The sequence below is a fragment of the Harpia harpyja genome, chromosome 21 (assembly GCF_026419915.1).
Source record: "Harpia harpyja isolate bHarHar1 chromosome 21, bHarHar1 primary haplotype, whole genome shotgun sequence".
NCBI lineage: Eukaryota > Metazoa > Chordata > Aves > Accipitriformes > Accipitridae > Harpia > Harpia harpyja.
Window position 1 is genome coordinate 18,023,212 of NC_068960.1, and position 238,658 is coordinate 18,261,869.

General features: G+C 56.2%; 16 protein-coding genes across 31 annotated transcripts; 12 read left to right on the forward strand and 4 right to left on the reverse strand.

Moving 5' to 3' along the window:
• Positions 1 to 1,819: 1,819 nt before the first annotated feature.
• On the forward strand, positions 1,820 to 4,342 carry NME4 (NME/NM23 nucleoside diphosphate kinase 4). Of its 2 annotated transcripts, XM_052772903.1 has the most exons (5): positions 1,821 to 1,962; positions 3,515 to 3,645; positions 3,785 to 3,886; positions 3,962 to 4,074; positions 4,149 to 4,342. In XM_052772903.1, the coding sequence occupies exons 1-5, from the start codon at positions 1,872 to 1,874 to the stop codon at positions 4,267 to 4,269; spliced, it is 558 nt and encodes a 185-aa protein (XP_052628863.1). In that variant the 5' UTR covers positions 1,821 to 1,871; the 3' UTR covers positions 4,270 to 4,342. The 2 variants fall into 2 exon arrangements, with proteins under 2 accessions (XP_052628864.1, XP_052628863.1); XM_052772904.1 differs by lacking the exon at positions 3,785 to 3,886 and having other exon boundaries at positions 1,820 to 1,962.
• Positions 4,343 to 5,063: 721 nt separating this feature from the next.
• DECR2 (2,4-dienoyl-CoA reductase 2) lies at positions 5,064 to 12,573 on the forward strand. Its single transcript, XM_052772898.1, has 9 exons — positions 5,064 to 5,217; positions 5,346 to 5,414; positions 5,858 to 5,909; positions 7,515 to 7,650; positions 8,051 to 8,175; positions 9,348 to 9,441; positions 9,735 to 9,839; positions 10,451 to 10,639; positions 11,469 to 12,573. Exons 1-9 carry the CDS (start codon positions 5,120 to 5,122, stop codon positions 11,501 to 11,503), a joined length of 903 nt encoding a protein of 300 aa, XP_052628858.1. The 5' UTR covers positions 5,064 to 5,119; the 3' UTR covers positions 11,504 to 12,573.
• A 2,227-nt stretch (positions 12,574 to 14,800) lies between these two features.
• Positions 14,801 to 95,481, forward strand: RAB11FIP3 (RAB11 family interacting protein 3). Of its 5 annotated transcripts, XM_052772862.1 has the most exons (15): positions 14,801 to 15,584; positions 37,098 to 37,191; positions 55,330 to 55,421; positions 68,948 to 69,135; positions 72,350 to 72,523; positions 76,604 to 76,738; positions 80,048 to 80,083; positions 82,874 to 82,967; positions 84,747 to 84,850; positions 86,921 to 87,061; positions 88,084 to 88,165; positions 90,192 to 90,329; positions 91,215 to 91,370; positions 91,802 to 91,942; positions 92,764 to 95,481. In XM_052772862.1, the coding sequence occupies exons 1-15, from the start codon at positions 15,282 to 15,284 to the stop codon at positions 92,875 to 92,877; spliced, it is 1,992 nt and encodes a 663-aa protein (XP_052628822.1). In that variant the 5' UTR covers positions 14,801 to 15,281; the 3' UTR covers positions 92,878 to 95,481. The 5 variants fall into 5 exon arrangements, with proteins under 5 accessions (XP_052628822.1, XP_052628823.1, XP_052628824.1 ...); XM_052772863.1 differs by lacking the exon at positions 76,604 to 76,738 and having other exon boundaries at positions 14,807 to 15,584; XM_052772864.1 differs by lacking the exons at positions 14,801 to 15,584; positions 37,098 to 37,191 and adding an exon at positions 55,091 to 55,217.
• Positions 95,482 to 98,944: 3,463 nt separating this feature from the next.
• Positions 98,945 to 102,593, forward strand: LOC128134770 (proline-rich protein 12-like). Its single transcript, XM_052772899.1, is given in 4 exon segments — positions 98,945 to 99,161; positions 101,749 to 102,026; positions 102,028 to 102,165; positions 102,167 to 102,593. Coding segments are annotated over 4 exon segments (897 nt in total). The 5' UTR covers positions 98,945 to 99,106; the 3' UTR covers position 102,593.
• Positions 102,594 to 102,839: 246 nt separating this feature from the next.
• Positions 102,840 to 109,847, forward strand: SEPTIN12 (septin 12). Of its 3 annotated transcripts, none has more exons than XM_052772892.1 (10): positions 102,840 to 102,857; positions 107,315 to 107,506; positions 107,867 to 107,995; positions 108,117 to 108,198; positions 108,294 to 108,431; positions 108,570 to 108,687; positions 108,766 to 108,861; positions 108,980 to 109,076; positions 109,328 to 109,379; positions 109,480 to 109,847. In XM_052772892.1, the coding sequence occupies exons 2-10, from the start codon at positions 107,344 to 107,346 to the stop codon at positions 109,622 to 109,624; spliced, it is 1,020 nt and encodes a 339-aa protein (XP_052628852.1). In that variant the 5' UTR covers positions 102,840 to 102,857; positions 107,315 to 107,343; the 3' UTR covers positions 109,625 to 109,847. The 3 variants fall into 3 exon arrangements, with proteins under 3 accessions (XP_052628852.1, XP_052628851.1, XP_052628853.1); XM_052772891.1 differs by lacking the exon at positions 102,840 to 102,857 and adding an exon at positions 104,306 to 104,416; XM_052772893.1 differs by lacking the exon at positions 102,840 to 102,857 and adding an exon at positions 106,547 to 106,648.
• A 117-nt stretch (positions 109,848 to 109,964) lies between these two features.
• Positions 109,965 to 111,925, forward strand: LOC128134772 (myeloid-associated differentiation marker-like). The gene has a single exon (XM_052772901.1). The coding sequence runs from the start codon at positions 110,780 to 110,782 to the stop codon at positions 111,644 to 111,646; it is 867 nt and encodes a 288-aa protein (XP_052628861.1). The 5' UTR covers positions 109,965 to 110,779; the 3' UTR covers positions 111,647 to 111,925.
• Positions 111,926 to 113,887: 1,962 nt separating this feature from the next.
• Positions 113,888 to 121,518, forward strand: LOC128134768 (cytoplasmic phosphatidylinositol transfer protein 1-like). 2 transcript variants are annotated; one of them, XM_052772897.1, is made up of 10 exons: positions 113,888 to 113,956; positions 115,332 to 115,451; positions 116,740 to 116,888; positions 118,377 to 118,465; positions 118,661 to 118,668; positions 118,959 to 119,030; positions 119,132 to 119,227; positions 119,329 to 119,484; positions 119,569 to 119,632; positions 120,595 to 121,518. In XM_052772897.1, exons 2-10 carry the CDS (start codon positions 115,404 to 115,406, stop codon positions 120,858 to 120,860), a joined length of 948 nt encoding a protein of 315 aa, XP_052628857.1. In that variant the 5' UTR covers positions 113,888 to 113,956; positions 115,332 to 115,403; the 3' UTR covers positions 120,861 to 121,518. The 2 variants fall into 2 exon arrangements, with proteins under 2 accessions (XP_052628857.1, XP_052628855.1); XM_052772895.1 differs by lacking the exon at positions 113,888 to 113,956 and adding an exon at positions 114,330 to 114,755 and having other exon boundaries at positions 115,333 to 115,451.
• Positions 121,514 to 124,848, reverse strand: MSS51 (MSS51 mitochondrial translational activator). The gene is made up of 6 exons (XM_052772874.1): positions 124,290 to 124,848; positions 123,810 to 123,965; positions 123,452 to 123,576; positions 122,662 to 123,225; positions 122,063 to 122,156; positions 121,514 to 121,984 (listed from the first exon to the last, which is right to left on the reverse strand). Exons 1-6 carry the CDS (start codon positions 124,580 to 124,582, stop codon positions 121,708 to 121,710), a joined length of 1,509 nt encoding a protein of 502 aa, XP_052628834.1. The 5' UTR covers positions 124,583 to 124,848; the 3' UTR covers positions 121,514 to 121,707.
• A 1,242-nt stretch (positions 124,849 to 126,090) lies between these two features.
• CFAP70 (cilia and flagella associated protein 70) lies at positions 126,091 to 149,064 on the forward strand. 2 transcript variants are annotated; one of them, XM_052772857.1, is made up of 28 exons: positions 126,091 to 126,224; positions 128,265 to 128,451; positions 128,776 to 128,871; positions 129,115 to 129,194; positions 130,243 to 130,419; positions 130,811 to 130,993; positions 131,450 to 131,541; positions 132,638 to 132,737; positions 133,698 to 133,832; positions 135,418 to 135,585; positions 135,823 to 135,903; positions 136,395 to 136,486; positions 138,685 to 138,745; positions 139,809 to 140,000; positions 140,651 to 140,782; positions 141,411 to 141,536; positions 142,105 to 142,238; positions 142,337 to 142,452; positions 142,607 to 142,798; positions 143,770 to 143,877; positions 144,043 to 144,096; positions 144,620 to 144,708; positions 145,419 to 145,571; positions 146,270 to 146,431; positions 146,888 to 146,977; positions 148,047 to 148,148; positions 148,439 to 148,486; positions 148,853 to 149,064. In XM_052772857.1, exons 1-28 carry the CDS (start codon positions 126,093 to 126,095, stop codon positions 149,006 to 149,008), a joined length of 3,438 nt encoding a protein of 1,145 aa, XP_052628817.1. In that variant the 5' UTR covers positions 126,091 to 126,092; the 3' UTR covers positions 149,009 to 149,064. The 2 variants fall into 2 exon arrangements, with proteins under 2 accessions (XP_052628817.1, XP_052628818.1); XM_052772858.1 differs by lacking the exon at positions 144,043 to 144,096.
• A 540-nt stretch (positions 149,065 to 149,604) lies between these two features.
• WDR90 (WD repeat domain 90) lies at positions 149,605 to 181,242 on the forward strand. Of its 2 annotated transcripts, XM_052772910.1 has the most exons (42): positions 149,605 to 149,949; positions 150,051 to 150,227; positions 150,499 to 150,637; positions 151,136 to 151,306; positions 152,274 to 152,397; positions 153,171 to 153,238; positions 153,333 to 153,442; positions 155,208 to 155,438; positions 155,686 to 155,748; positions 156,059 to 156,127; positions 156,774 to 156,884; positions 156,995 to 157,140; positions 157,447 to 157,504; positions 159,077 to 159,195; positions 159,413 to 159,574; positions 160,360 to 160,490; positions 161,634 to 161,750; positions 162,285 to 162,520; positions 162,983 to 163,122; positions 163,690 to 163,820; positions 165,052 to 165,182; positions 165,672 to 165,833; positions 166,118 to 166,246; positions 166,801 to 166,934; positions 167,032 to 167,069; positions 167,552 to 167,671; positions 168,685 to 168,864; positions 169,716 to 169,816; positions 170,740 to 170,842; positions 171,257 to 171,378; positions 171,749 to 171,908; positions 173,380 to 173,570; positions 173,848 to 174,016; positions 174,371 to 174,482; positions 175,047 to 175,218; positions 175,983 to 176,105; positions 176,304 to 176,484; positions 176,951 to 177,081; positions 178,091 to 178,234; positions 179,403 to 179,522; positions 180,053 to 180,137; positions 180,904 to 181,242. In XM_052772910.1, the coding sequence occupies exons 1-42, from the start codon at positions 149,620 to 149,622 to the stop codon at positions 181,134 to 181,136; spliced, it is 5,874 nt and encodes a 1,957-aa protein (XP_052628870.1). In that variant the 5' UTR covers positions 149,605 to 149,619; the 3' UTR covers positions 181,137 to 181,242. The 2 variants fall into 2 exon arrangements, with proteins under 2 accessions (XP_052628870.1, XP_052628867.1); XM_052772907.1 differs by lacking the exon at positions 155,686 to 155,748.
• A 178-nt stretch (positions 181,243 to 181,420) lies between these two features.
• RHOT2 (ras homolog family member T2) lies at positions 181,421 to 195,128 on the forward strand. Of its 5 annotated transcripts, none has more exons than XM_052772867.1 (19): positions 181,421 to 181,511; positions 182,011 to 182,069; positions 183,230 to 183,329; positions 183,454 to 183,497; positions 184,802 to 184,855; positions 185,288 to 185,340; positions 185,894 to 186,002; positions 186,469 to 186,570; positions 187,025 to 187,123; positions 187,577 to 187,685; positions 187,969 to 188,089; positions 188,955 to 189,039; positions 190,147 to 190,292; positions 190,381 to 190,481; positions 190,554 to 190,684; positions 191,146 to 191,226; positions 191,435 to 191,557; positions 191,663 to 191,865; positions 193,236 to 195,128. In XM_052772867.1, exons 1-19 carry the CDS (start codon positions 181,475 to 181,477, stop codon positions 193,351 to 193,353), a joined length of 1,875 nt encoding a protein of 624 aa, XP_052628827.1. In that variant the 5' UTR covers positions 181,421 to 181,474; the 3' UTR covers positions 193,354 to 195,128. The 5 variants fall into 5 exon arrangements, with proteins under 5 accessions (XP_052628827.1, XP_052628828.1, XP_052628831.1 ...); XM_052772868.1 differs by having other exon boundaries at positions 181,425 to 181,511; positions 183,248 to 183,329; XM_052772871.1 differs by having other exon boundaries at positions 181,428 to 181,511; positions 182,016 to 182,069; positions 183,248 to 183,329.
• A 2,219-nt stretch (positions 195,129 to 197,347) lies between these two features.
• Positions 197,348 to 202,433, forward strand: RHBDL1 (rhomboid like 1). 2 transcript variants are annotated; one of them, XM_052772890.1, is made up of 8 exons: positions 197,348 to 197,600; positions 199,798 to 199,929; positions 200,201 to 200,425; positions 200,795 to 200,943; positions 201,032 to 201,144; positions 201,396 to 201,496; positions 201,819 to 201,879; positions 201,981 to 202,433. In XM_052772890.1, the coding sequence occupies exons 1-8, from the start codon at positions 197,562 to 197,564 to the stop codon at positions 202,250 to 202,252; spliced, it is 1,092 nt and encodes a 363-aa protein (XP_052628850.1). In that variant the 5' UTR covers positions 197,348 to 197,561; the 3' UTR covers positions 202,253 to 202,433. The 2 variants fall into 2 exon arrangements, with proteins under 2 accessions (XP_052628850.1, XP_052628849.1); XM_052772889.1 differs by having other exon boundaries at positions 197,349 to 197,600; positions 199,798 to 199,956; positions 201,981 to 202,432.
• Positions 202,434 to 203,830: 1,397 nt separating this feature from the next.
• Positions 203,831 to 207,837, forward strand: STUB1 (STIP1 homology and U-box containing protein 1). The gene is made up of 7 exons (XM_052772894.1): positions 203,831 to 204,031; positions 204,800 to 204,998; positions 205,107 to 205,272; positions 205,464 to 205,554; positions 206,175 to 206,231; positions 206,426 to 206,542; positions 206,986 to 207,837. The coding sequence occupies exons 1-7, from the start codon at positions 203,846 to 203,848 to the stop codon at positions 207,109 to 207,111; spliced, it is 942 nt and encodes a 313-aa protein (XP_052628854.1). The 5' UTR covers positions 203,831 to 203,845; the 3' UTR covers positions 207,112 to 207,837.
• JMJD8 (jumonji domain containing 8) lies at positions 207,775 to 210,290 on the reverse strand. Its single transcript, XM_052772902.1, has 9 exons — positions 210,140 to 210,290; positions 209,983 to 210,066; positions 209,672 to 209,720; positions 209,465 to 209,561; positions 209,288 to 209,356; positions 209,080 to 209,199; positions 208,924 to 208,991; positions 208,646 to 208,780; positions 207,775 to 208,471 (listed from the first exon to the last, which is right to left on the reverse strand). Exons 1-9 carry the CDS (start codon positions 210,232 to 210,234, stop codon positions 208,391 to 208,393), a joined length of 798 nt encoding a protein of 265 aa, XP_052628862.1. The 5' UTR covers positions 210,235 to 210,290; the 3' UTR covers positions 207,775 to 208,390.
• Positions 210,291 to 210,539: 249 nt separating this feature from the next.
• Positions 210,540 to 217,783, reverse strand: WDR24 (WD repeat domain 24). Its single transcript, XM_052772859.1, has 10 exons — positions 217,686 to 217,783; positions 216,228 to 217,207; positions 215,732 to 215,909; positions 214,217 to 214,892; positions 213,809 to 213,924; positions 212,579 to 212,700; positions 212,146 to 212,250; positions 211,708 to 212,045; positions 211,083 to 211,267; positions 210,540 to 210,911 (listed from the first exon to the last, which is right to left on the reverse strand). Exons 2-10 carry the CDS (start codon positions 216,706 to 216,708, stop codon positions 210,743 to 210,745), a joined length of 2,370 nt encoding a protein of 789 aa, XP_052628819.1. The 5' UTR covers positions 216,709 to 217,207; positions 217,686 to 217,783; the 3' UTR covers positions 210,540 to 210,742.
• Positions 217,784 to 218,814: 1,031 nt separating this feature from the next.
• Positions 218,815 to 225,506, reverse strand: FBXL16 (F-box and leucine rich repeat protein 16). Its single transcript, XM_052772873.1, is given in 7 exon segments — positions 218,815 to 220,308; positions 220,734 to 220,797; positions 221,157 to 221,241; positions 221,480 to 221,988; positions 222,843 to 222,911; positions 222,913 to 223,554; positions 225,374 to 225,506. Coding segments are annotated over 7 exon segments (1,644 nt in total). The 5' UTR covers positions 225,500 to 225,506; the 3' UTR covers positions 218,815 to 220,159.
• Positions 225,507 to 238,658: the final 13,152 nt, after the last annotated feature.

A 238,658-nucleotide genomic window follows, 5' to 3' on the forward strand; every position in this document is an offset into this window, starting at 1 on the left:
TTCTTCCCTCTATCAAGGGCAGCAGCTGGAAGGTGGCCAAAGGCCAGGCTGCAGCCTGCCACCCCTTGCACTAAAACCTGTTTCTCCTTTGCCAGCCATCACCTGAAGTGCAGGGTTGGCTGCAGCACCCCAGCCCTCCGGATGAGCAGGGCAGCTTGCTGGATAAATACCGAAGGGCACCTGGCTTGTGTGTATCTGGCTGCATTAATCTTCCCCAAAGAAACCCCTTCCTCTGTAACTGTCACCCCTGGCTCAGCAGACACTGAAGAGGGGCCGTTTCCCATCCTGAATGCCCTGTTTGGGTGGGTGTCACCAGCTTTTGGCCAGCAAAAAGTCTATTTTGCAAGAGCTGTTGATCGATCTCTTTGCCTGGATGTTTTTGCAGCTGTGCTGAGCACAGTGGGACCTGGGAGCCCCCATGTCACCCCTCGTCCCCTCCCCCAGGCTGTGGCTGGTGCTGGGCCTCCCCCTTCCACTCCCCCCACCGTGGTGAGGCAGGAAGGAAAGAAGAAAGGAGATGGGGATGAGGAGCTAAATGCAGGTTGGAGCCAGGCTTGAGTCCAGCCTCCCCAGGCCCCCTTGCCCTCATGGCCCATTAATTGCTTTGTATGCAATTCCTTGATTTGTTTAAATTATCACAGGTTTAGGAAACAGGCCTAAAGTGACCAGGATTTTCCATGAATTTGCAGATATTTTAATAGCAATGTTTGCATCAAGCTGCTTTCCCAAGAGCTGTCTCGGGAGTTTGGGATGTAAGCTCCATCAAGAGTGATTTCCCAGTGTGGGCTCTGGGATGAGTCTGTCTGTATAAACCAGATGCTGGAGAACGGAGGGCCCCCCCCACCTGCCTGTAGGGCTGCCCTTGCCCTCCAGGAGTAGGCAGAAATCCCTCACCGACTTGCTTCAACCCTAAGGAAAACTGGAATCTGAGCTGGAGTGATGCTGCGAAGAGGAGCATCCCCCACTCCTGCGCGCAGGGCTCTGCCTGTTGCTGCTTTGTAAACTCCCTGTGATTTCTGCCTCCTTCGGCACAGGATGGGGTGAAGGAAGGAGCCCTGGTCCTTCTGTCCCTGTCACCTGTGTGTGCAGGGCTCGTCCCTCTCCCTGCTTCCTGCAGCCTTCAGTGATGCTTTAAAGCAGAGGGGCTCCCACCTGGGCAGTGCTGCAGGTGAGCAGGGTAAGAGCAGCCTCTGCACCTCTCCCAGGGCCTTACCCCTTTTCCAGCACCCACTACGTGTCCAGGGCAGCCCCGTGTCCCAGGGGCAGGGCACTGGCCTGAGTGCTCCCTGCTGTAGCCCTTCACCGGGGCTGGGGGATCCCTATGACACCAGCCTCCCTTGCACCCCAGCTCGCGCTGGTGTGGGCTAAGCCAGAGTGTCTCCTCGCCTGGACCATCAGGGCCCAAAGCATGAAGTAGGTCTGATTTTTTTGGCAGGGTCTGGCCCCTCTCCCATGCCCCTGGTTCACCCGCGGGATGGGTGCAGGCTGTGCTCCCACCGCGGCAGGGCTTGGGGCTCAGCCCAGCCGAGGGAAAGGCTCAGCTCCGTGCCGGGGGATGCTCCGGACCGGCATGTCCCATGCTCGGATAATCTGTACCGGGGATGCTCCGGACCGGGAGGGTGCTGCGGACCGGGTTGCTCCTGACCGGGGGGATGCTCCGTAGCGGGGATGCTCCAGCCCAGGAGGATGCTCCGTACTAGGGATGCTCCGGCCCGGGATGCTCCGTGCAGGCGCGGCGGCCGCCCGGTCCCGGCGGCTGCTTTAAGGGGAGGGACGGAAGCCTGACCCGTCCCCGGGCTCGGCCGGGCCCTTAAAGGCTCCGCGGGGCGGCCGAGCCCCGCCGCGGCCAGGTCCGACCCGCCGGCCGCGCCATGGGCTCCCTGGGGCGCTGCTTGGCCCGGAGCCTGCTGCGCGGGCAGCCGGGCCCGAGTCGCCCCCCCGGGCCCCGCTGCTACGGCTCCGGTGAGACACGGCCCCCGTCCTGCCCCCGGCCCCTTCCTGCCCCGGGACCCTGGCCCCATCCTTGTCCTGCCCCTGGGGACCCTGTTCCCATCCCTGAGCTGTCCTCGGCCCCTTCCCTATCCCGCCCCGGGGACCCCGTCCCCATCCTCATCCTGCCCTGGGGACCTGGTCCCCATCCCTGTCCTGCCCCAGAGGAGCCTGTCCCCAGCCCTATGCTGCTCTCAGCCGCTTCCCTATCCTGCCCCTGGGGACCCACTCCCCATCCCTGTCCTGCTTCTGGGCACCCTGTCCCCATCCTCATCCTGGCCCCGAGGACCAAGTCCCCATCCCCATCCTGTCCCCAGTCACCTGCCTGTCCTGCCCCTCGGGGCTCCTGTCCCCATCCCACCCCCATGGTGCCCACTGCCCCATCCTGTCCTGGTGCCCCCAGTCCCCCAGCACCCTGTCCCTCTGTCCCAGGAGCAGCGCCCCAGGCAGGGTGTCTGGCTCATGGGGTCCTTCACTTCTTTGTGGTGTGAGTCCTGTGTGCCAGGATGGGGCAGAGGCCAGACTGGTGGCTCCCCCAGCACCACCCTGAAGGTCCCAAGGGGTTTGGTGTCCCCAGGGCCACAATGGGGACACCCCCATCCTGTCCTGGGGGGACGACGGGGTGGGAGCCTGGCAAAGCTGGGCCATGTCCAGCAATGCCCAGAGAAGTGGGTGAACTTGTGCGGTCGCTTATCCCGCTCTGTCCCTGCCGGCACTGGGTCCAGCCCACCCTCACAGCCCAGGACAGGACGCTGAAGCCTGGGGCTGGCAGTGAAACACCCTGGCTTGGTGTCCTCTCTCCCTCTCCCTTCCTCTCCTCCCTGTCCCCTCTGCCCCTCCGGCAGACGGGATGCACTGTCCCTTGGGGAACTTGTGTCCCCTCCTGCCAGCGTGGCTAAGGCAGGGCCAGCTTTGGGGTGAGGGGGGAGGCGGTGATGCAAGACCCTGCCATCCCATGGTGCCATGGATGACAGCAACACCAGACCCTGCTATCCCACAGTGCTCCATGTTGCTCTCCACTGGTGGAGGGATGTGACCAGGGACCTGCTTTGTGCCAGGGCTGGTGTCCGACTGCCTCCGGGCATGGGGAAGCACCCGAGGCCAGGCAGGAGCAATGGCACACTGTGGGTGGCACCCACAGCCCCGGCAATGGGACACGGAAGGGGCAGCACGCTCGGCCGAAACCAGAGCCAGCCCGTCCCACGCTGGGTTAAAGGGTGTTTCCTGGCCATGCACATGTCCCCAGCACCTGTCAGGCTTTCCAGCTTGTCCCTTGGGTCCCTGCTGGGACCCTACTAGTCTGCGAGGCACAGCACGGTCAGAGAGACACGGCCCCGGCATGGGGACACAGGTGGGGACAGGGTCACCCCATGGCAGCTGCTGCCCACTAGGACTGAGCAACAGCCTGTGGTGCCCCAGGAGCAGCTTGGGGTCCTGCTGCCGCAACCCGTGCCCATGTCCCACGTCTGGTGGCGACCTGTGGCCCCTGCCCAGTGGTAACACTGGCCCCCGCATCCCTCCGCAGCCCCCCCGGAGCTGCAGGAGAAGACGCTGGTGCTGGTGAAGCCGGATGCGGTGCAGCGGCGGCTGGTAGGGAACGTCATCCAGCGCTTCGAGCGGCGCGGCTTCAAGCTGGTGGCCATGAAGTTGCTCCAGGTACCCATCCCCACCGAGCTGCCACCCATCACCCCAGGGGACCCTGCTCCCCACAGCCGGCTCATGGGGGGGCCAGGAGGGGGGTGTCAGTGAGGGACACCGTCTGGGTGTCCCCACCGTCACCCCGTGCTGCCGTCAGGCCGACCAGGGTCTCCTGGACAAGCACTACCAGCAGCTGCGGCAGAAGCCCTTCTACCCCGCGCTCCTCGCCTACATGACCTCGGGGCCGTTGGTGGCCATGGTGAGGGGCCGGGATGGGGGGTTCGTGGGTCCTGGGGGCATCCGGTGGGGGGCTCAGGCGTCCCCTGTCCCACAGGTGTGGGAGGGCTACAATGTGGTGAGGTCCACGCGGGCCATGGTGGGGGACACCGACTCGGCGACAGCGGCGGCGGGCACCATCCGGGGGGACTTCAGCATGCACGTCAGCAGGTAGGGGCGCGGGGCGGGCAGCAGGGCCGGCGGCGGGACCCCACGGCACCGGCACTGGCCCTGTCTCTGCGCAGGAACGTGGTCCACGCCAGCGATTCGGTGGAGACGGCCCAGCGGGAGATCAGCTTCTGGTTCCAGCAGGACGAGCTGGTGGCCTGGGACAGCGGAGACCAGGACTACACCTATGGGCCCTAGGGCGGCCCTGGCCGGAACGGACCCTCGGCCGTGGGGGGAACCCCCGGCCCCACAATAAACCCCAGTGCCTCCAGCTGTGGCTCCGGCCTCCTGCCTCGGATGCCACCAGCAAGTGCTGGGGGGCACTGGGATGTCCCCAGGGGGTCCTGGGCCGGTACTGGGAAGCACTGGAGGCACTGGCATGTCCCTGGATGATACTGGGGCAGTACTGGAAGCACTGAGATGTCACTGTGAAGTGCTGGAATGTCCCTGGGGGACGCTAGTGTGGTACTGGGAAGTTCCGGGATGCACCGATATTTCCCAAGGGGGCGCTGGGGCAGTACTGGGAAGGTCTGGGAGGCACTGGGATGTCACTGGGAGACTAGGGTGGTACTGGGAAGCTCTGGAAAGCACTGGGATGTCCCCAGGGACACTGGGATGGTACTGGGAAGCTCTGGGAGGCACTGGGCTGCCCCTGGGGGGCACTGGGGCCGTACTGGGAAGCGCTGGGAAGCACTGGGCTGTCCCTGGGGGTAGCAGGAGGCTCTGCAGGTCCCTGGAAGGGACGGGGGGCGGGTCTGGGCTGGCAACGGGGCGGGGGGAGCTCCAGGGGACACCGGGATGCCACTGGGAGGGACGGGGGTGTCGCTGGGATGCCGCCGGCACACCAGTATGTCACTGGGGACACTGGGCGGCGCTGTGGGACGCCGCGCCAGCCCCGCGCCGTTGCCAGGCAACAACTGCCGACGCCTGCGCATGCGCGGGGCGGGCGGAGGCCCGGCGAGGACTACATCTCCCGGCAGGCTGTGCGGGGCGCGCCGTCCCGGCGGGCTTTGCGGCGCGGCCCCCGCTGCCGGCGGATCGCGCCGCCATGGCGGAGGCCGCAGCAGCCTCCCGGCCGCCGCCGGACGTGGACACCGACGACTGCCTCCGCGAGTACCGCCACCTCTTCAGCCCCGACATCCTGGCGTGAGTGCCGGGGCGCCGAGGGCTCCGGCCCGCCGGGTGAAGGGCCGCGGCCTGCGCGCTGAGGGGGGGCCGCCTCGGCCGGGGGCTGTGCCTGGCGCTTGGCTCTGACTGTCCCTTTGTCCCCCCAGGGGCCAGGTGGCATTCATCACCGGTGGCGGCTCGGGCATCGGCTTCCGCATCGCCGAGATCTTCATGAGGTGCGGGAGGCCGGCGGGGGTGGCGGCAGTGCCCGGGGAGGGCTCCCCCAGCCCCCTCGGGCGCCGGTGGGGATGGATGGCATAAAAGCTTCCCTTCCCTTGAGGCGGCTGTGGTAACGGGGCCTAGAAGAGGTGGGGCGTGAAGCCGGGGGCAACGGAGCCTTTGTGAGAGCTGTGGGCAGCCCTGCCTGCTGCAGGCTCTGGTGGTTCGTGGGGGTGTGGGAGGCAGGGGCTGGCCTCGTCACAGGGCTGGGATAGGTCTCTAGTGCGCTGTGACTCTCCCCCGCCTTGAGTCCTGCGGGCTTCGGGGAGCAGCAGTTCCTCCAAGGATGTTGTGTCGCGTCCCGCCACTCCCTGAGCAAACTCCTGGTAACCCCAGAGGTCCGAGATGACTGTGAGGAGCCGGCGCTGTGTGGTCCTTCTCACCAGCCCCTTCTTTGTAGGCACGGCTGCTGGACGGTCATTGCAAGCCGGAACCTGCAGCGAGTGTCAGAGGTGAGTCTGTGGGCTCTAACGGGACAGGCAGGCAGAAGGGAGAGCTGTGAACGCCTGGAAATCCTTCTGCACTCTCCTTTGGGTGGAGCTGGGAGTAGTGCAACAGGAGAAGTGGTTTACCAGTGCTGCCCTGTCTTCTCTCGGCTCTGAGTGCTTCAGCACCAGCAGGCAGCAGTGATGGGCAGGACGGGTCTGGGTTTAGGGTGGGCTGCACCCACCGCACCTCATGGTGGAGCTCAGTTAATCGTGGAACTTGCTACCTTCCCCCGCCAGCTTTGAGGGTGTCTGTTCCAGATATTACATTGCCTTTTCGTTGAGGAGACAGAAAGAAACAAACTGTGGTGAAAGTTTGTCAGCAGGGAAGTGGCAGAGACCAAAGTCAAGCTTAAATCTCAGCTTCGAGTAGGACAAGACCCCCTTGTCCAAGGGTTACTTGAGTTGAGGTGGGTATGCTGAGCCCCAAAATCTCAGTTATCTTGTTTTTTGAGATGGAGGGGAGGATTGCGGTCTGGAAGGCAGTGACTGAAAAAGCTGTATTAGACTAGCTACCCTGTGGATGGCTGGGCAGAACAAACACCCACCCCTCTGTGTCTGACCTCAGGCTGGAGTTTGGCTGGTCACAGTTTCCGTTCCTCACAGTGGCTTGTGCTGCGGTCTTGGGCTGAAAGTGGCTGTGAGGGAGCTTTGTGGTAGCTGTGTGTGGACTTCACTGAAATATAACAAAGATCAAAACCAGCACTTGGGAGTGAGCTGGCATGACCCAGCTGCCTCCCGGAGGTAGTTAAGGCTGTCATTTTGCATTCCCTCATGCTCATGTGCCAGAAAACAAGCTGCAAAGCTCAACAGCTTTTTAGTCCTTAGGGGCTGGAGTCTTCTGAGTACACAGGGACTGCTTGGCCAGGCTCTTGCTTGGTGCTGGGAGTGTGTGTGTGCTAGTTGGGGCTCAAAGCTTCTCACAGAAGAGCCTGATGAGCCTAAGCAGGAACTTGGAGCGCTGCTGGGTGTTGTGCGGGGTTGCTGCTGAGTTTGTGTGTCCCCTGTGCTTAATTTGCTGGGAGGAGTCATGTTCTTAATGAGCGCCTCAGGGGTGGTTTGTGGCAGATGCTGAGCTGCAGAGCTGGGCCACTCTGCCTCGCAGGTGGAGACCCTGGCAACTGCTGGTCTGCATTTGGCCTTTTGCCTACTGACGTTTTTTGGATCTAAAGGTTAATTATGTCTGGGCTCATGCCAAAAATGCCTTGTTGGGGTTCAACCTTTGTACTTGCCCTGCAGAGATATTGTTTGGGATGTGCTGTGTCGATGACAGGCCACGGAGATAACTGGGCTTAGCAGGTTGTGGCCTCAGGGCCAGCCTGGCATTTGGTTGGGACATGACGTGCAGGAGCTTTCTCTGGTTTCCCCCAGGGCTTTAGCTGCAGGGTGCTGCTGGGCTGAAGCTGGCCGTGTTTAGGCAGGTCTCCCCTGCCCACAGTGTTTGCTGTGTGTTGGCAGGGACGTGGCTCCTGCCTGACTTCTTGCTTTACCTGTTACGAGGTCTGGGTCTAACCCTTGCTGAAGGAGAGAGTCCCAGAAATAATTTTTTTTTTTTTTTTTTTTTTTCCCCAGGCCTCAAAAAAGCTGGTGGCAGCCACAGGCCAGCAGTGCTTGCCTCTGTCCATAGATGTCAGGCAGCCCCAAACCATTGTGGCAGCGGTGGATGAGGCACTGAAAGAGTTCAAGCGGATTGACATCCTCGTCAATGGTGAGCTGCTGAAGTGGACAGAGGGAAGATTTGGCACAGACTCACTGCTAGGAAGGGCATTTTCCTGCATGGGGGTTGTGTTTGCCTAGTTGTCTGGCTTATGCTGCTTTGGCCTGGGAGCATCTGGGCAGCCCCTGGGGGTGCAGAGGGGATGGGCTCAGAGGAAGCAAAGACCTGTTCTTAATACATGGCCATCCGATCATCCCTGCTGTCACTGGACCAGCACCCTCCTGTCCTCAGGCTGGCCGTGCTGCTGGGCACCCAGAGCCACAGGTGGTTTATCCCCTTACCAGGGCTGTTTTCAGTCTACCCAGACAGTATTGCTCACCATTCCTCTCGCAGAAGTGCCCTGAACCTGCCTGATCTCTCTTGACTGTGCCCCCGGCTGCTTGTTCTTCAGGTGCTGCGGGAAACTTTCTGTGCCCAGCCAGCGCCCTGTCCTTCAATGCCTTCAAGACAGTGATAGATATTGACACCATTGGCACCTTCAACACCTCCAAAGTCCTCTTTGAGAAATATTTCCGGGTAAGTGGAACCAGAGCCAGAGGACTTGGTGGAGAGGCTCCTGGTAGGCGGGGGGTAGTGTCAAACAAATCATACTTTGCCCCTGAGAAATTCAGGGAAGTGTGGAGGGCAGAAGGTAGCACAGCACCCATGTACCCGGGGCTGTGCTGCCTAGCCTCTGCCACCCACCCTGCTCAGATCCAGTCTGTTCCCTCCCAGGGAGGCCAGCCCCTGTGCAGGAAGAGGGAATCCTGCCTGTCCCTAGCCCTGGGGCTTTTGACTGTTGTGGCACCTTTCCGCACTCTGCCACCTGCTGGGGAAGAAGCTGTGGTCTGCTGCTTCTCTTCCAGCTCTTCTGCTTTCCCTTGGCCTTTGCTTGTCCCCTGCATCTCCCACCTTGTCATGGTTTAACCTCAGCCGCCAACCAAGCACCACGCAGCTGCTCACTCACCTCACAGTGGGATGGGGGAGAGAATCAGAAGGGTAAAAGTGAGAAAACTCATGGGCTGAGATGAAGACAGTATAATAGGTAAAGTGAAAGCCGTGCACGCAAGCAAAGCAAAACAAGGAATTCATTCGCCATTTCCCATGGGCAGGCAGGTGTTCAGCCATCTCCAGGAAAGCAGGGCTCCATCATGCCTAACAGTGACTTGGGAAGACAAATGCCATCACTCCGAGCGCCCCCCCTTCCTTCTTCTTCCCCCAGCTTTATATGCTGAGCATGATGTCCTATGGTCTGGAATATCCCTTGGGTCAGTTGGGGTCAGCTGTCCTGGCTGTGTCCCCTCCCAACTCCTTGTGTTCCCCCAGCCTACTCGCTGGTGGAGTGAGGTGAGAAGCAGAAAAGGCCTTGACTCTGTGTGAGCCCTGCTCAGCAATAATGAAAACACCCCTGTGTTATCAACACTGGTTTCAGCACAAATCCAAAACATAGCCCCATACTAGCTACTACGAAGAAAATTAACTCTATCCCAGCCAAAACCAGCACATGCCTCTCTGGAAGAGCCCTGCTGGCTGCCCCGGCTCAGTGAGGCTGGGTGGGCAGTGCTGCTCTGGTGATGGGTTAGCAACGCAGAGGTGGCAGTGCTCACGGGTGACTGTCCCTCCTAGCCCAGCTGTCTTGTCCCACCACTCCCCTATGTGACCCCTTGTGCTGCTCCCTCCCTAATGCCATGTCTCCTTTCCTTCCCCAGGACCATGGTGGGGTCATTGTTAACATCACGGCAACCCTGAGCTACCGAGGGCAGGCTCTCCAGGTGCATGCTGGTACTGCTAAGGCTGCCATAGGTACCTAAACGCTTCTTGCTGGGGCTTTGTGAGCTGTGTGAGGCCAGTAAGGAAGCCGGTTCTTCCCGAATACTGGGATGGGAAGATGTCCTTGGGAGAAGTGAATATGAATCGGTGTGGGTACTATGTGCCTGGGTTTCGGATGAGGCTGTTCTCTCCCCCGAGGCTCTTCTAAGGCCCTTTGTTCTTGGCCAGAGTCTCCTGTGGCTTTTTGCGCCCCCCCCCCCCCCCCCCCCAAGTTACTGGAACAGCTCTGCTCTCCATTTCTCATTTATGTTGTAATCCCTTCCCAGATGCCATGACCCGTCACCTTGCTGTGGAGTGGGGACCCAACAAAATCCGAGTGAACAGCTTGGCGCCTGGCCCCATTACAGGCACCGAGGGCTACCGGCGGCTGGGTAAGGCAGCCTGGGGCTCCTGTCTTTGCCTTGGTGGTGGCTTGCTGGTGTCTGTCTGGGAGGGGACTGTAATGGACCACCAGTGCCATGCAGCTCGTGGGGCGTGTGATGCAGCCAGGGCCATTGCTGCTGGGCACGGCTGTCCTGTGATTAGGCTGGCCGTCTCTTTGGGGGGGCAGCCCTTCCCGCACCCTCAGTACCTCACAGGACACTGATTTTTCTCTGTCGAGTGGCAGCTTTTTGTGCTCTCTGATGCCATGACGTAACATGCTCCCCCAAAGCTCAGCCTGGCCACCCACCTTGCCTGATGGTTTAGCTCTTGCAGTCCATCAGCGGAGTGCCAGTTCAGCCCTGGAGGCTGGGAAAGCTCTCCGAGATCCTGTCTTGAGCTCACTGTTGCAGTACAAAACCCACTGCTGGGCTTGAGCTCTCCTCGTTTAACTCGCTTCTCAGGTCTTTGTCCCTGGGCTGCCCTGGGTGCCAGGATCTCATCTAGGTTCCCTGGGGCTCTCGGCAAGCCCCATGCAAGCAGTGCTGCAGTGTCTGGCAGGCAGTGGTGGTGGGCAGGCGGTCCCATGGTCCTATCTGACTCTTTCTTCTACCACTTTCAGGTGGGAGATTTGCTGAGGAAGGAAGTCAGTTTGATGTGATCCCCCTCCAGCGCGCAGGGAACAAGACGGAGATCGCCCACAGCACGCTGTACCTGGCGAGCCCCCTCTCCTCCTACGTGACAGGCACCACCCTGGTCGTGGATGGCGGGAGCTGGCTGACCTCTGCCAACAACTTCTCTGCCTTGCTGGGTATTGCTTCATCCTCTGCTAAACTCTAGGTGACGTGCATTTCCCCCTCCATGGGATTAGAGCAGGGCTTGTGTCAGAAACCCAGTTGTCCCGTGGTATAGGGGCATGGCTGCCGTAGCAGTGGGTATTTCTTCAAGTGCCTTGGTCACCTTGTACCAGTACCAGGCTCTGCCCCTCCTGAGGCAGCTGAGTGGCACATACTGTGTTGGGGAAGAGGAGGCAGATGCTGGGTGTCAGCGTCTCCAGGGTGGGGGCAACCAGCCCAGGTCTCAACTTGGCAGCACTTGTTCTCAAACCTTCCTCTGCTTTTGGGAAGGTGGAGCAGGGTCACCCCCATGATTTTGTCAGAGCAGGTGCAAAACAACATGGGGAACATCTCTGAGTCCTTGTGGACCATCCTAGGGATGACTTGGGAAGGGCAGGAGGACTTGCTGGGTTTTTCCTCTGAGCCTGCGGTTGACATCGTATCTCTTGTTGTTCCTGCTGTGGAGGATCCTTGTCTGGACACCTCTGAGTGTCTCCTGAAGCGTCGTGGTGCCCCTTTTCTGTGCCACACCAGCAGGATTGGGCACAGAGAGTCCTGACAGCCTCTGCCTCCCCTTTCTTCCTTGCACGAGTTACTGCGGTCTTGTGTTGTGGTTGAATTGCACGCAGGACTCATGTTGGCTGTGTGTGTCTGCAGAGGTGGGAAGGGAGCTGGCACCTGGCACTTTCTGGAAGAGGGGTCTCCTTTCTTCCCCTCATCCCCTGCTTGGGTCCTGCCTGGCAGTCTCCGTGAGCAGGGCAGGCCCAGGGAGGACTGTGTGCCCACCTCTGTGCTGTCTTGCAGATTTCTGGGCTGCAGGAGCAAACAAAAATCAATGATGGACAGCCTGGGATTGACCAATGGACAGAAACGTGACCGAACACGCTGCTGCTCTGGGACATCTCGGGGTGACGTCTCCCAGAGTTGGAGCCGATAGCTGCCACCTCTGATCAGCGACTGGTGGTGCTGGTGATGCTGCCGATCCTGCATCCGCCTGGGGGAGGGAGCACCAGGGGTGCTGGGTAGGGAGCGAGCCCACCCCCGTCCTGTGCTGTTACTTTCTTCTGAGCTGACATGTCTGAGGGTGCAGGGACAGTGCGGGGTGTGCGGGTTGTGATGTTCACTGTCCATTTGTGTCTCCCTCCAAGTTGCTCTCCTGGCCTTTCCCGAGTGCCGGGCAGTGCCGCCCATGGATAGCTGTCCTCTTCCTCCCCTCTCCCCCATCTCAGCCTGAGAGCTGCCCAAGACCCCCAGCAGCAGCTCCTTTTTGGAAGGGGGGGGCATAGTTCAGCCCATCTGGGGTTGAGATCAGCCTTCATGCTGGGGCCAGCTCTGGCTTGGCAGCAGTAGCTGGCAGCTCTTGAAGAGGAAACAAGGACCAAGCTGCCCCCTGGCAGCGGGAAATGGCCCCTTCCCCTCGGGGCGGGGGGACATTCCTGGATGGGGCAGTGGTCCCCGGAGGCTGACGCAGATGCAGCTGGGATGTCCATCTCCCAGGAGCAGAAGTGGTGTGAGGTTCAGTCCCACCAGAGCTGGCTCTGTACTGCTGTGGACTGTAGCACCGTATCTGTTGGGAGCCTGAGATGTCCAGTTGTCTGTCTGGCACCCATCTGTCTGTCACGCTAGTCTCACGCTGTCTCCTTTCTTTGTACAGACACTACAGCTGAGGGTAAATGAAGCTGCAGGGGCTGCACCGGGTCTGGACTGGGCTGCTGGAGCCAAACACGTCCCCTGTGCCATGCCTCACACCGCTCGCGTGCAACAGCCTCCTGCTGCTGATGGCAATTTTTAAGTTTATCCTGAATTCTGTGAAGCTTGTTTTCCTACTTGATTGCATTTCCTACTTAATTGTAGACTTGCCAGGTTTTGCTCCTTCCTCCAGGCCATGAATAAAGAACTTCCACCCTGAGCCATGACGCTTCTCATCTGTTTGTCTGTGCAGGGGGTTGATACTGCAGCCTCTGACTGCTGGGAGCTCGGGAATGTTTCCTTATGCTCCTTGTCCGCTTGTGAGCTGGCAGTGGCAGGAGCTTTAGGGGGCTAAGTCACGTCTTTGGTCAGAGCATCACTCGCTGCTGCAGGAGCAAAGCCAGCTGCTGTGCTGACCGATCCTGGTGGTCCGAATCGGGCCCTGAGGGAGGATGGAAAACCACTGGTCCCACTAGCAGAGTCCTTGGTGGCTGTTGTGTCCCAGGACTCCAGGCCAGCGGTGCTTGGGGACCTGCCATCTCCTTGGCCCCAGCTGGCTCTGGGGAGATGGTTCCAGCAGCCGTTGGGTCCATCAGCAGAGGTGATGGGGAGGTCCTGAGGGATGTGGTGAGAAACACGCCGACCCCTTCAGAGGGGAAGGGGATGTGGTGCCTGGACGGGGTCTGGGCATTGTCCTTTGCCTGAATCTCTCCTGGGATTTGCCTCCAGCCACAAAATCCCTCTTCCCAGATGCCAGGACAAGTATTTTCTCCTGGAGAAGGTACTTGTGTGATGTTTGTTGGTCCCAGCTGTGGTCTTCTGCTCTCTGACCTGCAGCCCTTGTTCTGGGAGGGTCCACATATTTAACTGCTTCTTCTTTAACCACAATGGGGAGCAAGGTGAGGTTTCCACCCTCCCCACAGCAGGAAGAGATGCACAAAGGAGAGGGGAGAGGTGCTGCAGGAGAGGCAGCCCTGGAGCTGCTGCCAAGCCCAGGCTGTGCCACGGGCTTGGTGCTGAGCTGGGCTCCTGGCCCAGCTGGCGTGGGTGCCACCCCACATGGTGAGGATGGAGCCAGGCAGAGCTGCCTGCATTGCCTGCCCATGCGTGGAAACCTCCATGGTGGTCACAGCCTGAGCAGAGCCTGGGGGTGTTGGAAGCAGGGAGAGCTCCCGCACAGGGGCTCGGGGCTCTCCTGGCTCCGTGGCCACCGAGGGAAGGGGGAACACTGCAGGGCGGCAGCCTGGCCGTGCGCCTCCAGCACCAGGGGAAGGAGCTCTAAGCCCGGCCTCCATCGTGTCCTGGAGCTGCAGAAACCCACAGAGAGGTGCAAAGCTGCAGCTCACGGTGTCAGGCTTGCCCCTCCAGCCCTGCAGGTGCATTATCCCCCGGCCCGGGTGGCAGCGAGCGCAGGCAGGAAACCTGCTTGCTTGAGCTGTCTGGGAACTGGGGGGATTATAATGCCGAGGGGATTTTGTAGGGGATGGTTCAGGCAGTTGTTGCCCGGGGAGGGCAGGCAGTGCAGCCCTGGGCTTTCCTCCTGTGGGACTGACAAGGGAGCCCCCTCCCGCCCCCGTGAGCTGCTGAACTCCGACTTTTGGGGCCGAATGTGCTGGGGGTCCCCAGCTTTGGGAAAACCGTGCTGGGGGACACACCGTGCCCCAACCAGGCTCGTCCTGAGATGTCACAGGCAGCCATCACCTGGGTGGCCTGGCAATGAGGGGCCCTGGGCAGCATCACTGCAGCCAGGGATGCTCTTGCTTATCAAGTTTGCTGCTAATTATACCTGCACAGGAGATGGAGGTGCAAACACTGACAGGGCCCCACCGACGTGTGCGTGCAGAAATTGCCGGGGCACAGAGTCTGCAGGCTGTAAGCCCCTGAACTTGTTAATTCATTCCTTCAAAGGACGGCAGTCAGGCAGCCCCGGCAGAGTGGGGGGGGGGGGAGGGCGTGCACCGCGGACCCTTGCCGGAGACCGACAACCGAAACCCTCGGCCTGCTCTTTCCTTGTGCCACGGCGCCTGTTTCCACGCAGCAAACGCTGGCGGCGGCCGGTCATGCCGCAGCGGCCGGGGGGGGACGCGCGGGCCACGAGGGGGTCTGGCGGGGTGCGCAGGGCCTGGTGCACGGTGACCCCCCCGGTGGGGTGCATGAGGCCCGGTTTACCGTGGTCCCCCGGGGCATGGTTACCCCTCGGTGGGGTGCACGGCCCTGGCGCATGGTTACCCACCCCGCCCCGCCGGAGGGGTGTGCAGACCCCGGTGCACGGTGACCCCCCAGCCCCGGAGGGGGGCGCGGGCGGCACGTGCTCGCGCGCCGCGTGGCCCTGCCCCGCCCGCCCCGCCCCGCGCCGCGCCGCGCACGAGCCGGGGCGGGGAAAGGGGCGGGGCCTCCGCTCGGCCTCGCGCCGCGTCGAGGTGGGGCCGCACTGGCAGACGAGTGACGTCACCGCCCCGGCTACTGCGGCGGCTACTGGGTTGGATCTGGCGGTTCGCCGCGGGCTGCCCCGGAGCGGCGGCGCGGGCGGGCGGCGGGCTTGTTTCTCGGCGCCGCCGTCTTCCTTTCCGCCCCCCCCCCCCCTCCCGCCCCGCCGACCGCGGTGGGTGAACCGCGTCCCCCCCCCCCCCGCCCCGGCGCTCGGAGCCGCCGCTGCCGGGCGGGCGGGTCGGGTCGGCGGGGCCACCCCCGGTGGCGGCGCGGCGGGCGGGCGGGGCCGGCGCCGCCTCGCACAAAGCCGTGTGGCCGGGAGCGGGCGGAGCTACCGCTGGGGCCGCACCGGCACCGGCATCGCCGCACCGGTTACCGGCACAGGCACGGCACCGCCCCGCCGGGCGGCCGCGATGTGAGGGGGGCGATGGCCGCGGGGCATGGCCGCCGGGCAGCGGCGGGGCGGGCGGCGGCGGGCGCTGAGCGCCGCCGGTGAAAATGGAGCCGCATCCGCCGGCGGCCGTGCCCGGGCCCCCGTTCCCCCGGGGGCCGCGGCGGGACGGGCCGGGGCCGGAGCCGGAGCCGGGCCTCTGGGCACCTGAGGCCGCCGAGCCCGCCCCGGGGCCGCCGCCGTGGTCCCCGCCAGAGCAGAGGGACCTGGGGGGCCCCGCCGAGCCCCTGGCCCGGCCGGAGGAGGAGCCGCGCCTCCGCCCCGTCTTCGACGCCCTGGACCGCGACGGCGATGGCTTCGTGCGTGTGGAGGAGTTCGTCCAGTTCGCCACGGCCTACGGCGCCGAGCAGGTGAGGCCGGCGGCTCCCCCGAGCACCGGGGCCTGCCCCGGGCCTGGGCCCTGCCCGGCCCCCCGGGGCCCTGCCAGGCCGGGGCCTCCCCTCACACACCTGCCCGCCGCCGGTGTCCGTGGGGCTGTGTGCCCTGGGTGCCGCCTCAGGGAAGGACCCGCCGGGCCCGGGCGTGAGGCGAGGCGACGGCTCAGCGCCGCAGTTGGTGTAACCCGGTGGGGAGCCTCCGTGCTGGGCCTTCGGTGGTCCCCTGTCTGCTGGAGGGGTGACGAGCGAAGGCGGCTGGTGTCGTCGTCATCCGCAGCCCTCGGAAGAGCCTTTAACGTGAACGAGGGCAGCGTCTGCATCACCGGCCTCCAGGTCGTCCCGGGTGAAGGGCGTGCGTGGGCTTAAATGGAGGCAGGAGGTACGGACGGAGCCCGGTGAGGCTGGAGCTCGCCTTTCCCGGGTCCCGATCCGCTGGGAACAGAGCATCTCGGCAGTGCCGCTGGAAGCCCGCATCCCCTCTCTTTGTTCTCCATCAATAACACGTTGAGGTTTGTCCGAACAGCTACCGTGCATAAGGGACCAGTAGCGAGATCCTGGGATCTCAAGCTGCTCCTTGCCCCACTCGCCGCTGAGGGTCCCTGCGTGGGCTTGCTGGCACTGCGCCGAGGATGGAGTACCTCACTCAGCACGGGTTTGACAATCCTGAATGCCCTTTTTTTTTCTCCTTTCCATTGCTTTGTGCCATGGTGAGCTTGTGTTTCCTTGCAGCAGATCAGATGCAATGTAATTTGAAGCTGCCTGGTATGACCCAAAATGGAGAGAGCTCTAGCAGGGGATGGAAATTAATTTGTTGACGTTTTGTACATTGGCCTGTGCTGGCATTGCTACAAGAAAAAAGATTTTTTTAAGGCATGTAGGTATTGTTAGGAAGTTTCTATGTGCTTACCCAGGAGATCTGCTTTAATTCTCTAGCTGTAGCCGCTGTGTGTGTATTAAAATGGCATGACAAAGCAAATCGTCATGTGTGAAGGAGTGTTTTAGTGGAGGAGGGTTTTTTTTTTATCTCTGTCCTCATGGTAAAAGCACCTCTTAAAGATAAAATAGAGGCATTTCTTTTAGAAAATACCCCTGTAAAGTGGAGATACGCAACTTCTTTGTCAGATGGTTGCTGGTAAGGGGCACTGTGCATGCAGACGGCATTGCTTAGTGCCTCATTGAGTGATTAACCAGGTAGCGTCATGGCACTGGGAGGGAGTCACAAGATCATCTCGGCAACGTGCTCCTGCACCCGCCGGGTGAGAGAAGTTTTATTCAGCATAAAGCCTCAGACTTTCATCTTCCTGCTGTGGTCCGGGTGCTTTGTGCCACTGTGCGTCGTCGTCTCCCCCCCCCCCCCCGCCGTTGCTGTTGCCGGCAGAGAAAGCAGAAGCAGACGGTCTGTTCACATCAGTGTGCGAGTCACTCACTCTGTGGAGGCTCACAGACCCTGTACGTGATGGCCATCGCTTCGGGGCACGGTGGGAGCTTACCAGGGGACTGTTCACCTTAGCATACCTCTCCCTGCGCATTTGGTATGGAGCAGCCCAAGTACATGGGAAATAAGGGCAGGCAGACCGTGTGTGTGTGGCAGGGGACATGGCAGGCGGGTCCGGCATTTGTTTGTGCTGGCAGTGTGTGCAGCTTAGCCCAGACCTGCTGCTCCGGCCCTGTGCAGCGCCTTGTGCCTTGATTCTGACATGGGAATTGTGCCAGAGCTTCAAAGGTGCGACAATAAGCCTGTTGAAGTGCTTTGAGATCTTTGCCTGAGGAGTGGTTGCAAACTGTTAAGGTCTCTCTTAAATTGAAGCAGGACATCCAGGGAGGTTTTGTGCTACTAAAAGCTGTCTGTTTGTGTGGACGCAGCTTAGAAGTCTGCAGGCTTCTTGCCTTGGCTGTCCCTTTAAAGTCGCTTGTTCCTTCCCACTGAGCACAGCTACCAGTAATGCTGTCCATGCTGAAATTCACTATGCTTTTTAGATACATCTATCTTCAGCAAGATACTTGTATAGCTTGCTCTTGGCGTGCAGAACAACTGTCACTTGGTACAGCAAGCGCTGAACACCCTGGTGAGGTTGATGTGACAATGGCTCAGCCAATAGGTAATGGCCACTCCAGGGAATGCAGCCTGGTACCTTTTGCAGAGGCAACCCAAAAGAGAAGTAGTAATGTTTGTGATGCCTCTGTGTGCAAGAGGACTTATTACGAGCCTGCAGCTTAGAAAAGCAAGAGGGCACTCTGACTGTGAAGGAGAAGGGGTTGGTGATGGGGTCTGTAAGCTCCCAGCAGATGTGCAGAGTAATAAAGGGAAGAGTTCTGGGGAAGCTTCTTGACCTATTTTGTTTTAAGCAGATGTAACTTGGGCCAAAAAGGGGTCTTTTGAAAAATAGAAATCCAGCTCAGGTGAAAGTTAAAGGATAGGAACATCACCAGGTGGGTAAAATGGTGTTAAGATGACTAAAAGGAAACTTCAAGATGTAAACAAAGGTTGTACTACAACTGGAACTGGGAAGCTTGCAAGAGAGATTCCAGGATGTGATGGCTCATGAAGGTATCGGGTAGCAATCGGCAGGGAGTTAACGAGGAGCAAATTCCAGTCCTCTTACTGTCCCTCTTGCCCAGCAAGAGGAGGATGTACTTGCTTCCTTTTCTTCTCCCCCTCCTTCCTCCTGGCTTCTGCCCACATGGGTGGATGCATGGAGGATATGCATGGGGTGGTGGTGGAACAAACAGCTAAATTTAAGCATGGTAAGTCATTGCAGCCAGCTGATTCATGTGAGGGTTCAGAGAGGGTTGAAGGGTTAAGGAAAGTGTGTGTGTGTATATAACCACATGTACCGGGGAGCTGGAGAGCAGCAAGTGTTGTCTTTAGCGTTCAGTAAAACACCAGAGGCGTTTATGGGCTACTGAGCTCAGTGCTGTCAGATTATTTGGCTGAAATGATTATTAGCTAAATGTCAAAGAAAAGAGACCAACTGGCATTTATTCCATAAAAATGGCATGATTGTGAATGTGTTAGGATTTTTTTTTTTCTCTGCATGATGAAAACCATGGGTAGAAAAATTGGGGGGGGGTGGTTTGGTTTTTTGCTTAAGTAGCTTTGTTTGTCAAAAGACTGCCTTAAAAAGAGCTTCATGGTTGTAGTATTGGCAGTGAAGTGCTGGTATGAACTAGAAGAGATCAAGGCATGGAAATCTAAAGACAGTTTGTTCTTTTCTGAAATGATAACAGTTGATAGGGATTGAGGCTATTGCCAGTACCTTCATATTAAAAGGTGTATGGAAAGGATGATGCTGAGGTCCCATCAGCTGGGAATGACACTCCCTAGATAGGGGTAGCCTTGAGCAGAGAAGATACAGCCATGTGACGCTCCTCCAGCAATCTGTAACGGGTGGATGTTTGTCGAACACGGACTATTGTGCCACTTGAAAAGCCTGCTAGGACCGTTATATGCTCCGTGGACTTGTAAACAAGATGCAGGGCAGAGAGGTCTTGAGGGCGACTTGACTTTTCATGCAAAACCTCTGGACCACTCACTAGTAGCATGTGAGGTGGTTTATAACAGTGGTGTATTTTTATTGTCTCCTTTCTCTCTCCTTTATCACTACGCTTCACCAGGGATCTGATGCTCCCTTGGAGCTGCTGTGCGTGCTGTAGCAGCAAAAGGGGTTCCCACTGGCTGGTACCAAAGACTGGAGTAAGGTTGGTTTAGACAGCGAGTTGGGAGGTAGAGGCACACTTGACAACTTTTATCACCCTGTAAAGCGAGAAGGGTTGTGTCTTGCAGTTCTGTGGGTTATACAGAATCTAAGGCCATTGTGCAATATTTTTAAAACAGCAAATACATAATTTGTCTTGCTGCTTGTACAGTTGCGCTGTGTCTGTCCGATTGTGGTGACAAAGGCCAAGCCTTTTCTCACTACATTTGTTACTAGCTAGAAATGCAGGGTCGTGTTGGGGTGGAGGAGAACCGAGTGTTTGTAAGGCATGAGGAGAAGCTATCCTGCTGGCATCTCGGAGGGTTTTTTTTTCCTTTTTTTGTTTTGATCTAGAAGACAGTTGGAGGTGGAAGAGCCTCTTGCACCACATGATCTCGCTGCTTCTGCTCAATTAGGAGAAGTCCCAGAGTTTGTCTAACCTATTTTCAAACGCTCCAAGCTCTATGGCATCTCTGCCCTCTGTGCTCTGACAGAGATCTTCATTTTTTTTTTTTTTCCTGATGATCAGTTCAAGCTTCATTTCAATGTGCTTTGTTTCACTTTCTTTAACATTTACATCCTTCAAGTATCTGTGCTTGACTACCAGCCTTCCTCTGCCCCCACATCAGCTAATCCTCAGCTGAGCTCTCCATATTGAGCTTTAAACTTTTCCTTGCATGATGGTTTCTGAAGCTTTTTATCAGGTTTGTTGTGCTTTTCTGACCTCCCACCACCTTTTCAGCTTCTTGTAATGAGGTGCCTAGCCTGAGCTGAGTGCTGCAGAAGAAATCGCATTTTGGGGGTAGCAGATGTCACTCCAGACAGTGGCTGCAGAGAACCGTGGGGTTTATTTTTGTTTTTAAATAGAACAATCCACAAGATTTGGCAATTACTTTCTGGAATGAAGTCTGGATAGTGTCAAACTACAGCTTTTTAGTGCTCCCCCCCCCCCCCCCCCCCCCCCCCCCCAGTGAATCCAGGCTTGCTTTTCCTGCTCACCTCTGGATCACTTGGGAATTGCACACAGACCCTGGATCAAATGCTTCTTACCTCCAGCATAGTCCTCTCTTGGAGTTGCTGACATTGCATCTGATCTTGGATGTCCTCCCTATTCCCCTTAAGTCTTTTCCTGCTTCCCTCTGAAATCTAATAGTTTGGATCACTGTTGTGAGGAAACCTCAAATTTTTTTTTTTTTAATTTTTTGAGAGTTCTTACACCCTTTGAGCAGAGGAAATACAGGCTTTGCTTATAAAGAGATTTCTAAAATTATCTTGCATAGGTTCGCAGGCCATGTAAATGTGAGTGAAGCTTAAATTGCTTCCGTGTTGCTGCTGCTGTACCTTTCGGAGGCTTTAATTGCTGTTTAACTTTGGTGTCTGCTATTGAGAGTGGAGCTGGGATGGCAGTGAGGGTGATACTGTGGGTGTATAATAGGTTTGAGCATGCCTGTGGACACGCATGTGTATTTTGGAAGAGGAACGAATCTGAAATATTTTGCTTGCTTTGACCAAGGGCCCAGTTTTTCACCATAAAAATTCATGGCAAAGCTCCCGTTCATTTTGCTGGTTCAGGCGTGAGCCCTTCCTCACCTCAAATAGCAGGCTGGCTTGGCTGGGCGCAGACCGCAGGGCTCAGTCTGCCTCTGCCCGCCTCCCTCTTCAAAGGATGTTTTATCATCATTAATAACACATCTGTATTCTGTGGGAGCTTGAAGATGGGAGTTTTTCTTTCTCCCTCTGAGACGAAAACACTTCCAAGCCAACATATTTTGTGTAATGTATTTTGGGTGAGGTGGTTGCTGGTTAGCTGAAAATGGAATTTGCAAAGAAGTTTATTCATTTGTAAATGTCCCAGAGACTCCAATAAAGAGATTACTTCTGTGCTCCTGGGTTTTTGCTTCTCCTGCTAAGTTTTGGCTTTAAGCTTCTTGAAGGCGTCCATTCTCGGAGTGGCTGGGAAGGGTTAGGAGCATATCATACCATAAACAGATCTTTTTGATGATAAGTTTCATACTTATGTTTGTGGCCGTAATCAGATTGATGGCTTATCCGGGCTGGATCAAGTCTGGCAGGAGCGTGAATACTCAAAGGCATGGTTTGTCTGCATGGGCTGTGAGGAGGGTAGCGATGGTAATTTTATCCCAGCTACCAGTTTATTTAAGAAACCTTTTTATTCTTCCTTTCTCCTTCAGACTGAGAATACAGCTATTGCTAAGTGGGGTGTTGATTTATTTTAATTATAGATTTTGATAAAAGTTAGATGTGTTCCTCTGGAATTTGAGATCATTTCTGCAAATAAAGAAATGTTCTCCCCACTGCTTCCCAGAAGAAAGAAGAAGCATCAGTTCCACCTTTGTACAGTTGGCAAATGCTGTGGGCAAGGAGGCAAACACAGGATCTCCAGGGAAGTGGGGTGTAGATGCAGCACCCAGTAATCCCCATCTGTGATGCCAGTTTGTACTGGGTGAGCACTGCCAAGGCTGGGTCAGGAGCCCTAGCAGGGGAAAAGGACCCCATCTAAAGGTTTTCAGTGTTGTGATTTTTTTTTTTTTTAATTATTTGTTAAAAATGCTTGAAAGGCTTTTTCTTGGGGTGGTTTGTTTGTTTGTTTGTTTTTATGCAATAAAAATTCTTCCAAAGTTTTGCTTAACGTTTGCCACACGGGGTGGGGCAGCTCTCTCTAAGATAGAGGTGGATTCATGAGATGCTTTCTCCCTTCTCAGGAGCAGGATATTTTCTCAGGCTATGACTAATAAAACCTGGATTGGGGTCATCATAATTAACTGACTGGAATATGATACTGCACCACAACATGGTGATTTGGCTCTTTCAGAGTAATTTCGACCTGGTATTGCTTATAACTGAACGCTCTCAAAGCATTTCAGAGTTGCTTATATCATTATGTAACTCAATACAGCCAGTAATTGATAGTCATTACAACAATTGCCTACATAATTTCCCTCAATTTTATTCTTGTTTTGACTTTTGTTTGCTGCTTGTTGTCAGATGAGATCTGCTTTGAACTCAGACTTTTTTTTTTCTTTCTGGCTTTTGATTTTGCAAAACAAATGACTTCCCATTAGCCGCAGCCTACAGCTCTGCTTGGCCAGGGTGATCTGCTTCTGCTGGGCCACCCTTGGCTTCCCCTCTGCCCTGGGACCATTGGGTTCCCAGCACTAAAAAGCTGCTGGTATGGTCCCTGTGAGAGCCGGCAACGGGATGGGGGTGGACCACGGCTTGCTTTTCCCTATTTCTCCTCCCTGGCTCCATCCTTCCAAAATCCTGCTTGGGTTTCTGGTATAGGGCATAGGACTGGTTCCCCCACGTGAGCCTGGAGTGAGCAATGCCAGCCTTTCCCTCCGCTTGTTTGCTTAAATTCAAACATCCGTGGAAAATGTGGGTACAATGCTGCCAGACTAGTTTTGGTGAGCTGCTTAGAAGCAGTGGTGCTTCTCTGGTGGCACGTTTTACCTGGCGTGCTGCGGTCAGGGGAGCATGGTGCCGGTTAGGGGTGCGGCAGAAAGCGAGCTCCAACAACTTGAAGCTTAAAATGCCATCTGACTCATCGGGTTTGAGCCAGTGGTTTGGCAGGAAGGCGCGTTCACGGGGATGAATAGGATTAGGTAGTGATTTGAGATCTTGCTACTGTGTTCACATTGTGAAATGTGCCTGCTGATACAGATAGTGAATTTGTCCTTGGGGAATTCTGCATTTTGTACTTTTAATGACTCTTGCACTCCCACATGCCAACAGCATTTCCACCTCCTGTCGGACTATAATGCATGTTCTCAGTGCTGCATTAAGCTGCCTGGAGCTGCTCTCCTGACGGTGCTTTTTTGTGACATCTGCAGTACAGCTGTTTGCTGAACTAGTCAAACCAAGTCTGCAAGACAGTCATGCTTCTTTAGCTGTTCAAGTCCGGCAGACCGCCCCCCCCCCCCTCCCCGCCCAAAGCCCCTCTCAGCCTTCATTTTCCACTTCAAAAGCATTGCATCTTTCATTCCCCTTTCAAATCATCTTTAAGAGGATGCTTCTGCCTAGAGGAGGTCCGTGCTGAGCTGTAGCATTGCTGGGGGCAGCAGGGCTGTGATGCCCTGTGCATTGCTGGTGATGCAGGTGGAGGCAGGTCCATGTGTGGCTGGGTTGTGTGACGATGGCAGAGCGTGTGTGGGATGCTGCTGAAGGCTGGTGCTTGCCAATGGTGCTGCTGAGCTATAGCTCCAGGTCTGAGGCTTCCCAGCAGAGACAGGACTTTATCTGAACACAGCGGGAGAGAGACGTCACGGATTTCATAAGGCATAAAAATCACTATTTCTTAATAACCTTGTGTCTTTCTGTTTAGTAGCAGGAAGATACTGGAATACCTAGAGGCCCAAAGGGAGCTCATCATCCGTATGCGTAGTGGAGGGGTCACAGTTCATATCAGTGGTGCCTGGCTTCCCTGGTTTTGGGAACCCAAAGCATCCAAGCCCAAGGAATAGTCCTGAAGATGTAATGGGGCAGCGCAAATGCCAGCTTGGGCTTTCTGCATTGCTCAGAGTTGGACAGAAATTGTCTCTTCTTCCTAAACCTTGATTCGTGATGAGATTTCCCCTTGTCTGTAGAGTCTCTGCTGGAGTTGGTACAGGTCAGAGAGTAAGTTATTAACGGCCTTGTGGGTTGGGGGGGAGGAGGGAAGGGAAGAGGAAGAAACATGACTGAAGGCAACCTTGGGGACAGCTTCCTCCCAAACTGCTGCTACCACCAAGCTCGAGTGGATGGTGTTTGCTCCACAGGGGAAGAGCAGGCTGAAAGTGAGTTTAAGCAGAACTCAAAGAAAATCAATGCCACGTAAGTGGTGGTAGGTGCTTCCGTAGTACGCTGCTGTTGTGGTTTTGGGCCTGGGCTGGGGTTTTTCTCAATGGAGGTGAGGAGGTGAGAGCCCTGGCAAGCAGCCACGCAGCAGGAGCACTGCTAGCCCCTCGCCTCCCAGCTGTGGGTCTGGGATGGGGCTCTGCTGCTGCTGGAGTGAGGCTTCCTTGCAGCTGTGAACATCCTAGGGTCGATGCCTGCTTTAGTCCTGGTTTTGGTCAGGGTCTTTCCCCTCTCTAGGGAGAAAACTGCTCTTAAAGCAGAGTCGTGTGGAGGCTGCTTGGGAGAAGGGGTTCAGGCTGCCTGGTGCTCGGAATGCTCCGAGCACTGCTTCTCCCTGGCCAGCTCCTCATATTGTAACAGTAAAATCTCCTTTTAATAGAAGGAAATACCAGTGATACCAAGCTGATGAATTTGCTTGCTGAGTGTTTTCTTACTTGAGGTGACTAATTAAGCTGAAGCAAGCAATTGGGTGGCAGTGGTATTTGATGCAAGTTTGAGTGCTTGCTTAAATGACACCAGTTCTGGTGTTGCCTGCATGGATCCTGGCTCTGGTGTGTCCCCAGCACTGCAGAGGCCACTGGGGTCCTGGCATGGGACAATGACAGCTCTGGGGATGACCTGTGGTGCTGTACGGGAAGAGCAGTGCTGCCATCCGTGTTACAAGGGTTGGGTACAGCTGGTGGCCAGGCTTTGTTTGCAGGCTGAATGTCCCTCTGTTAGGTTACCTTGTGAGCAGCCTGGTAGTCTCCTGATTTTTTTTTTTTTTTTTTTTTTAATAATACATTGTAGCTCTTCAGAAAAAAGAGCTACTGTTCCCTCTGTTATAGTATCCCTTGGTGAAATACCAGTAGAATACACTTGAGTTTGAGTCACTGCTGTTTCTGGAAGGGGTTTTTAGCTTGCAAACTGCTGGGCTGTTCCTGCTTACTCCTCTCCCCCGAGAAGGAGTAAAACCGAAGGGAGAGGACCTGGTGCTGGGAGCTGTGTAATCTGGCAAGACTCAGCGGAGCCGACTGCCGACAGCCCTGTGGAAAATCCATTTGCCGGAGTCCAATAGGAAACTGGGCTCAAGCAAAATGTGCAGGAGGTAAAAGGAGCCCAAACCAACAGTTTTTAGAGAACAGAAGCTGTCAAGGGCAGGAAACAAATGGGGAGCATTTGCTGTGGTGGGGCGCAGGGCACGGCACAGGACTGGGATCCATGCGGCCGCTCCGTGGTTCTGTGGTCCTGAGCAAATGCGGCATGAAAAGGGGGGCTGCTTGAGGGGCCCTTCTGCTTGTGGAAGGTATAGCTGAATTGAAAGTGAAACTCTTCTAATGGGAAAATAACGTTCAGTTCCACTTTGGCTTTAAAAGCTGATCAGGACATTGTGGCTTTTGCTGCTCCCTTTGGCTGTGGAGGGATTAAAAGGCATCTGTTGCCTCCCTTTTGCATGGCCACATTCCTTATTTTTTCCAGGGCTGTGGCACTTCTTCGCCCTGCTCACTGTGTGTGCATGAGGAGACTACAGCTGGGGGAAAAAAAGTAAAATTTGGATATCGTTGTGGAATTTTTTTTCCTATGCCTGCTAAATCAACGCAGCAACTAGCTAATCCTCTCCTGACTACTTGGAGCTCTGGGACTACTGTGCTGGCAGGAGCGCAGCAGAAGGATACAAAGAGCAGAAGCAAGGCTTGTGGAAGGCTACTTGCCCTGAAAAGTCCAAGGGAAATGCCGGAGACCTTGGTGTGCAACAGGGAACTCGCTCTGGGGCTTTGTGCTGCATCTCTTCAGGCTTTGTGGAGCATCCATCCCTTGGTGGCATCATGGCTGCAGGCTGACAGCATGGGTGGCGTGGCAGAGATGTAGCGGATGATGGAGGGATGCTGGTAGGAGAAGTAGGACTGAAAGCCCAGAGTGCAGAGGCAGATCCCCTGTGAAGGGCGGGTGATGGCTGCCAGCCTGGCGGAGACCTGCAAAGTCGTGGTGGAGCATGGGGAGGAGAATCCAGACCTCTTGCTGCTCCTCTGCTTGGAGGAGCTGATAGGTGCTAGGCATGTGGTGGGTGCTGGAGAAGCATTAACATTGTCATGGTGGGTTTTTTTGTTGTTGTGATGAGGCTTGTATGCCCGGTGCTTACAATCCCACCCTGAAGTCCTGGGCTTCCCAAGCTATGCATGGCATCTCAGCCTCTTTTCCCTCCTTCTGAGAATCTACCTCTGAGCCTAGAAACTGTTCTGGGCTTTTTTTTTCCCCCCCTCCGGCACACCTGCTTTGTGTACGTGCCTTTGCACAAACAGTCCTTTCTGAAGGCTGCGTGAAGTGTTGCCAAAAGGAGGGAAATAATTTGAAGCAGTTCTAAAAAAGAAATCAGTCTTTATGCTTTGCTGGTCTCTGAATCACACTTGTTTGTATTGTGATAAACTTAGTTTTGACAGGGTGGCAGGCTCAGTCTGGCTGGGAAAGGCGAGTTAGTTCTCTTGTGCTGGGCTCTCTAATATTTAGCTGCCTGGTCGGGGATGGGTTTGTGTCTTGCACTCACCTGGGCTTCACCTCTGCAGCCCGAGAAGCTTCTTGTGCTCACCAGATTCCCAGGGTTTGCAAGTTGAGAGATGCAACTATCTGGCTCCTGCTTTCATGGCTTGCTTGTTTGTGTGTTGGCAGTAATGGATTTCTCCTGTTTCTGGTTATTATGATCTTGTTTTAGAGATTATAGCATGTAAATCATATTTTGGAGAGGGTGAGTTAGTAAAAGCAAGTCCTGAGCTAGCGAGAGGATTTATTCTGGGATATGCCATGGGATTTTTTGCGCTGCTTTCTAACCTGGTTGGGAGGAAACAGAAGCAAAAGCTGCAGTCCTGGATTTATAAGCCCAGACAGTCTGTTCTGTAACCAAACAGCCCCCGTCACAGAAATACCTGGGTTTGTTGCAGGGGACTTGACATAAAACGATACCAGGCACTGCAAAATGTGCAGTGTCTTAAAATGCCTCGTCCTCAGTGTGTGACCTCCTGGCATGTTTTATTGAGTTACTTCTTGTCTGTTCAGGTCAGCTCTGAAATCCTGAAATCCAGGCTTTCTGCCCTGGTTTTGTGCTCCGGCAGGATGCTGCGGTCCCGCCTTGAGCCTGGGGTGACTTTGGTTGTGGCGTTTGGTTCTTCCCCCAAGGGTGGCTCCAGCCTACATTAATGCATCTATTTTATGTAAGAAGTAACCTAGCACTAAACTTTTTATTTTGATCCAGTCTCCTGCCTCTGAGCTGTGTGTTTGGAAGGGTGAGAACAGGTTTCCCATGTCATTAGAGGAACAAAAGCTAAAAACAAAGCCTTCCATGTTTTGGAGGGTGGAGGAAGAAAACTTTTCAAGTTTCATTAAACAAATGAATATGTTTATAGTACAGTGTCGCTGCTGAAGCCTTTGAGCACTTAGGTAGTGACAGGAAATCTGGAACACTTGAGACAAACGCAGTTAAATTTGGATAAAACCATTTCAGTTAACTTATGTTCCTGTTAATGTTTTCAAACCATCCTTGAAGTTTTTTTCTTTAAATATGTTTTTACGGTTCAGTGACAACAATTGGTGGACAATTTGGAAATAGTCATACTTGAAGTTTGAGAACACACTTAAAAATAGGACAAAGCAAGGCTCCTGAAGCTGCGATGAGTATAGAGGTATTAAGGCTGCCTGCAGATAAGCCTTGGAGCTGGTAGGGTTACTCCAAAAAGGTCCTGTACTCATGCCTGTTACATAGTACAGACCAGAGGAATTTCTACCAGCAGGTAAAAAACCCAAACCTGCTGAATATGGGTAATCTGGGCTGGCAAAGACATCCTGCTGTTCAACTCTGCTATGCACCAAGGGTCTGGCTGGATGCACTGATTTGTTCTGGTTTCTTGTGAGGGTGGGCAGGAAGGGTCTGGGTCCTCAGGCTTTTTTGGCTGCCAGCTCTTTAAAACATATTCTGGCTCTTCTTCTTCCTGTTAAATTTTGAGTGTTGGAAGGAAAGTCTTTTCCTTTGCATACTCCCAATGCAGATGGCATTCAGTGGCTTTGGGAGGGAAATGCAGGAGCAAGTCTCCTCTGCATCAACTTTGGGCTTGTTCTTGGTTTATGGTTGACTTGGAGACTTCTTCCTTCCCCTTCCAAAAAGGGAAAGTCATAGTTTGCTGGGGAGGGAATTCTCTCCTGTTCATTATGTATTCGCATCTCTCTCCTCCGGTATTTCCTGTGCCTGCAGAAAGAGCCCGCTGACCCTGGGAGAGGCTGGCAAGTCGCATCGTGCCTTGGGGTTCAGGGCCAAAGCTGGCTGGGTGCAAGATAGGTGTAGAAACTGCCCCAAGGAGGTGACATGCATCAAAAGTTGATGACCTGCCAAGCAGCTTTTGTCTTGGATAAATAGGAGGAAGGAGGATTTGTTAGGCAAGTGGATGTGCTCAATGGTGAGGTTATAGTCTTCCTGGGCAGGTAGGAAAGGAGGGGAGCTTGTTCCCATTGGGCAACTTGCTCAGTTTGTTTCAAGGAAACAGCTGAGCTGCTGGGGCGGTTTCTCTCCCTTGGTTTGTGGGTGATCCCTTTCTCGTTCCAGTTCTTTAAATACTTGCAGGCTGATGGAGAACCACTGGAGGCTTATTCCTCTTTTGCCTTAAATAGTCAGTTTGATTATTTCTTCTGTAGCAGGAAGAGATGCGAATAAACCAGGCTGAATCTCTTTCTTTGTCTCCTTCTCAGAAAGATGTCTTGATTCTTGGTTTCAAGTACTAGACTGATTGCAGAGGGCCCTGCAGTTCCTGAAGTCTCTGGGACTGAAGTGACAGCAAGGACAGGTGAACTGATGTGGGAGGGATGTTGCAGAAAGCGTCTTCACTGAGTATTGCTGGTGGTGGACCTTTAAACAGAGACTTGACCAGACACAGTCTGCCTGCTCATCTCCTCTGGAGCTCCTGAAAAGGCTCAGAGAGCAACATGCTCACAGCAGCCCTGGATAAGTGCTGCCACTTGCGAAATAAATAATGCAGCTCTTGCACTGCTTACTCACAATTGACCGATGCTTCTCCCTGTAATGAGGTCTGCCCCCTTGAGGGTATTTTAAAGGTTAGTTAATTAGGTGTAATTGCAGCAGAATAGAAACCTGCTCTGAGGTTCTGCCTGCTTTCTGTAGTGCCAGATCCTTTAACAAATTACCAAGTCAGTTCCTATAAACGTTGCTGGAGCCAGTGTAATGCTGAGTTATCAGCCTTCCACTCAGCCTGCTTATGTTGATGAAGCCACAGAAGTGAAGTGCTGGAAAGGGTGTTCCTGGCTTTAGGATCAGTGCAGCCGTGCTTCAGATCACAGCAGCGTTCTGGGAAATACATTGCATGAAGCAACATTAAGTTATGCTCACACTGTCGGCATGTCAATGCTTTCTCAGCACCCAGCACAGGGGGTAGATGTGGTCTTAGCCCAGACAAATGCTGCATTAACAGGGATCAATTCATTTCAGCTGATCACGTTGCAACCCATTGATTTAGTGACTGTGTGATCTAAAGAGAACGGTTGTATAGGGACAGCTATGTCTTTGGCAAGTTGCATGGCTGCTCCGGTATTCGGCTGCAGGAGGTTCAGCAGTTCCAGCACGTTTGCACATTTCCCAAAGATTGAAAAATACAACTACTCTGACTTCTATAATTAGTATTTAAATTTTTTTTTTTTCTTGAAAGTGTGGGTTTAGCCTTGAGACACAAGGTGGGTTTTTACAAACAAATGAGTATGTTGGCTCGTACCCTTCTGTTAAATGCAGAGGGTAGAGATGCTGCAGCCACCTTTGCATAATCATGAGAGATTTTTACATTGCATGTGCTTGCTCTGTTAAATTCCTCTGTACCACTTCAGGCCAAAGATCTGGCTAAACATAAAGAGGAGAGCATCTGGCATGAGCCTGCTCCTGCACTTTAGAGTATTGCTAGCTAAAAATCCCCTCTATTTGGCAGTTATGCCAGTGTGGCACTCAGCTTTCTCTCTGCTTGAGTTCAGGGATTGTGTGACTTACAATACTGTTATTCCCACAAAGATAAAAGATGTTCAGAGCAGATTTGGGCTTCTTGCAGACAGAAGAAGGTAGTCAGAGTTATGTGAGAGGTGCCTGGATTTTCATGTCCTGTCTCAGTCAAGCAGGCCTTGTGGGCCTGTGTATACCCAGAATTGGTCTGGACCTGCTTATTCAATTACATGCGTTTCCTATGTTTAAAGCTCCAAGATCCACTGGATTTTAGGACATTTTTGGTCCTCTGTTTTGCTTGAAACTCCCCAAGCTGTAAATTGGCAGAGAAAGTGTGCTGGCACATGCAGTGGCTGCTGGCTGGCAGGGGTCTGCTCCTGCCGTCCCTTTGTTGTCCCTTCTTGAGACCCTTCTTACTGGCAGTATGAAGTAGGCAAACCTGGTACTGCTGGACACAGCAGGCTGTCTGCAAACAGGGCCTTGTAAAACAGACTCTGCTACAATCCAAAGACTTCAGATGAGGAGAGTTAGTTTGAGTAGCCTTTTTTAAGGCCAAACAGAAGATAAAGTCTGGCTTTGGGCATGTTTAACATAGCGTGGAGCCTTGCACCAAGCTGGGCAGAGATCCAAGCAGCAGAACGTGCGGGCAAAGGGGAGCGCGGTCCAGCTGGTGAAAATGGAAAGCAGAGGCTGATAGAAAAAGCTCACATTGGATTAAGAGTGAAATTTTATTTTCTGTTTGTACTACTTCAGAGTTCGTGTTCAAGATGAACGTACAGATGCATGGGGAACGATGTCTGCATGTGCTGTGCTTGATCGTGCAAAGCTGATTAAACAGCTACATAAATGTTTGGAAACCTTGCTGGCCTGTTAACAGTGATGGTGAAAAGCTGCAGTTACTTGCTTCCCCTCAAGCATGCCTGGGTCCTTGCCCACTGAAGGGGTGGCTGCTTTCTTTCCATAGACTTTCCTCAAAGGCACTGGGTGAAAACTGGCCGTTTGGAAGCTGATGCTGAAACTGCAGCTTGTCTAGTGTGGATCCTGCTTCCTTGCCTGGTCCTGCCTTGCTCTGTGTTTAAATTTGACCATGAAGGCTCCCATTTCTTCTGGAGGGCAAGAGAAGAGACAAGGGTAAGGTCCTTAAACCTGTTAGTCTCCTGTAATATTCCATTCAGGAGAGAAAAAATTCCTATTGATAGTTTGGGAAGAGGTGGTCGTCAGAAGTGCATAGGACAGTTGTGGGTTTGTAGGAGGGGGCTGTGTAGGTGTCAGGCGCCCAAGGCGTTTGTTCTCATTTCATCCCGCTGTAGTGGAGCTCTGCTCCTTTTGAGCGTTACAGTGGGATGGTCTTTCCCTGCCCCGGTCCCTGCCTTGGAGCCTGCTGACAACTACATGTTCATGTTGAGGGAGCTTGTGTGCGCAGCCCAGCTTGCCGAGCCCAGCAGTCAGCGGCAGAGGGGCCGGGAGCTGGAGCCAGCCAGGATGTACACGTGAAACCACGTAATTTTCTTTGCCCACCACAACCTTGTTGTTGGAATGCTTGCCTGAGGTGGGGTACCCAACCCGCCCCTGTGGTGAGCAGTTGCTTTCAAAGCTCTGGTTTGAGTGCCTCAATACTCACTTTTTAGGCTAAACCTTTGCCTTTCTATAGAAATAGTTTTTAATAAGTGAAATGCAAATGTGTTTTGAACTGCTTGCAGGTAGCTGCTGCTTTTTACAACAGTCCCCAGCCAGCACTGGCTGCTGTCATCAGGTCAAAGTATGGCAACAAGTTCCCTGGTGAAGGTCTTCCTCTGGTGGTTGTGTTAGCAGTTCATCTGATGTTGCAGGCTAAAATCAAGGCCCAGCCAGCAATAAGCACGCTGTGTCACCCAGTCAGAATCTGGACTGGGCTTACTGGTTTTGTGGACTTTTTCCTGGATGGGCTGGTCTGTCCCTGTTGATTGCTCAAGCGGCCAAAACACGCCAAGCCAGATGCTCAGTTCAACCAGAGTCTTGGTAAGTCTCTGGCATGTTGTTCCTTATCTGGACAGGTCTCTTGGTGTCTTTCTAACAGCTCTCTGGGTCCTCTAGGTCTCTAACATCTCTCTAGGTTCTTTTTGCACATAATCCATGTGGTTGGTCCCTTTGGGGGCCTGAGAGTAGAAGTCATCTGTTAAGCAGGCCAGATCTTCACTCTCGCTCAGTTTCCCATGACTTACCTTGGCGCTTGTCCTATTACTCAGAAGACTGAGACCACACGTTAAATCCTTTCTAAGGAAAGGAGGGAGCAACTTCAAGGCAAAAGCATCTGTCTTTGCTTATTGCAGCATATGCGAGACTGCAGGTGCACAAGTTCTCGGTGGGAACTGCAGCCTGCTTGCTGGCCTGCCTTGAGTATTTGGGGATATTTATCAGGAATATGTCAGCATTGATTCTTCTTTGTCTCCTTTGGATTTGCTTCCAGAGTATGTGTACAGTAAAGCAGGACTGAAATGCTGACTAATCACTCCCACTATGGTATCATCAAATAACTAGCTTGTGGTGTGAAGGGCAAGACGTGGCCCCGGTTGTGGCTAGGCTAGAAGCATCATCTGTGTGAGATACCTTACGACTGTAGGAGCTGAGCTCTGCTGGCTCTTCCTTGTGGGGTGCCTGACTGCTGTGGCCACTAGAAATCTCCCAACCTCATTTCACCCCTCAAAAGAATTTCTTTTTGGAAGCTGATTCAGCCTCAGTCTCTGCCAGAATATGAAGGAAAACTTCTGGCAGGCTCAGGGGTTACAAGGAGGGTGTTGCCTGGCCAGCACAGCCCTTGCTTCCTTCGGAGATCAATGCTTAACACAAGCACAGTGGATATTTTGTTCTGCTGAATCCATCTGCTATGTGGTGGAGACATGGAGCATCCATAAGGATAAGGAGAAAAGGCCTGGAGCTTCCTTTTCCTCCCACCTGCTTAACAGGTCTACTCACAGCTGGGGAATCCTTCACCTCCTGGAAAACCTCCTGGTGTGGCTGCCAAGCCTTTGTGTTAATTTGAATTTGGAGTTGTCACTGTTGGCTTAGCTGAGGCTCGAAATCACTTACTGAACTGATTTCACTGCATCGAAGCGAGGAAGCTCTTTTTCTGCCCCACACAGTGGGGAAGCTGTTAACAGCCGGTCCAGCAGTGCGGCGTGGTGCTGGCATATGTGCTCAGAAGTGACTTGGTCGGAGGGGGTTGTTAGAGGTGGGTGTTGGTTGGCAGCAAATCTTGTTGGTTTTGGAAGGTGAAATGCCCTGCCAGTGTGCAGAGCTCTTTAATACAGAAGAAGATGTGGTAGTGTGGTTGGTCAATGAGTAGTTCTTGTTCTGTTGTTGAGTTGCCAGATGACCTCCCTCCTCCTCCCCAGTCTGCTTCCCTCTCTGGGTCCCTTACCAGGAGAAATCCCTAATGGACTCGTGCCAGGAGCTTGTTCTGCCTTTGGTCTGGGCTGTGCCTCGTCCCCAGCACAGGGGTGAGCAGAGCCCCTTCAGCAGTTCTTGCCATCGGTTCTGGTTCTGCAGGCTTGTGTCTGTTTTCAGCTTAAGGTAGATTGACTGCAAGTAGTTTAAACCTATCGCTTTCCACCAGGATTTAAATCAGCTATTTAAACCACATTGTCCTCTTTGACTCTTTAATGCTTTGTATTTCTAGGTGCTCTTTCTTCAAGAAGAGTTTGTAACCAGCTACGCACACACACATTAAGTAAAACCTTTATTTTGAATATTTCTTGCTGACCAAAAAGCAGGAACCTCACTGTGACTGTGGCTTATATCTGCCTGTTTTTAGCTTAACATTGCAGTTTAGTAGTGTTAACTTTTGTGCTAATAGGAGTGCGGTGTTAACTACTCCACTCTTGCAGATTAGTCTTCAGCTAAAAACAACAAATCTGTGACTTCTGAACTGCTAAGATTTGCTTATCTAAAACAGTTTGAGCCATAATGCTTGGGGGTTTTCCCAACAGTCCTAATAAGGTAGGGTTTTTAGCCTAGTCATCAAAATGAAGACATGAAGAAAACAGGCAGTTACAACCCAGGAGCGAGATGCTGGAGCTGCTGTTGGCTGTTCTCAATGCGGGTGGCTCAGTGCCATGACAGCTCAGGTGTGAACAAGACAGTGGGCCACGGGAGGGGCATATCAGAGTAACGCCAAGGACCTCTGTTTGGCATTGTTCAAGATCTTGATGTACCCTGTCTTGAATAGTGTATGCAGTTCTGGCCTTCATCTTCCGAAAGGATGGGGGGGCTGGAGAGGGAGCAGGAAACATGATTAAAATGGCCAAGGGCCTGCAGCAGCTGCCTTGTAAGGGGAGGGTGGGCAGGCTGGGACCCCTCGGGGAGGAGAGTATGGTCCAGGGGGATTACAGTTGCACCTCACTGTGTCTTTTGGTGGTAGAACTGGGAGGCAGTTGATGAAATAGCAGAAAATAGGTGTAGAAGAGTTAGAAGGTGGCACTCCTGTGAGCAGGTAGTAAGCTTCTGGAGCTTGTGGCCCCAGAGGTGGTGGAGGCAGGTTCAGATGCTCATGGGCAGTAAAGCCCCCCCCCCCTCCCCCCAGCATCCCTGGCTCCATCACTGTGGGTGCTGGGAGATGCTGGGTGCTGGCCTGCAGGACACAGCCTCTGCCCTCCCCAGGCAGCTTCTCGTAGGGGCTGTGGGGACCAGGCAGGCACTGCTGGTGTTCTTGTTTTCTGTGTGTTGTGAGCTCTTCCGAGTGTCAGTTGCCACTCACACTCAGGCTGGTGATGTTGCCTCAATTGGTAATGGTCAGAGTTCTTTTTAAGCTTGGAGAGCAAATACAGGCAGGTTTGGGTCAGCACAGACATACTACCGTGGGCTTGAGCGTCATCAGTTGTGTGGCTTTTGTTTGCATCTGTAATGTCAGGGTTGTGAAGTTCTAAGAAACTTTTCCCCCTGCCCACAGCTTTATTTAAATACATAGGTGGCTCTTTTCCATAAACAAAATACTTGCCTGACTGCTCTATCTCTTTTGCACAAGCACCGGTGTGGGAGAGGTGCCTTGCTGGGGTATTGGCACAAGGGCTTGAAACCCTCCTTAGTCCTGAGAAGCTGCCTGCACTGCAGCAGTGTTGTGAGCAGCCCTGTCTCGTGTGTCCCATGTGTTGTCATGGCTGGATCTTTACAGAAACTATACTTTAGAGTGTGTCATGATAATCACTTATAGGCTTATCAAGTCTGATTAAATGTCACTTGCATTTCTGTTATCTATATACACAGATAGCAAATTAAGCTACGGTTTCTGAACTCAAGCTGCCAGATGCATTAACTGGAACCAACACATTCCTAAGAGTTGTTTTTATTAGTCTAAAATACCTTTGTTTAACATATAAGAAACCTGACTCACCCAAGTCAATGTGTGCCATGTGAGTTCAGCAGTTTTGTTATCTGCCTACCAAAAAAGTTCCCCAGAAAACTGGGAAAGATGCTTGTGTTGTCTTCTCCCTGTACATGATGGAGTAAGCCAGCAGACAGGCAAGCCTGTGCCATGCTGGGGCTTGGGAGTTTCTCTTGTGGCAACCCCCTAGAAGCACAGTTGAGTGTTTTTTATGGTCTCAGCCCTGTGGTTTCCTCCGTGCCAGCAGCGTGCTCACTGCTGCTGCGGGGAGGTGGGATGTCTGAAGCAGAGACATCTCCTGCCTCCCCGCAGTGTGTTCGAAACCATGTGGACGTGCAGGTGAACAGCTCTGAGTGTGTTGCAGATGTTATTTCTCCTGTATAAACACATACCTGGGTTTAAGAAAAACAAAACAAAAAGAAGGCAAACCCTGCTGATGTGTAATGAGTTAAGCAACTCTGAGCACCATGGTTGGGCTCAGTTGTCCTCCTCGCCCTTAGATGTTAAGTCTCTTCTTTGATGCAAGGTTTCCTTCCCTGGAAGGAGAGGTTTGGTGATTCACCATCTTTTTCCCCAAACCAAAACCGAGAGATTGCCTGAGTGAGTCAAAAGGCAACTGGTTGTGCTCATGGGAGCTGAACAAATCTAGCACTGCAGATCACCTGAAGACTTTGTCCTGTGTGTCAGCTCCGGAGGAGGAGAGGTCGATGTGTTTGGCAGGGCAAGGGCAGCTATTGAGTATGGAGCTAATTGTGCAATTCCTTTTCTCACGTCTTAGACCCTGCTTCCTCCTGGGCTTGTTTCTCAGCTGAAGACTGTGGCTCTAAAATAGACAGAGGTGCCTCAATATCTCTTAAAATGATGGTCTGCATTTTTTTTTAAAGCAGGAAAAAATACCTGATTTTCTCAGCTTGAGAAGCATCAGTGGTGTAAAGGGTTTTCTGAGGGGCAGGCTTGTGGCAGCCTGGAAGGAAGGAGCCAAATGCACCTTTTCGAAGACTTTGTTTGGACCATGAGGAATGACTGTGGTTTTGCCCTCAAACAGAAGCCTGTTCTGTTTGAAGAGCCCACATCATCCTCACCAGGTGTCACAAGTGTCCCTCGCTCCATGTGTGTGTCTGCTCTGGCACCCACATCCTAATCCTCACTAGCTGACATGATTCCTTCCCCCTTGGGCATTGTGTAATTGTGAAAATGTTTCAGTTATATGGCCTAAATTTGTAACGTGGAGCAGTTCATTATCACTGAATCCTCTTAACTGGGCCCTCCTACTGGGCAGTCTATTATTGAGTTTTCCCAGTTAAGATAGGACCTCTTTAAAAAACATAAAAATAAACAAATCCCTGGTGGAGAAGGACCATATTGCAAGAAATACTGCCCTAACCTATGTTTCAAGACTAAGCAATAGTTCTAGCACCAGCCAAGTACTAATTAACCCTTCTGTACTGATTACTTATGTTCCCTTCAAGGAGAACAGCCACAGTTTGATGTCAGTTTAAGAAATTCACTGCCCAAATCTTTTTCTTGTAAGGAGCTAAAATTTGTTACAAGGTGCTTCTCTGATGGAAGATACTGCCTTGTCTACCCAAAGGGCTCTATGGGTAACACTGCTTTTGTGGTTACAGGTAAAGGACCTAACAAAGTACCTCGATCCGAGCGGACTTGGAGTCATCAGCTTCGAAGATTTCCATCGGGGGATCAGAGCTATCAAAAATGGAGGTGAGTTTGCTGCTGTGCTTCAAGGGAAGAGAGGGAGACACCAAATTTAACGCCACAGGGGTTAACCGAGCTGAGAAGTCGCTTGATGAAAGCAAACTGTGTTTGGTTTTCTACTCTGTGTTGGGCAGAGAGGAAGGCGGAGAGGTTGGGTGCATTTAATAATAGAATTGAAAAAGGTAGTACAGCATTTGTGGTGGTGGTTGCATGTTTTCCTGTTTATCAGGAAATTACCTTCCTAAATGTATGTTGGAAATGGAAAAGCCATTGAGGGAAAATCCCTTCTGGTTTGGTGTATGCTCTCACCTATGGTTTTGTGGGGGTTTGCTGCTCTAATGGAGGAGCAACTCTTGGCTGACACGCTGCTGGAGATGTCTGTCTGCTGCAGAGTGTAATATCTTCCGGACACTGGGCATTAATGCATTTGCATTCACTCCAACTGTTTGGAGGATCAACATGTTTAGATGATTTCTAGCAAGAAGCACATTAAACAAGAGCTTTGAACTCACTGACTGGTAGATAATCTTTAAACATGCCCCCAAAACAGGCCTGTGACAATCCCCATGTTGCTCTTGATGGGCTTGTTGCAAGTACTTCCAGAGTAATAGCTTGGTGAAATGTGAACTATCTTTCTGGCTGGTTGGCATTTGAACTTCTTTGCTGAAGAAAAGATGTTGTTTTTTCAGTTTGGGGTTCATCTCTAATATGAGTGTTAGAGGGTCATTTTGGGGCGAGCGTGTTAAGGGCAGGGTGTGAAAAATATTGGAAGCCTCCTGCTGAGCCGATATAACTTTAAATGTGCAAATATGAATTACCTAGGACATTAATCAATTCTGTTCACAGCAATGCTTATTTTAAACTTCAGCATTGCTTTCATGCAACAATGAACATGCACTGGGTTGTCAGCCCTACACACTGAGCATGCTTTTGAACGCTGATACAAGCAAAGATGTGAAAAGACTGATTATTCCTACACAAACAATGTTGTTTCATGAGTAGAAAACCCTCAAAGCAGAAGTGACTTCTGTTTTTCTGTTGGTTGTCCATCCCTCCTTCTGCTCCCCCTTCCCACCCCCAGCTTATTTGTGCTCAGGGTTGTAGCGGTTTATGGCAGCTCCAAAATTTTCATGGCTGGTGTAGTTTCACAATGCAGCTGATTCCCAGTTCTTGATGTAGGAGGAAATGCAGCATGCTATTAATTTGTAATAAATTGCTATTGGAGTAGAGTGTGTTTGTGAAAGCTCTGGCTTGTATTTCTCTTCAATAATTCATTGCCCTGGTATTGTATTATATTAATTGAATGGAAAAAGCAGATCCAGACAAAGCTTTTAGGATCTCTATTTATTAAACTTGAAAGCAATTGATATGTATTTATTACAATGGCTAAGAAAGGCAGATCTCTCTCTAACACTGCAGGGCATTAAACAGTTATAAAAGAAACCCAGGATAGGGTACTGAGAGAGTTTCTTTGCATCTCACCAGCTGAGCAGTTGCTCACATTGAAGTGGTGTTGAGGATTTGCTGCTGCTATTGAGACAGACAATATTGATCATCCCTTTGTAAAGAAGAAGAGGTTATGCTTGCTGCTGGGTGTCCCTTTTAACAAGGTTTTGTTAATTAGCTGGGCCTATTTTTAGCCAGAGATAGTTCTGTTGCATTTCCTGGTACTCTGTAGTTCTTTGGTCAGTCACTCAAGTGAGACCTGATGTAAGCTTGTACCTTGCAGTGTCTGTCTTAATGTAGGTGAGGGTTTATTTCTGAAGATGCTCCACTTTTCTTTCCCTCTACCCCCTCTCTTGGAGACTCTCCGTAGAATAGCTGTGATTTTACTTGAGCTCTTCTGGTCTAGCTTGGCAAACTGAAGGTGCAGTTACAAAACTAGCAAAACTTGCACAGTCAGCTGCTCTTCTTACAACAGCTTTCATGTTCAGTTGGCCTTTACATCCAGGGAGGATACTAAACTCCTTGGTCCTATTCCTGTGCCAGCTGTTTGAGGTAGGTTCCCACTGGCTGAGGAACATGCTGATCTAGGTCTCCTTGAACTTGCCTCTGCCTTCAATGTGGAGCAAAGCACCATTTAACCACTTGGACAGCACTGAAAGCCACAATGCCACCTCTCTGCTGCCATGAAACTATTCTGATCTCTTTGCTGCTGTAATCTTTGTCTGGCCAGGTAATGTTGATCATGGAGGGGAAAGAGCAAAGTGACTTGCATGCTACAGAAGCTAGGTTTGAGACTTCAATGATAGTCTTTAGCCTGTTGTGGTTGCCTTATCTTCTACCTTTCCCAAAGAGAAGACTTAATAGGAAAATGTGGTCCTCATATATGTATCAATGCCTGCTGCATGTATATATGATTGTCATTAGAGTGCTTTGGGTGGTGGAGTCTGGAGGGCCCCCAGGGTCTCCCTTCTGCAGGAGGTGGTGAGCCCATGGCTGTTGGGTGGTTGGGCTCAGTTCTTGGGTCCGGCTCTGAGCTGTTTATCAGGAGCAGGCTGGCATGGGGACCATGGGGGACTGCCTGGGCATGGGGAGGCAGGCTCAGAGATGCTGCTAGGACAGATTCGGCTCCTTGCAACCTGCTGTGTCCCAGCCCTTCTTGCTCATGGGGTGGTGTGGCTGCTGGGACACCCTTGTCCTCCCCCTGCTCCACGAAGCGTGCAGTTTGCCTGCTTCTAAAGTTTGTGTTAATGGTGCCTGGACGACTGGCCAGTCCTGCAATGTGTAAAGAGCAAAGCAGAGGGGGAAACTGTGGAACAGACAGCAAGTCAGAGATGATAAATAACTCTGAAAAGTGGAATTTTATGGCCTTGTATTGTAAAACTTGAGAAGCTGATAATGTAGTGGAGGCAGTAATGATATTGATTTGGAGGAGAGTATGTTATAGAGCATGCTTAAAGCAGCCAGATATGGTGTGTAATGCCTGGGTAATCCATAGCCAGAGGAAAACCTGGTGCACGTGGCTACTGTCAGTGTGATCCAATGGGACATCTTTCAAGTCTGCAGGGGAAAAGAAATGGGGAGGGAGCCAGCGTGACTGCTGCATTCATCATGCTTAGAAGTTACAGCTCCTGGGGATCTTCTCTGTGAGAAAGAGGTATGAGGGACTGTATGCAAGCCACTTAGAAAACTTGGTCTGGGAGTAAGGTCTCTGTCTATTGGTATGGCAAGGGCTGACCATGGGACAAGGGGTAGTGAGATGGTGTCTGTAATTTGAACCAAGGTGCCTGGACCAAGGAGCAACTCTAGTCTGCTGCATGTTGGATGCAGGAACTGCTGGAGAGGAGTTAGTCAGCAAACACAAAGTATAGGTAGTATCAGCCACAGCCGGATGCAAACAAACAACAGGGGTTGTGCTCACAGGCAGATTTCTTTCTTTGTCAGGATATTTAAAAACTTTTTAAGCCTCAGACACCTGTTTTTTCTAGAGAGGCCTCTCAGCATCCAGTAGGACATGTTTCCTGTCTCATCTTTGTAGCAGACCAGTGCTCTTACTCGAACTCAAAAGCACTAATGAACAAGTCGTGTAATTCATGCACATGCTCTGAGCTGAAACATCTGTAACATCTGTCTTCCAAAGAAAAGCCCACTGGGAGTGGGCTCTTTGCAGGTACCCCCCTGGATGTGGGGGGATTGCTGTTGGCATCAGTTCAAATCACTGCTGTGTCAGGCACGGGAAGGTGCATTCCTGGAGCTCGTGGCCTTGTCCATCCCTTCTGCATTGGCTTCTGATCCCTGAACAAAGGGGCCCCTGTGCATCGAGAGCAAGACAGTGCATCCACTGAGAAATAGATGTGTTCATGAGCTCAGGGGAGGGCCTGAGGATGGAAATAGTCAAATCTTTTTTCAAATGCTTCAACTAAAAGCTCTTTGGATTTGGTAAGATGGAAAATCAGCTCCAGAGCCAACACCCAAACCTGGAAGCTCTAACAGAGTTCCTGTTTGCAGGGACGGCAGGCTGCTGGCAGGAGGGAGCGGGGGGGGGGGGGGCAAGACTGGGGGAGACCCCTGGCAGTGCCAACTTCGGGGGACTGGTTCAGGAGTCGGCCGTCGTGACGAATGAGCTGCAGCTCAGTGGGGTTGAGTAAGAGGTAACTTACTGAATAAGTTTTATAAGAGGCAACCCCTGTGGGGTTGAATAAGAGGCATTTAGCAGGAGGAGTGTGTTCAGCTAACCAAAGGCATTTGATAGGTTTCCAAATGACAGGCTGAAGGGAAAAGTGTGGAGCTGCGGAGCAAGGCAAGGCTGGGGTGGGTGCAGGGCAGGGTGCTGAACAGCAAATAAAGGGCTGGCCTGTGGTCAGGGCTTTGGCTGGGCTGGCAGGCTTGCTTTGGCAGTACGCGGGCAGGCTGCTGCAAAGAGCCTGTGTAAAAGTGCTGTGCTGTTGCTAATTGGAACTGGCAGCAGCGTGAACTCGAGTTGGTCAGTGTCTTTGTGGGGCTGCATCACTCAGTTCCTGAGAGCAGCCCTGGGAGGATTTCAATGGGTGTATCCTCAGAGCAGAGGCTGCAGTTTCTGCAGCTGGCATTTCATGTCCCAAAATGGTTGGTGTGCTCCTGATAGCTGAACACCAGTTTGGGAATTTCCTGAAAGAAAAGCACATACACAGCCCTCCCCCTGGATGAAGGCTGGGAGCGTTACATCTTAAAAGCTTACAGCCAAGAGAGGGAACTGCACATCAAGTCTCAAAACCAGATCAGAGTAATTATCCCTGCATTGCTCACACCATGTGCAGGTCGTGCTCTGTAGCCTTGCTGCAAGGGGAGCAGCAATGTTCCCCACTCCTGCAGCTGCACTGCTTACTTGCTGACCTGGCGACTCAGAGACGCCTCTGGATCTGATAGTGCTTAGACAACATCTCTGAGATCATGGCTCTGGGTGCCCGTGAACCACTTAGTGCTTATATGAGTCTGCTAGACAGCACGTGGTGGCTCTGAATTAATTTTTGGAGAGCCAGGCTGGCTGCTGCCCTGGTGACACGGATCTGCTTTGGCTCTGCAGAGCGTTTGAAGGTGCGGAGCCTGTTGGATATCTGGCTCTGTCTGGTAACGTAAACCACTGTTTGGTTTGTGTATAGTTTTTTTTCCCCTCTGTAGGATCTGCATTGCAGATGGCTTTTGCTATGCAAAATGAAAGCTTTCCTTGCACGGGGATAATTCCAGAAGCCAAATCTTACATTCCCTTACACACTCCCAATCTAGTAATTATTTCTGAGGCTGTGTTTGTGTGCATCTTCAGTGGTCTCTCTTCCAGACTGATGTTGGAAATATGGTAGTGCTTGCAACAGGCTACAGCTGTCATCTAAGCACACTTTCTCAGTGGGGGTACCCAGGCCCAATTTAATATTCAAGGCATTTGCTTTTTAAAAGGAAAGTCTTCACTGAAGCTTAGCAGATGGAAGGAGAGCTTGTGTGCATGTTTGACTAAACTCGGTGAGTATCTGGCACTGGTATGAGCACTTCCTACGTTCCCATCAGATCTGCTGATCTCTTTATTCATGCAGCATTGCTGCAGTGAAGACTTTCCCGCTGATCTTGCCTATTCCTAACCCTGGCTAAACCATCACCGATTAGGGAGACAGCTCATTTGATGGCTGAAGGTAGGACAGATGCCTCTTTGTGTACAGCTGTCATTCAGGGAACAGGGGCTGCCATGAATGGGAAATCAAGATTGATTCATGAGCAAGAATAAAATCAAAATTGCTCTGATTATGTCTTCTGCATTTTTTTGCATTGCATCTTGCTCTGCGCTGGCATATGTATATGTATGTACTGGCATATATATATGTACGTACTATATGTACTGCTTGTTGGGATAAGGAGTTTATGAAGATGAGTGTTAATTCTGCTGCTGAAAGGAGTGAAGACTTAAATGTCGTTTTATAATTTATGTGTGTACTTGGGACAAAAAAAATTCCCCCTGCTGTTCTTTGTAGTGCTGTTCTTTGTAGATCAGAGTTCTCCTCATCCCCATAGTGCAGAGGGATGCTTGTAGCACCATTATTGTGCTTGTTAAGTTTGGAGTCCACATGCTTGTCATCTGTGACCCCTTCAGCTAGGGACAGAAGCAGCCAAGCCTTTCCTGGAAGTACTGAACTTGTTTTTTTTTCTTGAAATAGTGGTACTTAAACACTTATCTTGGAAACTGCTGGGCCTGCCCATGAAAATGTATGAGGGTTGTCTATTGAGTCAGTGTAACTCCCCCTGCTCTCAGAGGATGGGGGGAATTAGGAGTGTATGCGCTAGTCTGTGATGGAGGCAAGCTGCTTTGGTGGTACCCTATGGTCAAAATGGCCTGAGGTCTCTCTCCATCCCTCTCCTGCAGAGGCATCTCTAACAGGAGGGGGTCAGGTGTATATGGGGGTGCAGAGGCACTCTCCTGTGAAAGGCTCGTGCTCAGGGCATGAGGGGAATAAGGGTGGGATGGAGGTCCTCTGCATGAAGGCACAAACAGATGGAGAACTGAGAACTTTCAGCCCTAGAGGCTGTTCCAAGGTAAGGGGAGGACACAGGAGAAAGCCTCCAGGCAGGTGGCACTGGGGTCTTTGCTCTCTTCCTCCAGCCCACATTATGCTATGTCTTTGGAGAAGAAAAGTCACCCTTCTGCTCCCAGGAGCCCCAAAATGCTGCACAGTGTGTGCAGCTGCTAGCCCAGCCTCAAAGATGCTGCCTCCTCAGATGCCTGTTGCCAAATCCTTTGTTATCACACCTCTTGAAAAAAGGGGACAGCTGTACCACTTGGACACCTACCTTTGCAAATGTAGCTTGGTTCTCCACGCTTGTTTTTAATAGCCACTTGTAGCCCCACCGTGGCTCCTGCATTGCTGCTGCTGAGCAAACTACAGGCTGCGTGGCTGGAGGGTGAGGAGCAGAGAGATGGGAGGTCAGTGCATGGCACTCCCGAGGCACACGCTTATCTTCTGTTTTGGAAAACTTTCACACTGGAAAGGATAACTCCAAACTGGCTCAGCTGGAAGGAAGGATATTTACTTCTTAAAAGCAAAACCAGGAACAAAAACACCGCCTGCAAAACTATTTATCTCCAGCCGAGCAGCTGCCAGGATTCAGCAAGGTTAACTCTGACTACAAACTTTCCCTGCCTTAGCGTAAGCAGGGAGATTTGGATGAGCGGCAGTAACTGCTTGTTCCCCTTCAAAGTGGGAGCAGTGGTTGGAGTGGCGGGGAGTGAGGAGATGCTCCTCAGCTGTGAAACCTGTCCTGCTGCCGAGCTCTGGAGCAGCGGTGAGCAGAACTGCACAGCCCACATCACCCTCAAGCTCTTTCAAGTCACTATTTATTTCTGCTGTAGTATGCTAGGGAAAGGACTTGGATACTGATGGGGGGGCACTTCTGGCTCATCATGGCTTTTTTTGGTTTGCATTTCTCTTTTAATTTACGTAAACAATTGGGTTTATTAATTTTTGTAACTTGGCAGCTGGGTGAAGGGTTACATCAGGGACGAGGCTGGCCTGCTCCATGTGCGCCATGCCTGAGCAGGGAGTGCGGCTTCCCAAAAGCAGCCTGGCAGATGACATACTGCATTGACCTACTTTCGGGAGAAGCGCAGAAGTGTTGGAGAAACTGTGTCCGTAGGCCTCCTCGCAGCTCTGGGATGAGAACAGCTGGGAATTACTCAAACGCGCTGCTGTGAAACTGCTGCTGAGGCTCAGCAGCCCTCAGGGGCACGGGGAATGGGAGATTGGCACAAGCATCTCTCCCATTTTGAGAATTCTTTCTTTATGACTATTTTGAAGTATGTGCCAGAGAAATCTTGCTGCGTCTGGTCACTGTCATGGAGTGTAACAGGCTGCAGGTCCAAAATACACATGCAGTCCGAGGGAAACCTAGTTCATAGCACTGCAAAGCTGCCCCTCACTGTGGCAAGCAGCTGACCTGCGATTAAATGCCTAGAGTATCACCATTTGTACACAATTCCTTGTGAGGGGAAAGCATTACTGTGTAGCCAGATCTCTTGCAAATCAGAGTGGAAGGACTTCCATGTGTCCTGATGAAGTAAAGTAAAGGAAACTTGTGGTGGCCTCTTAAACCCTCAGACCATAACCCAAGCCTGATAAAGGCAAGCTGGGTTGAGTTTAAATTGCAAATGAAAGGCCTAAGTTTGATGCCCGAAAGAAAACTAATTTATCTGGCAGAGGAGAAGAAAAAACACTGCAGGGACTACCTGTTTTGTTGGGGACATGGTCAATATAAAAATAGAGAGCAGTGTTTTATTAGAGCCTTGGAGCAATTCTTTGCACACTCTCTTCTACAGAGATGATGACTAAAAAGAAAACAAAGGCAATGTCTGTTAGAAAATAGGCTTTTCTCATCATCCATCTGCTGCCTCAGTATTTCTCCATCATATGTTTTATTTTCTGTGTTGGGAGTATACTGTTTTGTTCCACATCTGTTACTGCTAGGACTTCTGGGAGACTGGGCTAGCCTGTGGTTTGGGGAGTGCGTGGGCGGAGGCTGGGCTGGTGGCTCCAGATGGGTGGTGGTGGAGGTTTCGGTCCTGCCTGTTTTGATTTCTCAGGTTTGGATGTTAGCTCCAGAGTAAGGGATTATTAATGCTCAGCTCAACCCAGGAAGCTGGGGAATGTCTCCTTCATCCTCACCAGAAATGTCTGGCCAGAGATCAGGTAGGCTTGGCTTCCCAAGCTTAGGTAAAGGAGACTAGCCCATCATCCTGCCTCTGCAGCAGCAGTCAAGCCAGAGCTGTCAGACCATTTCTCGTTAGGAATCCAGTCAATCTGGTGTTATTAATGAAGGGATAATTACTCACCTATGACTTTTGCTCCTCCAAGAGCCTTGCTCAGCTCTGTTGTGGCCTGGAGGCTTGTGACTGCGGTGAGTGTACCCTTGTGACGCCTTGACAGATTGATGTGGCAAAAGCTTGTTTCTTCTGAGTGTTTCCTGGTCTCGCTCTTAGACAGGAGAGGCTGTGTGTGATGTGGCTTTGCTGAGAAATTGGTCCTAATTGCAGAGCCACTGGGTTGGGCTGTGATGGGTAGGGGCAGCAGATGGGCTGGCTCTGGTGGGCATCCCCCACATTGAGAGAAACCTTTCCCCAGTGTTCTGTCTAACCACAGCTCACTTCTTCATCTTGATCCTGTTCTGCCTGTATCAAGCCACATCTCTTCCTGGGGTGGTGCATGTGTCCCTCAGATGTCTTTCTCCTTGATGATCATCTTTTCCAAGTGCATCCAGTCTGACTGCTCCTATAAATCTGTCTAGCCACTAGGCAGCTTATTTCTCCTTCCAATAGGAAAGACTCCTGCTAACGAGGTGACCAGTGCAGAATTCACTGATTAGAGAGTCACAGGATGGCACGAAGGACTTCTGTCACGTGTTGCAGCTCAATGGATGCACAGAAGGGTGGCTTTGCTCCCGTGCTGCTCTTGCAACTTTGACAGCAGAGCTGTACCGAGTCAGCGACTCACATTCTCCCATTGCTTCTCCACTTGCTTGTTTTTGAAGCCTGTTTTGTTTTGCAGGTAGTTTTATTAATGCAGTCAACGGTTACAAAGAGGTTAGCAGAGGTAATGTGGCAACTTCTAATAAAAATGCTCTTGTTGAGGTGGTAGGAACTGGGCAACATCATGTTTGTAACCTCTCAGCCCCTTGGTTCCCTTCTCAGACATCTCATACTCCAGACTGAAGAGGTCTAATGCTTCTGATACAGTCATGTTCCTCGGCTGTCCTCCTACCATCTGCAAGAGAGGGGTCAGGCACAAATAATGGCAGTGGATTCTCTTCTAGCCAATACAATGTTACCAAAACCTTTGAAAACTGTCCAAGTGGGTTTTATTAAATGTTTGTATTCCTAGTAATTAAGTCAGCTTTGAATGAAGCGCTGATGATCCCTGCTGGTGCCTGCGTTGCGTAGTTTGTGGTTTTGGAGTGCTGCATTAAGGCACTCATTTATTTGTGTTGTCTCAATAACGGCAGGAAGGAAGGGCTGTCAACCTGTGTGATGTCTCTGACACCATCCTCCTCACTTTGGGGAATCTTATGCTGGAAAAAGAATTAAAACCCAATCTTACAGGACCCTCCTCCATTACTTTGTTTTTCTTCAGGCAATGTTTCTTCTACAGAAGCCAGTTGGAGCAAAAGCACTTTAAAAAGTACAGCTCCCCTCTCGCTTCAGTGATGCGTGGGACACAATTTGGCTCATTTTAGAAGGGATTTTTTGGCAGTGTTGAGAGTTAAGAGGAGAAACAGGGAAGGGTATTCAATCATGTGAGCCTTCAGGAGCATTTTCCTGTTAATCTGCATAGCTTTCAAGGGACTTTGGAGGACAGGGACTCCAAAGTGCTCTACTGTGGCCAGCATCAGGAAGGCAAACTGGCTGCTTGACACTCACTGTAACAGACGGGACATTCTTGAGCAACACAACCATCACTTCTAAGAGATGGCTCAGAACTGTGAAATGACACATTGGGAAGAATTCTTCCTGCACGTGTAGTTTAATGTCTCCTCTTGCGTATTTTCTTTTCCCAGTTTCCTTCCAAACTCAGGCCGAGTTCTGGTTGGGACCTAGCCTCTGATCTCAGACTTTCCCATTTTATAAATAACTGTATTTAGTTTTTACTAGTGGTTTTGCCACTTACCTTTTGAAGTCAGAGCCTTGGCTGGAGTAGAAGGTGTCTGTACATTTGTTGGCTGGCCTTGCAGTTCACCCGTAGATCATGTGGCAGGTAGATCAAAGGCAGGTGGGTGGTTCTGATCCAAATCACTTGCCAGGGCTCAGTGATTGCTTTGAAAAGGCTTTTAGCATCAGCTTTGTATTAGTTGTCCTCAGCTTGTAGTGCGGCTAGCGGGGGGACAGAAATGGCAAGTAAGACCCACAAATGCTGAATGACAAATACTAATGTCTGCATGTTACGATTTGCAAGTGCTGTAGGTGTTGAAAGGGGTTGTTTTAATGCTTGCATCCAGTCCATGGGTTCTTCTGCAGGCAAGCTGTGCCTAGATTCACACAGGCATTGCATCAATAATGATATTTAGCTATGCTTGAAGGTAAGTACATTGCAAGCATTTCACAGGCACAGGATTGGAAGCTATGAGCTGGGGAGGATTGAACTGGTTTTAACTGCTGTCTTGATTTCTCTGTGTGGGAGCTTTGGGCTGGAGCTGGTGTGGAAAGCTGAAATGCTTTGTGGTGGGATGGTGCCATCCAGGCAGTGCCCCAGCTGATGTGAGTGGCCTGTAATGAGCAGGCTGAGAAGCTGCTTTGTTTCTGCCTATGTTATCTGGTATGTCAAAAGCTCTGGTGCATCCAGGCTCCTGAGCTAGGGTTCTCTTTAATTTTATTTTGCTTGCGGGGCCATCTTATCTAGGAGGTGCCACTTGTCTTCTGTGTGTTCCTGCCTGAATCAGGCTGATGTGGAGCATCTAGAAGAGTTTCTACTTCAGTGTACTCAAACGCTTGACAAGAGACTGGCTGCTGGATGTCCTGAAGGTTGCATCTACATTGAGTGTGCTCTGGGAAGTTAAGTTAGGATGTTCTGTTGTTTGCACAGTTGCATGCACTTTTTCAAGAGGTCCTGCCTCAGTCTCTTCACAGAACAGGGAATAAAGCTGTTGGCTGCAAAATCCAGCTTTGTTGCCTGAAATACAGAGTTGCTGAAAGTAGAAGCTAGAGTGAAGGAGATGGAGGACATCAGGAGGTCTCCTCACCAGGGCAGCTTGTGCTATTTTGGAGTCTCAGTCTCTGCCTTTTCTGCTGGTATGTCACGAAGTAGCTCTGAACCACTTGCTGGTGGCCACAAGCCTGCTCCTCATTTTCCACACCTCCAGCGGTGAGCCTTTGTTCCAGGCTGACACAAGTCTGGAGAAATTTGAGCTGCTCTTGATGACTAGCACACACTGAAAAGACAGCTCAAATTGCTGAGAATTAAAAACAAGGACCCATCTGTTAAACTCAATACCAAATCCCACGTGTGTTGGTGGTGGCTTCCTGTCTCTGGTCCATCACTGCAGTGGAGGCAGCAATGCTCACCTGGTCTCTGAGACAAGCAAAGGCAGCTAGATTTACGCTTCCAAAGTGCTCAGATACCATAAAGTTAATTCTTTTTATTATGTCTTTAGACGGTATGTCTAAACAAAGCTTGAGGGCCTGCACTGTATGAAGAGGATCAAAAGGAATATGTGATAAGTACTAATCCATGAGCAATGATACTCAGGAAATGAAGGACTGCTGAAGCGCATTAGCTGAGAGGGACTTGGATGAGGGTTGTGTAAGCAACCTTAATTCTGACACTACCTCCCTGGGAGCCTGAGCTTGCCACTCGGTTATTCTGTTGTGTAATTTTTGGTTGTAAAATTATAGTCTTCAGTAAGTGCTCCTGGCCCGTTGTCTCTGGAGGAGTCAGCAGGTTGAGCTACAGGAAAAGCAGATGATAGAAAGCTGCTCTTTCCAGCTCTGATCAGTGCTACCACTTTGTGTGTGAATGTCAGATTATAAATGTACTCCTGGATCACTTAGGGAAAGCAAAAGGGTGGATGGTTGGACTGGTGCTAGCTTTAACCTGCAGGAACTAACAACACATGGGTGCTTGATCTTCAGTGAAAGCACAAGACCCTGAGCTGTTTCTGGAAATACTGGACAGTGGCTTCCTCTCTGTCTCTTTGCTCTGGTTGCAAAATCCTTCTAAATGCCTGTAACTTTTTAATACTTGGCTATGTGTCTTTTTTGCCACCTTGTTTCCAAGCGGCGTGCCCAGTAAGGGAGTTCGGTTTATATCTGTTGTCCTCTCTTAAGCCAACCATAACTTCGTCTTGCCTTTTTTCGGGGTCTGTTTTGTTTTGTGCCATTCATGCAGGTTCCTAGCCTTATTCCTGCATTGAATAATTCAGGTCTGTTAGCTGCACATAATCCATACTGTTGGAATCAGTTTGAATTTGTGGCTCTGTGGCTTGCAGCAGTATGTACAGTGTGTGTTGGCAGATGACTTAAATACTTCTGAAAGGCTCTGTTTTTCTAGGTCATTCCTACATGAAGCTGATAAAACTGGCTCTGTTTCTGACCTGTGTGTCACTACTGTACCCACAGCTCTTTGCTCAAGGTGCCTTTTCACTGAAATCCTGTCTTCTGAAAGCAGTTTTTAGAATCTATTTCAGGAGCCTTCTGTACCCCGGGACTTCTGTTCCTGTAGCTCTATGCTCTGTTGTGTTGCTTGAAAAACCCAAGTTACTATTGCATGTCCAAGCCCTTTTGAAGCATAGCGATTCTCCTGTCAGCACTACAGGACGGCGGAAGGTGCATCTCAGAGCTCAGCATGCATTCATCCCCACGAAGAGTCCAGAACCTGTCCTGCTTGTCCTCTAGCTGCATGTATGCTGTACGTCCAGGAGAAATCTCTGTGCAGCTGGCTGGGTCTCTGCTGTTGGCAGTGCTGCTCTTTGGAGTTGGCCAGTGGCTCTAGAGGCTTGATAGATACCAGAGGGAGGTTGCCCTTGGCTTGCAGTCTGCATAAGACAAGAGCAAATACTCTTGAGCACATCGATGTGTTTGGACAGAGATGGTCCTTGTCAGAAGCTTTACATAGCAGTGTTTGGACAATGATTTTTTTTTTTTTTTGAAACAATGGGAGGAATCAGGACATCGTAAGAATAGAAGGAGGTGCAGGATTTAGTGCGTAGCCATAAGCCAGCAAGAAGCAGGGCAGCACTGGGGAAAGCAGAAAATCAAATGGGGGGGAAGAAAGTGCTGTGGCTGATGGACTTGCAGTAGAGCTTGTATGAAGGCAAATCTCCCATCTCCCAAGTGGTGTGGTCAGTGCGATGAGCTTGGAAGGCGGTCTTCTCAGTGGGGTTTGAATGAGCACATGCTGGGCAACAGGAAGCTTCAAGGCAGGGATAGGAAAAGGTGTCAAAGGGATGTTGCAGGTGCCTCATAGTAGACTTAATCTGCTTTTTATATCTTTTTTTTTATTTTTATTTTTTTCCAAAACCACCTTAGCTTCACTGGATGATATAGTACATGTGCCTGGTCTTACTGGTTACAATTACTTGTGTAAATTCTACATCAGCCACATTACCCTGGTAAAACAGTGCTGCTGCAATAATTCAATTGAAGCTTTATCCAGATGCCTGGTACCCAGCCCACGTATTCTGGTCAAATGAATTAGTGCAATTAATTTGGGAAAAAGACCTAGCATATAACTTATAGCCTCTTTGCAGGGAGATTGTTAGGCACTAAGACTCCCTGTAGGGTCCCTTGGAGCCTGATTTTTAGCTTTGAGATTTTTGGCTGAGTGTGGTTGTAATGGGACTAGCAGTAGGAGTGATGGATAGAGCTGAAACCACAGGAGAAGCTGGTTGTGGACACCCAGGTGCAAGGAATGAGTGCAGTCAGGCCTGCCTTGGGAAGGGACAGCAGTCCCTAATGACGTCTGCACCTCTGGGCAAAAGCTGTGATTTTGAGCAGTGTAGGAAAGAGGTGACTCCCAAGTGTGCTGACCACATCAGCCATCAAAGAGGAGAAGGAAGATGTCAGGTGAAATCAGGGATGGGTGTAAGAGATGAAAGTATGCTTTATGGTGAAAGGAGCTTGGGAAAAGGGATGTGAAGGAGAGTAGGGTGTCAACTGGAATTTGGCTTTGAGGTCCAAGGTGGAGAGCAGAGGCAATTTGAGCATTTGTGCTCACCGTGTGCTGCTGAAGCAGGGTTGTACAGTGCTACTGCTGATGTTGTGCTGTTAATGGTGCGATGTGGGGGGGAAGCTAGCAGAGCCCTATGGCTCTCACCACATGTCTCTTTCTGCACCTTGGGGTATGGTGCTCTTCACGTGGGGAGTGCCAGTTTGGGCACAAAGGTCTCTTGGGTTTTTTGGCTCTTTTGGACTGGAATTTGAAAGCTTAATGCAGCCTATTGTGCTGGAAGACTTGCAGGCAAGCTTTCCATGGCAACTCTCCCTAAACACAAAGCACCATATGGCTTTTTCAGAGGGGGAGGGAATGAATCGAGCAGAAAAAGTCAACCTTTGTTTGTGGTGGTGTTTGTCTTCGCTCTCTGATGTGGAGCATGGGGAGGTGGAAGCATGGAGTGCTGTCTCCTGGGCATGGCTTCTGCTGGCCATGCCACCAGCAAGGGTGCAGGTGACTTCTCAGATGGTCTTTCCTTGCTTTTTAGAGTGGAGCTTGCTGTAAAAATAAACCCTGCCTGCACAGAGACCTCCCTCTTTGGGCTGGGTGCTCTGCAGGCAGATGGAGCAACCAGTTTTGCATTCACCCCTACACCAAGAAACACCCGAAGGGCTGGGAAGGCTCCAGGAGCACTCAGTTTGGGCATGAGCTGTACAGGAGGCAGCTGATGTTGGGGAGCTGTTTGTGCATTGTCTGCCCATGCTTTATACCCCTGCTTCCGAAGGGAACTGGAAGCCTTCACTCGACTGTAAATCCTCCCTTTTCAAGTCCCTTTGGAAGAAATGAGTGGAATAAATATCTTTATCTGTGTCTGTAGAAAAGCAGGAAGCCTTTGTGTGTCTCCTTGAAGGGGGAGGAAAAGAAATAATATGGGAATAAGCAGAAGGCAGCAGCCTGTGCTTGGCTCTGCTGCCTTCGGGGTGCTCTGCAGTTCCCGGGGCTGCCGTGGGGTGCCACCAGCAGCACTGGAGATGGCCTTGCAGGCCGGGCACCGGTAAGGCTGGCTGGGTTGCCTGGCCTTGCAGGGCAGGGGTGCAAGATCAGGCAGCTGGAAGCACTGGCAGCTGCCCAGCACCCAGCTGTTTGGCTGGAGTCTTGCTGCTGTCGGCTCAGGGATTCAGACATGCTGCAGATGAAGCATTTACGCTGTGCCGGCGCATGCTCGGAGGCTGCGGAGAGCAGAGCTGTCACCAGACCTTGTGCTGGGTGGAACGTGCCGCAGGGCAGAGCCCTGGCCAGGCACAGGACCAGGGTACTGTGCCTGCAGCCTGTGTCCCGGTGAGCTGATCTGGCTCTTTGGATGCTCCCATGCCCATCACAGCCACCTCTCTGGAGGTGGCCATTGCCTGCCTGCTGCAGTCTGTAGTTGGCAAGAGACATGGCTGGTTGTCCCCTCTGTTTCGATGATGTGACATGGGTTGCCTTTCAGGAGCACTGTTTGATTTTCCCAGAAGTGGGCAGAGGCTCCTCTTGGTGAGACCTGCTCTCAGGTGCTCCCATGGCTTTGCAGCAAGCAGGTTGCTGTCCCCATCCCCTCAGTCCTCCCTGCTGTCAGCAAGGAGGCTCTCAAATCCCAGAGTAGCAACAGGGATAACTAATGGGAAAACTCCTCCCGACTGTAGGCTCAGACCCATGGGTGGAGCTGTGCAGGTGGGATTAGGGTAACATTTGAGGAGAGGGAGAATACCATCTTAAGACACTTCAGTGCTAAACCCATTAGTTAGAGTAGGAGGTGGCCTGAGGCTGCCTTGCCTTGAGGAACATGCTCAGGCAGCAGTATTTTTGTGTGCATATCGCTGCCTCGCTCGGGGTTACACGCAGGAGCCCCGGCAGCTGGAAGCACAGCTCACAGCAGCACCGCTGCCTGGTGCCACAAGCGGGGAGAGCAGCAGGGATATTGAAGTCATAAATTGTGAACAAGAGAACCTTTCATCCGCTGAAGCCATGACCCTGCTGTGTGCTTACTGTAGAGCACAGCATCGTATGCTGGTTTCTGGAAAAGCAATTTGGCTTATTCCTGGTTTTGATTTACAGTCTAACTCCTGGGAGCCCCAGACCCAGGTTAGGGGAGGTCTTGTTTCTCGGTGCAATGTACTCAGCTTCTCCCACCCCCATGAGCTGCCGGTACCCATTGGGTTGGTGGCTCCAGTATCTTCAGGGGCCCTGACTGTGTTTGAATTTAATGGTCAGCTGAAAGAGCACTAGGGAGGGTGTTTGGGTGGGAGGGGTGTTGCTGCAAGCCCAACTCCTTACTCTGTCCTGTGCCTTAATCCCTTGACTTTGTACGAGATGTATAGATCCCTTAATGAAAAATGGCCTTTCTTGATATCTGGAGATGGACCCAAAGCAGGAGCCCTGGCTGTGACTGTATAGGGAATATAACCTTTGAGGGAGGCTGCGTACGATCCTGTCTGGGTGGCTGTGCTGCTCGGCTGCAGCAAAACATCATGCGACTTACGTGCCCCTTCGGTTTGGACTCGAGCCTGGGAGCTGTTTGAATTGGCTGCACTGCCAGTCTGCTGGGAAGCCACCAGCCTGAAGGACGCAGAAGGCAGACCCTGCTTTGTAGCTCTGTTCTTGTTGTCTGCCTTGAGCAGCCGTAAAAGGAAAGCCTTTTCCCCAAATCCAGGCGATTGCCGAGCTTTCCTAGGAGCGCTGGCATAATGACTCCTTCTGCCTGGCCAAGTTTATCGACATCAGACAAACCTAGTGCTGCAACGTTTGCAGCTCCAAGGCATGTGGTTTTGAGCGTGCTATTTATTTTGGGACTGCAGCATCTGATCTTGATTTGGTGTTTCCAGCCTGTGATCTAGGTTGTGTGCTGGATCAGGCATTAGCTGTTGCTTGAGGGATCATGGGCAATTTACACTCCCTTCTTCGGTTGAAGGGCTCAGAGAAATGCCGCTCTGCTGCATATGGGTGTTTGGGGGTGGGAGGAGTAATTTTTTTTTTTTTTTTTTTTCTTAAGAAATCTCCTTGAAAACCTCCCATTTTCCTGTCCTTGTGTGAGGATGGCTCCTGATGTGGCTGGCCACGGGAGGAGCAGTAGATGATAAAAGCTTCGGTGCAGCCTGCTTTCTCTGCGGTTCCCATGGTAGTTGGCTGTCACACATAGATCTAATGTATTCCCTGCCCACAGCAGGATTAAAGCCTTCTGGGAGAAGAATAAGAGGATGCAGGAAATGGAGATAGAGAAGAAACTGGGAAAAGGAATGGAGACCATGGCGGGGTAGGGATGAATCCAGGTGCTATCCCCATCAGAGGAGCAAGGGGCCTTGTAGGACCTCTGCTAGGGAGCGGCTATCCCAATTGCCTTTCACCTGAGGTGGTGATGGGATGCCTGGAAGCAGAGGTCCTTTCTGAAAGCTGAAGGCACTGGTGCGTGCAAGAGGAAGTTCCTGTCCTTCTGCTGTCGTGTCTCTCAAAGCTGTCCTTCGTTTGAGGGTGCGTGTTTCCTTTTGGTGATTCTCTTTCTTATTTTTCTTTGCAGATCCTGACAGCCAGTTGTATGATATGGGTTATACCCCTGAGGAGGAAGCCCCGGCCTGTCCTGATGAGTTTGATGACTTTGTCACGTTTGAGGCAAGTATGAGCACTGTTAACTCCTGCAAATGTCAGCTGTATACAGTGTGAGATTTGAGCACAGAGGGTTTGGCTGGGGGAGAAGAGCATTTGCTGTGATAGGACTCAGGGATGCTTAACAAGTAGTAAAGATGAATCCTTTAATCTGTGGGTGACTTGCCCAGAGAATTTGCACCAAGCATTTGGTGCAGTTTAAGTTAAAATTGGTGTTCAAGCAAAAACCCACAGCTAGAGCTGTCTTAGCTTGCAGAATTGCAAGAGTATGGTGCCCTGGGTGAAAGAGGGAGACCCTTTTTGCAGCGAAACACTAACAGTGCGGGAAGCGTGCCTGCTGCTGTTGTGTTTGTCTTATTGCTGGAGTTTCTGAGGCTAGAGAACCTGAGCCTGATTTTGAGATGTACCGGCCAGGAGCCTACCTGAGATGCACAGCGGAGAAGTCGGACGTTGGCACTTGGTCCTGTTTGGCCAGTAAAAGGCAGAGCAGAAGGCAAAAATGTAGATTTTTCTCTCTAATCTTGGGCTTGATCAAGGATGCTTATCTGACATGTTTTTTTTCTTTTTGTTAAAGTTACAGCCTCCATCCTGTAGTTCCCTTCTGTATTCCTTAACACAGGAGCATATTGCAGTGATGTCCTGTATCTACTCTCCCCAGCTAGAAAGGAGGCTGCTGCTACATTGACCTGTTGTTTGTGTTTATGGGCTTTTGGGTTTTGCTTGGTAGGCTTCCTCTGTTCCTGCTCTGTGCCTTCCAGCCTGGAGCAGAAGGCGCTGCAGGTGCCTTCAGAGCAAAGGGCTGGCTGGCTCCCTAGTCCCATATGGGGACTGAAAGGAAAAGCTTCTGTCTGCTTTTCCCTTTCCAAACTTTCCTCTTCAGGTTTTTGACTCTTGTGTTTTGGTACCCTGGATGTTTTTATCACAAAAATTTTTACTTCCAAAGGGACTTCCAGCCTCCTTTATATCTGCATGCAAATACACGTCTTTGCTTTGTATAGCCTGTAATATGTTATTTTGGCTTTGTGACTTCTTGATAAAAGGCTCAAGCTATTCTTTTGAGTTTCGTAATGATAAACTGGACGTTGAGCAGCATGTTAGTGAGAAGCACAGGTCCATCACTTAAGATGGCTAGAAGCTCTCACTTTGATGACTTATGCTTGACAGTCAGCCAGGTCATCGTCCCATTTCCCAGCCAGGTGCGGGTTTTCTCTTGAGTTGGTTTGCTGGCTCCCGTTCTCAATCAAGTGAATGGACTTGCACTGTCACCCTGAGCAAGTCGCTTATTCCCTTAGGACTGCTCGGATGAACACAGCCTTAAGAGCACATGATCCTGGGTTCCTCCCCCAGAATGCTTTCAAGGACGTGTTGAATATTAGATTATTTTTCCTTTTTGAAAGATAGTTACAAAAGCCAGTGATAGCTGGGTAGAAGTGGGCAGGAAGGGAGATGGGTTTTTCATATTCTTTCTCTATCTGGTACAAGGTCACAAATGTGCTTTTTAACCTGTACGGTTTAGAGGCTGCGACAGTGTGCATCGCAGTGCTCATGGAGGCAAGGGCTTTTGCTTTTTGCTCCTCAGACCTGCGTCACGGGACAATCTTCTGAGATTCAGAGCAGGGATGTTTTCTAAGGGCTAATTTAACATAGATGAGCTCTGTCAGTGCTGCAAGCTATTCTGAGCAGGAATACCAACAAGCCGGGTGTGTGCCCCGCTGGGATGAAATACTTCTGCTGCTGGGCCATCGTTTCCTTGAAACAACAAGGTGACCCAAAGGAAAAAGGTGATGAGTCCTGAAATCTCCTTTTCAGAAAGATGTAGATGGATTCTTATACTGAATTCAGGGTAATCGTCTAAAGATCAGAGCTCTGTCGGTGTCTACGTTTAATATGCTGGGGAAGAATTACCCTTGTTGTCTTGGATACATGATTTGAAATAATTTCCAGCCTGCAAGGATTTCGTAGAGGTTCAGCAAATGAGAACATGATTGAGAAATACCGCTCAGCATTGTGAGTGTAAAAATAAATTGGTGTCTTGGCGTGCATGGTTTTTTTTCTCATTCTCGTTCAGCTGAGCGGTGAGCTCCCAACATGCGTTTTATTCCACATGTCCTGTAGTGCTGTACCTTGGAAAGTTTGAGCTGTTTCAGGGAGGGGGGGATGAGAGAAGCCGTTGTACAAAGCAACCTGCTGGGAGCAGCAAATGAGTATTTTTTTACCAAAGCACCGTGCTGCCCTGCCTGGCAGAGCTGTCTGCTGCTGGGGAGGCTCCAGCAGGTCCTTCTTCATTAGGTGCAGCAGGCAGCTGACCTGGAAATCGTTAAGACAGAAAACAGAATAAATGGCCTTTCCTTATATATATATATTCCACCTTGCTTGGATTCACCTGGAAGAGAGGAGGGGGGAAAAACACCCTTCCTAAACTGAAGGTGTTGCCTTTCCTCCAGGTAGACCTGCCACACCACAAAAAAGCAGTTTGTATTCTCAAATGTCCCTGTTTCGGACCTGGGAAGACAGCGCACAGCGAACGCACAGCTCTAAACTTGCTGCTACATGGGACCACTAGGCAGCTAAACATGACAGCTTCTTTCTCAACTCCCAAAACGCAGCTGGCAGACTTCAGACACCAGGTGAGGCCCTCCTGCTTTGGCAGGGCCATGGGGTGAAGGAGCACAGCTAACTTTCCTCCTCTCATGTCACATCAGAGGACATTTGAAAAGTGAGCTGAAGGAGGGGTGCTGCATTTGCTGTGCCGTGGTACTGAGAGTAATTGTGGTTACTGGATTTGGACTGTTGGCTGTGGTCCCCCTTCAACAGCACAAAATCGCAGTGGCTTGAGTGCTTGGCTCTTACAAGTGTTGGAGCCTTGACAGAGAGCTTTTCTCCTAAATGTTTGTTCAAACAAGCGCTTTAAGCAGTCTAAATGAAAATGTCTTCTCTTTGTTAATAAGGTTGCTCTTGGTGACTCATCCCTTCTGGTGGCTGTCATCAGAGAGTGAAAAACCCTGAGTACCCAATATTGGTGTCTTTCAGTGAGTGTTTGCTCTACAAAGAGAAGAACCAACACTGCATCTTCCAGTAAGGGTGTAAAGCCTCTCAAAAGGGCAAGGTCTGAACTTTGACACTTCACACAGGGACCTTCGTAATGTCAGATACTTCCACAATTCAGCCACTGGTGTGGCTCCTGATGTGGCACAGAGCTTCTGGCTCTTGTTGCAACTTGCCAGGTCTGTTCAGCAGACAGATCTGTCTGTTAAACTGTTTTGAAAGAGGATTTCTGTTGCATGGCTCTGCTGAGACAGTGGCTTGCAGGGGATTGGAAATGAAGGAGCCTTGGGTCCCTGCAGCCACGTGGCTTCTTGTGCATCCAGCTGTGTTTGCAGGGGGCTCATTGCAATCCCTAGCGTTCCACTGTCACGCATGCAAGAGGAATCTCATCCCCTGTACATCCACTCTGGAGCAGAGAGCATCACCTTGCTGGGGTTACCTGCCTGCAGCCCCAGATAGAGTGTTTCTCTCTGCCTGACCTGGAAGTGTGGTGGTTGCAAGGCAGCTGGATGACAAGCTTACTGCTTTCTACCTCTGCAGGGAAATGTTATCAAAAAATAATGACAGTGGTTTTGGCTACCCTGCTTTGTAAAAGCTATGTAAAGGGAGCTTGGAGTCTGTCTGTCCAGACACCTGAGTCCTCAACTGTTTACCCCCAGGCTGGGCTAGTGCAGCTTTGCTGCTGACTAACTGGAAGGTAGGAGTTATCCTTGCCTCCCTTGCAAGCTCCCATGAAGCTCGTGACTCAGTTCTGGGTGCACGGACTCATTTGCAATGCTCTGGAGGGGGGAAAGGTGAATTTGGTGTTACCTTTCTTGATATCCGCTGTGCCTTGCCCTAGGACAAGGGCTCTCTGCCCTGACTTCTGGGGGCAGATGAGCTCACTTAGAGCAATGCAGAGCGGGAAGGCTGACTGTCCCAAAAGGAAAGCAAGCCGCAAAAATTCAGTGTGCTGGCAGAGTTACGCTGGGATTGGGCATGGAGAAGCGTAACCTTAGGTGGGCTGGAGGAGAGGCAAAGGCTGTGCTCCATAAAGGCTGACTGGGAGCACAATAAATAGCACAAATGCTGATTTTAGCCATGGGAACTCATGCTTTGGGCCAGCAAGGTCACAGGAAGGCCCTTTTTGAGATCTGTGAAATAGGGCAGCTGAAACTGCTGTGGGTGAGAGGTGCAGGGACAGTGGGGCAGGCGGTGCGGTGCTGTGCGGTGCTGTGTGGCGCTGTGCGGTGCTGTGCGCCTCACGCAGGGCTGTTGCCATCTGCTGGGCGGCCGCTGTGGATCCTCTCGGTAGCAGCCAGGAAAATGCATCGCACTGAGCCGTGCACAGCCGCGAGAGGGGAATTTTGCTTTCCCAGAACAGCAACGCTAACCAGATGTGTAGCAACACTAACTAGGCATGCATGTGGGCACCCTGCAAGCCTTACACCCCTCCAGGCATGTCCCCTCTGGCTAAATGTTCAGTAGCAAGTCCTACAGCACAGTAGGAGTGGATCTGGGGAGTAAAATGGTTGTTGGTGAGGTCCCACAGCTAGTTTTGTGCATTTTGGGAGGAGGGGATACTCCTGGCTCTCTCCAGCCTGCCTCTCCGCAGGCACAGCTGGCGGCTGCTGAAAGAACTGTTGCCTCTGTTAAAGCTGGAATGTCTTTTCATGTGGAGCAATTGCATTTAATGCTTCTTGAAGGGCAAAAATCAGAGCGAGGCAATTTAAATCCACGTTGCTGGATTTCTCCAACTGCTCAGAGTTTCTACAAAGGGAACCAAAGACTTGCAGGATTCCGGCTGTGTGCTGGTAACACAGAAGCTGTTGCTGAGAGCGCGCGCTATACCACAACTTGGGTGTGCAGGAGCTGTTCCCCAGAGGCATCAGCTATCATTCCTCGTGGCTTGTGTTTTGCAACGAGTCCATGTGAGGTGGCTGTACGAGTCTGCTCTCTCCTCATGATAGCCCAATGGACCTTCTGAGCCCTCCTTTCTTATTACAGACTCCCTGGGAAGATATTTGCCTTTCCCTAAGACAGAGAGCTGTGCCTGGTGAGCACAGGGTATTTGGAGTATGTGTTTTCTGCCTTGGTGGTGGACCTGCTTTGCAATCCTCAGCAGTTTACGTGAGGTTTTTCCTCCTCTGCCTCTCCATACCACAGTTACCAGCGGATGCATGTCTGGTAGGGGCCAGCCACTCTGAAAAGACAGGATTAAGCTTTGTAGCCTTCAAAGGCAACCTGCCTCCAAGCTGCCCGAGAGGGCTTGCAGCACCAGGGCAGACCTGGGGTTCAGCTTGCCAGCTCTGCCAGGGACTCTGTGGGCTGTTCCCCGACTACCCTAACGCAGGTATGAGGGTCTGTGGTCCTTTGCCACTCCGGCACTGCTGTACCACTGTGGCAGCGGTGGGGATGGGAAGATGCAGATGAGATAGCAGTGTGTGAAGACTGCAGCTCTTTGCCCCTTGGCTCAGGTTTTCTTTACCATTGCTGTTCCTGTGTCTGGAAGGAATGACCTCAATGGGCTTCTGGTCACAGGGCGGACCCAAAAGCATCATTGTGTCTGAATGAAAGAAAATCACAAATCCCTCTCTAAGTTGGCTGCTGGAATTGGTGTTGATTTTGTTAAAAACAGCTGCTGCACCTGTGGTCTTGTAGGTGGCCGGAACTGCAGGGGTGTGCAATGTGACAGATGCAGTTTGATGTCTGTTCATCTGCCTGTCTCTTGGGGAAGCATGCACAGCCCTGAGCAATGTCCCCACTGTCCCCAAAGCTTTTCTGTTCCCCTGCACAGAGAGGCAAAGGGAGCTGCCCATTCAGTTCACACGTGCGGAGCACACTTCTGCAGCAAACATGTGAACAGTCTGTATTATCTTTGTATTGACTAGGCACAAGAAAATACAGTAATCAAATTACTAAAACTGCTGGACCGAACGCCAAAATCAGTCCGTGATGGTACCTTGGTAACAAAAAGCCTGAAAATACCAAGTAAATTCATATATTGTATAGACTCAGTACTGCTTAGAGGAAAGGATGGGAGTGTAAATTGGGCATGAATGCCCCTGAAGCTCAGGGTTATGGTGAGAAATTGTTTTGCTGATCGGAAAAGATCCTAGTTGGTGTGTTTGCCTTGCACAAAATAGGTTGGAAGGAGTTTGGAAAACAGAGACCTTGAAGCCTTATCTTGAACTGTGAGTGCAGTGCGTGGGGTTGAGAAATGTGGGAGCTGGGCTGCAGCACACCAGGCAGGCTGGGGCATAGGGAAACGGCAGCGTCAGTAGGCTGTGAGCGGGCCAAGCAACGTTGGAAGCAAAGGTGTCTCAATAAGAGTTTGAAAAGTAAAACTGGCAGTGGTTTGAGTTTCCTAATTCGCTTTACTGTAGGGGTGTCTGACTTTGGGCTCCGTGCAGTGGTGCTAGACCTTCTCTGAGGTCTTGCAGCACACATAGAGGAGCTGGGAGAGCAATAGGGCTGTGTCCTGCTCAGTTGAGTAGCAGATCCGGACAGAGCAAGGAGGAGAGCTCAGGTTAAAGCATAACTCCCCTGCTGCTGTGCTCGTTACCAGGAGTCCTTGCTTTTTTTGGACTTAGCACAGAAGGTCAACTGGTTATCAAGGTGCAAGATGCTTCCAGTCAGTGTTGCTGAGTAGTAGGTCCTGCTCAGGGCACTGTGCTTCAGGAAGGATGTGGCCCAGAGGAGAGCAAGGATAACCCAAAAAAATGAGAAAAAGTGATTTGTGAAGGTAATGGAAAGAAGTAAGTGCGTTTATGCTAGACAGGCATGACTAAGGGAGTCCGAGGTTTGAAGTATGTGAGGTTTCTCTAGAGAGGAAACAGAAAAGCAGACAAAACCCTCAAAACTTGTGAGTTTGAGCAGTTCATTGCAAACCGGGCACCGTCGAGGACTTTGTACGCCAACGGCTGCCGTGGGGAAGGGAGGATCCTGTGTCGGATCACCCAGTGGCGCTGGCTCTGACAAGGCTCCTGTGTTTGCAGAAAGCAGCTGCTTGGTTGAGAGCAATGCAGAACTCGGGCAGCGGTGGGGTTGGTGTGTTTGTAAACTCAGTTAGCACCCATGACTGAAGCACCAGCCTTTCTTTGTAGTCAATATTGTCATTGCATATCATAGATTGCCGTTTGAGTCACCCCAACAGTGATTGTGATTGCTTATCAGTAGCAAAGTGCTCCTGATCTTCCCCTAGTGAGCAAGGCAAGCTTTATTAATTTTTGTGATTGTGGCTATAAGGAAGGAATTTGTCATTTAGTGCTTAAATATTCACCAGAAGTATCAGGAAGGATGAGATAAGCCCTGGAAGCCTCTCTACGTCTTCTTCAAAATTAACCTTTTTAATTGGTGATGGTTTCATGAGAAAAGAAAGAGTGCGCACCTGGAGCAGGGCTGGCCGTTGCGTGGGGCTTCGAAGGCGTGCTTTTATTTTGGTATTCACGTAACCAGGAGGGCTGCAGTCACACAGCAGGGAAGTGTACATTAGCTCGCCTCTCCTTATCGCAGAGGCCGGGAGGTCGGGAACAAAAGGCACTCTGTTTGGGACCAGTGCTGAGTCGGTAAGCCTCACGCCCGGCATCTCCTGGACTTTGCTTCCCTCCTGCCTTGCAGAAGCAGCCGGCAGCTCCTGGCGGTGCGCACTCCTGGAGCTGGATTTGACTTGGGCGAGACGGCGATGTGTCCGCAGGTGGGTTTTGAGTGCTAACACGAAATGAGGAAGGATTGGGTTTCTAGAGGGAGGCAGGTCTCTGGCCCCAGGGACCGCTCTCAGCCCTGGAGGTGCCAGGAAGAGGCAGGCTGGGCGTCCACCCGACTCAGCCGCTTGTTGTTTTCTTACCGAGTATGTTCAAGCGTGCAACATTTAGGAATGATCTTTCCTCTCTGTAGTCTGTGGGGTGTGTGCATGTGATGGTATCTTCATAGTCCTCTCTGCCTGCGTCTTCTTGGGGGAGTTGGACCGGGAGGGATGGTGGCTGTAGGCTTTCAGGGTGCTGAGGACAGTCTGGAAGATCTGGTGTCTTGCGAGTTGTTTTTTGGTTTGGGGGGTTTTTTGGGGGTGCGTGTTTTCAATTTGGCCTGACAGATGCCGTGCAGTTCTCTTGCCCAGCCTTGAGGGGTATTATCGAGCGCAGCAGTCTCAAAACCCAACTTCAGGGGCTGTGTTCTAAAAGTTGCCTTCAGCCTAGGCTGAGTGCAGGCTCCCTAGCTTCTCTGAGAAGTGGACGTTGCCCAAATACATGGGAAGAGGCAGATATTGTGGCCAAGAGGTCAGTGCCTTGCTGCCGGTGGCAGCCTCTGATATGGGATCACTCAGTGGCATGATGAGTTTCTGGCTGCTGGCACTTGGAGACTGAGCTGCCATGGGGTGTTTCAGGGCTTTGGGGGTGGTTGTATTAATGTTAGACTCAGGTGGGATTACAAACATAATTTACTTCCCTTCTCCCTGGCTTTACATTGGTTTAAAGCCAATTTAAGCACAGGTTGCCTGCTTCAAGACTTGGCAGGCGCGTGTCCCCAGCAGCTGCCTCTGTGGTGTAGGATGCTGCACCAAGTAGGTGGGATGCTCTTCATCTCTTCTCCTTTCAGATGGAGCCTGTCCCGCAGCTGCGGTGTGCTGGTCTCTGGACTTTCGCAGGGCTGGTGTTGGCTCGGCTCTGGACAAGGCAGCGTTCCCAGCCTGGTGCTGGCACTGGGGCCCTGGCCGCAGTCAGCAGACGATGATGTCCTTGGAGGGTGGTTTTCCTAGCTGGTCTGTCTCCCCTGTCTGTCCTGTGTGCAGTTAGAGTTGGCGTTCATCAAAAATAGGCTCATGCTTGCTGGGAAAACAGAGTTGTTTTTCCTTTTCTTCTCCCCTCACTTCCTTTCCTGAGCTTCCGAGCGTTTGTGGCCAAGGACAGCAGAGCTTCGGGATGCCAGGACGGCTCTGGGCACAAGTGGGGGATCAGCACTGCAGAAAATGCCTGGGAGGAACCTCCCTGGGAGCCAGACTTTACTCTTCTCTCCAAGGCAACGCCTTGCTAAAGCTTCTGTCCATCACAGATCAAAGCTTAACTTGTCCCTGCCTAGACCTTGCAACTGACTCCCAATAGCCTTGTTTCTTCTCCTCATACTCAAGCAGCTTTTTTAAATCAAGGTCATTTTTATAGCACTTTACAACATTTAATAAAATGGTCTTTACACCAGTGTGTAATCAAATGCCTGGAATAGATGAACTGCTGCTGGAAAAGTCTCGTAAAGGTGCTTCATCATCTCACCTGCTTTCTCAGGGCATGTTAATTACATGACCCTGATGCTGATTTCATCCATTTATGTCCTTTTAGAAGCAGGAGGGCTGACTGCTGGGCTTTCAAATCCCCGGTGTTTTGCCGAACACCTTTGAACCGGCAGAGATGTGCTCGGGTGGCCGATGTGCTCAGCCAGGGTAAACAGGTCTGGCACCGGGGGAGATAGCTTGTGGAGGAGTTGGAGTCAGGGATGGGAACTTCAGTCAAACCATGATCCTGTTTCTGTTCAGGGGTGTGTGTGTGTGCATGTGTCCCAGTTTTGAGGTCTGAGGTTTACCTGAAATGTCTAAGGGTGTGTTTTATTTGATAAAAATTTAAAATACACTGATACTGGTGACACCAACCCCATTCTGAACATGGTGGGGATGTTACTGGCAAGTCCCCTAGGACATTTGTAGCCCAGCCTGGCTGTTCCAAGCCCACGGACGTCTTTAAGTGTATTGTGGGGTTTTTAAATCTGGAAACAGTGTTTACTTTCTGCCTGCTCACAGAAAGGCAAACTTGGCTGAATGAGAGATGTGGCAGGGGGGTTTAAAGGGTCAGCGCGCAAACCAGCTGCTCGTGAGGCCATTAAAAAGCTTTCTGTGACCTGCGGCTGCACCTTTGCCCAGGGTACAGGGACTTGGTTTTGCTGTGCTTTATCAGGCATTTGGTAATACCTTACTGAAGTCCCTTGTTTTGCCTATCATCTCCTCCTTGCATCTTTTCTTGAGGTTTAGTTACTTAATCTGTGATGAAATGTAAAGCAAAGTTCTCCATGCTCGTGCTCAGGACTTTGTTTACAGTTTCAACTGCCTCTTAACTCATTGACCATGTAGGTTTAATTTTAATAGGGCTCTTGCATTTGATTCTCATCTAGGCTAGTTATTACAAGAGAAAAAAATTTCTCCTCTGCTAAACACAAAAAAGTTTGCAACTTGTCTTACAGGTCTTTTTTTTTTTTTTTTTTTTTTTAATCGCTGCACATCCTTTGTGTTGGCTGAAGGAGGATGGTTAATGTACTGTTCTGGTGGCTACTTCTAGCTCTAAAGGGTTGCTCCTTCATTCAGCCTGTCCGTACTGGTATTTCCCGTCAATAAAATGCTTTGTAACAATTTGATAGGTAAGTCATCTAACTAAGGGGACTGATGCCCTGAGCTGTTCAGCTCCTGGTTATGCTTCATGTTGAGAGGGTCAGCAATGGCAACCACAGCAGGGTGTTTTTTAATCAAATTACTTGTGGGTTGGAGTGTTTTGGTTTGGGGTTTTTTTTGGTTTCTTTGCAATAGTTGTCTTTACTTCGTGCTCATTATAATACTTCAATGTATACTTAAATTTAAGCTTTTCCAGTGGGAAGAGGCTTTTTTGTATTTAAAAAAACCCAACCGAGCAGCATTTACTTTGGAGTCTGCAAACAAAGTTATTTCCAGCTTGGCATTAAATCTTTTTCAAACAGGCAAAAAGTATCCCTTTGAAGCATGCAGGGAAATCCACAGATGTGGATGGCTGCTGTCTTCTCTTGGGCCCTCTCTGCTGCATTGGGTCCCCACTGGTTCCCACCTGGCAGAGCCATGCCAGTCCAGCGTGAAGCATCATCGCTGCTGCAAGCACTGGGGACATGCAGTGTGGGCTGGAAATGTTTTTTTTTTCCCCAAAGCAAAACATAACCAGTGTTGCAATACAACATTGTCTGATATGCTGAAGCCTGGCCTCTCCTAAACTTGGTGTACACTGCAAATAGCTTGGAAAAGCACTTGAATTGCCCGAGCGTGCCTTCCTCTGAAGGCTGGGGAGCTGCCGGGCTTGGCTTGGGGATGGTGCAATGTCCTCGCATGTCCGTGAGCGAGCTGGCAGACCAAGCCTCTGCTTCCAAATCTCCCTCGTCCTCCTTCTGCTCAAGGATTAAGAGCCTGAACGGTGTTTCTAAGAAGTGCAGCATAAATCCGGTAAAGCACTTAAGCAAGTCCCTGGCTTTAGGTGTATAAGTAGTCTTGCTGGATTTATGCTTTTTAAAGTGGGTGGGGGTTTTAGGAGGCTTTTGTTTTTATCTCGAAGGCTAGTGAAAGCCACCTTCTCCTGTGCTAGGGATGACGTTTGCCACAGCAGCCTATCCTCTGTTTGAATCAAGTTCACTTGAACAGCCCTGTCTTCTCATGATGCTAACTTTAGACTCTGGTTCTGTGAAGGTTTATGTCATGTTTAACTTCAGAGTGGTGTCCTAGAGAAATGCTGGTGTCCATAAGTCAGCGTGGGTCCATGAAAGCTGAGCCAAGTTTCCAAGAGGAGCTCCTGTCTGTCTCCGTCCATCACCCAGCTGAGTGTGCTTAGTTGGCACAGGGGCTGATGAGAGCGCTCAGCAGGGAGCAAAGCCAGGGTGTTCACTAGGTCGCTTTGCTCTGCTCCCCAGTGTCCATGTAGAATAGGAACTGCTGTCGAGCAGTTCCCTCTCCATCCCTTCGAGGTTTTCAAAGCACCCGTACAAGTCCTTGCTATCCCTTTTTGGTCTCACGCGTGTTGAGGCAGCCTGGGAATTTGTGGGTGAAACAAAATGAGGTGTTGGTTGTGTCTTGAGCTGCTTTGCACCAGTGAAAGCTGCAGAAGTTCTTTGGGCTGTGGAGTGTTTACCCAAAAGAGGAGAATCAGGCTGGTGAGAGCAGCGTTTGCAAAGTCTAGGCAACAGAAAGGCAGCAGGACGTTTGTCTGTCTTGGTGTGGTGCTCTCCTGCTGTACAAATATGGCATGTGCCCTAAAAGCTGCTCTTCTACCGGAGGGCAACGTCTGCAGCAATGAGCAGGGCTCTTCCATCCTGCCATATACATACCCTGCTTTGAATGAACAGCTCTAACATAATTTTTCACTCTGCTGTTGCAAGGACAGTATGTCTGTGCATTTTCTTTCCAGCTGCTGTAATACAGGGCTTTGAGAGATCTTGTTTTCTTGAAAATCCTTGGAAAAAGCACTGAAAGCTGTTCTGTGCGCTCTCTGGCAGAGGAAGAGCGGTTTGCTTCAGTTTGTGCCTGCGTTCAAAATGCTGCTGCTTTGTCCTGCTGCTGTGCTGGAGGGGGTACAGCCAGCAGCTGAGCAAGTTTGATTCCATTGGGTGAATTTCAGATGGAGCAAACGGCTTTTCATGAGCATCTTTTTCTCTTGAGGTCAGGCAGGAGGGCTTCTGTCCCTCGACACCTCCGGTGACAGGGGATCAGCTGGAGCTCAGTGCCAGCACTGACAGATCCCACCACGACTGAGATCCCAGAGCCAAAAATGATTTGATTTGTTCTGAGGTGCTCTGGGGAAATCCCGTAAATGCTGGAGCTGGGACTTTGATGGGTAATAAGAGCTTTTGCTTTAGGAAGGTGTTTCTTCTAGCATTCCCACAGCTCTCCTCCGAACATGGGGATGGTTCTAGGCTTAGCACCGTGTGTCTCCAGGCAGGACCATCCCTGCCCACTTGTATGAGCACGCGGGCAGGACCGAAGATGAATACTTGCCTGAGGGGCAGAATTGGGAGGAAAACCCAGTTCTCTGTGCTCATAGTGTGGTGTCTTAAAAAACAAATTGTGCTGCTTTCCTAGAGCTTGCTGCAGGTAATGGATGTGGTGAAGTAGTGCAAAATATTTGAGATGCTGTTCCAGCTGAAGTGTAGAGATCTGAGTCTCCTGCTGATGCAGTCCCTGCAAATTAGATGCTGTAATGAAGATTTATAAACCAGCTTATTTTCTGTTGAGGGATGGAAGATGCCCTCATATTACTAGACAGGGGTCTAGTAAGTGCTTTAAGGGCTAACTGGTAGTTTTGAATGGTGATTTTTGCAGAGAATTCAGATTAATAGTGTGTCCTCTTAAAATAGAGTGGGTGAAAGCAACAGTGATCGGAACTGCTGAGTAAGCAGTGCGTAATCCCTCCTGGATTCGACAAATCCATACTCGCTTACAACAAAATCTCCCTCCAACTCTTATTTAGTGTATATTTCTGTAATCTGCTCTCCAAACACTGCTGTTGCAAAGAATGCATGGCCCAAAGGCAATGGTGCACCCCGGGGCAGCACTCGGTCCTTGGACCTGGAGGCAGAGCAGCACCTGGACGTGGGGTACGGCTCACGCTGGTTTTAGGAGGTCAGATTTCTGTGCTTAGAAATGCAATGCAGCAGTAATTAGCTGCCCCATACGTGTTTTGTCCTGCTCTGCAATGAAACTGCATAGCTATAGTATCTTATTTTTTCCCTCTTGTGTTTAACAGGCAAATGAGGTGACTGACAGCGCTTACATGGGCTCAGAGAGCACGTACAGCGAGTGCGAAACCTTCACGGATGAAGACACCAGCACACTAGTACATCACGAGATGCACGACGAAGTAGAAACAGACAGCGCCATCGACTCCACCATGCACTCGGAGTTCACGGATCCCATTGAGGAGCCGGAGCATGGGTGAGTGGGAACGGCCAGGAGCAAAACTCACCGTGCGGGGCAGGAAACTGGCAAACTGGCAGCACACGAGGACCGAGGGAGACAGAGCCTGAGGACTTAAAATAAAGTGGGCTGAGTCTGTCTTGCTGAAACTGGTTGGTTTGCTCTTTGTATTTGTAACTTCATGCAAGACCAAAATAGCTCTTCTTTAAGAATAATGATAATAATTAGACTGCACCATGTGTAGGCTGTTTTGGAGCTCGGCCTGGCAATCTCTTTGAGTTAATCGTTGCTTGCCTTGGGAGAACTTCTGTACCCTCATTAGCATCTTTAACCTCTAAAATAAGTTCTTAGATGATCCAAACACCTGAAATACTTGCAGTTTTTAATCTATCACTTAAGACAGAAACACAACATATAATTTTCAAGTCAGGAGGGGAACTCATCGTATTCTTGTTTTACCTAAACATGCGTGTGCCCTTTGATGTGCAACCACCTCCTGTAATAACTAGTTTTAAACTTGTGCCTGAAGCACAAAAGTGTGAGCTAAGATCATCTTCCCGAGGTCTGAACCGCTGCTGGTGAAACTGCTCCTGGGCCCGCCTCATTTCCTAGATTTTGCAGGAAAAGTGGTTTTTGGGGTGAAACTGGGATGCTGGCCGGCAGGAGGGGAGGGAATAACTCCTTTAATAGTGACCCAAGAGCACCAGTTCTGCACTGAAACCTCTGGAACCATCATTGCTTAAGGTCTGCTAACACACAGAATTTTTTTTGGCCAAAAACACATCACCCAGGCTTGGTGCTCTGGTGAGTACTTACAGTTCCCGTTGCTTTTAGAAAGCACTGGGCTTCCCTCCCACCCCAAAATCACATCTGGGGATGTCAGAGATGTGGCGAGTGGTCAGTGCTGCTGGGCACTCGGTGCTGGGGCTGAAAGGGTGCTGTGGATTAGGGAAGAAATGGGATTAGCTGGCTAGGCTCTCCTCGCCTGAGCGTGTTCAGCTCAGTGACAGTTAAATCGGGATATAATCGGTTGCTGAGCTCGCTGACTACCAAGTGGAGGGTCTCTGGAGGAGCCATGGCAGCCTGCATACGCTCTCATCCTCTGGGGAAAATGACGTGCCTCAGATTCACCTGCCTGTAGGTACAAAATACTTTGCTTGGGAATTTTTTTAAGATTAGGTTGTTCTTGAGGCTTCCCTGCTGCTCCCAGTGTGGGCTTGGGAAGGTCGGGTGTCCTTTGGGTGCTCTGTCCAAACGCAGTGGTACCTGTTGCCAGGTGTGTTAAATGTGCGCGAATTCCAGGTAGCCAAAAAAAAAAATCAAGGAAAAAATTCATTTGGCTTAAAGATGTGGAATGCTTGAAACAGAAACCTCTGGAATTCTATTCCCAAGTTGTTGAGGGCTGGTTTTGGTGCCATCAGACCCCAGGCAGGACAACTGTTTTACACCTCTAGTGCCCGGAGCTCTTCCAGGGGACAGTCAGTAAGTGCAGTCCGACCAGCACAGCTGGTGGACTGAATCAAAGCTTCAACACTGCTTCTCAGTAGCTGCTAAAACTCAACATACCTTAGATGGTTTGAGCTTAAGTGGTTATTTAGGCTGTACGTAGTAAAGATTAGTTGGACTCTGGATCTTGAAACTGCTAGAGCCCCAATACATGTATATGAAATAGTCGTACTATTTATTGCCCAAAGCATCCCTGGCTGAGGGTTTCCAGGTGCCTGATCAGATCTGCTTCTGTACGGTGCTTGTCAAACCGCAGCCCCGAATTTAGAGATTTGGGGTTGGGTTTTGCTTGTGAGTTAAAAATTCCACCCCCTGCCTTCTATTCCTGGAGAGATTTCCGATGCTTTCGGCAATGGTCTGCTGGGTGCAGCGTCTGACTCACCACTGGGGAGGATGGGTTTCTGACGGATCCTGCTGCGGGAATCACGGTGCTTCGCAAGTGCACAAGGAGGATGTGCAGATGCCCACAAGCTGGACTGGACTTGTCTGCGGTTAAATGGAGATCTGCTGTGGTTTTGGCTGGAGGGTTGACATGCTTTTATTAGTGGGATAAGGGCAAATCCTTCAGATGGTGCACGTTTTTGTCATAAATGGCTTATCTGTAATTTTTTCTTTCTGATTTAGTACAGCAATCTAGTCATACCCCCATTTTCCCTCTCCTAGCAAGTGGACGAAGATGGGGGCATAGCCTGAAATATCAGCTTTTATAATAATGCAATCTTTTTTTTTAGCATTGAATTTTGGAGAGGAGAGCGATGCTAGTCCCCCCAAAACACATACCTGCGGTTCATAGACATGTGGGCAGCTTTCACAGCCTGGTTCTTACAAATCCCCCCTGCCAAATTCCCCCAGCTTAATTTTAAAACCTCTGCAGTCCTGGGCAGGAAAGTCCTCTGAGAGTGGGTGCATACTGCCATGGTGGCTTGACTTCATACAACACTGCGCAAGTGAAAAGACGCTTACAGAAACGATGACTTCTGTGCTGAGCTGTGTCCCCTCCAAAGCAAGGGACGTTCCAGGACCTGTGCTGGGTGTGTTCAGGGTTTAGGCTGAGGCTTAACACACTACAGCCTTCTGGATCCGGTGTTAAAAACACATGAAGCAGCATTCTCCCCTCCAAGATTGTCATGAGCGTGTACAGTGTTTTCCCAGCAGGAGCAGGGAAAGGGCTCCTTTGTCTTGCCAGGGGGTCTGTCACTGCCGGGTTTGGCAGCTGCCTGTAAACTGCTGGGATTTGTGTCATGGAGGTGGGGTTACAGTGTTAAACCCCGGTGCTGGGCTCTTGATAGGATTATACAGCAGTAAGCGAGTGTGAGCCCGGCACATAGGCTGACGATGTAACCCAAAACATATTTAGGATGTGTTTGGGACATGCTGAGCTTTTTCTCTGCCGTGCTTTTGCTTGTGCCTCGTGCTGTGCAAGGGCTTGCCACCAAGCCCGGGTACCATCTTGCAAGTCTAACTACCCCCAAATCCTGTGTTGCAGCTGCCAGGGGAGCTTGTGTGAAAAAGCATTGGTTTGTTGTGAAAAAAATTGCTGCAAACTTCCCAGTGGTGCCTGGGCTGCCTCTTCAGTGTTCAAGGCACAGGGTGAATTGCACTGTAAGGAAGAGCTAGCCTGGTCTACTGAAATGGGGGATGTGACTTGGAAAGTGGGTGTATTGGACACAATTGGAAAGGCTGCTGCAGTGGCAACCCTCTAATGTCTTCCTCTCTGTTCCCACAGATCCCATCCGCACGACCTGCCCCTGGGCTCGGACCTCAGCCACTCCATCGTTACGGTCATTAGCGGAGAGGAACATTTTGAGGATTACGGAGAAGGGAATGAAGCAGATTTGTTCTCGGACAGCTTGTGTAATGGGGAAAGCAGCTTTAATAGCTCCTCGTTCCTCTCTCCCAGGTAACGCTCAGTACAGCGCTGGCAATGTTTTAACCAGTTTCACTTGCTTAGTGTCTTTGCCGATGCTTTGTGTGCGAGAGAGTTGTTTCCTTTGGGTTTGCACACTAATTGGTCTGCAAGAGGGGGTTCCTGGGAAACTTTGGATACAGCGGGATAACCGGCTCGGAAGTGGAAGAGGAGTTGCCTCCCTCAGTCTTCTCTTTGCCTGAACAGTGCCCATCCTCCCATCCAGACACACTAATGCCTGACAGCAGGTGGAAGAGCAGTCTGCATTTCACATGCGTCCAGGACAACATCATGTTCCCACTCCTATTAGGGATGTGGCTCCTCGTAGAACCTTCCGGTAGAGAAAAACACCATGCAGCTTTACCCCTGGTCCTGTTGGATGACATTTTTTTTTTTTCTTTCTCTCTTGTGCTTGTGTTTTTGGCTTTGATGTGATGCTTGGTTGGATTTGCAGAAGCTGCGGCAGACTTCCTTCTCTAGGCAGCCGAAGGGTTATGCGGAGCAAGAAGCAGGCTGTAGCGTTTTCCAGCACTCTTTGCATTAGGGTCTGGAACCAGGCAAATGTTGGTTTTCCAGCCTGTGCAGGGTGGACTGAGGAGCTGGTATGACAGTACAAAACCCATCAATACTTACTTTCTAAGGAAAAAAAGTAAAAGGTGCAACAATCTTCATCCACTGCTGCAGCCCACAAAGTCTCTGTGATGACAGATAACACCAGGGACATGTTCTTCCATTGGGCAGTGCATCTTTGTGCAAGGCAGGAGTGGTCCCTGCCAACCGCACAAGAACATACTTTTTTCCTTTGTGATGATACACGTTTGTGACTTTCTGCAGCAGTACAAACTTGTCATAACTTTTTTTTTTTGCTGTCTGCCTGTTTTCTACTAGCTTCCCAAAGCCCTTCATAGAGTTTGGGCAATTCTGGTTGCACAGGGCTGACAGGGAAGAACTGCTGTCAAATCTCCACACATGCGCTTTGCTGCAGGTCAGGGCTGACTTTCTTTTTTTGCTGGTGCAGCAGGAATTTTGAGGGTGTTAATGAAACCTGCAATAGGAGAGTGTTGCTGTAAAACATGCCTAACCCATTACTTCAGGAAACCAGTGCTCCAGCGCTTGATGTGATGGGATATGCTACAGTGGAACGTATGCGTCACTCATCCACGCTTGTCCTTTGATGGCACTGTGCAGAAGTGCCGAGTACGGCTGTCTGTACTGGTGCTGCAGCATACAAAGTGCTCTTGGATAACACCCAGCCTTGGTGTTTGTTTTGAGTTTCTCCTTGAGGGTGGGCATCCAACCTAGTCCAGAAGGCTCCTGGCAAGAAAATACTCAGCTAAAGGAGCTTTGCAATCAGTTAAACTTTATCAGTCCGGAGCTCCCAGGTTGCCTATGCTCCCGGTGTTCAAATCTTGTTCCGTCAGGGCACCGCCTCCCCACTGCTGCTCTGTCTCTTTGGATCTTATCCACAAGATCATGCTCTGCAGCATCTTTCCTCTGCTGGGAGGGCCTCACTCGGCATGTGGCCACACAGCTCGTGGTGGTTATGCTGGAGACTCGTTGCTGGGGCTTGCTAGGGAGGCAGGCTGCAGATAAACCCTGCAAAACCTCTAGAGTTAAGAACAGGCTTCTGTTTGAAACAGAGGATTTCCTCATGCCTTTCAGATCTAGCCCTTACCTTGGATTATCTTTGCATGCATGAAGGTTCTCTGAGATTGTGATGTTTTTTCTGAACATAGCCCTGCCTCCCCAGAGCATTTAAACATAGTGAGACCTTAAAGAACTACAGGATATCTCTGGTTCAGGCTGAACTTTTGTGTTTTTGGCTGAGGTTTGAATATGAGGAGCAGTATCGCTTGTAAATGGTCACATCGCCACGCACCCTTTCCATGTTACTAGAGTCTCTAAACAGGAATAACACTGACAATTTTCCTGCCACAGCTCCAGATCTTCACCAGAGGACTAATACAAAACCCAAGAGCCTTCAGGGAAGACCATGGGGTATTGCATTTTCCTGCTTAGTCCTTGTGTGTGTGTTGTGATCCTTCCTCTTGGGTTGCTACCTCTTCCCTGGCACGTCCATCCGGTAGGAGAAGTCTTTCTGCAACACTTGGTGGGAAATGAATGGCAACTGAAAGGAAAAACTCCTTGCACGCACCCGTTACGGCTGCCAGTGTGCTGTGTCAGTAAGTGCCGATGACCTGTGGAAGACGAACATTACTCCACGAGATGGAGGGAGGAGGCAGGAAGGCTGCATATGGTGCAGAGCGTGGCGGCTTGCCACGAGGGGTAGGTGGGGACACCCCGAGGCGCAGTGCGGTTGAGCTCTCACCCACTCAACGGGCAAACAACCAACGCAGCCAGAGGCCAAGTATATCTGCACGCACCGAAGAAGAGTTGCCAGGCTGGCCTGTGGGTTCTCTACGCTTCTTTTCCTGTTTTGATTAATGCTTGTTAAGATTCGGGTTCACACCTCACCCAGGGATGCGCCCAGCCGGGTGAGCTGTTTCTGCCTCCTGGCAGGGGCGAGGAAGACTCACTGAATAGGACTCATGCAGCCAGGCACGGGGGCAGAGCCCAGCAAAGGGCACATCACTTCTTCCAGGTGCCATAAAGCTTCTGTCAGCTCTTACCCTGCACAAAGCCTGAGCAGTTGAACTGACTGCTGGTGGATAATGATTATCCTGGGTCCAAACCTGCCCTAGAGGGTAGAGGGAATGTTTTTCAATATTTTTTTTTTCCAGGAATGGGAAGAGATGAGCAATTCAGCATTTACTGTTGTCCAGTTGCCTGTTCTAAAGGGGCTCGGAAATACTGTACAGACGGCACAAACTCAGAGGCCTGACCCTGGGGGTGGCTGGGCTGCTGACATCCCACTGCCACCAAAAATGTCAATGAGGGGTTATGCAGAAGTGCTGAGCCAGGGGACCCCTCCCTGGGTGTCCCACCCACTCAGCATCTCCCGGGCCAGGACTTGCCAGTGTGTATCTGTATCACGGGGCTGACTAGCCCTTTCAGATGCCTTTTGGTTTTAAGCTTGCTTGTGTTTGCTCACACCTTTACCTGTCTTTCTTATTGAACTACTTTGTTTTTTCACTATTAACCTTTCTTTGATTAAAGTCTGTGGCTTCCAGAAGCACATTTTACCACAGAAAGGATTTATGGCATTTATTTGGCCTCAGAGTAACACAGAATCCCTTGACCAAACTGTCCTGCCCAAGTCGTGTCAGATGGGGGAAATGGCTCCCTGGTTTGCCAAGTGTCGGTGAATGCCTCGGCAGCATGCTTTCCATGTCAGTAACTGAAAAGGAAAAGCTGATCGGACCCATTAGCTTCCCAAGCTGTTAAAGTCCTGTAGACACCCATGTCCCCTTGCCAAATGATGTTCCCTACAGTAAGGCAACACTGCTGCTTAGTTTCTCTGTGTTTCACTTTGTAGGAGAGAGCAGTTGAATTGCAACCACCTTTTTAAGCTCAGCTTGAAAGCTCTTTGCAATGAAAGTCTGACTGTTTGCATTACTAACAGAGGGTCCACAGCAGCACAGCTGCTCTATTTTTAAAGCATCCCGTTGGAAAACGGTGTGACCAACCAAAGGATTTGGCTCTCGCTCACGGCACCCAATCCAGTGGTGTGTGAGTTCGGTCTGCATTTACCAAGGCAAACCAGGACCATTGCTAGAGCCTCCTGAGACAGGTTGCTTGGAAAATCATGTCGGAAAATAAACCTCGTAGTTGTGTAGGTTTGTGGAAAGCATGCACCTCACCTTCCCTGGGCACTCCACAAGAGCTGGCTGGCACAAGGGTTTGGAAACATGGGCCAAGCTCAGCTGCTATAAGTCTCTGGGAGGAAGGTGATGGAAGCCCTGCTACTTTATAGCAACTCCATATTGACTGTGATTTGGCTTCTAAAATCGAGAGGGGAGGTGACCCAATCTGCCCTGAAGTTTTTAATTGCAAGTCTTGTATCTCACACCAAAAGCTCCCCTGCCCAAATGTACGCTCAGCTTGTGGAAGCCACAGACAAAAATCAGCCCTGTCTGTTCTGTCCTGTTAAAATGACCCTTGTGATTTCTCTAGCACCAATCCGCTCGCTGCGAAACTGCACAGCATTATCGCAGATGAAGCATTTGAGTTTTACTGTAGCCAGTGCCACAAACAAATCAACCGCCTCGAGGATCTTTCTGCTCGCCTGAATGATCTTGAAATGAATAGGTAATTGAGCTTGTGTGTGGCCATTTCAGTGTTGGGAATGTTCTGGAGGGAAAGACTCTCCTTGTCTCGCACAGCTTTCCTTTGCTGGTGCGTTGCTTGATTCGTGGTTGTGAAAGGGGATGAATTTCAAACGAGGTGAGCCTCTCCAGGTGGTAAAGGTTGTAATAATGTTATGGAGGATGAGCAGAAGTTTCCTTTAATCTGAGCCACAGAGGCTGGCAGACAATGAGAGTCTTCCCTTCTGCTCTGGGCAGCCTCTTTGCATGTCCTGCTGAGTGGTGGGTGCTTCTCCACGCTCCAAGCAATGCAGTCCTTGCATTGGGACTTGAAGCCATAAGCTGATCATGTACAGTATTTCTGTCACCAAGGAAAAGACTGCCAGGTCTTCTGGCCAGTAATGCCCAGTGTGGAGGCATGCCCGAGTTGCTGATTCAACCTGGAAGGGTAGGTACAGCCCATCCTCCCACTGCCGCAGTAATCTGGAAACATCAGCTTGCTCTCTGTGACTTGGGACCTCTCCTGTAGACGCTCTCGCTTTGCAGCAGTAAAATCTTGTTTCACCCAGCTTTGCCAGCTGTCTGCCCACCTATGTGCCACCACTAGCCGGGTAGACATGATAGACGCCGGGGCCTTTGGGTAGGAACTTCACGAGTTTTTGAACGTAACGTTTGAGGTCTACTAGCCAGCAGCTGGACTTGCTGATTTGATAAGTGGGGAGGGATTCTATTTGTTTATTTTTTCAGACCTGTTTGCAGTCTGTGGAAGGATGGCGGCATTAATGATAATCATTCTTCTCGCATCTGGTGTGCTTTTTCAAGCCCGGTTTTGGTCATGCTTTTGGTCTCTATCTGTCCTCTACAGGGACAGTGTGACATGGGAACTCTCCTGGGCTATATAGTTATGGGAAGACAACTGGAAAACAAATAGGAGCTTGACCTTAAGTTTTTTAATGGAAAAAGTACTTCTCTTCCTTTCTCTTTCTTGGGTAAATAGTTGCCTTTGCTGTTGGAGGCCTTGAGGGTCAGTGATGGGTCTCAGGTTATGTAGTTAAGGGGAACGCTGGACTTCCCTGGATACACCAGTAGCCCCACTCCATTTCAGGCTTTCTCCACCAAATTTACCTGCAAAACTGAACTAACACCTCAGAGCCTTCTATGATGGATGGGATTTCCAGAGGAAGCTTCCCTGTCCCATGGTGTCACGGTGGGAATTCCATACATTTTGATTTAACATGTGCCCTTTGGGCTCAGGGCAAGTAGGTATGGTTCCTCCATCTGTGTTCAGGGTTTCCTATGCACAAATCTGCTGGAAATTCATTTCAAGTGCCCCTGCGCACTGACCCGATGGGGGGGGCATTACCCACCCTTTCTGCAGTGAGGACATGAGAGGTGTCCCCATGCAGCATGTAGGATGTGGCAGGACCTGTTTACTCCCAGCATCACCAGCAACGTGAAGCCCTCAGTGCAAGGGGACAAGTCCTAGACTGCAAGCGAAGAGAGCAGCAGAAACTGGACCAAAATCTGGGCCAAGCAGACTTGCACCGTGCCTGGGAGGCAAAGCCTGAAGACACCCGCTCCAGAGGATGCTAGCAGCTGGGGTGAAGCCCAAGCCGCCATGTAACGGCCTCAGTCTTAAAGGCTGTGGGCGTGTATACAGTGTTTTATACTTGGAACAAGGTGGGGAGCCTGGTCCCAGCATTGGGGCACTGCTGCCCAAGCCCACAGCACAGGAAGGCAGAGAAGAAATCCGCAAGGAGCTTGAGATGAGCCAGTTTTGTGAAATTATATTTTGTTTTGGTGTCCTTGAAGCAGAGGTTGTGTGTCTCATCCCTCCAGAGACACCCGCAGGTGCCAGCACTGCTTTCCGATAAGCTGTTTGCAGAGAAAAATATTTTTTCTCTCTCCGGTGCTGGGACATACGTGACTCGTTACAATTGCTGGCAAACATGAGGGCCTGACCTCCTCCCCTCAGGCGGGTGCCAAGTGTCCTTGAAGCCTGGCCAGCAGCAGCTTTTGCACTCCTTGGAAATCTGGGGTTTGAGGATGCACTTTTGACACGAGGGCTGGTAACCCTGACAACAGCCCCTGGTTGGTCACTGTTTTTTTTTAAAAAGAAAATTGTCCTCAGCTATTTTTAATTCCTCCTTCTAAGAACTAATGTAATTGTTGCAGCTCTAGGCAGGAATGGACTCCCAGATGATTTTTATTTTTTCTTTAAACTGAGCTAAGCACCAGGGAATGCAATTGCTGCTTCTCCACTCGGGCTAGAGCTATGTTTACTGCCATCGTTCAGTGATGATTTGGTATCAGTGATGTGTCCCAGTGGCATCTGTTTGACAACAGTGTGTGTTTGGGTGGAAGATGAGGAGTGAGATCCAAGCCCCACTTGCTTCACTAGCGTGCAGCTGCATCCGTCACGACTGAAGGACTGGAAGAAGCATCTTAGCAAGTAGCTGTTTCTGCAAAAGGCTTTTTTTTTTCTCAGTGGGGAGAGCCTGCAGCCCCATCCCAAGGGGCAGGGGCAGGGTAACGTGGACCTTGGCTGTTAGTACTGTGGGTCACGTTGAGCATTAGCTAAACCCTGACCGCTGTGGTATGGTGGCAGCTGGTTCAGGCATATACAGAGCCGGGGTGTGTGATCTCCGTCAGTTATCTGTGCAAAGGAGAGCTCGTACCCCTCCCCAGCGATTATAACAGTGCCCATGCTTAAAATCCAGAAAGGGAAATGATCGACAGCTTCTAAAATCTCTGAGCTGCAAGTAGGCAGCAACTCTCTGGCGATCCAGAGCCTAATAGTGAGAATAATCTTTGTGAGAAGTGCAAACCAGCATGCAGAAGGATGGAAGTGCCCATTTGGAGGCAGGAGCTGTGTCTTGTTCCCCAGCTGCTGGGCAGGGAGCTCCTGGCGGGGTAGCAGGGGAAGGGAGGGTTAGGGTAATGTGGGGTGCAGGAGACGTAGCTTGGTCTGCCGTCGGCGCCAGGCTGAAGCCCACCAAATTCACCGCTATTATTAGCACTTTCCTCGGGGATCAGCTTTCAGGACAGGGATCAGCCGGTGAGAGGATACCGTTGCTGGAGGTGGTGAGGTTTTCTGTGGCGTTATTCCATTTGGTTTGTTATCGCTGCATTGTTAAATATGTGAGCGGTTTCCTCGCCTGCCTTTTACTGGGGGTGGCCGGGCTGTGCATGCCGTGTGGGCGCTCCCCTGCCATAGCAAAGGATGTGCCCCAGAGTACTTGCAGTTTCCTGTTTCTCTTGCTCTCCACTGTCAGCTATCCTAACTCTTTCCTGTTTTTTCTTCATTTTGCAGTCCAAATAAAAGACTCTCAAGCAAGAAGGTGGCAAGGTAAGCTTATACTACTATTACTGCTTGGTGAGAGGGGTGTCTGTACTAGCTGCCGGGCCTGCAGAAGGAAGACTGTCAAAATAAGCTTGCAGTATTGTACTTCTGGGTGTGTTGCATAGCGCTGGGGAAAAGCAGGTTTAATTCTGATATAGTTTGCAATAGCTGTTTTTCTGAAATGGGGTTTTCTCACTCATGCATGCAGCTGGAGACTGGTGTTAACCTGATTTCTTCCAGAACAAAAGTATGGGTGCTTTTCCCCCTCCATCCTGCCAGTGCCCCAGCAGGGGGGGCATGTGGAGTGGGGAAGGAGTCTCTAGAAGGGCATGTCCCTCTGGACTGCTTGGCTGGGCTGTCTCCTCCCCAGTGTCACCATGGTGGGTCTCTAGAAGACCGGACCAGTCAGTACACCCACTTGGAGGGATTTCTGCAACACCCCAAAAAAGCCAGCCACCTTAGACAAGTCTCTTGGTTCTGTTTTACTTTGCTCAGTGTAATCCTCAGCACCTGACTTTTCAGGAGCAGCCTTCCCTGCTCGGTCAGGGGCTTTGGGGAGTTCCTGGGGGCTGGCTGCAGGTAACCCCACCCTGGGGTTTAACGCTGTGCTGCTTCTGTCCTGCGCGACCATCTTGTGTGATGCCAGTCGCCCTTTCCTTGTGGGCATTTTTATCCCTCACTGCACAGGAAAAGCTGCAGAATTTGCTCTGAATCGCTGGGGCAGAGGGTCCATCCCTTCTCGATGGCACCTGGTGCTCATCTTTCCTTCCCCACCTTCACCATCCCTCCTGTTCCCATGTCATTGTGCTTTTAAGAATATATTGAGGCTCACCTTAGCTGTCCTGCCTGCCTCTGCCCTGCTCGGGGGTGAGGGAGATTGCCCTCTGCATTTGTTGGTTTTCTCTTTGCTTGTTTCTGAGCAGAGCAAGGATGCTGTAAAGCAATAGGCAGCTCAATTTGGGTGGTGCTCGTACCCCCGTGCCCTGGCACTCAGTCTGCTCCCTGCACTGACCCGAGCAGCTTCTGTATGCCTCTCCCTCCCGTGTGCTCTCACACCTTTCCCTTCTCCAATTTTCCTGTGGTCAGCAAGTCTCCCCTGGCATGATTTCCTCTCCTGGCAAGGAAGCAGGTCCTTGATATTACATTTCCTAGTTCCGGTCATCTTAGTTTCTAGATCTTTGTTAAAAACACTGGCAGGAAAGAAGATTGAAGGGAGCAGCCTGTCCCCAGGTTTCCTGTTTTAGGACTAGTTTTTGTCCCATGTCTGGCAGAGCAAATTTAGGGAGGATTTGAGTTAAACTTCTGGGAATGGAGATGCCCTCTCTTATGGGGGATTGAGCTTTCCTGGCCCTTTGCATTTGCAAGATGCTTTTCTGAGACTGGAAGTTGTGGGCTTAGGTAAATATTGGTTAATTCAAGAGTAGTCGAGTTTAGTTTGTGATAACGAGAGAGATAACAGGGGTTTGCTGCAAAGTAGAGCCAGATCCTTAAGATCAGCCCAAAGAAAGCCCTTTGTTTCAAATACTGTAATTACTGAATAATACCAAAACACTTGCTTTTAGGAAATTGATTTTATTGTGGTAAGGGCTCTTTCCTGATTTTTGTTACTGGGTTCTGGTTGTGCCAAGAAATCTCAGCTGCTTAGGCCCTGTTGTGCTTGGCATGATTTAAATGACAAATGTGCCTGAGACTTTAGAATCTAAATATATACTCAGGGTGAGGATGCAAAATAAGGCTGGTACTCAGCTGTGGTCTCTTTGGTAAATGCCAGTTACGCTTCATGAATACTTGCATGAGCATATTGCGTAGCAGGGTGAATTTGAGAGCCCACATTACAAATCCCTAGGAAAAACTGAGGTTCAAAGAGACCTCTGTGGTTTTCTCATTCACCTCCTGCTCAAAGCAGCGCTGGCTTCAAAGGTAGATCAGGCTGCTCATCATTTGAGTTACAGTGGGAAGGCAGAGTGGTTTTCTCCAGGCAGCATCTGCCTGAGGTTCACAGAGCTGGAATACAACCACCCCTCCCCGTGGCAATAGTGGTTTCTTGTGCCAGGAGACGATGGAGCTGATCTACAGTGATACCACAAGGATTAAGCACAGGTCAGCCCCTCCACGGGGTGTCCTTTAGATAGCCACGAAGCTGTGGACACCAGTGTTGCAAGGCCTTGCTAATGATTAGCTCACTCTCAGCTGTCGTGGCTGGTACAGGGAGGTGGGCTGGGCTGTTTCACAACAGATTTGGCGTTTTTTTTCCTCTCCTCCCTCCCCTTACACCCGCTGCCCCCCACTTCTTATTAACCTTATCAGTGGCTAGAGCGGAGTACTCTGTCCTTTGCTGGATAATACACAGCTTTGGTACATTCATAAAGAAAGAAAGTGAAAAGAGTGAGCTCTTATCTCTTCCCATTCCAAAGAGCAAGAGCAAATGATCATGGTATGAAGTCCCAGCAGCATGTGTCCACGTGTGTGCTTCCCTGGCAGGGCACGTTCATTGAGCCGGTAAGCAGCCACCCGCTCAGCCCTGTTATCTGGGCGCACTGGGGTGGTGAGCTTCATTGCCCGTTGGAGCTTGTGGTGGTGAGAAGGACCTGGCCCATGCCATCTTTTGCTCCAAATCCTGCAGCCCAAGAAGGAGCAGTGCTATTAAATCCCCTTGGAAGGGGAGGTGGCAGCTCAGGAGGGGAGAGAGAGGACCGTATCCTGCAAGAGCAGTTGTCATCTGAAATTGCCATGTCCTGCGATGTTTGCTCTAATGTTCGTGTTGCTGTGGGTTGGGGTGGTTTGTCTCTGTTATAGACAGTTGCATCAGACGAGCACACTGTCTGTGGGGGTGATGGAGGAGTCTTACCGGGATACACTGGAGTGTACAGAAGAGGACATCACAGACAAGGTAAGAGTGATGCTGTCTACACTATCCTGGAGCATGGAGTGGCTTGCAATGCTCTGAGATCCCCAGGCAGGAGTTAGGCTGAAGCTTCTCTTACTGCGCAGCTGGCACTGGGTAGCTCAGTGCAGGTGGGACATACGAAGCCCTCCACATCGAGGGGATGGAGAATGAGAGCGCTCTGAGTTGAGTTGCAGAGGTCCTGTGTTGAGTCAGGAGGTGGCACTGGTGCCTTCTCCTGGGGGGTGGAGGTGTGCTGCTGTGCTGACAGCTGTTTGCAGGCTGTATTTTCACTTCTGCTTCATGTAATAAGATGTTCTCAAATTCTGCTTTTCGGAGATGAGCAGTCGCCTGATGTGAAACAAGGACTTCCGTTCCTTGGCACGCTCTTGCTGCTGCTGCTCATGCCATCAGGATATAAAGCTGATTTTGTGCTGGTCCCGTTGCGTTTTGCTGGGGTGTTACGAGAAAAGGATTATAGGACAAAATGGGAGCTTGGCAGGAGCACAAGAAAGCTTTTGTTTGAGCATCCTCAGCTAAAATAGCTAAGGGAAAGAAGGAAAGTTAGACAGGTGAGTTGTGGCTTGTGCAAATGTCTGCTGCAGTCCTGAAACTCCTTGAAAATGACTTTTTAATTCTGGAATCACGAACAGAGAGCTGCATGGAGCAGCACGTGGAAGAGAAATACATATGTGTGTGGCTGCACTCGGATGTAATTATAATGCATAGAAGACCTTTAAAAAAAGAATGAAAAATCAATATTTTTCCAAGTCTGAAAGTTGAATAAAACACTTGCATTCCTTAAGGCATCTGGCTTGGGAAACCATGTGTGTACTTCTGGAAAAGGCCTTGTGTCTCTGCATGTTTCTTTTTTTAAATACACTTGCATGTCGCTTGCCCTTCTCCCCAGAGCAATGATTCAGGTTTTGCAGACATGCTCCTAATTGCCTGTCTTTCGTGATTGTTCTTGTATGGGTATAAATGGGATTTTTGGGACCACGAACTCTGTCGTCCTGTGGTTCCCCACCCACCCACACTCCTACTTGGGTGGGAAGTAGAGGGGCACTCCCGGCCCCCTTTGCTCTTCAAAGTTGCGCACTATTTAGGGAAAGTGAATGAAAATGCAAATACAGCTGAAATGAGCCACTTATAGGTACAGGGAGAAAATACTCATCTCTGATCCTTTCCCACCAGCTAGCATTGTTTCCTTGTATGTGACTTTATTTACGTATAGCTGTGAACTCAAGGTCTTTCAGTCCTGTTTCAGGCAGCAGGTGCTTATCCCCAGCCTCAGGTCTGCACTTGGATGCAGCAGAGCTCTGGTGATCCAACTGGGGTCTTTCCCTCTGGACCTCCATGTAGGACATCATCATGAAGGGTATGAAGAAAGGAAAGAGTGAAGCATTTGGCTCCGTATTGGTATATGGGAGACATCAAAACCAGGGTGTAAAAGCATGTTTTAAAAGGATGCTTTAAATCGAGGCATGGCTACCTGATTCCAGTGGCAACCATCTATTTTTAAGTAGGTCGCCCAGGAGCAAGCCCTAGTGATGGCTCCTGCAGCTCAGGCTGCCTTGTGCGGTGAAGAGCAGGACACAGGTAATGCCAGGAGCTGCATCAGGGTGACCAGCTCTGAATCAGTGCAACAAACTGAGGCAGCCTCAAAGGAAGCAGGGAGCACCTGCATGGTATGCTGGAGGTGGTGGGAGTTGCTCTGGCACTTGGTGCCACTTTGCCAGCGGGTTTAAGCATGGGCAGCTGATCCTCCCCTCTCATGTTGCACAGGTGGTCTTTCTGGAGAAGCGGGTGACAGAGCTGGAGAAGGACACAGCTGCTAATGGCGAGCAGCACAGCCGCCTCAAGCAGGAAAACCTGCAGCTCGTGCACAGGTAAGGGAGCCGGGCTTGTGCCATGGCCAAAATGAAGCTTAGCATCGCCTGTGGTGCCTTTTCCCCCTCCATGTACTGCAGCAGCCCGTGCCTTCCCCACGGCCCAGCTGCCTGCCTGACGGCAGGCAGGAGCTGCCAGAGCATGTGGGGAAAGGAGACAGCAGGAGAGGGGGGAGACAGAAAATAGCAGGAAAGCTTCACAGCTCTGCACTTGACGATTCAATCCCGCCCTGGCAGAGGGCAGCTGTGGTTAAATCTAGTTGGGATTCAGGCTGCCTTCTCTGAATGAGGGCCATGTGTGGGATCGCAGCATCCTGCACACACTTTTCTGGGTCTCTGGCAAATTCCCAGGAGTGCAGGAAATGGCTTGCAGCTCAGCCAGGACAAATGGCAAATACCTCCTTTGTCACGTTCTGCTCAGATATTGCAGAAGTAGCAGAAGTAGCTATAACGCTGCTTTTTAGACCTTTTTTTAATATCTTTTTTTATGTGCTTCCCTGCCCCACGTGTCCATCCTGAAAGGTCTCTGTGGAGCTCTGGAGCTCCAGGGGTTGGCTCAGAGGACTGCAGGGGGGTCATGCTTCTTGGAAAGCTTCCCATTCAGGGAGGATATATGCTTCATACTTGCTTTGTATGGACTCTTTCTGGCCCTTATTTCACCCATTAGGTCTGGGTGGAAGGTACAGTAGGGTCCCTACTACCCATGTCTACCCTCCCCACAGCCAGCCTTGATCCTGTTGCTTTTGGATCCTGGCAGGGGTGTAGCCCTTTGGATCTCATTTGATGTAATCACTGTCTTTACTAATCTGGCAAGCTTCTCTCTTCCAGCAGTGTATTTACCCTCAGCAGATAAACCTGGCAGGAATTTATCTATAGGGCTGTAAGACTGTTAAGTAACAATCGTGTCAGGGAACCGAGCGATTCAAACAAAGGTTTCTCTAAGCCCTGATAAACTTTGCAGCGAGGGAAATGTTTTCACTTTAGCGCCTTGGCCCAGAAGTGTCAGTCAGCTTTCAATCAAGTAAAGCCCCGAGTGTACTCATTGCTGGTTGAAGAATAGGTTCATCTGGCAAAAGCCTTCCCCACCTGCCTAGGCAAAGCTATTGCATAAACTCCAGCACACCAGCCTCCTAGCAAACCTTGGCTCTTGGACCGCTACTGGGATTGGGTGATTTACTGCAGCGCAGTGACATGGGCTACCTCTGACTGCTCCAGAGGGCAGGTAGGCGTGCTGGCAAATACCTCTGCCCTGCCTGAGCAAACACGGCCACTGCCTGCACTGTCACAGTCTCAGGACCATGTGTAAATTGCTGTTATGCTGGCATATGGAGAAGGTTGACCTGCAGATCCCGTATTTTTTTGTTGGGGACATGAGAGAGTGAAAAGGAGGAGGACTGGGGCTGTTGTCTTGTTGCCCAGAGAAGAGAAGACTACTTCAGGGCAGAGTAAAGGAGCCCAAAATGCTAGAAATGGCTGAAGGAGAATTTCTCTGCCATGGCCGCTACAGGTGAAACCACAATCCTGGGATTTACAGTTGGATTTGATGATCTTAAAGGTCTCTTCCAACCTAAATGATTCAATGATTCTATGAGATTGTGATTAAGTAGCTTGTTCTGGGTGATGTTGTGACTGTGACCCACAGGCCAGGGGTTAGAAAATGATTACTGTCCTTTCACCCTCACCTCACCCCCTTGTTGGCTGCCTCCTTAAAAAGGGTTTTGATGCAGCCTGGAGACTTAAAACTAGACAGAGACCATACCAGCATGTACCACCTGGCTTATTTTATTTGACTGTCATGTGGGTCAGTAGTAGTGTCCTTGGGGGTTTCATGGACCGTGTTGCTTTCCCACTGCATCTGCTGGGACGAAGTGAAGCCCTCATACACCTGCTGCTTGAGATGGCGATAAGTGTACTTTCCCAGAAAGCTTGCTCTATTTTACAGTCTGCTTCTCCCAGCTCTCCTGTGCAGTGGGAGGAAGGCTGGGAAGAGGGTCTGATCCATCCCTTGGGATGGCAGCATGCGGGGGGTGAGCCATCAGGAAGGGTTAATCCTCTCTCTCCTCTCTGCAGAGCAAATGCTCTCGAGGAACAGCTGAAGGAGCAGGAGCTGAGAGCTGACCAAACACTCCTGGAGGAGATCAAGAAGCAGAGGGAGCTGCTGAGCAAAATGGAGAGGGAGAAGAGCATTGAGATTGAGAACCTGCAGGCCAGGTGGGCCTGGGGCAGGGCTGGGTGGTGGCAGGTCTCCTGGACCCACATGTACACACTGAAATGTGTGTACAGGTTGCCACTTTGCAACTGCAGCCTTTGGGGAGACAAAGTGCAGTAGACAGCAAGTTTAACTTGGTTGAAAGTGTAACTAAAGTCATTATAAACCCTGAGTTTTGGCTACTTCTCCTACCATCGTTCCAAAATCAAGCTCCTCTGTAAACATAGCCTCAGACTCTTTATTTGAATTTCCCTGATGCAGTTTAAATTTAGCTCACGTTCTCTATCCATGCGCCTGCCCCACAGTGTGTGAATGAAGAGGTGGTTTATTCGTGCTTGTTCCCATGAATGACCCATGGAAGTATGTTTGATGCTCAGATGTTTTCCACCTTCACGGAAACAAGCAAATATGTGGGAAGGAAGAGTTTTCCAAAAGGCAATGTCCCAGATGGGATGCTTCATGCCACCTTGTTGGCTTCCAAAGAAAAAAGTGGTGTGGGAGAAGTTTCATTTATTTGACAGGGTTTTTTCTGCTTTTCCAGAATGCGTTTTGCTATTGTTCAACCCTTGCAGTAAATGAAAGATGAAGGCAGTGGGGTTTTTTACCGGGCTTGTAGTAGGACAGTTACCATGACAAATGGATGTTACTTTGCTTGGAGGATGCAAAGCTAAAGCCCTCTCTGAACCCCTGCTCTGACTCTGCCCAGGCAATGTGTCTGCTTTTTGGTGCCTAGTGTTGAGGCTTGCCCATGGACTGATGAAGCCCTTGGCCTAAAGAATAGTGTTGGAGCTGGTTGAGAAGGGCATGGCACCAGACAGCAGACTTGCCAGAAATCATGTGGATGCCTCACTTTTTCCCCTGGGAGTAGAAATAATGGAAGTCTCAGGGTTTGCTTTGAAAAGATAAATCCCTGCTGGCTTGCCCTCAGCAGGTCCTGGTTTAATATTCCTAGCGATGTTTCAACCAAGTCTCCTACACTTGGGATGCTTGGGTGAGTTTCTTACACATCTCTTTACTTTTGCAGGCTGCAGCAGCTGGATGATGAGAACAGCGAGCTGAGATCCTGTGTCCCTTGTTTAAAAGCTAACATTGAAAGACTTGAGGAGGTGAGAACCACGTGTGCTTGGGGTGCCCAAGCCAGAGTTGTGTTTCTGGGTTCCCATGTGCTGCCTTACGTGGCTGAGGCTGAAATTCTCATTTACACGAAAGGTCTATGTGAGATCCGTTTAATGTCATGAACAAATCAGCTGCTTCTGCCTTCCAGTCCCTGCAGACCTCGCCTCGGACCAGAACTATCCCATACCGCTCTCTGTGCAGGCTGCCAGTGTTTGGCTTGGAAGCTGGGATTAACAAACCCCTAATAAATCTCTCTGTGACAGTGCAGCCTGCGTGGAGCAGCAGCGTGCAGCCGTGGTAGCCCTGTCCTGCTGCTTAGGAGGGGACTCGTGCCCTCTTGTGGAAGCTCGTCCCCATCCCTGCGGCCGCAGCGGGACAGTCTGCTGCAAGGGAGGAAGAGGAGCAGGCATGCTTCATCTCTGCATCCTGCCTGGGCAGATACACCCTCGCTGGGATTTGCGAGTTGAGTCTTCATAATGCTGTGTTATCTCCCGTATAGCCCTTATCGCCCTGCTCAGGATTCAAGGCCATGCAGTTGCTGACAGGGCCGGGGTGGGAGGCTCGTCGAGGCGCCACAGTCTCCATGGGATGGACAAGATCCTAATTTTTTTGAGAGAATGTGGGTTACAGATGTAATATCTGGTACAAAGGCTGTGTTTTGTTTCTGTTCGAGCTTGTGGCAGATGTAAGATGAAAATTTAAGTGAAATCAAACCTCTCTGCCTAGCTGAAGGCCCTCAAGTGTTTCATCCACTTGCAGTCTTTGGGCCTGCAGGAGAGCACTGCAGCTCTATCTTTACCTGATGTGGCCACGACGAAGTGGTCTTCGTCTGCCAAGACCTTGTAAGCACAGTGCATTGAGGCTGGGGATAGGAAAACCACTGTGGGTCTGAGGATAAATTTCCTGCCTAGGTGTGTTCAGCCACACAAAGTTGGTTTTGATCCTTAATCTCTCTGCAGAGCAGTGCTGCTTTTCTCCACAGTTAACGGGATTAAGGAGGAGTGAGAGGTGCAATTGCTGCCCCTCCCTGCTGAGGAGAGAAGCCCTGCTGATGAACTGCTGTCTTGTCTGTTGTCTGAAATCAGGATTTTGTTGTCAGCATTGCGTTTCCTGCTGGTGTGGTGCTTTTGGTGCTCTGCTCCACAGAGCAGGACACCCCAGACCCAGCAGCTGGAGCTTCCCCTCAGAGCTGCTCCTTACCTCTTCATGGCACAGGCCACCCAGCACCAGCATTGGCTGGGGTCTTGTGGTTTTTTTGGCTTTCTGAAAGCCAAAACCTTCCTCACAGTGAGAGCCAGGCTAGAAGCTGTGAGCCTGGGGAGGAGGTGAAGTGGTCATAGGCAGAAGGGTGCTGCTGTACAGGGAGGTGTCCTGCACAGGGCTGTTGTCACCAAGTGACAAGCTTTACCTGCTATCTCAAATGTTCTGCCAAAGCTTTGAGTACAGGAAGGGGACAAAGCAGGAGAGCTGGGCTGTATGTTTCACATCCTGGCTTGAACTGGTCATATTCCTTCTTGGGTCAGTCCTCAGTTAAATTCTTTCATATCTGAAACTGAGAATGAGCATCCCTAGAGTGGCTTAAGATCTTGGATTCATGGCTTTTCTGAAATTCAGACCTAAGGAGCCTTATGATTTAATGTCTCTTCTTGACCTGTAGTCCCTGTGCTGGCCCCAGTCCCACACAAGCCATGTCCCATGCCAGGAGCATGCTGCCCAGAAAGCTGCACAAATGTGGGTATTTGCCTGTGTGCATTTATTCTTGAGTTATCTCTTATTACCTCTCTCTTAGCAGTGCTATTTTGGTGTGTGGCTCTTCTTGCTGCTGCCAAAGCACTCGGGCTCTGAAGCCCTCAGACAGCAAATGAAATCCCAGCAGGCAGAGCATCTGAATGCGTCAGTGAGAAGAGCCTTCCCCGTGGTGCTCAGCATGCGCCATGTCCTTGAGCGAGTGGGAAGAGCCCTGGCAGCACTGAAAGAAGACAGGCCCTGTGACTCTCCCCTTTTGTGTCGTTACAGGAGAAGCAGAAGCTGCTGGATGAGATCGAAGACCTCACTGTGCAGCTCACAGAGGAGCAGGAGAAAAAGAGGAAGATGGGGGACAGGCTGAGTCAGGAGAGGCACCAGTTTCAGAAGGAGAAGGAGTCAACGCAGGAGGTAAGTAGAGCCGGGGCTGCCTGCGACAGCCCTGTCTTGCTAGCCCCCGAAATTAGGGCTATGTGGGGAAGCTGGCCTTGGCAGCCTCTCCAGAAATAGGTATAACTGGAGCATTTGGTCCTGCCTGAGCAGAGAAAGGTAGTACAGCAGCTTAACTGTGTAACATCTGTTGCTTTTGCCTGCATCTGCAAACCCAGTGGGGTTGTGCCACCCTGGCCCGTTCCCGTGGGGCCCGTTTCTCTTCCGCATCAAAGGAGCAGTGGCAGAAGCACTGTGACAATGGCACGTGGTGTCAGCAGGCGTTAGCATGCAGGAGGAGAGGGGTGCGAGGCTGCTTGAGTGAGAGCTGCCAGCTTCTGCGTGCTTGGGGACAGAAACATGGTCTCTCTCTGGCCCCTTCCAGGTGTCTGTGGTTGGTAATTCCAGCTGGAGGTTCAAGCCGGGCTTGCTGTTGTGGTAGGAAAGGAGCTTTGGGCCTCAAAGTGGAAATTATTGTCATTGTGGTGATTCTGAGAGCACTCGGGTGAGACAGGGATTCACGGTGCTATGGCAGGAGGGAGCTGCCCAAGCAGGTGCCTGCATTGCTGCGGGGGAGCTGTCTGCTATTGCAGACCCAGAGCCAGCGTCTTTGGTGCTCCAACAAAGTCCTTCCAGGGCTGCTCTCATGTATTTAAGTAGCTCCCCCTCTCCTGTTTGCTAGAGGCATGGGGGAGGAAGGGGAAGCTGTGTGCCCCCCAAGAAAGGGTCTGTTAATCCTGCTGCAGCAATTGATGGGGTTGCTCCCAGGTGGGGGACAGCCCATCTGTCACACCAGCCATGACCAGTGCAAGCTACCGGACTTGCAGGGGATGCGGCGCTCAGTTGTGCTCTTCCCTTGTGCTGTAGCTCATTGAGGACCTCAGGAAACAGCTCGAGCACTTGCAACTCTTCAAACTGGAAGCTGAGCAGCGAAGAGGCAGGAGCAGCAGCATGGGGCTCCAGGAGTACAACAGCAGGACGCGAGAGACGGAGCTGGAGCAAGAGATCAAGCAGCTCAAGCAGGTATGCAGGGCTGGGCAGAGAGGGAAGCGTCTTGGCTGCTCGGTCTGCAAAAGGGGATGTCGATTCCCTGACACCGTGGAGTGGTCAGTGGAGGCCCGGAGGCTGCCTCCTGAGGAGCTGACCGTGGATCTGGCAGCCCACTGCCGCCTTGCTCTCCTGTCCTGGGACAGGAGAAGTTGGCTCCTTCTTCTGAAGGACAGCATGTGTACACTCAAGAGCCCTCTTCTCTGATGTGTCCCCTGGATCTCCCCAGCATATCCCATGTTTCCAGAGGTTCTCCAGGCTCTGCCGAGACTGAGGCAGGAGACCATGCACTGTTCCCCACACTGTGTGAGCCGCTGGTTAGGACAAAAGCCCCTGCCTTCCCCAGCCAAATCTGCTTTGAGGGCACCATGTGCTTCAGCAGCATCTGGTTTGTCTGTTGTGAACAGGATAACAGGAACCTGAAGGAGCAGAACGATGAACTGAACGGACAGATCATTAACTTGAGCATCCAGGGAGCCAAGAACCTCTTCTCAGCCTCCTTCTCTGAATCCCTGGCAGCGGAGATCAGCTCGGTCTCCAGAGACGAGGTATGTACCACGGGGTACTGCTTACCTCAAACTGCATCTTCCCAGGGTGGCTGGTACATCTCCTCTCCTCTCAGCCAACCGAGGGCTTGGGAGGAGCTGATGTGGCCCTGTCTGTGTGTTTTGGGTTTGTGTGGTAGGGCTTAAACCATAACACTGTGGTACAGCTCACTCCCAAAATTCACTTGAAAGCTGTTATGAGCAAAGAAATACCCATGCAACTATTTGAAGAGCTTGCAGGACTTACCCTGCCCGCCAGCCCTCCTTCCTGGGAATAGGGGAAGCTGCTCCCTTCCAATTTGCTGATACTGGCAGCTCTGCTTTGCCTGCCCTGTGACAGCCTTCCTCTTCCTGGGACAGACCGGCCAACATGGGGTGTGTTTGTCTGTAGCTGTCTTAAAACCCCAGGGAGCTGGGACATCTATCTACCCTGGAGATCTTTGTTTCTCTGGCACATCTTCTCCCTGCTCCATGGCTGTACCCGAGATACTGGCGTGCAAGCCCGCGTAAGCGTCAGAATTAAATCTCTCGGACCCAAAGAAGTGGGGAAACACACCTGGATGTTTTGGGGGCCAAAGGGAGATGTGATGCTCCCTGCTTTCTCCAGGGTCCCATCTGGCTGAGAACTTGAGGAAGGACAGGAGTGAGCAGATGCAGCAGCTGAGGGCATTTTCCCTGGCCACTTACACGTGGCCAGGAATATCCCAGACCAGAGTGAAGAAGGGGGAAACCTCTGTGGGTGCACAGAGCCATGAGAAGCCCTGCTTCTGTCCCTGGGCAGTGGCAGGCAGTGACCGCTCACTCACTTTTTCCCTCCCTTGCAGCTCATGGAAGCAATTCAAAAGCAAGAGGAGATCAACTTCCGCCTGCAGGATTACATCGACAGGATTATTGTGGCCATCATGGAGACGAACCCCTCCATCCTGGAAGTTAAGTAAGGGCGGCCGAGAGCCGCCGGCTGTGCGCTCGTCGATGGGTGTGGATTTGGTGCTCTGAGAGGATAAAGAGGGACTAGAAACATCTTTGCTCTTGATGAAGGCACAAGGAAGCATCGCGTCAGGTCGGTGGGTGAATTAGCCAGCGGACCAGGGGAAAAGAAAACCAGCAGCAAGGCTTTATTGTCTGACTCCGTTATTTTGAAACCCTTCTGGTTTTGAGGGGTGAAAGGGAACCTGGAAAAGAAACACAGGCAACGGACAGCTGGAGGAAGCTACCTGTGAAGCTGGGAACTGTCCTGACAGCGGCGTCAGACCCTCTGGCATGCAGTGTGTGAACAGGAGCTTGCCACCACGAGGGCTGTAAGGAGAGGGTTTCTCTGAACTGTGGGATAATGGGATGGAGAAGGAAGCAGTGGCGCTGATGTTTTCCCTTGCTGCCCTGTCCAGCCCAAGTATCTGCTTTGCCAAAGTGTCCCTGACACACTCACTCAGAGGCAGATCTGGGAAAGAGGGAAACATGTCCCGGACTTGTAGAGGTTGGTTTGGGTTTTGTTTTGTTTTGGTTTTTTTTAATTAACTTAATGCAAATGTCCTCATTCAGCTGGCGCAGTTAATCCTTGCCCTGCCGCTTCTGCTCGGGAAGGGGTTGCGTGCAGAGCGCTAGCCGGCTCCTCTCTCACTCGCCGGTGGCAGAAAGAGGCAGGGGAGCAACCGTTTTCGGGACAGGGCGTAAGCGCACTTTGTCACCTGCCTCCTTATTTATTTTTGCTGTCTGTGGCTCACTACCGTCAGCATGCCTTGGTATTCACAGCTCTGCTGCCCTCCTCCCTGCTCCTAGCTCTTCTGCCGGCTGCCACGGGGTCTGCGGGTGTCTGTTGAGCCGGGCTGGCTCTGGGAGGAGAGGTCCCCTTGGCCCCAGCTGCAGACACATGGGTGCTGTCTGTCCAGCCTGCAGGGACTGGGGGAAAAGCTGTGACTCTTCAACTTGCACTGGAGGCTGGTCCTGGCCGCCTCTCCCTGGCCCGGCTTGGCTCGCCTGGCCCGGCGCGGGGACACGCAGCGGCCGAGGGCGGTTGGGGAGCTGCAGCGGAGAGGGCTGAGCTCTCTGCGTTGCCTCCTGAGGTCCCTGGCCTGGGGACAGTGGCCTGTGCCATTCCCACCCGGAGCAGTGCTCTGCTGGTGATAGCTGCAGTCCTGGAGGGAGAGCCTGTTCCAGCCGCCTTTCCCTGCTGTTTCCCTGCGCTGTGGCAGGGTATGGGGCAGCTGCTCTCATTTCTCAGCCCCTGGCATCAGCCTGGGCTGAAATCTCTATGCCGTTGGTGAGAGGAGACCAGAGAATACAACAGCAGCTCCCTGGGAAACAAAAGCCATGTTTACATCAGACAGCTTTTGGCTTGCTGGCACAAGCGGCCGTGGCGTAGCGTGACCCCAGGGAGCAGCCACTTTAACCAACCTGCTCCTCTCCGGCTCCCGGTAGGAGACAGCCAGTGGACTCCCAAGGATCTGGCTTCATTTAGTACATCGGGCCCCAAAAAGCGGTTCTTTTTCCTGCTTGTCAGGTTTTAGAAATGCCAGAGTGGCCTGAAAACAGAAGCCACAGCGATCACTTGGCCACTGGCGAGGGGGTGCCTGCTCCTCCCAAAACGCTTCCACGCACACGGCACATCTCTCTTCCCACGCTGGCGCGTGGCAGAGCAGCCCACTCTCCGTTTGTCGCTGGAGGGTGCCGCTGGCCAGGAGAGGTGGCAGCTGCCGCAGCCTTAGTCCCTGCTGGGGGGTCCCCGGTGGCTTGCGGGTCCCCTGCGCTGCCGGCCCTGGGGCCGATACCCAGAGCCAGCCGAGCTGCTGCTGCCATGACCCTCCCTCTTCCACCCTCTCTTCCACATCGCCTTCCACATCGGGGGTGCTCAACTCCCCCTGCCGTGGCCTTGTGCGAGGCGCAGCGGGGTGGGGGTGAGCCCCGAAAACCTTGGGCGAGGGGGGCACCCAGCGGTCCCGCACCCCCTCCCGTACACCCAGCCCTCCCCGGCATCCACTCCCCTCCCTGCCCCGAGTCCGCGGGAAGAAGCCACGTAATGTACATTTCCAGAGAAGCTTTGGGTGTAAATCAGTGTATACTTGGAGAGGGAAAATTTTTCTATCTTGTAGAGTAGGTATTTTTATAGAATGAAGGTTGATCATTTTTTTAATACTTTAAAGAAGAGAGAAATGTATCTGTGTATACACAAAAGCATATATATATATATGTATAAATATATAAATATCGGAGATCTGCCTTTCTCGACTTGGGATCACGGATCCTCAGTTCAAACAATCGTCTTTTTTCCTGTCGCTCACAAAGAGGTACTGTAACTGTAAATAAGCACCGGGAAAAAGTTTTAAGCAAACAAAGCACTGACTTGCACATTCACCATGCTTTAAAGTCCCTATGGAAAAACAAAAAAACCCCACAAACAAAAAAAAACAAACAAAAACTGTACTTCCCAAAAATGTTCCTCTTTCCCTACCGGTATGTGAAGGAAGTCCCCAAAAAAGAGGCAAAAACAGTATTGTCTTAAATGATGTATCAATTCTTGTCAGATTAAAAGCTGTTACTATTCCTGCCTGGAGACCTTCTTTCCACAGGGGTGGCTCCAAGCATCGGAGCATCCTGAGCATCTGAGAGCTGGCTCCCCAGCGGGGCTGGATGGGAGTGGAAATGCCCCTGCCCCGAAGAGTGCTCTGATTTTGGGGGGAATGAGGATGGGGGAGGCTGGACCCAGCTGGCTCCGGAGGGGCTGAAGTCAGAGGGACCCAAAACCTCCCAGTCAGCTGAGCTGTGCAGGTGCGAACTGGTGGGGGGGGGGGGGGGGATTCACCCGTCATTTTCCTGGTGGGGTCCAGGCAGGGTGAGGCACCTTTGGAGCTGGCCCTGTTGTCCCCCCCCAGGGTGTCCTGCTGCTCTGGAGGGTTTGGGGAGGCTGAGACAGGGTCAGGGTGTGGCTCGGCACCAGCAGGGACTCGCTTGGGTCTGCTCCAGGTGAGGACACAGAGGCTTTCCCTTGCCTTTCTTATGCTGTGCTGAACCCCTCTGAGCACTCGGCTGCTCTGAACCACTCTAAAAATCCCTTAAAGGCTGTAAACCACCCTGCTAAGCTGCTCCACACCCCTCTAAGCTTCCCTCCACCTCCCCCCAGCCCCTGTAAGCTGCCCCAAAGGGCAAAATACCCTCTCAGCTCCTGGAGTGCCTCTGGATGACTCCAGACTGCTGCTCTGAACTCCTCTGAGCAGCCCTGGAGCACCCGGAGCTGTTGCAAAGAGCTCTGAGTGCCTCTGCATGCTGGGAAATGCCTCTAACATACTCTGAGCTCTCTAAAACACCCCAAATTATTTCAAACTGCTCCGTGTGCTCTGATCTGCTCTAAAACATCCCTCAGCTGCTCTAAAATGTCCCTGAGCATCTCTAAAACACCTCTGTAGCACTCCAAACTGCTCTAATGTGCACCAAGATGTCTCTAAACACCTCTAAAAAATCCTTTAAAAATTCCTCTGAAAAGCTCAACCTCCAACAGCTTGAAGCTGCTCTAGAAATTGGGTAAATAAATGGCTCTGAGGGTGCTGGTGTGGTGCTGGGTCACTTCAAGGAGCTGTAAACTGCCTCTGAACATCTCGGAGCTCTGGAAGGACGGACCTCTGGGCAGCGCTGAAGCACTTTAATTGCTCAAATAGCTCTCAGGCTCCTCAAACCAACCCTAAAAAGCACCAAGATGCTAAAACTGCCTGGAGTGGCTCGAAGTAGCTCTTAAAGTCCTCTAAACTCTTCTAAAACTCCTTGAAATAGCTCAAAATGGATCATAAAAAAAGATCCTGTAGCAGCTCTGAAGCACTCTAAGCCTCCTCTGCGTGGCTGTGAAATGCCTCAAGTGCTGTAACACCCTCCTGAAACTCCTCCAGACTTTTCTAATGTACCTCTCAACAGCATTAAAACTTTTCAATTATGTCTCTAAACTTCTCCAAACAGTTTGAACTGTTCTCCGAACAGTTTGAAACTACCCTAAACCCCCTGCGAATGACAGCAAAGAGGCGTCAGCAACCCTAAAACAGCATGCTGCTCCAAAGCTGCTCTAAAACTCATAAAAAAATACTTGTAGCTGCTCGGAAGCACTCAAGCTCTGCTGCACACCATCTGAAAAGGTCTCATAAACATCTTGAAACCTCTCCTGCCTCTTCAAAGCTGCTCCAGAAACGCCCTGAAGATCTCCACGTCCTTCAGAACAGCTCCAGAACTGGTGCAAACAACCCAAGCTCCTCTGGAGCTGTTCCAAACCACTCTTCCACCGTGCTGCTGTGACTTGGCACTGTGCTAGTGAGCCTCTGAGCAGCTGCAGGCAGCTCTGAGTTATTATTGATTATAAAAAATTAAATGCATTTAAATAAATATATTTGCAATAGGGTTAGAGATTTGTGGAGCTTTCGTAGCTCCAAAACTCCTCGGGGAAGTTGAGCCACTTCTGAAACACTGCTTTAAACGCCGCTGAAGAGCTCTGGTTTCTCCCGTCGTTACGGTGGGATGCTCTGGCCGCCGACAGGGGAAACCAGCAGGCACCGAGCAAGGGTTGGGCCCTGGTTGCGGTGCCAGGGGTTCCAGCCACCCCATGTCGGGTCCCAGTGCCTCCCCGCTGCTCTCGGCCTCGGCGGCAGGAACGCGGTGCTCGGCGGTTGGAGCCCCAGGGTGGGCACGGGGTGCTCTGCCGGTGCAGGCGGGGGGTCGGGAGCCAGCCGCCAGCCCCTGCCACCCAGCTCGGCGAGCTTGTCACTGCGCCGGCACGAGCCACGAAAGGACAAAGCCACCGGGAAAGCAAAGCCGCTCTTCCCCAGCTCACCCTGAATCCGGCCCTCACCCGGTGTGACCCCCAGGGCAGCAGCGCTCTCCTGCCCCGGCCCCCCCCCCCGCACCCAAAAAGCCGCAGGGCAGCTGCTGAGACCCCATCCAGCCCCTTCCCCAGGGAGCCAGCGGGCACCTCCGCATGCCCTCAAAACCTGGCCGTGACCACGGCCGCCGCGGCCATGGCCCGCAGCCCCTGGCAAGGACGCCGCAGCGGGGCCGCATCCGGCAGGACCCCGCGGGGCTGGGGCCCGGCTGCACCCCCGGCCCGGGCCCAGCGCAGGAATGTGCTCCAGCCGGCGGGTGTTTACTCGTGGCCGAGCGGCTGGAGGGTGGTGAAGAGCAGAGCTTGCGCTGCGGGACCCCTGTTTGGAGAAGGGATTTCCAGCTCCTTCTCCTTCCACATCTGCTGCCGATCCTGGGATGGGGTTAACCCTTGGCAGCCGGGGTGGGAGGGAGAGGGATGATGCCCCCCACCCTGAGCATCCTGTAGGGCTAAGGGGGGGCAGCCCCGGTGCAAAGCTTCGCCCTGGGGTGCTGCCTGCATCACCCCGAAGGACCTGCCGTGGGCAGGAGCACCCGGGATGCTCATGGGGAGCGCGGTCCCCTGCAGCTGGTCCCCAGGGATGCTCCAGGCATGGGGGACAACCCCTGGCAGGGACAGCCACACCAGAGGACAATAACGCCCCAGCAAACACCCCACACACCCAGCCGGGAGGCAACCACAGGCAGCCCTGCCTGCACCAGCGCGTTTTTCTCCTCTTACCCCCAAGCTGGAAATCCCTGGGGGAGCAGGGCCTGCGGTGTACAGCCTGGCCAGAGCCCCCCAGCCTCCCTGGGACACCCCCCAGCCAGGCTGGGGGCACAAGCAGCACCCACAGCGAGCAGAATCATAGGCGACTGGGGGGGCGGGGGGAGCAGGCGAGCCCCCTCCCTTGCCCTGCGCAGGAGCGTGGGGTCCCCAGCTCCGGCCACCGCTGCCAGCCTCCCCCCGGAAGCCCGGGGCGGGGGGGGGGGGCTGGCGGCGGGGCCGGCGGAGCTCCGGGGGCCGAGCCCGGGGGAGCCGGGGGGGGGGGGGTCCGGCCGGGGCGGGGGCGCGGGCAGCACCTCCCCCCTTCCACCCCCTTCCCTCCTTCCCGTCCCTTCGCTTCCCCTCCCCCCGAGCCGGTCCCCTCCTCCTTCCCCTCCCCGCCGAGGGCAGCCGGCGCCGTCCCGTCCCGGCCCGGGGCTCGGGCGGTTGAGCCGCGGCTCCGCTCTGCTCCGCTCCGCTCCCCCCTCCACCCCCCCCCCCCCCCCGGCGCCGCCGCCGCCTCCCCATGCGGGTGTCCCGGGTGGGCGGCAGCCGCCGGCCCCCCCCGCCCCGGCATGGCCCGGCTCTCCGTCAAGGAGCACTTGGACGGGATCCTCTCCGACTTCGAAGGTGCGGCCGGGGCTACGAGAACCACCCCCTCACCACCCCGTGGGTGACCCCCCACACACCCCGGGGGCTGCGAGACCCCCACTCGGGGCTGGGTACCGGGGGGGGGATGCCCCCCGAGGGCTGGGTATGGGGGTGGGGGGATGCTGCTGGGCCTTGGCTCGTGGGGGGATGGGAGCTGAGCATCGGGGGGGGGCTGCCCTCCTCCCCCCCCGGGGGCTGGGTAGCGGGGGAGGAAGATGCCCCCCCCCCGGGGGCTGCGCATCGGAGGGAGACGGGATGGCCCCCCCCCCGCGGACTGGGCATCGTGGGGGGCTGCGCATGGGGGGGGAGCGCACCCTCGGGGGAGCCTGGTGGGGGGTGGGGGGGCGTGGGTGCTCTCGGGGGGGGATGCGCCCGTGGGGTGGGCACGGGGGGGAGCTGCAAAGCGCTCCGGGGAGGTTGGGGGCTGAGTGTGTGCACTCCCCCCCCGTGTCCGCGTGTGCATGCAGCCGGCCGGGGGCTGCGGGGGGGGGCGGGAGCCGCCTCCAGCCGCGCTCCCCCCGCGCCGGCCGGGCCGCAGGAGGCAGCGGGACGACGGGGTTTGGCTTTCTCCCGCCCGCCAGTATCCGCGGCCGCTTCCCGGGGGCCGCGGCGGGAGGGGCCGGGGGCCGGGGGCAGCGGGACGGGCGGGAGGGGGGGGGGGGCGGCGAAACCCGACCCCGGGGCTGCTGCTGTCCTCGCCGGGGAGGAATGTGTGCACCTACCCCGGGCACCTTAACCCCGCCGCTGCCGGGCCACCCCCACCCCCTGCACCCCCCCCCCCCGATCCCTGCCATCTCCCCACACGCCATACCCCCACCCCCCCTAAACCCCCTGCCACCGCCCCACTATCTCCCCTAAACTCCCTGCCACCCTCCCACCCCCCCAAACCCCCTGCCACCCCACCACCCCCCTGCCACACCACCCCTCCTAAGCCCTCTGCCACCCTACCGCCCCCCCATCTCCCCACACCCCCTGCCACCCTCCCATCTTGCCCTGCATCCCACCCCCCCCCTTCCACTGCTGCTACCCCCCCTGTGCCCCTCACTTCAGACACAGTCTGGGGTCTGGGTGAGGATGGGTCAAGGGCCAGGGGCAGGTTTGGGGTGAAAGGAGGCATTTTGGCGTGCTCCCGGTGGTGCCGAAGCAGCGGGATGGATGTGGGGAGGGGGACACCGGCCCCGTGGCCCCCCGGCAGCCTGGCCGACGGATCAGGACAGGACCGGCCAGAGAAATACCTGCCTTGGGGAGAGCTGTTATTAGCAGCGCCCACAGCCCCAGCCCCTGACCCCTGCCCAGCCCCGGGCACAGAGGTGAGCCGGGAAGGGGACAGGGACGGGCCCCCCACCGCCCTGCTGCCCCCGGCACTGCCGGCACCACGGCCAAGCCAGGGCGGCAGCCATAAGGCCAATGAAGAGGAGGGCTGAGGGCGGCCTCGTGCCGGCGGGTGCCATGCTGGGGCACGCTGGCGCACATGCTGGCACGGCAGGGATGAAGGGGTGCAGCGTGGGCCACCCCCCCGCAGCCTCCCCGCCGGAGGCAGCCACCCGCCGCTTGGCAGCGGGGGTGAGGAAGGCTGCCCGGTGGGGGCCTGGGCCCCCCCGCACACTCCGGGGGCCGGGAAAGCGGCTGGAGGCACCAAACGATGCCGCTTCGGCGGAGCTGGCAGGAGCACGGCTTCTGGGGGGGCCTCGCACCGCGGCAGGAGGGAGGGAGGGGGCGGCTGCATGGCAAAGGTGCTTCCTTCCCGCGGGGGCTTCGCGGGGGTCCCAGCTGCTCAGACCTGCCACGGCGGTGCCCATCCGGCCAAGGTACCCAGAGGGAGAGGGCCCCCCACTGCTGCCAAGTGCCTGGCGGCTGCTCCCCCGGGAGGCTTTGCACCGGAGCCAGGCACTGTGATACCCACGGGGTGGCAGGGCGGTCCGTGAGGGGGCACGTTCGCACCACCAGCGGCCCCGGGGCTGCGGCGTGGGCTCCTGGTTGCTGTCACTGCTGCGAAGCTGCATGGGAGGCATGGCTGCAGCTCCGGCATGGACTGTAATGTTACTGCTGCGTGTAGCGATCGCTCTGGCCTGCCTCACCATCAGTAGGCTTCAGGGTTAATGCCCTGTTAAGGGGGCAGGAATCCTTCCCAGCATGGCTGTTTGGATGGATGCTGGGGGAGAAGAGGGTCAGGCGGGGATCCGGTTACTTGGGGCCGGATCCCTTACAGGGGGAATAAAGCGGGCAGTGTGCTGCGCAGGGAGCCGGCGGCACCGGCTGGCCGGGCGCAGATAAACCGCGGGGAACAATGATAAAAACCGCAGTGAACAATGCGGCAGGGCCAGGAGGCCGCCAGTGCCGAGCTGGTTTCCCATGTGGGATGGGTTCACAAACGGCTCTTTGCCCCCTGGCTGTGCGGGGGGCACCTCCAGGTGCTGGCATGGCATGGCACAGCACGGCTGGGGGTCCGTGCATGGGGCTGGCCATGGGGTCGGCTGGGGAGGGGGCAGAGCCCAGTGGGTGCCAGGCCACGGGTGCCATCGGGTGCCACTCTCATGCCACCATCTCTCTCTTTCTCTGTTCCCAGCGCTCAAGAAGTCGTTTGAGGTGGAGGATGGGGACGAGGCGCCCGGGTCCCCTCCGGTGTCCCTGCTGCCCTCGGGCACTGGCGACAGTCACCGGCCACTGCAGCCCAGCCACCCGCCCTGCTCGGGCACCGCTGCCAGCCTCAGCCCGGCTCCCAGCCCCATGCTGCGCAGCCGGCTCGGCACCAGCCTCTCCGCCGGCCGAGCCAACGGCACTGCTGGCACCGGCATCGCCCGCGTCGCCTCCTTCCAGACCCGCCAGGGCTTCGCTGCGGGGCCGGGGCAGCGACGGCGAGAGCCTCCGCAGCTCATCCTCCAGCCTGGAGAGTCCCGCGCCCACTGGGCCCCCCCAGCCACCGGGCACCCCCCGGGCCACCAGCCCCAGCCTGAAGAAGGTCCCGTCCCACAGCAGCGTCTTCCCCTCCCCCCCCCCCGGTGGAGATGGAGCATCCCCTCCTTGGGGCCGCCACCAGCCACGGCTCGCTGCCGGCGCTGGACCTGCACATTGCCGAGGAGCCGGGGATGGGGACACCCCCGCCGGACCCCTCGCCATGGGGCACCCAGAGCCCTGCGACCCAGCCTCGAGCTCGCCAGCCTTCCTCCTCTTCCTCCCCAGCCCCATACGATGGCACCGAGGCAGCCCCGGGGCTGCCCACGCTCCCCGAGGGGCCGGGGGGGGGGGGCTGCCGGGGGGGTGGGACGCTGCCCCCCCGCGCGCTGCCCCGGCCGCAGTTGAGGGTCAGCCTCGGTGCCAGCCCTGGCCTGGCCCACCGGCCCCCGCCGCTGCCCCGGGGCCAGGGGGAGGCAGCCCCGGCCCCCCGCCACCCCTTCCCCGGGGAGGGCTGAGGGGCTGCCGCTGCCGCCGCCGGCCCCCCCAAGCCGCTCTCTTCAAGCTGGTGTCCCAGCCGCAGACGGTGCAAGTGAGCTCCCAGCCTGCCTTCCTCGGGGGGCTGGTGCTGGTGCCAGCCCTGGGGACCCTGGCACCAACCGGTGGAGTCGGGGCGAACACCCCCAGCGCCGGGCTGGCGGGGGCCGCGGGGACCCTGCACGGTGGCAGCGGTTCCTGGCGAGGCTGCAGACGGCGGCTGGGCTGCGGTGACGCCGGAGCACGGTAGGACTCGCTCCTGTCCCCTCTCCTCTCTTCCCACGGGGACCCCCTTGCTGGGTGCGGTGTTGCCAAACCTCCCCGGTGAGCCCTGCTGCCTCCAGCCACCCCGGTGCTGCCGATGCCGGGGAGAGCATTGATGCAGGGTGATGGTGATGCTGGGGACAGAACGCGCTGCGCCGGCTCACGACTCCCCACTGGTGCCGGTGGCCACGGGCGCGTTTTATGCCGCCCGGCGCGGTGCGTGGCGCGTAGTGGAGGGGGGGCTGTACAGCGCGGAGCCGAGCGCGGCGCTGGGCAGCAATCCCGGCCCACCCGGCCCCGGGGTGCCTGGCGAGCTTCCCACGCCGCCCCGGCGGTAATTGTTTTCCTCGGCGTGGGGAGACAGGTCGGGACACATGTGCCCCATCGGCGGCAGTGCTGAGCGCCGGGGCCCTGCGCGTGCCGGCTATCGCCGCGATCTTGTCCCGCATCCAGCACTTTCTTCCCCTCTCATCCCCTCTTGCCTTGGCACGGGGACAGATCCTGTTCCTCCCTTCCCGTGGGGGCGGAGGAGGTGGCGGGGGGCCAAGATGCGCTCGGGCGTGCTCAGCGCGTGCCTCGTGCCGGCGGGAAGGACGCGGGGCTCCCGGCACAGCCGTGCCTTCGGCTCCCACCACGCCAGCACGGGCACCGCCGAGCCCGTGCCCATCCCTAAGCACAAGGCGGGGGACCCCCAGCGTCCCCCTTCCTGGCGGCTGCTCCGAGGAAGGGTGGAGGGTGCCGGGGTGGCCGGGAGACGGCCGCCGCTGCTGGTGCTCCCTGTTTAGTTGCTTGGGGCTCATTGCCCGTCTCGCTGGGGTGTCATGAGAGCCGCCGTCGCCGGGCTCTAAGTACTGACGCCGGCAAAGGCATCCATACATCTGCTGCGGGCTGGGGTGAATCATCCCCCAGCAATGCCTGTGGCTGTGCTGCCCAGCCGCCCAGCTGCCCGGCCGACCCGTCGCTGCCCGCGGCATCTGGCTGGGGTGGAGGGGACGGTGCTAATGGCCGAGGCGGGGTGATGGGGACACGGGGGGACGGCGCTCGGGGATGAGCCAGGGTGACGGCGGGGCTACGGAGCGTGGCGTGCCCAGGCTGCGGAGCAGGGCGCGAGCCGGCGGGCAGCGTGTGGGCACCGGTTTGCCCTGCAGATGGCTTGGGACCGGCAGGCGCTGCTCAGGCACAGCGGTTTGTCTGCCAGGAAGAGGTGGGGACGCGCCGTTTCCTTTCCCGGGAGGCCACCACGGCCCCCAGCCGGTGGCACCCATGGGTGGCCGTGGGGCAGCCATGGCACCCTCGGTCCCACGCCCCGTGGGAGGAAGCGCCAAGCAAGCCGGCGACCGCCGTGTTTCACTTCCATGCCGAGCGAGCACCCGGGTCGCCCACGCAGGGCCCCGGGCGAAGAGGAGGAGGAGGAGGAGGAGCAGCGGAGGAGGAGCCGTGGGCTGCAGCCGTCCTCCTCGCCTTGCACCCCAGGAGCCATTTGGCCCCGGTGACCAGCTCTCGGCGGCGGGAGCAGCCCCAGCTCCGGCCAGCTCGCCCAGGTAGGGATGGCCGCAGTGGCAGTGGGTAAGGGAGCGTGTGGGCAGGAGGGTGCTGCTGTCGGGGCAGGGTGAGCCCCTCGGTCCCTGGTCCCTGCGGGCAGGCACAGGGTTTCGCCCGCTGGCTCACTTCTGCTTCTGCTCAGCGCCGGCACGCAGTGGCCCCCAGTCCCATGCCGTGGCTCCCGCCCGTGTCACAGCCAGCCAGGCAGGATGGCTCCGGGTCCGGCCGCGGATGGAGATTGTCACTGCTGTCCCCTTGGGTCGCGTTCGGTGCTGGGAGAGGTGCTGGCATTTCTGGGTCACACTCAGCCAGGCAGGTAGAGCTGCGGTGAGCTCCTCGCCAGCATGATGGGTATCTCTCCCTCTGCATCCCCCAAATCCTCCATTCCTTTGCCGGAGGGGTCAGCTCCCTCTTGCCCACCCGATCCGGAGCCACGCTCTCCCCACCCGATGGCCAGTTCGGCGCGACGGCGAGTGGCCAGGCTGGGAGCTCCTCTCCCAGCTCATCCTCTCCCAGCACCCTCCACCCTCGGAGCCTTATTACAGGCTTCCCAGGGAACTGGCCAATTAGCCCCGCATCAGTAATTAAATCCATGGAGGAGACCACGGACCCGGGATTACTCGTCCCTGCCTGGAAAATAAGAGCATCTTTAATGAGTCCTCGAACAGGTCTGGCTGCAGGAGCCATTAGCCCGGGAGCTGTGTGGTGATGCCGAAGAGCTTCCACGTGGCCGCCGGGCTGCCGGCCATCGCCAATGGGTCTTTTCGGCAGCGAGGGCAGAGACACGGGGGGGGGCTCCAGCCCCACAGGGGAGGTGGTTGTGGGTGCAGCACCCAGTGCAGCCACGCGCCCCACGGCCCCATCCGCTGCTCTCTCCGGCTCTTTGTGTGTGCTCAGTGGTGCACGAGGTGGTGGGTGACAGCCGAGCCCCTATGTGGGTGCTGCGCCCCAGAAGCACCCCGGGGAGCTGGGGGGGGGTGCAAGCACCACATCCTGCCTGCACCCGGCCTGTGGTGGCCGGCCACCCTGGGTGGCTCCAGGCAGCTGCTGCATCACTTGGTTCTGGATCTGTCCCACTGCCGGGGGCTGGCAGGGACCGGGGTGGGGGTGCAGGGGGGCCAGTGTCCCCCCGGGGAGCAGTGGCGTGCCCAGGTGAGCATCGGGGGGGGTCCCACCTCCCTGCCTGCATGTGGAGCACCCCGGTGGGTGGGTCCCGGCAGGAGCAGGCACTCTGCGTCCCCTCGGCCCCCGGCTGGGTGTCACTGCTGTCACCAGGAAGTCCCCAGCTGTTTCGCCACTTCCGAGGAACACCCCGACCCGTGGGAGAAGGCGAGGCGGTGGGTTTGCACCCACCAGTGGGCACGGGGTGCTGGGTGCTCCCCGCACCAGGATGCTGTTGCCGTGGCAACAGGTTTGTTCGGCTCCATCACCTCCTGGTACCCCCAGGCTGGCTCAGGCCAGATCCTGCCTGCATGTCCCTCGTCCCCAGGCTGCGTGGCACACGGCCGCAGCCTCGGCAGGGTGGCTCGGCAGCCTCGGCCATCGGCAAGCTGCCGCTCGAGCATCGCCGACGCCAAGAACTGGCTGGCACATATGTGGCAGGTGGGGAGGCTGCGGTGCGGGGGGACGCAGGCGCCGTGGGGCACTGCGGCAGCGGGGTGGGCGGCAGGGCCACCACCCCTCACCTCGCCGTGCCATGCCCGAGCTGCGGCTGGGCACGGGTGCTGCTCGGGGGGCACAGTGCAGGGTGGTCCCCGGTGCCAGAGAGCCAGTGGGCGCCAGCGGGGATGATGCCCACAGCCGAACGCTCCCGCTCCCCTTTGGTGCCACCGCAGCTACCCATGGGGGTGATGGGTGCCATGGTGGGGGGGCATCCCTGTGCTGGGGTCCCTGTCTGCGCCGACCTGGCTGGAGGCTGAGCGGTGCCGGGTGCCGGGTGGGCACAGCCGGGTGGGTGCCTTCCCCATCCCACCGGGCAACCGGCAAACTTGGCGCAGGGGCTTGGCTGTGGCGGGGAGGGGGTTGGGGGGGGCGGGGGGGGGAAGGGGGGAGGGATATTGCCATGCTGGTCATGTGTGGGAGCAGCAGCCTCGTCGGCGCTGGGTTTGGTGCCAGCCGGGGGCTGGCGGAGGAGAGGGGGCCGGGCTGCGGCGCTGATGGGGATGCTGATGGCGCCCAGGGGACCCCCCCGACTGTAGCGGGGTGCTGAACGAGGCCACCGCGCCACTGAGGTAGGACCTGAACAATGGCCGTGCCGGGCAGCAGCAGGAGGAGGAGGAGGAGGAGGAAGAAAGGGCTCGGGGGCCCCCCAGGCTGCCGCACAAAGGGTTGGGGTGGGTGTGGGGCTCCGGTGGCCCCCAAGCTGGGGCACGCTCCAGGCACGGTCCCCCAGGCAAACCCTGCACGTCCCCGGGGCTGGGGGTTGTGCCGGTGCTCGGGCTGCCCCTCCCCAGCACCCCCCACCCAGGGCCGCAGGCGGGTGCCCCTCTCCCCAGCAGGGTACGAGGTGGGGTGGCACGTCCGGGCCTGGAGCCCCCGGGTGCGCCGGTGCCGGAGCGGGTGCTGCGGGAGGTGGCCTTGGCGCAGGTGGCGGCGTGGGCTGGCGGTGGCCGGTGCGACCATCTCGCAGAGCAGCCGGTGGCATCGCAGGGGACGGGCAGGGCTGCCCGGTGGCACGGCCGCCCCAAGGATGCCACTATGGCACCTCCCCAGTCCCCCTCCGCCCGCGGGGTGCCAGGGGGGTGGCGTGCCCCGTTGCCATGCCGAGCTTCGCCGGCTGCCAGGAATGTGCTGGGGCTGCGTGCCCGCCGGGGTGGCTGCTGCTGGGGCAACGGTGCTGGCGGAGGGGTGGGCACCATGGGGGTCTGGGGCTCACCCGCCTTTGCCCACCCGTGCAGGGAGCAGCCTGGAGCCTGAGGAGCACAGCATGGAGCCGTCGGCTGTGCCGGAGGAGGAGGAGATGCCCCTCGCCGCGGCGTCCGGCCCGGCGGGTTGCCAGCTCTTCGGTTACGTGGGAATCGAAGCTGTGCTCGATCAGATGAAAATCAAAACCATGAAGACAGGCTTCGAGTTCAACATCATGGTTGTGGGTGAGCACCGGACGCGGGGTTTGGTCCTGATTGGGGCAGGAATCCTGTCTGCGATGCCGCCATGCCAGGGGAAATCATGCTTTTAAGAGATTTAGAGGGATTTAAGCAGCAATAAATTGGAGAGGAGCAACATCCTGTACCCATAACATAGCGATGCTGATGGGTGAGCTCATCTCAACTTCCGGGATGCTCCCAAGTGGGTACCAAGGGGTTATCGCCTTGGGGGAATAAATTTATTGGGGGTGCAAACCAGAGCTATGCCAACCTCTGGGATGCTCCCAAATGGATACCAAGTTGTTATGGCCCTGGGGGAATTAGTCTATCGGGAGGGACAAACTGGAGCTGCTGGCGTCCCCGCAGGGCAGAGTGGGCTGGGGAAGTCGACAATGGTGAACACCCTCTTCAAGTCCAAGGTGAGCCGCAAAGCCTCACAGCCCGGCCAGGAGGAACGCATCCCCAAGACGGTGCAGGTGCAGTCCATCACCCACGGTAAGGTCACCACCATGGGGTTGTGTCCCACCAACCCTATGGATGCGGCCTCAGACCCCTCCCCGGTCCCCTGCTTCTCCCCGATGCTTGGTCCCTGCTGACCCCCATCTCTGCCCCATAGTCATTGAGGAGAAGGGCGTGAAGATGAAGCTGACAGTGACGGACACACCAGGGTTTGGGGACCAGATCAACAATGAAAACTGGTAGGACACAACGGGGTGCAGCATCCCACCTTGGTGGGTGGCAATTTGGGGTGGGGATTGAGCTCAGATGCTGTCCCCCAACTCCTCATCCTCAGCTGGGACCCCATCATCAAATACATCAACGAGCAGTACGAGAGGTACCTGCGCGAGGAGGTCCTCATCACCCGCAAGAGGAAGATCCCGGACACCCGGGTCCATGGATGTGTCTACTTTGTCCCCCCCACGGGTCACTGGTGAGTCCCCACTCACAGCACCTATGGGTGCTCCCTGCTTGGTGGTGGGGTCACCCTGGGGGGATGATGGTGGTGTGGGTTAACCTGGGGTGATGCTGGTGGTGCGGGTCACCCCGGGATGATGGTGGTCCCTGGCAGGCTGCGCCCACTGGACCTGGAGTTCATGCAGCGGCTCAGTAAGATCGTCAACGTGGTGCCGGTGATCGCCAAAGCCGACACGCTCACCCTGGAGGAACGGGCAGAGTTCAAGCAACGGGTGAGGGCAGGTGCCCGAGGGGCTCCCGGGGTGCCCCGTGTCCCCCCCCAACCCCAGCTCAAGCCCCGTATCCCACAGATCCAGGAGGACCTGAAGACCCACGCCATCAGCGTGTACCCACAGGAGGACTTCGACCAGGACCCAGATGACCGGCTGCTGAACGACAGGATTCGGGTGAGTGTCGGGATGCCGGGATTGGGAATGCCGGCCCCTGGGGACCACAGTGGGGGAGCGGTGGCCCCTGGGGGAGCCTGGCAGCACCCCGGGTGAGCACGCTCCTCTGTGCTGGCAGGAGAAGATCCCCTTTGCCGTGGTGGGGGCGGACCAGGAGCACCAGGTGAACGGCAAGCGGGTGCTGGGCCGCAAGACCAAGTGGGGCATCATTGAAGGTGAGCGGAGCCCCTTGCACCCCCAGCCCTCCCCAGGTATGGGGGGGCCGACAGGGGTGTGGGGAGCAGCACCCATGGGCACATCCCTGCCTGAGTGGGTGCTGGGGGGTGCAGATGGTGGCATGGAGCCATGCCAGTGCTCCGGCGGTACCCGGAGCCTGCCGGGATGCGCTTCCCAGGCATCCCTCCGCCGCCCTGCCCGCCTGCCTGCACCCTGCCAGCCCCGCTGCCCGCTCTGCCTTGCTTTGCAGTGGAGAATCCGGCACACTGCGAGTTCCCCCTCCTGCGGGACCTCCTGATCCGGTGAGAGGGGGATGGGGTGGGGGGTGCTGGCACCCTACGGGGGGGGGGTGGACGGCGGGGGCTGGGGGGCAGTGATTTGAGACCCTTCCTCCCTGGGCAGGTCTCACCTGCAGGACCTGAAGGACATCACCCACAACGTCCATTACGAGAGCTACCGCGTGCGGCGGCTGAATGAGAGCAACCGGCCAGCGCTGAGCCCCCTCAACGGGCTGCCCGGCAAGGGCGAGGGCAGCAGCAACCTCTGAGCCACCATGTCCCCGTGTCCCCCCCTCCCCGGAGTCACCGCTGGACCCCTGTGGCAGTGCCTGTCCCCTGCCCATCAGTGGCTGTGCCTGGACCCTGCCTGGGGTGAGGAGCCTCCTGAGAGTGCCAGGCTGCCCCACGTTGGGTTCCCTGAGCCCTCGTCCCCAAGCTCCGCCATGGGCACAGAACCCCTGGACTCTGCACAGCATTAAAGATCGACCCAGAGCCTTCAGCCTTCGCCATCATCATCCTTCTGCTGGACCCCCTGCTTCTGACATGCCACCACCCTCCTGTGCTGCTCCAGCCGCTGGGGCCATGGGGTGAGATCCCCCTCACAGTGCTGCGAGGATGCCCGGTGCCAGCACCGGCCGGGCACCCCAGGGAAGTGGCGGTGCTGCCGGCAGGGTGCTGGTGGTGCCATGGGTGGCTGGGGCAGGAAGGGTGTGGGTCCGCTCCCCACAGTCACCCCCCCCCCTCCCCCCCGCCCTGCCTGGTGACGGCAGCTGGTACAGCCGGACTTTGAGCTGCTTATCAGGTGGCAGAGGTGCCAGGAGGGGTGCGGATGTGCTGCCTGCAAGGGTGTGGGGGGCTACACCTGACCGCTCCCCGCTGTGGCACCCCCCTGTCAGGGGCACCCAGCACTGGGTGCAGTCCCCCAAACCCCTTGGGCAGACCCCATGGGTGCTGGCTGCTGGCCACAGCACGGTGTGGGGATGGAGGTGCTGGGGCAGCCCCCCCAGTGCTCTGGGGGTGCATGAAAGGCCCCTTTGTGTCTCCCACCGCAGGCAGGGCTGGGGTGCGGTGGCCAGGATGGTGGCACACGGTGCCTCCCTGCCCACACCCCCGCCACCTCACCCCGGCCCTGCCGCAGGGCTCTGCGTCACCGCGAGCGCTGGCACCCTTTGCCCGGCCCCATGTTAATGATCCACCTGCCCGCGCCACTGCCGCCTCGAGCCCCCAGCAGCCGCCCCAGCGAGCCGTGCCCGGCAGTGGTGGCGGTGGCGGCAGAGCTGGGGGTCCTTGGCACGGGTGGCTCGGGGGGGCCGGCGGCTCCCTGCCCCGCGCCCCACCCCTCCGTCTCAGCACCCAGATAAGAGCGGCTGCTGGCAGCACCCATTTCCCGGTGCACAGCGTGGGTGGGAGAGCTGGCCGGGACCATGGCCGTGGCGACAGTGAACCTCCGTGTCGTGACCTCCTGGGTGGGCATTGCCCGGCTTTTTGCCATCATGCTGTCCTGCATCGCCTTCAGCTTGGTGGCCTCCACCAGGGACTTCATGGGTCCGTACGGGACGTGGTGCATGTTCACCTGGTGCTTCTGCTTCACCGTGACGCTGCTGGTGCTGGTGCTGGAGCTGCTGGAGCTCTACCCCAAGCTGCCGCTCTCCTGGGACGACTTCACCTCGGCTTTCTCCATGCTGGCAGCGTTGATGGTCTTCACCACCTCGGTGGTCTTCCCCTCAACCTTCATCAGCAGCCCCTGCAGCAGCAGCAAGTGTGCCCGGCAGGCTGTGGCTACCACCGCCTCCTGCCTCTGCTTCCTTGCCTACGCCCTCGAGGTGGGGCTCACCCGCGCCAAGCCAGGGGACATCAGCAGCTTCCTCTCCACCGTGCCGGGGCTCCTCAAGGTCTTTGAGGCCTACGTGGCTTGTCTCATCTTCTCCTTGCTGGATAACTACAGTTCGGAAGCCGGCCTGCAGTGGTGCGTGGCCGTCTACTCCATCTGCTTCATCGTCACCCTCCTCATCATCATCTTCACCATCGGCCGGTGCCTCACCTACATGCCTTGCCCGCTGGAGAAGATGCTGGTGGGCTACAACGCCCTGGCCCTGGTGATGTACATCACCGCCACCGTCCTCTGGCCCCTCTACAGCTTCAGGGGGAGGAACCGCCCTGACCCCTGCGGCAGGAACTGCTGGTGGGACAAGCACCTGGGGGTCACCTTCCTCACCATCTTCAACCTCATCGCCTACTTGGTGGACCTGATCTACTCTACCAGGATGGTCTTCATCAGGGCACCTCCCTAAGGGCTCCGGGTGACCCTGGTGGGGCGAGCGGTGGTGGGATGCGGTTGGGTGCTGGTGCAGGGCTGCCAGTGGAGCTGAGGAAGAGGCCAGACGCCTCGGAAAGCTCCTTCTCCCCACGCTGGAGCAGAGTGCCGTGGGGTGCTCCTGGGGGTGTGCTCAGCCTGGTGCCCCATGGGCTGCCTGGCTGGGGGGACCGGGGGGCCGGGAGGGGCACACCAGCGTGCTCCTGAAACCCTGGAGCCAGGGGGGGGCTTTGGGATATTAAATTGGGTCATTTTTCACTTGCTTCTGCCTCCTTTCTTCCCCTTCCTGGCTTTCTGTGGGATCCTCCCCGGTGGCACGGGGGGCTTGGGGGTGAGAAACCGGGGGGACACTGGCATTGGCGAGGGGGTGCTGGCAGCCGCATGGGGACACTGGCAGTGGCACAGGGTGGGGCATCGGGCTTCAGCAAATCCTCTTTTCTCCTCCTTGTTGACTCGGCACTGGAGTGAAGCAGGGCATGACCAGGAAAAACCCAACCCGGATGCCTTTGCCTTGGCAGCGGCACAGGACCCTGCCGAACGGGTTCAGGAGGAATGTGGCTGCTGGCGGGGTGGGTGGGCGGCGGCACTGAGAACCCACCAGGTCCTCATCACCACCACTGTGACCCCAGCAAGAGCCCAGCTGGGTTTGGTCCGAGCCATGCTGGCAGGAGCCCCATGCCTGCTGCTTTACCCTTCGGGGGCTGCCAGGGAGTCCCCTGCCTGGGGGGGACACAGGGTGGGGGGGTGGCTGTCACCCAGTGCCACCAGAGTTGGGGGTGCTGAGGCATGTCGTCGGGAGAACGGTGGCACCGCAGGCCGGTATACCAGGAAGAAGGCAGCAGAGCGGTACAGGCAGATAGGGACTGGTGCAGGCAGGGGAAGGTGTGCCCAGCAGGCAGAGCTCCTGGCACGGTGCTCCCGGATGTGGGATGGGTGCCCCGCAGGGCACGCCGGCAGGTTTTGGGGCCACCGTCCCCAGCCCACGCTGGTCCCTCCACCGCTGCTTGCCCTGGCCCTAGCCACAGCCTGGGGCCATCCCTGCTGCCTTGGGGCTCCCTGGGGGCTACGGAGCGGGGTCCCCACCACCACAAGATGGCACAGACTGGCTGCCATGGTGGCTGCAATGGGGGAAGGCGGTGAAAGAGCCCGGATCCAGCCTTGGACACTGCACGGCACCCATGGGTGCCATGGTGCCCGGGTGAGTGCGACCTCCATGCCCTGTGCCAGGGCCACTGCAGTGGGGGGTCCCAGCACCGCCGGTGATGGCAGTGCCACAGGTTGCAGGGAGGCTTGGTGGGTGTCCCCTTCACCCAGTTCGTGTCCCCATGGTGGCCATCACCCCGGGACCATGGCACCCTGGCACCGGATGGGCTGCTCCCCAGCACCCCAGGCAGCAAGGCCGGAGCATGCTGTGGTGCCACAATCACACCAAGCGGCAGGGCTTGGCCTTTGCGCTCCCGGCAGTGCCGTGGGAGGCACTTGCAGCCTCCAAGGCAGAATTTTTGGAGCAAATAAAGAGAAAACCACACTGGCCGGGTGCAGCCCTGCCCAGCGCCCGAGCGCGGCTATTTTTAGTGCCCGGGTTGATTGAAATTCATGGAGGAAAGAGGCAGGGGAAGCGAGGTGACGGCGGTGGCTGTCGCCGGTTATGAGTTGTGGCGCTTCGTGCCGGTAACGTGTTCGGCTCTGGATGGCATGCGGGCGGTGCTGGCACATGGAGTACGGTGAGGCTGGGGTGCAGGGGGCCGGGCTGGCAGTGGGGTGCAGGTGAGTGGGTGGAGGAGTAGGGGTGCAGGAGGAAGTTTGGGGGGTTTCAGCTGGGGGGGAACAGCCCAGCCCGGGAGAGCCCAGCCTGGGAGCCCCGTCGCGGCTCTGATCCTGGGGGTAACCCCGGGGCGTCCCCCAGCCAGGGCACACGGTGGCTGCTGAGGGTCCCCGGGAGCAGCCGGGACCCCGGTGCCGTGCCGGGTGAGCCCCGGTGCCGTGCCGTGCTGCGGAGCACCGGTGCCGGTGCGGTGCACCGATGCCAGTGCCGGTGCGGAGCCGGTGCCAGTGCCGGTGCTAAGTGCGGTGCCGCTGTCGGTGCAGTGCGGTGCCGGTGCGGTGCGATGCCGGTGCCGGTGCGGTGCGATGCCGATGCGGTGCCGGTGCCGGTGCATTCCTCCCCCTAGGGGTCGGTGTGCCGCGGCGCGGGAGGCGGTGCGGGAGGCGGTGCGCTCCTGCGCACGGCCCGGGGCGGCCGGGGCACGGCGGCGGCGGCGGGGAGCGGGCACCGCCGCGGGCCCGGGTGAGTGCGGCCGGGGCGGGGGGCGGCGGGAGCCCCGGCCCCGCGGGGGGATGCGGCGGAGCTGGGGCGGGCGGGAGGGGAGCGGCGGGGAGGGGGCCGGCGGAGCCCGGGCCGGGGCGGGGGGGGGGGGGGGGGAGCGGTGCCGGTGCCGCCGGTGCCGCCGGTGCCGGCCCCGCGGTGCCCGGAGCCCGCCGCCGCCCGGGCATCGCCCGCTCGTCCCGGCAGCACGGCCGGCCGGAGTCCCCGGGCAGCCCCCGAGCCCACCCGAGCCCCGGACGGGACGTCCGCCACCCGCCCCGGGACAGCCCCGGACCCCCCCCGGGCCGGTCTGAGCTCCCCCCCGTGCCGAGCTGGGGCAGAGGACGCGGTGCCCCTGGAGTGCCCCGTGCTCCCCGGTCCCGGGGTCCCCGGGGTGTCCCCTCCCTCACCACACCCTGCCGTATGCCGGGGCCGCCTCTGCCCCCCGGCCCGGGACAGCGGGGTCCCGGGGCTGGGCGAGGAGCACCCCGGGGGGGCTTCCCGCAGCCCGGCACCAGCGCCCAGCCCTCTCCCTTGTCAGTAGGGTGCCCCTGTGCCCCCAGGGACGCCCCTGTGTCCCCAGCTGGACAAGCTGCCCCCCAGACAAGACCGCCTGCGAGCCCCCATCAGCCCCCTCCAAGGCCTGATCCCTCATTCAGGGTGACTGCCTGGGGGGGGTCACATCCCCTCCCTGCCCTGCGGGGCTGGGGGCCACGGCCAGGAGCCCCCTGAGCTGCTCCGTTACCCATCCTGAGCATCCCCAGCCGTGGCTGGAGCGAGGGTGAGTGGGGCAGCCTGGCAGTGCCGCTGGCTGGGACGGGTGCTGGGGTCAGCCCCGGGGTGGGGGCTCCAGCTCCTGCCCAGGGAAGGGTTGTCCCACACCAGGGACATGACCTGGGTGCTCCCCAGAAGCAGGTCCCCGGGGCAGGCCAGAGCGTGGGAGCCCATGGGGGGGTCCCTGCGAGCATCGGCGGGTCTGATCCCATCCCGGCGTCCCTGCAACCCTCTCACTGCGCCGGCCACCTCGGTCGGGTGTGGATGTGGCATCTCAAAAGGATGGCACCGTATTTTGCGGGGACACACGTGCTCCAAGGCAGCTGCCTAGGGGAGTGGGTGACTGCCTGGCAGGGAAGGGGTTAACGCCAGGGGGGTTTCGGGGTGCTGGGGAGTCCCCAGCCGGGTACACCCAGGCTGCTTCTCACACCAGTGACCTCACGCCACTGCCATGGCAACAGCTCATGAAGTCACCGGTGCCGAGAGCAGGGTGGCCGCCTCGAGCGTGGGGTGATGGGATGGGAGCGTGGGAGGCTGCCGAGCGCTGTCCCCCCACTCTCACCGCACCCTGCGGGTCCCCCCAGAATGAGCTGTGCCCCCGCCAACGCCTCCGCCTCCGCCTGACCCCCACCCTGCCTGCCCTGCCCGCACCACCATGCTCATCAAGGAGTACCGCATCTGCATGCCGCTCACCACCGAGGAGGTGAGTGGGGGGCAGTGGGGGGACCAGGGCTGCCTGTGCCCCCGGGGCCAGGCAGGAAAGGGGGGTGTTGGTTGGGAAGAGGGGTGCAGAGGTGGGGGGAGCCCTGAGCCCCCAGCCATGGGTGCCAGGGACAGCTCAGCTGCAGGGACCCACCGATGGAGGGGGCTGCGTGTGGGGGTCCTGTATGCACAGCAGTGGGGTGCCAGGGGATTGGGTCCCTGCCCGGCAAGGGACTGGGGGACACGGCGGCCCGCTTTGCCATCCCCTCGTGGCACTGTTTGTGGCAGGGAACATCTGCCTTGGCTGAGCTGCCAAGCTGTGCTTTGGCCACGGCCATTGGGCTCGGGATGCTCTGTGCTGGGTGCTGAGATGTGTTTTGGGGTGCAGACAGGGGGGATGTCCCATCCCTGGGCGGGGTGACCTTGGGGCACGGAGCCCAATGGCAGCACTGGGGGCTGCTCAGGGGCAGCCCAGTCACAGGACCATGGGATGAGCCGGCAGGCGAAGGGCACCAGGGGTTTGGGTGCCCCTGGCACCGCAGCACTCGGGGCGGCTACTCTGATGGGGAGCACAGGCTCAATCCCAGCTCCAGCAGGGAGCCTGAATCCCTGTTGGCAAACAGCAGCGATAGCCGGCAGCCGGTGGCATCCCCGGCCAAAGGTCGCTCCTGAGCACCTGGTGCCGACGGGGCTGTTTCAGGGAGTGGGGAGCCGCGGTGGCGGTGCCCACGCTGGGCAGCACCAGCACCCCCCAGGCACCGGTTTTGTGTTCGCACATGGGGAAGGTTTTCAATTAGGCAGAGAGGGGCAATAAGATCCCGCTGGCAGTTAGGGTGATGGATGGGATCTTCAGCGGAACAATAAAACACTTATTGCATGTCTGTGTCATCAAATACACATGCACACACATATATATTCATATACATCTCTCTCTCTATATATATATAGTTTTCTCTGGCTCCCAGGTAGCTTGCTGAGCAGAAAGCCTCCAGGCACTCTGCAAGGCACTCAGACACTGGGGAAGAGCCAGGAGGGCAGCATCTGGCCCTCGCCCGGGTGCTGGAGCAGCCCAGGGGGAGGGGGGTTCAAACAGGGTGCCCTGGGAGACCCCTGCCCACTGCACAGCTCGGGGTCTGTCACCCCTTTGCTCCATGCCTCAGTTTCCCCTCTGAGTGGTGCAGCTGGAAACCTGTTAGCCCGGCAAAGAGGAGCCCATCCTGGCACCGGCTCTGCCGGGAGGGTGCCGGGGCAGGGGATGGCAGCGCTGAGGCCGGGCGCTGTGGTTGCAGTACCGCGTAGGGCAGCTCTACACCATCAGCAAGCACAGTCACCAGGAGAGCGAGAAGGGTGAGGGCGTGGAGGTGGTGAAGAACGAGCCCCATGAGGACCCCATCCATGGCCCCGGCCAGTTCACCGAGAAGCGCGTCCACCTCTCCAGGTGAGGCTGCAGCTCCAGCAAGGGGTGCTGGGTGGGGAGGGGGCCCCGGTGCGCTGGCTCTGTGCGGCAACACTACGGTGGGGAGCATAGGGAGGCATCGGGGTGGCTCCATCCCTCCCTCCAAAATTCCCGGGGAACATCCTTTCTGGGTCCATGACACACTGCAGTGTGGCTGCACCCATCTCCCAGGGTTGCATCCATCTTCAGGGACTGCCCCTGTCTCCCAGGGGTGTACCCAAATCCTGGAGTGCACCCATCTTTGGGGGCTGCGCCCAACTTTGGGGGCTGCACCTATCTCTCAGGGTGTACCCATCTCCTGGGGTGCGCTTATCTTGAGGAGCTGTACCCATCCTCGGGGGCTGCACCCATCTGTGGGGGCTATCTCCCAGGGTGCACCCATCTTCCATGGGGTGCGCCCCTCTCTGGGGGCCACACTTATCTCCTGGGGTGCACCCATCTTCAGGGCATGCACCCATCTTGCATCTCCCAGTGGGCACCCATCTCCGGGTATTGGAGCTGCGGCGCGGGGCTTGGTGGGGATGCCCAGGCTGCTGCTCAGCCCGTCCCTGGGGGTGTCCCCATGCGCAGCCCTGGGTGCCCATTGGGCAGCCGCTGGCACCCAGTGCTGCTGTCCCCGTGTCCCCGCCACTGGCTGCGGCACACCGCGGTGCGGGCATCAGCTGCTCCCCCGCCCAGGGAGTCGCTGGCGTGAGACGGGCTATTTTTAGCCATAGCACTCACGATTCCCCTCTCGGGGATGGTATTTATAATGCCTGCAAATTAATCAAAACTCACCTCCCGGCTCCCCTGGGGGCCTGATCCTGCCCTGGGAGCGTGGGCAGCCATGGGGTGCTGGGCAGGGTGGACAGGGGTGCCTGGGGGCAATGGGGGCATCCTGGGGTCCTGGTCCTGGGAAGGTGGAAGCGGTCCTGGGGAAGGGGTGGGGGTGCCTGGGGAGGTGGTAAGGGTGCCTGGGGAGGAGGTGGGGGTCCTGGGGAGAGGATGGGGGCACTGGGGTAGAGGTAAGGGTCCTGGAGAGGTGGCAGGGGTCCCTGGGGGGGGTCCTGGGGTGCAGGTGAGGGTCCTGGGGTGCAGGTGAGGGTCTTGGGGAGGTGGCAGGGGTCCCTGGGGGGGGGTGCTGGGGTGCAGATGAGGGTCCTGGGGAGGCAGCAGGTGTCCCTGGGGAGTGATGGGGTGCAGGTGAGGGTCCCTGGGGGGATCCTGGATGTGGAGGTGAGGGTGCAGGTGAGGGTCCCTGGGGGGATCCTGGATGTGGAGGTGAGGGTGCAGGAGGGGTGCTGGGGTGGAGGTGAGGGTCCTGGGGAGCAGGTGGGGTCCCTGGGGAGAGGATGGGGGTCCCAGAGCTGGGGCCGTGCTGTGGGGGCTGCATTCAGTGGAGCAGGGCCGGGTGGCACTGGGCAGGGCTGTGCCCGCCAGCCGTATTCTGCCCTGAGGGGGGTTCCCCCCGCCGCTGTGGTCCCCCCGCAGCAAACTGCCGAGCTGGGCACGGGCGGTGACCCCCCGGATCTTCTACATCACGGAGAAGGCCTGGAACTACTACCCCTACACCATCACTGGTGAGCCCCAGGCAGGGCGCGGGGACGGGCAACCGGGCACCACCGGGCACCCTGCCCCTCTCCGGTGGTGACGACGGTGGGCTGCCGGGAGAGCCCGGCCGTGGCCACTTCCCAGTCTCACCGCTCCCTCTCTCCCCTGTGATGCCACCCGGCAATGCCACCCCACGGTGCTGCTGTGCCACGGTGTCCCTGCAGAGTACACGGTAAGGAGATGGTATGGGGGGACCTAGCCCCTTCCCCAGCACCTGGTATGGCTGGGGAGGGGGCACTGGGGTGAGTGTCCCTTGGGGCTTGGTGTCCCTCTGGGTGGGCGTCCCTCGGGGTGGGCATCCCTGGGAGTGGGCATCCCTCAGAGTGGGTGTCCTTGGGGATGGACATCCCTTGGGGATCAGCATCCTTGGGGCTGGGTGTCCTTTGGGGGTGGGCACCCCTGGGGCGGGTGTCCCTCGGGACAGGCATCCCTCAGGGGCCAGCTGACGGCCGCTCCCTGCAGTGCTCCTTCCTGCCCAAGTTCTCCATCTACATTGAGACCAAGTACGAGGACAACTGCGGAGACAGCGAGAACGTGAGTCGGTGCTGCAGCTGAGACCTGGCAAACTCATTGCAGGGTGGGGGGACACACACATACACGTGGCCAGCGCCTCTCACCCTCCCTCCCCTCCCCAGATCTTCCGCAGCGATAAAATCCTGGGTGACCACGAGGTCTCCTTCCTGGACATCGCCTTCGACGAGATCCCCGAGCGTTACTACCGCAGCTTGGAGGTAGCACGCGTGGGGACAGAGGGAAGTTCCCCGGGGCCATCCCCTTGTCCCCCCATCTCCAGGGGGGGCTTCACAGCCCCATTCTGCCCCCCCCCCCGCAGGACCCCCGTTTCTTCAGCTCGGCCAAGACGGGCCGGGGGCCGCTGCGGGAGGGCTGGCGTCAGCACACCAAGCCCATCATGTGCTCCTACAAGCTGGTGAGCGTCAAGTTCGAGGTGTGGGGGCTGCAGACGCGGGTGGAGCAGTTTGTGCACAAGGTGAGGGGGGTGGGGGGCCGAGGCCAGGGTAGGGGGGACATGGGGGGACGGTGACAGGATTCTGACCCCCGTGGTGCATCACAGGTGATCCGGGATATCCTGCTGATCGGACACCGGCAGGCTTTTGCCTGGGTGGACGAGTGGTGCGGTGAGTCCGCGGGGCTGCTCCGGTGCTGCGGGTGAGGGTGGGGGACACAGTCGCCGGGGTGACCCCGAACCCCCAGGGTGGGAGGGGGCTACGGGTTTAACCGCCGATGCCACTAACCCCACGGGCAGCTCCCGCTCTTCCTCCCTGGCAAACCTGCTGCCTGCATTGCTTGCTCTGCTCCGCTCCCCCTGCCCTCACGTCTGCCTGCACCCCGGCACGCTGCCTGCTCCGCTGCACGCCTGGGGAAGGCTTGGCTGAAGCAGGGGGTGGGGAGAGGAGCCCCAGCATCCCTGCCTGCGCTGCCTGCACCGCCGGTCTGGCAGGGAGACATGCTGCAGGCAGCTGCCACATGCGGACATGGGGACGGGAACCCCGGGTTTGGCGATGGCCGGCAGCGGGTGCTGGCAGCAGAGGCCGGCAGCGGGCACGGGGTCGTCCCAGCGAGCGGCTCTCTGCCTTCCAGACATGTCCCTGGAAGAGGTCCGGGCCTTCGAGACTCAGATGCAAGTGGCCACAAACCAAAAGCTGGGGAGTCAGCACCCCTAAACCCCGCCGCGCGGGCAGCCCTGCCGCACGCTGCCTGCAGGGGATGGAGACCCCAGACCCTGCTGCGCTGCCCGCAGGCGGGTGCAGGCAGGGGGGCTTGTGCACGGTGCACACCGAGCCCCCCCTGCACCCTGTGGCGGAGGGTTCCCCCCCGCCTGGCTGTCCTCCCCATGCATCCCCTGCCTGCGCTGTCTGTCCATCCCTTCCCTGCTGCTGGCTGGGCTGGTGCCGGAGCGGGGGGCTGGCTGCACTGCCCAGCGTCCCCCTCCCTGCCCGTCTGCCTGTCCCCAGCCCTTGTCCCTTTGCCGGCACCCAGCTTCGGGGCGAGCCGGTGCGTGGGGTGCAGGCCGCCCCAGGATGACGGGGTGCAGGATGTGGCTGTGCTGAGCGGCCCCAAGCCCGGCTGTGCTCGGCAGGGATGACAATGGAGGAGGTGCGGCGCTACGAGCGGGAGACGCAGGAGGCCACCAACGAGCTCATCGGCCTGGTGGCACCCGCCATCTCGGTCAGCGAGGTGGGGCAGCCCACGGCCACACACTCGGCCCCCGCCAGCGCCCCCTCCACCCCCCTCAGCGACGAGGCCCCCGATTTCCTCACTCCCCCCAAGACTCGCCCGCGCAAGAAGTCGGCGCCGGAGACCCTGACGTTGCCTGTGCTACGGGAACGCGCCAGTGCCGAGTGATGCTGGCGGTACCAGCGCCGTGCGACCTCCCTGGCCAGGCTGCCACGGCCCCTCCGACGGGCGCCAACCCCAGAGAGGGACCTGCCGTCGGGGCGTGGGGAGCCCCAGGGGGATACCAGCCTCCCTGAGCCATCGTGGGTGCCCATGTGGGACATTGCCACCATCGCTGGGCCGGGCCCGCGGGCTGCACAGGGAGGGGACGCCAGGCCAGTGTGGGTCCCCGGCAGCGTCAGGCGATGCTGCAGGGGCTGGTTCGCTCAGCGCCACCCACCCTGGTTTCCTCAGGGGCCACCGAGGCTGACGAGCAGCAGGGCTGCGGCAGCCGGTACCCGTGTGCCATGGCCGGGCTGGGTGCTGGTGCCAGTGTGAGCAGCTGCGGGGCTTGGCGAGCGATGCTGGAGCACCACCCTGCAGGATAGGCACCGGCACAGGGGCACAGCACGTGTGACAGTGATGGTGACAGCTGGGTGCTGGGCTGGGGCTCCCTGCGGGACCCCAGGGGTTGCACAGCCCCGTGGATGACAGGTCCCACAGTCGGGGTCCCCTTCGTCATCCCTCCAGAGGCCGTGGCCACCCGAGTGGGGCTGGGACAGGCTCAGCCCTCTGTTTTCTTTGGGAAAACAAAGGCCTTTTTGGAAATAAAGCTCGAGACACGGCAGCTGGTGGTGGTTTATTCAGTGCCATGGAGGGGTGCCACGCCTGTGCCAGCATGCTGCGTCCCCCGGGACTGGACGTGTGCAGTGAAGGATGGCTGGATCGCTGATCCGTGTACGGGGAGACGGGTTCCTGGGATGGGGCCACGAGGGGCTGGGGGTCCGGTAGGCAGGGCAACACTGGCTGCGTGGGGTCAGCCCAGCCCTGGGGCGATGCTCCCAGCTGCACTGGCAGCACTGGGCTCCCCTCCCTGCCAGCCATCACCGTCCTCCAGCTCCTCAGCACCCGGCACAGCCAATGCCACCGGCCCCAGCAGGGTGATGTAGTAGGAGCTGCAGTAGACGGGTGCCTTGTTGGGACTGGAGTAGACCTGCTCTGGCCGGAGCGAGGCGAAGGGGTTGGTGGCGTAGCCCATGATGTGCGTCTCAAGCTCCACCAGGATCTGCAGGGAGGACTTCAGCTCCTGCTCACTGCCGGGAGAGGGGGAGGATGGGCCCCGTTACTGGCCAGCTGTGCCAGTATGCTGGGGGCAGCGGGGCCATGCTCACCTGTAAACGGTGAAGAGGACAGGCAGGCGGTAGTCCCGCAGCAGCAGCAGGGTGGGCAGCCAGCCTGCCAGCAAGTCTGGACAGGCATGGAAACCTGTGGGGACACAGCAGTGAGGGTCCCACCTCCCTCCTGGCCCACCCTGGCCCTGGGGAAAGGCAGCTCTAACAGCACCCACTCCGTCCTGGAGACCCCTGGGGTGTGTGGGTGATGCTGGCAATAGGGTTTAGCAGCAAGGTGGGTCCCATCTCCCCAGCACCATGGGGGCAGTCCCGGCTCTGGGTCCTGGGCTGAGCCACCACACCGAGACCTGAAGGCAGAGACCCCTTTGGGTGCTGCTTGTACCTGCTGACTGGCAGGTGGGTGACACAGGCAGGATGCTGAGTGCGTGGTGGGGGGGGCGAGGCAGCCAAGCCCCAGGGGGTCACCCTGGCTGCTCCGGCTGCCTGTTGCGGCTTGGTGCAAAGCCCTGGGCATGACCCAAGCCACCAGCAGGCTCGGCCCCAGGTGCTGCCAGGGTGCTCAGGGACTACCCTGCCAGGGATGTCCTGCTCTAGGCAGTGGGGTGGCGAGGGGCTGGGCGGCCAGCTTGGTCACTCACCTGGGTGAAAGCCCACCACCAAATCAGGGCGGGCGGCCAGCTTGGTCTCCACGTGGCTCTCCCAGAAGTCGTGGTAGAGTCCCTTGTAGCTGCTGAGATAGACCCTTCCCTGGGGCGCCGGCGTGGCCAGGGGTGGCCTCATGATGGGCCCATCGACCACGTCCACCCCCACCATCACCAACTCCATGCCCCGGTGCCCCGGGAACATGCGCGTCAGCTCGTCGTAGTCCGTCAGCCGGGTGTTGAGGGTCTCGACGTGGGATGCCCCCACCACATGCACAGTGAGGGCCTTGGCGAGGGGGTCGATGCTGAAAAGCCGCAGCCCCAATCCGATGGTGAGCGGCCGCGAGTGGAAGTCAGTTACCAGCCGCCGGACAGATTCGCGCAGCTCCCCATCCTCTGGCCGGGGCTTCCCAGCGTTGGCCCAGAGGAGGGTCATGTACCGCCCGGCCAGGATGGCGCCCAGCTTCTCCTCCAGCTGCCCCTGCATGGAGAACCAGTCCTCCCAGCCCTCCACGTCCTGGGCAGGTTTTGTCCAGGTCTCTGTGGGGAAGGGGATGTCTCCTGGGGGGGGATAGGGAGAAGTGTTGGAGGTCGCAGTGGTGGCCCCACAGCCCAGGCTGCCTGTCCCACATGGGCTGTGGGGGTGCTGGACCCAGCCACAGGGTCTGGAGCCAGGAGGAGGGACCCCACATCCCTTCATGGGACCTATGCAGCCTGGGGCAGGGCGGGGATCAGGCAGGTTGGATGGAGGACACACACAGTGTGGGAGCAGCATCCCCTGCCCTACCTGTGAAGATGAGCCACTCCACCAGCCGATCTAGGGCCACCAGCTTCAGCTTCTTGCAGAACTTCTTGTGCAGCGGCCAGTTGGCACGCTGGCATGCCACGCCGCAGTAGTACACGTTTTGGCACCTGGGGAGAGAGGCAGTGTGCCCAGCTGGGGGGGGGGCGGGGCCAGGATCCTGCCTGCTGAGCCTGGCTCCCTGCCACCCCCTCCCAGGGCTGCGTTGCTGTTTTGGGGGTGCCCTGTGGCTGGAGGTTGGGCATCGGGGCCAGACACCCCCAGTTTCACCCTGGCCACTGGGCTGGAAGCGAGGGGATGGATCCAGCCCCATGCCATCAGACCACCTCCCCCTGCCCCATACCTCTTGCATCGTCGGAGGCTTTTGGGGTCAGGGAGGGCATCGGGGAGCTTCTTGCACTCAGCGCAAAACTTGAAGGTGTCCTCCATCTTCTGGAACATGTCGAAGTAAGTCCGGATGCCAAAATCCCTGCCACTCTTTCTCCCATCCATGGCAGACCTGCAGATGTCATGGGGGCTGACGAGCAGGATCCAGCCCACATTGCTCTGCTATCATGGCGGGGCTGATGTCCTCCCTCCAAGGCTGCCAGGATTTTTAGCTCCAGCCAAGAGCATCCTGGCCCGGACTGGGTGGGGATGGGGAGCTGGGGAATGGGCTGGTGGAGGGGTGCACCCAGGAGCTCTGTCAGAGCACCCTGCATGCAGGCTGAGCTGGGAGGCTGGGATGAGCCAGGGGAGATGCTCCAGCTACAGGGGGGGACACATGGGATGCTTTGGGGGGGGAGGGGGGGTGAGGAACACGCACCCATGGGTGCTCACTCACTTGTAGTCCTCGTAGCTCTTCATGTTGAGCTTCTGGAGGATGACGTGGGACAGCCCTGGCACGTTGCGGTCCATGGCCTGGAAGCCCAGTGAGTCCACATCAGGTGCCCTTGCCACCGGCTCCTCCATGGGCTTCTTGGGGCGGCCGGTTTTGGGGGCAGTGCCTGCGTTTTGCTGGGCCATGGTGGCTGCGGGAGAGAGGGATGCAGGTGAGGGGGTTGGTTCTTGGTTCCCCGGGTGCTGCCGGGGTCCCCCACGCCGCCCGCCGCCCCCGCGCCGCCTCCCGCCCGCCATCCCGCTGCTCGTCCCCGGCTGTGGCAGCAGGGAGGACGGAGGAGCCGGTTGATGCCGGGCAGCTCTGGTGCACGTCCCGCTGCCAACGAGGGAGGGCTGGGCTCAAATGTCAGCCCCAAAAAGATAGCAGTGGAGGAGAGTGGCTGCGGCCCCTCTGGCAGGAATCGGATAGGGGAGCTATTCTGGTCATCCCCTCCCAGGGAACGGGCCAACCCGCTCCGGGGGTCCGGCACCCGCCCCGAAAGCCACCGGTGGCGGCGGTGGGGTCCCCCGAAACCCCCTCTTCCCTGGAGCTACACCTTCACTGCACCCCTGGGGGGAGCTGGGGTGGCTGCCCAAGCCCCTGGGACCATTCCCCTCTGTCCCCATGGGGCCTGCCAGCCCCCCGCCGTGAGGCCCCTACCCCATCCCGGCCTGTGGGGACCCCCCCTCTCCCTCAGGGCCCTCAGTGGGGCGTGAGCGAGCGGCTGGGTGGGCACTGCGGCCTCTGCCAGGAGTGGGGCTGGGGCACCAGCTGGGCTCCCCAGGGGCACGCCAGGCCGCAGGGAGGACATGGTGCCCCTGCAGCACCCCCCCTACCCAGCCGCTACGGGTGGGGTCGGGGGGACCCCCGTCCCACGGGGAGCCCCACAGGTAAGGGCTGCCCACACCCATCGTGGCGGCGGCACGGGCTTCACGGACACGCCCCCCAAGGGGCGGGGTCTCGCGAGGCTTCGAGGCCTCGCGGGAGCAGCCGCGTCGCCATGGTTACGCGACGCAGGCCCTCCCCTCAGGCAGGTAGGTGCCGGGTTCGCGCCCCGCCGCCGCCCCGCGTCCCCGGCGGCTTCCTGGGGCCGGTGCGGGGCTGCAGGCCGCACCCCGAGGCGTGAGGGCCCCCGGGCCCGTCGGTCGCGGCAGAGAGGCAGCGCTGAGGGGGCTGCCAGCCTCAGGGCAGGCACCGATACCCCACACCCTGGCTGGGGTAGCTGGAGCTGAGGGAGCGCGAGGCAACCGGGGTGTCCTCGGCCCAGCCGTGTCCCCAGAGGAATTTCACGCCCGCCGGGGCGGAGGGTCCGCAGACAAACCTGTGGTGAGGGATGGAGCCAGGTCCCCTGGGCGTGCATGGGAGCCGCTTGGGGATGGGCTGGCAGCCACAGGCCTTCGACCCCGCAGGCCCTCGTTTAAGTTAAACAAGAAGCAAAAGAGAGCCCAGGGCCATACCCTGTGGTGGGGAGAGCCCTGCTGAGAGCAGCCTGTCACACCGAACCCTTCCCATGTGCACGGAGGAGCCGAGAGCTGCAGCTGGGTTAAATTCACAGAGCCGGATAATTTTCACATTATGTTTCTCCCTGTCCTCCCCCTGCTCCTCGTGAGAGATTCGTCACTGACAAAGCCGTGTGCTTTCAATGGTGTTTTGACAGCCAAGCCCTGAATAATGCTAACAACCACGGCTGCTGTGTCCTGCAGATGTTTCTGGGAGAGGAGTAGAGCAGTTTCAGGTTTCTTTCCTCGTTCTTTTTCCTGCAGAGCCATGGAGGTCCCTGCAGGGCTGTCTGCTGGAAAGGAGTCCTCTGCCTTGCCTGCTGCTGCAGCTCTTCCCAACGAGTTACAACCAACACCAGCAACACCAGTACAGATCACAGTACTGAAGGCGCAGGACCTGGTAAAGTTCTTCCGAAAATGTCTCTACTGGTTTAATAAACAAGGCCAGAACGATTCTGTGTGCTGTGATCCCATTTGAGACCAGGTGTGAGGTGATAAGGCTGTAGGAAGGAGTGGTGAGAATATTGGAAATTCAGTGATGCCATGCTGTGGCTTCCTCCTCCCCGCTGAGGGCTTGTTTGCACAGAGTAAAGGCTTGTCATTCAGGTAGATTGGGGAATGCACCTCCTCAGCAGCAGTCCAGAGATGCTGTGTTGAAACGTATCTCTCTGCCTTCTCTGCCTAACCATATATAAATGGCAGCTTTTTAAAGCAAAACACAGTGAAAACATGTATCAGTGAGACAAATACTTCTAAAAAAGATCTCACCTCGGATATAAAGTCAGATTTTCATCCTGGCTACAGTGGTTTAAATTGTATTGAAACCAACAGGGTGGCTCTAGTTTTTTAAAAAGGCAGTGGCTCCAGTGCAGTCACAGTGCAAGACTATGAGCTGGTTCCAATCAAACCATGACTACTGTGATTTCCACGTGCTGCGTGATACACCCAGCTGTCCTTAAAGTCTTCTAGAGGAACTGGCATTTGGGAGGGAATGCGGAGGAGAAGCTCAGCTACTGCTGCAAGCAGAAAAATGCAAATCCCTGCTTCTGCTCTAGCAGCAGACAAAAAAAAGCACCTGCCTGTTTTTTTCAGGTTTTTACACTGTAGTATTTGAGTACCTCTCACACTGATAGATTCAGCAAACAGCATCATCTTAGGCGAGAAGTAGAAGGTAAGAGAAGGGAAAACAGTGCTGAAAATAATAAACCAGTGGACTGATTGCATCCAGAATGTTGCTTTGTGGTTCTGATTGCTCCATCTTAGAAAAGGCTATGGCAAAAGGAGAGAGGGTTACAAAAGTGCAATAATAAGAACAACAATATGAAAAAAATTCCAGCTATAAGAGTGTGGAATCTGCTTAATTAGAGGTAATGTAGAGAAGGATAAGAGAAGAGTCTAGGATAATTAATGGTACAGAGAAAGGTTAATTGGATTCTTCTGTTTAGCCATTCATAGAATATATGCTCAAGGAGACGGAAGGATTGAAAATTAAAACCAAGTGAATGAAATCTCTTTTTGTGTAAGAGCCAATATGGAACTAATTACCCCAGTGACATGGAGAGAGGGAGCTGAGGGAGAGGCCTGTGGAGGTTAGGCATCCCTGTGGCTCAGGACTAAAGACAAGCTGGGTTTGGGTGCAACGGTCGTTGTGGTCAGGGCGGCAGCTGCTCTTCCCTGGATAAAGTAAACCATGTTTCTCCTGCAGGGAGGCTCTTTGGTAACTGTCTGTCTCAGCACTTCTTGTGCTGCTGTGGAGGTGCCTGGTGCTGCCCGCTTGGCCAGGGCTGCCCGGGCGTGCGGATCCCCGCTGCCATGTGCTGTGCTCTCACCATCCCTGGTCACCCATGTTTAAGCCCCTCTGCAGAGACATTTTAAAATTCGAACCTCCTCATCTCTGCTTAAAGCAAGTGATATGAAGGTGGTGTAACAACGAATTGCAGAGCTCCCCAAATAGCTTGCTGGAGCCCTTCTTTGATTTCAGGGCATTCTGCAGCCACACGATATACACAAGTGTCCTGTGAGCTCAGCCATGTAGCTCAGGAGCTACTTTCGTAGGAGGCGACAAAAGTCTCAAGCTTCCTGGAAGCACAAAAATATCATTGGAGTATTTTTGGATTAGCTTTAGATGTGTCTTTAGTTGCCTTTCCTGGGGTGAAGCCTGGACCTCTCCATCTCCCCTGCCCTGCCAGCAGCTGGTCTTGATAATCACTGGGGCATCACAGCATAGCGGAGCAGGAAATTTCCCTCCTAAAGACAGGGAAGGGTGAGGTCTCAGCACAGCCAAGCTCTGCTCCTCTTCCCCATTCCTGTGGTAGAACAGTTAAAGACCTGACCAGTGAACCCTGTCCTGGGCGCTGAACTGAGCTGCCTGCCAGAGGCAACTTTGATCCTGGGCCTGTTGCTGCAGAGCCAACTGCATAATGTGCTGTTTGTTTGACAGAAAACTATCAAAAGCGACGTGTCAGTTACTTTGGTGCGTGCAGAGTACAATGGAGCGATCTTGGGAGACTCCTCCAAGACTGATGTCTTGCCAGATGGGACAGCGAACTATAATTTCATGACCAGCTTTGAGTGTAGCCCTGATGGGCCCAACTCCTTGAATGACATTGCGCAAAAACCTGTGCTCTGTAAGTACCTGACGCTGAATCTCTCTCCTTGGAGGTGGGTGCTGTCAGCTGCTCTGCTCTGCCTGCCTGCCGCAGGAGTCACTTGTTCAAGAATAGCACTTCAGCAGCAGCAGTGGGGGGGTCTCAGCACTTCTGTTCCATCTCTGCCCGCTGGAAGAATCCCCTTTCATGTTGGCCTGTGCTCTTCTGCTTGGCTGCTCTTGTCAGCCTTGTGAGATGAAGTAGGAGCATGTGCCAGAGCTGACACAGACCCTTTGCAGCCCCTGAACTGCTGGTCTGAAGCTGTCTGAGAAACTCTGCCAGCTCTCTTTTTATCTCTCTTAGTGACAGTGATAGAAGTGTTGCAAAGGGAGCAGAGACAGAAGGAGAAGACTGTGGCTCTTGGCCAAGCTGTGGTGGACCTTCTACCTCTGCTGCAAGGTACAACATTGACTTCCACAGCCTCCATAACCACTTCTTACTCCCTGGCACTTTTTGATCTTTGCTTATGGACCCCTGACTATAACTTAACCTGCTTTTGACAAAATGCACTTCATAGCATCTGTAGAAAGCTGGGTCCAGGGGAAGAGGGGGTGACATCAGTAGCTCAGCGTTAGGAGTTAGACCATGATTTCTCTACAGAGGGTCTCACTTTATGCTGTTCTCATTCCTGTTTCTTCCCAGGACAGTGTTCATTTAAGGTCTCGGCTCCTTTGTACGCAGTGCCTACCTCTCCATTAGAGAGCCTTCACCCGGAGGCCAAGGTATGTGGAATTTGGAACTGTTCCTTCGCTCATTCGGCTCTCTGCTGCTTTTTAATGGGAAGGCAAGCATGACTCAGCCACATAGCTCATCACAGATATGTTACGGCCCTATATGTTACAAGCTTGGAGGCCTTTCCTACTATTGACGTCTGTCCCTAGTCGCCTATGATAGGTGAGATCATGCTAGGAAATGTTAATGTGTGCAGGTACCAAATTGCTCTGGAAAAAATATTCAAGATGGAAAGCATAGTGCTGAAAAACCAGAAAAAGGCAAAGGCAGGATTACCCGCCCAACTTTATTAGTCTTCCTTTCTGTGGATAAAATGTCTGAGGCCATTATTGTAGAAGCTTTGACTGCCTTTCCTGCAAGGTCCTTATTCGTTCAGCCGGTTGAGAAGTACCCAGTGAATAAAGCAGGGAATGAAGTATGAGACTGGGAAAATGTGTCTCATTTTGCTCCTGAGTCTGCCTGCAGTTAGCACTGGGAGTGAATTGGAGGGGCGGATATTGCATTAACTTTTCTGTGTTTAAGAGGTATTACATAGTAAGCAAGGCAGGGGGGCACTCATTAGGGAGGAGATTTAGTAAATGCTGACCAGCTGGTTTTTCGTTGCGCACCATCCATCCAGGGTTGGGACAGGTAATTAAAGGCTGCACACAGAGCATGGAGATAGGGCAGAGTCAAAGTGTGGCCCTAGCTTGGCATGCTCTGAATCACCAGAGGAAAATAATTATTTTCCATCCCTGATGTACTTTCTCCGTGGCTCATTTTATGAGACCCTGACTCTTTCTCCCTGGCTTGTTTTATGAGACCCTTGGGGCATATGCCATGCCCCGAGCAGGCTTTGATTTAGACAAACAAGTATCACAATTCAGACAAATTGATCATGAAATTCCTTTCCTATGCTGGTCTGTTTTCTTTTACATCTGAGGTGAGGAATAAGATAACATTATACATTCTGGCCTAGGGTTTCTGCTTGCTTCTTCCTCAAGTGCAGGAGAGTTATAATTGTCTAGTTACTGGCTCTCTTTTATCCTTTTCTCACAGGGTGGCCTTGAAGTGACAGTGTGCACCAAAGAGCCCCTGCTTTCTGCAGCGCAGCTTTCAAATGGTAACCTCCTGAGCGTCACGCTGGAGGCAGCTTATTCTGTCCCTGAAGCGTTTGCTGCCACTGGACCCCTGCAAAACTACATGGCTTGCTTGCAAGTACCAGCAGCTGGGGAGGTAAGGATTGGTCCAGGCATGGTGAGATGGGTTTTGGCTGCTACAAAATGGATTGTTCTCCCACACTATGCACCGTGGAACAAATGTCCAGGCCTGTGGGCTGTACAGCTCCTGTGCTTGTGTAACAGCAGCCTTTGTTGTGAGTGCTCAGGGTCTCTGTGGCATGACATATTTCTTTAACACAAACAAAGGTCTGGATTGAAACTGGCAGGGTTTTTTGCACACGGCTATTTATTTTTTTCTCCATTCTTTGTATGCTTGCGGTGGAGTGCATTTTCCAAGCCAGGCCCCGGCACTGATGCTTTGCTTTGTTAGACCCAGCTCGGAGCAGCTGGCACTTGCTCCTGCTCATGTTGGAAATGCAAGTCCTTTCATTCCCATGTCTGTCCAGAAGGAATTCCCCTTGCTCTTCAAGAATGGCATCCTGAAGCTTGCTGGTGAAAAAGAGCCATTACCCCGGCCCAAAAAATGGCCCCTCGCTAACATCATGGCCCCTGGCGCTCTGAGCATACCCAACTCCTTCATTGTTGGTGGTCCCTATGAGGATGAGGATGGAGAGCTCAACAAAAGAGAGGTGAGGAAGGACTGACAGCGTCATGGCCTGAAGAGAACCAGCAGGTCTCATGGAAGGGACTGAGAAAGACTTGCAGAGACTTGTTACAGGAGGAAGGCGGGTGGTCAGTCCTCTGCGCAGTGTCCAGACACAGAGATGGTTCCCCTGGGACAGTGGGCGTGCTAACTCACCACAGGAGAGTTCCCTAGGGTGCATGTGGCAGGTCCCGTCCCCAGAAAGCTACCCACTCCTGAGCTGCTGGGCTGGGAGTTGTATTATCTCCTTGTGAGCCAGGCTCAATACTAATGGGCTCTGGTGTCTGCAGGGAGGGCTGCTAACTTACTCTGCTAGGATGGCCTGGGTATGGTGAGTTGGACACCTCTGTCTGACTCCCATTCTCTCCCAGGGAACATTTTGGGGATGATGCAGGCTGTGGAGATTGCTGTCCTGGCTCTGACCGTGCGCTATTTCTCACAGGACAGGGAGTTTAGGATCCAAGCAGAAAGCACGAAGAGAATTGTATGGGACATGGAAAGGCGTTGTTACCTGGATCCTGCTGCAGTAGTCATGTAAGGGACCTGAGAACCTCCCTTCCAGCACAGAGTAGTGGGAAGAAACCACCCCAGAATGCACTCAGCTGAGTGTCCTAAGGCAGGGGGCAGCAACATGCAGGTGCTCTCAGACCTCTTACGTGGTCAAACTGTGGCTCTGCCTCACCTCCCTGGCTCCTATGGCTGGCTGTTGGCCAAAGGTGTTCACATAAGCAAGGGAGCAGCTAACTGCCTTTAATTGCTGGCAGCAGCTTAGTTCTGCTATGGTGGGAGAAGGTGAATTGGCTGTAGCTGCTGTCTCCAGGCCATAAATGCTCACTCATGCTGCCAGCAACTGGAGCTGGTGGCTGTTGCCTCCACAGTTTGAAGGAAGGGGCAGCGGAGTTATGGTGAGCAGACATGGAGTGGAGTGGCCCACACAGCTCTCCTCTGAGCTGCTAATTAAGTTTTGCTGAATTCCCAATACATTAAAATCCTTTCACTCCATGTGGGCACTCTTCATTTGCTTTTTTATTGGATAAACATTACCTTTAATGGCTCCAGATATGCTCAAGATCAGGATGAGTATCCCATTTCTCTTCAAATCCTGCTATGTTCTTGGCCTCAGCTGCATCATGGCTGTGAGTTTCACAGCCAAATTGCTCCATGTGTGGAAATACTCTCTTCTATCTGGTTTGATTTTGAAATTTCCCCCACACACATACACTTTCATCAGCCTGCCTGCTGTTTTCAGAGTTACCAGGCACATTGAATGGGAGCTCAGGGTCCACTCGCTCTGTGCAATTCAGAATTTATACCAAAGTTAATCATGCTTCTTCTTATTCGTTTCATTTCTGAAGTAACCAGGAAAGAGAGAAAACCTGGTGTGTTGCTCTCACAATTGTTTTATAGCTGGTTGTGCCATAAATGCACACAGAGGTAGATGGAGAAAATGTACCAAGCCTGCCCCAAAGCACACGTGTTCCAGTGGCCTGAGGGTGCTTGCTGTGTCTCACGGGAGTGGGTCAGAGCAAACCCAAGGGGGGATGTTTTGGGGCTGCTGGAGCAGAAAGGAGGGCGGTGTGGCTCTCCAGCTTGGTTTCTGCATCTTCTCAGTGCTCTCCTTTTTGTTCAGCCTGCAGAAGCGCATTGCGGAGTGCCAGTACTGGCCCGTGGAGGTCTGCGGGATGTCTGTGGCCTCATCCAGCAAAGGGAAAACTAGCAAAGCCGACAAGGTAAAAGTGGGGAGGGATATGTTGTTCTGGCTTGTGGAGCAGCATTGTGTTATCGAGCATTTTCCTTTCAATGCCTTTGTAATAACAAACCCAGCCTTGAACCAGCGAAAGCGAGTCAGAGAGCTAGAAGCTTTGTAAAGGGATTAATCAGTCTTATAGAGCTGTTAAATAGACAAAGGAAAATATTTTTTCCTTTTGGCATACAGAGCTCTCGCTGACAGTCTGTGGTAGCTTGGTGGTAAGGGGTCAGGGAGAGGGTGTTTTTTGAGAATTAAGGTAATACACTGAGCTTATCTTCGGCCAATGGGGTTTTGGAACATCTTGAAGAAATTCATGCCTTCTTTCTCAGAGTGTAAATAAGTTATGCTTTTCCACATAAACTGGGGTGGTTTAACAAAGAAACAGCTCCTTAGCTAATGGTTCTGTTCCTGGCAGCTGGTTGTGTAAGAGCTCCTAATCTGTTCCAGGGCAAAGTCATATAAGTTGGTATAAATTCCTTTCAGCACTCACTGGTGCCAGGATTTTGCAGCTCTGATGGAGATCCCTATCCGTTACTCTCACCAGTCTGCTGCTAGCCCGGACTCTCAGACCTCCTTAGCTACCTGATTTCTGTCAAACCTGAGATGCACAGCTCTGATAGGGTCACTTGGATTTCTAACCACACAGTTGATAATTTTGCAACTGTATCTCAAAAAGACCATCCTGACGAATGGCACAATGTGGGCATTAGAGAGAAAAGCTGCCCTGCAGGGATTGGGATAAAATTGATATTCTACGTATCGAATGACTCCAGTGTATTCGTCCAGGTTGTCTTGGCTGTGTGCCAGTGACAGAGAGCTCCTGGCTCATCAAGTGCATCAGTTTTGTGTGTGGCCTCTTCTTAATGGGATCGGTGACCTTGTTTCCTTAAAGAGAATAACAGTCTGTTCAGTATCTCAGTCCCTTGCTCTGCGTTTCCAGGGAGATGAGGACAAGCAGATTTTCTTCCATGGCGTGGCATATGTCAACATGGTGCCTTTGCTGTGTCCTGGTGTCAAGCAGATCCGAGGCGCTTTTCGTGTCTTTACTTACCAAGACAGCGAGGTATTCGAGAAGGTGAGAGCAGACCAGACAGCCAGGCTCTGCTCCAGCTCTGCAGCTGTGTTTGCACAGAGTGGGGTTGGGAGCAGGCAGCATGGGCAGCGTGGTATTTGGGAGCAGGCAGCATGGGCAGTGTAGTACTTGGAGGCTGGCTCTGAAACTTCAGCGCCCTTCTGGTGATGGAGAAAAATAATGAATGAGACGAGCTTTTAGATGCAGACTTCTCAAAGGCAGGGGATTTTTGAGCATGCGGGAGCAGGTTTGGGGGCTGAGAGAGGCTCTGAATCTCACTCCACTCCCTTCTCTGCCAGCAGCTGAGCAGGGAGAGCTGTGAGAACGCTCCTCTATTCCAGTCTGGAACATGGGCAAATGAACTGCATTGCTGGGAAGAGCAAACAGTAGCTCTAAAAGGATAGCGTTACCCCAGGCAACAACCAAAAAAGCTGTCACTGGAGCTCTTTCAAGCTGTAGCTCATGGAGGTTTATTTGTCTTTCAGTTTCTCCCCCCTCTGTTACTAAGAGTGACAGTTACATCTCCATTTTCCCACAGTACTCCCAGAACAGACCTGAGCTTGTTTCAGGAGGGCAGATGCACAGCCTGGTTTTTCTGCCCATGGCCCCCATAGTGCTGCTGTCCAGGCCGCAGGAGCCAGGTGAATTACAGCCCTCCTCCCTGCCTCTATGCTCCTGCTGGCTGTTGCAAAGCAGGGCTAGGCACACAGCTGTTTGCTGGTCTCTGTTTCGCCGCCGTGATTAACGGCCTCTTGGCTGCATGGTACTTCTTGTCCTGTAGCATTTATCTGTTGCAGGTGAAGTGACGCATGCTCTCTCTGTCGTTCTCATTCTCTGATTTTGTAGATGCTTTGGGCTGCTCCTTGGCCTTGGTCTAGACAGTCTCAGTAGAGCTGCTCCATCCTCTTCCCAGGATCCCCTCAGTTCTTGCTAGTCCAGCTTGTATAACAGTGATGGCTGGGAAGGAACCACCTGTCTAGGTGGTCAAATGGTGTCTAAACAGACAATGTGAAAAACCTGTTCCTTGCAATTCACTGATGCGTGTCAGAGAAGCTGCTCCACACCAGAAGGTGAGCCAGGAACTGCGAGTCATTGCAGGACAGGAGGGGGCACCCAAGAAATTGCAGAGCAGACCTGGTGAGGGTAGCCAGATTCACCTAACAGTCCACATCACCAGGCAAGTCCATAGCTGGGAGGCAGGTCCAGGACTGAGCCAGGAATTCAGGCCAGCAGGTCAGGATCAGGGCAGCACGGGGCTGGGTTCCAGCATATCTACCACATAGCTCAGGCAGGAATCAAAGGCCAGTGCCTCAGTAAAAATGCAGCTCTTGAGAGAAGACAGGGAGACCCTACTGAGGCTTTCTCAGGCAGCTCTTTTCATAGTCTAACCTGAGGCTTCACAGCTATACAGTATCACAGCTGGCCTTGAGCATCGGCAGCTAAACTCCTAGGAGGGGAGGATGAGCTTGCATAGCTTCTTAATGCATTTAGGACCCTGACAATGTGTTTTGCGATGTGGGAAGTTAAGGCAAAGGGGTGGGGAAGCCTAGTTTGTCCCTTCATTCCCTCTGTTACCTCTTTTTTTCAGACCAAAAGTCAGCACAGTGTTTTCCGGGATCTCAGGACACAGCTCAGTCTGACTAAGGAAGGGTCATGGACCCCAGGAATCAGTACTCCCCTTTCCAGAGCTGTTCCCAGCAAGACGCGGAAGGAAGACAAAGAGAAAATGACCAAAGATAAGGATTCCAACAGAAGGGTAAGGTCTAGAGAGGCATATTGCAACGCGGTTGCTCCATTTCTACATCAGAGGTAGTTGGGGCATGCAGAAACCAGGGACTGATGCTGTGTTGCCTCAGCCAACTGAGAGATGCTAATTATCTTGACATTTTAGTACATGCTGCCTGAAAAAATGTACAACTCGCATCCTGAACTTGCGAAGGTGTGAGGTTTATTGAATCTGAAACAAGAGACATCTTTCCTTTTTCTTCAATAGATGTCCAACGCACCCAAAATCCAGTTGTCAGATGCCACTGTAGAAGCCGAAAATGTCACATATCTCAGCCTTGATGGACAGGTAATTATGTATCTCCAAAGAGAAGGAAAGACTGCTAGACCATCACTGCACCACTGTCTCACACCTTTCACGCAATTAAATTCTTCAAGAGTGATTTGGACAAGGGATGTTTTACGTAGATGCTGTCCTGGAGTTCTTCCAGTGACGTCCAGCTGGAGGGCAGTCTAGCGTTGAGCTAGAAGGTCTCTGTAAATAATCAGGCATTTATTTAAAAGGGTTCCTTCATACTTGGCTTCTTCCTCAAAACGTCCAGAATGCATATTCATTCTGCAAGCAGATTGATTATCTGGGTTTTCTCCTTTTTCCTAGACTGGTTTCTTGAGCTGAATTTTGCTGCTGTAAATCATTCTGAGGGCAGGTTATAAACAAGCTGTATCTCTGCAGTTTGAAGCGGATTTGCTGATGATCTGTAGCTATATGCTCAGTCTTTCGTCATGCCAGTAAGGGCTCTAGACAGCACAACACTGAGAGAGCAATGTTTATCTTCACAGCAATACGTTGAAGCAGGAACGTTCCTGGTGATGGAGATAAAGCTGGACAAGGCCTTGGTACCAAAGCGATTGCGAGAGGAGCTCACCAGACGGTGCGTAAAGACGTGCTGTAATTCTGGAGCTGACGGCTCATTTCTGCAGGATAGAAACAGGGCTGTACAGCGAGCCACCCCTTTGGAGTGCTCTGTAAGGACCAGCTGAGGGTCTGAGCCAAAGCCCACTGGAATCAGGAGGAGGATTTGGCCAGACTGCTTAAGAGCTAGCATCTGGTGTGTTGGGAAAACACTTGCGTTCATCCGAGCTGGCATGTCCCTGCCATTCCTCTCAAAAAGAGAGACACCGGAGCAGCACAACAGCGTCTGCGTTCCCGTCCAGGCTTTGTTTCCCATTAATCCCCCTGGGCTTGCCTCTTGCATGTGATGTTCAGTTGCTTGGTCAGGACTGGCCACCAGTGTGGACTGCCCTGGGTAGCACTGCTGTAACTTCACCATAGCATTCTGTCACTTTTTTCCTTTTTGGAAGTTTTCTCACTATCTTCTGCCTATTCCTCAGCTCTTACATTAGTTTTCACATCTTTCCGCTGTAGAGCTGCTCTCTCATCTCTGCTGCTTCGAGTCTTCCACTGTCTGTTTGATTTGAGGCAGTTTCTTCTTGTCCAGTGGTAGCCCTGCTGTGTCACAGTCTAAGAAAGGCCTAGCGTGTATAATTTATTGAATAAAAAAGAGAAAATGCAGCAAACGAATAAAGTATAACAAGTGCAGGTGGTATGTCTCTCTCAAACAGAAATATAAGCAGCAGCCATTCTTTGAAGGGAAAGTATGTGTGTTGTCTTCTGTGCTGCCTGCTGTATTCTAGGAAGAACAGGTTGAGGGAGGTGAACTCCCCCTTAGAATGGACCTTCTCCTGGCCCTTTTTATACCATTTCTACTCTACTGCAACTTGCGTGAATTCGGCATAAATCCTCCTCGTTCACCTGCCATGCGCAGCTGCAAATATCAGACCTGAAAAATCAGCCCTCCTGAGTCATGGGAAAGGCTCTGTTTTGGGGAGCTCCAGCTGATGACACGTGTCCTGGCAGATGAGATCAACAGTGAGGTTCTTCTTCTGGAAGGATGTTTAAATACGTATCTTAGTAGCAAACCATAGCTCTCTTTCTTGGGTTCCGTCCAAAATCCGGTGTCTGCCTCTGCTTGGCCCCCTTCGCTCGCTCACTTTCCCCGGGTTGTTGATGGTTTTCTTTTTCTCATCTGAAAGTGAAGCAGTTTGGTTTTCATCTGTACCACTGGCAGAGGTAACACATCAGTGGCGGGTGCTGTTCTGAGGCTGGGTGAGGGTAGGACTGTGAGCGTGGGAGCTATGCTGCCCACTTGTTCAGATTTTTTGGCTTCCCAAGCAGCAGTGACGGGTCTCTGCAGAGCAAGGGGACCACTCAGAGCCAATGACACTAGACCGCACAGCAGAGAGTGCAAGAGGGCTTTGTGTGGGAGAAGCGGCCAGGGCTTGGGACCTGGAGAAGGTAGCTGGTCAGGGGCTCTGTAAGCTGGCAGAACAGCTACAGGAGTGGTTTACATTTGGTGGGGAATAAGCAATTTGCTAATTGGGTAGGAGCCATCACAGGGATGTGACACCTTTGCTTGGTGGGCCGGATTGTGTTGTAAGGACTGAAGGTGTTTTGGTACCAGCAAGCAGGAAATCTTGATAAAAATCTCAATGAATTAAGGCTGTTTTGACACCAAGGATTTTAATAAAATCATAGAAAAAATTACGGTAATCCTAAGGGCTTTTGATCCATATTTGAAAGGTCATTGTAACCCTAGTAGTGGTACAAACAGGGTTGGTATGGTGTCTAGGGGTCAATGCATGGCCAAGAGATGAGGTGCCACAGCTGCACTGTGCGATGTTGGGAACCGATGGATCAGGTGGCCTGGGGTTTACAGTGATAAAATTCTTCAGAGCTTTCCTCAGGTTTGTTCCTTTCTTACAGCTCTTCTGGGAGACCCAGGAGGCTGTGAGTTAAAGAAGATCTGCTTCTCTAGGAGAGTGTTTTTGATTGCTAGCAATATCAAATGTTAACCCTATTATCATGAGCTACAAGCATTGAATGTAGGTGCCTGGTCTTTACAGTTCATCCTTGGTCTGCAACTTCATTTTCCCCCGCCGGGTCCCTGTGAGGTGTCTCAGGGATACGATGACAGGCTGGAGCCCTCGCACTACAGGCTGCCTGCACCCAAGACAAGCCAACGTTGCTGGCAGTGTATCTGGGTGATCTCTTCTGTCCTCTTGTTGACAGGGTCAAGCAGATGATTCCTCCTCGCCCTCCATTGCCTCCCCGGACTGCAGGAGCCAAGAAGGTACGTGCAACAGCCTGTGGCCTTCCACCACTCTGCCACCTCACCCTGCCCTCATCCCTCTCACACAAGAATTTCATTCTCAATCTCAGCCACACAGCAACATGTAGATGAGGTTTGAAGAGGAAATACACAGAAAAGAAAACTTCTGGATGTGTTGTCTTCGCAGTAGTATGCCTTGGGAAATCATTCCTGGGCAGCGTCACTCATGTTCGCAGCCCATACGAAGGGGAGAGATGTAGCAAAGGCAGGGAAGGCAGCAGTGTGGGGGTGTTTGGAAGGAAATGGAGCGCTGGGGAAAGAGGTTGCCAGAACCTTATGTTTACCCTGGGCAGTCCCAACAGTTACTTGTCTCAGACTAGCCCATGTGCTTCATCAGACCCAGACAAACGTGGACAGAATCAGCCCTGACCACTCTCAGGTCACCCAGAATTTTTGAGGACTTTTGTGTGTGTGATGTCCTCAGAAAATGGTCTGAGAGTGCTGGCTCATCTTCTGTGGGTACAGAGCAGCCGTCAAAGAAGAATGTCCTCGGATGGCCCCTGGCTAATGGTAAATTCAAAGCGACAGTGGGGGAAGAAGCAGCACTTCAATAACTGACCCCACTGCTGCTGCAGAATTGATTTGTGCTGGACTGTCTGGAGTGCACAAAGTGATACATTTTGATTATCACAGTGCATGGAAGCTTCTGCCACCGAGATTATGGAGATTACAGACTCTGCTGAAGAGGGCTGGCCCATGGGTTTAAAGGGTCCCAGCAAATGAGTTATATTTTAGTCACAGCCAATTATACTGCTATAGAAAAGACAATGATGACTGAAATATTAGGTTCTGATTGAAAAATATAGCAGGAGCAATATCTAATTATGAAGGAACTCTTTCATATTTACATGTCAATATTTTTGTAGCTCTTGGGTGTGGTCAGGAAAGGATGCATGACAGACTAATTGAGACTTGAGTCAGGTGGAGTTTATGGGAGGTGTGGGCTCTGGCAAATAAAATACATTTCAAGGTTGATGGCATAAGTGACTTGTGAAGTTTCAGTGTTTATTTATTTATTTCCTAGGCCGTAGAAGATTATCACAACCATGTCACGAGCATTGCCGTTGCCATCCTAAGTGAATACCATGAGCTCTTTGGGAAGCAGCTGCCTGACCAGGGAGCAATAGACCACCAAACCCTGGAGGAACAGAAGCGTCAGCTCAACTTTGAGCTCAATAGCTCTGGGAAATATTTTGCTTTTAAGGAACAGCTAAAGGTAAAGAGACCATTTGTGCTTTTCACTTCCCTACTTGTTTTGTCTTGGCAATTTCTCAGTGAGGAACTGCTGCTCCATGGTGGTAACTTAGGATCATGTGTTACTCCAGAATCCCTTCCTCCCACCCAGGGCTGTCGCAGTGAGCATGTGGGGGGACAGGTTTTCCCTCTTAATGGACCAGACACCAAGCTGCTTTCATTACACACCAGGAGAACTTTTCCTGTCAATGGGTAGAAACTCCAAAGCTGGTCACATCCATTTGCCCCATGCTTATAGCCTGCGGAAGGCACAGCTGACTGCTCTTGCACACTCACAGTCCACCCTGGCAGAAAAAGGGGGTTCCCCTCTCTCAGCTGGTTGGCCTTGGCCATGCTCTGCCCGGAGACCCCCTCTCTGTGCCGAGGGGATGAGCCTTCCCACATGTTGACCCTGAAGGGGCACTGGTGTCAGGGAGAGCCAGGGCTGGGAGGTGGGAAAGGAATTCACCCCTGCTTACTTTTTTTACTTTTATCAGTGCTGGGCTGGATTTCTTCCTCAGAACCAAGTTGGAGCTTCAGGCAAAATCAGTGTGTTCTGGCTCTGTGTGATTACGGAGCTGGTGGGGGGTGCAGGGGGGACCTGCCTTGTCCAACAGTCGCATGTCTCCACAGTATGCTGTAGTGAAGATTGTGAGGGAGAAATACCTGAAGACCACGGCATTTGAGACCCAGGAGCAGTTCCAGTCATTTCTCAGTGAGCTCTACGTGTACCTCATGGACGAGATGCACATTGCCCTGAACCAGGTAGGGAGAAACCTCGGTGACTCGGGGCATGGCTTCACTGTGGATCCAGGGCTAGACACAGCATCTAGTGAAAGCAGGGGGACTCTTGCCTTCAAGACAGAAGGAGGCTCATGCTTTCATTTGCTACAGTTATCACATGTGGGCCCCAAGCCACACTCAGAGGCAGAGTCCAACGCATCTGTATCCCGCTGCTACAAAATCCTGATGGTGGGATACGTGCGAGATGCCACTAGTAAAAGCTGCTGTAACTGGTTCGTGGTGAAGGTGACTGGGTCTGTGCCATCTGCCCGTCACCCGGGCAGAGCACAGACCTTCCAGCACGAGCTGGGGTCCCCAGTAAGTGACACCACAGAAGTTTGACGTGGTCTTGATCTAGGGGATGCTTTTACTTGTCACAACTGCAAATAATGGATATCACCCTGTCCCTGTTTGGCAGAGGTACCTGGGATGACAGGAGTGTGTCCCACCACAAACAGGAGCGGAACAGCTTGCCTTTCCAACCCACCCAGCCCCAGCCATACCAGGCTGTACTCGGCACAGGGCTGGACTGGGGACTGCTGCTGTACTGGGATCATGTGAACCGTTCTTACCCTCCCCAGGGCTAACACTTTGTCTCACTCCCTACCAGCTACTGTCTGAGGAAGCTGCTTCTCCTGCCCCTCAGTCCCGCATGACTGAAGAGCAGCTCTGGCTCTTTGCTCGCGAAGCTGAAGTCAACAAGGACTACAAGCTGGCATCTCTCTACCACCAGCAGGTAAAGGAGCCCCTGTTCTTTCCTGCCTGTCTCCCGTGTGTCTGGGCTGGCAGCCAGCATGCCATCGCAGCGGCATGGGGCCCGTGTTGCTGACAGCTCAGCCAGCCCTCACTGTTGTGTAGGGAGGAAGGAGATGAACGTGACCAGGATACTCAAGCTGAATGTGTGAGGGATTTTCTAGGGAGATGCTGCTCTCTGGAGGATGTGAGACAGAGCCTGGCCAGGTCACTGAGGACTTCAGCCTCAAGGCCAGGGGAAATGGGCTGAGCTGGTCCAAAAGGCGTGCTGGGTCAGCACTGGGGACACTGGGCCCTCTAACAGGAGGCTAGGAGGAGGTCAGCTGAAGCTGGAGGACGTGTGTTAGGTGAGGGAGGCTTAGAGGAAGCCCAGTACGATCCCAGTTAAGGGAAACCCTAGCATGTGATAGACAAGGGCTTGATTGTTGCTAAACTGGGCTGGGGTGACCAGAGGAAAACTGTGGTTATTTCAGAGTTGTCTTCCCAGTCCGTTGTATGTGCTGAGCATGATTGCAGCAGTCCTCACTCCAGTGATGATCTCTTTTGTCTAGAGGGTAGCTCAGGACCAGCGCAACATCCAGTACTGGCTGGACTATGGGGCGTTCTGCCTCCTGCTCGAGGAAACAACCAAAGCCCAGGAATGCTTCCAGCAGGCTCTTTCTCTGGACCCCCATCACATCCAAAGGTGCTGTGTGCTCCTGCTGGGTGGGTGGGAGGGTAGGGGGTGTCCCCCACACCACTGCCTGGGGCCTGCAAGGCTAACTTGTCCAACCCTGTCCCCAGCTTGCTGCTGTGCGGGATTGTGGCTGTCATGCTGGAGCACTATGAAGAGGCAGAGATTTTCTTTGAGGATGCCTGCTGCTTGGAGCCATCCAGCATTGTAGCCTGGACGCTTTCAGGTACAAAAGCAAGCCAGCCTGTGTGCTCAAGGAGTTCCTGACAAGCATTGCTTCTGCCCCTGATCCTCTTCTCCCTGCTCTAATCTGAGGGCTAAGGGAAGGACTTTGCTAAGGGTTGGATGTCTGCTTATGCTGCTCTTTCTATCTCCCATAGGTTTGTTTTATGAGCTGCAGAATAATAATATTCAGGCGGAAATGGCCTTCCGTGAGGCTAAGAAGCTACTGCAAGCACAGCTCGCCAAGGAGAGGAGCATCCCTGAGGCTGCTGAGGGAGAAGAAGGGAAAAAGCACATTTCTGCTGGGTGTGTGAGGTCTCCCAGCCCAGGCCCAGGAGAGTGCTTGCCAGGTAACACAGGCAAAACCAGGAGGTGCCCTAGCACCAGCAAGGAGGGGGCACGGAGCAGTGTGGGAGATGGTGAACAGTGGAAGGAGAGGAGAAATTTCTGAGTATTTCTAAGAGGAGAAATACAAAGGGTAAAGGAAGGAGCTGTGGACTGTGAGCTAGAATAAACTGACCACAAACTACACCAGTGAGAGACAACAGCAGCAAGTGTGCTGCTTTAAATGATGAAGCTTTCTGAAAGCAGCACAGCCAATGCCTCGTCTTACCCGCAGCTTAGCGATGGACCAGTCTTTGCATTTATTTTTCTGCCCCAGGCCAGTGCTGCTGATATACCGATGTGTGGGCAGTGGCCAGGGTGGCTGGAGGAAGCGAGCGTGCTTTTTGAGGCTTTGGGAGGGCAGAGCTGCCCCTGTGACAGTCACACATTAGGGTCATCCAGGTTTAGCTTTCATAAAAGCTGTAGCTGTGACTTCCCAACACAGCTTGGAAAGCACTGCCTCACCAATTCAAAGGGCAAAACGGCTGCTCGGTGGTGACCCTGAACTGAAGGCTTCCTTTGGAGCCTCACTGAGTCCAGCCTCACCCTGAGCCAAGACTTTCTGTCCTGAGTCCCAAATATTTGGCCAAGCTGTGGGAAATGTTGGCTGGCTTTATTTTTAACGTTATCACCACTCCATGCAAAGTGCCTCAGGCAGTCAGGCCTCGTGTCATATGCCTTTTTTTGCTCCTTCTGATTATGAGGGAAGGGATATTGCCTCATTTATACCTGTTTCTAGCTTCACATGGTAATCTTATACTCAAAACCCCAGACCCAGGTATTGCCTCCTGCAAAGAAATTTCTTGCCAGTTCTGAAAATCTGGTAGATCTTTTATATTTTCTCTCTTCCCCATTTCTGTGGAATCATGCTCCAAACTGGACAGTTTATGGCAAACTCTTTGTTTGCACCTAATGGTTCTTGGGGTTTTCATTCCAGAGAAGGTTCCAGATGGCTCAGCTGACAAACTGTCAGAGGTGGTGGAGCCTCCCCTGGTCTGTGTGGCACCCGAGGAAGAGGCTACTGCACTGGAGGCAGCCCTGAAAGGTTAGGGGATGGAGGCCTGGTGTGTAAGGGAGAGCCCAGTACTGGGAGATGGCCTCGTGTGATCAGTGGGGAGGGGAGTCACTTGGGAGCACTGAGCCGTGGCCATCCTGATGCCAAAGCAAGGCATCAAGGCTTGTTCTCTCTCCCTAGCTGGGGAATCTCCAGGCAAAGCAGGTTCATCCCGATTCTCAGAGCAGCACATCTCAGGATGGACAGCAGGTGGGTGAATGCAGCTCTCTCCCTATGTGTCACTGCACCCAGCGGCCTTCGTCTGGCTGCTTGGATGTCTCTCTCCTGAGATGCCAGTTCTTAAACTGTCCCTACGGATCTCCTCTGGTCATGTGTTGTGTGATCTGCCTCCCCTGCAGCTCCGCTCTCCAATGGGTGGCAGAGATGGCAGTGCTGGGTGCTTCAGGCCCTGCTGGGTTGATTTTGTGAGGCAGGGGCCTCACTGTAGTTAACTCTGACAAGCTTCAGTCATAAATTCCTACCTTTTCTTCCTCTGAGTTTGGACTGGAAAATTTGTTTCTCAAGAGCATCATTTCTTTTTACATCTCTTACAAAACTTAAGCCCTTCAGAAAGAAATGTTGAGTTAATCTCTACTTCGGCCTCCCCTGCCACCTCCTGGGTTTTATACCATGTTGCTGGGATTCCTCTGTCCCTGCCAGTGTCTCAGTCCCTGCTCTTGCTTCAGGAATAAAAAGCTCACTTTGGGACTGATGGAGACACGTTTTCTTGCAGCACCGTCCCCTGTTTCAGGCCTTAGTCAACCTCCCTGCACAATCTTCATGAAGGCAGTGAAATTCCTGATGAAAGTCAATGCCGTCCAGGTCAGCTCAATGTGGAGTGGAGGAGTGGGAAGGGAGGTTTGGTCTCCTTCCCTGGGTTATTACCAGAGAGCTGGTGGCAAGCTTCAGCAAGCCCCCTTCTTGGGCTCAAAGAACAAGCTGTGGCTACCCCACATGCCGAGCGCAAGAGGGAGCAAAACCACCACTGCCCAGAAATACAAAACTGTGGCCAGGCAGAGTATTCAGACCAAAATGCTGGTTGGGGACACAGTCATCTCAGGCAGGCGAGGTTCTCGGGGTGCTTCAGCTCAGTACTGCCTGCTGTGGAGGGAACAGCCAAGTCAGAAATGGTGCAGACGTGCTCTTCTCTGTATGTTCGGAGATGAGATGCATTATTGTGATGCTTCCAAGGCACCAGTACTCCTGTCTTGTTTCAGACACTTGTGTATGTCAGAGTAATTTTTGTGTCACCTGTGAAATGTCCCTGTCCCACACAGTCGTCTCTGAGGAATCTCTCTGACTGCCACATTATGCTGCCTGCCTTAATTTTACATGGCAGAAAGAGTTGCTTAAAGCAAAACAGAACTAGAAGTAATGGAGGTAAACATTCAAAGGAGGGGAAAAAAAAAATCTGTCTGTTTTCTGTTCATGGAAGTCAAATAGGTGCGAGTCAGTCCTCCTGCCTTGTCCTTCTGGGGGTGCCCATGGTTTGCCTGCTCCCCTAACCGCGCTGGTGTGCCATTCCTCCACAGTTTGTTCACAGGGCGCTTGCCCATGAGCTGCTGAGCCTTCAGGGAGGTCCCTCCTGTGCATACTACCTGGCACTGGCCCAGACTTACTTGCTGAAGGAAGATCTCTCCAAATGCGAAGAATGTCTCTGTGAGGCCATTAGGATTGACTACATGGTAATTCTGTGTGTGTTCCTGGCGTGTAGCACGGTGTCTCAAAGCAGGATAAATGCCGCAGCAGACCCTGCCTGTGTTGTTGCTGTGTGTGAACCTAGAGCCCATGCTTTGTTTCCACTTGAGCAATTCTAACGCAAGGACAATCATAGCTGATGAAGCACATCAGGCTGTGGCTGCAGCACTGCCCTCCTCATTACCCCACTTATTACTTGCCTTCTGTCATCTCCTGCACAGACAGGCGGCATTTGTGAGTGAGGACTCTGCAGCGTCTGCCTTTCTTTTCCCTCTGAACATGTATATCCTGATCCTCTTTCCCTCTGTGGGTGAGTCAGGCTCAGTTTCATGAGAAACAAGCTTGCTATTCAGCAGAGAGGGAAGGTGGCTTTGGAGAGTCAGGTTGAATGGAAGGCAGAGAGGGCAGTGAAGCTGACATCTCAAAATGCTGTTTGCATACTCACCTGGGGAGCCTTGCATGAGCCAGGACACTGTGCAGGGAAAGGCTGGAGGGGCCTCCCATTGCTGGTGTTATGCAGGCAGCCCTTGACTTGATTTTAATTCTGTATGTAAAATCTGCCCTGCTATAATCAAACACTGGCCAGCTCTTCCTTTCTGCTGACTACAGGGGTCCTTGCCTCTCTCCCAGGTCTCTCTCCCTCCCATCTCCCAGCCATGTCTCACTCCTGGTTTTGTGTGCACAGAATCCAAATGTCTGGGCTCAGAAAGGGCACCTGTGCTACCTGAAGAGGGACTTTGGTGAGGCAAAGGAGTGCTACGAGCGAACCATCAGTTTTGTGGAGGATGCTGCAGATATGCACTTCGTCTATCTGCGCCTGGGCTCCATCTACCTGGAAGAGAAAGAGGTGAGGAGCCAGCAGGAGTGGTGGAAGGGAATTTGCCACAAAGCAAATAGGAGACTCTAGACCCCAGGTACAAGATGTGATTTTCTCTAGCTATAGCCAAGACCTCGCAACACAGCAAACCCTTCTGGAGTGCTCAACTCCTTGGAGCACGGATCTGCCCTGTTCCTTTGTGTCAGTCCCAAGTCCCAGTTGCAATGTCTCAGGGTGCTGCTGAGCCATTTCTCATCACCCTAGCAATGAGGGTGACTTTTACATCACTGCATTAGGACCTGCCAGCACAGAGCCACCGTGTCAGGGGCAGTGGGCAGGCTCTCAGCCCCTGCAGCAGTGGTGGGGATGGTGGGTGTCTGAGCCCTACTGGAGATGGAGTGTTTGGCAAATTCCTGAGGAGGGGGGGCCATCTGCGGAGCGATGCGTTTGATGCAGAGAGAAACATGATCATCTCTCTCCTGGCAGTACGGCCGGGCGAAGCAGACCTACCTGCTTGCCTGCAAGAACTCTGCGTCCTGTCTCACCTGGCTGGGGGTGGGAATCGCCTGCTACAGGGTAAGTGCAATTACCTTCAAGTCATCTGTGCTTTAATTGGCTCTGTGGCATGGGATGCAGGACTTGCTTTTGCGTGATCCCCTTTAATAAAGTAAAGCTTGGCTGCCTGTGAAAGCAATGCTCCTGAAGGCTATCATGTGCCATGTGCTGTCACAGTCCCAGCGTGGCACCCTGGGCTGCTCGTACGGGAGATGTCAGAGGCCGGTCACCCTCAGCAGCTGCTCTGGGAGCACCAATCCTTCCCCCCATCATCCCACTGCCAGGGCCTGCCAGCACCTCCTTCCCCAGGCTGTCATGGCAAGCACGTAATCTGGGTCTGGGCTTTGCTCTGAGTGCCTGCCTGCACATGACCTGCATGTCACCACGAAGGAATTGAGCAGAATGTCAGCAGAGAGGAATCTCGGTGCTTTCCCTGCCCAAAGGAATCCAGCGCCTCTGAAGGGCTGCCAAGGACACACAGCCACCAGCAGCGTGGTATCTCCCAGAGGTACACCTCACGAGGTTCCTCCAAGGGAGTTTGGCTGAGGGATGCAAACAGGGAAGGAACTTGAACTCCTGTTTCCCCCTTGGCCAAACATACACCTCCTGGGAGGCTGCGGACTCGAGCTGGGGAGGTGAATGGTGGCCTGGGAGCTGGCTGCAGCCCACCGGGCACCAGCCAGCTCTCCTGCCTCCCGGGAGCCACTGTGCAGCGGGAATAGGGATCAGGACCAGAGTCATGTTTCCTCGTCGAGCTGGACCACTCGGTTCCCAGAGGCGGAGGTGAAGGCATTTGTGCTGCTTTCCTTACAGCTGGGGGCTGATTGGTAAATAAAGTGTGTGCTTCCACAGGGGTCGGGAGGCAGCGGTGAGAGGCTTGCCCTCCAGACCAGAGAGCTGGGTGCTGGCACTGAGGATAACTGGTTGTCTCTGCCCTAAATCCTGTCCCTGCATCCCTATCAGGGAAACCCTGCTAGACACTTTTGTTGCACTGATTTCTTCGGTTGTTAGAGCAGATGCCCATTCGGTTCTGAAGACTTTTCTGCCTGCTATTTGCCTTTTGTCCACACCTCTCCTCCTCTCTCTCAAGCTGGAAGAGATGGTGGAAGCCGAGGATGCTCTCTCTGAAGCAAATGCCCTAAGTAACACCAACGCTGAAGTGTGGGGATATCTCGCCCTCATCTGCCTGCAAGTGAGTGCCCAGCCAGCAACTCCCGCTGCCAGCCTGATAGAGCAGGGGGGTTTGTTTTATTGGCATCTGTTTGCAAGCCTGAAGAACATGTTGTAGATCTCGGTGGTAAAAATAGTTTGGGGGCTGTGCTCAGATGGCAAAAGCAGCGTCCTTCCTCGCTGCCTGTCATTGCCTGATGCGCATATTCCCCTGGGGCATGTCCTTCGTGCTGAGCTTTCTTATGATATGTTATTTCGCTGAGAATCTGCGGGATGATTTCCTCACTGGTTGCTCGTGTGTCCTTTCTCCAGGGAGGACGGCAGCTGGAGGCAGAGCAGTGCTACAAATATACCGTCAAGGTTTGTGTCTCTGCACTGCTGTGGGGCAGGCAGGGCAGGCAGCGCGTGGGCTGCTGGTGAGCGGGAAGGAAGCCGGCCCGGAGTGTTCCCTTTTAACCTGCAAGTTTAGTTTGACGATGTGGGGTAGCAGATCTGACATCAGAAGACGTGGCACTGGAAAAGCTGCCCTTTCGGAGCTCTTGCCCTCTGCTGCTCCCCTCCCCATGGTGTCCCGGCTCACGGCCGACACCCGCAGGGCGCGGAAATGGCCCCTTCTGTTTCCCGGGGAGTCCCGGGGGGGGGGGGGGGATCGGTGGGGTGCAGCCCCCAGGGGTGTGTGGGCGCCCTTGGACTTGCCTGACACCCCCCCCCCCCTTTTTCCTCCAGCTGGGCCTGAGGAACGACGCGTTGCTGCGGGAGATCCGCGCCGCCCAGCAGCGGCTCGGCTTCGGCAACCCGGCCCCCCTGAGCACCCCCTCCGGGAAGGGGCCGCCCCGCCGCTCCCGGCCCACCCCCGCCCGCCGGGACCCCCGTTCTACATAAACTCCCCGCGACCCGAGGGCTCCTTTCCGCCTCTACCGCGATCGCCCCGCGGTCCCAGAGCGCCGGGAGCGGGGGTACCGCCGTCCGCCCGGCGGCCGCGGGAGGGGACGGGACGGGACGGGACGGACGCCGCACGCCATTCCCCGCGCGTCCGAGGGGGCGGGGCCACGTGACGCGCCTCCGGCGCTCCCCTCCGCGGGGCGGGGCGGCGGGCGGCGCGCGCGGGACGGTTGAGCCGGCGGCGCGCGCCATGGCGGCAGGTAGCGGCGGGCCGGGGGCGGCGTTCTCGGGGCACGGAGGTACCGGGGCCGTCACCGGGGGCGGCGGGGCTCGGGACACGGAGATAACGGGGGCGTCGCCGGGCTCGGGGGCGATACTGGATCTGGGGGGAGTCGGAGCACGGAGATACCGGAGGCGTCACCGGGGCTGGGGGGACTCGGAGCACGGGGTTACCGGGGCCGTCACCGGGCTGGGGGCATAGGGGCGACACCGGTGCTGGCGGGACTCGGGGTGCGGAGATAACGGGGGCGTCACCGAGGCTGGGGGAGGGCTCGGGTCACGGAGATAACGGGGGCGTCACCAGGGCTGGGGAGACTCAGGGCACGGAGGTAATGGGCCCGTCACCGGGGCTGGTGGGGGGCTCGGAGCACGGATGTACCGGCGGCATCACCAGGCTTGGGGCACGAGGGCGATACCGGGGCTGGGGGGACTCGGGACACGGAGATAACGGGGTGTCAACAGGGCACGGGACCTCAGCATACAGGGACATCGGCGGGGTCCCCGGTACAGGGAGTAACAGGAGGCGTCCGGGCGGGGGTACCGTTCCCCCGCCGATCCCGGTACCGGCAGCCTGGCAGCGTCCCTACCTGAACATCTTCAAGCATTTCCGTGTGGAGGAGTGGAAGCGCTCCGCCAGGGAGGGGGACGTGGCCGCCCTCACGGTAACGGGGGCACTGGCACCACGGGGTAGGGGGGGGACCGCTTGCAGGTGGGCAGCGCTGACACCCCCCCCCCCAATCACCCCTTTCCGCGGTTTCGGAAGGATGTGAGTCTGAAGGGAACTGTCTACCGGATCCGGGGCTCCGTCCCCACCAGCAGCTACCTGCAGCTGCCCCGGACGGGGACGCAGTCGCTGGGGCTGGCAGGGCGCTACCTCTACCTGCTCTTCAAGCCCATGCCGCGCAAGCACTTCGTTGTCCACCTGGACGTCGCCACCGAGGTACGTGATGCGTGGTGGCCTCGTTAAATCACCGTCGTGGCCCGATTGGAGGACCAGGGTGGGTGGCAGTGGTGGTGGTCTGTGCTTGGGGAGTGCAGAACTTGGTTGGTCTTTGTTGCTGCTGGTGGGTTACCCCGGGCTGGAGATGGTTTCTATCCTCATGGCATCTCTAGTGGGGACAGGGGACATGGCCAGGCGCCTTCTCCTCTGCAGCATTTCCCTGCCGAAGCCACCAGGGTGACTAAAGTGGTGTGTGTGTCTGTCTTCTCAGGAAAACCAGGTGGTTCGCATCTCTTTCTCCAACCTCTTTAAGGAGTTCAAATCCACAGCCACCTGGCTGCAGTTCCCCTTCATCTGTGGAGCAGCCAAGGGCTCGGTGTACGACTGCACGGCCAGGGCGTCCAGGCGGGGTGAGGAGCATGCGTGGTGCGGGTGCTGCTGCTTGCGGCACAGTTGGGACCAGGCTGGCACGTCACTACCGAAATAAATTGTTAGGAAATAAATTGAGTTCAGAAGTTGACTTGATGTGTTTGAGGAAGGTGAAGAGTGGTGGTCCTGAGCAGGAGAACCTCAGCAGCTGGAAGGTTGGAGCAGTAGCTCCCAGGAGGGATGTCCCCCATCCCCATTCTCCCAAGCAGTGGGGTGCACTGTCAGGCCGGGCGCAGGTCCATGGAGGCAGTGGGGCTGCTTGCCTGTCCTTCCCCACCCCTGCGCCACAGTAGCGAGCTATGAGGCGTGTTTTCCCATCTTGGCACAGACAAGCCAAGCCTGCTGGGAATTTTGCCTGGTAAATACTTTTTACTTAACCATGTTAAATCTTGCGTCTCCCGTTCCACAAGGTCTGCGGTCCAAGGTCTGTAGCATCTTTTCCCATCTTCCCTTTTGCCACTTGCCGCTCTCCTCCCCAGATCTCATGGGATCAGCCCCTGCTGACGTGCGCTGGACCTGCCTGGTGCTTGACCTCCACTCCATCCTCTCCCTCTACCTCAACCGCCATTACAGCCACCTGAAGAGCATCAAGCTCTGCTCCAACCTGCTGGTGAAAAACCTCTGCACAAGCGACTTGGTGTTCGATCCAGGTAGGGAGCCGAGACCTCAGGGTGGCCTCCAGTTTCTCCTGTGACTCCATCCCAGCCTGGATGGAACCCATGGGGGTTTAAAGCTGTTTTTGCAGGTGTGGTGCCAGCAGGGGCGTTAGCCCTGGCAGAGCACTAGGCTGCTGTTACTGGAGCAGTACGATATGAAGCAGAAAGGGCAAAATACTTGGTATGATGTTAAGTTTCCATGTGCGCTGGTGAATACAATCTCCCGACCTCTAGAGGAAAGCGTCCTCTCATTTTCCAGCTGTAAAAGTGAATGAGAAAAGCAAAGTTAAATATCTTACCAAGGTTAGAATTTTTTTTCAGGGGAAAAAAATTAAAGGTGTTACCAAGCCTCGCTTTTCCAAGGCCTGTGCTTTTATCTGCCGGAAGGGCCTGTGGCTTTTTTTGTCTCAGAAATCTTCCAACCTACTTTTTTTATCTACCTGCTCAGTGTGGCAGAGGCGCTTCAGTCAAAACCTTTGTTTCTGCCTTTCTTTTTTTGTGCTGGAAATCTGCTCGACCGACTGGCCTGCTGGAAGGCATCAGTGAGGAGGAAGTTATAGATGCTGCTTTCTGATTCCTGAAATTTCTTATATCTTGAAGACTTCCATGAAGTTACAAACACATGAAGGAAATAAGACAGGAAAATGAGAACAGAGCCTTAACACAAATCACATGAAACTGCTGAATCACTGAATAGAAAACAAAGTGGATCTTGGGCCTGGGGGATTTATAACTCGATACCAAGGGTTTATGCTCTGGGGTCTTCTTTGGAGGTTGATATTTTCAGGAATACTCCTGTGCAAAGGTGTGTTAGTTTATCATAGACCTCAGGGTTGTAATTTTTGTTTTTCAGGTGTTCTCAACGAGGGAAGTGGTTTGTGCCCGTGTCCCACAGGAAACATGATTTCAGTTAGCTCCACGGGCCTCGGAGAATTCACTCTCTTTATCTCTGTACTGCCAGGTGTGACCTTCTCCGAGGCCCGGCAAGCCGACCTGGCCTGCCGCGGGGTCACTCCCATGCCGCGGGAAATGGCTTTCCCTGTCCCGAAGGGAGAGAAGTGGCATGACCTCTATGACTACATCAGGTATGGCTGCTCCCAGCTGCGCTTGAACCCACTGTGGCTCTGAGACCTCCCTGTTCCCCGGGAGAAGGCAGGACAGGTAACGCCGCTTAAGGAATGACAGATCCAGACAAACCTGGGGCTCGAGTAGAAACATTTTGGTTGCCACAACTCCAGCATTTAGATGTCGTTAACACATCTACCCTTGTCAGCTTAATTGCTGATCGGTGATGTTTTGGGGCAGGAAAAGGCTGTAGAGCAATCCCGTGCCTGGCGTTAACACCAGTCCTCTCTCTCAACGGTCTCTTGCTGGGATTGCTCCTGTGGCTAACTTAGCATAATGCAAGCATTTCTTCTGTGTGTTCTGTTCCTAGGGAGCACTTCAGCCTTTGCTAAGTTAAAGGGTAGTCTGATAGGGGCTGCTGAGCTGTCATCGGCCGTAATGCCTCTTCGGGGGGCAGTTGTAAGCGTACTTTCCTCAGCTTCAGTGCTGGGCTCCCATCCGTGTTGAGGTTTTTGCCAGAGAACCACGTCGGTCATAAATTGCAGCTCATTGCAGTCATTGGTGTAGCGGTGTTGCCTGAAGCATGCAGTGCCAAGTTAACCTCTGGAAAGTAATGGTGTAGATGAGACCTGGGAGAGGCTTTAGTATCCCTGCATTTGGGGGAGGATGGGGCAAAAGGGGGAATCTTACAGGAGACAATGAAGAGGCTTGATAACAGTGAGTTATCAAGTGGGATTCCTAGGTGCCAGTGCAATATCCCCATTACACGGCGCTTTCCTCTGATTTTGCTCAGGTTCCCATCCGAAGGGTCCAAGCTGCCGTACGACTCCATCCAGAAGAGCTGCGCTGGTCATGTGGCAGGTGGGAAGGCTGGGGACAGCAGCCCAGGCTGTGCCACCCTGGGTGGATGCCTTGGGTTTCCAAAAGAGCCCAACCCACTCCTCATGTTACCCAGGTGGCCAAGTCTCAGGGGACCCTCTCTGCCAGCTGCCCCAGCCGGTGACACTCACCAAAGCAGTCCATGACCGACTGTCCCTCGTCCATCAGATAACCAGTCCCAAAGCTGTAAGTGCACTGTGGAAGAGCCTGCAACTTCTTCCTTTCTGCCTCCCATGGAGTTTTCCCCACATCTTGCCTTTAAGTTCCTTTATTTAAGACATAGAAGCTGCTTGTTGTCATTTGCAGCTGATCTGGGTATGGTCTGTTGACCGCAGTCCCGCGGTTAATGACTGGGTGGTTCAGTCTGGCGTAGCACAGAGCAGAGACAAGATAAATGCCGAGTACCTCATAATCTCCAGACATCTATCCTCCCTGTCTCAGCTGAGGCAGCAAATAGTTATGTCTTCAAATTATAGATAGGAAATGAGGACTGGAGACTAAAGAACTTGATCAGGTGCCCTCAGGGAGCAGAGCAGTGTGTGGAGTCTGGATTGCAGGCAGCTGCCCTCACCGCTGATTTCTCCTTCCCTTCTGGTGGTGATGTGGGAGCTGGTGCTCGGACTGGCTTACCAGACAGCATGGTGATGGATGGGCTTTTGGAGAGGGACTGGGGGATGCCATCCTTCTCACACTGTGGAGGGGGAGAAAATGAGGAGTACGACCACTTTGCTGTTCTAAACTGGGATGTGCTGAGCCAGCTGGCCAGGTGCTTTTAGGCTCCTCTGCTCACTGGAGAGAGGGCAGCTCTTGTAGAGACTATTCAAGGCTGGATCTTTCCTGGGGCTCTGGTTTGCTGTCTGGAGGAGGTGAACTGTGCACGGACAACACTGGGAGTGTAGGGAGAGACGACACCAAGTTGGGAGGCAGGGTCGATCTGCTTGAGTGTAGGGACGCTCTACAAAGAGATCTGGACAGGCTGGATCGATGGGCTGAGGCCAATCGTATGAAGTTCAACAAGGCCAAGTGCCGGGTCCTGCACTTTGGTCACAGCAACCCCATGCAGCGCTACAGGCTTGAGGAAGAGTGGCTGGAAAGCTGCCCGGCAGAGAAAGACCTGGGGGTGCTGGTCGACAGCCGGCTGAATATGAGCCAGCAGTGTGCCCAGGTGGCCAAGAGGGCCAACGGCATCCTGGCCTGTACCAGAAATAGTGTGGCCAGCAGGAGCAGGGAGGTGGTTGTTCCCCTGTACTCGGCACTGGTGAGGCTGCACCTCGAGTACTGTGTTCAGTTTTGGGCCCCTCACTACAAGAAAGACATTGAGGTGCTGGAACGTGTTCAGAGAAGGGCAACCGAGTTGGTGAGGGGCCTGCAGCACAAGTCTTATGAGGAGCGGCTGAGGGAGCTGGGGCTGTTTAGCCTGGAGAAGAGGACGTTGAGGGGAGACCTTATCGCTCTCTACAACTACCTGAAGGGGGTTGTAGTGAGGCGGGTGCTGGTCTCTTCTGTCAGGTGGCTGGAGATAAGACAAGAGGAAGTGGCCTTAAGTTGAGGCAAGGGAGATTTAGGTTAGATATTAGGAAAAATTTTTTTACTGAGAGGGTTGTCAGACATTGGAATAGGCTGCCCAGGGAAGTGGTTGAGTCACCATCCCTGGAGGTATTCAAAAAGTGAGTAGACGGGGTACTTCAGGACATGGTTTAGTGGGCATGGTTGGTGGTTGGACTCAATGATCTTGAAGGTCTTTTCCAACCTAAATGATTCTGTGATTCTATGAGAGTGGCTGATTAACATACCTGGCCACAGGCTCACCCTCCATGTTGCTCCATCCTTGTTTGTATTGCTGTGAAGAGTCGCTCGGGAGAGACGTGGGTGTCTCCCTGCCTCTGCCTTTGCGGTGGGTGGAAAGTGCTGGGAGGAGGGCTGATCTGTCTGAGGCTTTGCTCTTTCTCAGATGCCGCGCCAGTGTCCTGTAATTACAAAAAGCATCCCTGAGGTTAACTTGACAGCCCTGGGGCTTCCAAGAGCCATGCCTGCTGCAGACCAGGAACTAGAGAAGAACCAGAGACCTCCTAGTGCGGGGGACACTGGGCAGTCACCGGTAGTCAGTGACAGTGGCATCCACGTGTACGCTCACCACAGGAGCAAACAGACCATCCGAGCTGTCCACACCAGCTCAGAGGAGGTGGGTGAAGCGCTGAGGCGTCACAGCAGCGCAAGGGTGGCTTTGGGACGCTTACAGCTGATGCTTGTGAACCCAGCAATGCAAGCTTCAGGCTGGAGTTTCAGTTAATCCTATGGAGTCCTTTTGCTGGCATTTTTCTGACTAGCAGTTCTCCTTTCCACTAGTATCTTACTTGTCTTGAAAGAAGGACCCTGGGTTCAAATGAACTGACCTTAAGCCAATAATATATGTTTACTAATTTGCCCAGAGCGTGTACAGGAAGGGCCCTGGACCAGGCGTGCCGTCCAGCAGGAGAGCCTCTGCCTGCAGGGTAAGAGGACAGCCTTTCCCACAGCAGCCGTTGGCTCTCTGGGCATCCCCAGGGCACTGGGAAGGGCTGGTTGTAACCTCCCAGCCTGGGTGGGAGAGCTGCTTAACACTGGGAAATCCCAGCTCCTCCTTCCCGCCAGATTTGACTTCTGCCAGGTTAAATACTTTAAAGCCATTCCCTCTACCGGGAGAGAACCCAAAGCTGCCTCTGTGCTTTAGAGAGAAACTAACAATGGGGACAGAGGGGCCCCGTGGGTGGAGGACTTCAGTCCAGCTCTTAAGTGTGACGGTGCTGTCTGGTTTTTTTCCAGAGGCTCTTACCAGATCCCATCCTGAAGCTGAGAATGATTATTGGCTTTGGAGGCTACAGCACCAAATGGGTCAGTAGCTTAAACAGTTTTGGGAGTTGATCTGTAATCACGTGGCCAGGGTATTGATTTTTTGGAGGCATGAAAGGCAGCTGAGTGCCACCCTTCCTGCACTTCTTGATGGGGAAAATGACCCCAAAGCAGATGGGCATGAGCTTATGTTTGTGCATGGGTCTTCCATTGTTACAATGATGAATTAGAAATTATGGGGGCCTTTTAGATCTCACGGTTTCTGTGTTTTAACATGTTAAAATTAGAGCTGCTCTGTAGGAGTCTGGAAAGGAAGGGCTGTGTTTTGGATTGTTTCCTTGAGGCACTGTGCCTTGCAGGAGCCCAGCTTGTGGTCTGTGTTAGGGTAAAGAAAGGGTCATTTTCGTTCAGCCAGTTCAAGGTTCTGCCAACAACATCATTTTCCTTGTATCTGCTGTTCATGTAGTAGACCTGATTGGTATGAGAATCCACTGAATTAAGTAGGATGTTGACTGGGCTCGTAGTTTTCCTTTGCGAGTTAGAAGAGTACTTGTTGTATGGGAGAGCATCCTCTCACCTGCACACGTGCAGCAGATCTCCTGTTGCAGAAATCTCTGTGGGTCCAGCCTAGGACCTGAGGCACCTCTGGAGGATCTGCAGCCCTCTCATTCCTGTCTCGGTGCTGCAGGCGCTGTGGACTCAGAACAACGCTGCAGTGGTCTACCCCTGCCATGCTGTTATAGTGACCCTGCAGATCCAGACCGGAGAGCAGAGGTTCTTCACTGGACACACAGATAAGGCGAGTGTAACTCTCCTTACCAAGCCCTATGGCAGCGCTGTCCTTGTTACCCCAGATGTACCCCTGGTCCCAGCTCTCCTCGAGAGCCTCTAAACTGGTGCTTCCCACAGGTGTCAGCGCTGGCCTTCAATGGGAACAGCACCTTGCTGGCTTCCGCGCAGGCTGGTTCCCTGAGTGTGGTGCGCCTCTGGGACTTCCCGACAGGCAGCTGCCTCTCAGTGTTTAAAACCCACGTCCACTCCCTCTCATCCCTGAGGTGGGTTTCAGCCTGGGTGCAGGGATGTGTTCAGGTGGGTTAAGTGTTGCTGCATGGCAGCTTTTCTGTGCTATTTGTGTGTGATAAACCAGGGGTGAATTATAGCTCTCCTTCAGCTGCCTCTGTTTATCACTGAGACCTGCTGGCAGCTGGCCCGGAACAGCTGATACCCTGCCAGTTGCCTCCTGACCTTATCCCTCAGATCTTGCTGTCTCCCCATACCCTGAACTTGTCCCTTTTTATTCCTCACTGAGATGCACTCGGGGTACAAGGAGCTCCATTTCAGCAGGTGGCCTCTTCTTGCAGCTTTTCCTACAGCGGAGCTGTTCTGTGTGGCGTCGGAAAGGATGGGCACGGCAAAACGGTGAGAACTGAAACTTGGTTTTGGAGGTTTCCCTGCCCTGTGAACAAGTGACATGAGATGGCTGTTCTCCCAGATTATGTAGTTATTTTGCAGACAGACCTCTGCTCTGGGCTTTCCTAGACATGTTCTTCATTGTAGTCAGAGAGAGATCCCTTTCTCATTAGCTGCTTAGAAAATACTTTCCTTCTACTTGATGCTTATTAGTGTTTGCATGCACGTTCCTCAGCTGCAAGCAAACAAATCCTTTCGGCAGCAACCTGAGAGACCTGCTCGGGTTGAGCTTTGGGGCTGTTTCTGTCCCTGGTGTGGTCCCAGCTATAAGCCCAGGCGGGGTGATGAAGGTGGCTGCATGATTCTGCCTGCACCCTACGGGGATCGCTGCAGGCTCAGGAGCAGCAGTGCTGCCTGCCTCTGCAGCCGTTCTGGCCCACCGGGCTGAGGGTGACGCGTCTTTGTGTGGCACTTCAAGCTGGAAGGCTTGCAAGCACATAGTGAAGGAATGGGAATTGAAATGGGAGGTTCAGCACTGACTGGAGCCCCAACCCCCCCTTTTTTTTATAGCATTTAGAGCAAGATGCAAGGTTTAATTTTTCAGTTCTGAGCATTGCAGGCATCGCTGCTGGAAGGGATGCTGGGCACTGAAGCTTCCGCCCACCAGTGTAGCTAGGGGATGACGCAGATCCCATGTGTAGCAGTCAAAAATAAAATTGTTTCATGGGACTGGGGGTTTTGCTTTATCCGTGGAACTGTTTTCATCCACTGATCCCTTATTGACGACCACCAGCCATTAGCTGTGCCATCACTAACTGTGTCCTGCCTGCAGGAAAAAACAAACAGTGCTCTGTTTTTTTCCCAGCACGCAGCAGCAGTCTGTGATCCGGGTGGGAGCTAGGGAGCTGAAACTGGGGAGGGGGGATCAATAGGGCGAAAGCAGAATGGGAGAATGGGGCAGGCTGGGGGGCTGGCCAGGAGCACCTCTCTCTGGGTGATGTCTCAGCCCATCCCAGCCTCTGAGGTGATTCTGTGTCTGTTTTTAATACTGTTCTGAAATGCAGAGCATCAAATCACCTGCATTTCTTCACCCATCTCCCCCTTTCCTTTGGGGAAAGGGTTTGACTCTCTTGCCCCTCATGATGGGCACTGCCAGCACTCAAACCTGCATTGGAGCAAAGTGCTGCGAGAGCCAGTGCAGCTGGACGCGTGCTACCTCCAGCTCTTGCAGACCAGCTCAGCCCTGGTACGGCTCTTATATCTCAGCAGGCAGAGTTCCCACTCCTCTGTGGATTTTCTTTCCAAGTCTGAGCCCTGTTGCCAGGCAGCCCTGGGGTTTAGAACCTATAATTATGGATGCCAGACAAGTATATTGCCGTGAAGCTTTGCAAAGCTGTTGGACTGTCCTAAACACTCTGTGCGAGACGTTTTTTTTCCCCTGCTTCGACTGTTATCGATACTTTGTGCCCGGCTCCAAAGCAGGCTCCCGTATGTGCAGCTGGTCAGCTGCTGTGATGAAAAGCTCTTGCTGCCAAGGTTTCCATGTTTGAGGAGCTCTGCCATCGTGTTTTCTTGCTTCAGATGGTGGTGGTGTGGAACGCTGCTCAGGTGACCCGTGGCGGAGAGGTGGCTGTGCTGGCCAAAGCGCACACGGATGTGGACATCCAGGCCTTGAAGATTGCTTTTTTTGATGATACCAGGTAGCGTGCAAAGAAAATAAATCAAAAGCATTGGTTCTGGCATGGCTGCAGGGGGAATTGTGCTGCTGCAGCCGTCCAGGCTTGCAGGAGTAGGGTGCTGCGGTTACCATTCCTGTTCTCAGTCCTTGCTGTCAGGTGGTGGACCTTGGGGCACTGACCTTTCACCAGGGGCTTGGAGAGTCCTGCCCTGGTCCTCACACAGTCTCTCCCGGGACAGGATGGTATCATGCGGCCGGGACAACGTCAGGCTGTGGCGAGTGCGGAGCGGAGCGTTGCGCTCGTGTCCCATCAATCTGGGCGAGTACCATTCCCTGGAGTTCACAGACCTGGCCTTCGAGGAGGGGCACACGGCTGAGCGGGAGCCGGACGACCGCACACTGTAAGGGGCTGCTGGGCTCCACTGTCATCCATCCACAGGGCAGCCTGCCAGGAGGGAGCTCTACGGCTCTCGGCTGCCTTTAGCACCCTCCTTCCCCCTCCTCTGCAGGAGCATGGCATTTTGTTTGGGTTTTCCCTGCAAAATACAGGTGCTTCCTGGAGCTGGGAGAGCCTCTCCCCTCCTCAGCATGCTTCACTTCCCAAAAGAGGTTCAGCTGCTTGCAGAATAGCCCAAGAAATGGGTCTTTCCTCTTAGTGTACTGGTGTTTTGCTGTATTTAGTGAATCTCTCCCCAACCTGAGGCTTGTGGGTAGCTTTCTTTTGGCAGCAGGAGGAGTGTGGTGCATATCCTCTCGCATATAGATAGATACACACTTTTATTTGTTGTTTTATTTTAATTGTCAAAGCCAGACCTTTGTTGCTACTGCATACTGTTCCATAAAGGCAGAGCTGTCAGCTCAGCTGGCCCTGCATTCCCCCGGGCTGTGTCCTGTGGCAGAGAGGTTCCTTTCTGAAGTCTATGCCGAGCTTTTAGCTCTTTTGCTAATTAATGTTTCAAAGGGACAAGACATAAAATAGGAAGCTCTGACTTGGTTGTAGATTTGTAGGGTAGTGCATGGAAAGGTGCCTTTGGACACCTCATTGGCCTGTTAGGTTACTGTGAACCAGAATTGCTTTCCATCAGGCAAACAGTTTAATGCGTAAACCAAGAGTTTTTACTAAACCACACCAGCACAGCCCCTCTTAACCCTGGCGTGCCAGAGCAAGGCTCTCTTTCCTTTACAGCTTTGTCTGCAGCAAGAGCGGCCATGTCCTGGAGGTGGACTACAAGAATGTCTGCATGAAGAGCGTACGGCGGCTCCTGCCCGCACAGCCCCAGGGCTGCCAGTGGCAGGACAAGGCAAGCAGCAGCACAGGTAGGAGTATCTGCAGGCAGGGAGGAGGGGGCTGGCAGGGGAGTACTTCAACCATTGTCAGGGGCAGAAATGAACTCAAACAAATCTCTGGTAAAATAAACCAGCTATTTACCTACTGCTAAGGATTATTTTGGGTTGATTAGATCATTGCTAGCTATTTGCCTCAAGTACTGCAAATAATCTTAGTACAGCAAAGTATCATTTTAAGAAAGAATTTTAGCATTTTAAATGCTGATTGCACTTTCAGAGAAACACTACTTTTAGAAACATGAAACAAGGTCTTAATTTGCTGATGGGAGTCTTAATGTAGAGATGGAAAGAGAGCTAAGCAGACCAATGAAAAAGATGAATTCGGGGCTTTTTTCATTATTCAGCCTGTGCAGAGTGTTTGGGAAATCTTTGTTGCTGTATACTAAGTAGTACAGCTTTCAGCTCTTCCATTAATTTTAACAGCGGGAAGAATTCACTTTCAAGTATGATTGCTCTGATATCTTAAAACTTAGTGCATAGTTTACTTTGGCAAATTGAGCTAATTAATCTAGAGCATGCCCCTTTGAGAGGTATGTAACTCTGGTTCTCACTTCATGGGCGAGAAGATACCCAAGAGGAGATGAAACAATGTTCTTGGGTGTCCTCCTGGTAGCAGTGCTGGCTCTCAGGATGGACTTTATATCTGAATCAAAATGGACTTTATACCTGAATCAAAAAATCCCAGTTTCCATAGATCTGTATGCTCTCTCCCTTCTCACTACACTGTAGAGAGGACTTGAGACATGGAGATGAAAGGGGTTTGTATCTCAGGCAGTTATCTAGGACATCCCTTGGTACAAGATCCTGTTCAAGGCAAAAATGTGGCAGGGTTTAACAAGTGGTAAGAATTTTCTGTGCCTGGCGAGAGTTGCACAGTGGTAAAGAGGAGTGCTGGAAAGGGACAAGGACTGAACATGTTTTGAGTCCTGGGAAGGGCTAGCTGAGACTCTTCAGCCTATACTGTCAGTCACTGTGGGATTCCTGGCTGCTGCTTCTGAGACTTCAGCCACTGGTGTGGGTGGACCACTGGACTCGGCTCTTGGATGAGGGAACCCTCAGTTTGAGTTTTCTTGTTTCAACTGTACAAGGTAGTGTCATTTTTTGGGTTTTCAGGCCCTGGGATCGCTATAAACAGTATTAGCATCTCCTCAACCTTCTGTGCCACGGGTTCAGAAGATGGCTACCTGCGGCTGTGGCCACTGGACTTCTCAGCTGTTGTCTTAGAGGCAGGTGAGTAGAGCTGGGAGCGGCCCTTCTGAGCTCCACATCTCCATCAGCCTCTTGCTGTGAAGCCAGAGCTCCACTGCCACGTCTCCTAAAGCAATTCTCATGAACAAGGGCATCTTTTATGCTTGCTGTCTCTAGGGGTGACTGACTTGGAAGTCTTCTACTTCAACGACAATTATTCATGTTCATTCTTGTAGGAGAAAAGCAGGATCTCCTGGGTGAGAGCAGGCACTCGATCTTGATTTCTGTGCCCTTGTATCCATGGCTGATCTGTCCATGAAAAATTAGGGGAGAAGTTGAGCAGTTTTTCACTCTTTTTGAAACAATCACCGTAACAGCAGAGCCTAGGGACTTCTAGAAAGGGCAGAGACTAATTTGTCACTAAACTCAAACCTGCAAGCGTTCAATCTTCAGGTCGTGGGATGCTCATTCCTTATGTGCATTACTTTCCTAAATGTGAATCTGGTTCGGTAGCTGTGTTCCAGCTGCTGCTGCTCCTTTTCCGGGGAGTTTGCTGATTCCTGTGTCTTTCCCCAGAGCACGAGGCTCCGGTGAGTTCTGTCTGCATCAGCCCGGACAGCCACAAAGTCCTGTGCACAACTGCTGCTGGGAATCTGGGCTACCTGGATATCCAGTCCCGGGACTATAACACCCTCATGCGCTCTCACGAGGACTCTGTTTTGGCATTCTCAGTGGAGGGCATTTGGAAGCAGATGGCAACGGTGTCTCAGGACAATACCATCCGAGTCTGGGACCTTGTCTCCATGCAGCAGGTAGGTGAGACGAGAGTCAGTAGGTGTCTCATTTATTAATAGTCTGCCTAGTCTCTGTTTGGTCTGGTTGTCAAAGCTCCACAGTTCAAGGGCCCTTAAATATCCTCCCTGAAGTGTAGGGGGGTACCATGGGCAAGAAATTCTTTGGAAGTATGGAGGTCTGAGCATTTTAGCCTAATGCATAATTTGGCCTTAGCTTCTAAAGGTATTGTTAAACAGAAATATTTTCTTTTCCTCCATCTTTTGAATATTGCTTTTTAACAAAAAACATAATATCCAAGGGCTTTATCTAAATGCCCAAAGACCCAGGAGTTCACTGGGCTTTAGATCCATTGAGGCAAGATCAGATTTCTGTTGGGGGCCATGCTCGCAGTGGAGGTCTGAGGCTGTTTTGTTGTTAGGTATGGCTGCCAGGTAGAGCTTTATCCAGCTTTGTGCCTGCAGTGTGTCTCTTCCCCGCAGCTGTATGACTTCACAGCTGCAGACGAAATGCCGTGTGCTGTGGCCTTTCACCCTACCCAGCAGATCCTGGCCTGTGGCTTTGACAGCGGGATGGTGCGGACCTTCAGCTTGGCCGCCTCCGATCTCCTGGTAGAGCACAAGTAAGCGCTTGCACCAGGGCAGGTATGGGTCTAACTAAGTGTTCTGGCAAGTGCCACAGTGATAAACATGGAGGTCAGAAAAGTGCTTTTCTTGAGCTCAACAATCCTCATGTCCCAGCTGAGTGGTTTGCAGGCAGAGAAAGCCTGCTGTGCCAAGGCTCTGGGTGGTAAAAGTCCAAAGTGCGAAGGCTGTGAGGGCTTTCTGTATGACTTTCCGGTGCACAGTTGACCAACAGTAGGAAAGAGCTTGTCCTAGAGAGCAGCTGAACAGGGAGCCCTTGTGAGCCTCGGCATGGGAAGCAGAAGATGCTCCAAAGGGAGAGGGAGCATGTCCCATCCAGGGACAGCTGGAGTGCTGCTCTTGCTGCTCAGTTTTCCAAAAAGTTGGAGTGTCGATTGTCCTGGGCTGCTGCAGGCGTGAGCATGGTGGGGTCCTCTGCCTGTCCCTGATTATTTTGTTCTCCTGGGTTCTTCACCGTGTTGCACTCAATGTTGCTACTGCTTTCTGGAGGTTTGTTTGTTTGTTTGTTTTTTCTCCTTTTTTTCATGTCTTCTGCATTCTTTCAGGCAGCACCGCACTGCGATCACTGGACTGGCCTTCTCACCAGATGGCAATTTCATGTTCAGCTCCTGTTTGCAGGGAACTCTGGCTCTTTACAGCTGTATGGTGCAGAAAAGCCATGTCCTGAGAGTCCTGGGTAAGACTCTGGGGTTCTGGGTTGCCTTTTTTCTTTTTTTATTAGCACAGACATCCTAGCACCAAAGCCAAAGCAGACTCAGCCTACTCAGAGATATTTTCTGACGAACCTTCTGAGCTGTGTCATTTGTGTTTATACGGTATGTGTGAGCAGACCCTAGTGACTGGCAACCCTTCCCTACCCGTCCTGGTTCAAATGCTCTCACCTTGCTTGGTGTTATGATTTCATGAATGGGCTGGAATCGCAGAGACTTATTTATGCCCAAGCCCTGACTCTTTCTATTCTGTGGTTGTGGAGTTTAATTTGTTTAAACTGGATCGTTTCCCTAATCCTGCCTGCAGCACAGCTGCGCAAAGAGCTGTGCTGGTGAATGGAGAAGGTGGAGAGCTGCAGGCAGGGGAAGCAGTGCAGGGGCAAGGCAGCTTGAAAACATCAATGTCGCATTTAATGTATGCTTTTGAAATGAGCTGTGGCAGCACAAGCTTGGGCAGGGAAAGGGAGCTCCGTTATGCAATACAGTACAAAAAGGAGGATCTTGCCCCAAGAAATGTGCAGTTGAAGTAGGTGGAGAAAGAATAGGGGCTCAGAGAGATCAGGGAATTTGTCCAAAATCACCCAAGTCTGGTGTCAGTGCTGCAGCTGGACCTTCCCATTTTGACTCTGCTCTGAACCTGTGTTCATTGCCTGGCCATGCTCCAGGGACAGAACAGTGGAATTTTGGTAGTGGAATAAATACAGAGAATTGCTGTGATTTCTGTGATTTTTAGACCTTTGGGTCTATCTGCCTACCAGACTGACATCAGTGTGGTGGCGTTTGGCACTGACTTCATTCTGTGCAGGGTTCTGACACCCAGGCTGCAGCTGAGATCTCACATTCATAGCTCCTTGTCACAGCTTCTTGTAATGTTAAAAAATAAAAACTAAGATCAATTTTATTCCCTTGACTTTGTTCTGCTCTCCTTGAAAACACCGCACGTTCAGTCAGGCCATGAGCCATGTATGTAGACCTTGTCTTTGAGGTGGTTCCCTGCATGCTTTAGGTGTTGCAGATAAAATTTGTAGCATCTTCTATGACAGAGGTTGCTTCTTTCTCAGGCCAGAATGTTAGCCCAAGGCCGATTCGAAGGCAGGAGAAGCTGCAGCTACCAGTCAGCAGCACCATCACAGAGTGAGCTGGCTGCAGCGTGGACTTTTCTCCTCTCTTCACTCTCTCTCTTGCTGTGGCCCTCAGGCAATGTGGTAGCCCGGGATGCTGGGAGTGGCCCAGATGCTTTGGTGGTCAGTGAGGACAGCTGTCTCTTGGCCTTCGTGGGTCCCTCCAAGTACATTGTGACTGTGATGGAGGCCTGCTCTCTAGATGAGGTACCCAGCAGGCTCCCCTTGTTCCTGGGGGAGGGTGGGGAGGGGAGGGATCATGGGCTGCAGGGTGCCGTGGGCTGGAGGGGAAACTCCCGTAGGCTGCATCAGATGTGAGAGATCAAGGGTGTTGAGCACCAGCAGTGTTGGAGAGGGCCCTTCCCTGCACAGCAGACGCTTGCTCAGGGTGCTTACAATGAGGTTTGTTTTCCATTCTGTGAGATAGGAACAACAAAGTCAAGGTTTCTTCTTCTTCAGCTTCATTCCGCTCTAGAAAGATAATTTGGAGAAGTGTAGACTGTCAGCTCTGACGGCTGTTTGTGAGCTGCTCTCCTAGGCGGTAGGGGACATTGCCTGGACCCTGCAGCCCCTCATTAGTTGGGAAGGGAAGAGTCTGGGGGGCTTCGTAGCCTCGTGTTAGGAGAACCAGAGCAATCCTGAGGCTTCTGCAGTATTTGTTCCAGGATGTTTGTTCAGTAGCTCCTTGTTTCACAGCTGCTGAGGGTGGACATCAGCATCCTCGATTTGAACAGCACGGCCTTGGACTCTGCAGTGAAAGTCTGCTTTGCTCCTGTGCCTCAAGGCGAGCTCCTGGTATCTACTTCTTCCAATAAAATCCTTGTGCTTGCTGCAAAAACAGGACGACTGGTGCGAGAGGTATGACACTATGAAATTCATGCACTGATGTCTTGTGTTATGTGGGGCTTGGGCACCTCATGTCACTGTAGGAGGCTAAATGAGAGAAGAGCTCATCCTGGAGTTCACAGCCTTCAAAGAAACACAAGTGGCAAGCCTGTAGCTATCCTGGCGTGGTCGTGCTCAGGTTGAGCCTGAGCTTGTCTTTGTTTTCCATGCTGTCACACTCGTGTCCTCTTGCTGAAGCATAAGGAAGGACGTGAACTAGCTCAGTTAATGCTGCTGGTGCCATTTCTTGTCCTCAGGTGTCTCCCGTGCACAAGCTGTCCTGTTCTTCCTTGGCGCTGAGCAAGGATGGCAGGTACCTGCTCACTGCTGGCGACAAAGTTATCAAAGTGTGGGACTATCAGATGCGCTTTGAGATCAACTTCCAGGTACTGCCCACAAAGGGAGGGAAGGAGGTTGGTGTTGGCCTGATCAAGCATTTCTGAATCCCTGGCGAAGAGAGCAGCAAATGCCCTCTGTGTGACTTGGCGCAGGGTCCCCAGTCCCAGTCTGCCCAGCAGCTGAGAAATGCAGCCCTATTCCCACATTGTAATAATGCCATGCACTAAGCATGGACTGGGGCTGCCAAAGCACCGTGCGTAGTGAGACCCTCTGTGAAGGACAGAGGTAGGTATTGCCTCTGTGCTAGGGACAGAGCCACCCAGAGAAGAAAATGGCTCGCCCAGAGTTTCAGAGGTATTGAGAACTAGGATAAGACCTTGGGGGTTTTCAGCTTCTGCTTTCTTCTCCAGATCAGTGTGGTGAAGGTCAACCCTAGGTTGATCAACCCTAGGTCTGAGCATTGTAGGTGTGGTGCTGGCCTCCGAGAGGATCTTCTGCTGAGGCGTGTAGACACTGGCTATGCTGGGCAGGGAATGGAGTAACCACCGTCCTGATCGGACAGGCGTGGTGATGGAGAAGTTCAAGGCATGCTTTCTCGCAGGTGTACATCGGCCACTCGGAGCCAGTGCGCCAGGTGGCCTTCACCCCAGACCAACGGCACGTCATCAGCGTGGGAGATGCCATCTTCCTCTGGGATTTCCTGGCTCTGCCCGCAGAGAGGTCACTCCCAGCTGGGTAAGTGCATGGTGCTGGGCAGTGCCTTCCCCTGCTTCCCCTTACCTTCCCTGCCCCATCCCCTCCTGGTGTAACGCTGGTCTCCTTGCCTTTCCAGGGCTCATTCCTCTGAGTCTGCTCTAATGCTGGGAGCAGGTGAGTTTGCCTCTCCTGTGAGTTGCGCTGGCCAGCAGGTTGGCAGCTCTTCCACCTCTGCTCTTCATGGCAGAGAGTAGGGGTTGGGGGTTTTTTGTTCCTTCCGTGAGGGAGTCGCATAGCGAGGGGCTAACCAGCTAATTAGCCCCAAAGGACAGTCTCCAATTAACTAGCACCTCTCAGTGGGAGTCTGCCAGGGAGGGGATGTTCTGAGCAGAGCCACTCTGAGTTTTCTGGTAGGTCTTTCAGCTTTTGCCTTCTGTCTTTCCCTGCTTCCATCTCTTCTGTCTTCTTTTTCCCTGCCCTCACTGTCCCTCTCTCCATCTGTCCTTCCTTATCTTGAAGGACAGAGGAGAAGTGGCTTCTCCTGTGTAGGAGGAAGCTGGAGAAATGAGCATGGAGGTATTACCATCGATTGACCCAGGAGGATGAGAGGATTTTAAGGGATGAAGGAAGTTACACAAACCATTTTCTTTTCACAGAAGGGAGCTCTGAGAAGCTAAAGGATGCCTCTGAGACACCTCGGCAGACAGTGCCTCTTCCATTGTTGTCCTCGCCACCATGCTTGAATGTCAGCTCTGTCCACCAAGCGGGATGTCAAAGTAAGAGGAACTGCTTGTAGGAAAGGGGAGAATTAATCTTGTTTTAGGGAAGACTCCTTGCCTACCTCAGCAGCATCCTTGGAACCATCCCTGCCTGTAATCCCCTTCCCGCAGACTGACAGACCAGTCTGCACTTTCCTTCCCCTAACTTGGACAAAGCCAGCCAGAGGTGTTGGGGTTCAGCACCACTTTATCCTCTGCCCTCCTGTGTAGACTAAGCTGCTGGCACAGCTGCTCTGAGGGCTATGGTAAATACCTTGCTGGACATACCCAGGTGTTGTGGTTTAACCCCAGCCAGCAACTAAGACCCACACAGCTGCTCACTCACTCCTCCCCAGTGGGATGGGGGAGAGAATCAGAAGGGTAAAAGTGAGAAAACTTGTGGGCTGAGATAAAGACAGTTTAATAGGTAAAGCAAAAGCTGCGCATGCAAGCAAAGCAAAACAAGGAATTCATTCACCACTTCCCATGGGCAGGCAGGTGTTCAGCCATCTCCAGGAAAGCAGGGCTCCATAATACATAACAGTTACTTGGGAAGACAAATACCACCACTCTGAATGTACCCCCCTTCTTTCTTCTTCCCCCAGCTTTATATGCTGAGTATGATGTCAGATGGTCTGGAATATCCCTTGGGTCAGCTGTCCTGGCTGTGTCCCCTCCCAACTTCTTGTGCACCCCCAGCCTACTCGCTGGTGGGGTGGGGTGAGAAGCAGAAAAGGCCTTGACTCTGTGTGAGCCCTGCTCAGCAATAATGAAAGCATCCCTGTGTTATCAACACTGTTTTCAGCACAAATCCAAAACATAGCCCCTTACCAGCTACTACAAAGAAAATTAACTCTATCCCAGCCAAAACCAGCACACCAGGAGGAAATATCTGCTTTGTCCTCCACCTAACAGATGGGGTGTTACACAGAGCAGGAGAACGATACTGCCAGAATCAAAGGGTTGGTCACACATGAAGCAGTCCTGAAGGACACGGATGGCTCTGTCCTCCCACTAATTTTTCTCTTCAGGTATTTTCTCCGAGTCGGACAAAGAGGAGGAAGCAGGCCTGCCAGGCAGCGGCAGGATGGTGGCGAACGGAGACGAAGATGCCTCGGTCCTTGTGGTGGAGTCGGTCAGAAACGAGGAGCTTGTTGTGAGGCCCAAAGTAAGGCAGGAGAGCTCGAGGTCTTCTGGAGAATCAGCAAATGGTAAATCAGGAGTATTCCCTTCTTGTACAGAGCTTGGCTCCTTTGGAGCACGATGTGTGCAGGCCTGCATGGCAGCTTGGTCTACCCCTGAAAAATAAAGATCATTATTAGTGTGGTACAGATAGATGTGGACATGCGCTCTGAGGTGCGAGATGAAGGGCAGCGATGTGTTCCTTGGGGCTCTTCCCTTGGTTGTGATTTACCAAGGGAAGTCAGTATTGAGGTAAACTCACATTGGTCCCCAAGACTGCTTGTTTTTCTGGCTCTTTCCCTGCTGCTGCTTCTAGGCACACCAGAAGCCCCTATTCAGCTTGGAGCCAATATCATCTCCAAGTGGCACATTCTATTAAACCCGGCTGAAATTAAAGCTCCCAACGTCTCTATTAATAGATGCACAGCCTCAAAGCTGCAGCAGTTTGTGGCGAGCTGCCAGAAGCAGGCAGCTGCCAGCACTCAGCCCCAGGCAGGACTTGTTGGAAAGCTTCAACATAAAACTGTGCCTCCGCCGCTCTCATTAAAGACCTCTTTCTAGCTGTGTGGCTTATGCTTTCGCAGCGATGCCCAGGGCACGCAGCATGGATGCCCTTAGGCTGTTTGCAGTGTGGTGTGGCTGAGCGGGATGATGGGAGGAGATGGATGTTCCTCCTTTGCTCCTGAGAAGCTGATGGTTTTCCTATGGCCCGTTGTGTAGGAGCACACGTGATGCTGCAGTCTGATTTTTGCCGTGTGTGTGTATGCATGCACATACGTGGCAGCTGAAGAGACAGCAAGCCACAGCCTAGCTGCTGCTGCTCCCAAACTGTTCCCAGGAGCAGCATCCCATAGATACTCTTTTCTTCTTTGTATGGCAGAACCCAGAAAGGAGACCCAAACTCCCAAGTCCCAATGCTCCGTCCGCCCAGATTCCTACCGCCATTTCACTCCTCGCTTTAAGGCATCGGTGCTCCCCCAGGTGAGAGTTGTGCCAGGGCTGATTACCTGGGCAGGTGGCAAACGGGCATTTTGGGGCTGGGGTAGGTGGATTTTCCAAATTGTTTCCATTTTGTTCTCTGTTTGAAAGCAATTTGTGAAATATACCCCTGGGCCTGATGTTCATTTAGAAACTCCTAACATTAGTTCCCCTTTCTCCTCTACATGCAGCTCTTTCCAGACTAGTAAAAAGTGAGTTGTGATCAACTCTTTTTCTGTTCAGCAAATCTGCATACATTTTTATTCAAAAGAAATGGAAATGGCATGTGCTGTTGAAAGTGAAAGACGAGTGAGCAATGGAGTGATTCATTATGCACCCATATTTGCGAGCAGATGCGTTGGCAGAGCAGCTGGGGAAGGCAATCCATCGAGCATAGTGAAGATAGTCAAGGCACAGCCTTCGCTCTGTTAACAAACAGAGCAATAATAAAACAGAAACTTAACTCAACATTTTCCTAAGCTCTGCTGTTCACGGTGCTGGGAGAAAAGCTACATTCAGCTTGCATCCTCAATTCTCTCCTCTGTCCCTCCACCTGGTAGAATTTTCCCCCCCCAGTGTCTTTCCTATTGAAACATCTACAGAGTCAGCAAAACCCATTGAACTCTCTCCCAGCAGGATTAGCAGCTGTTCATCGGCTGGGAAGTTGCTGCCAGCCTGTTTTGTGCCCCATCTGAAAGCATCTGTGCCTGGTTTTGCTGGTGCAGTTTCTCTTCTGTGTGTATAAGTGTGTGCTTTGGTATTCATCTGTTGAACTGGAATTGTGTGAGTATTGGCATGTATTTGTGTGTTGTGTGTGTGAGGATGTGCGTGTGCTTGCACGCGCGCTTCTTACGTGGGCATTGAATGTACCTGACTGAGCCATCCTTCTAGAGCTTATTTTAAGCCAGTGTCTATTTTTCTTGCAGAGTTTCTTACATCCTCCAGCTGTCAGTGAGGTCTTGAAGCTGAAAGCAGTGATCGGCTACAATGGGAATGGCAGAGGGAATATGGTGTGGAACCCAGACACAGGTACACCGGGAAGGCTCTGGAGGGGTGGGAGGTGTGCGTACGGAGCGGGTTCTTTGCATTGGTAAAATCCAGTAATGCTTCTTTGCTATTGGCAAACATTACTTGATATGGGTGGACTCAGGCTTCAGATGAGTGGATAGAGCAGAAGGGAAAGCTCTCACAAAGGCCATCTTGCCTCCTTTTTCCAGGCTGGAGTGGTGCCCAACAGCTTTGCTTTGCTCAGGTTAAGGGAAGCGAGATTTTACTCCACTCTCAACCTGATGGGAACGATGCTGACAAGCTGTGTAGAAGAGTCCGTTTTTACATATTACTGAAAAAAAGAACTTTCCTGAATTGTAGGAATTGTAGGTAGGTAGGGGGTACAGCATGCGAAGCCTTTACGTGAAAACATCCCGTCTCCTCCTTTCCTGCTAGGCTTCTTTGCCTACACCTGTGGCTGCGTCATCGTGGTTGAAGACCTGCACTCGGGATCACAGAATCACTGGCTTGGCCATGCAGAGGAGATCTCTACACTTGCTGTCAGCCATGATGCCCAGGTGGGAGAGACTTCTGCTGCTCCGGGCTGGGTTTTGTCTGTGTCACTTTGGGCTAAAGTAATATCACAGACTAAAATCCCAATTGTCTGCTCCTTCTTCTGCCTGTTGCATGGAGACCTGGGGTTAGGGAAATACGATAAATGGTTTTGGAGCCTAGCTATCCGTTGTGCTGGTTCAGTGTGACAGTAAAGGCTGCTCCCTTCCTCCGGGTGGTGCTACCATTCCCTCCTGCTGTCAGCTGATGGTTCTCAGAATTTTCCATTTGCCAACCACATCACTTTAATTTGAGACTAATAGTTGCTAAGACTAACTAACTAGTGAAATGTTCTCTACTTACCAAGGTATCAGTGACAACATATTGTTCTGTTAGGTTCTTGCCTCTGCCTCGGGAAAGAAGAATGGAGACTTCTGTTGTCAGATCTGCATCTGGAACGTCCAGGATGGGGTTTGCACAGCAAGTCTTTTCCATCACAAGACACAAGTACAAGCCATGGCATTCTCTCGGGATGATAGATTCCTTGTTACCCTAGGTGAGTACACCCATAACACCAGGTGTGGGTGCAGGAGTACACCCTAGAGTAGGCAGCTCACGGGAGGAAGATGTGTAATACCTGCGAGATACGTACCAGGCTTGTGGGTATGAAGCTGTTGCTTGGTAGCTTTGGGACAATGGATAATGCAGCGTGTAAAACTGCAAGTGATCTCGGATCCTCCTGGGCGTGACCGCCTGCAGACGTACCCTTTGCAGCTAAGCATACTTCTAGGGCGCTGTTGGCAGCATTTCGAGGGGAAGCACGCACCCTATACAGCTGAGCATGTTTCCAGGGCGCTGTTGGCAGGCTTTCGAGGGGAAGCATGCACCCTGTGCATCTCAGGCACAGGCATGAACGCTGGGCTCCCCCCAGCTCCCTTTCAGTTCTTTCTCATTGCCCCAGCTAGCTTGTTTATCTTGAAGTTACAGCTTGCTTCTCCTGGCTCACTAGTGCTTGTTAAGCCCGTCTAAATAGTTTGCAGTTACTATATATAGTGTCCAAAGGGAAAAGCCTTCTTCTGGACTTCTTATTGCTGCTTAGGTGGAATTGCATAGAAGTAGCCAGGCTTCAAACTGTGAGCCTCCTGCCAGGCAGCGATGCCAGCACAAGACGGATGCTCAAGCTGTCTGTTTTGTTTAGGCAGGGGACATTTAAAGGACAAATATGCAATTAGTAAGTTCTTGTTTTGCATGAGAGAGGACCTGTGGAGCAGGCGATACACTCTCTCTGGGCTAGTGAGTCTGCCCTTGGAAAAAAGCAAGCTTTGCTGGAGAGAAAGAGAGCTTTGTGCTCTCCATGGAGCAGCGTGGGAGAGAAGCCCTCCTCCTTCAGCTCCGGTCTGGGCTGCAGAGAAGAGAGAAGCTGAAAGTCTCCACTGAGCTTGTGGAGCCTAGGAAAGGCAGCAGGACAGCACTGTCCTCCGGAGCCGTCTGGGAGCTGGGCATGTTTGCCATCACCAAGGCCAGTGCCTTCTGCTGCCACCCAGATATGGTGGCTTCCATTAACGTCAGCTCCCATCTCAGCTTTGACCTCAGCAGAGGTAACATCCCTTCCTTATTTGAGTGCACAGTATCACTGGAGGGCTTGTGTGGGGCATGAGTTGAGGTGTGCAGTAGCACCTAAGGATGTAGAAACAGCAGAAAACCTGCTCTGCCTGCTGAAATCCCTACCGTGCCAGTCATTGGCTGGTCCAAACACTGGCTGCAGACCCCACTGCAGGGCCAGATTTGCTACAACCTCTAGCATGAAGCATTGGGCCAGTTATATCAACTCAGATGAGGACCCATCGTGTGCAGCTTTTGCTGAGCGTGCAAGGAGCCATGTCCATGCCTGGGATGGTGTTCGCCGCAGTTGTCTCCAAACAACTGGACAAGAGAGTGATACAGTTGATGTGTGTGGGCAGTGTGTATGCTTGCAAGCATCCTGAGGCTGCAGAATTTCCTCCTGCTGTCTTTCATGTTCTACCTAGGGGACTACAGTGATCAAACCATTGCTCTGTGGAATACCTACACTTACGAACTCATGTCATCGACTTGTATCTCGGAGCCAGTCCATGACGTGGCTTTTAGTCCTCTTTCTCACAGAGAACTGGCCTGTGTGGGGAAGGGAGCCGTGATGTTTTGGCTGTTGGAGCAGCAGGGATCTGATGTCAACCTCAAGGTAAACCTCAGTTTTACCTTCTTTTAAAATTTCTGTTCAGCATCTCTGACTTCTTTTCCAAGCCCCTGGTGAGTGCGATGGAGGCTCTGCCCCTGCAGGTCTGTAAGAGCTGATGATTTCTCTTGGTGGGATGATGTTGGCTGGCTGTGAGTGGCTTTCAGTTGTATTTGAGGCATTAACTGCATGAATTGAGGGTAGGAGAAGGGTTTTTTTTTTTTTTCCAAGGTAGGTAAGCACCATATTCTCTTTGACATTTCTGTTGTATGTGCTCCAGCAGGTTCATCAAGCCCCTGCCCCAGACATGTTAGGGCCGGTGGAGCTGACCTCTCTCTGTTATGGTGCCGACACTCTTCTTTATAGTGGCACCAACTCAGGCCAGATCTGTGTGTGGGACACCGAGACTAATTGCTGCTTCATGATGTGGGAGGCTGACGAGGGCGAGATTGGTAGGTGCAGATGCCCTGTGTGTTTGTCAGGGCTGTAACAGGGAACTCATTAGGAAAGATGAGCAATGAGCTTGCAGACCTCTGATTTCAGCTGTGCTCAGAAAACCAGTTTGCTGTGTTGGATGCAAGATGCATGGGGTGGCAATGGATCTGTGACCTGGGTTTCCTTGGTGTCCTGGGTTTCCTGGGGCATTTACCTCTACTCTGTAAAAACGCTGGGTATGGGGCTGTAGAAGACCCCGACTGCCCTGCCCGAATGAATCAGTGGCCTGGCTGTCAGGAGCACACCTTGGGTGATGGCTGAGAGCAGTGGACATTCACGGGTGCCCTTCGTGTTCCCCTGTGGCCTCTCAGGTGTGCTGGTGTGTCGGCGCAACAAGCTGGTGAGCGGCAGCAACATGAAACGCATCCGCCTGTGGGCAGTGGCCGCCGTGCAGGAGCTGAGGCTGAAAGGTCCTGATGCCAGGTAGGAGGTCATGGCCCCAGTGTCCCCACTGTGCTCGCACCCATCTCACCATGCTCTTGAGATGCTCTTCCCCTCATCTGGCAGCTCCCAGGACCTGTTGAGAGGTGGCTTTTCATGGACAGACATCGGCTGTGCCTGCAACCACGCTGCTCCTGTTGCTCTTCATCCTTAGCTTTCCTCTCCATCCTGTGACTACTGATTCTTTCTGTCTGGATCTTTTTACTGAATTTTTGCCACAGGTAGCTGAACCCTCTTAATACTGGAAATGAGTGGAGTTTATCATGCCTGAAGTTTGTGTCAGTGATTTGTAGGAACTCCTTTAAGAGAATTGGGGAAAATACATTGCCTTTGTTTCTTGAGCTATTGCATCCTGTTTTCTTTCTTTCCTGTAAAAAGATGGTTGCAGTGCAAATGCAATGGTAGTCACTGTTCAACGTACAGGAGCCCCTCGTACCATTTAGCTGCAAATACATGACTGGGATCATTAGAAAACTACATTTAAAGGAGACAGAGTGGCTGTTCCAACAGTTGAGCCAGTCCTTCTCACATCCTCCTTTCCTCCAGGTCTAGCTCAGTCCTGCTAGAATATGAGATCACCCTTGACGGGACAATAGTCAGTGCAGCCTTTGATGACTCTCTAGAAATGGGAATTGTGGGCACCACGGCAGGAACCCTGTGGTACATCAACTGGACAGAGAGCACAAGCATCCGACTAATCAGCGGCCACAAGAACAAGGTTAGAGGGGCTGGGCTGGAGTGGTTTGTCCCACAGAGCAGCAAGTGCTGTGTGTGCTGTCCATGCCCTGGGAAACATGTGTGGGCTGCAGAAGCATTCCCTGGTCTGGCCATGGGAGAGGTCAGGGAGCTGCAGGCCTCGCTAGTGCTGACGGGACGACATGGAGGAGTGTAGAGAGAAACGTGCACACTGAGGAGTCCAACATCAAGAAGTCTGAGCTCATCCACTGTAGCATTAGGTGTTTAACAGCCTCAGTCTGGGAGCAGCTGTGGGCCTTTCTGCTGGAGCAGAAGAATGTAGTTTGCAATCACTAAGGCTTCATTCCTGAGTGCTGCAACTTCTGCCTGCCTTCCATTTGCTAGCTGGGCATTCATATTAGATAATGTTTTCTTTGTCTAAAAAAAAAAAGAAACGAAACAGGTGAAGAATGACTGTTTCGAATTTTGCTGTTGCTTTGGGGTATCTTTATGCTACAGAAAAAAGATTTCAAATGGTACAAGAGAAGGTATTTTACTTACACCTACATTGCGTAGTGCCTGGTTCCTAGCTTTGGGGTTAGGTTTACTGGCTTCCATTACAAGCCTAGTTGTCAGCCCAAGATTTAAGGACAAAACCAAAGCACCCCACCTTCCTTTACATCTGGGGTTTCTTGTCTGGTGTCTCCCATGAGAGGGGTCCTGTGGGAGGAGAAGGCAGAGGAGCTGATATCCTCTAGGCTGTGGCATTTGTAGGGCCCCTGTTCCCCATCTCCGTTCTTGGTGCAGGTGACCGAAGTGTGCTTCAGTCCTGACGAGACTCACTGCGCAACATGCGGGGAAGATGGCAGTGTGAGGATTTGGTCTCTGGGCAGCATGGAGCTGGTGGTACAGTTCCAGGTGCTCAACCAGGTAATTGTTTGTAGTACGTCAATCTCTTCCTCTTGGCAGAGGGCACAGTCCACTGCTTGGGATTGCAAGGACTGCTGTGTCCTCGCAGAGTAGACTAAAGCTGGAGAAATACTTGCAGGTGGAACTTTTAGTGCACTCGATTGCACAATCCTGCTGTCTTCACTGTGTCATTTGGTCTCTGCCCTGGTTCCTTTGCAGAGCTGCCAGTGCCTGGCCTGGAAGCCTCATCCCATCGTTATGTGGGGAGCTGAGAGCCAGCATGTAGTGGCAGGGTACAGCGATGGCACCATCCGCGTGTTCAGCATTTCCAGGACAGAGATGGAGCTGAAAATGCACCCCCATGCCGTTGCACTGACGGCAATTGCCTACTCCACAGATGGTGAGGCTGCCTGTTATAGCAGTGGGGAGACATTTCCTCAGGGAGCATGGCTTGGTTGTGCCTGGGTTACCCTGACCTCCAGCCACACTGCGTATTGGTGACCTGCCCGAAAACCTGGGGCCAGGGAGAGCCAGAGAACTCGTATTGATGCGCTTTGGTAGCTCTGCCAGCTGAGCATGTGGTAAATGGGACACGGGAAGTATATTGGCAATGGTATAGCAAAGGGGTTCAGGTACAAGCATCATTCCTTTGTGTCCTCCTGCTTGCAATCTGCAGTGGCTGTTCTTCAGTGTGGTGTTTTAGTGGGTGTCTAAGACATCTCATCTTACCCAGCCCTTGACTGAGATGGTCCCAGCCTTTCAGGGTGTTTTGGGACACTGGTATCCCATGATCTTGGACCTTTCTTTTATGGGCTTTTTCTTCTCCTACAAGAAGTGTCCCATTCTTTTCTCTACTCTGCCCACAGGAGAAATGATCTTATCGGGGGGCAAGGATGGGCTTGTTGCTGTCAGCAGCCCTCGAACTGGAATGACTATCCACATCCTCGCTGACCACAAAGGCTCCCCCATCACTGTTCTCCAGTGCACCAGGAAGCAGGTAAGGTCTCGCCCTCTGTCCTGGTGCTGTGCAGGAGCGAGTCCCCCATGTGTCGCTGCACAGCTGTGGGAAGCAGCATGCCTGGGTCGCTCAGTGAGTTTGCTTCCGTGTCCCTTGCTTTCCCTCTTCGGGCCCCCATCCCCTCCAGTAACTTCAGTTTTTCTAGGGATGTCTTTAGTGGGGTAAAGCCGCAGGCATTGCAGGTGCAACCCTGAGCAAGGCTGTGCCTGCGGGCGGGGGGACCTTTGGTGGCTGTTGTAGACACACTGCACACAGATATGATATATGCCTGTGCCGCAGGCTCTCAGAGAGCAGCATCCCTTGAGAGCAGCCCAGGCTTTCAGTCCCTGTGACCCTGAGAAAGGGCTTAGTGTGCTTTCCCCACTTTAGTCCTTGGCAGCCTGGCCTCCTGTGTATCTGGCTCTTTGTACAGTTCCTCTGTGGAGCTAGGAAGACTTAGTTGTGCAGCAGTGTGATGGTTTTAGCATCTCCTTTGTCCTTCTCTTCATGGAGAGTCTTCTTCCTTTGCACAGCAGAAATAAGAATAATTTTGCCAAAGTTCTCCGGCTTTGAAATCATCCACGCTGCAAGGCTATGTTCCCTGGTAATTCTAGAATTAGGAGATCCTCCTTGGTTTTAGGTGAAGGACATCGTTAGGGGACACATGGTATCTGCAAGCACTCCCCTAGGAGATGTACACATCCAGAGGGCGGCCGGGGAAGAGATCTGTGTCATTCAGGCTAGGCACTCACCCTTCCCCCAGCAGCCTCTTCCGCCGAGGCTTTCAGCCTGGAGTGTGCCACTGGTTCTGGTACCACGGCTTCCTTGTCCTATTTTATTGTGATAAGTGACTTTAAGCACTGTCCAAATGGAGGTTAATCCTGGCGTCAATCCCCTATGGCATAAGGCCTGTGTTCCCACGAGCTCCTGCCCCACACTAGCTCTAGTGGCAGCTTTCTCTAAAGCTTCTGTACTGCCAGAGTCACAGCGTTGCGTTTATCTTCCATAGTACCGCGACTTTGGGGTGGAAGGAGGCGAGCTCTGGCTGGCCACCAGCTCGGACCGGCGGGTCAGCGTCTGGGCCTCCGACTGGCTAAAGGACAAGTGCGAACTCCTTGACTGGCTCAGCTTCCCGGCTCCTGCTGGCCCCAAGGTGAGCATGGTACCTGCCAGCCCCTGCCTGCTCATGGCATGGGTCTCTGCACTAGCTGAGCTGGAGGAGGATGCCTCAAGGCTCTGAGTGGGACGGGGCCAAAGACAAAGTGTGTGCTTAGGAAAGTCATCGTTGTTAGTTCTGCTGCTTGTAGAGTATCTTGTTAATGCACCTTCTTGCATGTTGAAAGGCAGCAGGAATCATAGCAATGCCTTACCGCCGGGAAGCACTGACTTTGTAAGTGTGAGGAGTCAAAAACTGCATCTGCAAAGAGCTGACACTCCTGTGCTATGCAAAACAGAGCACAGGCAGCAGTGAGCATAGTACGCGGAAGAGAGACCTAATTATGAGCATGCTGCTAACTTTGACACTCCCAAAGAGCATGAATATTCAGAGCCAGGAGCCCAGTGACGGGTTCATAGAGCCAAGTACTCTAGCCCTGTGTGTCTGTGATGCTTTGCAAAACTCTTTGGCTCCAACCCAGGTATGAGATTTGGGCAGCAGGACATCTGCTAGAAAGGGAGGAGGGTCTGTATCGGAGAAGACATGGAGATGGTCCCCAGTACACAGGACAATGGCATGCAGAAGGGAGCTGGGTCTTTTTGGGGGGCAAGCGGTGGTGCCTCAGCCTGCCACCCTCAGGGCCAAGCACCATCCAGGCCCATACAGCAGTTGGGTTCTGTCAACGGTTCTTCTGTTTGTTTCCAAAATGATGGATTTCCTCTCCATGAAGAAAACTCACTACAGGTCTCCCCACAGTGAACAGGGGAAGGATTGATCTTGCATTCACTACTAAAGATCTATCTTCTGGGCCCTATTTTCTTGTGTTAAACCAGTCCATAACCCAATCCCACCTTCAGGCCCACGTAGCAATAATGCCTCGGTGGAAATTCAGCCTGTTGGACCCTCATGTGTTGTGCTCCTATGACAGCAAACAATTTGCTTCAGGTTTCCATGGCAGTGTGTGGTTGCTCCTTGCTTTTCCATGAGCACATCTGAGATGGCAATGCAAGAGGGAAGAAACAGCCTCCATCATACTAATTTCCCACTGCTCTGACACCTGCAGCCTAAGGGCTGGTGTCCCTCCGTGCTGTCCTTTTATCCCTCACTGTTGGGTCGAGCTGGAGAAGCTAGCCTCAATTTTGTCCCCTTTGGTTTCCCTCACCAGGGTCTCGGCAGCCTCCCGCCCAGCCTGGCTGCTTTCTGCCCTTGGGAACATGGTACCCTCGTCTACATTGGCTTTGGGATGCAGAAAGAAGCCTTGTTTTACAGTCTGCGCAAGAAACAGGTACCCATCTGTGCCCTGCCAGGGCGGTGCGAACCCTCCTCTGCTGCTGCAGGGCTGTGGCCACGTCCAACGAGGTGCAGTGGAGGGGAGGCAGTGCTGCCCTGTGTGTAAAGCCAAGTCTGAAGGTTTGGGGTGGGCTCAGGCAAGCAGCTGCTCAGGGCAACAGCTTTTCATCTCAGAAACTCCAGAGTCTGGCCCAGGTAACTGGTGAGTGGCAGGGCCCTGCCCCTGCCTCTGGCTGCGTCTGGGCAGGCTGCCAGTCCCTTCTGCTGCCCTGCTGCCTTTCCATCTGACTGGAAGGGAAGGCGTTTGCTTTCAGGAGCACTAACGGTCTCTAAATCATTGAGTCGAGTCTCCTCTGGAAACTCAATGCCTTTGGCAGGTTTCTGAGCTCTGAGAGGCGTGCCGTGCATGTTAGCCTCCCCTTTGAGAGGAGCCCTTTAGCCTCCTCACAACTGTCACTGCAGCAGCTCTGGTCTCCCACCTTCTCATTTCTGAGGTGTTGGTGTGTATCTCTTGCTGGAGCGTAGGTAGTTGAGAAGATCTCCTTGCCGTACTTTGCCACATCGCTCAGCCTGTCTCCGGCAGCGCGCTTCATGGCTGTCGGCTTCGGCGGTGAGTACTGGAGGGTGCCGTGGGCTCTGTTGCCCAGGCTTCCTTGTCTCCAGGTCACGGGTGGTTGGGAGGGATCTCTCCTTCTTCCCGCTAGTGGGGGGGGGGGGAAACCAAGTGTACTTTTTCCTTTAACATGCACACACACCAGCCCATATCCTCGGACCCTGGGAGCTGTGGTTCTGGGACTGCGGGCAGGGTATGTGTCAGGCAAGGAGAAAGCTCCAGGAGACTCGTAGGTCAGAAATGAGATGCATGAGCTCAATCCTGTTTGTCAATGAGCAGGATTTGTCACTCGAATGACTTCCTGGGGTTATGGGCTGTCTTCATCTCTGTGGCTGTGTGAGCTACAGCCTGAGAGGCAGAAGGGACCTTCCCACAGCACGGGGACAATCAGCACCCTTCTCTTGTCAAGGGCACCCTGCTCCTGTAGCTGTTTGTGTCTGCCTGGGGAGGCAGCACTTATGTCCATCCCGCTCTGACAGCTGCTCTCGAGAGCGGGGTGAGCTCCACACCTGCCCTAGAGCTGTGGGGCACCTGCTGAGCCCAGGACCAGGTGCTTTGGGTGGGTGTGAGACAGCAGAGCTGCTGTTAATTGCCCACTTGCTTTGGCAAGAAGCTGTCCCCTGTTGCTCAGCTTGTTGACTTGCAGCTCAGCAGGGGTGAGAGGGCCCAGGGGTGCAACTGGGAATGGTGCTCCTGGCAGGGACAAGCCCCATGGCCGTGGAGCCTCCCTCCCCTGGCACTGAGCCGCTTCCTTTCCTCACAGAACGGCTCCTCAGGCTGCTGCGCTGCCCCGCCAGTGATGCACAGGACTACGCTGGCCATGATGACACAGTCCACCTCTGCCGCTTCTCCCCCTCCGGCTGCCGACTCCTCACGGCCTCCCACAGCGCCGTCCTCGTCTGGGAGCTCGCAGGCCCCCCCGGACCAGCGGCACTTCTCCAGCGCGGGAGGAAGGCTGCGGCCAGGCCCCAGCTCCTAGGCGAGGCCCCGGCTTAGGCCTCAACCAGGCCCCAGCCGCCCCCTCCGCCCTCCCCCCCCCCAGCCGCGGGTTGCTGGGGCGGGACGCGGCGGCGGGCCCGCAGGCCAGGCCCGGGCGGTTGCGGGATGCGGTTTTTTTTTTCTTTGGTTGGTTTTTTTTTGCTTTTGTTTCTTGTTAATAAAACATCGAAAGCGGAAGGCAGGAGGTCTGGGAGTGCTGCGCGCCGCCCCCGCTCGGCAGGGGGCGCTACTCTGCCGGCGCCGCTCTGCGCCGCCGCTCGCTGGTGTGGCCGGAAGTGGGGGGGGGCGGTGGCGGTGGCGGCGGCGGCCCCGGGAGCGGCGGCGGCGGCGCCGCCATGAAGCGGGACGTGCGCATCCTCCTGCTGGGGGAGGGTAAGGCGGGCGGGGGGGTGGGCTCCTGGGGCCCTCCGGGCGGCCCGGGGCCCGTAGGGTGCCACCCGGCACCGGGAGGGCTTCGCCTGCGGGGGAGGCCGGGGGGAACGGCCGGGCCTGCCCGTGGCCCCGGCCCCCGGGGTGGGGGGGAGCTGGCGGCGCGGGAGACGTGTCCCCCACTGTGGACGGTGGCAGTGCCCTCCGGCCGCCGTTGCCAGCCCCGCGGGCTCCCGTTTCTGTCGACTCCTGCGGGCGAGGCCCTTGCTGTGGGCTCCCTCCAGCAGCCCCGGGCTCCTCGCCGTGGGCGAGTCGGGCTGAAGCGCCGCACCGCTTTACCGGCCTCCGCCCCGAGGTCTCCCGCAGGGCAAGGACACCGACGTCTCCTTCGCCCTCAGACCGAGCCGCCCCGGGTCCCGTGGGTGTGATTGAGGCCGGCCACTGCCCGTGGCCCGCTCAGGCTCTGCCGAGCCAGTGCCAACTTCTTCCCTTACTTTCCTAGCCCAGGTGGGGAAGACATCTCTGATCATGGCTCTGGTGGGCGAGGAATTTCCTGAAGAGGTGAGTGTGAGGGGGATGACGACACCCCTGGGCCCCCTCGCTGGGTGCCCGGCCAGGCATCTGTGGGACGGCTCTGTCCCAAGTGGCATTAGCCGGAGGTGAGGTGTCTGGGAGGTGCACACAGCTCCCTGGGGACTGGTGACAGCCACGGGGCTGGTTCCTGTGATTTTAAGCCTGTGAGGACCATGTAGAACTTCTGCTGAAATGGTGTTTTCTCCGGTTTGGGCTTTGATCCCTGAGTTGGGGCCCTGTCTGCCCTGGCAAGGGGCGTAGGTACCTCCCAGGGCCCTGCTCCCCACAGCCACAGCCAGCACGCTGCAGTTGGGGGTCTCTGTGTCCACCAGCATAGCAGGCCGTGGGGCCCAGCCTTGCCTCGCGCAGCAAGGCCGTTTGCTCCCCAGCTCCGGCTTTGCTACGGTGGCATTGGCACAGAGCCCTTGGAAGGGGTTGAGCCAAGTTCCCTGCCCCTCTGTGCCCATCTGGAGATGGGCTTGGTGCTTTGAGCTGGGCTATCTGTGAGGGGCAGCATCCAGCCTGCCTGTGCGTGCCCTTTGGAGCCTCCATCTCAGTGGCTCACAGTCCCATCATAGTTTGGATAGGGAAACGGGATCGGTCTGGCTGGGCATGTTTGCCCTGTGCTGTCAGGTGGCTTCTCCCGCTGCCCATGAGCAGATGGTGCCCTCTGTGATGTTTGCACTGGGAAGCATCAGCTCTGGGCGCCTGGGGGAGGATCGGCTCCACACACCTTCCTGTGCTCTCACAGCAAAGCCCGGACAATCAGCTTAGTGCTTCTCCCAGCTGCCAAGAGGTCAGGCCAGAGAGCTGGGGGAGTTCTGAGGGCTTATCTCCAGAGCTGTAGCAGGGGCGGCAGCGCTGACTTGTCTGAAAGATGGCTACCCCGGCAGGACTCGGTGCCATCAAGAGCTGTGTCTCGAGGAGGGGCTTGGGGCTGGGAGGCGGTTGGAGGTTTCACCGCAGGGACGCTGGAGGTACTGTAGTGAGCCACAGGAGCAGCTGCAGCCCAGTGGGCCAAGAACGATCTGTGGTCTGGAGCTCATCCCACCCTGGCAGGGGAGGGCGCCAGGTAGTGGTCATGCTGGGATCTGAAGTCCCTTGTCACCCATCCTCTGGGTTGCGTTTGGCACGGCTGGCTGGGCCAGAGTCTGCTGGCTTTGCAGGTGCCCCCTCGAGCGGAGGAGATCACGATCCCGGCTGATGTCACCCCTGAGAAGGTCCCCACACACATAGTGGACTACTCAGGTAGGGCCCTGTCCCTCCTCGCTCTCTGCCGGCCTCGTTTTTCCCCTTCTCTCCCCAGCTGAGGGGAATGGGAAGGGGTCCCCGCTGCTGGGGACGGTTGGTGACAGCTCTCTTCTCCATCCAGAGTCAGAGCAGACGGAGGACGAGCTGCAGGAGGAGATCGCTAAGGTGAGTGGGGCTGGACGGGGGTGTTGCGGGACAGGAGGCTATGGTGCCTGTAGCCCTGCAGCCGGTGAGTGACGCATGGCTTCTCACACTCCCCGTTAGCTGCCTGGAGATGTGCAGGCAGTTGGTTATCTGTGGATTAGTGCTATCGGTTTGTTTAGAGGTTTGTTTAATCCTTCTCTGTCTTGTAAGCTGTTGTACGTGGCTTGTCCTGGCCCTCCGGGGAGCCTCCAGAAGGAGAGCGGTGGGGGGCAGCTCGCTGCCTACCAGGAGGTGGAGGAGGCTGCTGAGCAGATGATGTGCTCTTAGCCTCGGGATGTTCCCAACAAGCTCAGAAGAGGGGAGAAGCAGTTGCTGGGCTTGGGTGAGACCCCCCTGCTCCCTACATTAGGTCACTGTGGCTGCCTGATGAAACAGTGGCACAGAGGAGTTGGTTTGGAAGCTGGAGTGCTGGGCAGGGAGGGATGAGGGCTCCCACGTCCCTTGGAGCAGCCATGGAGGAATAATCTAGCCGTCCGGCTGTGGTGGGCCCAGCTGCTCTTCTCTGCCGTGGGATTAACCTCGGCTCTGCGCAGAGGAGGACCTCTTGATTGTGGATAATAAAACTGTCTCTCCTCTGTGCATCTCATGGGAGCAAAGCTATTTAATCTCTCCACCTCGGTGGCTAAGGGCCAAGGAGGTGGGCTGGTGGGCATGGGGGTCCTGCTCCCTCCACCCAGACAGTAAGAGTATACAGAAGCTTAAAATGGCTCCAGGAAATCCTGCCTAAACCCTTGTGTGTCGTCGGGATTAGCACTAAGCTCTCTCCTGAAAGGGCCAGTGATCCCTCCTGTCTGCTTCAAATAAAGAATTGGTGTCAACGCTGTCTGCACAGGGTCGGGGAGGGGAGGAGGGCAGCGGCCACTGGCCCAGCACAGGGCACAGGCAGAGCCATCGTGAGGGGGATAGTGAGGTGTGGCAGCGGGGAACCAGGGTGTCAGGTGTGGAGGCAGATGTGCTCGTGGCAGCTCCTGAAGCAGAGGGGCCAGTCTTTGCTTCAGGCAGCCCGTTGTAGAGCTCGTGTTGACAGCAGGCGAGTCGTTGCTGTCGGAGGCTGTGTGTACGTGTGCACGCTCACGCGCGCTCAACCGCTACTGCCGGGTTTCAGTGCAAGCATGACAGCGGCACGTGGGGCTGGAGCTGCCTGGCTGCGGGGCCGGCCTGATGGCTGTGGCAGGGCTGTGCCTCAGGCTCAGGCTGCCTCCCCGCTGCGGTGGGTGCACCGCAGGGACCCTCGCTCGCCAACCTCTGCCGCTTCTCTCTTGCAGGCTAACGTGGTCTGCGTGGTTTACGATGTCACCAAGGAGGCCACGATCGAGAAGGTAATGGGTCCCCCACCGGAGCCCTGAGCAGCTCCACTCCAGCAGCAACACCAGAGGGGAAGGGGTTCCCAGCGCTGGGTCCTAACCAGCTGCCTGGGCTTTTTGGTGTGGGCGAGTACTGATGCCCCCCAACCCTGCGGAGGATGTGGGGTTCCAGACCTCTGCAAGCAGAGGCAGGCTGAGTGCAGTCCAAGCTTGCTGCCACGTCGGCTGTTGTTGTCACGTGCTGGGGGGCAGCAGGCTTGTCACATCTTTCTGCTGGCATCCAGCATCCCTGGGTCTGCTCTGCCTGCTGGTGCGGGGGAATGCCGGGGAGCAGATGGCTGCAGGGCCCTGCTGACTGCTGCGGTGCCTGCGCTGGGAGCTGTGCTGGGAGCTGCCTCTCCCTCCCCAGGCTGCGCTGACAGGCCTTTTCCTGTGCTCGCCTTTCAGATTCGCACAAAGTGGATCCCCATGGTGAATGGGGGAGTTGAAAAGGGCTCCAGGTACCGTGTGTGGCGTGGTCCGTGGATGCAGAATTGGGGGATTTGGGAGGCCGCAGGGTGCCCACTGCCCGTGCCTCCTCCTGAGGTTACTGAGATCAAACCAACTTTGCGGCTTGTGCCTAGACCACTTGTAGCAGAAGAACATGGGGACTTTTCTCCCTCGCAGATCTAGCCGAGGTAGAGGGCCACGGGAGAGGGTTCATTCCTCCCTTGTACACTTCTCAGCCAGGCAGGGAGACGAAGCTGCCCAGGGAATACGGGAGCACAGAAGCCATAATCTGTGTGTGCATCACTTAGGCAGAAGGCTGCTGTGCTGGATTAAAGGCTCATGAACGTACTGTTGCTGGGTGAAAGCGTAAGCAGGATCAGGCAGTCTGTTTCTCCAGATGGATGCTCCCAGCCGTGGGAGGCAGGAAAGCTGCTGTGGACCTTGTGGAGGAGGGTGGGGAGGCTCCCCGGCCTGCTGCCTCGGAGCATGTGTGGCTGGGGCAGCGCTGGGATCGAGAGAGGGGTGGCTTCACTCGTGCTCTCTGAGACTGTCTTTCTTCCCCAGGATCCCCATTATTTTAGTGGGAAACAAGTCTGACCTGCAGGTGGGGAGCTCCATGGATGTCATCCTGCCCATCATGAACCAGTTCTCAGAGATCGAGACCTGTGTGGAGGTGAGGGGACTGGAGGGTTTCTGCAAAGCCTTCCTGAGGGGTAGGAGCGCTTGTCTGGTGTAAGCCAGGGAGCCTTCGTGCTTGTGGAGAGCTGCCCTGCTAATGGCACTCTGCAGAAGAACCCCTGTCTGGGTCTTGAAGGCCTGTGCTTTAGGCTTTCTGTCCTTTGCCTTCCTTGCAGGGAGTGGGTTTCAGTGTCTGCCCACTCTGGCTCTCTAGCTGTAACTGGTCTTGGAGCTACGTGCAGCCCTTGTTGGGTCTGGGGCTGTGGAACAGGCACAGCAAAGCCAGAGCATGAGCAGGAGGTTTCCCTTTTGTTTTTTCCTAATGGTGGACAGACATTGCTCTGTGCTTTGATGAGCAACTTGTCTGACTCAGGGAGCTCATATTGTCTTCCTTCTGCCCCTTGTCACAAGACCATTGCCTGTCCCCGCTCACAGGGCTGTCTCTTCCTTTGAATCCCTAGTGCTCTGCCAAGAACCTCAAGAACATCTCTGAGCTCTTCTACTATGCCCAGAAAGCTGTGCTGCACCCCACCGCTCCCCTCTATGACCCAGAGGAGAAACAGGTAGGAAGCACTGCTCACAGCCCCTGGAGGAATCTCCTTCCCCTCACAGCGCTCTGGTCTCTTGCAGTGCTTTTGCCCCTGGGTAGGAGGGTGGAGAGTTTGGGCCGATGCAGCCAGAACAAGGGGAAAGCATCCATCTCCTGTGCTCAGAGCAGCCAGCGAGCATATCCAGGCCAGAGAGATCTGCAAGGACTGGGGGCACGTTGGGGCAGAAGCCCTCATGCTGCAGACCATGTGTTAGCCATGGTGGGGAGGGTCCAGGAGAAAACTTCTCTGTGGGCTGTCCTGCTTCTGACTCCCACCTCCAAGGTGGCTGTGGTACTAGCCTAGCTGGACCGTGTTCCCAGCCAGTGCAGGAAGGGAACCCCTCTGCGCATGGGGTTTCAGGAGGCAGGAGGAAGAGCCAGGCTGAAGGTGATGCCCTGTTTTTGTCACTGTGGTTGGTCCCTTGCAGCTGAAACCTGCGTGTGCACGAGCGCTGACCCGGATTTTCAACCTCTCGGACCAGGATAACAACCAGATCCTTAGTGATGATGAACTCAACTACTTCCAGGTAGGGCTGGCTGCGGAGTTAAGTATTCCCCAGTCCCTTGTGGAAAGCCCCAGGGGTCCCTTTTCCTTCCAATACCAGGCAGAAAGGCTATCCTGTCCTGACACAGCTGTCCTGTTTGCATTCAGTACATCTGCTGTTGCACAGCTGAAGCACCATAGAGTGCATCTCTGAGCATGTGGGGATCCACAGGTCTTCCATTTTCACTAAGCTTGGGCCGAGTTTGCTCTGCTGTAGGAAGAGGAGGCGGCTCTGGAGATGTTGAGAGTCATACTTCATTGGGCTGCTGAGGAACAGGAGTTTGGTCAGGGTCTAAGGAAGTAATCCCTGAGCTTGGTGGATTTTCTCTCCTAGAAACACTGTCTCGTTGCCAGGGGAGAGGGATGCTGGCAGAGACAGAGGGTTGTGCTGTCTGTATGCTTTGCTGACAATGACATTCTTTCTCTTGGGAGGTAGAAGTCCTGCTTTGGAAACCCACTGGCTCCCCAAGCCCTGGAGGACGTAAAGATGGTTGTGTGGAAGAACACCACAGACGGGGTGCAGGACAACGGCCTGACATTGAATGGTAACGGCACAAGGGCTCCATGCTCCTTCCCAGCGAGGGATGGAGGGACCCATCTCCTTCAGCACATTGTGAGGGGCCCTGTCCTTGGGCAGAGCCTCTCGGCTCTCGTTCCAAGCCTAATTAGTCCCTCTTGTCAAAGCAAGCCTGAGCCTGCTGTGGCTACTAGAGCTCCCTGTCCAAGCAGCCTGTTTTCCCAGGGAAAGCGTGGTCCCGAGGAGTGGATCCCTGAGGCTGAGTGCTTGGTTGGCCTGACTGTGTCTGAGCTGCCTGATCTCTCCTGCAGGCTTCCTCTTCCTCAACACACTCTTCATCCAGAGGGGCCGGCATGAGACCACCTGGACCATCCTTCGCCGTTTTGGCTACGACGATGAGCTGGCACTGACAGATGACTATCTCTACCCACAGTGCGTATCCTGCCGTGGAGTGGGGCGGGCAAGGTGTGATATCCCCGTGATGTGCAGCTTGGGCTCCCCAGCACCTTTGCTGGCTCCTTTCTGCACCCTCGGGTCTACTGCGTTCCTCAGCTGAGGCTGAGTCCTCACCCTTAGGTCATGGTTAGGTTCATGCTCCTCATCTTCCCCTGTGGGCAGGAGCTAACACGTGGGGTTGGCAACAAATACAATGGGCCTTGGAGCTGCTGTCTGTGCTGCTGGCTCTGATGTAGGCGGGCAAAGAGGAGGGGAATGAAGGACTGTCCCTGACTTCCCTTGACATCAGCAAGGGGTTTTTGAAGGCTATTCTGTCTCTGCCTGAGCTGAGGCAGAATGACTCTGTTGGGAGCAACGAGCTGTCAGCATAGCCTTCCCAGCTGATTCTGCAGCTGCTGTCTCTTCTCTCGTCCCTGCCACCCTGGAGGTGGTGATCTGGCAGTAATGAAAGGGTTTGGCTTGTGAGCTGCCTCGTCCTCAGGCAGCAAGCAGGCTGCGCAGGGAGGTGACAGGACCCGTGCTGGTGGAAAGCACCCCGGGGGTAGTGCTGTGCCCTACTGAAGCCGTGGGCACGAGACAGAGTGAGGGCTACATCATCCCCCTGGCTGCTTGGGCAGTGTGGATGTACCGAAGAGAGGCCACTGTGCATCCTTGAGGGCTTCTCCCCAAAACAAGAGGGCTGTGTCAAGGAATAGCCAGGCCTGCAGACAACTGCTGGCCTTGAGCAGGGAGGGAGTGGGGACCTGTGTCCTCTGGGTGAGATCTGGGTTGGCCAAAGACCCACTCACACACTGCCCTTTGTTGGGGGCTTCAGGAGGCTCACTTGGGTCTCTTCCGACAGGTTCCGCCTTCCCCCTGGCTGCTCTACAGAGCTCAACCACTTGGGCTACCAGTTCCTGCAGCGGCTGTTTGAGAAGCATGACAAGGTGGGCAGTGTGTGGCGGAGCTGCCTGGGGAAGGGACACTTTCTGCTAGGCCTGCATGCTTGGGCGTAGCTGCTCTCCTGTCCACCCCTCTGTTCCAGGGAGCTTCTTGCCGAGGCTTTGGGAGCAGGAGGTGGTCACAGCGAGCTGTAGGTGGTCTGATGGCAGCAGGGTGTCGAGGGCATGGGGTTGTGGTCGCTACCCTTGACCAAAGGGCAGCCAATAAGTTTGGGCCTTCAGGGGATGGGTCTGAGTTAACATCAAACCGGCGTAGCCCCTCGTAGTGCCTGGCTGCGGCATGCAGGACGGCAGGGAAAGTGGGCACAGCTGCTGGCCTGCAGCCACGACCAAGCACAAGCATCTGCACGGCTGCCAGCCCTGTGGAGGGGGTGCCAGGCTGGAGAGAGGGAGAGAAAGCAACTGATTAGTGCCATACTCTGGCTCTTTGGACAGTGGGAGAAGGGAATGTATTGGATCAGCACGCACCTGTTCAGACTAGTTATTCAGATGTTGGTGTGCACCTGGGATATGGCAGCTCTGTGGCCACAGGGAATTGCAGCACAGAGTCGATGCCCATCCCTGTGTGCCCAGATGCTGGCAGATCCTTTGTGGCATGGCCCTGTGGCACACCAGCCTGAAGATGCTGCCTTGGCATGTTGCTAGTTGGCAGCCAGTGGCCCAGCGGCCGCACACAGACCTTGGGTTAGTTACCCTGCAGTGTGGAAGGCCAGGCTGGATCGATGCAGGCTGGTGCGGGGTGGTTGGCCCCAGGGAACCTCAGGGCTGCGGGGTGAGTGTGGACAGGACCTGCCCGGTAGCAGGGCTGGCACTGGTTCCAGCTGCAATTGTAGAGCAGGATTGGCCTGTCTCTTGTGCAGTGATGGGAGTCCCTGGGGCACAGGCTCTCTGCACGCTCATGCAGCTCTGGGCTTGCTCTTAATTGATTTCTGCCATTGAAAGCATCCCTGTGTCATTCTGCAGCAGTGAGCAGGGTGGCTTGTGTGCCGGGGACCCTCTCTGGACCCCGATGCTTGGTATGACTGCAGAGAGCTACTGCTGCATCATGGGCTGTGTCCTGCCTCACCTGCTGACTCCCCTTTGTTTCGGCAGGACCAGGACGGAGCCCTGTCACCCATAGAGCTGCAGAACTTCTTCAGTGTCTTCCCCTGTGTGCCCTGGGGCCCCGAGCTCTACAACACGGTATGCACCACTGATAAAGGCCTGCTTTCCCTGCATGGATTCCTCTGCCAGTGGACGTAAGCTCAGTCCCTCTCCCTCGCCTTTAGTCACATCACTTAGCCCTTGCTGACCTTTTCGGCTTCCCGGTGCGCTCTGTCTCTCCAGGCTCGTGGCTTACCTGGATGTGCGGCACTGCCTGGAGTGCCTGGGCTACCTGGGCTACCCCATTCTCTCGGAGCAGGACTCCCAGACACAAGCCCTCACAGGTACGGCCATGCCCTCCCCTCCTGTCACGGCTCAGGTCCCTCCTCTTGCTCACCCAGCCTCTCTCCTGCCAGTGACCCGGGAGAAGAGGATCGACCTGGAGAAAGGCCAGACCCAGAGAAACGTCTTCCTCTGCAAGGTGCTGGGAGCCAGGGGCGCAGGCAAGTCTGCCTTCCTGCAGGCCTTCCTCGGCAGGAGCCTCGCGGTGAGTCGCTGCTCCCCTCTCCGGCCACGCTGCAGCGGGGTGTCCTGGCGCAGCAGGAGGCAGAGCCGTGAGGCCATTGAGTGATCTGCCGCGTGATGGCACCTCCCTGCCCACAGCCAGGCCCCAGTGTCCCAGCAAAGGGCTTCACACCCCACTCCATGCAAGTGGTGCCAGTTGCTGTGGCACTTGCATCCTTAATTTTGCCTAAGGCAGCGTGCCCACTCCCTCTGCTTGTCCCGAGGATCTGGAGGGGCTATGCCTTTCCTGGGCAGCTGTATCTCCCCGAGGTGATGCTGGCTTTCCCTGCTTGTTACGAACAGCCCCGCATCTCGTGGCAGGCGCCAGCTGGCCTTCAGGTGGCTGTTACACCACAAGGCCTCGGGGCAGCGTGAAATGCTCTCCCTCCCCCAAGCACTGCTCTCGCTCCCTGCTGTCTGAGTCGGTGTTTTCTTCGGTGGCAGGCCCAGAGGGAGAACCCAGGAGAGCCATCCCTCTACGTGATCAACACGGTGCAGGTCAACGGCCAGGAAAAGTACCTTATAGTAAGTCAGGGAGAGGAGGGAATCGCTGCTGTGCCTGGCTCGCAGCAGGGCAGGGCTGTGTCCCCCCATATTGCTGCAGTGCCATCCCGTCACCCCTGGCCTGGGTTGTGGCTCCAGTCACGCCGGCACAGTCTGTGTGCTGGTGAGAGAAACAGCCGATCTCCTTGAGACGGTGCTGTGCCACGCATCCTTTCCCCTCCCGCCCCAGCTGTATGAGGTCAGCGCTGACACGAAGTTCGTGAAGCCGTCGGACACAGCCTGCGATGTCGCCTGCTTCGTCTATGACCTGAGCGACCCCAGATCCTTCAGCTACTGTGCCAGTGTTTATAAGGTAGCTGGCAGGGGCCCTATGGGACTTCAGCTTTTGTGTGGCAGCCCCGCATCTCCCAGCGGCTGGTTGCTTACCCCTCGCTGGGACTTCTCCCTGTCTCTGCAGCAACACTATATGGACAGCCAGATCCCCTGCGTCTTCGTGGCCTCTAAGACAGACCTGCCAGAAGCAAGTCAGCAGCCTGGGCTCTCCCCTGCTGAGTTCTGCTACAAGCACTGCCTCCCGCCGCCCTTCCTCTTCTCCTGCCACAGCCAGGGTCCGCCCAGCACCACCGTCTACAACAAGCTGGCCACCGCCGCCACCTTCCCGTTAGTATCCTTCCCGCGGAGGGGACTCTTGGCTGGGAGTGGAGCTTGGGGAGGGCGGCTGCGTCTGAACTGTGCCTCTGCCACATTGCTTTTGGTTTGGTTTCTGCTCATGCAAGTAATTGAAACAAAAAGGCCACTTCTTCCCCTGCTTGGAGAGGGTGGAGGCTCTCTTCTGCCTTGTGTGTGTCTCTGGCAGATTTATTAGATCTTGCCACAGGAGTTTTTATTTTTGAAGCCTAAGATAAAAAAATGCTGAAGGGGAGTAGCCAGCCTAGTTTGCCGAGGCCTGCAGAGACGGGGTGGCAGCTATTTTCTCCTGATGAGATGGATCAGACTGAAAAAGAGGTCAGTGAAGCAAGACCTCTGTTCGCACAGCCTCCCTTTGGGAAGGAACCACACCTGAAAGGGGCTGGGTAACAGGGCAGGGAGGCAGCCAGGCTGGTCATGGGCAGTGAGGGGACATCTGGGAAGGAGAACATGTCTGCGTGTGGCATCGCTCTGCTTGAGGGACGGAGGGGGCTGAAAGCTGAGGGTCGGTGCAATGCTGGGGGCAGAGCCCTCCTGGGGAGAACGTGTGGGTGCGCTGGAAGACAGGATGGGATTACTAGTGAGTGGTTTTCCCCTCTAGCTTCTTTTCAATAAACAACTTTATTTTTAGAGCTGACACTTTTTTTTTTTTCCTCTTCTGCAGTATTAAAATTTAAATATTCTTAATATATCTTAGGGTATGTGGTATAAATAAATAACAGCGTAATGGAGGGCCAGGGATTGGCTGTTCTCCCCTGATTTAGTGGAGAATGAATAATGGATATGTCTTTCTTCCTCGGAGAGGAGCACGTTGATGCAGGACAGTGTGTGTTTAGGAAGGGAATGTGTACGCTCGGGCAGCACTGGTCCCCTTCCCTTGCTGCCCTTAGGTTGGTGTCCCTGGCTGTGCCAGCGTCTCCACCCACATCTGCTTCTGGGTCTCAGTGCACTTTGAGTTGTAAAAGCAGCTTGACCTAGAAAGGAAGATACATACCTCCTTGCTCGTACTAATTATTTAGGTGTTGGTGTGCTATTTCCAGACCATAGGAGGGTAAAGCCACATCCGTCCCACCAGCAGGGCAGGGAGCCTTCGTGTGGCTTGATGATGATGCTGGGCAGCGGGTGCTCTGGCTTGCAGGGTCGGGGGGCCTCTTGGGGCTCTCTACCTTCAGCTGGGCTGTATCCCCCAGCCTGGAGCTGCGCTGTGGTCACCGTCCATCCCCCCGGGGACACCCCAACCTCCCTGCTTGGGGTGGAAGCGCTCTGGGCTGTGGGGGAGCTTGACGTTTGTACAGCCGTCTCTGTGCACCTCACTCACTGGCCTCTTCTCTCTTTCCTTGCAGCCACTTGAATGCCGTAGAGCTGGGAGCCGCGTCCTTCTGGCTCCGGGTGGCTCTGGGGGCCACGGTGACTGCTCTGGTAGGGTTCATGCTGTACCGCGTGCTAGCCAAGAACAAATGAGAGTCGCTCTCCACCCTGTCCTCCCTGTGACACCAGCCTCCCCGTCCCGAATGACGACCCGGTGAGGGGCCCTGTCTCAAGCTGGTCCCTGGTGGGAAATCCTCCTTTCCCCCCAGCCTGGATTGCAGGACCAGTGAAACCGGACTTCCCAGCACCAGCAGGATAGATCCCCCGGCACCGGCCAGCCTAACCCTGCCGGCCTCTGCAGCCTCCTCACCCACATGGCTCCTGCCCAGCCGTGGCAGCAGGGGCCAGGCAGCTCTGCCTGGGGGCTCCACCTCACCGGCAGCTGGAGGATCACCCTCATCTTTTATTCTGTTAAATTTTTTTAACGTTTGTTTTTAAGCTCAAACATTGAGTGTTTCAGTATCTCTTGGGCCGGGCACATCCCTTCCCTGGAGGGCTGTGCTAGTGCCCTCAATTCTGGGGGGCAGCACTCCCACAGCCCCTCGTGCCTCCAGCAGCAGCAGAGCTGTCGAATGGGCTCGTGGCTTCACCCCCCTGGGGCACACCTCCATCCCCTGTCCCTGTTTCCCTCAGCCAGAGCTGGGAAAGGCAGCCGTGGAGGGCCAGGCACTTAGACCCCCCCAAAGCCCCTGTGTTTTTGGAGTCACTCCTGGCCCCTTCTGCTGGGACACTGTGGCTGCAGCCCCCAGCCCCGGGCTGCAAGGGGAGGGAGCGATACCAGGGTCTTGTCCCAGGCTCCTCTCTCTTGCTTCTGCACAAAAATACTCCGAGTCCTGCAGTGTGCTAGGCTCTTGGCCCATCTGCCCTCCTCCCCTGCCTGTCTGCGTGGCCTGTCCCCTCCCTGCGCCACCAGTATTCACACCCGCCAGTATTCTCAGGAGCCCTGCTAAGCTGGGGAGGGCTGCAAGGGTGTCAGGCTGCAGTCCTTTCCTGGCAGTGCCATCCCTGAGCTGGTGCCACGCTGTGCCACACACCGGCCTGTGCCCCTTGTCCTGCTGTCCCCTCCACAGCGCCCTGGCCATGCTGAGGCTGTCCCAGAGTGCGAGGCTCTGAGTGTTGCATCTCCTGGTACGACTGGAAGCTCTTTCCTCCCCTGTCCCCTGCCCCGAGCCAGCATTAGCTGCCGGGCAGCTGCTGTGACTTCAGCTCAGCGCAAATCTGGGGCCAGAGTCCCACCACGTCCCTGTCTCCGAATCCCAAAGAGCAAGGCCAGCCTGTGCTGGCCCCCACACAGCTCACATCCATCCCTGGGCTCCCATCCTTCCAGGGGGGAGCCCATGTCAGGTCCTGGCTCAGTAACACTAGCTCTTAGGCTTTTTGAGCACACTCAGGGTAGGTTTCTTTGCAGGCAGCTGGTGAGGCAGCACTGAGGTAACAGCTGGAGCTGCTTTTCTGTATGTTTTGTCTATTTAAACTTTTTATCATGGCCTGGAGCCGGTGAGGGGGTTGAGAAGTTGCTGGGCAGCAGCCAGCATCTTACGGGGGCAGTCCTAGGGTGGTGCCCCTATCCTGCCAGTGCCTGGTCCCCAGCGCTGGCCGGATAGGGGGTCCCTGCCTGTGCTGGAGCCGCTCTGCTAGTCAGGCACCTGCTGCTGGCCCATGGTTCAATGGCACTGCCAGGGCCATATCTCTGGTGTTCCCGTATCCCTTCTCCGTGCCCAAGCCCACCACGCGTGGCTCTGCTAGCCAGGCCCATGTCTGGTGGTCTGACCCCGCTCCCGGCACCAGTCCATGTCTGGCAAAGCCATACCATTTTAGGAGGTTTGTTCTCTACATCAAAATAAATTTTTACACACCTTCTGCTTGCACACCGTCTCCTGCGTCTCCTGGGGAGCGGGACCCCTTGCCCCTGCCAGGGCTGCACAAAGCCTGGGGCCTCCCTTGGCTGCGTTGTGAGCGAGGAGAACCCAAGGGCCCGGGCTGCCCATCCCGTTTGCGGGCAGTTACAGGGATTTTGGACAGGAGCTGAAGCCTGGTCCTGGAGGCCAAGGATCAGGACTGGCCCAGGGCTCCTTGGTGCTTGGGGACATGGATGCCTCTGCAACAAGTGCCAGCCAGCGGGGAGAGGCAGGGAAGGAGGTGGTGGGTCTCTGTGTTGCTCCAGCAGGATCTCACAGGCAGTTGGAAGTGGAAGATTTGGCTGCCTCTGTGCCCCTGGGGAGCTGTGGCTCTGCGTATCCATCCCCACGCGGGGCTAGGGGGTCCCCGCTTCCCTGCAGCTGCCTTCCCCCTGCTGTACGGCCTGCAGCTCCCGGGGCTGTGCTGCCTCCCCTGCCTGCTCCTGTTTACCCATGGCAGCTTTTCCCTCGGCTATTTCTGTCTCTGCAGGCTCAGCCGCAGGCGCTGGGCGCTGGGCACTGGGAACGCAGGTGCAGCTGGGGAAAAGGCTTTTCCCAGCACCTCTCCAGGGCCTCTGCTTTGAGGCTGGATGGGACCAGACTGCTCCCCTGTGTGTGAGGGGGTCCCTCCGGGGTGGGAGAAGAGATCCTTCCCACTATGGCAAACCGGGGCATTCAGGGGTGCTGGGGCAGGGACCGGGAGGGAGTACGGCTGGTGCCATCGTGCAGGGTGGAGGAGGTGACGCCAAGGTGGACGGGATGCACGGTGCTCCCTGGTGAGTTCAAGCCAGGTGCCGTGGTGCATATTAATAGTGCCGGTGTGCTGGAGCTGTGCCGGAGCTGTACCAGGGCAGGCGTGGGGCAGGCGATGCACATGGCAGGGCTGTGGGAGGTCACCCATGGCCGCAAGCAATCCCTGAGGAAGGAGCCCAGGCATTACCCCGCTGCCGGGCATCTCTGCCTGCCCCATGCCAGCCGGCATCACCGCGGCATTGCCGGCCTACACAGCGCCCTGCCTGCTGCCTCCCAGCTCCTCTGCCCCAGTGTGGGGACAGCCCCATGCCACGGCAGGGCTGTGAAGCCCAGAGCTCCCCTGGCACTCAGATTGGGGCTGAGCTGTGGCCCAGGGGAGTGGGGACCGTGGCAGGGCTGGGCCCTGGGGACACCCCACCCTGTGGGACGGAGCGCCTGGCCCGAGTGCCGCTGTGCACGTCACATAAAGGGTGCCAGTTCAAGGTAAGCGGTGCCAGTGCAAGGTAAGCATGTGCTCTGTGCTGGGGCAGGTGCCAGTGCTGGAGGGACTGGGGACCCATGGGGGATGCGCCCAGAGCTGTGCTGGCCTGTGGGTGCCAGGGTTGGGATGGAGGTAAAGTTTGCAATCGCCAGTGCCAGATTCAGCAGGTACCTGGTGCTGGTATGCTGCTATCCATACTGGGATGCAGGTACCATACCAGGATACAGATTCCTGTAGCAGGAGGCAGGTACCATGCTGTGATGCAGAAACATGTACCAGGATGCAGGTACTGTACTGGGAGGCAGGTACTGTACTGGGATGTGGGTACCAGTACTGGGATGAAAGTACCCATGCTGGGATGCAGGTACTGTAAACTGAATGTGAGTTCCAGTACTGGGATGCAGGTACTGTACTGAGATGTGGGTACCAGTACTGGGATGTAGGTACTGTACTGGGATGCAGGTACCCATACTGGGATGCCCATACTGTACCAGGATGCAGGTATTGTACCAGGATGTGGGTACCCTATTGGGATGTGGGTACCAGTACTGGGATGCTCGTACCAGGATGCAGATACCCATACTGGGATGCAGGTACCGTACCACGATGTGCATACCAGTACTGGGATGCAGGTACCATACTGGGATGTGGGTACCAGTACGGGGATGCGTGTACCATACCAGGATATGAGTACCAGTACCGGGATGCAGCTTCCCATACCGGGACGCAGGTAGCTGTACTGGGATGCAGGTCCCGTCCCGGGCTGCCGATGCCCGGTACCGGTTCCCTCCCCGTGCCGCGTCTCGGGGCGCGGGGCCGGGGCTGCCGGTGGGGCGGAGCGGGGCGGATCCCAGTTCCCCGTGCGGCGGCGGGAGCGGGGAAGGAGGCGGGGGGGGGGACGACGGGGGGGGGGGAGCGCTGCGCCGTGCGCTGCGGCGGGGGCGGCTCCGCTCGGCTCCGCTCCCGCCCCCGCCGCCGCCGCCGCCGCCCCGCTGCCATCGGCGGCTCCCGGCGCCGCCGCTCGCAGCTCGCTCCCGGGCCCGCCGCAACGCGGGGCTGGCGGGGAGAGCCGCCCCCCCCCGCCGCCCCCGCCGCCCGCGCCGCTCCCCTGCCCGGTTCGCCGGCCCCGGGCGCGGGGGGAGCGGCGGAGCCCGCCGCCCGCCGGGTGCATGGACAGGAGCTCTCTGCTCCAGCTCATCCAGGAGCAGGTGAGAGCCGAGGGGGCGGGGGGGGGAACGGGGGACACCACCGGGCACCGGGCAGCGCTACCGGAGGAGGGGGGGGATGCTCGCACGCACCGGGCACGGCTGCCGCGCAGCGGGCAGGGCTGCCCGCGGGTCTGGCAGGCACCGGGCAGCGCTGCCTTGCCCAGGGCGGCTACCGCGCCCGCTGCCCCCGCACTTGAGCATCCCCCAGTACCCCCCATCACTGCCCCAGGGGACGCGGGCCCCCCTTGCGCCACTGAGACCCCGCAACTCAGCTCACTTGTGGCCTCCTCCTTGCCCCAGCGCTCTCCGCTCCGTCCGCCCCGGGTCGGATCCTGCCGGGTGCACCCTCAAGGACGAGGGGTGCTGGGCAGCCGAACCCCAATGCGTGCGGTGGTGCCGAGCCCCAGCGCTGGGTGCAGGATGGGGACCCGGGGCTGTCGTGGGGTTCGGCCACCCCGGCGAGGCTCTCACCTTCATGGGGGGCTGCATCCAGCCTCGTGACCCGATTGCAGGATCAGGCCGTGGAGCATTAACACTGCGTAGCGTAGGGCTCCGCTCCGTTGGCAGGATCAGGCCCCGATGCGTTAGCACCCGCTGCACCCCAGCCCTGCCCGGTGCTTGGCCCCAAGCAGCTCCCCTTGCGCTCGGCCACCTCGTCCCTCCATCCCCACCTGCCCTGGGCCCAGCTGGCGGCTCTCCCCTGGGGATGGGGAGGGAATTTATTGGGGGTCAGGAATATTAACGGTCCCCCCTCACCCCCCGGGTGGCTCCGTGACCTTGGCCAAGTCCCCCAGCCTCCCCTGCCCGGGAGCTGTGGTGCCGTCCCCTGTGTCACCACCCCACCCTTGGGTGCAGGGGCTCCGTGTGCCTCCGAGCCCTTTGAGCCCTTCGGGGATGAGCAGCATCTTCTCCGGGAGAGAGCAGGACTTGGGAGAGTCCAGCAGGGCTGAGGGGCTGGGGGTGCTGGCATTGGGCCCCCCCGGGGGGCTGTAGGGGGCCAGTGGGGTTGGGGTGCAGGGAGATGCACACCAAAAGCAGAGAGGGGCTTGCCACCTGCTGCCGCGGCTCTCTGGGGGCCGGTGAGCTCGGCGTGCGCCAGCGCGTGGGGACGGCGTGTGCCAGGTCCCGGCGTGGCACACACACGTGGGGTGGCGTGTGTGGGGCATGGAGGACGGGTAGCACCGGGGTGCTCCTGCACCCCGATGGCTGGGGCTGCTCCCATGGGCTGGCGGCTGCTGTGAGGATGGAAGGACTGCCTGCACCCCGCATCAGCACCCCACACCCCACACACTGCAGCCCACCCTGCTCCCCAACCTGCACCCACGCCTGCCTCAGGCAGAGGCTCCGGGCAGCCGGACCCCCCCCCCCCCTTGGGAAAGCAGCTCTAGCTGCTCCCTGCCAGGGCTGGAGGCACAGGGTGCATGCCGGAGTCAAGGTACGATCCCATGCCCCCAGTACTCCCTCTCCTGCCTGGCCCATGAGGACGAGTTTCCTCTCCTGCATTTCATTCCCTGCCCAAGAAAGGAACAAACCCAACACCATTTGCAGGGTGATTCTCTGGGGTGCAGGGTCCCGGCCACCCTCAGCAGGGCTCGAGCTGTGCTCCAGCCATCGGTCCCCTCTCCCTGTCTCCATTCTCCTTGTGCCATCCCAGGCTCCTCGTCTCCGCAAGCAGGACCATGTTGGGAACCCCATGGTGCTGGGTGCCCGATGGTGCTGGGTGCTCGATGGTGTATGGTGCCTGGAGGGCTCAGGGTGCCTGGTCAGTGCTGGGAGCCCCGAGCATGGTGCAGGGTGCCCAGCATGGTGGAGCCCAGCACCCGACGGCGAGGGTGTGCGGGAGGAGTGGGAGGAGGAGGAGGAGGAGGAGGAGGCTGGTGCCAGGGCTGCGCGTGTGTTTAGCTTTGTGGCTTCCTGGCTGGCAGGCTGCTGGCGGCAAGAAATAACTGAGTGGGAGAGTGTTGGCTGCGCTGCAGGGAGACGGGGACGCCGGCACGGCACGGGGCACCCGCACAGTGCAGGGTACTGGGTGGCTGTGGGTTGTCGCCTCCACCACAGAGGCAGAGGCTCTTGTCATGGAGCAGCACGTGATACCACCAGGCTTGAGGCCACGGTGAGGGGCACCAGAAGGTCTCCCCAGGCCATCAGGGAGCCACAGCCCCGGCATCCAGGTGACGTTCTGTGCTGTGCCCTGCAGCTCGACCCCGAAAACACCGGCTTCATCGGGGTGGAGACATTCGCCAGCCTCGTGCACAGTCATGAGCTGCCCCTGGACCCCGCCAAGCTGGACATGCTGGTGGCCCTGGTGCAGGGCAACGACGAGGGGCAGGTCTGCTATCAGGAGCTGGTAGACCTGGTCAGTGCTGGGGGGCCACGGGGATGGGGGCGAGCGGCCGGGTGCCAGCCCGGGGCGGGCACTGGGCACCTCCCTGTGCCCCTGGGGAGGGGGCAGACACTGGTGGTCCCCTTGGGGTGGCTTGTCCAGCCCGTCCCACCCCATGGGCTGTGGCATGGGGTGACGGCGATGGGCAGGGGGTGGCCGCAAGCCCACTGGCCCGAGCTGCCCCTGCGGCCCCCGTGGGCACGGCCTCTCTCCGCAGATCAGCAGCAAGCGCTCGAGCAGCTTCAAGCGCGCCATCGCCAACGGGCAGCGAGCCCTGCCCCGAGACGTGCTGCTGGACGAGACCGGCCTGGGCTTCTACAAGCGCTTCGTCCGCTACGTGGCCTACGAGATCCTGCCCTGTGAGATGGACCGGCGCTGGTACTTCTACCAGCATCGCACGTGTCCACCTCCTGTCTTCATGGCAGCCGTCACCCTCACCCAGGTACGGGGCAGGGGCATGTGGCCGGCCGGTGCCCAGGCTGATCCTGGCTGAAGCATCTCGGTGCCCCTGGGGGGGCTCAGCCCTGGGGTGGACATGGTGGGTGACCCTGGTTGTGATGTCCTGGCACCCACAGCGGGGCTCAGATCTGTGGTGAAGGGATGGGTGACCCCAGCTGTGATGTCCCAGCGCCCATGGGGAGGGCTCAGACCCAGGGCAGAGGGGACGGATGGCTCCAGCTGTGATGTCCTGGTGGCCATGGGGGGCTCAGACCTGGGGTGGAGGGGCCGGGTGACCCTGCCCCAGGACAGAAGGACGCAGGGGGGGCGGTCTCGGCAGTGCTGGGGATGACGGCCATGGGTTTTGGCGCAGATCATCGTGTTCCTCTGCTACGGGGCCCGGCTGAACAAGTGGGTGCTGCAGACCTACCACCCTGAGTACATGAAGAGCCCGCTGGTCTACCACCCCGGGCACCGGGCACGTGCCTGGCGCTTCCTCACCTACATGTTCATGCACGTGGGGTAGGTCCCTGCTGGGGAGGGGGGGACGACACAAAGGGGGGGCTGCACGGCCTGAGCCACCGCATGTCCCCCTCCTGTGCCCGGGCAGGTTGGAGCAGCTGGGGTTCAATGCCCTCCTGCAGCTGATGATCGGGGTGCCCCTGGAGATGGTGCACGGCATCCTGCGCATCAGCTTCCTCTACCTGGCCGGTGTCCTGGCAGGTGGGTGCGTGCCCGGGGTGGTAGGGGGTGTCCCCGTCGGTCCCCGTCACCAGCCCCAGGGAGGGCATGGGGACATGCACTCCGAGTTTGATGGGGATGTGGGGCTTCGCTCACTGCCCGCTGGGTACCACCCTGCACTGCCAGCATCACTTGCCCTGGGGGGCAACGCAGCCTGTAATTAATTAATGTGGACAGTAATTAATTAATGGGGGGGGGCGAGGCCCCACACTGAGCCCTGCCTGTGCCCGCAGGCTCCCTCACCGTCTCCATCACGGACATGCGGGCCCCCCTGGTCGGGGGCTCGGGGGGGGTCTACGCGCTCTGCTCGGCACACCTCGCCAACGTCGTCATGGTCAGCGGCGCCAGCATCGGGGGGGGCACTGGGGGGGGTGGGCAGCATGGTGTGACATTGGGTGGGGGATGCCATGGGGTGGGTGGCATTGTAGGGTGGGCAGCATGGCGTGATATTGGGGGGGATGTTGTGGGGTGGCATCATGGGGTGGGCACTGTCGGGGAGGGGGGAGCACCTTGGGTGGCATCATGGGGTGGAGCAGGGACCTGGTGGGGCTCCACGGGGCCAGGGCACAGCTCCGCTGGGGCACACTGGGGGCCCCGGCACCAGCCCCCTCCCCGGTGCCGGCACATTGTCCATCCGTCTGTCCGTCCGCCCACAGAACTGGGCCGGGATGCGCTGCCCCTACAAGCTGCTGCGGATGGTGCTGGCACTGGTGTGCAGTGAGTACCCGGCCGTGCCCCCCACCCCGGGGGTGCCTGTTTTGGGGGTGGCCAAGGGGAAGGTGGGGGCCAGCTGAGCACCTCCTGACGCTCTCTTACAGTGAGCTCGGAGGTGGGTCGCGCCGTCTGGCTCCGCTTCTCCCCTCCATTACCGGCTTCGGGCCCCCAGCCCAGTTTCATGGCCCACCTGGCAGGGGCCATCGTGGGCATCAGCATGGGGCTGACCATCCTGCGCAGCTACGAGGAGAGCCTGCAGGACCAGTGTGGCTGGTGGGTCTTGCTCCTCTCCTACGGCACCTTCCTCCTCTTCGCCGTCTTCTGGAACATCTTTGCCTATGACCTGCTGGGGGCACAGGTCCCCCCCCCGCCATAACCTACCCACTCCACCTCACCAACACCCCCCCCCAGCCTTTTTTTTTTTTTTTTTCTATTGCTGGCCAAGCCCGGTGGAGGGTGAGGGGGGGGGTCCCCGCGCGTGACATGGGGACAGGCAACACCCCCTGCCCCCTTGGTGCTAGCGAGCGCGCCGCCCACCCCCCCATGGGCTGTCCGTCCTCCCTCCAGTGTACCCTGGCAACCCCCCCCGTGCTGTGCCCCCCCCAAAGGATGCTTCAGCCCTGCCCCGGCATCGCCAAACCCCCCGGGGTGTCCGCAGGGTTCGGGATGTGCCCCCTGGGAAGGAGCCATGGAGGGGGGGACGACCCCCCCGCTTGCTCCTGTACCCCCTTTCCGGGGTGGGGGCAGACTGGTTGCCCCCCCAGGACCTGCACTTTCACACGAAGGACTAGTGCCAAAATAGGAGCGATTTATTTTTCTATGCCAAAAATAAATATAAATACAAGAAAGAGAGAAAAAAGAATAGTATGGGGAGAGCCCAGCAGGAAGGCGAATCAGCTGAGACCGGCACAACTCGTTTCAGCAGTGCCCTCGGTGGCATAGCCTCCCCCCAGCCCCCCCCCGCGCCCCGGCCCCCCCCCGCTTTGCTGCCAGCCGCCCTCCCCGCGGCGGGGGGGCTCACCCCGGGATAGGGGTGAGGGGGGGACTCCGCTCTGACCCCCCCCCCACCCTCCCCGACCTTTTTGGAGTATAAATAAATATTTTGCACACTGCCGGGGCCTGCGTCTGTATGGAAGGGGTGGTGGGGATTTTTGGGGGTGACCCCCCCCCCAAACCGTCCCTGCTGATTGAATGGGGGCGCCGGGGCTGGCTGGCCCCGGAGCGGGGAGGGGGGGGCGGACACACAGCCGGGGACGGGACTTACTGGAGCAGAAAACTCTGGGACGCGTGAAACGGCACCCGGCTCAGCCCCGGGGTGCTGGCTGCCCGGGGGGGGGGGGGCGCGGGGGCGGGGGGGGGGCTATGGGTGTGCGGAGCTGTGGGTTCTGAAGCCCCCTCCTCTCCGTTCAACCCCCCCCGCCAATCCAGCCCCATATGCTCCAGCGCACCCACTTCTCGCCCCACGCATCCCAACACCCCCCCCAGCACCCCCTTCTCTCTGCACCCCGCCCCCATCCAGCCCCCCCACCCCTCTGCACCCCCTTTCCCCATCACCCCCCCGTACCCCCCCTTCAGGCCCACCCCCCCCATACCCCTCCATCCAGCCCCCATCCAGCCTTACAAACCTCACCCACGCCCCGCCCACCCTTCCCTAGCTCCGCCCACCCTTCCCTAGCTCCGCCCACCCTTCCCTAGCTCCGCCCACCCCTTCCTAGCTCCGCCCATCCGTCCCTGGCTCCGCCCACCTCCCCGCCCCCGCCCGCCTCTTCCACGGCCCCGCCTCTCCGCTCGCCGGTCCCGCCCCCGCTCCCCCGCCCCGCCCCTGGCCCCGCCCCCGCGGCGGTCCGGCCCCGGAAGCGGCGGCGGCGGCGGCGGCGGGGGGCGGCGGTGGCGGCTGTCGCAGTGCGCGGCCGGAGCCAGCGGAGCCGCCGGCCCCAGCGGGCCGGGCCGGGCGGTGCCGGGCGGCGCCATGAAGGGGAAGGAGGAGCGGGAGGGCGGTGCGGGGGGGCCCGGGGCGGCGGGGCCGGGTGCGGGGGGCGCGGGGGGCGGCAGCCCCGAGAAGAGCCACAGCGCGCAGGAGCACAAGGAACAGGGAAACCGGCTCTTCGGCGGCCGCAAGTACCCCGAGGCCGCCGCCTGCTACGGCCGCGCCATCGTGAGTCCCAACGGCACCCCCACCCCGGGCTGGGAAGGACCCCCGGGACGGCATCCCCACCCCGGGCCTGGCGTGGACACCTCCGGAACGGGACTCCCCTGGCCTGGACACCCCCCCCCCCCCCCCCGCCCGGACACCCGCCTCTGGATCTGGCCTGGCTACCCCCGAGACAGAACGCCCCTGGCCTCGACCACCACCCCCGGGCCTGGACTCCCCCCCCCGGGCCTGGACCCCTCTCTGGGCCCGGATCCCCACCCTGGGCCTGCCCCCCCCCCCCCCTTTGGCCTGGACTACTCCCCCCAGGCCTGGCCTAGCCCACCCCTCCCCCCCCCCCCCCAGATCTGGACTCCCCCCCAGCCAGGCCTGTCCCACCACCAGGCTCTGAGCTGGACCCTCCTGTGTCCACGCCCCCCAGGGTGCCCCCAGTCTGGGCCTGTCCTCCCCTCACCCCACCACATCCCCAGGCTGGGTTTGGTAGGGCAGACCCACCCTGGGGTGGAGGGCTCCAGCCAGCACCTGGTGCCGGGGGGGACTGTGCCCTGTCCCCCCCCAGGTGTGGGACACAGGCTGCCCCATGGGAACCGGCCCCAGCTTGTCCCCCATCCATCCCGGTGACTCCCCCCAGGGTACAAGCCCGCGCTGACACTCACGGCTCTCACCAGGGTGATGGCGTTGCGCAGCTGGCTCACCAAGTCACCCTGCTGTCACTGCGTCTCGCCCCTGCCAGCGCTTGCCGTCACCCGCCATAACGTGGGTCTCACCTTGCAGAACCGCAACCCCTTGGTGGCCGTCTACTACACCAACCGAGCCCTCTGCTACCTGAAGATGCAGCAGCACGACAAGGCACTGGCGGACTGCAAGCGAGCCCTGGAGCTGGACGGTCAGTCGGTGAAGGCTCACTTCTTCCTGGGCCAGTGCCAGATGGAGATGGAGAATTACGACGAGGCTATCGCCAACCTACAGAGAGGTGAGCGGGCACAGTGCCGGTGTTCCCCCTGCCCGTCAACCAGAAAAGGGCCAGGGATGGCAAGAGGGAAGCCCGTGCCGGCTCTGAGATGCTCTTTTCCTTCCCCAGCCTACAACCTCGCCAAGGAACAGCGGCTGAATTTTGGGGACGACATCCCCAGCGCGCTGCGCATTGCCAAGAAGAAACGCTGGAACAGCATCGAGGAGAAGCGGATCAACCAGGAGAACGAGCTGCACTCCTACCTGACCAAGCTGATCATGGCAGAGAAGGAGAGGTAACGTGGCACGGGGCAGCGGTGGCACCCGTAAAACCTCTTTTAGTGGCACGAAGCCATCACAGCTCTGTGTGCGGTGCCTCTGCCTTCCTGGAGGTGCAGGCAGAGCCCCGCAGCTAGGGCGGCAGCAGCAGTAGGAAAGGGAGCGATAGGGTTCCTCCATCGCTTCTGATCTCCCTGCTCTGTCCTAGGGAGCTGGCTGAGTGCCGAAAGACTCAGCAGGAAGAAAATGCGGACGAGAGCCGGAGCCGGGTTCAGCTGGCCAGCATCGAGGCCAAACATGTGAGCCAGGGGGGTCGGGGCTGCTCACGGAGGCTGGGAGTCGAGCCGGGGCTTCCTCGTCCCATCCTCATCCCCATGCTCTGCTGTGGCCGAGGAAGCCGCAGAGCTGCAGCTGTGCAGGCAAAAGCCAGGAGACCCCAGGGCAGAGCACGGCTTCTCAGCCTTCATTTTGTGGCTTGAGCTGCTGTTGCAGGGCTTTCATGTCCCCTCATGATGGCTGCCCATGCTCTGTCACCCTCTTGTCCCAGCCCGGGGCAGGCTGGCAGCAGTGACGCCTGTTTGTGCTCCCCCAGCTGCTGTACCTGTTGTTCTCCGAGGGCCGTGCAATGCGAGCAGCTCTCGGCCGCGTGTGGGTCTGGGTGCTGGCCCAGCGCAGGGGACTAATCCCGAGATAAAAATAGCCCCACAAAGGAAGGTTATTTTTAAGCTGGATCACTCCTGCCTGGAGTTGTGCGAATGCCAGCCGGGGGCTGTGAAGGCACAGGGGCCACTGAGGACCTGCCACCTTTTCTCTGCCTGCCACAGCACCCATGGGGTGGGAGCCTTCGGGGCTCTCTTCCTGGAGACCCATAGACCCCGTACACCGGGGTCCCCTCATCCTCAAGGGCCTCTTGTTTCAGGACAAATACCTGGCGGACATGGACGAGCTCTTCTCTCAAGTAGATGAGAGGAGGAAGGTGAGTGTGCCCCAGCGTGCACTCCTGTCTCTCCCCATCTGGAGCTGCTTGCTGTAAACCTGTTTTAGTCCATGCTATCACCTCTGCTGTCTTCCCTGCTTCCCACTCTGAGCTGGTACCGCCTCCCAGCCCTCTTTTTTTGCTGCTGGGCTCGCCTAGCCCCTCCTGACCCAGCTCTGCTTCTCTCGAGCCAGAAGCGGGACATCCCTGACTACCTGTGTGGGAAGATCAGTTTTGAGCTGATGAGAGAGCCCTGCATCACTCCCAGCGGGATCACCTACGACAGGAAGGACATTGAGGAACATCTCCAGGTACCACTGGGCCAGGGGCAGTGGGGGCTTCCCAGGATCTTGCCTGCAGTCCTCTGCCCATCTCCTGCCTGGGTATGAAGGCAGCTGCCTGCCCAACTAAGGGCTCAAAAGCCTCCTTGGGTTTGGTCCTAGGTACCTGCCTGGGCAGCTCCCTGTGGAGGTGCCAGGGCAGGCAGGAAGGGAGCGGGCGCTGCCAGGCCCTGCCCAAAGCGGAGGCGGCTGTTGGCAGGGGTCTTCTGCCTTGACCCGCTCTCAGCCTGCTGGGAGGCACTTTCAGAGGGGTGCTCTCCCTCCGCCCCACTCTTTCTTCCCCCCGGCAGGCGTATGGATGCCTGGCTGTTGTACCGGATCCCGGCACAGCGCTAGCCTCCGGGCTGCCTGTGCCCCAGGGCCGAGGCCAGGCGTGTGGAGTAACCGGTTTGTGGCCGTCTCCTCCCTTGCAGCGCGTGGGTCATTTTGATCCAGTGACGCGGAGTCCCCTGACCCAGGACCAGCTGATCCCCAACCTCGCCATGAAGGAGGTGATAGACGCATTCATCTCAGAGAACGGCTGGGTGGAGGATTACTGAGGGGCCAAGGGGCCAGCACTGGCCTCCCTGGGCCCCCCCCAGCCTCGGCAGCACAGATGGCTCTCGCTGGGCTGGCACCGGCACCATGCCTTACTCGCTCTCCGGCTATTCCCCCTCCGCTCCAGGTGCCCAGAGACCCAGCGACAGCGCTGGGTGAGGGCACGTCGCCATCTCCCCTTCCCGAGGAGCCGCAGGGGCTGGGCGTGCACGAAGGCTCCCCTTTCCACCAGCTCCTTGCGGACCACAGCACTTGGAGGAAGACCTGCCCAGCGGTTTAAGATGGGTTTGTTGCAGTGACCTGGAAGGTCTCGCCAGTGTCTTCATTGCCCAGAGAGCAGCTGACAACCCCTAAAGATCATGTCCTGCTCTGGGGAGGTGCCGTGAGGAGCTTGCCAGGATGAGCGCCTGGTGCTGGTCTGGCCTCATCCCCTCCCCGTGTACATAGTTGGTTCCTCCTCCTTCCACCTCCTGCCTGGCCAGGGTCCTGTCCTCCTCTTCCCTGTAAATAGCCACTTGTTGGGGTGGGAGACCAAGGATCCTGCTGTGGACACCAACTCATCCTCTGGCTTTTCCTGGGAAACAACTACCCCGGGGCTGGAAGGGGCTGGCTTGCGTGTCCCCTTGCCTGCTGAGACCGTGGTTCCCTGCGAACAACCTCCCAGGTTGAAGTTCTTCTTCCTTTTATTGAAATCCCTTTAAAAAAAAAAAAACAAAACCACACCAAAACCAACAAATCTGCGTTCGACTGAGACTCCAGCGTTTTGGTCGGCTGACAGCCTGCCTGGCTTCTGAGTGCCCTCTGGAAGTTTGCCAATGTCAATTAAAAAAAAAAAAAATATATATAAAAATAAAAAAAGATTTCAGCAATAAATGTGGAAAAAAGAGCTAGAGTGGTTCACAGTGGCAGTCTCTGCACTGGGCAGGCACTGTCCTGGCTTGGGAACCAGTGCCACCCATGAGGAGTGGGTTTGCCTGCCCCTATGGGCTGGGGCTCACTGCTGCCTGTCCTGCCTGCACTCTGGTAGTGGCGGGGAAGTAGCAATACACAATGAGCTATGGCAGAAAACCAACTTTAATCCAAGGGGGAGGGAAAAGACCAGTAAAAAACAGAACTTTTTCAGGCACTTGGTCCCGACACCAGTAGTTGAGTGGGTGGCTGCTAGCTCTGCCCTTCCCTGGTGGTGGCAGGAGCCGGAGCTGCCGCCCCGGCACGCTCTCACCGCAGCCAGGATTGCGGCACAGCCAGGATGACGGTGGCACATCCTCGGCCTTGCTGGCTCTACCCCAGGAAGGTGGAGATGAAGACGCTGGTGTCCAGGTTGAGTGTGGCGTGCCACCAGCGGTCAGGGAAGTACAGGACCTGCCGGGAGAGAGCGGCGGGGGATCCCACAGGCTCCTGGGGCTACTCCCTGCCTCCTCCCACAGCCCCGGGGGTGCTGGCTGGGCTGCGTGGGTGTCATCCCCTCCCTGCTCCCCACAGGAGTGGGGACCTGGGGTGACGCGCAGGCTGGCCGGGGCCAAGGGTCAGACTCACCTCCCCGGGGCGGAGGGTGCACTCCAGCGGCCGCTCAGCCAGCGGCAGCGCAGGGTACGTGCGGTGGAGCCAGGCCAGCGTTGTCTCGTTGGGGTGGAAGTGGGGTGTTTTATCCGGCGGGTACAGAAACCAGCGCTGGAAGACACCAGCGAGGGGACAACCCCCCCCCATTTCCCCTCCAGCACCTTGGGCTCAGGCCCAGGGGGGCTTCCCCTTGTTTGGGGGATGTCCATTGGGGTCTTTTTTCTCTCCCCGCCACCCCAGGGCTTGATTCTCACCTTCCTGCCAAAGATCACCTCTGAGTAACCGGGGCCATGCCAGTGAAAGGGAACACCAGAGCCGGAGCCTACAGCAGGAGGTGGGGGGAGGGATTGGTGCTGGGGAGACACCCCCCCACCCCAGTCCTGCCCGTGCCCACCTCTGCCAGCACCCACCTGCAATCCCAAAGCTGTAGGCAGGGCTGGTGCCCGGGATGCTGAAGGGAGGGGACACGTACTGCTGGAAGAGGGGGCCCCACTCGGTGAAGTTGTTGTCCCCGAAGAAGTAGAGGGTGTCTGGGGGTGGGGGAGGAAAGACAGGGAGGATGGGGCCGGTGAGAAGCGGGGGGCTGCCGGCTGCAAAGAGGGGGACAGGGCTACCCACCGCTGCCCAGCCTGGCCGGATCCTGCGGCTTCAGCAGCTGCTCCACGTACTCCTGGAAGGGCACATCCACTGCGGGCAGAGGAGAGCTGGGGGGGGCAATGCGTGCACCCCCCCGGGAAGGCCCTGCCCGCCGGTGGGGGGGCGGGGGGCTCTGTGGGGCGCAGCCCCTGCTCTCACCTTTGCGGTAGGAGTAGGTGTTGGCCGTGCTGAGCCGCACCGGGCAGGCCCCGAAGGCCGCCAGCAGCTTCTCCCGGGTGCAGAGGGCACGGAAAGCCTGGGGGGGGGGGGGGAACGGGACACAGCGGGGCCGGGATGATGCTGCTGCCGCCACTGCTCCCGGGGCACCGGTGTGTGCCCCCCCCAGCTCCCCCTTCCCCCACTCACTGAGTTGTCCGTGACCCCACGGAGGATGACCGGCCGGGAAAAGGCGAACCTGGGGGAGAGCACGGCAGCGGGGCTTCCGCACGGGCGACCGCACCGGGGCCGGTCCCAACCCACCCCCGGGGCACCGGAGCCGGCCCCAGCCATCTTCCTCGGCCCCCCCCCCCTCCCTAATCCCCCGGGGCCCTTCCCCGGTAGTCTGCCCCCGTCACCGGGGGCTGTCCCCGGCCCTCCCCACCGGCTCTGCCCCTATCCCCGCCCCAGGACCCCCTCTCGGGTCGGCGGCCGCCCGAGCCGGGCCGGGTCGCCCGTACCGCTGCAGGAAGAGGGAGTAGGTGAGGGAAGCGTCGGCCCGCTCCACGGTACACCGTTCCTCCTCCGGCACCGTGCCCGCCAGCCTGCAACGGGATGCTCCGCTCAGCACCGGGCCCGGCGCCGGGCCAGCCCCCCCCACCCCGCCCCAGCCCTTACCAGCCGCCGCCCGGCGGGTCGGTGCAGCCCGCCGGCCGGGTCCAAGCCAGCGGCAGCAGCAGCAGCGAGAACAGCCGCCGCGCTGCCGCCGCCATTCGGGAACGGGACCGGCACCGGGGTCGCCGGCGGACTACGCTTCCCGGCAGGCACCGCGGCCAGCGGTGACGCCGCGCACCGCCATTGGCTGGGCGCGTCGCTACGATTCCCGGCAGGGGCCATGGCTTAAAGGGGCCACGCCTTAAAGGGGCAACAGGGGAAGTGGGGACCACAGCCTCCCGGGGCACGGCGGCGCAGGGACCCCCGGCCGGGGAGCGGGACCGGGGCCGAGCTCCCCCCGCCCCCGAGGCTGCCCCGGCGGCCGCCGCAGGCAGGTCAAGCAAAGACAAGAGGCATGGCTCAGTTCAGCTGCTCTGTTTAGTTTTAATCCAGTACAAAAGGGCCGGGCAGGGGGCTGGGGGGGGCCACACGCAGCCCCTATTTACACAAAAATAAATACAGGGAGGGAGGCGCGGGGAGGGCAGGCAGGCAGGCAGGAGGCCCTGCCTGCCCTGCCCACCGCTGCCTGCCCCACCTGGCTGCCGTCTCCCCCGGCCGGCGAGGGGCTCAGGTGTACTCGCAGAGGTGGCCGCAGCCTGCGGGGCAGTGGGAGCTGGTCTCCAGCCACTTCATGATGTGCTGGAGATGGCCGCCGTGGCTGCAGCCCTGGCACCAGACGAAGAGCCCCTTCACCACGTGGTGACAGACGGCACACATACTGGCACACTGTCGACACCTGCGCCGGAGAGAAGAGGGCGAGCGTGGGCAAAGAGAACCCTCGGGGAGGGCAATGAGGGGGAAAGAGGGGGTACCAACCCCATCCTCCTGCCCCTGCAGCCCCTCTGGGACTCCCCTCGGTGACCAGAGAGCGGTCCCCCCCGCTCCCTGCCTGCAGCGCTGCCCTCACCTGTCGCAGATCCAGCCCCTGTTGCTCATGGGCCGTTTGCAGTTGCTGCAGTTGACGTGCAGGGTGGTGGAAGCCTGATTGAGGCAGTTGATGGCGCGGCACGTGCTCAGCTTGATCACCTCGTTGGAGATGTTCCAGAGCTGGAAGCGCTGCAGCAGGTCAATGTAGGACGTGTACCAGTGCTCCTGGGGACAGCCGCAGACAGCTGAGCCTCGATGCCCCCCAAAACCCCCTCGGGATCCCAGTCCTGCGTCCCAAAGGCAAGATTCCTGCAGCAGGGGAACTGCTCTGCAGAGCTGGGGAAGAGGCATCCTTCCCCAAATCAACAGGCCAAGGCCGCTTCCCTACCCTGGCCCTGTGGACACCACCTCGGGTCCCTGCCAGGACTGGTGGTAGGGTGGCCAACTGGGTCCCGGGGGTCCTGGAGCTGCCCACCCTGGGTTAGAGCAGGCCTGGCTGGAGGAGAAGGGAGGTGCCCAGACCCCAGGCGGGATCCCATGGCATTGGGATACACCACCTCTGGATCCCACCAAGTTGTCCTACTCCATCTCATGGGGTTGCTGCACCAGCCCTGAAGGGAGGATTCAGTTCCTACGCAGCCAGGAAGGGGCTTCCCGGGGTCTACCTGGGTCTGCTCATCAATCTCCTTGCGGATGCGGTCTCCCAGCACGATGAGGACGGACACGGCCGTCTGCACATCTCCCTGCTCAGCATAGAAGAGGAGCGTGTCCCGCACAATGGGATTGAAGAAGTCAGAGGGCAGGCGGTTCTCATAGAGCGAGTGGGAGATGGAGATGAGGGAGAAGGACTCCACGGGTGTCAGTGACACCGTCTCAGCCTCGTTGCCGCTGACGTGAGGAGAGTCAGCCTTGTCTTGCAGGTGGTCCAAGGCTGACGGGTTGTCCACAATTTCGTGGCGCAGGGGGAAGGCTTCTTGGGGAAGGCTGTATTCCTGCTCTTCAGCTGTGAGGAGAGAGATCTGATCAGGAACGAGCAGGGAAGGCCAGGAGAAAAATCGAGCCGTGTGTCTGGCACAGGCAACACCAGCTGAGCGAGCACTCACCATGTGGGTTCTCATGGTCCATCATGTACAGGTCATCCTCATCTGCTTCCACATCTCCCAGCAGATAGTCTGCAGGGACATCACTGCCCTCCGTCTCCTCGTTGTCTGCGAGCCCAGGGAGAGAGAAATCAGCTCAACCCCCTCAGGCACATGGTTGGATCCACATCCCCCGTGTCCTGCCTGGCTGTGTCCGAGCCAGATGACTCAGCTCCCCACTGCAGTCATGCTCCTGGCACCCACAGCCACCACTGTGGGGGTCACTCACGGGGGTAGATTGTCCTTCTGCAACACCCTGGGGCTCGGCATGCTTCACCTGGGGGCTGCAGCAGGTCCAATCACCCCAATTTACAGCATAAATTTACCAGTCTGTTCCATATCAGGGCCATCTACAGCTGAGGAGGGAAAAGCTGCAGGACCACCCCAGAAATGTTACCCTCATTGTTGATCAGGGTGGAGGAGGAATCCATGAGGATGTTTTCCGTGCGGCTTTCTCCTTTGCTGCGGTCCAGTCTCGACTCGCTGCCCAGCCCAGAGGGGATGTCCTTCAGGTTAAAGCTGGGAAAGAAGCCAAATTTAATAGTCACAGAAGTTTACAGCTTCCGTTCTAGGCAGCAAACAGCCTGGAAATAGGTCTCCAGTTGAGATTTGAATGGTGAAACACAAGATATGATGATTTCCCTGAGAGCACAGAAGTCAGCTGTCCCCACTTGGTAACTTAAAGATACATTGCAATTGTTAACACAGCCCTTTCTCCAAGCCTGGCATCTCTGCACCTGCACTGCAAAGGTGCCTGCAGAGGTCTTCCTAAAGGATTTCTGAGCTGAGCACAGGCTCTTGACTCCGTCTCTTAATATTTACCTTCACCTCAGAGGTAGGTAAACAGGAGCTGCCTTGCTACAAGGTGCTTGGCTGTTTGTTATGCATCACCGCTCTCAGGCTTCACTAGACGGAAAGCGAAGGGAATGGGGTTGAAGCAGAGCCAAGCTCTTCAGCTTGCTGCCTGCGGTTTAAGTCAGTGACCCGTCTGGATGCAGAGCTTGGTCAAGGAGAGCGTTTTCTTTGATGTTATTCGAGGATTTGCCACTCACCCTGGGAACCCAGCCCTGCGAGGTCTGACAGCTAATTTGGAGTCCTCACCCCTCACTTTTATATGTCATTGAGAAGAAGAAAAACAAGTTTTCCTGCTTCATCAGCCCACGATGGGGCTTTCCGTGCCAGCCAGTGAGTTACTTGCAGAGCTGGGCTATTCTCTCCCTTTGAAAGGCAGAAGAGAACCTCTCCACACCAGTAGCTCTAGCTCCAGCGGCGAGACAGAGGTTCTCCAACCCCCACCCTCAGTCACAGTCACTAATTAAGTAACTGCAAAGATGGTACCAGCCCCATGCCCCACCACAGCTTCAATCTTCGTTTCAAAGAGGGAAGGGAGCAGCGTACGAGGCTGCATGGCTCGAGGCCAGGCTGGCCACTCACTTCTCATACCCACACAGAAAATGGCAGTGTTCAAACAATGCCAACCTGCAAACCAGCGTGGCCTGAGGCTGGGGGAGAGCTGTCCCTGCTCCCACCCCGCAACTCCAGCCCAGCTGAGGAGCTGTCTCTGCTCTCCCGCTCACAGAGCTGCCCCAGCCATCACGTCATTTGCTGCAGCTCCAGCACCCCTTACCTGTTCATGAGCGGAAGGGCGGTGCTGCCTTTCCCCATGCTGTGGTTGAGGTTGGTGGATGACACGGTGCCAAGGCTGGAATAGATAATTCGCAGCATCGTCCACGTTTGAGCCACCTGCATGAGAGACAGCTGCAGTCAGACCTTGCCAGGCTAAAAACCAGGCCCCGTGCAGCCACGTGCTTGACTGCAAATTCCCATCGTCAGCTGATCTAGAGAGCTGGGCAGGCTCTCAGGGGAGTCAAGTTTCTGGGTAGTGATCTGTGCTTGTTGTAGGCAACAGCAGTATGGGTTTGGTGCCAGGCAGAGGTACACCTTCTGGGGACAGCCAGAGGCCACAACCAGATGGAAAGCTGCCATCCAGCAAAGGTGGCGAGCCTCATCCTGACAGCACCAGCCTAGGTCTCACCTGGTTGCGGTCCAAGCCCTTGGCCACCTTGGCATTGTGGTCACAGAGCTCGGCCAGAGGCCTACCAGCCAGCGCATACTGCTTGGCAGTATGCACGAACCAGTCCATGCTGCCACTCTCCACATCCGTCTCGAAGACGCTGAGGGCACTGGAGGAGGAGATGTACTCAAATTGCTCCGTGGGGTCCAGCTTGCGCTTGAAGAAGATGGGGTGACGCCGGTCCCCGATGTAGGGCTTGCGGTTGGAGTCGGAGGAGATGAGGCTCTCTTTGGCGGCGAAGGCTAGGTCTCCATAGAGGCTGTAGCACAGTCCCTCAGGGTTAGCCCGGTCGATGGGCTGGCTGGCGTCCTTGAAGATGTGCTGGTAGAGGGTGCTGTCCTTAGAGCCCGACAGGAGGAAATAGGGGTCATGGAGATGACGCCACACGATGCCCGTGGTGACGTCCTTGTGCTCCTCAAACATGGCAGAAGGGATGAAGGGACGCCGCACATCCCAGACGTAGATGTTGTGGTCCACCATCATGGAGCATGTGGCGATGTGGTGCTTGCACTCTGGGCGCCACTTCACCCGGGCCACGGAGGCGATGGTCTGCACGCAGTAGATCTCCTTCGCCCGCGTGGTGTTCATGTCCCACACCTTCACCATCTTATCCCGGCCGCCTGTTGCCAGCCAGCCCCTGGAAGAAGGATAGAGAAAGATGGTGAGATGCCAGCTTGGGCCAGGATCTGTGCCCATTCACCTCTCCTTTCCCGCCCCTGCACAGAAATGCTCACAACACACTTGTGACCACATCCACATCAAGGGGAGGCAGCCAGGCTGCAACCGCATTCTCCCACATGCTACTCTAACGCCTCCGCTCTCCTATAACCAGGTCAGGCAACACCCCTCCTTCCTGCTCCCATTTAAGGCCCTGAGCCACACTCATCTGAAGGGCTCCCAGCCAGACCAGTTTCCCCCAACTCTGGTTTCCACTTGCCCAGGACAGCAGAGAGGAAAACGGCCAGTTTGAACATATTTCAGTGCCTCTCTAAGCTTGTGAGGAGTTGCAGTGCTGCCTGGCAGGGAGCGAGGAGGGACGCGCACACCACAACAGCTGTTCCCAGATGCACCCCAACCACCCCCGGGGCAAGGCAAGAGGGAAATGTGATCAAACACAAGCAAGCCATGTCCCAGAGCAGCCGTGCAGCACCCTCCCTGAGCTGAGCACTGGAGCAAGAGGCTGCCCTGACACGGGGGGCCAAGACAGCAGCTTGCTATACTTGACCATTAGCAATCCAGTGCCTGAGAAACCCCCAATTTGTCAAAAAACAAAACAAAAACACCCTAACACACCCCCAAATCCTCAAAGCAATAATTGCTTCCATCTTCCAGCAATGGCTCAGCCCCTGACACAAGGGGCCACGGTATCACAGACCCTGCTTTCCCCCCTATTCTGAAACGTCCCAACTCTGTTTTTAGGGCCTCCCTCATCTCTGCCGAGGCCGGGCGGCTGACAGGGTCTGGCCTCACACACACCTGTCCTCTGGGTGCCAGTCGCAGCAGAAGACAGGCCCATTGTGGGCCGTGAACATCCTCTCGTAGCGGTCTGGCCGGCGGATGTCCCACAGCTGCACGTTCCCATTCTCAAAAGTAGCAGCAAAGGTGAAGTAGTCCCGGATGCTGAACTGGACATCACGCACGCTCTCTGACTGGCCTGAGTGGGGACAGAAGTTGAGATCCAGTGCGACAGAGCTCCAGCAAAGCTAAAAACCCCACCAGAAGAGCCATTGGGGTTCCCAGCCCAGAGAGACAGGGAAGCAGGGAGCGATGCAGCCACCTTCCACCTCCCATGCAGGCCCAGCCCACTGCCAAGTGGCAAAAAAAAGCACCAAAATGCCTCTCAGCTCTCTCCCTGCCTGCTCCAGACATCATGCCCTGAGCAAACCCTCCTCCCGAGCATGGGGAAAGGGCAAAGCCCCCAACTTCTACCTCTCACCACCATAAGGGGGCAAGCAACAGCCCGCATTCGTACCAGAGAAGGTGCTGACAGAGTCCTTCTTGCGCAGGTCGAAGCATTTCATGTAGCCATCCTGGGAGCCGCTGAGGAGCATGTAGACCTCGGTGGGGTGGAAGCAGACCTTGTTGACGGTGCGCTTGTGCTCGGTGAAGAGCTGGTCCTGCTTGTTGCGGGACGGCTTGCCCAGGTTCCAGGTGACGACAACACCATTGGTGGCAGCGGTGGCCAGCAGGTTTTCGTCCATCTGGTGCCATACTACATCCGCGCAGCTGAAGTTCAAGGAGGGTTTGCGGCCAACGCGGAGGTTCAGCTTCTCCACAAACTGGTCCTCCTCAATGGAGTAGATCTTGAAGATGTTGCGGCCGGCCACCACCACCTGGGCAGCATCGCGGCACACACTGATGGCATTGGCAGGGGCGTCCAGGTGGCAGAACATGGTCCGTCCCGTGAGGGCGTTGCCCCCCAGGGCGGTGGTGACCCTGGCCATTTTCTCCATGGCCGTCCTCGGGGCGCACTCCCCTCTCCAGGAGCAGGCTCGGAGGCTTGCGTCCCCACAGGCTGCATTCACGCTCACGCGGCCGCCCTGCTCCACTTCAGCCAGAGCTGGGAAGGAACAGGCTCAGCTCCCGCAGCTCCTGGCAGGCCCAGGTGGCTTCAACCGCAGCTTTTTGTGGCCACATCAACAGGCTGCAGAGGTGAGAGTCTACAGCCCGGTTGCTACTTGCGGGGAGAGAGATACAGCCCCACGCTGGGCTTCTCCTCCTGCTGCCTTCTGTAAATCCTTCTCAGGGAGTTCTTGAAAAACCTTTTCTGGGTTCCTTGTTCCCTCCTCAGTTCAACCCCCTGAGACGCTCCGCTGACGACAGTGGCTGTTGCTGGCGCGACAGGAGGTCAACTACAGCAACGTGGACTGAGGCGAGCAGCTTCTCCAGCAAGAGGTTGGGCGAAACGAGGCCACAGTCATCTCCACGGGGCGCTCCCTGCACCCCAAACCCCTGCAAGCACCACAAGCTGGGATTCACCCTGCTTGTCTAGCAGAGGGGGGCCTGCAGTTCCCCCCCCCCCAGGCACAGGAGCAGGCCAGGGTGCCAGGGGCTGGCAGCTACTCTGGGGCTGCCCTGGGGCCGGCAAGGCTGCTTGGGGATCATAGGGTCTCTGCTGCAACCCGCAGGCCATCGTCCTCAGAGCCAGGCCGTGCTCCTACCCCAGCACTGCCCCCCGCCAGCCCCTAGGCCCTTCCCTCGCCAGGCCCCCCAGCCTCCTCATACCCCACATCCCCCCCTCCTCAGGGCCTGCTCCCGACCCACAGCCCCTCAGAGCCTCCTCAGTGCCCGCTCCCACTTCTCAGGGCCCTGGGAGCCCCCTCCCGCCCCTCAGGGCCCCTTCATGGCCCCCTCAGACCCCAAGGCCTCCTCAGCGCCCGCTGACCGGCCAGGCCCTCCCTCTCCGCAGACCGCGGTGCCGGTGCCGTACCCGGTGCCGGTGCAGCTCCGCCGGCAGCTCGGGCCGAGCAGGCCCCGCGGCCACCACGGAAACGACCGTCAAGACCCGCCCCTCCTCCGCCCCGCCCCCTTCCGCCGTCAATGCCCGTCCGCCCCGCCCACGCCCCTCCCTACCTCAGAATACGGCCCGCCCCCCGTCCCGGGCAGGCCCCGCCCCGGGATTAAGCCCCGCCCCCGAGCCAGACCCCGCCCCCGGACGGAGCGGGAAGGCGGGGAAGGCGGGGGCGTGGGGGTCGGGGGGGGAAAATGGGGGTGTCGGGGGGGGGATATGGGGTGAATTAGGGTGACAATGCCAGGGGGACGTGGGGTGCAGCGTGGGGGGGTGCGATGGGGAAAATAGGGGTGTCAGGGGGATGCGGGGTGCATTGGGGGTGAGGGTGCAGGGGGGAAATGGGGGTGTCGGGGGAATATGGGGCACATCGGGGGTGTAGGGGTGCACTGGGGAGATATAGGGGTGCACTGGGGGGATATGGGGGTGCGCTGGGGTGTGGGGGTGCGCTGGGGGTTATAGGGGTGCACTGGGGGGATATGGGGGTGCACTGGGGGGGTGGGGCTGCTTGGGGGGTTTGGAGGTGCCCTGGAGCGTGGGGCTACCCTGGGGTTTAGGGGTACAAGGGGGGGTGGCTATACAGGGAGATACAGGGCTACACTGGGGGATGGGTATACAGGGGGGTGGGGGTGTACGGGTAAGTGGGGGTGTACTGGGGGGTATGGGGTTGCCCTGGGGACTATGGGGGTGCACTGCCATGGGGGGGGTGCAGAGGGGAGTATGGGGACACCCCAGCCCTGGGCCTGTGGCTGTGCTGGGGCTGCCCGTGTGACATGGGACCGGGGGGGTGCACAGGGCTGATGGGACCCCCCCAACTGCTGCTGTCACCTGCAGGGGTGGGGGGGACCCTCCATGTGCTGCTGCCCCGCTTGTCCCCAGCCCCTGGCACCCCTGTCCTGGCCCTCATGTCCCATGGGCACCGGTGGGTTTGGGGGTCCAGGCAGCCCCCCACCCTGGCTGCTGCCATGCCAGGGTGCTCCGTGCCCTGGCAGTGCCACCCTGTCCCATGGCCCCAGTGGCTCCTGGTGCACCTCAAACCCCCTTCCAGGGCCACGAGGGTCCTTGCGCCATTTTGAGGCCAGAAAGGGGTGTTTTAGACAAAGGAGGGAGCAGAGGCAGCAGGTGGTGCAGCAGTTCCTTCCCGCCCGGTACAAAGGCAAAACAAACCGAAAGCGTGTCCATGTCTGTGTCCGTATCTGTGCCCACGCTCCTCTGGGGGCCGTGCAGGCAGCCAGGGTGGCAGTGGGCGATGCCCCGGGGATGGCCACCAAGCCCCATCCTACGCCGGGTCCCCGCGGGCACCCCAGCCCCATGCCCGGCTCGGCTCAGGCCAGGGGTCCCCCCGGCCCCCCGCTTGCTGCTGGCATCGGAGTGATGGCTTTCCAGCTGGAAAAGTGGTGGCAGTAGCAGCGTGTCCTAGGTACCACCTCCCGCCTTCGCTCTCTGCCGCCGGTGTCCCCGCAACAGCTCAGACCTGGCCCCGGTCCCCCAGGACACCTCATCCCAGCCGGACGGGTCGCTCCTCGACGTCAGCCTCCCGCAGGGACGCAGCAGCGCCCCACCGAGCCCACGTAAACTGGGGTGCAGCAGGGTCCCCAGGGCAAGGGGGGATGCTTGCTGGGAGAGTCCGGCACCTGGGGCACGATCCAGCCGGGGCGAAGGCTTATGGAGGGGCCAAGTGGGGGCTGTCACTTGTCACCGTCCCCCCTGGGTACCCCGGAGCCTGCCGTACCACGAGACTGAAGCAAGCGAGCATGCGAGGGTGGTGGGCGGGTGGGCGGAGAAAAAACATCCTATTCACTAGGAGAAAGCGCTGGGCACCCCAAGGGCAGGGCCAGGGGCTTGGGGGTACACGCAGCACGGGGGGGGGGTGGCTTGGTGACCTGCTCCGGGGGTGCGAGAGGACCCATCCAGCCTCTGCTGCCACCCACGAGTGCCAAAAATAAGCATCCTCCTCTCGCCCATCCCCAGGACCATCCTTTGGTCCCCAGGAGCACCCTTGGCAGTGGGGCCACATGCCGTCTTGGCACCAGGGTGGGGGCAGGATGTGGCCGGGGGGGGTCACACCACCGTCGCCTTCCCACTTTGGGTTTCCATGATGTCCGTTCGTCCATCTGGAAGGGATTGGCAGGACACCGGGAGGAGGACGGGCAATGGCAGTGGCGTGGGGGGAATTTACAGGGTACCGAGGGGTGCTCTGGCGAGGGATGATGCCGTCCCCCATCTACCCCCGGAGTCCTGTGTCCCTCGGGGGTGTTGATGCGGGGGGTGTCCAGGGTTGGTTGTAATCAACTGGTGTCTTTTGCATCCCCCAGCAGACAGAAAGAAATAGGGTGGGCGATGTCAGACCAGGCGGTGGCGGGGTGGGCGCTGGAGCGGGGCGGCCGGATCCGGTGCTACTCGATCACCATGCAGCACGGGAGGTGCTGGGAGAAGTACTTGAAGAGCTCTGGGGTGGCCCCGGGGCAGTTGGTGAGCTCCAGCTCCTCCAGCTCCTGCAGCTGCACCAGCCCCGATAGCCCCGTGGTGGTCAGCAAGGGGCAGCCTACAAGAGGACAGGGCACACCATCACCCCAAAATACCAGCACCCCAAAAAACCCCCAGTGCCCCCAAAACCAGCACCGCAAAAACACCAGCACCCCAAAACCCCAGCGCTCCTCCAAAAAGCACCCCAAAACAACAGCACCCCCAAAACCACCACCCCAAACATACTAGCACCCCAAAAAATCAGCATCCAAAAAACCAGCACCCCAAAAACCCCAGCACCACAAGAGCACGGCCATGGACCCCATCCCCGGAGAGCTGAGGTGGGTGCGGATTCCCTGGCGGTTTGAGGGGATGCAGGAGCCGTGCCATGCTGGGGAGGGGGGATGCTGGTTGTCCCCCAGGCTGTCCCCAGGACTGTCCCTGTCCCCACACCCTGTGGGGACCCAGCCACCCCATCCCGGTGGAGCAAGGTGGGGGTCTCACCGGCCAGCGAGAGGAGGCGCAGGCTGCCCATGCTCAGGAGATGCTTCAGGCCAAAATCCTGCACCTGGAAAAGAAAATGGAGTGGGAGCGGGGTGGGGGACAAGGGGGGGTTCCATGGGGGGCGGCCACCATGGCACCAGGGGCTCAGCATTGCTGGGGCAGGGTGCCAGGGCAGGGAGCTGTGTGCAGGGGTAGGGAGCTGGGTGCTAGGGCAGGGTGTTGGGGCAGGGTGCAGTGGCTGAGTCCTGCTGAGCTCACAAGAGGACCCCATCCCTTCCCTGCTTCCCAGCACCAAGTCGTGGGGGCTCCAGCCAGCCTGGGGTGCCCACCCTGAGCTTGAGGCCCATCCCCAGGGAGGTGCCAGCCACTCTGCCCTCCCTGCCGTGCCAGCCAGGATGGGCACGGCTGTGTTCCCCCACCTACCTGGCAGCACCAGCGCAGGTAGAGGCTCCGCAGAGATGACATGGTGGACAGGTAGCTGAGGCCAGTGTCGGTGATCCGCACGCACCTGCCGGGGACACAGGGTGTCAGGGCTGGCTGGGAGTGGGGCACCCACGGGTGTCCCCAGACTGTGGCCCCCATGTGGCACCCACTGCTTCCAGCATGGCTCAGCATGGCATGGCATGGTGCGGCATGGCTTGGCATGGCATGGCTCAACATGGCATGGCGTGGCATGGCATGGCATGATGCAGCATGGCTTGGCGCGGTTTGGCATGGCACAGCATGGCTCGGCACAGCCCCCGTACCTGTCGAGCACCAGCTCCTCCAGCTTGTGCAGGTCACAGGCGATGTACTCCAGGGCCATGTCGGTGATGCGAGGGCACCAGGAGAGGTCAAGGCTGCGCAGCTTCCGCAGGTTCTCAGCCACCAGCTCCACACCGTCATCCGTCACCTTGGAGCAGCCCGAGAGGCTGAGGACGCTCAGGTTGGGCAGGCTGTGGACCATGTTGACCACGCCGTGGTTGGTGATCTCCCAGCAGGAGTTGAGGCGGAGGGTGTGGGTGGTGTAGCCTTGCTTGGCGGTGAAGTAGGCAAGTGCCGTGTCCGTCACGTGGTAGGCTTGCAGGTTGAGCTCGGTGAGGTTGGGCAGGAGCTGCGAGATGGCAGCGATGGCGTCGTCGGCCACGTTGATGCAGTCGCTGACGCTCAGCGCCGTGATGCGGGCGTTGAGGCTGGACCACAGCCCGGCCTCCGTGAAGTCGTTGCAGCCCGACAGCTCCAGCCGCACCACGCCCTGCATCTGCTCCAGCATCACCTGCCGAGGGGCAGGGGGTTAGGGCATGGTGGGCACCACCACCCACCCTGCGCAGCCCCGTGCCCCGGCCTCAGTCCCCTCTGAGCCCCCTGGGACTCTTCCTGCTGCCCCCAGCCCTGCGTGGGTCCAGCCTTCTCCCTGCCCCCCATCCCGGTGTTGGAGCAGCGCCCTGCTCTAGGACATGCCAGCATCCACAGGGACAGGAAGGGACAGGCAGGGACCCCTGGTCGCAGCCCCGACTCTGTATCTGGTGCTCTTGGCAGGGGGCAGGATTAATGCCCACTCCCAGCCTGGGCACTGCTCGGGTAGGATGTGGCCACGGAGCAGCTGGTGCTGTGTTTGGCCATGGTGTGGGGCAGGGGACCTCGGTGGGGACCTTGCCTGGCACCGTGCAGGACCATGAGTTGCTCCATCTCCATCTGACCCGCAGCCCCCTGCCCAGGCAACCCCCCTTGCTGGGGAGCAGCCAGCCAACCAGGGATGTCCCTGTCCCCTGAGCCCTGCTCATCACACACCACTGCATCTACCACCCAGCAGCATGACCACCTCCCCTGGCTTTGCCTTCCCGGCAGCATCTGCAGGCAGCATCTGCAGGCAGCAGGGATGAAACCCCACCAAGAGCATCCTCACCCCCTGCCTGGGAGGGCGGCTCAGGCTGCAGCCTCTCCCACTGTCCAGACCACAGGCAGGGGCTCCTGATGCTGCCTGCACTCATGGGATGGCCATGCCGCTTGCCTGCTCCTTGCCTATGGCCGGTGAAAACTCTGCCCACGCGTGTGTCCCCATGGCCACTGGGAAGGACCTGCCATTGCCACATCATCAGCTACCCCAGTCGCCTCGCTGGGGTCACCTACCTCCAACCCTGCGTCCGTGATGGTCGACCTCTTAAGGCTCATGGACTTGACCCCCTTCTTGGAGAGGGGGGTAGTTGTCAATGAACTCACAAATGTCCAGGTCGGAGACGCCCACGAGGCAGAAGCCATCGAAGCCACGGACGGCAAAGCCCTGCAGGCTGACAAACTCCTTCTCGCCACCGGGCAGGATGTTGTAGAGCTCTTTGGTGTGCAGGACGGGCGTCAAGCCTACCCAGAACTTGGGTTGGTAGAGCACCCGCCGCCACGCCTTGCACACCTGCGCCAGCACGCACTTCTCGCATGCCGAAAAGTACCAGAACAAGCGGTTGAGGATCTTCTCGTCCACTGCCAGCTGCCTTTCTGAGGGCGAGCCGGGCAGCCGCTCTGGTGAGGGCTGCTCCGAGCCTTCGCTCGTGTTCAGTCCCACCAAGGAAGCGCCAGGAGGGGAGGAGACGCCGGCCAGAGCGGCCAAGGAGAGAGGGGAGGCCAGGCTGGGGATGGGCAGGTCGCTGCGATGGGCTAAGGCTGGGCTGAGGATGGCAGGCACGGAGGAAGGCTGGCACAGGCGGTTTTTGACGGCGGGGGTGCCTTTGGTGATGCTGGCGGAGCCAAGGCCGTTGGGTTGTGTGGGGATCTTCACCAGTCCATTGCGGGGCAAACATGGGGGCTTGGTGTCGCCGTTTCTCGGGTTCGACATCTTCCACAGGTCTCTCTGCAACATAGGGATTTTGGCTGAGGGGCTGCCGGTCCAACAGGGAGAGCAGGCAGGGAGAGTGGGCAGGGAAGGAGGGCAGGGTTGGAGGATATTGTGGCACCAGCAGGGAGGGAGATCCTGGGGGTCCCCGTGCAGGGAGCAGGATGGCATGGGGGAGCGGGCAGTGCAGGGCTGCTGGGCACAGCAGAAGAGGGGTCATGCCCGGGGCACAGAGTGGGGTCCTCCGAGGGGCTGTGTGGCCCTGGCATCTCCCGTGATGGGGAATGGATGGGGATTTGTCCGCAGACATTCACATCCTTCTCTCAGCCCAGGATCCAGCCACCAATGGGAGATGGAGCAGGATCATAGAATCATAGGCTGGTTTGGGTGGGAAGGGACCTTTAAGGCCATCTAGTCCAACTCCCTGCAATGAGCAGGGACATATTCAACTAGATCAGGTTGCTCAGAGCCCTGTCCAACCTGACCTTGAATGTTCCCAGGGATGGGGCATCGACCACCTCTCTGGGCAACCTGTGCCAGTGTTTCACCGCCCTCAGCGTAAAAAATTTCTTCCTTATATCTAGTCTGAATGTGCCCTCTTTCAGTTTAAAACCATTACCCCTTGTCCTGTCACTACAGGCCCTGCTAAAAAGTTTGTTCCCATCTCTCTAATAAGCCCCCTTGAAGTGTTGATAGGCTGCAGTAAGGTCTCCCTGGAGCCTTCTCTTCTCCAGGCTGAATAACCCCAACTCTCCTAGCCTGTCCTCATAGGAGAGGGGTTCCAGCCCCCTGATCATTTCTGTAGAGGGGACAAGAGGCAGCAGCGGCGGAGCAGAGCTGCCCGCACTTGCTGTGCCAGTGAGGTGCTCGGCAGCGAGCCTGTGCCGGCCGGGAGCCTCACCGAGCCTTGCTGAGCCTCACAGCAGCCGGGCAGCACCCCAGCAAACCAGGCCAATAAATATTTCAGCAGCAGCGAGGCTGGCTTTCCAACGGCCCCGCTGCACCCCGCCATCCATTATTCAACACGTTTCCCTCTATAAATACGGAGGTGAATAATTGATGGGGGCTCAGCCCCCCCCTTCTGCCCCAGCCGGTGCCTGGCACAGGGCCCTGCCAGTGCGCTGCCTGTCCTGCCCACACCCTGTTTGCTGATGCCGTGCCAAACCCTGCCAAAGAGCCGGGTCTGAGGCTGGAGGGTGCTGGGCTCCTGGCAGACCCTGGGGACACGGTGAGGAGCTGGGGCCCAGGGGAGTGGCTTCCAGCCCAGGGACCAGGGCACAGGGACATGGTCCCTGAGCCCCGAGGGATGGCTGGCATGTCCATCCGGCAGTGGTTGATGGGACCTGAGGACTCTCTCCATCACCAGCTCCCCCCAGACCCAAGATAAAAGTGAGGCAAATATTTTAGCTGCTTGATTTGGGATGGAGATGGCCAGGCCCTGACAGAGGGGCACCGAGGGAGCAGCATCCTGGCCGGTGATGCTCATGGCCCAGGTCTGCAGGCTCTGAGGATGCTCCATGCAGCCTGGGGGGGATGGCTGCTAAGTGGGGTGCAGCCTAGATCCCCTGCTGCCCCCAGCCCATCACTTTCACCCTCACAGCATTCCTGGGCCTCATCCAGCCCTCCTGGAGCAGCCGGGGAGGGGAGCAGCCACCCAAAAGGCACTATGGAAGAGCCCAGGAATGCAGGCAGCTGCCTGCGGCACAGCTGGCAAACCCCATGGGGTGCACGGCGTCTCCTGGGGACACCCTGCCTGGCACAGCAGGGCGGCAGGATGGGGCTGGTGGGAGCTGCTGAAGCCTCTCCCATGGTGCAAGTGGCAGCGGTGCGGAGATACCTGCAGCCAGCCAGGCCCGGTGGCAGCGGCAGCATGAGAGCCCAGCCTCAGGGGACGAGCCCAGCCCTGTACAGACAGTCTGGCGCCGTTCCCCGCTCGGATGCAGCTTCTGCTGCCTCTGTTCATGCTGCCCGACAGAGGAGCTGGGCCTCTGATGCTTGGACATGTGTTAAATTCACTTGAAAGCATGAGAAGAGGAGGGGAAAGAAGGAAGAAACTTAAAACCAGCAGCTTGGTGTTTGGCAGCAATTAGGGAAGCAAACAGAACATGCACCAGGGTGTCCAACAGCCATACAGCACAAATCCAAACAGATAATTACCAGGCGGCACGGAAAGGCTGTCACTCCAGCATGGACCCCACAGCCAGAGCCGTGCAGCATGCTGGTTGCCCCCAGGGAGAGGGCAGGTGGTAGCAGAGGGGCAGCCTGGGGCCTCAGTAGCCCAAGGGGACAGTCACAGGAGGAGACAGATGCTGACAAGTTGCCGGACTGAAATGCAGCCAGCGGGAGGTGTTGGCAATGGTTACAACCAGCTCAGACCTCGGCTGGTCCCCGAGGCCGGGCCTGGGGGGGCTGAGTGGATTCAGCAGCTTTCCCAGTTCTGCCTTGGAAAGCTGAGCCAGGTCCCCCCTGCCCCAGGCGCTGAGGCTGCCTGGCTGGCTCACAGAAATCCCGAACCGTGAATGAGCTGGGAAGTCACTTCAAATAGAAAGACAGCCAGAGATTCAGGCCTTCTGGGCACAGGCAGGCTCCAGGCAGCGGCAGCGGGAGGCTGGGCAGGCAGGCTGGCTGTACCTGGCTGCATCTCTCCAGGGAAATGGGCAGACAAGAATCTGGGGATTCCTACGACCCCAAAAGGAGCAGGACTGCTTGGGGGGAGGATGCCAGCCTGGAGAAGGTGGTATGGGGGCACAGACTGGAGAGGGGAGTGGGTCCAATAGCTGCTCTCTCCTCTGTCTCTGGCACCACGGGGCAGCGCTGGAATCTGCCCTGCACTGCTGCAGGAAAGCCGCTGCCTGCAGCCAAGCAGCCCCCCAGGTTCCTGCACTCCAGGGCTGAGGCTACATCGCACTGATGTACAAAATGCAAGTACCGCATCCTGCGGAGATCAGAGCTGCTGTGTGCTGGGATACCCAGCACACATCCTGCCCTGTCCCAGGCCCTCCCTCCAACCCACTGAGACAGCAGAGGGACAGAGAGATACAAAGCCATCAGCCTTGGAGGTGTCAGCACAGAGCCCCTTTGATGTTGCAGCAGCTCCATGAGCACTTCCATATGCTTTTTGGTCACCCCAAAGCAGCAGGAGAGCAGAGATTTGGCCTTTCCTCCTCTCCCCATCATCTCACTGTTTGCAGATTGCATGACTGGGCCAACCACAATATCATCAGGAGTTCAGCACTTGGTACAACCATCCTTACTCTGGGATCCCACAGGAAAGGCCCAGCTTCACAACCCCCCTATAGCACTCCCGCTCTGCTCTTGCAGGCCACAGCTCATGGGGGAAGCATCTGCCAGCAGTGGAGTGCCAGCTCCCAATCCACAGTGGGAGGAAACCTGACAAAAGCAAAGGGCAAAGTCTTTTAGTCTCCCAAATTCACTCCAGGGTGCACATTTCACAGGAAACATCATTGCCAGAGAAGTCAGTCCATTCATGAGGGTTTTGTCATACACAATGAGCGATGATGCAGTGGTGGGGGGTGGATTTGACGCAGGAAGAGAGAAGGAAGAAGGGGGTCTAAGAGCCTGTCACTACAAACATTACACAGACGATGAAGATGCTGGGAAGAATAGGACAAAAGCTGCCAGGAAGACAGAGCTTGTCCAAGCTGTTGGGAGAGTTTACCATCTCCATGTGGTAGTGAAGAGGGACGAGGGCCTCAAGAAATGGGCAGGATGATCAGTCCCCCTGTTAGTGCCACCCCTGCGTGGGTGTTCGCTGGGAGACCTCAGGCTGTGGCAGATGAGACCCGCTGGATCAGGCAGTCATCCTACTGCAGCCAGGCTTGAGGGCGAGCTCTGGACCGGCCGGGCTTGAAGCCTACCGAGGGCTCTGGGTCAGCCGGGCTCGAAGGCCACTGGAGACCCGGGTCTGGCCAGGCGTGGGAGCCAGCGGGCCCCGGCGCTGCCGGGCGGGCGGGCCCCTTCAGCACCGCGGACAGCGGCCCCGTTCAGCACCGCGGACAGCGGCCCGGCCCCGCGCTCTCCTTGCGTCACCCTAAAAGGGCACCCCGCAAACGTGCCCCTGCGGGGCCCCCCGCCTCAGCGGCCCCCTGCCAGGATCCACTACTGCCCCGCCAGGTCCTTCTAAGAGATCCTACTATTGTCCCGCCAGCTCCTTGTAAGAAGTCCTACTATTGCCCTGCCAGGTCCGTGTGAGGATCCACTATTGCCCCGCCAGGTCCCTGTGAGGACCCACTATGGCCTCACCAGGTCCTTGTAAGAGATCCTACTATTGCCCCACCAGGTCCCTGCAAGGATCCACTATTGCCCCACGAGGTCCTACTATTGCCCTGCCAGGTCCCTGCCAGGATCCACTACTGCCCTGCCACGTCCTTGTAAGAGATCTTGCTATTGCCCCACCAGGTCTGTGTGAGGATCCACTATTGCCCCACCAGGTCCCTGTGAGGATCCACTATTGCCCCACCAGGTCCCTGTGAGGATCCACTATTGCCCCACCAGGTCCCTGCAGTCTCCCCTCCTGCCCTGCCAGCTTGCCGTGAAGCCCTGTTATTGCCCTGCCAGAATCCAAGGCTGCTGCAGAATTATTTCTGTGGAGCCACTGCTTCAGTGACAGGGCTGCTCGGCAGCAAGCAGCCATCACTCACGGCTTCCTGCACACACACACGCAGATATAGATATAGATATATATATATATATATATATATGCATACACAGACACACAGGGGCACACCACAACCACCCCGACAGAGCCCCAGGAGCTGGTGGATGCACCTTACACGAGTCTTGGCATTCAGCTGCACATATACATGCACACATACACACACAAACAGAGATAAGCGCATGCACGCGCACACACACACACAGAGGGTTGCATCAGCTGAATTCATTAGCCCATCTATTTTTACTAATGCAGCAAATCAAGTTGCTCTACAGGCAGAGAAAACACACCCGAGACATAGTGCTGTGGCAGAGCACAGAGCCAAGGCTTTTGTCCAGCACTCCTGAGGGTAACGGCTCCCTGGGACTCCCTCAACTCTACACAACATCCCCAACCAGCAGCAATGCCAGGCAGGCTTTGGGGGGGCTGAACCTGCCAACCAAAGCACATGGTAGTAATAAAGACATCCCACTACAAAGATCGCCTTCCCTGACAGCGCTTAGTGGTGTGTGAGCTGCCTCCTGCTCTGATCCTATCAGGTCAGACAGCTGCCCGTGCCAAGAGTAGAGGGTGTACAACCACCGGCCTCCAAGGCTGGGTCCCCTTGGAGGGCTTGGATGACCCCGGCAATGCAGAGGAGCTGCAGAAGGCCCTGAAGTAGTCACTGGCTCCCCTGGAGATGGAGGGACAGCGGGTGTGTTTGAGTGGGGAGAAGCTGTACTTGTGCACGCGTGTGTGTGTACAGGCAGATCTGCACTCCTGGACTCAGCACTCACACAAGTCAGCTGGGAGAGAGGCTCAGAGCACAGCTCCAAACTCAGCACTACCTAGTCCCCCGCTGCACAAGCCAGGAATTCGTGGTGGGGAAGGGCCTCGCCGCTCTGCCTGACCCCGGAGACCTGCCATTTGTGTGATGGGAGCTGGGAAACTCCTTCCTGAGATTACCCTGAGAGCCCCTTGGGAGACCGAAGGGCTGAGAACAGCTCTTCTGCTCCCTTGTTGGCTCCCAACGATGCCAAAGAGCTCGTCCCACCTTGCAGCGGACAAAGAGGCTCAGGAGGGACTGGGAATACAACTGGTATGAGTCCCATTCCTGCCGGCTGCTGCTCTCAGTACTGGGCTGGCTGGTGAATCTGTCGCTGGGTCTCAGGCAGCTCATGGCCAGGCAGTGGAGCCATCATGATAGGTACTCCCCAGTACCGCTATCCCCCAGGTCCCACAGCCTTTCTGAATGGCAAGACCTGGGGCTGGGCTCTGCAGGGCCAGCCCCATGCCCAGGGAGCTGGGGAAATTCTGGCTTAGGTGCCAAAGCCGAGCTCTGCTCAAGTCCCCGCCACTTTCTGCTTAGCTGAGAGAACAGCTCATGTCCAGCAGCACTGGGAGATGCAGCTCCTGTCCTCCTCAGCCCTCAGCATGGGGGAATTGTAGGGAGGAGGCAAAGCTCCAGCCCCCCAGGCCTAGCCAGGTAAAACTTCCTCGCAACAGGCAGCGGGGTCCCCTCCAGCTGCTGCAAGCCCTTCCTACAGGAGCATTTGTCCTCTCTGTTAAGACCCATATCTCCCAAAGACATCAAGCCCTGACCTCCCTCCTTACCCCAGGCTGCCCCATGTCCCCTGGAGGGGACCCCACACCCAAGAGGAACACGGGATGCACAGACCAGAGCAGAGCTGGACCTCAACGTGCTGCCCTGGGCCCATCTCCCTCAGCCTCCTCCAGAGGTCCTGGCCCTCACCGCCATGAGAGGATGCTCATGCTTCAGCCAAGCTTTGCCCTGCTCCCCAATGACCAAAGTGAGGGGAAGAAGGAACAGCTCCTCTCGTGCTGGCTCCTGTCTGGCCTGGCCTCTCCTCAGTGCAAGCCCAGCCAGAGCCAGAGCATCCAGCATGTTACAGCCCTTCTCTTTGCCCCTCCTGGGCCCCGGAAGGGGTGAATAAAATGCAAGAGCCCACGAGAAGAGAGGAGCCAGGGGACCATGGCCCATGGCTGTCCCCCAGCCCCCTGTCCCCAGGACACGGATGTGCTCCTCAGGTACTGCTGAGACTTAAGCCTCTTCTTCAAACCCCTTCATCCCTCCAGACACGGCAATGGCCACGCAAACAGCGATGACCCTTTGCCCCTGGGCTCGGGGGTCTGGCCAGGAGCCAGGGTCAGGGTGAGATGGGTGGATGCCTGTCCAACATGGGAGCCATCGGCACGAGGCTTGTAGGATGCCAGGGCAGGCAGGCAGCATTCAGCCACGGGACTCCTCGCTGCAGGGGGTTAGGGGGGACTAAATGCCGACACAGGCTCCAAAAAGCCATTAGATGCATCCTGGAAGCAAAGGTGCTGGCCTGCTCCTGCTCCTGCTCCTAGGGCAGCCCCGCAGCCACCCGCTTCCCCCAGCCAGGAGCTGGGCACGGGTCACACCTGCAGCAGAGAAACCCTGGAGAAACGGCTTCTCCTGACCTGCCCTCTCCCCAAACACTCTCCTGTTCAGCCCCGGCCCCCTTCTCTGCACTGCTGGCCCTGGAGCACCCAGCAAACATGGCTGGTCCCTATAGCAGGTGGGCAGAGGTTGGGCGGGGGTGGGATGCTGCCAAAGGAGCCCTGCTCGCCCACGCACCCTATCCTGCTCCCTCCCACGCCATCAGCACCCACTTGCCTCCCGAATCCCCTTTCCCCTCTCTGGGTGCTGTTCCATCCACACAGGCACTGGTGAGGAGCAATGGGCCATGGTTTGGAGATGGGGAAACTGAGGTACGGACAGAGCGACGTGGCTTTGCCATGGAGCTGCCAGAGTCTGAGCCAGGTACAGCTTAAATCTGCAGAGTATGAAGGCAGGATCCGGCCCCCAAACTCAAAGTGCTCCTGCTCCAGCCACCCTTCCCCTGGCTGAAGCATGGTCATGTCCCCATGGGATGGTCAACATGGAGGTCACCCCTCCGGAGGGGACAAGGGGACCCTTTCCCCCTCCCACCTTCCTGCATGTGCCGTTCTGGCTTGAGCAAGGGTCCCTCCGTCCCCAGGAGCAGGATCTGGGGAGGTGCGAGGTTGCCAGTGCTGGGGATGCTTGTCCCGCTGCTCCCTGCCACCATGGAGCTGCTGGCATGGGGAGAAGAGCAGGCCTGGCGGATGGCAAAGAGATCGATGTGGGGGAAGCCAGCTCGGGGAAAAATAGATATCTAGCTCATTAAAAATGGATGCTTGAGCGAGTCCTCCCCACTCCAAAGCCACCTCCCTCTCTCTTCCTGGTAGCCAGAGTGAAATCAGCACCCAGCTTTCAGAGGAGGGGAGATGCCAGCATGGCACAGCGTTTGCTCTGCACCCGCTGCTCCCACCCTGCTGCGTGCTGAGACCCCCTGGGTGCTATGGAGGGGGCCCGAGACCCCCTGTACCCTGGGTGAGGGTGGTCGTGGAGCAGGATCTCTGCCAGGAGCATCCCCACTGCAGGGATTGCCACGCTCCGGCCTTCACTGCCCAGGCACTGCCATGTCCCACCAGTGCCGGCAGATGCCCAAGAGCCAGAGCCGTCCTGGCCTGGTGCCCTGTGGCACCCCTGGACCCCCACCCAGCCGAGGTCATGGCGGTCTCTGCCTGGATGCTGCCACAACCCAGTGCCTCAGTTTCCCCCATCCTGCCCCAGCGCTTCCATGGGGCTCAGCCTGCCCACCCAGCCCCCGGTGCCAGTCAGCCTCATATAGGGACCCCTCCACCCGTCCTCATTCCCTGCCCTGATGAAACAACCTGCCCCTGGCCCTCTCCCCCCCTTCCTGGGCTGCTTGGGGGTCCCCAGCCCCATGCTGGGCTCTGCAGGACCTCACTGTGGGGCTCAGCCCCCCCAGCCCCATCCCAGCTGGGACCTTCCCCTTCCTCCATCCCCTGGACCCCAGGATTGGGGGTGGCTGCCCCTGTGTGTCCCCCCCCAGCCTGTGTCACCCTGCACCCAAGGAAAGCCCTACCGAGGTGGTGGGGTGTCGGGGGGGTGGGGTGCAGACCCGGGGGTGCCAACGGTCCCAGTGGTGCCACCAAGGAGTACAAGGGGCAGTTTGAGGGCCGACAGCAGAACCGGGGTGGGGGGAGCAAGCAGCAGTCCTACACCCCGGTGACCCTGTCCCCACCGTGATGTCATCCTACACCCCCATCCCAAAGCATCTCCCCGTATCCACCCGACCCCCCCCCCCCCCATTACCCACCCGGTGATGCCCGGCCATGCTGGGGTGGGTGGGTGGGCCACCACCTTCCCCCCCCCGCCCCGGTCCCCAAACCGGGGATGGGGGGCCAGCATCACTTGGCGGGAGGAGGGGGGGGAGAGTCACACCGACCACCATCCTCTGTTCAGCTACCGGGAGAGGGGAAACGGGGGGGGTGGGGGGGGCGGGCGCCACCGGACCGGGAGCCCCGGGGCCGGGCCGGCTCCGCCGCCGTTATATAACGCGGCTCCATGATGCGGGATGCGGCGGGGGGCGGTTGCGGTGCCGGTGCCGGAGCCGGTGAAACCGGCACCGGCACCGGCACCGGCTTTGTGTTGTAAAGGGTTTTCCCGAGCGGCTCTTACCTCCAGCACCGTCTCCCGAAGCTCATGCCATGCCTTGTGCCCGTCCTCTTTTGGTCGCAGGAAAAAAAAAAAAACCACACCGGGAAGATAAACCGGGAACCCCCCCCCCCAGCCCCTCCGAATAATAAAAATAAAATAAAATTAAAAAATCCCCGTTGGAAAAGGGGCCGGATCCTGCCCGGCCCCCGCCCCAACCCCGCTAAACAACAGGAAAAATAAGCGGGGAGTAAGGGGAGGGGGGGGGAAATAGGGCCGGATCCGGATCCGGGGTGGGGGGTGGGGGGGATGGAGAAGGGGGGTCTCTCCTGCCAGCCAGCCCAGGGAGCCGGGAGCTGCTCGCACACGCACACGCGCGTTTGCACACCCGCACACGCGTGTCAGCAGCAGAGGCTGTTAAAGAGACACGGTCGCCGGTAGCGATAATGGATGGTAGCGGGATGGGACCGGCACAGGGACCGGCACCGGGAGGGAGCGGTGAGGTGAGGGTGCGGGACACGGAGGGAGAGATGCGGGTGGGGGGTGTGTGTGGGGGGGTGCGGGCAGGGTTGGGCTGGCAGCTGGGTGTGCAGGCAGGGGGAGAGAGGGGTGGGTGGGTGGGTGAATGCAGGGGTGGAAGGATGGGGGGATGGAGGGAGGGAGGGATGGAGGGATGAATGGAGGGGTGGAGGCATGGAGGGAGAGATGGAGGGATGGAGAGATGGAGGGAAGAATGGAGAAATGGAAGGATGGAGGGATGGAGGGTGAGATGGAGGGAAGGCTGGACGGACAGATGGATGCTTGCTCTGGCTCTCTCCCCACCAGGGTGCTGGCAGGCTGGACATCCCTGTGCAGACCCCTCTCACCCCGGCAGCCGGCTCAGGCCCTGCTGACAACCCCTGGGGTGCAGCAGGGATGATCGCTCCAGCTCCAGCACCCTGGGGTGCTGCACGTGCCCAGGGAGGGCTGCTGCACCCAGGTGCCGGGGGGGTTCACCTGCCCCGGCCATTGCTGGCGGCGGGACCTGGAGCTGGGGGATGCCCCATTGCTGCCCCCCCCATTTCCGATCGCCCCCAGCTCAGCATCCACCCAGCACCCCCAGTCTGGTGCCCAGATTCACCACTGCTCCCCAAAATGGAGGGAACTGGTTAGGTGCCACATTCAACCCTGTTCCCTCTGCCTTCCCCTCGCACAGCCCCATGTGAGCAGTGGCACCAGCTCGGCCGGTTGCCCCCAGCTGGGCCCTGGGGAGGCTGATGTTGCTGCCTGGTTCCAGCCGCCTGGCTCCTGCTTCCATTATTTATAAGGCAGGTCGGGTTTCGCACTGGCAGCCGGGAGGGAGTTTGGGGGAGGAGACTGTGCACACACTCACACTTGCACTCACACTCACACTCACCCCCCCATCCCACCCTGCTCAGAGGGTGACAAATGCAGGAAAAGGAGCCGGAGGGGCCGGTGACTGCAGAGACATGGGGGTCAGTGACCTCATCCAGGTGACATGTCTTTTCCCCATCGCCTGAGGAACTGGGGGTCCTTCCCCCCATGATCCTTTGTCCCCCCAGCAGTGCCCGGTCCCCTTGTGATGCCTCATCCCCATGGGGGTGTCCCAGGGGAATTCTCACCAAGCAGCACCCCGGGAGCAGCAGGTGGTGGTCCAGCCCTCCAGGGACACGCTCTGCTCCCAGAGCAAGCCCAGTGCCAGCAGGACTGGCAGGCACAGGGAGGCAGTCGGGCCCCAGATGGTCCCTGTTGTCCCCTTGATCCTGGCACAGCCCCATTGTCACTAACCCCTGCCAGCTCTGGGCCCCTGACGGACATGTTGGGGTGGCCCCATGTCCTGGGGACATTTTCATGCCAAGAAGGATCACAACTCCACACGCTGGAGGAGTCCCTGGACAGGGGATGTCTCCGTGCACATGTCCCCAGTGGAGGGGACACAGCTGGGGTGGACCCCCTGGGCTGGGTACCCACACCCTGAGGTGCCCGGCTGCCCCAGCTCACCCCACAGCCGCGGGCAACCCCGGCTTGTCAACCTGTGCTGTGGCAGGGCAGGGTCCCTGAACTTCCCTGGTCCATGGGGACCGTCCCTCCCGGGTGCCAGGAGAGTGGTGGCCAGCGTCCCCATGCTCAGGCCAGGGCGGTAACCAAGAGCCAAGCGACACCGCTCCTTCACACCTCATCTTTATGTGAACTGCCAGAACCCCATTGGCCTCCGTTGCCCTCCCATCCCCACCCTGGGGATGCTGAAGGGTCTCACCCCACGCACCCAGCCCACCCCATGCCGATGGCACCCCGGGGCCAAGCATCACCTGTCCAGCCGGACCACCGGTGCCAAAGCTGGACCGCACTGCGCCGGGTGCCATCACCGCGGCAACCGCCGTCGCCTAGCGCCGGCTGTCTCCCGGTAACCCGTCGCCTAGCAATGGGGGATTTTTCACAGCTCGGGATGAAGAGTTGAAAGTTATTTTTAGCCCGGGCTGCGAATCAATAGGCAGCTCCATTCGCCGCCCCACAGGATGCACGCGCGGGGCCTTGCTGCGGTGGCGGAGTGGGGGGGGGGGGCTGCCGAGGGGAGTGGGGTGGCCTGGCCAGCCTAGGGTCATCACCCCAGCACAGCCCCCAGGGGATCCCCCCCCCCCAGGGCTCAGCCCCCTTTGTGCTGACCCCAGGGCTCAGCCCCTCTGGCCCCCCTCAGTGCCCTCCATAGGGCTCGGACCCCGGGCCCCCCCCGAGTCTCAGACACCCCCCATGGCTCCCTTCCCCCTCCAGGCCACACACAGGTGAGGGTGGGTGAGGGCAGGGCCCAGCCATGGGGTCTCTTGGGCTTCTGCAGGGACCCTCACATGGCCATGGGGATGATCACGCCACTGTGGGGACCCTCATGTCACTGTGGGGACCCTCATCCAGCTGCTGGGAGCCTCATCCAGCTGCTGGGAGCCTCATCCTGCCATGTCTCCCGCTAGTGTGGACCCCCACCTTGCCATGGGAACCCTTGCTCTGCCATGGGGACCTCCACCTTGCCATGGGGACCCCCACCTTGTGTTGAGGACCCCCACCTTACTATGGAGAACCCCCCTTTGCCATGGGGAACCCCACCTTGCCATGGGAACCCTTGCTCTGCCATGGGGACCTCCACCTTGCCATGGGGACCCCCACCTTGTGTTGAGGACCCCCACCTTACTATGGAGAACCCCCCTTTGCCATGGGGAACCCCACCTTGCCATGGGGGCCCTTGCCTTGCCATGGAGACCTCTGCCCTGCCATGGAAGACCCCTGCTTTGCAATAGGGACCACCACCTTGCCATGGCAACCCTTGCCTTGTCATGAGGACCCTCGCCCTGTGGTTCCCCTCCTGAGAGCCTCCCTGAGCTCCTCCAGCCTCTCTAGGGCTCGTGCCTGCCCTCAGGGGCACCAGCCTGGAGGTCCAGATGCTCAGGGGCACGGGGAGGGGACGGAGCCTGTTTGGCACCCAGGTTCCATGGGGAAGGGCTGGGGGTATCCCCGCATGGCCCCGGGGCTGGGCCAGGAGTTGAGGCGAGGCTCCTCAGCTATTTTTTAAAGATTAGGTGGGTGCCTACCACAGCCGCATCTCCTGCGGGTGCTCTGGTGGGTGGGAGAGCTCCCCACGCAGCCATGGGGGGCAGAGCAGCGGGATGGAGAGAGACTGGGGACGAGCAGCCCTCCAAGGTTCCAGACCCCCCGAGTTCCCCTTTTCCCTTTCCAGGAGGGTTTCTGCCTCCGGGCACAGCCCAGTCTGGAGCATCCGTGCCCTTGCCATCACTCACCCACGGCGCAGGGTGGAGAGTGCTCAGATCCACCCCACGGAGACCCTTTGTGGGCATGGGGGATGCCCCAGCTCCATGGGGAAGCCCAAAGACCTGCTCGGTGGAGGGGACTGCCCAGGAAAGGAGAAAGCTCTGCTGAAGCTGGGTGATCTGGCAGGGAGATGGAAAATAATCAAAAAGCACAAAGGAAAGAACCAGGGTCCCTCCTGCTGTGGGGGGGACATGGAACTCCAAAGCCCTGGGTGCCCCATAGGTGGCAGATGGGTTGAGGGCCCCTCGGCCACCTGCACTGGCACAGCTTGAGACCCCCTGGAGCACACATCCAGCTCTGGGGTCCCAGCACAAGGCAGAGCTGGACCTGTTCAGAGCGGGTCCAGAGTGGACCACAGAAATGGCCAGGGAGCTGGAAGAACCTCTCCTGTGGAGAAAGGCTGGGAGAGGTGGGGTTGTTCAGCCTGGAGAAGACCTTCCTGCAGCCTGTCAACATATAAGGGGGCTCAGAAGAACGATGGAGAGAGGCTTTTCACCAGAACCTGTAGTGACAGGAGAAGGGGTGATGGGTTTAAAATGGCAGAAGGTGGATTTAGCTTGGCTCTAAGGAAGAAATGTGTTGCGGTGAGGGTGGTGAGAGGCTGGAGGAGGTTACCCAGAGGAGCTGCGGATGCCCCATCCCTGGGGGGCCTCAAGGCCCTGGATGGGGCTGGAGCAGGCTGACCCCAGGGGGGATGTCCCTGACCCCGCGGGGAATGTCCCTGCCCAGGGCAGGGGTTGGACCGGGTGATCTTCGAAGGTCCCATTCGGTGAGTCGATGCTGTGCTCCGCTGCAGGACGTGGCTTCCCCCCACCCACCCGCTCCCCGTAGACCCTCGGGGTCCCCCAGCCCCGGGACGGCGTGGGGGGCGGGCGGAGCAGCCGCCGTGCCCGCGGTCACAAGAGGGCACTGCGAGCCCGAGCATCCCGGGGCCTCGCTGACCGGAGCGGGGCGGGGGGGGGAAGCCCGGGGCCGAGCCGGGAACCCGGAGCGACCCGGGACCCTCTTGCAGGGACCGGCGCTTTCCCCTGCCCCCCTGCTCGGGCAGCTCCCGGGCGGCTACCGGCCCCCAGCCCCCTGGGGTGCAACCCTCCCTGCGGCAACCGGGAACAACGGGGACAAGGCCAGGGGACACAGCGGGGATGCCGGGTAGGGCCAGGGGACGCGACCATCGCCCAGAGCCCCCGGGCACGGCCGGCAGCCCCGGGGACGCGGCGTTTCGGCCGGTGGCAGCTCCGATAAAGCCCAGAGCTGCTTTGCCCCACCGGCTGGTCCAGAAGGTTGAGCTAACTGGTGGGTGCTTGGGGTGGGTGGGCTTTGCCTGGTCCTGGGTCAGTCCCAGCTCCGGTGGCCGCTCCGAAGGGGCTGATGGCCCCCCCCTCGATGGCCGTGCCCCTAAGGCAGGGGTGCCCCCGGCCCGGCGGCGCGGGGGAGGGAAGCCAGGGCTGGCCGCGGTGGGTTTGTCCGGCTGGTGCTGAGGTTTCTGCCCGAGCACCCGGTTAAGGTGGCTCAGGGTGCTGCACAGCTGGGCTGTGGCAGGGGGCCGGGGGTGCCAGCTCACCCCGGGGTGCTGGGGTGGGGTTAGGGCAGACTCACCGCCATGTACCCACGGGGATGGCGACACCGGGCTCCAGCCTGCAAAGAGCCACGTCCCACCAACCCACACTCTGGGGTGTCCCAAGGGAAAGTCCCCTGAGGGTGCTGAGCACCCCACCAGGAGGGGAATCGGTGGGGTGAGGTCCCTGCCTGGGGACAACAGCACCCGGTGGCACCAGTGCCACCCCACCTCTGGTGCCACCTCGCCTCTGGTGTCACCACACCTCTGGTGTCACCTCGCCTCTGGTGCCACCTCACCTCTGGGGACCTGGCAGAGGCTGTTTGTGGGCTCCCTGGCTGGCCCTCCCCACCCAGAGCTCTGACCCCAACTGGGCCCACTTCCCCATGGTGGCACAGGGTCCGGTCCCCGGACCATGGCTCCCATGTCACTGTGATCTGGCTTCGCCATCGCAGCCAGGCCCCTGAGCCCAGCCACCCTCCGGCAAACCCCACGCGGCGGCTGGTAGTCTCAGCACGAGGGCCAGCAGGCACAGAGCCCCCCACCCTGACACCCCAAGACCCCGA

Coding starts and splice junctions, on each gene's coding strand:
- RAB11FIP3 (XM_052772862.1), top strand. CDS start 15,282: ATGGAGCCGCATCCGCCGGCGGCCGTGCCCGGGCCCCCGTTCCCCCGG. Junction 72,524..76,603: donor TCCTCGTTCCTCTCTCCCAG/GTAACGCTCAGT, acceptor TGATTTCTCTAG/CACCAATCCGCTCGCTGCGA. Junction 80,084..82,873: donor TCAAGCAAGAAGGTGGCAAG/GTAAGCTTATAC, acceptor TCTCTGTTATAG/ACAGTTGCATCAGACGAGCA.
- LOC128134768 (XM_052772897.1), top strand. CDS start 115,404: ATGCTCATCAAGGAGTACCGCATCTGCATGCCGCTCACCACCGAGGAG. Junction 115,452..116,739: donor TGCCGCTCACCACCGAGGAG/GTGAGTGGGGGG, acceptor CTGTGGTTGCAG/TACCGCGTAGGGCAGCTCTA. Junction 119,031..119,131: donor ACTGCGGAGACAGCGAGAAC/GTGAGTCGGTGC, acceptor TCCCCTCCCCAG/ATCTTCCGCAGCGATAAAAT.
- NME4 (XM_052772903.1), top strand. CDS start 1,872: ATGGGCTCCCTGGGGCGCTGCTTGGCCCGGAGCCTGCTGCGCGGGCAG. Junction 1,963..3,514: donor GCCCCGCTGCTACGGCTCCG/GTGAGACACGGC, acceptor ATCCCTCCGCAG/CCCCCCCGGAGCTGCAGGAG. Junction 3,887..3,961: donor CGGGGCCGTTGGTGGCCATG/GTGAGGGGCCGG, acceptor CCTGTCCCACAG/GTGTGGGAGGGCTACAATGT.
- CFAP70 (XM_052772857.1), top strand. CDS start 126,093: ATGGAGGTCCCTGCAGGGCTGTCTGCTGGAAAGGAGTCCTCTGCCTTG. Junction 140,001..140,650: donor CTTTTAAGGAACAGCTAAAG/GTAAAGAGACCA, acceptor ATGTCTCCACAG/TATGCTGTAGTGAAGATTGT. Junction 142,799..143,769: donor CCCAGGAGAGTGCTTGCCAG/GTAACACAGGCA, acceptor TTTTCATTCCAG/AGAAGGTTCCAGATGGCTCA.
- WDR90 (XM_052772910.1), top strand. CDS start 149,620: ATGGGCCCGTCACCGGGGCTGGTGGGGGGCTCGGAGCACGGATGTACC. Junction 153,443..155,207: donor AGATAACCAGTCCCAAAGCT/GTAAGTGCACTG, acceptor GCTCTTTCTCAG/ATGCCGCGCCAGTGTCCTGT. Junction 168,865..169,715: donor TTCTGGAGAATCAGCAAATG/GTAAATCAGGAG, acceptor TTTGTATGGCAG/AACCCAGAAAGGAGACCCAA.
- LOC128134772 (XM_052772901.1), top strand. CDS start 110,780: ATGGCCGTGGCGACAGTGAACCTCCGTGTCGTGACCTCCTGGGTGGGC.
- DECR2 (XM_052772898.1), top strand. CDS start 5,120: ATGGCGGAGGCCGCAGCAGCCTCCCGGCCGCCGCCGGACGTGGACACC. Junction 5,910..7,514: donor ACCTGCAGCGAGTGTCAGAG/GTGAGTCTGTGG, acceptor TTTTTTCCCCAG/GCCTCAAAAAAGCTGGTGGC. Junction 7,651..8,050: donor GATTGACATCCTCGTCAATG/GTGAGCTGCTGA, acceptor CTTGTTCTTCAG/GTGCTGCGGGAAACTTTCTG.
- MSS51 (XM_052772874.1), bottom strand. CDS start 124,582: ATGGCGGGCGGGAGGCGGCGCGGGGGCGGCGGGCGGCGTGGGGGACCC. Junction 123,577..123,809: donor AGCCTCCGACGATGCAAGAG/GTATGGGGCAGG, acceptor CTCTCTCCCCAG/GTGCCAAAACGTGTACTACT. Junction 122,157..122,661: donor GGTGGTGGGCTTTCACCCAG/GTGAGTGACCAA, acceptor GTGTCCCCACAG/GTTTCCATGCCTGTCCAGAC.
- RHOT2 (XM_052772867.1), top strand. CDS start 181,475: ATGAAGCGGGACGTGCGCATCCTCCTGCTGGGGGAGG. Junction 183,498..184,801: donor TGCAGGAGGAGATCGCTAAG/GTGAGTGGGGCT, acceptor TCTCTCTTGCAG/GCTAACGTGGTCTGCGTGGT. Junction 190,482..190,553: donor CCAGACACAAGCCCTCACAG/GTACGGCCATGC, acceptor CTCTCCTGCCAG/TGACCCGGGAGAAGAGGATC.
- STUB1 (XM_052772894.1), top strand. CDS start 203,846: ATGAAGGGGAAGGAGGAGCGGGAGGGCGGTGCGGGGGGGCCCGGGGCG. Junction 204,999..205,106: donor TATCGCCAACCTACAGAGAG/GTGAGCGGGCAC, acceptor TTCCTTCCCCAG/CCTACAACCTCGCCAAGGAA. Junction 205,273..205,463: donor ATCATGGCAGAGAAGGAGAG/GTAACGTGGCAC, acceptor GCTCTGTCCTAG/GGAGCTGGCTGAGTGCCGAA.
- JMJD8 (XM_052772902.1), bottom strand. CDS start 210,234: ATGGCGGCGGCAGCGCGGCGGCTGTTCTCGCTGCTGCTGCTGCCGCTG. Junction 209,562..209,671: donor GTGGGGTCACGGACAACTCA/GTGAGTGGGGGA, acceptor CCCCCCCCCCAG/GCTTTCCGTGCCCTCTGCAC. Junction 209,200..209,287: donor TCCGGCCAGGCTGGGCAGCG/GTGGGTAGCCCT, acceptor CCCCACCCCCAG/ACACCCTCTACTTCTTCGGG.
- WDR24 (XM_052772859.1), bottom strand. CDS start 216,708: ATGGAGAAAATGGCCAGGGTCACCACCGCCCTGGGGGGCAACGCCCTC. Junction 214,893..215,731: donor GACTGGCACCCAGAGGACAG/GTGTGTGTGAGG, acceptor TCCTTCTTCCAG/GGGCTGGCTGGCAACAGGCG. Junction 212,046..212,145: donor GGACCATGAGAACCCACATG/GTGAGTGCTCGC, acceptor CTCTCCTCACAG/CTGAAGAGCAGGAATACAGC.
- RHBDL1 (XM_052772889.1), top strand. CDS start 197,562: ATGGACAGGAGCTCTCTGCTCCAGCTCATCCAGGAGCAG. Junction 200,426..200,794: donor CAGCCGTCACCCTCACCCAG/GTACGGGGCAGG, acceptor GTTTTGGCGCAG/ATCATCGTGTTCCTCTGCTA. Junction 201,497..201,818: donor ACCTCGCCAACGTCGTCATG/GTCAGCGGCGCC, acceptor GTCCGCCCACAG/AACTGGGCCGGGATGCGCTG.
- SEPTIN12 (XM_052772892.1), top strand. CDS start 107,344: ATGGAGCCGTCGGCTGTGCCGGAGGAGGAGGAGATGCCCCTCGCCGCG. Junction 108,432..108,569: donor GTCCCCCCCACGGGTCACTG/GTGAGTCCCCAC, acceptor GGTCCCTGGCAG/GCTGCGCCCACTGGACCTGG. Junction 109,077..109,327: donor CAAGTGGGGCATCATTGAAG/GTGAGCGGAGCC, acceptor CTTGCTTTGCAG/TGGAGAATCCGGCACACTGC.